The sequence below is a fragment of the Myotis myotis genome, unplaced genomic scaffold (genome assembly GCF_014108235.1).
Source record: "Myotis myotis isolate mMyoMyo1 unplaced genomic scaffold, mMyoMyo1.p scaffold_m19_p_10, whole genome shotgun sequence".
NCBI classification, from domain to species: domain Eukaryota; kingdom Metazoa; phylum Chordata; class Mammalia; order Chiroptera; family Vespertilionidae; genus Myotis; species Myotis myotis.
Genome location: NW_023416314.1, coordinates 77767535 through 78018273, shown reverse-complemented (window position 1 = coordinate 78018273; position 250739 = coordinate 77767535). Strand labels below are relative to the sequence as shown.

Below are 250739 nucleotides of genomic sequence, written 5' to 3'. Positions count from 1 at the left end.
GTGGATAGAGCGTCGGCCTACGGACTGAAGGGTCCCAGGTTCGATTCCGGTCAAGGGCATGTACCTTGGTTGCGGGCACATCCCCAGTAGGGGGTGTGCAGGAGGCAGCATATCAATATTCCCTCTCATCGATGTTTCTAACTCTCTATCCCTCTCCTTTCTTCTCTGTAAAAAATCAATAAAATATATTTTAAAAAAAACAAAAACAAAACAAAACAAAAAAAAAACTGCTCTCATGACACGTGGGCTGCTGGAGTACAGACTTTGCCCTTGACGCTGCCTGCGGGGAACCAGATGGGTGGTTTCGCATTTAGCTGGCCTCAGCTGAGGTGTGCCTAGCTCTGCTCCCATTCCCAGGCCCTGCCTGGTTCTCCCTGAAGGCTGCTGGCTGTGCCGCTAGCCCCAGCCCTTGGACCCTGCTCTTTCTTGCCTAACCTCTCTGGTTGCTTTCCAGGTCCCCTTGTTTCTTGGGGAACCAAATTCTTTTAATCCTGGGGCCCAGGCTGTCTTTCCACGTCTGCCTCATTGCATGAACTCCTCTTGGACTCTGCCCATAGCCAACCCCTGGCCTCCACTCACCTTCCTGCTGGAAGTAAGGCTGGATTTAACCCTTTTATGGCTAAACTGCTCACCATCCTCTGCTGCAGTGGTTCTCAACCTTCTGGCCCTTTCAATACAGTTCCTCATGTTGTGACCCAACCATAAAATTATTCTCGTTGCTACTTCATAACTGTAATGTTGCTACTGTTATGAATCGTAGTGTAAATATCTGATATGCAGGGTGGTCTTAAGCGACCCCTGTGAAAGGGTCGTTCGACCGCCGAAGGGGTTGCGACCCACAGGTTGAGAACCACTGCTCTACTGTGTTTCAACCCTTAAAAATCACCATCCCCATTAGCTTTTCTTTCTTCTAGACTCTTAGCTGTATACTTTACATACTTTGTTTTTAATCACAGAACACTGTCCATGCATCTTGAAGCCCCATCTGTAAAGCAGATGTGGACTATCCTCGGACTCTGGAGAGCACAGTTTGAAAATCTTTACCAAATTCAAACATTTTTGTGTTACCTCTCAACTTCTGCCATGTCCACAAACCATCTGTACTATCATTCACCAAATACTTTTCTTTACATTGATTCATTTTTAAACTTTCTTAAAAAGGAAATTGTAATCATATTTGCTAACACTGTACCTCTATTGTGATTATTAAGTGCCAGGCTCTGTTTTAAGCACTTTCTATGCAGTAATTAATTTAATCCTCATGACAATACTACAAAGTAGGTTCTGTTATTATCCCATGTTACAGATGAGGAAACTGCAGGACAGAGGTGGTTGTGGAACTTGCCCTAAGACACACAGTAACATGACCCAGGTGCTCTCGAGAGCACCCTTGTGGTCCCTGGATCAGCAGCCTGTGGGTCACCTGGAAATGTTTGGAATGCAAATTCTGGGGCTTTCACTCCAGACTTACTGAATCAGAAACTGTATGGGTTGGTAAAAAGAAAATGCATATATTTTTAAAAATAAAGAAAAAATAAAATGAATTAAAAAAAAAAAAAAAAGAAACTGTGTGCTCTCTGGCCAGTGTTCTCAGTGGTTAGAGCATTGGAACGGTCTTGGGTTTGATTGCCAGTCAAGGGCATGTAGCTGGGTTGCAGGTTCAATCCCCAAACCCCCACAAGCAGAAAAGTGCTCTGAATTCCCTGGGTCTGATCCTCTAATAATACCCCTGTCAATTTGAGCAGGAAAGAATGCTGTCATCCTGTTTATGATGTACATTAATGGTATCAGTGCACTGAAAAGATTACTGGTATTAGCAATTGCTTTATTTATTTATTTATTTTTAAAGTCTATTTTTATTGATTTCAGAGAGGGAATGGATAGGGAAAGAGAGAGAGAAACATCAATGATGAGAGAGAATCATTGATCGGCTGCCTCCTGCACGCCCCCTACTGGGGATGGAGCCCGAAACCCCGGCATATGCCCTGACCACGAATAGAACATAGGTCAACGCTCAACCACTGAGCCACAATTGGGCCAGGCCAGTTGCTTTTTTTTTTTTTTTAATATATTTTATTGATTTCTTACAGAGAGGAAGGGAGAGGAATAGAGAGTTAGAAACATCGATGAGAGAGAAACATCGATTAGCTGCCTCCTGCACACTCCCTACTGGGTATGTGCCTGCAACCAAGGTACATGCCCTTGACCGGAATCGAACCTGGGACCCTTGAGTCCGCAGGTCGATGCTCTGTCCATTGAGCCAAACCGGTTAAGGCCCAATTGCTTTTTTAAAAAGATTACTGTGATAGGCTGATAATAGCCCCAGAATTATCAAGTCCTAATCCTTGGAAGCTGTCAATCTTACCTTATATGGAAAAAGGGTCTTTGCAGATGTGATTAAATATTTTGAGATGAAATTACCCTGGGTTACCTGGATGGGCACTAAATGCAATATCCTCAGGTGAAGATTAACAAAAAATAAATTTGTGGTAAATTTGTTATAGCAGCCACAAGAAACTGATATAATTATGACCCAATGTTTTGAAGTTAATTAAAGCCTGGTGTTCCGTAAACCTTTAAATTACAAATTTCATTGTTCTATTTATAAATCTAGTAAAATAAGAACTATTTTTTTAAAATATATTTTATTGGTTTTTTACAGAGAGGAAGGGAGAGGGATAGAGAGTTAGAAACATCAATCCTCCTACTGGGGATGTGCCCACAGCCAAGGTACATGCCCTTCACGGAATCAAACCTGGGACCTTTTGTCCGCAGGCTGACGCTCTATCCACTGAGCCAAACCAGTTAGGGCTAAAATAAGAACTATTATCTTTACTTATTCTTTGGAGCCTGCTGGCCAGGGAAAGAGACCAAGAGGTGGTCAGTGCGCCTCATAGTGACTGGTCCAGCGGTCGTTCTGGTTGTTCTGCCATTAGGGTCAATTTGCATATTACCCTTTTATTATATAGGATATAGATGTTTTGAATAGGCAAATCCAGAGTCAGGAAGATTAGTATCACTGACCTAAAATCAACGTGTCAGCAGGGCCACACTGTATTCAGAAAAATATTCATTACTTGCCTCTTCCAACATCTGGTGGATGTTGGAATTCTTGGCTTGTGGCCACATCACTTCTATCTTCAAGGCCAACATCTTCAAACCTCTCTCTGCTCTGTCTTCCCATGATTTTCTCCTCTGTTTATCTGTGCCAATCTCCCTCTTGCTTCCCTCTCATAGGGATATACATGCTTGTTTTTAGGGCCCCGTTGAATAATCCTGGATAATATCCATATCTCATGATCCTTAACTTAATCCCATCTACAAAGACCCTTTTTCCAAATAAAGAAACATTTCCAGGTTCCAGGGATTAGGACCTGATTTTTTTGGCCTAATAAACCACAGAACTTTCATTTGCTAATATAATTAACTGAGGCAAAGGTCTTATAAGTAAATTTGGGCTCTGTTCGCTAGTTTACAGGACAGAATTTCTCATGTTTCCTTCCATTCCTTGTAAAGAGAAAGGTCTTTTCCTATCAGATTGTTTTATTACAGAAATTTTTACCCTAAGTTAACTCAGAGTTACTAAAAATTAAGCTTACTCCAAGTTTACAAAATTTGGGTTAGACCATTGGTTCTCAACTGGAGTGTTACTGCCCCTTAGGGAACTTCTTGGGATTTGTGAGGGAGATTTTTCTGGTTGTGACAATGCTGGGTGGGGAGGTGTTCTAGGCATGTATTGGGGGAAAGCTAGGCATCCTTGCCAACTTGCAATGTGCAGGGTAGTCAGGCGTAATAAAGACCCGTTCCATTTTCTGCACAACTTTCAAATGTCCCACCAGATATACTTGTATGTGAAAAACATGTTTATAATTAGAATTTATTATTTTATTTATTTAAAAAAAACAGCATTTCCGGTACAGTTTAAATAGACAATTAACTTTCCTGTTCTTTGTTTGGTTTGGATTATTGAGTTTTTGCCCTGGCTGGGTAGCTCAGTTGGTTCGAGTGTTGTCCAGATACGCCAAGGTTGATCCCTGGTCAGAGCACATGCAAGAATCAGCCAATGGGTGTATATATAAGTGGAACTGCAAATTGATGTTTCTCTCTCTCTCTCTCTCTCTCTCTCTCTCGATAAAATAATAAATTTAAAATACCAAAGTATTGCTGGGGGAAAAAAAAAGCTGTTCACCATTTTGGAAAATGGTATTGCCAATGGCAATATACTCTTTGAGTTGCCAATGTGATGTCTCTGTATTAGTCTGCATGTGTAGCCGACCAGAAGATATAGTTCATCATAGATATTTCATATCATAGACATTATTTAATTAGCAATGTCTTTCTTTTTGATTCTCTTTTTTATTATAGTTAAGGCCATTTGGCACAGCATGATGGGCTAGTTATGTCTCTGGGCTCCCGCATGAGGAGAGAGAAAGTATCAGGGAAAGTCTGGCATCGTTATCACAGAAATAGATCCATTCCGGGTATGAGGCATGGTGAAAACCAAGAGAAGTGATCTTTATTTTTGTCTTTAAACACATATAGGGCATTATAATTCTAATTGAATGTTGTTTTAGAAATTAGAAGATGGCCTGGCAGACAGCGGGTGCTTACTACAATTCTAGTTGAGGTTCTATAGGTTCTTTTTATTTGACTTAGAATTCTGTAGTATAGCTATTTTTCTAATAGCTCCATGATTTATAGGGTGCTAAATACTTTATTGTACCTTGTTTAGTGCTTACAACAACCTGTGGTTCATAAGTGTTTACCAAGAGAAACAACCCAAAATGTAGTACCTACATACAATGGAATATTATTTAGCCTTAAAAAAGAAAGGAAATTTTGGCACATACTCCAACATGGATGAACCTTGAGGACATTATGCTAAGTAAGCCAGTCACAAAAGAACAAATATTTGTATGATCCCACTTACATGAGATACCTAGAATAGTCACATTCATACAGACAGAAGAATGGCGGACGCCAGAGGCTGAGAGGAGGAGTGAATGGGGAGTTTGTGTTAAACGGGGACAGATTTTTGGTTGGAGAGATAGACGTGGTCCTGGAGATGGAGTGTGGTGGTGGTGGTGGTTGCACAACACTATGAATGTACTTTATGCCATAGAATGCTACCTTTAAAAAATGGTAAATTTTATGTTATGTATATTTTACCACAAAAAAATAAATCTTGTAAGAAGGCCAGTTATTTTACAAGTGAAGGAGGTGAGGTTCACAGATGTGAAGACTTTTGCTCACATTCACACAGCTGGCAAATCACGATTTCAATGTGTCTCTAACTCCTTGACCTTGGGTAATAGAAAGGGCACCAACTTAGCTCCAGTTCTACCACCAGCTTGATGGTGGGCAACTCCTTTCCCTTCTCCAGTTCTGAATGGGTCTCTCATCATAAAGTGAGTTTTATTGATTTCAGAGAGGAAGGGAGAGAAAGAGAGAGAGAGAGATCAATGATGAGAGAGAATCATAGATCGGCTGCCTCTTGCACGCCCCCTACTGGGGATGGAGCTGTCAACCTGGGCATGTGCCCTTGACTGGAATCGAACCTGGGACCCTTCAGTCCACAGGTCGATCCTCTATCCACTGAGCCAACCGGCCAGAGCTATTTTATTTTTTAATTATAAAAGAATTAGATGCTATTGCTAAAAGTCTAATGATATGGAAATGTATAAAAATTAACTCCTCATCTCATTACCTTGATTAATTAATGTTATTTCTCTATACTAAAAAAAATATGCACATCTATGAAAGGCTTTTCCCCCTATGGCTTAGAAAGATATAACATTATACAATTGCATTGTATTTTTACCTTCTTAAATTATTGTTAATCTTTCATATCAATAAATTTTGAACTATTTTTGCCCTAACCGGTTTGGCTCAGTGGATAGAGCGTCGGCCTGCGGACTGAAGGGTCCCAAGTTCAATTCCGGTCAAGGGCATGTACTGTGGTTGCGGGCACATCTTCAGTGGGGGGTGTGCAGGAGGCAGCTGATCGATGTTTCAAACTCTCTGTCCCTCTCCCTTCCTCTCTGTAAAAAATCAATAAAATATATTAAAAAAATAAATTTTGAACTATTTTTAATAGCAATATAATACTCCATCATAAGGCAATACCTAGTTCCCTTATTTAAAAAAAAATATATTTTATTGATTTTTTTTACAGAGAGGAAGGGAGAAGGATAGAGAGTTAGAAACATCAATGAGAGAGCAACATAGATCAGCTGCCTCCTGCACACCCCCTACTGGGGATATGCCTGCAACCAAGGTACATGCCCTTGACCAGAATCGAACCTGGGATCCTTCAGTCCGCAGGCTGACGCTCTATCCACTGAGCCAAACCAGTCAGGGCATAATTCTCTTATTAATGGACATTTGCTACTACTACAAAATTCTATAATAAATAAATTTATACCAATACCTTTATTGATGAGTTCTCTGTAGGCTAGATTTCCAGTAGGATTACTTTGCTAAAGACTTACTGCATTTTAAAGTTTTGATATTACCAGAATAGTTTCCAAGAAGGATGTATAGACCACCAACTTACACCATACACAAAAATAAACTCAAAATGGATAAAGGACTTAAATGTACGACAGGAAACCATAAAAATTCTAGAAGAATCCAAAGGCAACAAAATCTCAGACATATGCCGAAGCAATTTCTTCACTGATACAGCTCCTAGGGCACTTGAAATGAAAGAGAAAATGAACAAATGGGACTACATCAAAATAAAAAGCTTCTGCACAGCAAAAGAAACCATGAACAAAACAACGAGAAAACCCACTGTGTGGGAAAACATATTTGCCAATGTCATTTCTGATAAGGGCCTAATCTCCAAAATTTATAGGGAACTCATACAACTTAACAAAAGGAAGATAAACAATCCAATCAAAAAATGGGCAAAGGACCTAAATAGACACCTTTCAAAAGAGGACATTCAGAAAGCCAAGAGACATATGAAAACATGCTCAAAGTCACTAATCATCCGAGAGATGCAAATCAAAACAACAATGAGGTACCATCTCACACCTGTCAGACTGGCTATCATCAACAAATCAACAAACGACAAGTGCTGGAGAGGATGTGGAGAAAAAGGAACACTTGTGCACTGCTGGTGGGAATGCAGACTGGTGCAGCCACTATGGAAGACAGTATGGAGTTTCCTTAAAAAACTGAAAATGGAACTCCCATTTGACCCTGTGATCCCACTTCTAGGAATATATCCCAAGAAACCAGAAACACCAATCAGAAAGGATATATGCACCCCTATGTTCATAGCAGCACAATTCACCATAGCTAAGATCTGGAAACAGCCTAAGTGCCCATCAGTAGATGAATGGATTAGAAAACTGTGGTACATCTACACAATGGAATACTATGCTGCTCTAAAAAGGAAGGAACTCTTACCATTTGCAACGTCATGGATGGAACTGGAGAGCATTATGCTAAGTGAAATAAGCCAGTCAATGAAGGAAAAATACCACATGATCTCACTCATTCATGGATAATAGAGACCATTATAAACTTTTGAACAATAATAGATACAGAGGCAGAGCTGCCTCGAACAGATTGTCAAACTGCAGCAGGAAGGCCGGGGAGGGTTGCGGGGCAGGAGGTAGGGGGGTAAGAGATCAACTAAAGGACTTGTATGCATGCATAGAAGCATAACCAGTGGACATAAGACATTGGGGGATAGGGGAGGCTAGGGGACTGTCTAGGGCGGGGGGATAAAATGGACACATATGTAATACCCTTTGTAATACTTTAAGCAATAAAAAAAAAAAAAAAAAAAAAAAAAAAAAAAAAAAGAAGGATGTAGAGTTCACACTATCATTAGCAATGTGTGAATGTACTTTCCTCACACCTTAACAGCAATAGATTTAAATCTAATATTTTTGCAAATCTGAGGGGTGAAAAATGTTCTCATTTTTTCAGGAAATTGCACTCAGACTACCAATGGAGTTCCTTTTTTATTGGCCATTTGTAGTTATTTTTTTAATTCAAGTATTATATGCCTCATTTGCACTTCTTTTCCTATAGAATTGCCAGTTTATATCCTTGGCTCATTTATTTCATCTTTTTCCCATGTAAACTTGTAGTTTTTTGTACAGTTGCCCTCAACTGCAGATACATATCTAATTGCCATTCGTATCTCCACTTGGCTGTTTGCACAACTTTAAGTAGAGGCATCTTAAACTTATCATGTCCAAAATAGAATTTCTGGTCTTCCACAGAAAATCTATTTCTCCTGCAATATTACTCATCTCAGTTAATGCTTCCAGTGGCTCAGTGTCATCTTTGATTCCTCTTTCACAATTTACAACCAATCACAGCTCTACAGTCAAATCTGACCACTTCCCCTGAATTCTATTGGGACACCTTGATCCATGTCACCATCATCTCTCTCCTGTATTTTTTATTTTTTGGAGTGGAAGAGAGAGGGAAAGACAGAGAGAAACATTGATGTGAGAGAAACACATCAGTTGGATCAATTGGTTGCCTCCTGCAGGTGCCCCAACCAGGGCTCAGGCCTGGGAGGAGTCTCCAACTGAGGTATGTGCACTTGAACAGAATCGAACGTGGGACCCTTCAGTCCGCAGGCTGACGCTCTATCCACTGAGCCAAACCGTATTTTAGAAGTAGTGGTAATTTTTCTGAGCAAGCAACTGTTTTCTCTTTGTTTTTGCCCATTTCAATAGCAGCAATGATTACCTTTATCACCTCTGGGCCTTTTGGCTAAGATCAAGTGTAGTATCTGTTCTTATCAGTTTAATATCTGACACATCCTCTATCTGAGGACATTATATTAAGTGTATTTTTGGAATAGGGAGATGGACCAGGAGCTTGCTGTGTCCACTCCACCCATCGACCTGGTATTGCAATACCTCCGGGAACAGTGCACCAAAAAAAAAAAAAAAGTCACCTACAAAACAATAAAAGTCTTAGCAGATGAACCCCTCTGCCCCATGTACTCCATAGACTTCCAGCCTAAGAGTGAAAGCCAGTGATTTCAATGTCTACAAGGGGTTACGCCTCCTGCCCCCCCCTCCTAGCCTTATGCTCTAGTATTCACTCAATTTTCCCACTTCCAGCCATCCCAGCTTCCTGCAATTCCTTCAACAGGCTTTCTGACTGGAATGGTTCCTCATTCTGGCTTGCTTGCTCCTTCCGTTACTTTACACATCTCTAGCACTATTCAACAAATGATGTTTTGTTGATCTGTCTTCTCACCATAATATAAGCTCCAAGGTGGGTAGTTTTGTTACGTTTTTTTAAATGTATTTTATTGATTTTTTACAGAGAGAAAGGGAGAGAGATAGAGAGTTAGAAACATCGATGAGAGAGAAACATCGATCAGCTGCCTCCTGCACATCTCCTCCTGGGGATGTGCCCACAACCCAGGTACATGCCCTTGACCGGAATTGAACCTGGGACCTTTCAGTCCGCAGGCCGACGCTCTATCCACTGAGCCAAACCGGTTTTGGCTGTTACCTTTTGTTCACTGCTATATTCTTGGTGCTGCCCGCATGGTAGATAATAAAACCTGTGGAATGAGTATGTAGGCAAATATTTCCCCGAGTTGGTTACATGAACTTGTTTTTGATGTCTTCTGCCATACAAAAATTTTTATTTATATACATCCGTCAGTTTTGAAATTTTTCCTTTTATTTTTATTAAAAGGCTCAACGTTTGCTGCCTCAAGGGCCCTTCTTTTGACCTAATTTTTTATTTTATTAAACTTATGTAGAAACTTTCAAACATACACAAGAAGGCTACATCTCTTTAACCCTCGTTTGTCAAGTCCATAAGGGCAGAGACGTGCTCTTATTGTCCAGACTCTGCCGGGGCCTCAGTAACCCCAGAGAACGTGTTTCTAGCAGCGGTTCTCAACCCGTGGGTCGCAATCCCTTTGGCGGTCCAACGACGCTTTCACAGGGGTCGCCTAAGACCATCCTGCATATCAGATATTTACATGACGACTCATAACAGTAGCAAAATTACAGTTATGAAGTAGCAACGAAAATAATTTTATGGTTGGGTCACAACATGAGGAACTGTACTTAAAGGGCCAGAAGGTTGAGAACCACTGTAAGGGTACGAGGGTTCCTCCCCGGGCAGAGGCCCCTCGGATCCCCTTGGATCGCCCTGCACGGCCTGGAGGCGGTAGTTCCGGAAGCCGGGAAGGCGTTTGTTTGTCGGGGCTTTTCCTGCCAGGCCAGGCCTCCCCGCGGACACTCCCTCTGCCACCTCTAGGCGCGGGGTTGGCCTAAGCTGCCAGGATGGGAGAAGCTCTGACTTCCGAGTGAACCAAGTTTTCCCGTGGGGCCTGCGGATTCCAGCTCCACCCGGGGCAGAGGCGGCGCGGCCTCTGAGACTAGGCCGCTAGGCTGCCGATGCTCGCGTACCCACACCTCCAACCCTCCTTTCCCCCGCCCCTCGGCAGTGGCGGTTGGTCGCGCGCCGTCGTTCTTCTCCCACCCCTCCGTTAACGAGCGGGCGCTAGGCCCTCTGGGATTGGCTGTGTCTGTGTACAATCTTTCTTAGACTCTCTGATTGGCTGCAGAACGCGCGGGATGCGAGCCTTGATTGGCTATATTAGAGCGCCTGCGCGGCGGGGTTCTCAGTCGCCAGCCATTCCTGGGAGGACTGCCGGCAGGCCGGACGTTTCGCTTGTCGCTTGCGGAGAGGTCCCGGCTCTCCGGGAAGGCGACTGCAGCGACAAAATGAAGATATTCGTGGGAAACGTCGATGGAGCGGATACGACGCCGGAGGAGCTGGCAGCCCTCTTCGCGCCCTACGGCACAGTCATGAGCTGCGCCGTCATGAAACAGTTCGCCTTCGTGCACATGCGCGAGAACGCGGGCGCGCTGCGCGCCATCGAGGCCCTGCATGGCCACGAGCTGCGGCCTGGGCGCGCGCTCGTGGTGGAGATGTCGCGCCCACGGCCTCTAAACACTTGGAAGATTTTCGTGGGCAATGTGTCGGCTGCATGCACGAGCCAGGAATTGCGTAGCCTTTTTGAGCGCCGCGGACGCGTCATCGAGTGTGACGTGGTGAAAGGTAACGCGGAGGCGCGCTTGGGGGCGGGCGCGCGCGGGGCACTGCTTGTTAGCCACGCCCCTTTCCCGGGGGTCGGTCACGGCGCGGTTGGGGGTCGGGGGGGACAGTCCGCGGGAGCGAGCCCGGAGTTGTTGGGGGCGCGATGGGTAGGACCACCCTCCTCCCCTGCGGCCCAGGCACCATTCACAAAATGGGAGGAAGCGGCTCTGGGTGGGAGCCGCGTCCAGTGGCCGAGCTACGGGGCCGGGGACGCGCCTGAGAGACTTGCTGGTGTACCGGGGTCGCGCCTTCCACTGTTCTTCTGGGCCTGGCACCGAGCGGAAATTGGGAAGTGACGGGCACAAGCCGGATCACGGATCGGGGAAGATCTCCGCTTCCCCAGACGTCGGTCAGAGCGTGGGAAGAGGGAAAAGGTGGGGGCTGACGCCCCAAGACCACCCTCGTGTACCCTCCCGGTGAATGCTCTCGAGCGGAAGGTAACGGGGCCCTTTGACGTTTCTTGGGCTGGGATCTTTTTAGTATTTTGTGGCATGGGGTACATATGGGTATAGCTACTCGTGGGTACCAGCGGGGCCCCTTCCTCACCACTTGGGCCTTTCAGTATCGTTAGGTGGGTTAGGCGTGGCAACTCTGCGCTTTCCAGCTCCCTCAAATTCGTTTTTTCCCCCCGTTGGACTCGATTTTGCATCTATATACTGGAAATCCCGACTTTTCGAATGTGGAAGGAGGCTTATTTTATGAAGGCCCCTTCTCCGTAGACTTGACTTGCCAAATCTGTGCCCCAGGGCAGTATCATTCTTTTATATGAGCTTGGTGATTTTGCAAGGGGACATACTCTGTGGCGGGGGGGAAACATGGGAAGAGACCTGTGAGAGGTCTTCCTTAAACATTGGCTAAACAAATTTACTTACTAGTTGACTTTGCTCGACTAGTCTAATCCTCAGGGCAGATCCCTAAGTTTAAACTTCGAGAAAAATGTATCACCATAGTTTAGACCCGACCTTCGTTTTGGAACCTAGTTGATACTTTAAAAATCATAGTATGGCTTCTTATACCCTAAGCTCTTTTTATTTTATGTTGGCAGGGTTTGGTGGGACAGCCCTTGTGTATGTGGCTAGTCTCTGCTCCACTTGGGAACAGAGCAGAGTTAACTTTGCCCTGCCATCTTTGAGGATGCGACCTGGGAGTATCTGATGCCCTGCTCCTGGTGTTGAATTCATACGAGCTCATAACCCTGTGTGAGAAATTTTGAGGATAAGGAAGAAATGTGGGTGCAGGTGCTTATTCATTTCCACTAAGATACTTTATTTGCTGTCCTGGAGAGGCACATTTTTTGGGCCATTCCTTGTCCTTTCTGTAACTGGGAAATGTAAAGGTTTGTAGTCACCACTCCTAGGATCAGTTATTTGTTCTGCATTAATACTACATTCTATTTTCCTCAACTCAGGTTATGCAAGTCCACGACTATCCGGATTCAGGCTTTCCTGCTGGGTGCTCTGAGGCAGGCTGTACGGTGCATGGATTTTTGCTTTTGTGTAGAGTGAAAGAGTAGGAAGAGCCTCAGGTTGGGCACCTGGCCAGGAAATGGATGGGAGTATGTGTGGCTCATTATGAGAATTCTGTGTTAGATTGACCTTTTTTTTTTTTTTTTTTTTTTTTTTTGTGGTTGTTAGGCAGGATGGCTACAAGATTGGAGTCTAGAAACTGGCATCTTCAGGGACAGTTCACATGGCACTCATTGGTCAAGAAGCTTGCTTTCAGGTGGTAGAGAAAGCAGAAAATTTGCTTGGGACAGACGCTGAAGTGGCAGTGGAGGGCAGGGTGAAGTGTAAACTGCATGCAGTTTTTAGAACTCTTGGCTTTAGAATGAAAGTTTTGTGCGCATTGTGCCTTTGTAAACATTTGATTAGAAATGCCTTGATTTCCTCAGGGAGTGGTGGTCAGCTGTTATTTGTAGTTATGCAGATAATGTAACACCTTCTGATAGACTTTGATATAAGGGACCATGGGAGAGATTTTAGCATGATATACTTCCCTGATGCCTTTCTATGTCTTTGGGATGAAGGAAAGTGAGGTTTTAAGTTGGGAATGTAGAAGAAACTACCTCTGGCTATATAAATAGTTTACTTATTTCCTGGGCTGGGAATGGGCATTTTATTGAATCTTGTGTTGGCTGTCCAGACCTTGGAAAAGCACAGAAACTTGGCATAGCACAGGACAACCAGTTCTGTTTTATTTTACGGGGGGGAACAGTTGCTTGGTTACCCCAGGAGCTTGCTTAGATATGATTTGTAGAGTAAAAATCTCTGTAGCAACAGCGGATTACAACCACTTTCTACAGCTATATTCTATTGGGTGTTGAAAGATAAAGAAAGAGAATCAGTCCCTGACAGCTAGGAACCATTTAGACTTCAGGGAGGTCTAAAAGCAGGAGAGGAAACTTTCGTATCCTTTTTTGTGTGTGTCCATTCTTTTCTCCTATACATAGCTCTGTAGTTTCAAGTTAGAGATTTTTACTCTTCTTAGGATAAGAACGCTCATTTTTCTGGATTGGGTTAACTTGGAACTAGAAGAATTGTAATGCCACCAGATAATCAGGAGAGCTCTGTAAAACATTGCTTGCTATTCCCTTTAAATGCGTGGATTTCCTTCATAGGTCACTGTTCCTTGAACCAGCTCTCCAGGTCAGGTAGGTGGGTCTTTGGAATTCTCTAAGTCTGTTTTTTCTTTCTTGGAGTAGTTGGGTTCCCAGAATCTTTGATAGGGTTAGGTCTGTGCTTGACTGTTCACTGATAGGATTGGTTAGCCTGATATGATTGAGTCATTTGGACAACCTATTCCCTCCAATCTCAGGCTTAGGAAATTTCTGATATAAACTGGTTATAATTGTATCTGATGGCTTTAAAAAATGAGTTGTGTAGCTTTGGTGGGCGGTCAATGGAACTGTACATGTGAAATCTTAATTTCACAACTTGGTCTCAAGAAAACGCGACTAAGTAGGGAGTAGACAGTCCTACTGTTCTTGTAAACCCATTGCAGTTTTTTGTTGGGTGTTTATTTCCCTAGCTCATTCTAGTCTCAGGTTAGCCTGGAATATAGTATGGTTCATTACTGTTGCCTCACAGTGCTTGGAGGTTTTTTCCCACTCTCCTTAATCTGCCTACAGGCTCCTGCTTTCTGCTTGCCTTTACATTCTCAGGTTGGTATTGCCATTCTCCTGAGCGTCAGCTCACTCTCTGCTTTTAAAGAGATTTCCAACCACCAGCATCTATTTTTAGCTCACCCTACCCAAAGTGGAGGTGAGAGATCAGAGGACAATTCTGGTGGTGTCCTGTGGCTAGGCCAAAAGGAATACTTTTTAAAAATACATGTTTATTGAGAGAGAGAGAGAGAGAGAGAGAGAGAGAGAGAGAGAGAGGAAGAAAGAAAGAAAGAAAGAAAGAAAGAAAGAAAGAAAGAAAGAAAGAAAGATAGAAAGAAAGAAAGAAATATCTTGGCTACTTCCCGTACGCAGGTGGCTGGGGATCCAAATCACAACCTAGGTATGTGCCCTGACGGAATCAAACCAGCAGCCTTTTGGTGTATGGGATAATGCTCCAACCACCTGAGCCACTGATCAGGTTTGGAAAGGAACATTTTTGCTTTTCACAATTGGTAGATAAGGAATCAGGTTCTGGCCATGGGGATGTGAAGACTGAGAGTGTGATAGTTCAATGTGTACTTTTATCATCTCTGGCCAGTTCCAAGTTTACACGTACAGATGGCATTATCTCTTGTGTTTTATTAGAGATGGAAGATAATATTCTGTAGTGAGATAAGACTGTAGTTATTCCTAGGATTGAATCATCATAATCCTTTACCATGTAGTTATTTTTACTTTACAAGGCACTTTTATCTTCTCTTTTTAGAAATTGATTTGAAAGGAGGGGAGAGGGATAGAGAGGGAGAAACATTGATGAGAGAGAAACATCGATTTGTTGTCTCCTGCATGTCCCCTACTGGGGATGGGGCCTGCAACCCAGGCATGTGCCCTGACCAAGAATCACCTGGTGACCCCTTGGTTCATGGGTCAGTGCTCAATTCCTGAGCTTTACTGGCTGGGCTTATCTTCTCATTTGAATCTCCTAATTCTGAGGTAGGTAGGACAGATTTGTCAGATAGAGAAATAAAATATAAGTCCTTTAAGAGCTTATAGGAAATCAGTGATATTTGGATCTGTAACTAAAGACTTTTAGCTCCTAGCCCAGGATTCCTTGTGTAATACCATACTTCTGACTTCCACCTGTTGATTAAATTTTATTCTCATTTGTATGAGAGTCGGTTGGTGGTATTGCCTTAGATTCAGGAAAATGACTTGCTCTATAGAAGCAGCTAGAGAGGGCATTCCAATATGAAAGTTTCTAGAAATTAGGAAACTTATTTAAGGCCATTAAATATAATTCTTATCTTCAAGAATGGAACCTTAATAATTTCATCCAGGTAGTTCTACATTTCCTAAACTGATATGAGAGGGATGGGCTCCTGGTACTTGGGCTGTATCTTAAAGTAGCCATAGGTCCAGATGTTAACTGCATGGCTTTATTTCCTACAAGCATGATCTTATCACTGTTTTTCATATCCTGCTTACACTACTATGGTTTGTGAGTTTGAATATAATAAAGAATTTCTTCCCACTCCTTCCCCTCCTAAAATTTTCTTTCTATGTGGTAGATATATAGGTCTTTGAGATCAACATCCTATTTTAAAAAATGTGTATTGATTTCAGAGAGGAAGGGATAGGGAGAGAGAGAAACATCAATAATAGAGAATCATTGGTCGGCCGCCTCCTGCACGCCCTACACTGGGGATCAAGCCCATAATCGAACCTGGTTCATAGGTCAACACTCAACCACTGGGCCACACCAGCCAAGCAAAATCAATGTCCTATTTTAGAGCCTATCCCACCATAGCTCATTCAGATCCTGAATGAGGACCTCAGGGGTAATTTGTTGAGCAGAGCCTGCTGTAGTCATTGCAGCTTTTCACCTTAAAGCTGAGAAACCAAGTCTTTCCTGTAAACGTCTGCTTTGTGAACAGGAGCCCAAGGGCTTTCCCCTTGAAGAGGAACCAGTGGAGGATGTAATGTAACCTACAGGAGGAGACTTGGGCTTGAACTCAGCAAGGAGGCTTAGTTTGCATTCCCACACTTTGTTGGCTTACATGGGGTCCAGCTTCTCCCCTTTCTAGTCATATTATTATACATTCCTGCCTTATTCATTGACTTCTTAGGAATAGACTGTGTAGTGACTGGTATGGAAAGTTGGGATTCTGTTCATGGCTCTAACACATTTTGATTTGGGGCAAGCCATATAAATTCTCTGAGCGTGTTTGCCCACCTGTAAAATGGGGTGAATGATCCTTTGTCCTGCCTACCTCACAGGATTGTCGTGAAGTCCTGTGCACAAAAGTGCTTTGGAAACTGGGAAGTACTTTGGGAAAAGGGGAGATCATATTAGAAGAATTTCATGCACTGCGCATTGCAGTCTAACTCTTTTGCCTTAATTGGACCCTAGCCTGAGACATGAATCATGCCAAGACATAGGTAGTCATTTCCAGTGTTTGAGTGTTAAGCCTCAAAGGTGAGCTGTAGTGTTTGGTGACCTTGGGTAGAGAATACTGAATAATTGAGTGATCCAGGCACCCTTTTTGCGTTTTGCGTTTTGGTTTATACTTACAGGAGCTGTGAAGATTTTTATCCCGTGTTGCAGTTCATCTTTGCTCTTTCTTCTCTCACCAGGAAGTTGGGTGAGGTGGCAGGGGAAAGGGAAAAATGGGAGAAGGCCAAAGGTGGCTGCTTGCGACAGTCAGAAGCTTTGTATATGGGAGTCACGTTTTATGACCTAACTCCTGGAGCGGAGGGTTTGGAGGCCTGGAGATAGTTGGCAACAGCTGGGTGCTGTTGCTGTGTCCAATTTGGGACCCATTGGGTAGCATGCCCTGCCCCCCTAATTGCTAACCCTCTGTCTGCTGCTTTATCAGACTACGCGTTTGTTCACATGGAGAAGGAAGCAGATGCCAAAGCCGCCATCGCGCAGCTCAACGGCAAAGAAGTGAAGGGCAAGCGCATCAACGTGGAACTCTCAACCAAGGGTCAGAAGAAGGGGCCTGGCCTGGCTATCCAGTCTGGGGACAAGACCAAGAAACCAGGGGCTGGGGATACGGCATTCCCTGGAGCTGGTGGCTTCTCTGCCACCTTCGACTACCAGCAGGCTTTTGGCAACAGCACTGGTGGCTTTGATGGGCAAGCCCGTCAGCCCACACCACCCTTCTTTGGTCGCGACCGCAGCCCCCTGCGCCGTTCACCTCCCCGAGCCTCTTATGTGGCTCCTCTGACGGCCCAGCCAGCCACCTACAGGGCCCAGCCCTCAGTGTCACTGGGAGCTGCCTACAGGGCTCAGCCTTCTGCCTCTTTGGGTGTCGGCTATCGGACTCAGCCCATGACAGCCCAGGCAGCCTCTTACCGCGCTCAGCCCTCTGTCTCCCTTGGGGCCCCATACAGGGGCCAGTTGGCCAGCCCTAGCTCCCAATCTGCTGCAGCTTCCTCGCTTGGTCCATATGGTGGAGCCCAGCCCTCGGCCCTTTCCTCCTATGGGGGTCAGGCAGCTGCAGCTTCCTCACTCAACTCCTATGGGGCGCAGGGCTCCTCCCTGGCCTCCTATGCTAACCAGCCATCTTATGGCGCACAGGCTGCCTCTTCCTATGGGGTTCGTGCGGCTGCCTCCTCCTACAACACCCAGGGAGCTGCTTCCTCCCTAGGCTCCTATGGGGCCCAGGCAGCCTCCTATGGGGCCCAGTCTGCAGCCTCCTCACTGGCTTATGGGGCCCAGGCAGCTTCTTACAATGCCCAGGCCTCGGCCTCTTATAATGCGCAGTCTGCCCCATATGCTGCACAACAGGCTGCTTCCTACTCTTCCCAGCCTGCTGCCTATGTGGCACAGCCAGGTGCAGCTGCTGCCTATGCCAGTCAGCCAGCTGCCTATGCTGCACAAGCCGCTACCCCAATGGCTGGGTCCTATGGGGCCCAGCCGGTTGTTCAGACACAACTGAATAGTTATGGGGCTCAAGCATCAATGGGCCTATCAGGCTCCTATGGGGCTCAGTCAGCTGCTGCGGCCACTGGCTCCTATGGTGCTGCAGCTGCATACGGGGCCCAGCCTTCTGCCACCCTGGCAGGTCCTTACCGCACTCAGTCATCAGCCTCATTGGCTGCTTCTTATGCTGCCCAGCAGCATCCCCAGGCTGCTGCCTCCTACCGTGGCCAGCCGGGCAATGCCTATGATGGGGCAGGCCAGCCGTCTGCAGCCTACTTATCCATGTCCCAGGGGGCCGTTGCCAACGCCAACAGTACCCCGCCGCCCTATGAGCGTACCCGCCTCTCCCCACCCCGGGCCAGCTACGACGATCCCTACAAAAAGGCTGTCGCCATGTCGAAAAGGTACTGTATGCCCCCCTGCCTTTGCCCCCAGCTGGGGCTTAGGTCAGGGGGCTGAGGTTGGCATGGGAGGGAAACTGGAGCCATCGGTCCCTCCCTTGATCTTTTCTATTCCCGTGGGATGTCCAAAGGCTGAAGGGGATGATGTGTGTGAACTTTCCTTGTCGCCAAGGTTCAGGTGGAGCCTAGTGCTCAGCCTGGGGTGGTACCAGCTAGTCAGGCTGGGAAAAGTGTCACATGTCTAGGCTGGCCCCAGCTGCCATTGGAGCTACGGCCTGCAAGATTGTGGCCTATAGCCTTTCCCACTGTCTGTAGGATCCTTAAGCCTGTTATGTGGTTGTCCTGACTTTGGTGGGGGTAGGTTGGAAAGAGTAGTCCCTTTGGCACTCATTGGCTGAAGGCAAGGTATATGAGGTGCGTCCACTCTGTGGGAAGTAGGGGACCTTGCTTTCGTCCGCCGTTCTGTTGGTAAACAACCACGGTCTTTCTTTACAGGACCCAAGGGTGGGGATAGTTTGTGGTTTGGGATGTAGACCAAAATCCACCTTGGCCAGTTCAGAAGGGAGGGCTTCAGTGGCGGGCTTGGTTTCCCACTGAGTTGAACCAGGCTTGATTTCTTGCCCTGGATAGGGTGATGAGCCTTCTGACAAATTCTTGTTTGTTGGAAACCAGTGTGATCACACCCTCCCTCTCCCCATTGGCATCTCCCCCATGCCCACCTGGAGCCCTCCCCTCAATTGTCTCATTCACCAACTGTCTTCTTCTCTCGACTAGGTATGGTTCCGACCGGCGTTTAGCCGAGCTCTCTGATTACCGCCGTTTATCAGAGTCGCAGCTTTCGTTCCGCCGCTCGCCGACAAAGTCCTCGCTGGATTACCGTCGCCTGCCCGATGCTCATTCCGATTACGCACGCTATTCGGGCTCCTATAATGATTACCTGCGGGCAGCTCAAATGCACTCTGGCTACCAGCGCCGCATGTAGGGCCGTCCTGCGATGGGGCATTACAGGGAGGGAAGGAGAGAAGTGGGGTAGGGTGCAGACCCAGGTCAAAACCACTGGCCCATACCTCTCCCATTTGTGGATTTTCATCCCCTCTACCATTGGGCCTTCCCCAGGACACGATCCTTTTGAGTGTTTGGTAGTAACCTACTTTGTACCTTCGCCTCAGCAGCAAATCTTGCTACTGGCTCTAGAACTGCGGTTCCCCTGCCTCCCATCTCCCCAGGATGGGAGTTTCTTTTATGTTTTTATTTTTTCCTGGCTCCCTTTTATTTTTGTGCGCGATATTTAAGGTTGTCTGGATGGGGAATCAACCTGCAGCTGAGGTCGCGGCGCCTTTTTCTTTTTAGATATGAGGGAGGCCAGGAAAGGGTTAGCTTAACCATTTCCTATACGCCACGCTGTGCCAACAGTCCAGGGGACACTGCCTGTCCCTCAGACTGTGTTGAGACTGAGTTCCTGCTGCGATAGTCAGTTGGTGTATATCCAAATTCCTACCGACTCCTGATATTTTAGCTGATGCTGAGCCGCACAGTCCCACTCCCCTATCTCCCCAAGTAGGTGGTGTTAGAAAAACTTAATTTTTTTTCTCTTTTGTATGGACTACAAATAAAACTTGGGGCAATTTACAGTTTGGAAACCTGGTTGTCATTGTCTTGATTGCACTCAGTTTCAGAGGAGCCAGTTTGACATCCAGGAAGACATGATGGCCAAAGGGAAGGCAGCCACAGAACCCAGGGCAGATGAGGAAGGGGATTTGACATGGAAATTAGAATGATTTCTCTGCTGCCCAGAGGGATTTAGCTCATAGTCTGTCGTCCTGCTGGTCTGCCATCTTTAAGAATGGATTGTCCAGACCAACTTGCTTAGGCTTCTTCTTCTGCCCTCAACTTGATTTAATCACACCCCAATGCAGAAGATGTATTGACCATTTTTTTCTGCCTATGCTTGACCATTTTCCTTGACTTGTTTCCAGTTGAGAAACAACCTGTGCTGCAGCAGGGTGGTTCTGGGTTTGGCTTCTCAAGTGAGAAGTGGGGAAAGGGCTGCTTTGGTGCTTATGAGGCTAGTGGATCCTTCAGGCTGTGGGCTCAAGTGACTGCTGGGACTGGGAATGGAAGGGAGCCAGCAGTGGGGTGGGGGTAATGTTGGTGTCTGATACTGCCCTGTGGTTGGAGAAAGGAGGGACGGACAATTGGAAGAAGGTACGGGAGATTCTGGTCACAGACCTGATATTTTGCCTGTTGAACATCACCATGGCGTGTCCTTCTGCGTCCTGCCCACCCCCTGTCATCATGAGACTCACTTTGCCTATCTCCATTTACTAGGGTTTCCAGATGTTTACTTGCTGGGTTTATATTTGAAGCTGTCATGATAGATAGACTCTGGGAATGTGTTAAGGTGCAAACATAACCAAGTAGGGATGCTGGGATAGGGTGAGGAATTAAAGATAATTTCTGTACTTTCAAGTGCTGGAAGTTGAGAGGACCTGGCTAAAAACTAGGGAATTCCAGCCAGGGATAAGATGGGAGGCTCATGTTTAATGATGGATGATTGGAAGAAGAATGGTTGGGAAGGGTGATAACAGGACAACCTACTGATGTTCCTTTGGGTAAGGCAATTTTGGGGAGGTGTGTATATCATCAGTTAAGTGGAGTTCAGGTGGGTTCTCTAATGCCTCCTTCACTGGTTTCTTGTGAATTTGCCCGTGATAGAGTAGTTTGCCCCAGATGTTCTCTTCCCTCTGCCCATGGGCAAAAGCAAATGGATGATCTTTAACCACGAGCTCTCGTGGATGCTTACTAGGGTAATCTCAGGGTATTGGGACCATAACTCCTTTTTTTCCTGCTCACTGCTTTGCCTTCAGGTGCTTCGCTGCTCCTTTTAATTTCTTTGCGGGACTGGGGTGGGGGGGGGGCGGTTTGCTAGTTTTCTTCTCACTTTTATGCACTGAGGGTGGGTGATCTGAGGGTCTAGCTAACAAGCTTAGCTCTGGTTGTTACCCTGGAAAATGGAGAGTTGATTGATTATAGGGCTGTGATTGTGGCCTGTGTATTTGTAATGTTTGTCAATGTGGCTTTCTGTCTTCCTTTCTCCAGTGAGGGTTCCTATGACAAACCGCTTAATGTGCTCTTGGGGCCAAGTGTTGATGTTCTGTATTGTTAGCCCAAATTCTTCAGGTTGACCTGGCCTAGATGATCACTCTGCCTGTCATCTTTAGTGCTGATGCCCTTGCTGCCTCAGCCCTGAGGCTTCTCATTGTTTAAGCCAGAAGGAGCTACAATTATTTGTCACTTTACTCTTCCTTGCAGATTGTTTTAAAATTCTCTCTCCTCTTAAATTATGCCACCTGTGTTCACCTTATAGCCCATTCATGCTTTGCTTTTTGTGGATTTCTGATTTTCAGGGTCCTGTAACTTGGAGATGGTTGGGTTGAGTGAATGGGAGGACAGACATTTGTGTTTTGGGAAGAGGGGTAGGGAATATGGGCTCCCAACATCCTGCAGATCTTTGCACTTTTGTATCTGTCACCTCTACAACTTGGAGAAGTTTTAGTTGATTTATGTCTGGAACATACCACGTAGAGGCTTCTAGCCTCATCAACCTGCTTTTCTGAGGTTTGGACCTTGTTTGAAATTCTGTCTGGGGTAAACCTGGGGTCCCGCCCCTTTTACTGGAGATAATGGGATTATCACTGAGCGGTCATGTGATATCCTGTGGGTAGGTAACCTTTCTAGTCATGCCTATCAGTTAAGCTACGTGGAAGTCCATTACACAGACTGTTAGTTCTCTGGTCATATTGTTGTATTAAGCCAAGTAAGTTGACTAGTGTGGGATGGCTGAGGTTATAATGAAACTAAATGTCCTAGATTTATGGACTAATATGCTATTTAATGTGGGAAATAGAGAAGATAAGATGGGTGGCAGGTGGAAAATGTATATTTACCCAAATTCTGTAGGTTATAAAGGAGCCCTGGCTGGATAGCTCAGTTGGTTAGAGCATCGTCCCAATGTGGGTTTGATCCCTTGTCAGGGCACATATAAGAGTCAACTAATGAATGCATAAATAAGTGGAACAACAAATTCATGTCTCTTTAAAAACAGTAAAAAAAGTTAAAAAATAAAAATGTCATAAAAGTAGAATCTAGAGTTCTCTGGAAAAAATAATTCTTAAATGACTTAGTTTTTTAAGTCTAGCTCACAGTCATTTGAAATACTGTGTCTGTCATGCTGGAAATACAGTATTTAGGTAACTGAGTCCTTGAACTGACCTTGAGGAATTTATAGTCGAGGGAAGCAGGATCTGCCTTAATGAACTTGTTACAGTAATAAGCAATGCTAAGGGACTGATAAGTTAGGAAGGAGAAGATGGGGCAGTCTGTTATTAGGGGAAACTCTGGAGCTAGGATTTGATTTGAAAACTAAATTGGCACCGAGAGAAGGATTAAGGGGTGTTGGCTCTAAAATTAGGTTTCCTAAGTTTGAATCCTGGTTCTACCACTTAGCTGTGTGATCTTGAACATGTCAGGAACTCTACCTCAGTTTTCTCATCTATGAAATGGGGACAATAGGTAACATTATTGAAACATGTGCTTTTCATGTATTAACTTAAATGCAACCCAAATGCATTAGGTATTCCTAAACCTATTTTATAAATGGATAAGTTGAGGCTATAGTTCAGTAACTTAAGGTCATATGGTTAGAAAGTAGTGGATGGATCAAGGAATTGAACCGTCCAGGACTTGTAAACATTACGATAATACTGTTGGAAGGATCAAATGAGAACATGTCACAAGTGTAGGTCCTCCTATATAGTCACTGCTCATTATGTGCCATCCATCTCATAGAAATGAGTTAGGACATTCTAGGGCAGTGATGGCGAACCTATGACGCGTGTCAGAGGTGGCACGTGAACTCATTTTTTTGGTTGATTTTTCTTTGTTAAATGACATTTAAATATATAAAATAAATATCAAAAATATAAGTCTTTGTTTTACTATGGTTGCAAATATCAAACAATTTCTATATGTGACACGGCACCAGAGTTAAGTTAGGGTTTTTCAAAATGCTAACACGCCGAGCTCAAAAGGTTCACCATCACTGTTCCAGGGAATTGGGATGGCCTAGTGGAGCACACAGCTGAGCAAAGGAATTTGGGTGTAGTTGTGCAATATATCGAGTAACAGTGAAGGCAATGTTTTTTATTTTTTTATTTTTTTTATTTCAGAGAGGAAGGGAGAGAGAGTGATAGAAACATTAATGATGAGAGAGAATCATTGATCGGCTGCCTCCTGCACACCCCATACTGTGGGGATCGAGCCCTCAACCTGGGCATGTGCCTTTGGCCAGAATCGAACTGGGGATCCTTTAGTCCACAGGCCAGCACTATCCACTGAGCCAAACCGGCTAGGGCAAGGCAGTGGATTTTGTAGGGCAAGGTACCTAGGAGTGATGTAGGTCACTAGACCATACCAGATTGGGCCACTTCCATTCTCGGGCAACAGTGTTCATTGTCTTGGGAACAGATTCTCTGGATATGGAGAGGAAAGGTAATGGGCTTGCGAATACATTAAGGGGAGGCTAAGAGCATGTAGCTGGGAGTGGGATTGGAGCTCCCTCTGAACCTCCCTGAAGAATACTGGTTTTTAATTTGAGCCCTTATTGGACCAGTAACTCACTTCTGGACTAGGAGCCAGCTATTTATTAGGTGTATAAACTATATTCACCCCTAAGGGTATGAAATTAACACAGATTGCTTACTCATATTTGAGTGGTTTTTAACTGACACCACCAGTGTTTCTCTCCCTAAATTTGGATTTGTCCCTCATTTTTCCTTTAAGAGTCCAGGCTCCAGGTTCTTTCATTCCATCAAGATTTGCAGCCAGAACATACAATTATGCTTAACTCTAACAGAACATCAGCTTTCTAGATGACTTTGGACAAGTCAGTTTACTTTTTAGGGGCTTAGTAATCTGATCTGCAAATTAAAAATAAGTAAAATGGCATCTACATGTTTTAGACAAGGTACTTCTAAAACATCCCATTCAATCCCATTTTCTATAGTTGAGGTGGTATGGTAGAGGATTTGGACTAGATGTCTTTACTTAAAACTTTAATGGAAAAAATAAAAATAGAAATCCTTTAATCGTTTTTAAGGTACAAACATTAAGCTCCTTCAGTACTTGGTAAAATACAATTGGTTAAATGAACATTATAGAAACACTCAAGCTATAAATTTTCCTATCTAAAGCTTCATTTTGCAGCATTTGTCAAGCTGATAATCCTGGTGATGAAAAGCTATAGCATAGGTTACCTCCTGGCTTTGGGGCACCTGTTTGTTTTTTATTTATTTTTTAAAAATATTTTTATTGATTTCAGAGAGGAAGGGAAGAAGGGAGAGATAGAAACATCAATGATGAGAGAAAATCATTGATCTGCTGCCTGCTGAACTCTCCCCTACTAGGGATTGAGCCCGCAACCTGGGCATGTGCCCTTGACCGGAATTGAAAGCGGGACTCTTCAGTTCACAGTCTAATGCTCTATCCATTGAGCCAAACCAGCTAGGGTGCACCAGCTTGTTTTTAGAAATAAGTATCCATCTTAAGCTGATATTAACTGAAAATCCAGTCATTTGTTTTGGTTATCAAGAAGTTAACACGCATTTATTCATTCGTTAGTCAACAAATTTGAGTGCCCACCATGTGTCAGATGCAATTCTAACACTGGACATAGGGAATAAGAATAGGTCCTGTCTTTGTAGAACAAGTATTTGCTTGAGACAGGTGAGAGGAAGGCAGAAGATGAATAAACAAGTAGGATTTCAAGTGGATTTGAAGTATTTGGAAAAATAACATGGATTCATGGGATAGAGTGCCAAGATAGGGTTGGAGTAGGGAAATGTCTTTGGATGGGTGGAAAGTGAAGACCCTGGAGAAAGAACATTACAGTCTGAAGTGGGGACAAAAGGCAAGTGTGCTGGAACATAGTTGGGAGTGGTAGTCAGGTGTGTGTGTGTGTGTGTGTGTGTGTGTGTGTGTGTGTGTGTGTGAAAGAGATTGGGATATTCTGGGAAGAACCAGATTGGGTAGGGTGAGTTTGAAAGTTTTCAAATTGCAATGGGTTTTAAAAAGTAGGGGGATGATTTAATGTGGTTTACTCAGTTGGAGAACTTGGAAAAGTAAACATAACAACCTAGAGACCTTTCAGAAGGTAAATCAAATAATTGGTTTGGGAAACGGGTTTGAGCAGTGGTCTACAAACTGGCTTAAATTGAGATCCTGAGAATATATTCCTAGTCTCCTGTGGACTTGGAGAGATTACTACTTTCATAGAGTTGATTTCATATATGCTTTGGTATTTTTGGAAGGAAGTTTATGTCCAGGGCAGTTGGGATACAAATATTTTGGAAGATCAAACTGAAAGGTGCTGAGAGGATTTTTTTTACCAGATGTATTTCCCTGTCCAGATGATTTGTAACCACCTCCTGATGCTGGCCCCTCCAAAATGTGGGCACACAAGCAGCTGACCAACATGGAGTTGCTTTTCTTCATCACTGATCATACGGCCTTTACCCAGTATCAGCATCACAGTCCACAATGAAAATGGACCAATGTTAGTGACCACCACATGTGTCAATGTTGCAGTTCGGGGTTTACCTTTTCCCACTCTAGAATAAGTTATTGTCCAGTTTTCCACCATTTGATTTTGGAGTCATGTCAGGGGTTTTGTTTTATATATATAATTTCGGAGAGGAGAGAGAGAGAGAGAGAGAGAAACATCAATGATGACAAACATTGATCTGCTGCCTCCTGCATGATCCCTACCAGGGATCAAGCCTGCAACCTGGGCATGTGCCCTCACTGGGTGGGAATCGACGCTCAACCACACCGGCAGGGCTTATGTCAGGTTTTAAAACGCATTTCCAAAACCTTGCTTTGCCTTTCTCTTTATGACCCCACCCCTTTTTGGAGGGACTGCTTTGGATCGTAGTATGTTCTGTTGTCATTTCCACTCCTGATGATCCCTTTTCTCCTAAACAATTCACTGATTTTATCATGTTTTAAGTTCTTCCAGTATTTGTCATTCCTCTTTTATTAACTTCCTCTTTAAAAACTGCCTTGCAAAGGGGTCATTGCTTGCTCAATGAATATGGGGTTATGTGAAGAAGCCAGAGGACGAGAAAGAAAATGTGATGAGGGAACTGGACCCTCCGGAGAATGTTTTGATTGTATTTTGTTTGTAGCTGGTTGTGATTAGGCTCTTCTCTCTAAGGTCCATTCTAGGATTTTAGACTTACAGCTCTGGCTGATGGCACCCAATAAAATAAAATAAAAAAACTTTGCTGCTCCATTTTTTTCTCAGGGCAGGGTGGGGTGTTTTCTCAATTTCCATGGCCACACACACAGAAGCTGCTGCTTCATCTTGGATTCCAGGAGGCTAGTTCCTCGGGGGAACTTCTCTGACTTCTCAGCGTCTCCTGAGTAATGCAGCCCCAACCCCAAATTACTTGCGTCCATTAACCGTTTAGAGTTCCTTTTATTACCACCTATGAACATAGTTTTAATTTAGGGGAGCTCCGGGACTCCAGGGCAACAGGATGGATCTTGGTTAAAGGAGGAGGTTGATTTCTTAAAAGTGAAACGCTTCGTTATTACCGACTTTTGGGTCTGCATAAAGGTCTGGCCCGCAACATCGGGGCTGCAAGGGGTGTTTTGGGAGGTTAGAGGGAGAAATTTGGAGTAGAAGGCAAAATAGAGCGCGGAATACTGTGAGGGTGTGCACGAGGAAGTGGAGAAATGAAGCTTCACAGAGTTGGCGCCCTGCAGCTAAAGACGGCCACACCTGGGCCCTAATTCGCTCACCTAATGGCGGGTCGAGCCCCGCGGGCATACCCCACGTTCGTAGTTCCTCCCGCAAGCCAACCTCTTACCCAATCAGTGACTTCTGCTGCGCGAGGTTGGTGCTCATTGGCTTTCGCCTAAGAACTTGGCGTTACTGACGTTTCCACCTCTTCCCGGCCTCTCAGGTAATTGGCGTTCATAACAACCAATCAGGAAGAGGATCTGCGCGAACGCCTGCCTCTTACTTTACTGAGTGGCCAATCGGTGGTAGACTCACCTCCCCCTTTCTACCCAGAGTCACTGCTGCGACTGCCGCCATTTTAGCGTTTTGTCAGAAGCATCGGCGCCGCGAGGAAGAGTTCCTGCTGATTCCCGTGCGGGTGAGAGACTCCGACTCCCTCCACTGCCCTTATTTTGCTCTGTTAAGTCTTCTCTCACTCCCTTGGGCTTCAGAAGTATCCTAGTGGGGTCGTGGCCTCGCACCGGTAACAGCCGATTTCGGTGCTCGGCATTTCGCGGTAAGCGTAGAGCGTCCCTTCCCCCCACGGCCTCCCCCGAGAGTACCTTGCTCTCTCCCACCCTGCGCTGTACCGGTTTGGTTCGGCTTCTTGCCTCGAGGTTTCCACCGCGGTAACCGCGCTTCCCGTAGACTTGGGGATAGCAAGCCCGGTTCGAGAATTTTTCTGGCCCTGAGACATTGGTGTCGGGCTCAGGAGTATGGAGCCCCCTTTTTCTGGCCACGCATTTCTCCGTTCTGCAGGAGCCCGGGGAGGCGTTCCGAACGCACTCCAGCGCTTCCCGTACTTTCCTCACCCCCTCGTTTCTGGCCCTAGTCAGCCCGTTCACTCTTTCCAGAGGAAACTCTAAAACCCCGCTATTCTAAGGCCCACTATTCCGGAAATGGTGGTTACTCGGTTATGAGAGGAAGAGCCAGTTCATAATTTCAGGCAGTCACTCCAGCCAGCCAGTAGTTAGACCTTTGTTTTCTGACTATCCTTATCACGGGTAGAAAGGCCCAGTTCCCGTAGCGCTGCACTTACGCTTTCATTTCCATTCCCGTTTGAAACTATTTCTTATCAAATCCTTTGTGTATTAGGGCCCCTCTATTACACTCGCCTCATTCTTAATAGGTCTGTAGCCAGTACTGTAGGGGGCCTCCTTATTCCCACTTCCCTTTGTTATCGTTTGGAGGTGGTTTTGTGAGGGAGGGAACCCTGTTTGGAAACATTTGTTAGAGTGAAAGAAGAAGACAGTACTCTTTTTTCAGATGGGTGTGGAGGTCTTGTTAAAATTGTTTCTTCTCATCCAGGCAGTGTCGAGATGGTGAAGCTGTTCATCGGAAACCTGCCCCGGGAGGCCACAGAGCAGGAGATCCGCACACTCTTCGAGCAGTACGGGAAGGTGCTGGAATGTGACATCATTAAGAACTACGGCTTCGTGCACATAGAGGACAAGACGGCGGCAGAAGATGCCATCCGCAACCTGCACCACTACAAGCTGCACGGGGTGAACATCAATGTGGAAGCCAGCAAGAATAAGAGCAAGACCTCCACAAAGTTACATGTGGGCAACATCAGTCCCACTTGTACCAACAAAGAGCTTCGGGCCAAGTTTGAAGAGTACGGTCCAGTCATCGAATGTGACATCGTGAAAGATTATGCCTTCGTACACATGGAGCGGGCAGAGGATGCGGTCGAGGCCATCAGGGGCCTCGACAACACAGAGTTTCAAGGTGAACCACCCTCTTTGGGAAGAGGGCTGAACACAGGCTGTGTGCAGAAATAGGTTGGATAAGTAAAGGGAGAGGTTTGGGGTAGAAATAGAGCTGGTGGCTGGCTGATGGTCAAGATTAAGTGTGGGTGACAAACCTAAAATGGAGAATGCTTGGGATTCAGAGGCTTTACCTTAGGCAAATAAGACTCTGGGAGAAAAAAACCACTTGGCTTTAGTGTGGAGCCCCTAAGGCTTTTTGTTGTTGTTGTTGCTATTAGTGCAGCAGTACTTTCCTCTGAAGATTTGCCCAGTGATGTCTTTGGGGTGGGGGGAGGGGAGTAGCAGAGCACAGTACAGGCACACCTTGGAGACACTGCAGGCTCAGTTCCAGACCACTGCAATGAAGCCAGTATTGCAACAAAGGGAGTCAAAGTGAGGCGCAGCCTTTTTGTGGTGGAGAGTTTTCAATTTGGGGGAAAAAAATCTTTGAAAGTGTGATAAAGCAAGGTATCCTGTATCAGAATCATGCATCATTTTTTATTCAAAGAACCTGGCAAAAGCTGCTTAAGCAACACATTTAAGAGTAGAATCCCTGTTAAACTCCACCTCACACCAATTCATAATTTTTCAGTAAAGATAATTAGTTTTTAGATAATCGGTGTCTTTTTTTAAATATATATTTTTATTGATTTCAGAGAGAGATAGAAATAGAAACATCAATGAGGAGAGAGAATCATTGACTGGCTGCCTCCTGCACACCCACAGGGGACCGAGCACACCAGCCCGCACCCAGGCATGTGCCCTTGACCGGAATCAAACCCAGGACCCTTCAGGTGTCTTTGAAGGGCTACGGTTACTCCTGGTGCTCTTACCAAGATTTTCTCTTTTGAAGATGAGGCCACTCTACAATTAAAAGGCTAATTTCAGGATTTCTGAGGAGGATGTATTGAGATATGGGGAGGCAGTAATGGCAATGTTTTTTAACTGGGGAGGAGGGGGGGGCGTGGACTTTTAAAGTCCTTCATGAATAGAGTACTTAGATGGGTGCTAGCTTGAAGCCTTGACTAGATGGATTGTTTAGTATGCCTGGAGGGCAGTATGAGTGCTGCTGTGGACTGTCACTTTATTTGGAAGGTGTCTTCATGGTTTAAGATCTAAGCTTCTGTGCCAAAAGGCAAACATGAAGGGAGTGGTAATCATGGTGAGTTGTTAACTCTCTTTCACCCCCTTTGGGTCCCCAATGTCAAAAAAGAACCCTTTCCCTTTGATTGTAACTGCTTCCAAATTATTGGGTTATTCCCACAACTCCTTGCTACGCTTTTAACCTACATTCCAACCTTTTTGTCCAAACCAGGTAGTGGCTGCTGCTTTTCCTGAGAACTTCTCTTTTTAAGAATAATTGCTGCTATCTTTGCTATTTATTTCCCTCAAATTGGACCTTTCTTAGAGCTGGAGGTCTGATCATCATTCCCCCAAGTAATCATAGGTGTTGCTGTGCATTAATTATTAAGGAGAAATGTCACAGGTCTCTAGAGTTTAGTTTGTTTTCCTTTTTAATTGGTAAGTTGAGAATTATTTTGTGTCAACCACTTAATTGGGAGAAAATGCTGCTCTTGTGGAGGGTTTGTGGTCTGATACCTAGTTTTTGGACACTTTTTTATACTTAAGTGCAGTCATAAAAGAGGAGGTGGTGGTGTCTGCTTGTAGCAATTATGTGTAAGGAGGTACAGTGGATTAATTCAGGACAAATCCTTTAGCATTTGAACTCTAGGCTCTCTGCTACCTATACTTAGTTATTCTTGTCCTGTTTTTCTTACTATTAGCTATTCTCCTTAATGCTGCCTAGTAGAGTTTTATGTAGAATAGCATTATATATTAGTGGTCCTTTCCCATTTCAGTTTCTCAATATTGGGTATACAGCTGACCTTTGAACAACACGAGGCTTAGGGCTGCTGGCCCACTCCACAATCGAAAATCCTAGCATAATTTCAGTTGGCCTTCTGCCTAAGTGGATTCCCATCCTCAGTTGAAAATACAGTTGGCTCTTGGGACAATACCAGTTTTGAATTATGTGGACATAAGGGGGCCCACGCAGTTCAAACCCATTTTGTTAAAGGGTGAACTGTATTTATTTGTCATATAAAAATACAGGTATTTTAAAAACTAGCTTATCGCAGGACATTTAATAATCTTTTATATCTTGGATGTATTTGGTTGGTTCCTTGGTTACACCTATTTCTTATGATTTTGTTAGATGCCAAAGTGGTCCTGTGGGCAAATGCCAGAAGGACACAGGTTAGCACTTTAAAGCACTTAAGTATTTAATTGCATATCTTAACTCTTAACCTGCAACCTACACTTACCAATGTGTAAACCAGGGCTTTTTTAGTATTTTGGTCCTTCCACTTCTTTTCCGTTTTCTAGCCTCCCAGAACCTAATTTTAATTTTGCAGATGAAATTGTGTATTTACTACTTTCTGTAATGTTAGATGAACAGATGACCTGTTGACTCTCCCCTGGTTCTGACCATTCACTTCTTTGACATCTGCATGTTTGGGTGCATCACAGCCAGTTGCGTTAGAAAGTTTTTGCTGGACTTTTGCTTACCATTAAATTGGTAGATCATGTTAGGTGGTAACTGCTTCTATGAAAAGGTTTAAAAGTTAAACTTTTTTTTTTAATTTAAACTTTTCCAGAAAAATGTTTTTTTCTTTTTGGTTAGGTTTTCAGAAGTGATATTTTGCATTTCCAGAATGCAAATTGTAGTTTTTGGCAAAAAAATAGTAATAAGTACATATTCTTAGAATCTCAGATCCCTAGTTTAAGGGGAAAAAGTACTTTAGACTTGCTAAAATGAACAGTTCGATCCACTAATATTACTGGTTATTCACTTTTCTCATCCTCCCATATTTTTCATAATCTTTAAAAAAATTCAGGCAACTTGTGAACTCCCTGCCCTGTTTTCCTTTGATTCCACTAGGGGTCATCAAAGTTAGTTGTCAGATTGTCAAGTATCCTTGTTAGGATGAATAGCAGAACCAGTAATTTAAAGGACCCAGTTAATGAGTGGGCAGTCCTTCAACTTGTAGTTCACTCTTCTTCCCCCAGTTCATGAGTGTTTTTCCCAAAAATCTGAAAATTGCCTATCACACTCAGCCACTCAGTGATCAAGTCTGGATCACTCTCTGTTAGGCGTAGCTTTGGAGGGTTAATTTATTCTCTCTGAATTTGGAGTGGGGCGGAAGTCTGGGGGGACTAGTCTTTGCATTCCTTTGCTTAATGAAATCAGAACCTTTGATAGTAAAGATGGAAGTTCCAGAATCTTGCTGAGCAATCTTGTGGTTTCTTTTGACATTCATTGGTCTACTGTTCAGAGTAGTTTTTGTGCACAGTTACTTGGTATTGAATGAGATACTGTTTTTGTGCAAGAGTGGTTTCTTTCTTAAGCATTACACTAGTGTTAGGTGCCAGAGTGGAAACATTTCTTCATCTAATCTTTGTCTGAAATCAGGTCACTATACTAAATTTATTTATTGGACTTTATAAAAAAACCTGGCATTGAGTTCTGCATTAGCATTGTCTAGGTAAAGCCATTGCTATGACCAGTGTCGGGGGTAGGGGCTGGGGCTATGACTAAGAGTGATAGCAACCCTTCTTGCGTCTGTTTCTTCAAGGCAAACGAATGCACGTGCAGTTGTCCACCAGCCGGCTTAGGACTGCGCCCGGGATGGGAGACCAGAGCGGCTGCTATCGGTGCGGGAAAGAGGGGCACTGGTCCAAAGAGTGTCCGATAGATCGTTCGGGCCGAGTGGCAGACTTTACCGAGCAATATAATGAGCAATATGGAGCAGTGCGTACACCTTACACCATGAGCTATGGGGATTCATTGTATTACAACAACGCATACGGAGCGCTCGATGCCTACTACAAGCGCTGCCGTGCTGCCCGGTCCTATGAGGCAGTGGCGGCTGCAGCTGCCTCCGCGTATAATTACGCAGAGCAGACCTTGTCCCAGCTGCCACAAGTCCAGAACACAGCCATGGCCAATCACCTCACCTCCACCTCTCTCGATCCCTACGATAGACACCTGTTGCCGACCTCAGGAGCTGCTGCTACAGCTGCTGCTGCTGCAGCAGCCGCTGCTGCTGTTACTGCAGCTTCCTCTTCATATTACGGGCGGGATCGGAGCCCCCTGCGTCGCGCTACAGCCCCAGTCCCCACGGTTGGAGAGGGCTACGGTTACGGGCATGACAATCAGTTGTCCCAAGCTTCAGCAGCCGCGCGGAATTCCCTGTACAACATGGCCCGGTATGAGCGGGAGCAGTATGCAGATCGGGCGCAGTATGCAGATCGGTCGCAGTATGCAGATCGGGCGCAGTATGCAGATCGGGCGCGGTATTCAGCCTTTTAAAGCTTGAGGTGAGAGCGGTGGGGTGTCACCTGTTCTGGTTTTGCCGTACCTCCTACAGCCTAAAGGCTCCAGTTAGGCTGCTCTGCTTGCTTGCTTTTGCAGGGTTAAGGTAAGGTTACTAGCATGGTACAGAGGTTAGGAAAAAGTCCTAACTAGTTAACTTTCTGAAATATGTAAACACCCTTACCACTCATGGCTATTTTTCCAGGGATCCTGGTAGTGGGAGTTAATCTGATTTTATCTGTGTCTGGAAAAACAAAGAATGGTGTGATGAATCTTGGGTCACACCTATGTGCTATAAATGAACTGAAATTGAGACCCAGATATTTAGACTCAGGTGTGTTGTTTTTTTTTTCTTTCAGAGCCTTTGTTGAAATTCCTAGGTATGTGACATTACTAAGGTCTGCAAGTTTCCTGTTCTGCTTTGTACTGTGTGAAAGGTCTGATGTGACCTGTAGTGATAAAATCAGTAACTGCATAGTTAACTGGTCATCACTGCTCAAGTCCCAGTTACGATGAAGACTACCCAAATGGCATCATCATAATCTTGAAGCAGCATATTTCTGACATTCCTGAACAGTTCACCCACTATGAGCTTTATAAAAAACCTTATTTGATGTTAAGTTGGGGCAGAGAGGAGAGAAGTATCTTTAATTTATAAAATTGAGTTCAATAAGGAATCTGGGGCATATACTCAAACCTACTTCTCCACGCAGCTCAAGATTCATTTCCTGTATAGTGCACCCAGTCCATTGCTTTATCTTAGAATCTATCCTGTAATAACCTGTTTACTTTGTTCTACAAACTGCCCCTACAGGGTTAGATTTGACATCTCTCCACTTCTTAAAGATAGATAATATGTATACATACCTATTAATTTTATTCTCCAGGGTTGGGAGCTTTGCTTTTTAAGCCAGCAATTTTCAATACATAAGCTCAAGACTTTTTAAAACATGTAATACCTGACTATTTAATCAGTGGCACTGACCTCTTTTCCCTTAAATCAGCGGTCGCCAACCTGTGATCTGAGGGGAAAGACCACACTAGTGGTCCGTAAGGTCTAAAAGGTTGGTGACTGCTGGTTTAAGGAAACCTTTGGAACAGCAGTCGCCAATTGGGTGGTCCGTGGGGTCCGAAAGGTTGGCAACTGCTGCTTTAGATTGTCAAATAAAATAAAAAATGATAACAGCCAGCACAATGATAGCTATCCAAGGTGAATGAATCAAAATTATACCTTTTTTTTTTCAGATGGACAAAAAGTACATTTTTTGGTATGCCACAGAATTTTAGTAATTAGTTTATGTGTGCCATGAGCTGAAAATCGCTGCCTTAAGTAAATCACTCCCTTCATCTTTCCACTAGTTATGGGCATTTAATCCTCTTGAACAACCAGCTTTACCTTGAGTCCTCTGGCTTTTTCTTATACCTACACATTTTGAGCTCCATGATCCATTTGGCTTTACTTGAGAATATTGTGATGCTTGCCAGCTTGGGCTCTAGGTGTTTGAGACTGCTGTTGTATTAAAGGGTGATTTATAATGCCCTTTTGTTTTGAGTATTCCCCAGTGTGCCCCAGACATTGGGCAGAAGGTATGTAACTTGCCTAGGGTTATTAGATAGTAAATCACTCTTTACCGCTGGAAAAAAAACTTGACTTGTAGTTTACGTATGCCCTCTAGTACATTCTTTTAGTTTCTTCACTAAGCAGAGTGGGATGCCCTCAGGTCTTACAGCTTGTTGAATTGATGCTGCTTTTGCCTCAGTTTTGAATGGTTTTTAACTTGGACCTTGGTAGTAACTCCCAGATTCAAACATACTTTTGACTTTTTATCCCAGAGAGCTAATTGAAACCTTTCCCTTTTTCCTGCCTTCTACATACAGTTTGTGACGTGGAATTAACCTTCTCTGAGGAATGCTAACGTTAACATCAATGGAAATGCAATTCTTTGCCTACTCTCATGAAAGAAAATTTACAATTTAATTTAAAGAAAAGCCCCAGTCTGGGATTGCTTGACCTTCCTAGTTATTCTCTGGCCTTCAAGTTTTTTTCACTTTTAGAAAGTATTGTGATATTGTAGATGGGTACAAGTAAGTAAACTTACCAAAGTCATGTTAACAGACTTTGTAGAGATGTTCTTTGAGGTTTTAAGTGGGAAAGGCTTTTTGAGCTTTGCTGTAAAGCCCGTGTATTGTGCTCTCTTTCAGGTGGGATGTGTGTGGGCTGAAATTCCAAGCTGCGGTTGTGCATGAGAATACGCCCTTCATGGTACCCCGTCTCCGGGAAGTTCTCGGCTCTGTGCGTTCAGTCCCTCAGGAATCGTGGACCTTAATTTACCTTGCTAAGTTCAGACCGCCTCTTCTTTTCCTTTTTCCTGCCCATCTTCCTGTTCCTCCTGTCCTTCCTGTCCTTCAGTACTTCTGTAGCTTCCCATTCGTGTTCTGTTCCTAGCAGGCCCGTTGTGTGCAGAAACTGGTGGGGCTATGCCATCTCCTCACCTCCTGTTTCCAATGGGTGTTGGATTTGGGAATGACCCTGGTGAGAGTGTCACTGCTTCTGAGTCTTTGGCCCAAAGGCTTCTGGCAGGTGGACACAAAGAGTTGGATCACTTTTTTTTCTTTCCAGTGAAATAAATGGTTTTTCAACTTAGGAATATGTGTGCTTTGAGAGAGTTCTTGTTTGGCCTTATGTCTGAGTTATTTGTCCCTGGAAAAGAGAGAGGAGGATGTAGTTTGACATTCAGCTCTGGGAGGACATCACTATTTTCTTTATTGTAGATAGACTTAACAGTGCCAAAGGTAAAAGGGTTAATACAGCAGAACCCAGGCAAGGCAGTCTTATTCCAGTAAAGACTTCCTCCCATTGGTCCACCTTTGAAATTGTAAAACTAATTGCTTACTAGTAGTTTTGAGATGTTGGTCTTTTCCTGCTTGAGAAGTAGTCATCACCCACCCCTTACTATTACCATTCCAACTTCCCAATCAATACATTTAGTTGGACTTATTTCCAAGGAAGATGTCTTAAGAAAAGGACAGTTTTGAGGGAACATTCACGTTTTAGGTCATTGGAGGGGCGGCGGGGAATTATGGCTTCAACAGCATTCTACTACTTCTAGGCCAGTAAGTAACACTTTTAAATACCTTTCACCATCTATTTGTATAGCTGACAAAAATCTCACTAATACCTCATTACTTGTACTTACAGCCTTTAGAATGATTGGCATAGAAAAAGGACCACCTTGCATTGAGTTTTAGATTATTTAACAATAGGATGGATTGGTGAGTGCAGAGAAGAGCCACTTCTTAGTTCTATGCTTCTATGAAAACAGACTGTCTTCCAGATTTTATTTTTGTCTATACTTCCTTGCTCCAGTTTTAACATTTAGTAGGGCAGTATCTAATTAGGGCATTTCCCAGAATCGTTCCACAAATACTGAGCTCCTACTATATGCTAAGCATTATGCCTTTAGGAAAAGTGGTTATGGTGGAGGGAAATAAGAAAAAGCTGTCTTTAGTTGGGTGATTTTTCAGGATTTTTTTTTAACTAAATGCTTCTACCCTAACTGATTCTTTCTAATTCATAGATGGCCTAGATGGGAATACCTCTATATTAATATAATTTGTAATTTATTGAATATTTGCTCTATGTGAAACCTTGTGATAGGTGATCCATGTGTCTAATGCATTTTTCTGTTAGTTAAAATCTTCTATTCTACCCTCAGGATACAAATAATTGCTGAAGCTGGAAGCTGTTTTTGATGAGAGGTCAAATGATTAAGACAACAGTTCCAGGAAAACTGTTGGAGTGAAGAGGATTGGAGGTGGGAATAGTTACTCCTATGGGTCGGAAGTGGTCAATGACTAAGATTATGACTAATATCTAGGCTGGGTACTTTGCTTGTATTTGTCTTTTTTTTATCTTAACCTAGTTGGGTTGGTTTTCCACCACTTTGGAGGGTTGTGTCTGCTTTGTTCCCCTTTTCTCTTAAAATACAGACCTGTCACAAATCTAAACTTTTATTGATATACTGCTTGGTCTTATGGGTGGGATTAGCAAGTTTTAAAAGATGGAGACTAACAGTATTCATTGATTCAACAAATAGTGTGACACTGTATAAGGTGTAAAGTGCCAGGGATGCCTACTGTTCTGGAGCTTACTTTTTAAAAAAATATATTTTTTTATTGATTTCACAGGTAGAAACATCAATGATGAGAGAGAATCATTGATTGGCTGTCTCCAGCACGCCCCACACTGGGGGTCAAGCCTGAAACTCAGGCATGTGCCCCTGACCAGAATTGGACCTGGGACTCTTCAGTCCATAGGCTGACACTATCCACTGAGCCAAACCAGCCAGGGCATCTGGCATATTTTTTTGCATCTGGTTGTGGTGCAGCCAATTGGTGGGCAAGGTTTCTAGCTTGAATGTTGCTAAGGTTGATCTCTTAGGAGGTGGCCCACCATGAGGCTGTCCTCGGACAATGATGGCACACCCTGGCAGGACCATCTTGAATATTGCCCTGGTGCACAGTGCGACTGTGGACCCCTTGGGGGAGCTGCAGCTGTGGGCGGAGGAGGCCATATGTAGAGATAAAAAGACAGCGAGTAAGGTGGAAAGTCAGCTAGGAGGTGTCACCGTGGGTGTTGGTGAGAGGCTGCTGCAGCGAAGCGTGGGCGACAAACGACTCTGGGCAGGTCGGACATGTTGGGTGCTCAAAGGAGCAGCAGACTGGGCCATTTCTTCACTCCTTTTTGTAGCAAAACTCGAAAGCTTTTTCTCTGGTTTCTGTTTCCAATTATTGCCTTCCATTTTCTATTCAACCTTCTTTAATCTGACTTATACAACCCTGCCAATCCGCAGAAACATTGCTAGTGATTTCATGTTGCTAAGGAATATGGTCAGGTTTTGTTTTTATAAACTTCAAAGATCTTGCTCATTATATTGTGGTGGTTTCTCTGGGTTTTTTAAAAGTTGTTACTTATTTTAGAGGAAGGGAGAGAGAGAATTGGAAGAGCTAGAACAATATATAGGTGTGCAGATTACTGTAATAAATAGGGTGGCCAAGCCTCATTGAGAAATTGAGATTTGAGCATACTTGAATGAGATGAGAGTTAGCCAAATAGACTTCTAGAATTCCAAATAGAACAGTTTTAGCAAGGGCCCCCAAGGTTCCAGATTGTAGCTGACCTAATAGGATACCAGGGGCAAGAGTGGAGTGATGAGGAGATAGTAGTAGAAGAGCAGGTTGGAAAGTTAAACAGTGATCATCTAGGGCAGTGATGGCGAACCTATGACACGCGTGTCAGAGGTGACATGTGAACTCATTTTTTTGGTTGATTTTTCTTTGTTAAATGGCATTTAAATATATAAAATATCAAAAATATAAATCTTTGTTTTACTGTGGTTGCAAATATCAAAAAATTTCTATATGTGACACGGCATCAGAGAAAAGTTAGGGTTTTTCAAAATGCTGACACGCCGAGCTCGAAAGGTTCGCCATCACTGATCTAGGGCAGTGGTCGGCAAACCGCGGCTCGCGAGGCACATGCGGCTCTTTGGCCCCTTGAGTGTGGCTCTTCCACAAAATACCGACTTCTGCGCACGGGCCACGAAGTTTCTATCGCACTGTATGTGCACGGGCCACGAAGTTTCTATCGCACTGTATGTGCGCGCCCGCATGTGGTATTTTGTGGAAGAGCCACACTCAAGGGGCCAAAGAGCCGCATGTGGCTCACGAGCGCGGTTTGTCGACCACTGATCTAGGGCCTTTTCGGCCTTTATTCTGAATGAAATAGCCTTGCATTCTTTTTAACCAGAGGAGTATTATGTGATGTGCTTTTTTTTTTTTAAAAATATATTTTACTGATTTTTAAAAAAATATATTTTATTTTATTTTTTTACAGAGAGGAGGGGAGAAGGATAGAGAGCCAGAAACATCAATGAAAGAGAAACATCGATCAGCTGCCTCCTGCACTCTCCCCACTGGGGATGTGCCCGCAACCAAGCTACATGCCCTTGACTGGAATCGAACCTGGGACCTTCAGTCTGCAGGCCGATGCTCTATCCACTGAGCCAAACCAGTCAGGGCTTTATTGATTTTTTACAGAGACGAAGGGATAGGGATAGAGAGAAACATCGATGAGCAAGAAACATGGACCAGCTGCCTCCTGCCCACCCTCCACTGGGGATGTGCCCACAGCCAAGGTACATGGCCTTTACTGGAATCAAACCTGGGACCCTTCAGTCCGAAGGCCGACGCTCTATCCACTGAGCCAAACCGGTTAGGGCATGATGTACTTTTTAAAAAATGGCTTTATTGCCATTTTTCATAAATCACAATTTTTAAGAATGTAATTTGACATATTTTGATTATGTAACCATCACCCCAGTCAGGATATAGAACATTTTTGTCACCAATGCTGCTTTGCAGTTACCCTCTCAGTCCCTGGTCAATTCTTAGTCTTCATCTACCTGTTTATATCTTTGGTATTAGTATCTTGACATAGGTGATTACTATGTTCCTTAACACTTAATTCATTTGACTTCCAGGACACGATCCTCTTGGTTTTCCTACCTTCTTAGTTTCCTCTGCTGATTCCTCTCTGACCTCTTGATTTTCGACACTCTATGGTTCAGATTTTGGTCTCTGGTGATCCTGTGGATTCACATGCCATTCTGTATACAGAAATTCCCAATTTATATCACCAGTTCACATCTCCCAAACTCCAGCCTCATATCCTACTTCCCATTTGATATTTTGCTTGGGTGTCTGATATTTCAAACACAACTTGTATAAAACGAAACTTCTGGTTGTCGTGGTTGAGTATTGACCTATGAACCTGGAGGTCACAGTTTGATTCCCTGTCAGGGTACATGCCCTGGTTGCTGGATCGATTCCAGTGTGGGTTGTGCAGGATGCAGTCAGTGATTCTCATCATTGATGTTTCTAGCTCACTCTCCCTCTCCCTTCCCCTCTGAAATCAATTTTAAAAACACAACTTGTATAAAACGAAACTTCTGGTCGTCGTGCGCCACCCCCCCCGCCCCCCCTCGTATCTTTCCCCCATCTCTTGTGATGACAACTTCATCTTCAGTCACTCTGGCCGAAAAACTTGGGGGTATAACCCCCATTCAGCACACTAGGAAATCGTGTCAGTTCTACTTCACACTTTAGTCACAGCCACCATCATCTCTTAATCTGGATTTCCTAAGTTCTTTCCTAATTGATCTCCCTGCTTCTACATTGTCTACTATCTAGTCCACCCATGGGCAAACTACGGCCCGCGGGCCGGATTGGCCCGTTTGAAATGAATAAAACTAAAAAAAAAAAAGATCTTACCCTTTTATGTAATGATGTTTACTTTGAATTTATATTAGTTCACACAAACACTCCATCCACGCTTTTGTTCCGGCCCTCCGGTCCAGTTTAAGAACCCATTGTAGCCCTCGAGTCAAAAAGTTTGCCCACCCCTGATAGTCACAGTATAGCAGACAGAGTGATCCTTTAAAAATAGAAATCAGGTAATGTCACAGCTAACACAAAGGCTTTTCTTTTAATTAAATTTCTTGGCCCAGCCAGTGTGGCTCAGTGGTTGAGTATTGACCTATGAACCTGGAGGTCACAGTTCGATTCCCTGTCAGGGTACATGCCCTGGTTGCTGGCTCGATTCCCAGTGTGGGTTGTGCAGGAGGCAGTCAGTCAATGATTCTCATCATTGATGTTTTCTAGCTCACTCACTCTCCCCCTTCCTCTCTGAAATCAATTTTAAAAAATTGAATTTGTCAGGGTGACATTGGTTAATGGAACTATACAGTTTTCAGGGGTACAATCAATTCCATAATGCAATATATATATATTTATTTTATATTGTGTTCACCACCCCAAATAAGTCTTTGATCACCATTTATTCCCTCTTTACCTTCTCCTATCTTTCTCACCCCTGCCCCCCCCCCCCCCCCCCCCCGCCCCTTAGCCCTAGGTTTTTCATTTAGACTAAAGATCAGAGTCCATGGACAAGCCTTTAAGGCCCTTTGTGATCTTCCTCCTCCTCTTAGCTCTACGAATTTATTCTACTCTCCTTTGCTCGCAAAGCTTCAGCCATACTATACTGGACGGACTTTTTGTAGATCTATTGAAGACACGCCAGGCCTCTCCTCCCTTAGCATTTGCACCAGCTAATCCTCTCTGGATTGTCCAACAGTAGATTTGAGTTTTTAAGGTGAAAAAAAAAATTTGATACGTTTTCGGGGCAATAAAAATGAATCTGGCTCTATCCTCTTTTCCATGTTCCTCTTTAGGTGGTATCTTCAATTCCCTTGGCTTTACTGTCTAGATTACAAATATTTCCAAATGTGTGTCTCGAGCCCAAAACTTTATTCTCTGCTTAAACAAGCTGTATCTGGCCAAGAGGCCATGAAAGCTTGATACTTGAATCTGCACCCACGGTTCCTTCTTTTAAAAAAAAATTTTTGATTTTTTTTTTACAGAAAGGGAGAGGGATAGAAACATCGATGAGAGAGAAATATCGATCAGCTGCCTCCTGCACACTCCCTTACAGGGGATGTGCCCGCAACCAAGGTACACGCCCTTGACTGGAATCAAACCTGGGACCCTGGAGTCCACAGGCTGACACTCTATCCACTGAGCTAAAGTTAGGGCCCATGGTTCCTTCTAATTTGGAAACCCCCTGATCTGTCCCAACAGGTATTTAAAGTTTCTCTGAGGACAGTGGTCATCAGTAAATGCTACTGGTTGTCAAGAGGAAAGGGTCAAAAGAGAAGAGAAAAACTTGATTATATAAGAAGAGACAGTGAAGACCTCTTATATAATGTTACAGACATTGGTTGGGTTTTTTTATGTGCTAGAAACTGGACCTCTGCAATTTTCACATCAAATCACCCCACCCCTTCCTTTCATTTCCCTAGGACCTATGGATTGTAGGCCAGTGATGCTGATGAACATCCTGCAGGATAAGCTCACCTGCCCCCACAAAGTTATCCAGTCCCAAATGTCAGTAGTACCAAGGCTGAAACCCTCTTCTAGGTGATTTTATCAATCCCTTGGCTTTGTATACCATCTGAAATAGTGCTGCCCAACATGATAGTCATAGCCACATACTGTGCTGTGAGTGTAAAATACCTAAGGGATTTGAAGAACAGTATGAAAAAGATGTAAAATACTCATTTTTAAAATGATTATATGTTGAAATGATGTTTTGGAAATAGTCAAATAAAATACATTATTAAAAAGCATAGTTAATTTTACCTGTTTCTTTTTACTTTGCTAAATTGGCTATTAGAGCTTTTCAAATTACATACGTGGCTTGCATTTGAGGCTCACAGTATATTTTTATTGGCTAATGCTGATATGGATGGGGAAAGCTCAAATTTACATTCTTGTCTCAAACCTCTCCACTCAAAGTTCACAGATCCAAAGACCTATAGTAAGTCCTCACTTAATGTAATTGATAGGTTATAATGAAATCAGTTTTATGTGCTAATTGATAGTAAGTAGTTAAGTTCTTATAGCATTCTCTTTAATGTTAAAACAACTTTGAATGAGGATCTGCCGTACTTGAGATTCTCCTGGGTTGTCTTAATATATCTCAAACCTGTTGTCTGAAATAAAACTCCTGAATCTCCCCACTCCAAAATAATTTCTCCATTTGTTTAAATGGTATTACTATCTATGTAGGTGCTTCCCAGTAGTTATCCTTGACTCTTCCGTGTTTCTCATTCCCCAACCATTCTTTAGCATGTATCAAATGTTGCCACTTCTGTTCATGTCTTTGCCACAATATAGTCAAGACCATACAGTCATCCTGTAGGACTACTACAGTGACTGCCTCTTGGCATATCATTTCCTTTTTTCCCTCTCTTCAATTTAATCTCCAGTTGTTGAGATGATATTAACTGTAAATCAGATAGTCAACTCCATAACTTAGAACCTTTCAGTAATACCCTATTGTACTTAAAATAAAAAGCCAATTCCCTATCTTGGTCATAATGTGGCCTCTACCCCACACTTGTGTCATATCAGGTCCTTAACCACCTCTAACCATACTGACCCTCCTTTCAGGTCCTCAAACTCCTGCTTCAATGCCTTTCAACCTGGGAGAACCTTCTACTAGATCACTTTAGGGCTAATTTATCCTTCAGTTCTTAGCTTCAGGATCAAGCATCAGAGGGCCCTTTCTGATAATCTGTAAGAAAATGCTCTTTTCCATTTCCCCCACCAGTATACCCAGTTTGTCTGCTTTGTAGTAGTTTTCTCTATTTTTTTGCTTTTTTATTAGCTAACTAGAGGCCCAGTGCACGACATCCCTCAGCCTGGCCTGCACCCTCTCACAGTCCAGGACCCCTTGGGGGATGACCAACTGATGGCTTAGGCCTGCTTCCCGCCATAGGGGAGCAGCGGACCTAAGCCAGCAGGCAGACATCCTTAGTGCTGCCATGGAGGCAGGAGAGGCTCCTGCCACCGCCGCTGTGCTCGCTAGCGAGCCTGGCTTCTGGCTGAGTGGCACTCCCACAGGGGCAGCACACTGACCACCAGGGGGCAGCTCCTGCATTGAGCTTCTGCCCCCTGGTGGTCAGTGAAGTGTCCTAGCAACCGGTCGTTCTGCCATTTGGTCAATTTGCATATTAGCCTTTTATATAGGATACTTTCCTTAGGGGTTAGAAAATTAATTGCTCCAGTGCCTAACACAAAACAGGCATTTGATGATAAATGTATATATGGAAGCTGCCATTGAACGGTATGCTCTTCTTGGTAAAATATTAACCTCTGCCTTATCCATTCAGGCTTAGTACACTGTCAATAGTCATTCCAGAAACACTGCCAGCATAGGACCAGGTCGTGGGGTAGGATTTGTGGGTGGCTGCTGTTAGGGCTGGAGTCTTGCCCCATCCTGTAGTCTTCAGCAGTCAGGTGGTGGAACTGTTTAATAACCTAGCAGGGCCCTTTAGCTTTGAGATTTGGTGATCCTAAATGCAGAGCTTGAGCAGGTTTGTCTCTAGGTCCCACAGCTGGGCAAGAAATGGAAAGGGGGGGAGATGGGATCTGATGATCATAGCTCTCCTCCATCTCCCTGCACAGATAGTCACTATTGTTTTCACAGTACCCTGTCCTTGTCCCTACCTAGCATTTATCAGATGTAATTAGGGTTTGCTTCTCTACTAGGAACCACATGTCTTGTTCACCACCCAAATCCTGGCTCATAGTAGGAATTCAAATTAATTCAGGAGCTTTTAGTGTGAGGGGCCTCAGTAGATTCTGAAATGGTCAATGTACCCACAACATGCAATTTCTCATTTAAGAACTGAGGCTTAGAAATTAACACATTTGTTCCTACTCAGCAGTCTTCTTACATTGGATAAAAGCTAACCCTTTTCCCAGTGTTACCTACTCTAGGAATGAAAGGATTTTCTAAGGGAAAAAGAATTTATGATTCATCAAGGCTATTTTCCTCACATAAGGAACCTATTCTACCATCTAAACCAGCGGTCACCAACCTTTCAGACCTCATGGACCACCAGTGGCCCAAGGACCACCGGTTGGTGACTGTTGATCTAAACCAGCCGTGGGCAAACTACGGCCCGCGGGCCGGATCCGGCCCGTTTGAAATGAATAAAACTAAAAAAAAAAAAGACCGTACCCTTTTATGTAATGATGTTTACTTTGAATTTATATTAGTTCACACAAACACTCCATCCATGCTTTTGTTCCGGCCCTCCGGTCCAGTTTAAGAACCCATTGTGGCCCTCGAGTCAAAAAGTTTGCCCACCCCTGATCTAAACCACCCAATACAGTAGCCACTAGCCACATTTGGTTAATTGTAAGATTTAAAAATTGTAAGACTATCAACTTCTCAGCTTCATTAGCCACATTTCAAGTCCTCAATACCACATGTGGCTAATTATCAAAAAAGTTTAAAGCTCAGTTTCTCAAGCCACATTTTAAATACTACAAATTGGTATCTACAAATTGGACCTCACAGATATAAAACACTTCCAACATTTCCCAATGTCATACTGGACAGTATTGATGTAGCACCGTTTTTGCAGAATCCACTGTTAAGTTAGCACAGAGGAGAACCGGAGATTTTGGTGAGGCCAGCAAACCTGTATATATTTATTTGCTTTGCAGGGTATGTTGCAGGTCAATCACAAGGAAATTCCAGTATCTTTGCTTTATTCTTTGTATACTTCACTACTAATTGGAGTATATGCACTGACAGGTTAACCTCTCTAGATTGTTGTATCCTACCCCCAAAAAGCAGGAGAAAATTTTGCTTCACCTATGTCAGGATTATTTTAAGTGTAAGGATAAAATATGTGGGGAAAATGCTATATAATTATAATCACAGGTAATGAGAAACATTGATGCCAGAGTGGAACATTAATTGGTTGCCTCCTGCATGTTCCCACCTGGGGAACCAGCTCATTACCCATGCTTATGTCCTGATCAGGAATTGAACCAGCAATCTTTTGGTGCATAGGAAGGTGCCCAACCAACTAAGCCACAGCAGCCAGGGCAGACAGTGAGAATTTACATGTCAACATCCATATAGGATACAATAAAGCTTAAGTAGGGTTGAATCTGTCATTAAGTTTATTTATGGGGATCTAAGTAATGGTAATAAAAATGTCTATAACTCTTTTTGTTAAAAAAAGATCTAGAGGACACATTTCATTGCAGAATGTTAGCATCATCAATCAATATCCTCGTTTTTCTGCTCAAAATATTAGGACGTTTCTCTTCTTTTGACCTATCACAACTATCTTATTCATTTTAGCTAAAGTTTAATCCTAGCAGAGTATTAACACCATGGGAAGAGAACTCTTAAAATAGTTTGTAAGTGAATTTAAACAAACATACACTCTGAAGTCAAATGGAATCAACCTGAAAGGTCCTTGGTCATACTCTGGCTCATCCTTTTCCCAATGCAGGGTTCTCCCCGTGCAGCTTACTTCTGTTACTACTGACCTGGGTTTGTGGAAAGTGTAGCTCTGGTTTTTAGAGAGGAGGAGCATATTTAACAATGTCTAAAAAAGCTAGTTAGCTAACTTCTCCCCATCCTCTGCTGAGGCTACAACACTTCACTAAATACTTCTAAAATCTAAATTTGAATTCATTTGAATTTTGTAGTTTGAGCACAACTGAGAAAGAATCAGAATTGTTGTAAATAACATTCACACAAACACAAAAAGATACTTAAGTGTTAGAAACGTTTATTTGTCAAAATATTTTTAAAAAATGGGAGGAGTGGAGCAAAACAAGGCTAAATTTCAGCAAATGCTGTACCACGATCACATGTCAGACATAAAAAAAAAAAAAACAAACTAACAAACAAAACACCCCCCAACCCCACCCCAGTGGTCCTAGCAATTTCAGAGGATTAGCTTCAATGTTAAATCCAGCGCTAACAGAAGAGGAAAAGGTTGCTTGCCACTAAATGGTCATTTTAAAGGCTAAGGAGATGTTTCAGGTAGACAGGAGGAAGGATTCAACTCCTATGGAAACCAAGATAAGAGGGGTTCCACTGTATAGGAAAAAGGGGATGCCAGCATAATCCTTACCTAGTGCTGCTCAAAGGCTGAGAATATAAGGAATAGAATGAAAGGCTACAGACCCTCATATTAGGAGGAAAGAAAAGTCAACTTAGAAGAATTAAATTAAGAAAGAAAACATAGTTGGTCACAAACTCCTTTGTTTACTGAAACATGAAGCAATGGAAACATCCCGGCAAAGGGGACCGCGTGAAGCAAGTTCTCATATATGACCGCAGCCCGAGGGTTCAGTCCACAATTATCCTACCTGAAAGAGAGCACAACACAAGAGGCTTACACAGTGCCTGGAGAGCAGCTTGGCTCCGAGTACAAGGGCCCTGGTCCTGTCCTGTATTCCAGGGGGAAAAGAACAAAGAACAAAACAAAACCAAGTCAGACTGGATCAAACCTACCCCATGTAATTACCCAGGACTCTTACGACTATATGTAGGAATCTACTTATAGCTATAATAGAACTAGAAGCAATCTATCTGGAAGACTGCTGTGTTGATGATAAATATGTATTTCTCATTTTCTTGCCCATTTTTTAGGCAAGACAACTTCTGTAATACACAGCTATTCTCACTATACCAAAGGGCATACAGACATTACCAAAGACTGTAATTTAATTTTTGGGTCCAGGAAAAGCAGAAGATGCTAAGATCTCAAATATGGCCAACTGCTCTATTTATTCTAAATTTGTTTCATCTTAATCTTTCACAGTTAAGTTTTCAAAAGGAACAATCACAAAGGGTATCAAGGAGTGTTTATTTACCCTCCAACATTACCTATAGGTCAGTCATAGATTTAGAATCATAATTCTAGTAGTTCCCCTAATTGACCATATCTCCCTTATCAAATCAAAAGAAGAAATCCTAAAATTCTCTAATTCTTCCATTGATGATGGAAGCTCCAGACACCAATGGCTGGGGGAAAAAAAAGTTAACTCACACCAAGCTCCTCTACTTATTACAGACAAAGGGCCAAATCTTGGTCTTGATCTGTGCCAATGGACTTCAAAAGCTGTGACGTTGTTGAATCAGTTCTGCTAGAGTGAGACCCGAAATTGGATCCCCAACAGTTCTGGAGTATTTCATCCTGGCAGCCTCATTACCATCAGGCTCCTGGGACTGCAACCAACTCAGGGTTATTCAGTCCATTTGAGGTTCACACCTGGAAGGTAAGTTTCTTTAAAAGTCATCGTTAAAAAGAGGTTAGTTGAACAACCACTGCTTGAACTCAAAATTCACTTTAAAATAACTAGGCAATATCCTTTAAAGATCACATATACTAAATATTTAACTTTGAAACATTCAAGAGAAAGAAGTTATCTGACAGATAATACCACCTTATTTTAGAGGCATATCCCATTTCATGGCAGATTCAGCTGTATTAAAAGTAAAAAGTAATGGCAAACTACACAAGTTGTTAAGGTTATCAACTTCATGCACATGAACACAGTACTGCCCAGTGGTCTCAGGAGATCCCAGTCTTGTCATGGTCTCATAAGGGTATCACTTGCCACAAGTTCATGCCAAATTTGCTTCTCACTATGAAAAAGGGCAGTTCCTACTGCTTTGTCTTCTACGCATATACCAAGGGGTAAGTTAGGAACCCTGGAAACTCAGTGGTAACTAACTTTAACTTTGCTACTAGGCCTCCCATTCAAGTGAATCTCAATTTCAAGGTACAAGGAAAACCAGAATAGAAAGTTGTCATGATACCATTTCTACTTGAAGAGACTTATCAATCTAATTACTCTTGCCCTTCTAACATCTTTGCATACATTTTCTGAAGTAGGAAAAATTAAATTCCCAGGGTCACCAGTGGGATTTTATATACATCAAAAATTACCCTGTTTATCTAGTCCTTAAATGTTCCTTTCAAACCAAACCAAACCATACAAAACTTGCTGGAAAAAAAGGGAAGCATCAGGCTGAACATGAAAGTATCACTGACTATGCAGAGATAGCTTACGTGCCCATGTACAATGAGATGCTCCAGATCAGCGGTCGCCAACCACTGGTCCGGAGGTCCAAAAGGTTGGCGACTGCCGCACCGGATTACTAATAAGGGACTTCATGGGACAGTAGCATCAAAACACTCTGATTTCAAGCAACTGTCTTATAACTAAACACCTAAAATTTATAAACTTTATTTGGCTTATAGCTATATATTAGAAGAGGTTCCTCTGATAAAGGTTAATAACCCAAGTAGTATTTTTATTAGCCAACTGGAAGTCTATAAAGGTGTAGTTAAAATTCTCACTGTGACATGCATTATTAACTCCTGAACCTGTATTCTTCAGCTTATACCACAGTGACTTTAGTGGAAAGATAATGGGTTTAGGAATCAGCCAGGCCTGAGTTTGAATTCTGGCTCTACTTCTCAGTTACCAGATGACTTCAGGCAAAGTACTTAACCTGGGGCTTAGCTCCCTTCTCTGTATAACAACATATCTTAAAGGCTTATTGTGTAGGTGAAATGATATGATATATACAGAGGGCACTTAACAAATGTTAGCTCTCTTAACTATGTTTCTGTAACCCAGATTAGCTTACACTTAAATAACAGGATTCTCACTAACAAACTCAGTTTCTTCTAACAAGTAATTTATACTTTTTGGATACTAATGTCCTGACAGCAAACAGGTGGCTTTAGCTTCCCCTCTACAGCATGGGTCTCTTTCAAGGGAACTAAATGGGATCTTTTAACCACACCTACCCCACTCTCACCTCCAGTTTTTAAAAGGCTGAATACCGCGCTCGGTCCACATACTGCTCCCGTTCATACCGGGCCATGTCATACAGAGAATTCCGTGCAGCTGCTGAAGCCTGAGACAGCTCACTGTCTGGCCCATAACCGTAGCCCTCTCCAACTGTGGGGAGCACAGCTGCAGCACGACGAATGGGGCTCCTGTCCCTTCCATAATAGGAGGAAGTGGTGGCAGCAGCAGCAGCCATAGCTGAGGTGGCAGCAGCACCTGAGTTCGGCAACAGGTGTCTGTCGTAGGGATCAACAGAAGAGTTGAGGTGACTGGTCACAGCTGTGTTCTGGACTTGAGGCAGATGGGACATGGTCTGTTCTGCGTAGTTGTATGCAGAAGCTGCTGCTGCTGCTGCCACTGCCTCATAAGAGCGAACCCGGTAACGCTTATAGTAGTCGAGTGCTCCATATGCATCGTTGTAATACATGGATTCCCCATAGCCCATGGTGTAAGGCGTGCGCACAGCTCCATACTGTTCATTATACTGCTCAGTAAAGTCTGCTACGCGACCCGTACGATCTACTGGGCACTCTTTAGACCAGTGCCCCTCCTTCCCACACCGATAGCAGCCACTCTGGTCTCCCATCCCAGGGGCAGTCCGAAGGCGGCTTGTAGACAATTGCACGTGCATTCTTTTGCCTTGAGAAAATAGATACAAGATTTATTATAACTCAGAATTCTTTATCCTCCCCCAAATGAAAGTAAACTAGTTGGCACAAAACACACATACATCCACACACACACACCTGAGATCCTGTTTCAGCAATCCCCTCCAAAAGCAGTTAAAGTTTTAATATAGATAAGAGCTAGAAAATGTGGGTCCTCAGAGACCAGTCAACACTTTCTACTTACACTAGGTAGACCGAATTTCATCCTACTTCTGTCTGCACAACTGCCCCCTGCCTAATACAGAAATGGAAAGTTTCCACTTTTTACTAAGACTGTGAGATTTTATTTATTTTAAATGGGACTATGAGATTTTAGCAATTCAAACCTGCCAATTCTTCCAAACCAAATATCCAACAAAACCTCAGTTATGCCCGATTTGGAAAGTATCTTACCAACCTCTCCCTGATTTATTCAGGGCCATTAGGCCTGAGCATTTACTGCAGCTTAAAGACCACAGCAAACTTCTGTCCATCTTGTTTCCTCCAGCCACTATTGCAGTTGTCACAAAAGGCTATGTTGGTTACACAAATCATACCTGGTTCACCATATACTTTATAAGACTCTTCAGATTTCAACCCCACCCCCACTTTTTTCAGCATGCCTACTGTGGAAAAGAATTCTATTTGACCAAGGTCTCTGAAGAGCAAAATGAGATCTTGAAGCAGTACTGGTTTCTTAGGGACGTTGTGCTCCCATGTAATGGAATAATTAACATTTCATCCTGTCATGTAGTTTACAATTCTTTATCGGGGATTATCTACTTGTTAGAAAAATGCAGCATCTGTCTAAAGTCCTCTGGGCACCCATACAAACAAGCCACATTCAGGGAATGACCAGCACCAAGGAACAGCTAAGAAGAAGAAAGTCTTTGCCCTGGGTTTGTGTACCACCAAGCCCAGACAACCTTACTGATGAAAGCATCCAAGGTCTTTAAAAGCAGTTTGAGAAAAGGAGTATTTGGGTTAGTATTTAGTCTCAAACTGCCTAAGACTTTGGAGATCAAGTCAATGCTTTTCAAATTATAGCCAAAACACAGCCAGTACAGACATAGGGAACAGGGGCTTCGCATCACTCTTAAGGGCTGCTCAGAACAAATTTCCCCCCTCCGCGATCAGCAAGTTGCTCTCTCTTCGACAGACCTTGTTCTGGATGCAGTTATGCGATAGGAGGCCTCGTGCTCCACCATCCTGTTGGAAACAGCCCGATTCAGGACGGCAGCCAGAACAGCGCCATGCACTGACCCTGAGAGGGGAGCGGGTTAGTGCAGTAATATCACTTTAGTCAAACTCATTTCTGCCCAATGTCTAAGATTCCTACCACCCCAGTTTCCAGCAGTTGCTGCCTCCAAATTTAACCTTTCTTTAGCAGAAATAAAGGTGCTCAGATTTTTACTTCTAACTGCTAGCAGAGAGGCAGTATCCACCATACAGTCACTGATATAGTCAACAGATACCAAATGGCAATAATTCTCTGAAAGCAGCATTTAGCCATCCCACTGTTTTCAGCAATTTGAATATTCTTATTCCAATTCTTAGAAGGACCACATGCTAACTATGCATAGAACAAAAACACACAGATTTTCTTCTCCAATTTATATAGGTGTAGGGTTCACTATAATTGAGACTGGAGGATTACAAATTATTTGTCTTTCAGCCATGCATGGTGACATTAATCTGTGTGACAGACATAAACTGTGCTCCAATTGTGAAGTCAGACTATCCAATATAAAAAGCAGCCAATCCAGGAAACTTAGAAATACATTTTTAAGAAAAAAAATGCAATTTAACTTGCTCTTTACTTTTAAAGATTTTGGGTGCTTTTTTTTTTTTTTTTTTTGAGAAACAAAAACCAGTGATTTTTCCTTGATGCTTCTGTTACTACATCGTTTTTATCCCTGCTCTAAAGATTGGAACTTCTAAATTTATAGGTATCTGTGGCAAAATCTACCTCTAGTAGTAACTATGAAAAGGACTTAGGTTATTTTTACTTATTTATTTTTTTACCTAGAACTAAAAGATCTGTAATAGAAGGGATAGTTGTTTTTTTTCCCCCAACACAATCTTCCCAAAGATTGTAACTATGCTTTTAATTTAAATCCCCTAAAGTTTTTATAATTGAAAAATACTGTGCTTTTCTATTATCTTAAGGAATGAGAGCAAATAAAACTGAAAGAAAAGTAAATTTTACCACTCCCCTACACTTAGAAAACATAAAGATTTCCTGAGACCTTCAAAAAATACTGAAATGCACTGCCAACATTTTTCTGAAATCTAGCCCAATAAAAGTGTTTTCTTCTGAATTCTGGAACAGAAAGGAGTATTAAAATGCTGAGGTGTGCAACCTGGGGTCCTAATTGCTGAACTCCTATCATTGCCAGGATCCAGAGGCTGGGGATGTAGCTGACACACAATAGTACTTCAGTTTAATGCTTGTTTACATATTGGGGGGAAAACACAAAACACCTGAACTCTTACATATTCCCAATTCAGCTGCCTGAACTGTTTGTTACTTAGGAAGGCTTTAAGGTTTTCCAATGCAAGCTGTTTGCTAACTCAATAGGGGTGTAGTTCACTGCTGCTGTGGAGAGGAAACAGATCCTGCTGCTTCCTTTTAGAAGTCAAACAAGTCAGAAGCCTAAATGGCAGTCATTAACATATGAAGTTGCAATAGATGCCTAAAGTGGTATTCTTAAACCGCTACCTTCATTAAATACCTGCAAAGGATTTATCAAAAAATGTGATAAATTGGTATCTGGATTGTATTTTCTGTAAAACTGCAACTTACTATCCAACTAGAGGCCCCATGCACGAAATTCGTGCAAGGGGCTTGGCCCTCGCAGCCGCAGCGGCTTGCCTCAGCCCTCACAACCCTGGCTTCCTCCGGAAGGTTGTTTGGAAGGAAGTCTGGGCTAATTAGCACATTATGCTTTTACTATTATAGATGCTAAACTTTCTCTTGTCATCTGGGGGAAAAAAAGCTGGTTATAAAAACATCTATGTGTGTAACTCAGAGTACTTCCTCCAGAGGGGTCAGGCTAAGAACATGAAAACCAAATAAAGGATCTTTCTTTCCAGTGATTACATTGTAAAAAATTTTATGAATCGTGTGTAGTCAGATATCCACTTCTTAAAGTAATTAAACCTGCGTTATTAAAACACACATTCGTCCCAAACCAACTTCCCCCAATTAAATGACTTTTATATACATATTTTGGACCCTATCTCTTTATTCAACTGTGAAGTTTCTCTGTATTTTTTTTTTTTAAACAAAGCTCATCTTAGATTCACCACATATTTTAAAATATATTTTTATTGCCTGGCTGGTGTGGCTCAATGGTTGAACATTGACCTATGAACCAGGAGGTCACAATTCGATTCCTGGTCAGGGCACAAGCACCGACTTGATCCCCTACCTCCTGCATGCCCCCCACTGGGGACCGAGCCTGCAACTTGGGTATATGCCCTGACCGGGAATCGAATTATGGACCATGGGTTGATGCCCAACCACTGAGCTACACCAGCCAGGCTCTCTGCAATTTATACCTGACTTTAACTGCATTCTTTTTACATTTTGCTTGTTACCTGTCAAAAGAGAACCCAATTTTCTCTGCCACTATTGATGATTCCTTCCCCTATCAAATGAAAATACTAAGAATATCTTTAAAGCTGTCTGAAGTGCAACAGCTTTCCAAGATAAAATAAGAATAGCTATCATGCCCAGCTGGTGCAGCTCAGTGGCTGAAGGTCGAATCATAAACCAAGAGGTTACTGGTTCGATTCCCAATGAGGGCACATGCCCAGGATGTGGACTCGTACCCCAGTAGGGATGTGCAGGAGGCAGCCAATCGATTATTCTCTCATTATTTATGTTTTTATTCCTCGCTTGCTCTCCCTCTCTGAAATCAATAAAAACATATTTTTTAAAAAAGCTATCATATTTTAAATAAGTTTCTAACCATAACAGAAACATTCATTGTTGTGAACACTCACCTTTCACCACATAGTGTTTTCACTGTCCAAACACTCTCACACATATACCTCGTTCTGGCCTCACTACTATTCCGTGAAGGAGGTACCACAGGGGTTACTAACTCTATTTTGTAAGTGGGGAAGATGGATAAAACACTTGTCCAAAGTCATAAGACTAGTTAATAACAGCAAGTATCTAAGGACTTTTGCCCTAAGCTTTAAAGAGCAGCTAAAGGCCAGGTTACCACTGGCTGTGACCAGAGATATTTGCTGCACTATCTGCAATCTCCTCTATTTGCAAACTTTCTTACCCTTTTCTGGTCAACCTTTCCTCTCCTTCCATTTCGTTTCTGTTTTCTAGGTTTAGCAGAGGGCCCTTAAGTACTTCTTAACAACTCTTTTAGTGGCACTCAAGACAAAAAATGGTGTTAATTTATGACCCTGAGAAGTGGCTGTAAATGTGTAGTTCATCAACAAAAACCTTGTAGAACAGTGCTGTCCAACAGAACTTTCTATGATCATGGAAGTGTTCCATATCTGCACTAATACAGTAGCCACTCACCTCTTGTGCATTCTGGGTGCTTGCAATGTGTGCAGTACAACTGAGAAACTGAATTTTACATTTTATTTAATTTCAATTTAATAGCTATCTGTGGACAGTACAGTTCTAGAGTTATCAGATGACCTCCTGTACCTTTATGATTGGTATAAATAACATACTATTTACTAGAATATCTTACTGGATCTCCTTAGAAGCAGGACCATCATTCCCATTCAATCTAATTATTTTAGAATTGTTTACCTTTAAAATTAAATAATAGATGGGGGAGAATACAGACAGTCCCTGACTTACGGTGGTTCGATTTTATGATGGTGGGAAAGCAATATATTCAGTAGAAACCATATTTTGAATTTTGATCTTTTCCTGGGCTATCAATATGTGGTACGATACTCTCATGATGCTGGGCAGTGGTGCCCCAGCCACAGCTCCTTCAGCCATGTGATCACAAGGGCAAACAAATGATACTCTATGGCAGTGGTTCTCAACCTTCCTAATGCCACGACCCTTTCATACAGTTCCTCATGTTGTGGTGACCCCCAACCATAAAATTATTTTCGTTGCTACTTCATAACTGTAATTTTGCTACTGTTATGAATCGTCATGTAAATATCTGATATGCAGGATGTATTTAGGCAACCCCTGTGAAAGGGTCGTTCGACCCCCAAAGGGGTCGCGACCCACAGGTTGAGAACCGCTGCTCTATGGTATAGTATTAAAAGTATTTTCAACTAAAAGATATTTCCACCTTGTGATGGGTTTATTGGGACATAAGCTGAGGAGAATCTGTAGTCCATCGTTTCTGGCTCTGCTTGAGCTGAACAAATTTGAGCACTCAAAAGACACCCCCCCCCCCCCCCCCCCCCCGTCCAGATTCACCGCCCAAATTTATAACATAGGGATTCCTCCACATGTTTTTGTTTCTCTTGCCTACCACAACCCATCATGTATGGTAGTAAAGAGTATAAATTCTACACATCTAACCTCTCAAACATAAGGCTTCCTGGCCATAACAAAAGCCAGACTTTTATCCTCCCTTCTCCCATGAGGTACTCATGCCCAGGCAGATTTAACTTCCAACAGCATTGAAATGAGTGAAGCCTGAAGGATAAAGTAACCCAGAGTTTGTGATTCTATGTAGTTGTCAACAATCTGAAAAGGATTTGGCAAATCTCAAGAATGGCAGACATACAATCTTCCTATTATTTCCAGCTAAAATAGCATGTAAGGAACCGCCCTGCCAGCCCCATGGTCCTGTGTTCTTGCCTGTCTTGACCTAGACCCCACTCAGTTCTGCCACCAAGACCCCAGAGCAGTTCACCTTGAAACTCTGTGTTGTCGAGGCCCCTGATGGCCTCGACCGCGTCCTCTGCCCGCTCCATGTGTACGAAGGCATAATCTTTCACGATGTCACATTCGATGACTGGACCGTACTCTTCAAACTTGGCCCGAAGCTCTTGGTTGGTACAAGTGGGACTGATGTTGCCCACATGCAACTTGGTTGAAGCTTTGCTCTTATTCTTGCTGGCTTCCACATTGATGTTCACCCCGTGCAGCTTGTAGTGGTGCAGGTTGCGGATGGCATCTTCTGCCGCCGTCTTGTCCTCTATGTGCACGAAGCCGTAGTTCTTAATGATGTCACATTCCAGCACCTTCCCGTACTGCTCGAAGAGTGAGCGGATCTCCTGCTCTGTGGCCTCCCGGGGCAGGTTTCCGATGAACAGCTTCACCATCCTGACGAGAGCCTGAGAGAGAAGAAACAAAATTTCCAGAAGTTAGGGGTGCAGGGGACAACCTCAGTGCGTTGCCTTTGGTTAAATCCTCCGCGTACGTTCTTGGTGCCTTCAAGACCCTCGCATAGGCGTCCGTTATTTTTTCTCAATAGAAGGGGAAAGTGTTGTTCTCAGGGAGCCGTGTGCGCTGTGTGGGGCACACAAACTGGAGGTCGGGGTCAGTATGCATTGCCTTCTCCATCATCTCTGTGAAATGAGGAGCATTTGAGTGACAGGCTTAGCCGTTTCACATCTTAAAATACTCTTTCCGGGCAGGAAAGAGAAGAGCTCAAGCAGGGTCCAGAGGCACATATCTGAGTGTCCCCGGGCGCAAGGTTTTGGAGGGAAATCTGTGTACCTCTCCTCCCTCAGGCTTCACCTTTCAAGATACTCTCAAAATAAGGCCCCTTGGGCCCCAATCCAGGACACCTCCCTACTCCCGCCTCCCCCCTCGCCCTCCCCAGCGGCCCAACCTGCAGCTCCTCGGTCCCAACAAAGGCTCGACCCGACCCCTGCCCCGCCTCCTCCCGTTGTCTTCCCCGGACCTCCCTCAGACAACCCGGGGCGGTCTCCGTCCGCTGAGGCCCGGCGTGGGCCGCCCCAGCCCGCCCTCGGGCTCCCCACACACCCACAAGACCCCCTCTTACCTCCGGGGGGCGGCGGCGGCGGGGGCGGCGGCTCCGCGTCAGAGAGACCCTACAAAATGGCGAAGGCCGCTCGAGCCTCCGCGACCCGGCCTGTCCTCGCGCGCCAGCTCACGCACGCGCCAGTGCGCGCTCCCCTCCCCTCCCCCTCGCGGGAGCCGGGCGACCAATCCCACGGCCGCATGTAAATGACTGCCCCTGGCTCAGCTCCCGGCGACCCCGACACGGGGGCGGGGCCAGCTGGTGACGGCGCTGCGGAGCAGAGGTCAGCCCGCCCCCGGCCCCAACTCGCCAATCACCACCCTGGAAGCGGGGGTCGCCGCTCACGCGTCAGAAAGGTTCCGGACGCAAACGCTGCCTCGGTGAAATCAGAAAGCCGGTGTCACTAGCCATCACAATGGGGGATGCTGTAAGGGCTGCTGAAACGGGGGTGCGGGGCCGGCAGCTGATGACAAAGTTACCTCACTGGGTCCCCTAAAAAGGGTTGCCAGCTTGGTACAACATTTTAGAAATACACATTTTGAGCAAACCTAGTCATTTTTTTGTAAAGCTTTAAACATAATTAAGATTTTTTCCATTGCAAACATGTTATTCATTGATGAGGAAGTAGAACCAAAGCCGGCAGAGCTGGGATAGCTCTAGGAGGCATTCTGTCAAGGCTCCCCGGAGTCATGTTCCGTTTGCTCACGTGTAGACGTGGCTGGTTTTCTCCCTAGCCAGGGTATGAGCTCTGTGTCCTCGCAGCACCGCGTCTGTGGTGAGCGCACCGAAGGAGTACTCGGTGCAAAGGCCCGGAGGCGGCCTTGATTCGGGTGGGGGTAGGGGCTCCACATCCACACTAAGCTGCTGGGCTAGACAACTGTGAGTCCCAGGGCACTGCGCGCCTTTAAGATTCAGCTGTGGTCTAAGGGCACCTCCTGGTGGCCAAAGGGGAGCTATCAGGCGGGTTACTCCCTGTCGCCCTTGGACAAAGAATAGACGTTTGTGGAGAGATGGACCGTTTATCTCTGAGTAGAGCGTGCCAGGGTGATTGTCAGTCACCGTTCCTCACTGTGATGGCTTCATAGAAGCTGTCCTGATACCATCAGGCACGAATTCCTGAGGCTGCCTTCTTCCTCCCCAACTATTTTGATACGTTTCTTTCACTGGGATCTTTTTGCTTCCCAACTAATTCAGAAGAGGCACTGTTCTTGCAATTCTAATAACAGTCATGCTTGTCTCCCACCTACTGGTATCTACCTCTCTCCTTCCCTTATTCTCTGGCCACTTCCAATTTCTCTCCACCCTCAAACGTTTAAAACATGGATAGGGACCTTCTTAGCTATTTCTGAAATAGCTTTCACTCATCTTCACTATACCGACTTCACAAATGGAGGCTCTGAACCTGCATCACCCACCTTTATGCACTGTGTTTTGGGTTCTGTTCTCTCCAATTCCCAGAATTTTCTGAGGTCACCAAAACTAATGTCCTTTGATTAGTATTAACCCTTCTAGACTTTCATTTCATTCATTATCCTTTCTTCTGTTTTTATACAGTTTCTTTGCATAGCTCTGTACCATTCCATTTCTTTCCCGTTTCCTTACTTTTTTTTTTTTTTGAACAAAGAAAATGACAGCTTTAATGAAATGAAACCCTGTTGTTACCCACATTTCACAGATGTGGGAAGTGGGGTTCAGAGAGGCAGGCCACTGGCCTGTGTGACTGCACAGTCCCCTGAAGCACAAGGCCACCAAGCCTCTGAAGACCCCAAATCACCCCTGAACCCAGCAGTTGACTACCAGTCATGGAGGGGACACCACCTCAGCTCAGGTTTTGGGGATAAAAGACCAAAGAGAAGTGATGTCCCCACAATCCCCTAAATCCAGGGGGTCAGGTTTCCTGGGGGCTCCCAGCGGGGCCAGCTTCCCGGGTTAGAGCGGGCATATAGCTGAAGGAGGAGGACAGGCAGGGGTTCCAGTGGGCCGCTGACCGCGGCGCGCTGGGCCGTGGTGCTGGCCTCCACCGTGTAGATCTGTGTAGATCTTCCTTGCTCCAGCTTGGGCGGCAAAAAATGGCACTTGTCCTTGAAGTCCGCGTGGTTCTGCAGTAGCGCACGCTGGTAGGTGCCTGCTGCACGTAGTCCTGCACCACGTTCTGCTGCTGGGACAGGTGGCCATGAAACTGGAAAAACTGCTGGGTGGACTCTTCCGTCCGCTCGCTGAACACCGCCCGTTCCAGGGTACGGCCCCGGCAGGACTTCAGGGTGTTGTAGAAGGAACAGAAATCATGGGGTGTAGCGAACTGGAAGAGGCCGCTGTTGCAGCCCAGGGTGATGAGGAAAGGATGCTTGCCCACGAGGCTGCACTCCGTCTCACGGGACACTGAGCACTTGAATGCACATAAAACTTCATGGCTGAAGAGGGCGATGCCTGCGGACTCCGGGCCGGCGCGCACCTCGAGGCGCAGCGCCTGCGGCTCCGCGTGCCGCTGGATCTGGCCATTCGCGTGGCCAATGGTGAGGAGGCGGCACCAGGGAACACGGACACAGTCGCGCAGGGCCCCACCTGTTTCCTTACTCCTATCTATTCCCTTTTATCTCCTCTCCCTGCCCCTCATAGACAATCATTCTAATGAGTTTAATGTGTATTATTTGTTTGTGTTCTTGCAAGGCATGTCTTCTTAGGGCACATTTGCTTTTTCCATTAAAATGTTTTATGTGGAAAATTTCAAAGGGCACAAACTGAGAATATTATAATGAACTCCTACGGGCCGTTTACCCAGATTTGACCATTACATTTTGCTGATACTTCATCTAGCCCCTGTACTCTTTTGGAGGAGGGCTGGAGTTTTTAAAAGCAAATCCCAGACATAATGTAATTTCTCCTATGAAGGAGGCCTCATTATCTGCCTCTAATTAAAACACCCAGCGTATGCTATGCTAATATTATCTGATACTTATAGTCAATTTTCCCCTAGGTTCTTGCAAATATCTTTTTACACTTGGTTTCTTCTAATTTATGTAAATTGTGCTGTAGAGCTCATTGTTTCTAACTTTTTTCACTAAGTGCGATGTTACTGTGTCATATCTAACAACTGAGTAACACGCCATAGTATGCAACCACCATATTTTTCCGATTCATCTCTGAATGCAGGGCATCAGTTTACCTCCAACTCCCCACCATTGGATACAAGGTTGAAATGAGCATCCTTATGTTGATTATTAATGCCCTAACAGATCCATGTGAGAATCTGGGAGGGTATAAACTCAGGGTGAAATTGCTAGGTTGTTCTCTAGAAACCAGTCCATCCTTCCACCTATCACTGTGAAAACAATGATGACTATCTGTGCGGGAGATGGAGGAGAGCTAGCATCATTCCCTCTTCAGTCTTATATTTTGTTAACATCAATGTTTTTTAAAAAAATATATTTTATTGATTTTTTACAGAGAGGAAGGGAAGAGGTGTAGAGAGTTAGAAACATCGATGAGAGAGAAACATTGATCAGCTGCCTCCTGCATGTCCCCTACTGGGGATGTGCCTGCAACCAAGGTATAGGACCTTGATCAGAATCGAACCCGAGACCCTTCAGTCCGCAGGCCGACGTTCTATCCACTGAGCCAAACCAGCCAGGGCAACATTAATGTTTTTACCTTTCACTTTTAGGTCTGTAGTTCATTTTGAGCAGTGCTGTCCAAATAGAAATATGTGAGCCATATACATAATTTAAAATTGTCTAGTAAACACATTTAAAAAGTAAAATGAACTTTAATACTTTTGAAACCCAATATAGCTAAAAGATCATTTCAACATATAATCAATATAAAAATTCATTTTTGTTTGTTTTTGTTAATCCTCACCCAAGGATATTTTTTCCATTGATTTTTAGGGAGAGTGGGAGAGAGAAGGGAAGACAGAGAGAAACATCGATATGAGAGAAACACATCGATTGGTTGCCTCCTGCACGAGTCCCAACCAGGGCCTGGGCCAGGGAGGAGCCTGACCTTGACCAGAATCGAACCCTGGATGCTTTGGTCTGCAGGCCAACGCTCTATTCACTGAGCTATATTGCCAGGGCAATATAAAAATTCTTAATGAACCCTGACTGGTTTGGCTCAGTGGATAGAACGTCGGCCTGAGGACTGAAAGGTCCCAGGTTCGATTCCAGTCAAGGGCATGTACCTTGGTTGCGGGCACATCCCCAGTAGGGGGTGTGCAGGAGGCAGCTGATCCGATGTTTCTCTCTCATTGATGCTTCTAACTCTCTATCCCTCTCCCTTCCTCTCTGTAAAAAATCAGCAAAATATATTAAAAAAATTCTTTTTTTTTATTGCTTAAAGTATTACAAAGGGCATTACATATATGTCCTTTTTTTTCTCCTGCCCTTGACAATCCCCTGGCCTCCCCTACCCCCCAGTGTCTTATGTCCATTGGTTATGCTTATATGCATGCATACAAGCCCTTCGGTTGATCTCTTATCCCCCTCCCTCCTGCCCCCCAACCCTCCCCGGCCTTCCCGCTGCAGTTTGACAATCTGTTTGAGGCAGCTCTGCCTCTGTATAAAAAAATTCTTAATGAGATATCTTTTTTTCCTCTTCAGTCTTTGAAATCCAGTGAGCATTTTGCACTTACAGCACATCTCAATTCAGCTAGCCATATTTCAAGTGCTCAGTAGCCACATGTGGCTTGCAGCTGTTGTATTGGACAGCACAGATCCAGCATTCACCCTTGGAGATGGTATTAGGTAAAAATGTAAACATATTTTTTAAAATAATTACTCCATTTTTATGTCCATATTTCCCCATTGATATGTGGTGCCGACATTATTGTATTTTTGTGCTCTGTCTCACATCCCTCACTGCTCCATACCATTCTGTCTTCTTTCCTGGAACTTTTCTTCCACTCAGATCTAATGTGTCTCCCAAGACTCACTTCCTGACCTTAGGCTTATTATCTTCTATGTCCTGTCCTTGAGGCTTCATGCACTCTGGTAGCTTTAGCTGCCATGTGTATGTACGTGACGCCCAAATCCCACTTTCATTCCTTTTCCATTCACAATGACTGATTGCACCATTCTGTAGGACCCTCACTTATCTTTTATACAAAATGATAATTGCTCCATTAATTTCTCACCCCCATATACATTTCCTCCTAAATTTTCCAATTATTGCTTTCCTCCCAACCCCCAGGCCTGCCTTCTTAGTGTGTAAATACCCAGATTCCCTGAACATTCCACAATGCTGACTTTTCCTTCATATAATGGGGATTTTACAGTTGTACCTGAAGAACAAGAGGTTACAGTGGTGATGTATTCTCCCATTTAGTCCATGACAGATTGTTTTAGTTACATTTATCTACATGTTTACTATGGACATTTCCAAATCTAATTTTCTTAAAAGGATATTCTGTGGGCCATCTGGTCTACCAGATCGCATGGTTGGAAGCCATTCTGGGGCTGTGTTGTGCTAGTCCTGGGCCTGCACACACCTGACCCTGTCTTTGTCATGGCTGATGATAGTCAGGGGTCTGCTCAACCAAGGCCCTTAGCCAATTATGCTAAAGATAGGGCTGCTTTCCTATAAAGACCTTCTCTGAGCCCCCAAAGAAATGGTTGTGTGTATGTGAATGGGAAACAATGAAAGAACAAAGGTTTTCCTGTAGGAGGCCACTGAGGCAAATACCATTTGCTCTGAAACCTCCAATTACCAGGCCAGAGACAAGGGGGAATCCTTTTTTTTCTACTTTACTAGGTCTAGAATATTCCTGTTTGTGTATTTATACACTTAGGATGTACTTCGTGGCTTCTCAAGGTATTGTTATTCTATTTCAGTGGACTCGGAACTTACAACTTATCTGATCCCTGTCCGAACACCCTGGATCTTCTCATTTGGGGAGGAGACAGGAGGAGGGATCAGTAATCACCCTCTATGTGCCATATTCTCCAGTTGGGCTGAGCATGGCTGAGACTAGGTTGTGGCAATGCTCTTCAATCTTTCCAATTTTGTTTTTTTAGTCTTTTGTTTTTGAAAACAGTTGAGAGAATCACAAGTGAAGAATGCTGTACACCAGGGAGATAGTCGTTCACTGCTTGTTCACATCATTCTGACCCTTGGTGAACTTCTTTGGTCTAAAAGGAGGCTTGACATTGGTCAAACTAGAGGTCATTCTCATGGGAAAATTAGACCAAAGTACGGAGGCTCTCAAAATAATGTGGTTCTTTGAGGGCTTGGAGGCTGGGACAGAATGGAAACCGGGCACACAGAAGACTGGAGCCAAAGGGGAAAACGTGGGCACAGGCAGGGAGCTTGTGGTCAGGAAAGCAAAGACACCATGAGGCAGTAAGAGAAGCTGAGCTGTTTAATCACCTCCTTGGCCAGACTCAATCAAGGCTGTGGTTGCCCCTGAACAACTCACACCTGGAAGCCATTAAGAGTCGCTGGAGATGGAGTGGCCGCTCGAGTCAGAGGATGAAGAAGGATGGAATGGGGAGCTTCGGTGTCTCTGACTCCATCATCCGGCCATCTTGCCCCCAGGTCCTGCTTCAGCTCTTAGAGGTTCCTGGCTGGTCCCCAGGGGCAAGGCACCAGACAGTGTGCCCTAGCTGTGGTGGGAGAATGACCCTGAGGCAGGGGCAGCCATTCCCCACGTGGCCTACACTGAGGGTGCGGCACTGTCCGCACTGTGGTGGGAATCGAGGTTTAAGGCTGGGGAAGAGGGAAGTCGGGGGAGTAGAATCGGGGGTTGCCTGGGTCCCACCACCAGTCCGGAATTAAATAGCAGAAGAGAAGGGTTGTCCATGGGAACATTGACTTGTCCCCAGAGACAGTTCCTGGTGATGGGCTGACCTTGGCAACAGACCCTAGCAGCAGGCAGTTGTCCTGACAAGAGGGTGGTCCCAGTTGACAGTCCCTGGCAGTTTCCTGAACAAAGGGAGGAGCTAGCCGGGGAGTCTTGCCCCCAACTACTTATTCTTCTTGAAGAAGCTGAAGCGCTTTTCTCGCTCTCGTTCTCTGCCGTCCTTGCTGCGAAGTACCACGGGCCCCTCAGCCCCGACCGGTGACACTGGGGGCATTGTCATGGCCCGGGTCATGCCCCGGGTGGCACTGGGCACCGTTGGCTCTTCAGGCTCTCCAGAGGCAGAGGACGCAGTGGCAATGGCTGCATTCACCACCCGCAGCCACGAGCTCATCTCTGCCTACAGGGAGCATGGAGACAACTGGTCAGCTTCAAGGGCGCTGAGTGAGGCCTCCGGCCTGTGGGCAGCAGGGAAGCTTGGGAGGAGGCGGCAGAAAAATGGTTTGACTATTTCATGTCATTGGAGAGAAAGGCCCCTTAAGACAGGGAACATGTTTTGGTGTGGCCTTCACACTGGGGGCTGATTACAAAGAATGAGACACTTAAGGAAAAAGAGAGCGAAAGGAAGAAAGGAGAATCTACAATTGGAGGTTCTAAGAATGGCAACGGGGAGACAGGGGTGTGGGCGGAGAGGGGGCAGCTCACCTCATCCTTGGCTTGGAATAAATATTCTTTTCCATCCTGTAAGCTGTTGGGAGAGAGAGAAGCCTCAGGACAGAGCTGAGAATCGGGAGTGGCCCCATCAGTGCTGGTAGGAGTTCAATCATCAGCCAGAGGCCAGGCTGGAGAACATGCCTGCTGGGGCCCTCGGAGCCAGGTCAGACACCTCTGCACATCCTCGTCTCAGGACTGTGCAAAAGCAATGCTTCTTGATTGGCTACAGAGGACCAGGATGACCTCACTTCCACCCCAGGCCATGCCTCCAGCTCTGGTGCTTGCTGGCAGCCGGGGCAGGCTCCTGGAGGTCCCTGGAGGCAGGGGAATGCCAGCACCCTGTCCTCAGATATTCCATCTAGGACAATTTTTCAGCCTGACATGGTCAGCCATCAGGCCTGAGTCTTGGAGTTCCTGCTCCCCTTGGTGTGAAATATAATGTACCCCCTGGCTCCCCGCTTCTCGAATCTCTCCACCTGTCCCCAAATGCCTGGCCCTGTAACTCTACCCTTCTTCATCTTGTATCGCTCTGACTCCCCATCCCATCCTGAGGGCACAGTTCTGTTCTTACCCCAGCTTGAAAACATGTTTGCGCTTCCGATAATCAAAGGCGACACTGCCCTGGGCCCTGGCCAGGCTGACAGGCACTTCTCCGTGGTATGGCACTCCCGTGCTGGCTGCCTTCACGTCCTTGTAGAAGCCAAGGCTCCCATGCCGCAGGACACAGTACACATTCTGCCATGACCTGGGAGGGACACGGTGCAGGTGACGAAGCGAGACAGGCAGATGGACCAGCTTTTATGGGGCTGGGCGCTCTGGGGAGAGCGTGGGTGTTCTAGGATTTCCAGTGCCACTGTGTTCTTAGGCCTGTCATTGTCACACCCTCCTGGCCTTTGGGAGGCCCCACTCTGCTCCTGAGTCCTACCCCTTCCCTAGAGGACTCTCCTCCTGCAGGGCACCCCCCACGCCTCCCCATCTATTCAGGAAGAGGTTCTGGGGAAGCCTCTGCAGAGGCAGGGACTGGAGAGGCCACAGCACTGCGGCCAGACCCGCTACCTGTTGGCAGCCTTCTTGCCGAAGGCCTCCATCTCCTGCTTGCGGCACAGCATCCCCTCCATCTGCTCCTGGGCAGAGAGCTCGGGGCCTCGAGAGGGCAAGGTGGCAACCCGGGCTGACTCAGATGACCGGCTCTGGGGCAGGATAGGAGGGGCAGAGCCCTGTATCCGGGTCTGCCTCTCTCCCTGGGGCCCGTTGGTCTCGTCTCCTGGGCCAGACGCCTGTGGGGAGAAGAGTCTGTGTCAAAGGATGAGGGGCCGATAACTAGCCTGGATGTCAGAAGCTTGAAGTCCATGAGCTGGGCTTTCTGCCCCCAAGTGTCTTTCGAGCCTCTGCCCTCTCCGGACCTCAATGTCCCCACCACCCAGCGCATACCCCTCTTCGCCCCTCCAGGTACCAACACCCACACCTCCAGGAGGAACTCACAGGCCCTTCTGGGAAGCTGCCCTGCTCAAGTCTTTGTTGTTCCAACAGGGGCTACAAGGACAAGAAGCTTTAAGAGTATGTGCAGGGCACGGGGCTGAAATTCTGAAAGGGCACAGGGGTGTGGGGCTCACCTGGGGGGACTCTCCGTCTGTGCAGACTCCGTTAACGCTGGCTGCCTGTGTGGGTGCTGGTAGCCGGGGGTGGGCTCTGGAGCGGCAGATGACACAGAATAATGTAAGTCCTTGGGCTGCTTAGCTTCAGCCTCCTCCTCCTCCCCAGATGCCCCCGCTCGCACCCGTCCCAGGAAGCATCGGGAGCCGTCTGGCCGTCCACAAGGACCCCTCCGGGCAGACTGGCTGTGGGCTCTGGAGCAGGGGGCTGTTTCCTCCGCTCCTCCTCTTCCCTCTTTCTTTTCCGCTCCTTCTCCTGCTCCTCCAACTGTCAAAACATTCTGAGGTCAGAGCATAGAAAGTCTCATTTAAAAGGACCAGAGAGGTGGGGAAGATGAAATGTCTCAGCTCTGGTCTGCGGAAACGGAAAGGAAACTGTAATTCCATGAGAAGAAACGGGGGAGGAGGTGCCTCACAGCGTCACTCGGGGGATGACAACTCCTAAAGCTGTGGTGACAACATGGCACTCTTGGCTCACATCTGGGAGATGCTGGTGCAGTGGGAGGAGGGGGACTGTCTTCTTCCAGCGAAAGGGAGCACAGGCCCGGGGTAGCAGGACGGGGCGGGGCATCCCTGGGGTCCTGTGGCCCTCACCGCGGTGAGCTTCTCCAGCGCACTGAAACGCTCCTCCCAGGCCACTGCTGACTTCTGGAAGGCCTCGTGCCGCTTGATGAGGTTCTCGACTTCATCAACTGTGCAACCCAGCTCAGCACTTCGCACCAGTGGCTCTTGGCTGCACAGCCAGGCCTCCGCCATACCTGCGTCTCTTCCAAACACAAGCACCTCCAAAACTGCAGGGATGGGGGGCAGTCACAGGAAATGGCAGGTCAGAGTGGACATCAGCAGAGCACAGTAACCATGTCAAAAACAGGGCACAGAGAACGCTACTGCCCCAAAGCAGGAGCACAGGGCAGAGCCAAGGCGGGAGCCTCGAATTCCATGCCCAGGATTCCTGGTCTTTCTCTGGAAACTACAGGATTCAAGACCCCCAGCCCCTCCTGGCAGGGCCTGGCACCCTCACCAAGCTGGAGCCAGTCCATCTTCTCCTGCCACTTGTCTGCGGTCTCCTGGCGCCGTGCCTGCAGCTGAGACAGCTTCTCTGAGATCTGGGGGGCGGGGTGGGGGGGAGCAGAGATGCGAGTTAGCACCCCGCTGGGCTTTTAGGAGACTCTGGGGGACTGACACAGGGGAACTAGTGATTTCTGATTTCAAGAGGCAGACAGTTCTGGGTGGGGGTGGGGGTGGGGTGGGGGGAGGAGGGAGATGGAATGGGACTCCCTGAACAGCACTGAGGGGAGAGACAGTGAAAAGTTTCTGTAAAGAAAGGTTGAGGAAGCAGAAAGACTTGGGAGCAAACGCAGCAGTAAGGCCTCTGCCATAAAGATGACCCGCTGTGCCCAGGCCTCGCCCACCTCCTCAGCTGCATAGTGGCTCCTGGCGAGCAGCCCCTGCCCCATGTCGATGCAAGAAGAGAAGCGGTCGGCCCTGGCCTCGATCTCCGCTTTGATGCCCTGGTGGTTCTTGATAACCATGTCTGCGGAGGACACATCCCTGGGGGTACAGAGACCACATCACAACCCTGCTGCCCACGACCCTTTTCCAGCCACCAGCTCCCAACCTCTGTGGGCCACGGGCACCGCGGGCCTCACCGGGGCCGCTCCTGGGCATCCATCTGCAGGTTCACCCCGTCCATCCACAGCATCAGCTCCCGGACAGCCATGAAGAAGCGGAACTTGTCCGTCGTGTCCAGCAGCAGCTGGCGGCGGGCAGCAGAGTTTCCCTGAAGCTGGGCCCAGGCCTCCGTCACAGCCTGCATGTGGCGGCCGATCTCCTCGGCCTTGTCTCCGGCGTAGGCCTTCTGGAGCCGGTGGCCATCGTCCTGCACCTGCTGGACCTGCAGGGCCCAGCTCTGAGTCAGGCAGAGCTGGAGGTTCTGAGGAGCTGGAGTCTCCTCCCCCACGCCCCATGCTGGCCTCTGCTCGCCCGGCCTGCCCATTTACCAGCTAGAGGAGCAGAGGAGGAGCGGGGGGTGGGGTGGGGGGTGGGGGGTGGGGGTGGGTGGGGGGGGGGGCTGAGAAAGATGACAGCTGGTGCTCAGAGTGAGCTTTGTCATACTCTGCCCTGTTGGGTCCCAAGTGGGAGCCTGGGCTTAGCCTGGGGAGCAGCCCTTTAGAAGGGCGACTAGCCAGTTGGGCTTTCAGAGGCTTGTCCAAGACGTGAGAGACCTTCCGGAATGGCTAGAATGAGATTTTCAGCCTGAAAGAGGGATGGGATGGGGGTGACTGGGTTTAGATGGTTGCAGGAAGGATCTTTGCTTGGTTTGTGTGGGTCTAGAGCTCTAGTTGGGTGGGCCCGATAGCTGGATTTTAGTACAACGTGAAGAATACTCTAGCCTTTGGGACCATGTGACAATGTCACGGGCCCTCAGGAGGCTTGTCATTGAAGGTGTGAACGTGGTGGTGAGATGTCCTCTGGCAGAGATGTTTACGTAGAGCAATTCCACCTCATCCCTGAGTGGCCTTCCAGAGGATGCCAACCCCGGCATTTCTGAGGGGCCCCTGGCCTTTTCTACCAAGTCCCCTCCAAGCCACCCCGACCTCACTTGCTGAGTCAGACCTGGGCGCTGAGGGCCTGGATGTCGTGCTCGAAGGCACAGTGCCGGCGCTGCAGGGCTTCGGCGGCGTTGAGGTCTCGGCCGGTCCCATCGGGAAGCTGCTGCTGCTTTTGCTGCACCCGTGCCAGGGCCTGGCGGGCCCCGTGCAGGAAGCGCTGTAGCTCATACGCAGCTGCCAGCACCTGACCCCGCGTGTCCAGCAGCTCGAGCAGGTCAGCCCAGGCCTCGTTGAGGCTGTCCTTCCACTCGGCCACGGTGGCCCGGGCGGCATGGCCCCCATCGATGAGCCCGTTGGCCAATGCGTTGGCACTATCCACGCGCTCCTGGCCGATGGTGCTCGTGTCCCGGGAGAACTCTCGGAATTTGTCCCGGAGCATCTGGTGGAGGGAGCAGTTGCACAGACAACTCTGACTCTGGCCCCTGCCTAACAGGATGGGGGGGGGGGGGGGCGGGGTGAGTCTTCTCTCCCCTGGGTCACACGGACCAAAGTAGGTTTCTCCAGCTGGGCTAAGCCCGTGGGCAGATGCCAGTGGTTCCCAGTGACCCTGGATTTGATGAACACCCAGGCCCTCAACAAGGCAGTGGGGGCGCTTGCAGCTCTCAGCCTACAGACAGGGGTACCTTACACTGCCTAGTTCTGTTGGAAAAGAGCGATTGCTAATTTCCTTTCCACCCAGTTCTGCGCACAGCCTCAGTCCTCCTTTCTGCACAATTCTTCAACTTAAATACCTCGAAACCCAGGAGGGCCGTGCTGCTCAGCCTGTCTGCACCCACCCCGTGGTGCCCGCGCAGGATGGGGCCCTGGCCTCCCAGGGGGGCCTCTACTCGCCCAGGCGCTGCCCTGCGGCTGGTGTCCTCTCCGCACTCACCGTCACGTGCTCGTAGTCCTGGCCCAGCTCGTGGGAGGCTGCCACCACCTCGCGTTCCTGGATCCACTGCTCCAGGTCGTCCAGCTCACGGCGCAGCTGGCACAGCCTCAGGTGCTCCTGCAGGCGCTCCCGCCGCTCCCCAGCCAGCTCCTTCAGGCCGGCGTACAGCTTGTCCACCTGGGCTTGGCGGATGGATATCCGCGTGCTGTGGGGGAGGGGGAGTGGCCCAGCACTTAGGATCCCCTGCTCGGATCCCCAGCCTGCCCCGTAGAGTCCTGTCCCTCAGCTGACCAACGGCACCTTCCTGGATGGATCTGTGTGCACGTACCGGGAGGCTCCATGATCCCTGCACCTTCTTGGAGCTGCTCCCCTCTCCCCCAAGCGCTGGGTCCCCTGACGCCGCTGTGCTCACCTCTCTGGGTGGTCGTGGTCAATCATGTCTTGGCTGCTGGCTGCCAGCTGGTGGATGGTCTGGGCATAGTCAGCCAGGGCTTGCTCCAATACCTGATGCTTCTTCACCTCGGCCTGGGCGCTCAGCTCATCCTGGGGACCGGACAGTGGGCATCAGGGAGGGTCACGGGGAGGAGAGAAGCAGGTGACAGCCTGGCTCTGCCCTGGCCCTCACCTTGGCTTTCTCCTGGCCCATCATGTGTAACTCCTGCTCCCCCATCCAGGCCTCGGCCTCGGCGGCATCTCGGTAGAACTGCTGGGCTCGCAGGGCCTCTTCGAGTCGCTTCCCTCGAAGCTCCAGCTCATGGCTCAGGCGCTTCCACATTTCCTGTAGCTCAGCCAGCTCCGGGCCTGCCGCGGCCGCACCCAGGGCACGCTGCCGCTCCCTTAGGTCCGCAATCCGTGGCTCATGGCCTTGTATCTCCTTTTGCAGCGTCTGTTCCCAGCAGCAGAAGAGCACACACTGAAAAGCTTGCTAAGGGGCCACCTTACACCTACTCAACATCAGGCCCCTCACACTCTTGCTTCTCCTCCTTCCTGAATCCTCTGCACTTCCCCTCCCTTCCGGCCCAAGCATGTGGTGGTAAAGCTCCAATTCCATGATCTTCTCCTGAGGGAACCCACCCTCCGTGGCAAGCAAAGGCCAACCATGAAGTCTAGGGTCACACACAGCATCGAGGGGGAGCCAGAGAACCCCCAGGTCCTAAGAAAAACCATCTCCCTGTCCCAGGAGGCTCTTGGGACCTTGCCTTTTGCCTTTTGCCTCTGCCTCACCTGGTTTTTCTTCATGAGGAGCTGGACACTGGGCAGGTCCTTGCCATGCTCCCTGGAGCTGGCCACGGGCAGACGCTCCGTCACCCACAACTGAATGAGAAAGGAGGGGTGAGTGGAGGTCCGCAGGGCAAAGTAGAAGCTGGGAGCTGGCGAGCGGGTCAGCTGGGGGGAGGTGTTTTAGGGCTCCTGGTGTGTGTGCAGGAAACGACCATCTCTGGTTCTGGGGAAAAGGGACTTCCAGGGCATCCCCAAGTGTCCCTAGAGGGTTGGTTTTCAATGCCAAAGGGGAGGAGAACACGGCTGGCATTTCCCCAGCGCAAGGCAGGGGGCAGTTTGCCGTGGGGACGATGCTACCGGATCCCCGACCCTAGTGACTCACGATCTCGTCCTCCACATCCCGGTGGAACTGGTGCTGCTCGCGGGAGGCCTGCAGGCGCTGGCAGCGCTCCCTCATGGGCTGGCACAGGGCCCTGAACTTCTCCTCCACAGCCCGCGAGGTCCTCTCCACCTCCCCTGCACCCTGGTCTTCCTGGGCCAGAGCTTTGGCCTGGGCCTGGATGGCCTCCACCTCCTTCTCCCGCACAGCCATCTCCCGTTCCAGCATCTGCCGGCCGCAAGAGGAGGATGTTATTATCCCCACGCTTCCACCATCAACCTCAGAGGGGCCCCTCGTCAATATCACACCCATCCTGATGATTTACCCTGGCTCAGCCCAGGGAGAGCATCCCTCCCTGCCTAGATCGTCGACCTCAGGCTTTAATATACATAGGAGTCCGGGGAAGGGGCCCCGATAACTGTGCCAGTTAGCAATCCATTGCCTCGCAGTCCCACATCCACCTTTCCTGCCCTGTTGGAGACATGGGAACTGGACCCTGGAGATATTTCTCCACCAGCTGGTGCAGTGCTGGGCCCTGCCAGTAGAGGGTGATGGAGGTACAGCACAGGCACAGAGAGGAGGGCTTCTGCTTTTGGCTTTTCTCCGAGTGCCTACGCAAAACCGCCCACGGTGTCCAGGAGACCCAGTGGCTATCTCCCCCCAGCAAGTTTCCCTGGCATCAGTGACGACGTCCTGCTGGCCAGCTTTGGCCTGCTAGCTTCAGACCTGCTCTGGCCCGTGATTCCCCAGCAAATTCCCAATGCCATTAGTGGGCCTCTGCCCTCGCCAAAGAGTTGCAGAACTGAGCCTTGGGATGTCTGAGAACGACCTCCCCAATCTCCAGAGCTACAGGCTGCCTCTCCTGTCTCCTGCATTCATCACTCCAGCAAAGGCTCCCGCGCACCTGCTGCTTCTTGAGCAGAATGTTGACGCTGGTGAGGTCCTTGCCATAGTCGTCGGAGTGCAGCTGGGCCTGCAGGCTCAGCAGCCAGCTCTCCAGGGCAGAGCAGCTCTGGGCAAACAGCTCTGCCCGGTTGGCATCGAAGAGGCTGCGGGCCTTGGCCTGGGTGGTGGTCTCCAGCTCATCCCAGCGCCTGTGCAGGTCCTCCAGCTTCTCCGATACCAGGGCTTTCAGCTCTGGCTTCTCGAGGCTCAGCTCCCGCCCTTCCTGGGTGGTGGGGCAAAGAAGGGTAAGTGTCAGAATTAGACACCACAGCGCTGTACAGGCCAGAGAACTAAGGGGCAGCGGGACCTAAGTTGAGCAATAATTCCGAGTTCTTGTGTGTCCTCCTTAACATGCTCTTCTCGAAGGTTTGGAGCCCCTTCTAAACTTCCCTATCTCGCTGCTGATCACACTCAGCTCCCCTTCAAGGTCCAGGTCAAATCTCATCTCAACTAAGGAGCCTCTGCGATCTCCCCTATTTCGAGTTCCCTAGTGCTTGCCGTTTCTAGTGTTACATCGCACATGGTCTTGTGTTATTTGTTATCGTTTCATTTTTCTCAGCTCCTCACCCCTCACCTGACCTGTGGCAAGTGAATCTCTCCTGTCCCCCCACTCCCAGCCTTTCTGCTAGGACTTTTGTTTCTGGGGAAGTGAGGGAAGCAGAGTCCCTCCACCTGCAGGCAAGGCAGTGACGGACGGAGTGGTGGACAAACAGCATTTTGGTGCTTTGGTTGGGATGACTCTGACGCATGCTCGGCGCCCAGGGCGCCACATTAGGACTGAGCACCAGTTGCCCACTGGGGTAGCCAGCGTGGCAGTGGGCCCTTTCCTGACTACCTATCCCGCTCCGTCTCAGCTGCCCACTGCCCACAGGGGTTTCCTATGACCAACTCCCATTTTAATGGCCTGCGCGGGAAGCCCTGTTTCAGGGGAACAGAAATCACAACACGTAGTGTCAGTCTAACGCTGCTGGGGTAACTCCACAAACCTTCAGCACAATCCACACTTCGACACACAGTCCTTACGTGGTGATCAGGGCTTTTCATGACCATTTCTGGCCCAGGATTCTCCCACTTTTTCCTCCCTGGGGCCCCTTCACACGTTCTGTGTTCCTAGATTGGCTTATCCCTTGGCTCCTATAGACACCCACTTCCACCTCTCTGGTTTCCAGCTGCACTGTGTCTCTACCTAGAAATATCTTCCCTCCAGTATCTCTGCTCGTCCAAATCCCACTCATCCTTCACGCCTGCCCTGAGGCTCCTGCTTCTAGGATTCCCACCCCGTCTCTCAGAGTCCAGGCTTTACTGGTTCTCTTACTGTGCTCCCAATATTCTGCTTTAGATTTAACTTATCTACTTGTGTATATGACTCAGATCCTGGCCACAGTGGCATCCTGGAGGGTAGAGCCCGCAGTGGCATCACCTGTCCCCCCTCAATATACAAGGCTTTGCAAACTTGTAGCACCAAGTAAATGTCTGAGGAACAAATGGAAACACGGAATACACGCTGGTCTCCTTTTCTGCCCAACCAGTGTGCCCGAGGGAAGGAAAGTATCTTTTTTATACACCGTGCAGCCCCTAGCAGAGTGCTGAGCACATATAATCTTGTCCAGCAACACTTGTTGAGTAGAAATAAAGTTTTGCCTGTGCTCAGCTCTTGAGGAAAAGCTGGGTGGGAGAGCAAATACCAGGAATAACAAGACTCAAAAGCAGGGGCTGGCAAACTGCGGCCCTGTTTTTATAAACCAAGTTTTGTTGGCACACAGCTACACTGGTCCATTTCTGTATTCCTGTGGCTGCTCTCCACTACGATGGCAGAGTTAAGCAGTCGCAGCAGAAACTGTACGGCTGGCAAAGCCTGAAGTGTTCACCACCTGGCCTGTTGCAGAGGCAGGGCTGACCCTGCGGAGGAGTGTCACCCTGCTCTGGACCCCGGAATAGTTGCTGCGTTGACCCAAATCCGCAGTTTGGCCCCTTACTAATTTGTATTTTCTCAATGTTCTGGAGTCACTGTCCCATAGCCCTAGAACGTTTGTTCCTCAGGGTAGGATTTCCCACCTTGGAAGACTGGTATGGGAGGCCCCATGACCTCTGACCCTGAAGGAGCCACATCCCGAAGCCTGGGTCCTCCCCTGCACCGTGGCTGGGACCTGCCCAGAGGAGCCCCGGGGTCTCGTCCTGCTCCCCGTCGCCCCGCTCACCTTGTCCACCTTGTCCAGCCAGTCCTTATTGGCGGCCAGCTCCGCCATGAACGCCTGGTGCTTCTGCCACTTTGTGTGCAGGTTGCGGGCCTCGTCGTAGGACACGTCCTGGGCCGTCAGCATCTTCTCATCGATCCAGAGTTTCAGCTGGACAGGCATAGAGCAGGGATGGAGAAAGGCACGTACATTTCAGAGGGAGGGAAGAGCGAGGCATGAGGTGGGGGCAGGTGAGCCGGGAGAAGTGGCGGATGTGGGAGAAGCTGGGCGGGGTTCGCCTTTTCAGGGGACACGGCAATGGACTTGTTCTTGGCTCAAAGAGCCAGGGCGCCGTGGAAAGGGTGGCTGGGGCGTGTCGGAGGGGACAGGGGGACTGAGCCTCACCTCATGACAATCTTGTAAGAAATGCTGTTGCTCTCGGTTGTCCCGAAGACGTCCCAGAAGCTGCTGCACTGCTTCTTGATTCTTCCTGTGTCTGTAACGACAGCCCCTTGTGAAACTCTGAACTTGCTGTGAGTAGCTCATGACCCTCCAACTAACCCCGAAGCCTCCAGTCCTCCTCCTCTGGCACAGTGCCTTCCAGGTACCTTGTCAAACAGCCAGAGTCCGATCCAGCGCCCAGCTCCCCTGGGTGACTTCATTCGGCTCCCGTGATGGAGGCAGAACTTCCCAGCCCATGGCTTAGGCCCTCTCTGACCACTGGGCTCTCCTTCCTCTACTTCTTGTCAGCCCCCCAGCCCCATCGGCCAGGCTGACCTCCGTGTTCTCCATCTCTGAGGCCACCCTGCTTTCACTCATTTCCCTCTCGAACCCTCCATCGGCCTCGTCCTCATCGTACCTCCTCTCGATGGAGTCCGCCTTCTCTCGGATCTTCTCGGCATGGATGTTGCCCTCAGACACCAGCTGCCGCCCGGCCTCCAGGAGCCCGCGGATCCGCTCCCCGTTGGCGTCCATGGTGCTCACGAAGTCTTCCAGTTTTTTTATGGTAGCGTCCGCAGCCTGGAGTGTCCCCGGCATCTCCGTGTGTGACAAAACGTATTCCTGTGTGGGAGGGGAGGTAGCCAGCTCGCGTCTCAAAGCAGAACTCGGTTCTCAGACACAGAGGCCACCCAGGGAGGGCAGGGCAGACCGCCCAGCCGTAGGTCGGGTGGAATGGTGCCTGACTGCGTGGAATCTCAGGAAGTTATAGGGAGCTGGGCTGGAGAAGCTTTAACGGTCCAAATCCTATTCCACCCCCTTTCTAGCTATGGAGTCCGTTTCTTTAGTAATTATGTGACAAGCCAGTTTATGTCAATTTTGATAAGTCTTGGTCCATATTTTTCTAACATGTTCTTCCTGCCCATCCTGTTTCCTCAACTACCCCACCTGCTGCCGTATGCCTCCCCATCCACCTCTCTCCTTCACATGCCCCTGTCCCTGCTTCCCACTTCGTCCTGACTTTGCCCTGGGCTCTCACCTGGCTGCTGAGCACGCCCTCGGCCTGGCGAGCATCCCGCAGGAACCCCTGGAAGCCATGGGCCTGGGCCAGGCAGCCCTGCCGGCTCTCCCACATGCGGCCCAGCTCCTCCCAGCCGGTTCCCAGGGCTTCGAGTCGCTGCCGTAGGAAGAGGCACTGGGGATCGGCCTGGTCCCGGGTCACCTCCTCACCCAAGGCCCGCAGCCGGCTGTACTCGCTCTGGGCCCGCTCCACCTCTCCCCGCAGGGCTGCGTGTTGGGCCAGGAGGGCCTCTGCCTCAGGCAGGGTGGCCGGCCCTTCTTCAGAGGCCACAGCAGTCTGCGTGCGACCCAGCCACGCCTGGAAGTCATCTAAGCTGCGCAGGAAGTCCTGCAGCCGCCGTGCCTCACCCAGCGACTCCTCTCGACGTCTCATGGTGGCCCTGAGGTCCTCCCAGCCAGCTTGCACCTCTCCAAGCCGGGCGTGGATGGCAGAGCTTTGGGCGGGGTGGCCAGCAGCCAGGGCATTTGCCTCTCGAGTCAGTTCACCCACCCGGGTGGCGATGGCCTCCAGGTCCCGCTCGGTGCCGGCCAGCTTGCGCTGCAGTGCCAGCACCCCAGCCAGGTCATTGCCCAGGCCCTGGGTGGACTCGATGACCTTGGTCTTTTCTCTCATCCAGGCCTGGGTCTCCGTGCACTCTAGGTGGTAGTTCTGGATGCTCAGGGCTGATGTCAGAGCTGCCTTCTTGCCATCCGCCAGGGACCGAAACTGCTGCCACCTGAGAGTGGAGGGAGGGTCTGATGTCTGGAGTGGCGCAGCTTCCCCGCCCTGTCCAGGTACATCTGGAAGCTTCTTCCCTGCCTCTCTCTCCCCACCCCCTCCATCCTCTTGTCTCCATCTTGACTGCTCCCTGTCCAGGCTCCAGCCTCTTCACACAGCCTTGCCCCCTTTTATCTTTCATTATCCCCCTACCCCCAGCATCTTCCAGACCACCTGCCCACCACATTTTTGACCTCCATTCCATGCCCTACAGAACTCTTCTGGCTGCCATCCCATCTGCTGTGTCCTCTCTCAGTTCCCTAGTCCCGCCCGCCCTCCAGCCACCTGTGGTTGAGCTGCTTCTGGGTGTTGATGATGCTGTCCTTGCCCGCGGGGTTGGCCTGCAGCAACTGCTCTGCAATGGTGTTCACGGCAGTAATTCGAGCTGCGAGGGCATTCATTTCTGGCTCCAGGGTCTCGAACCTGAGGGGGTGGCAGAGCCGGGTAAGATCGGCAGGAGGTGGTGACGCACCTGCAACCTCCCTAGACACCACTGGAAACTCCTCTCCGTCAGCATGAAGCTTGTTTATAGGAGCCTCTCACCTCTTACCTACAAGGCTCATAGTCTCTGTGACTCAAGGGGGAGTCCCCAACTCCCCTAAACAAGTAGAAAAACGGTCATCTCTCTAGAGTTGCTCAAAAAGATGTGAAAGTTAAAGGTCAGGAACAGCTGCACAAGTTAACTAATCCTGGCACAGGGCCCCAGCCTTCACCAGAACCTACCTTAGTCCTCTGGGCCTTACTCCTTAGCTGCCTATCTGGGATCCATGTTAAAAATGAACTGATAACCAAAAATATGTAACTGATAAAGATGTGAAGCATATTTTCTCCCAGGGACATTTTACATTCTCAGAGATTGTCAGCAAACATTTTCCGTAAAGGGCCACATAGTAAATAGTTTAGGATTGTGGGCCATATGGTCTTTGTCACAAGTATTCAGCTCTGCTATCTTCGGATGATGTGTAGATGAATGAGTGTGGCTCTGTTCCAATAAAGCTTTATTTACAAATATAGGCTGTGGGCCGAATTTGGCCCAAGGATTGTAGTTTGCCAACCCGTCATGGGATAATTTGAAAACTACTTTTAAAACCACCAAGAAATCTGACTATAGAGTGAGTAGTAGATGACAGTAAGGCATTGCTAATTTTGTTCTGTGTAATAATGATATCGTGGTTCTATAAAAAATACGACCTTTCTATATAATTTTAACATTTATTATTCTGTAAATCAAGCTACTTCATGAGGTCAATCAGTGTCTCTATCTAAAGGTTTATAACTTCAGCCGAAACAGGTTTGGCTCAGTGGATAGAGCGTTGGCCTGTGGACTGAAGGGTCCCGGGTTCGATTCCGGTCAAGGGCATGTACCTGGGTTGCGGGCACATCCCCAGTGGGGAGTGTGCAGGAGGCAGCTGATTGATGTTTCTCTCTCATCGATGTTTCTAATTCTCTGTCTCTCTCCCTTCCTCTCTGTAAAAAAATCAATAAAATATATTTTAAAAAATAATAATAAAGGTTTATAACTTCAAAGCCTTAGCTATTTTTTTTAATATATTTTATTGATTTTTTACAGAGAGGAAGGGAGAGAGACAGAGAGTTAGAAACATCGATGAGAGAGAATCATCGATCAGCTGCCTCCTGCACATCTCCCACTGGGGATATGCCCGCAACCCAGGTACATGCCCTTGACCGGAATCGAACCCGGGACCCTTCAGTCCACAGGCCAACGCTCTATCCACTGAGCCAAACCGGTTTCGGCAAAGCCTTAGCTATTTTAAGTCCACATACACAATTAAAAAAATAAGTTTAAGAATACTTCCTCATATTTCTTAAAGGATGCATCCTGGAGAATGTAGAGATAAAATAATAATATTGGGGATTGGCTTTTGAAAAGGAAAATGAATCCAATTGAGCAAGATATTAACAATTACTGAACCCGGGTGGAGGCCATATAGGAGTTTGTTGCACAATCTTTTCTACTTTTGAGTATGTTTAGCGGTTTTCATTAAAACAACAACAAAAAAACCAGACTCAGAGGGATATAGCAAGAGCAGGCAGTTTCCAGTGGGACCTGCCATGCCTCTCCCCAGCCCCCCAACTCACAAGGCCATTCCAGAGGGAGCTTGCAGGGGGCCTACCTTTGCTGCACCACCTCCAGGTCCTCCAGGCGCTCGGGCAGGGTGAGCCCGTTGAGCCACTGCTCCTTCTCCTCCACCCACAGCCCGCAGGCCCCGGCCTCGCTGAGCATGGTGTAGCGTGACAGGGCCGCCTCCAGGGCCCTCGCCCGCTCGCCCGCCCGGGCCTGCAGCTCCTCGTAGTGCCGCTCCAGGGTGGGCACCCGGCCCTGCACCTCGGGCGTGCGGCTCAGTGCCAGAGGCAGAGCGGCAGCCTGTTCCCTCAGGGCGTCCAGGGTTGGCCGGTGGCCTCGGATCTCCTCCTCCAGGGCCCGATGCTGCCGGGCCAGGGCCTGCGTGGAGAACTCGTCGTGTCCCAGCTCCGGGCTAGACACCAGGCGCAGCGCGTCCACCAGCCAGGCCTCCATGTCGTTTGCATCCGCCTGGAACTGGTAGAGGCTGGCGGCCTGGGCCAGCCGCTGGGCCCGCTCCTCTGCCAGAGCCTCCAGCCGCTCCCACTGGGCCTGGAGCTCAGCTGCCCGGGCCGCGGCCTGGCCGGCGCCGGGGTGGCCCTCGGCCACTAGCTGCTGGCCCTGCTCCAGGGTGAGCTTCAAGGGCCCCAGCCGGCCGCTCATCTCGCCTCGCAGGGCCGTGTGCTTGTTGAGCAGGCGGAGGACACCGGTCAGGTCCCGGCCAGTTTCGGCCGAGGCCAGCAGGTGCTGCTGCTCCCGCACCCAGGCCTCGGCCTCGCCCGCCTCCCAGAGGAAACGCCAGAGGCGCCGGGACTCCTCCAGGCGGGCCCGCCTGGCCGCGGCCAACTGGCACAGGGCCTCGTAGGTCTGCTCCAGGGTGGCCACCCGCTCTGACACCAGCTGCGGGTCGCACGGCTTGTACTCTGAAAAAGCCACGGTGCGGGGTTCAGAGCTGTAACGTGGCCCTCCTGTTGCCCACCCACCTCTGGTCTCAAACCCTCACTCTACTCCCTAGGGCTCCCTCCCTCGTTCTGTCACCCGCCATCCACCCATCATCCTTCCTGTCCCAGATTTTCCCAGTCTTGTTCTTCATGCTTCAGCTCATAATGCTCTTTCCCAGCCCCTCCCGTTTCCAGTTCCTCCCCCAGTTCTCACCCTTTCCTGGGTCACAGAAGCGCAGGGCAGAGGCACTGACAGCCCGCACCCTCTCAGCCTGCGCGGCGATGTCCGCTTCCACCAGCTCGTGTAGCTGCAGCAGGTCCTCCACTCCAGCCAGGTGCTTGCCCAGGTCCTGGGACTGCAGCCGGCCCTGCCAGGCACGCCAGGCACATTGATGCCCATCTGAGAGCCACCCAGGTCCTCCTCACCAGGCCTCTTTCAGCCCCGCCACACACCTGTGCTAACCTCACTCCATTTTCCTGGATCAATCGCACCTCCCGAACTCTCTGAGCGGCTCCTGGTGTCACACCCAGGTGAACACACCTGCTCCCATCTGTGAGCCCTCACACACATAGGCACACCCCAGTACTGTCCTGGCACCCTGGCCTCTTTGTACACAACTCGCCTCCTGTGGCAGGACCCTCTTCCTAAATCCTGCTCCTGGAATCTCCACTCTGACTCATTTTCTCGGCCCCATGGTTTTATCCTCTGCCTCCTATTATCATCAGCATCTAGTAACCTTCAGCACCTCTCCAGACCCCTCCTTCTCCCCATCTGTTGCCTAGATCACTGCAGCAGCCTCGAACCAGTTTCTCGGCTCCCCTCTGGCTGCCCACAGACCTTCACATGGTCAAAGTGGCCTTTCTAAAAACAAAGTGGAATCATGTCTCTCCCCTTCTCAAACCCTTCTGATCACTTTTAAGACTCCACGGCACTATTATGTGTCTCTCTCACATTGATGCTTCTCTCTCTCTCTGTCTCTACCCTTCCCATCCACTCTCTCTAAAAATCAGTGGAAGAATATTCCTGGGGTGAGGATTAAAAAAAAGAAAAAAAAGCCCGGCCAGTGTGCCTCAGTGGTTGAGCGTCAGCCCATGAACCAGGAGATCATGGTTTGATTTATGGTCAGGGCACATGCCCAGGTTTTGGGCTTGATCTCCAGTAGGGGGCGTGAGGAGGCAGCTGATGGATGATTTTCTCATCATTGATGTTTCTATCTTTTTCTTCCTCTCCCTTCCTCTCTCTGAAATCAATAAAAAAATATTTTTTAAAAAAGGCTCCATGTTACTATGAATAAAATCCAAACTCCTGCCTTAGCCGGTTTGGCTCAGTGGATAGAGCATTGGCCTGCGGACCAAAGGGTCCCTGATTCGATTCCAGTCAAGGGCACACACCTCGGTTACAAGCTCCTCCCCGGCCTGGGCCCTGGTCAGGGCTTGTGCAGGAGACAACCAATCGATGTGTTTCTCACATCAATGTTTCTCTCTGTCTTTCCCTCTCTCTTACACTCTCCCTAAAAATCAATGGAAAAAATGTCCTCGGGTGAGGATTAACAACAACAAAAATAATAATCCAAACTCCCTGACCAGGCCTGCAAGGCCTTAGTGAGCTGAGCTGGCCACTGCCTTCCTTGTCCCATTCCCCTGCCCCCGCCCTGTCCCCTCTCATGCTGAACACGCCAGGCTGCGACGGCCAGGGCCTTTGCTAGGTGCGCCTTCTGCCCGGGAATCCGCTCCTCAGCCCTCCCTGTGCTGGCTCCTTGCACTATTCTGAGCTCAGCTTGAAGGCGTTTTCTCAGCGAGGCCTTCCAGACCACTCCCTCCACAGCCCCGTCTCCCCGGCGGTTTTATGTGCACCTGCTCTTTTGTCTGTTGATGGGTCCATGGTTTTATCCTCTGTCTCCTCCCACTAGAACAGTGATGGCGAACCTATGACACTCATTTTTTTGGTTGATTTTTCTTTGTTAAATGGGATTTAAATATAGAAAATAAATATCAAAAATATAAGTCTTTGTTTTACTATGGTTGCAAATATCAAAAAATTTCTATACGTGACGTGGCACCAGAGTTAAGTTAGGGTTTTTCAAAATGCTGACACGCTGAGCTCAAAAGGTTCGCCATGACTGCACTAGAACATGAACCCATGAGGACAGGGACCTGTTTGCTCTGTTCATCTAACTGGGGACAGGGCCCTGCTCTGGAACATACTCTGTGAAGATCAGCCCAGCACGTGAGGGACTGTACCCCCACAATCCCGATCCCCGCACCTTCATCTCGTCCATCCAGTCCATGAGGTAGAGCAGGTCCTGAAACACCTTCTGCAGCTCCAGGCTGACGAGGAGCCGCTCCCGCCGGGCGGCCACCATCTGCCGCAGGAAGTCCCAGAGCCGCGCCACGTTGTGCTGCCGCGCGGAGATGCGCTTGATGTCGTGGTAGCGCTCGGCGGCCAGCTCAGCGGCCACGGCGTCCACAGCCTGCACCCGGCCGCTGTAGGCCACGATGTCCGTCTCAATGGCTTCATGCTTCCGCACCGCTGCCTCCACGGCCGCCAGCTCCAGCCCAAAGTTGTCCTGGGACAGGGAGGGGAGGTTGGGAGCTCAGGAAGCTCCGCTCATTCCACTAGCCACCCCCCACCCCCCCAACCCCGCCAGCACTTCGGCTGCAAGATGCCAACCCATGAGGTGGCTCTCCGTTTCCTCTCTATCCCATCTCATCCTGTCTCGCCAACCCCTTCTCCTGCTCAAGCCTCTGGCCCCGGCTCCTGGGATTCTTGGTCTTTTTATCCACGTGATGGACTTCTTGTTTCGTTAGCTCCCCACACCGCGGGGCTCTTATCCACCACTCTCTCCCCGCCTCTCCCCGGCAGCCTGGACAGGCCAAGAGCCCCTGTTCTACCTGGGACACGAGGCGCTGGTTCTCGCTGAGCCAGGTCTCCCGCATCGCGGCCTTGCGGTCGAAGCGGGCGGCCAGCTGCTCCAGCTTCTCCTGGCGGATCAGCTCGGTGCGCAGGGCCAACTCGCGCTCATGCTCGGCCTTCTCCAGCCGCTCCCAGGCCTGCGAGGTGGGACAGGATCAGTGCTGGAGGGCCAGGGCTCAGGAAGGAGGGGTCACTGGGGCTGGGCACATGGTGCGTCCCAGGGAAGCGCGGTCTAGTGCATCTGCGGAATGCGCTCAGCTAGACGCCGGTGCATGGAAGTATGAGAAGCGGGGGCGCGTGAGCGCAGTAGCCACGGGAAAACTACGCCTGCTTCAGGCAAGGACCAAGGGGACCGGGAACAATGGAAACCACTGGATTTGTGTGTGTGTGTGTGGGGGGGGGGGGGCGGTGGGTGACCCCTATTACTTTTATTAATCATCAGGCTGAACAAGATAAGAGACTAGGGCATGATTTTATTATGTGAACTCACATGGAGAGGCAGAGGGAGGAGGAAGCGGGGGGGGGGGGTGCAGGACGCATGAGAGAATGTGTGAGTCACGTCTGCACCAGGGAGGGGTGTGGGCATCGGGGACCAGAGTTCAAGTGGGGGCCGTAGGGGCTGTGCCAAGGGTGGGACGCCCGTGGGGTGGGAAGGGAGGTGGTGGACCTTGTTGATGTCAGAGATGAGCCGGCCCTCGCGGGGTGTGTACACCTTCTGGTTGTTGGCCCGCAGCTTGCTCTGGATGGTGAAGAGCAGCACTTCCAGGTTCCCTTTCTCTGTGAACCTGGGGCGGGAGGCCGGGGTGGGGTCAGAGTCAAAGTCAGGGGGGAGGGAAGGGGGAACAGGGACTCTACGTTTTACAATGAAATGTCCTGTGCCGATTTTCTTCTCATAAAAGCAACACATGAAAGACAGAGAATACTGGCGAATCAAAAGAACGTAATTTAAAAACACTTGAAAACCACCCAGAAATGGCCCATTACCCACTGGCACGCACTTGCTTCATTTTCGTTTTACACAGATGGGCTTGGATCATAGCTGTGGCTAACATTCGTCCAGGACTCTCTCACTGTGGGGCAGGCCTTCTTCCAAGGACTTTACACACATTGCTTAGTTCTCCCAGCTAGCTACATCCTCCTATTACCCCCATTTTCCAGATGAGAACACTGAGGCACGGAGAGGGTAACAACTCACAACCATTAAGTTGAAGAGCCAGGATTTGAACGCAGGCACTTTGAACCTGGACTTAGCCCTTTGCTCTCTGTTGTCCACAAATAACTGTTTTGTAAACTGTCATGAACATCTTTTTAGCCAATCGACACATTTCTTCAACGTAAGTGTCAGTGGTTGTGACTTATTTTTCTTTTACAGAGGTCACGCTGGTGAACATCCTTGAAGCTACATCTTTGTTCAATGCCCAGAAGAGGATTTTCTGGGTCAAATCATTCCCTGGAATGTATAGGAATAGATGTTTTCTGAATTAATTCTAGCTTTGGAACTGAAGCATACTAACTCCAAAAGAGCTCCATAATAGGAAAACAGACATTTTAGCATACACTGTATAGAACTGCCTAACAGCAGTTCCATCCTTGAAAAGAGTTAATTTCTAAAATATATAGGGTGTCCCCCCAGGATGTATACACACACTTTGAATAATTATAAAGGCAGTGTTTATTAAAATACATTTCATTTTTTCAAATATATACACACTTTAACAGCTGATAGCTATTATAGCTATTATAGCTATCGGCTGTTAAAGTGTATATACATTCTTGGAGGACACCCTGTATAGATGATAAGAACCTCTGCAATGTGCAAGCTACTAGCCACACTCCTGTGTTGCCTGTCGGGTCTAATCCCCTGACCCAGTCCCTAAGCTGGGGCTGGGTTGCTGGGACCCTGATCAGTATCTGAGTGAATTGCACTGATTCTACCTCCCTTGGCAATCATCTCCATAGCCTGATTTTTTTTAATGGATAATCATTTAAGAATTCATTCCGGGGACTGCTTCTAGTGCTTTGAGCAGAGGGAGATGAGCCTCCCCTGCATCTATGCACTGCCAAATTTCCCTCCCGAAAGGCCATCCTAATTTAGCTTCCTCTCGGGTGAGCACAGCTCAGGGCGGGCCGCTGCGGCAAGGAGCGGCCCAGGGGCACTTACTTGGGCGGCTTCTCCACGGTGCGGTAAGAATTGAAGGACTGCAGCTGGTTCTGGACCCCGCTCAGGGAGTTGGCTAACTGCCGGTCATTGAGGGTCACGATTGTTTGCTCGATCCACTGCAGCAGCTCTGAGGCCAGGGACTCATACTTCTCCACCAGGCGCTCGGCCTCCATGGCGTGGTCCAGCACCTGCGAGACAGTGACGTGGGGTCCTGTCCATGGGCCCCGGGCCCAGCCCTGCAGCTCCACCCTGCCCCTGCTTGAGGGGGGTAAGACCCTGAGGCCAGGCCTTCTCTGGCCTTTACACCTACTGCCCCGTGGTGGACAGTACCTTCCCAATCCTTTTGCCTTCCACAGCCAGGGCCTTCATCTTAGAGAAATAGTGATAGTAAGTAGCCACATAGGTAATGATGGATTTCTCATCTGGTTGGTCCACATTCACATCTGGGAAAAAAGAGCACTCAGGTCAGGCAGAGGTGAGAAACCTGCCTCCCAGAAGGGCCCCTGCAACGTGAATCTCTAACCCCAACCCCAGTCGCCGCCCCCCCCCCCCCCCCCCCCCCCCCACCCGGCTGACACCTTTCCAGCTCCCTTCACAGCAAAATGACAAATGAACCACATGGATTAAAAGGGCATGAAAAGGTAACTTTTTTTCCCTCTGAGAAACAAGCAGAGTACAAAGCTCAGAAACCCAAGGAGGCTTTTACCAGCATTCCCGACGTGGAGACCAAATTTAGCTCTTGGAGGAAGCAAGACAAGGAAAGAAATACATTCCCACTTGGGGATGGATCATGGACTTACGGGCTCGAAAGATGTGTAAGAAGTCAGAATATTCAGGGGCAGCAAGACAGAGGTATGACCGAAGCCCCCTGAACCCGCGATGTTCAGGGGAAGGGCCCATGAGCCCAGCAGCAGGGTGAGAGGCCAGTTCTCATGGCCATTTCTGGGCACGGTCAAGGCTGTATCTGACCTCAATCCCAAAGTTCAGCCGTGGGCCCCCGGAAGTAGTCCATCAGGGCAAATCAGCTCCCACCACAAGGGCCAAGGCTGACTCTGACTTGAAAGCCTTGGGTTCTCTTAATTAGGCTGAGTGTACCCTTCCTAAAGGGAAGACTGGGGGACCGGACGCCCTCCTGGTCACCTCTGAAAACCCCGAGAAGGCAGGAGCCGCTGAAATCATCGCAGAAAGCTGTAGGATACTTAGCTTTACTTAGATGTCCTTCACCCTAGCTGTGCTTCTCAAATGCTCTACAAGGAACCTTGAGTCTGGCCTACGTTCATCACTAGTTAGCTGGTGTCTGTCACCCCGGACTAAGAGGGCGTAGGCCTTTACGCCTACTGCCCCGTGGTGGACAGTACCTTCCCAACTCTTTTGCCTTCCACGGCCAGAGCCTTCATCTTGGAGAAACAGTGATAGTAAGTAGCAACAAAGGTATGAAGGGGGAGGTGGGGGATGGAAAACAGGCAGAAAATACCCAAGACCCAAATCTGCCCGGTGACCTTAAGAGGGAGTGTCTCCCGCAGGAAGCCACCGGGCCTCTCCCTCCTTCCCTTTTCTGGCTGCAGCAAGACTGCTCTCCGCCCTCAGAGAGGTGGCTGAGAAACGGAAACCGGCTCTGGAGCCCCGCGGCCTGAATGTGCACCTCAGCTCCACCAGCCTATGACCTCGGGGAAAGGCACTTAACCTCTCTAGGCCCCGGCTACTCTTCCTTTCGCTGAGGGTAATAATGACGCTGATTTCAAAGGGCGTGCTGTGTGGGTTAAATTAATGAAAGCATGTCCGTGCGGTGCCAGGTACAGAATGAGAGCCCAGTGGCCATTCCCGGTCTCATCAACGTTAACATCAGAGCCACAGGGCCCATCAGCAGGGTCAGCTGACCATAGGCCAGTGCTTGCTGAGCCCTCCAGGTCATGCAGCTTAACTTAGAACCCTGTGATTTTGGAGTAAGAAGGGCCCTCAGAGACCAGCTGGACCAGTCTTCTCATTTTGAAGACGAGGAAACGATGAGGAAACTGAGCCAGGTGACTGGCTGCGGGGCACAGAGCTGCTCCGAGGTGGGGCAGGGCCTGCCTCCTCTCTGGGCTATTTCCGGCACAGGGCTGCCTTTCTTCCCACAGCTTTTACATTTCTAAAATCGGGATGTAATTTTTACACCGTTGCATTCACCCTTTTAGAGTGTATGCCTCAGTGGTGGTTTTTAGCACATTCGCAAGGTTGTGCAGCCATCGCCACCATCTAATTCCAGAACATTGTCATCACTCCCCAAAGAAAGCCCATCTGTCTCTATGGCACAGCGTCGTGTTCGCAAGCTCTGCCCACCTTCGGGATCCAGAAGCTTGGTGAGCCCCAGCTCCTTCTCGGCCAGGTTGAAGGCGTTCTGTAGGTTGTAGTGGGCGTTACACTTCTTCAGGGACTCGAAATCCAGCAGGTCTGGCCTGGGGCGGGAGGAATATAGAAATATCAGAAACACCGAAGATCCTCAAGAGGAAAGCAAAGCCACCCCTTTCTTTATCCCAAGTCACTGAGTCCACTGTGTCCAGGACCAGGCACCCCAGACCCACACTCATGGCGCCTATGCCCCCGGGTTCCCATCACAAGCCTTCTTTGCAACACTGCGCCCCCACATCCTGGCTCTTCTCCCAGCGTTCATTCCTCACAATTGCTGTGGAGCTCGCCTCATTGCTCCATCAACATGTGTGCGTGCCCCTGGGTCAGTAACCCACCCACCCCAGCAGCTCCGACAGGCCCGCTGACCCCTTCTCCTCACCGGTGCTTATGCACAATGGCGTTGAAGGCCAGCCCATCTCTCCAACTGGTGGTGAAGTTGTGCACGTTGACATTGGGATACCTACAGACAGAGACGAGGGAAATCAGGTCCAAGCCCTGGTTCGAGCGAGACTCAAGGTTCCTGGGGCCTGCCCTTCCGTTATCGCCCGGCCTCGGTGCCTCCCCCCGTCCAAGGCCACGCTCCCTGGGCGGCCTCACCCAGCCGTCTTCATCTGGCACCACAGCAGCAAGGCATCCTTGGCTGACTTCTTCTCCTTGTTGTCTTCTGTTTCCACACTGATGTCTTGGATCTAAGAGGGAGGGAAGGGAGGCCTTGACTCTCTGGACAGGGGCTCCTGGAGTTATCGGAGATGCTCAGAGATATGCGACAGAAAACTGCTCTCTAGACTCCTGTCATAGGGGTGGTAGAGATGGAGCCGGGGGACCTTTCCTCCTGGGCTAGTGACCACAGAACATGGGGTAGGAGGGATCTGCGGCAGGAGAGTGGGGTGGAGTCAGAACAGTGGAAGCGCCCTGAAGTGAAAGGTGCTGGTTCCTGCGGGTGGGGATCTTCAGGTGGGCGAGTAAACATTTGCTGAGAGCTGGGTTTCGAAGGTGAAGCGGACAGAGCCCTGCTTAGGGCTGGAAGGAGCAGAGGAGGCTACATCCGGGGAGACCAGGAGGGTTGTGGGGGTACCAGGACACTGGACTGGCCATGCTCGGAGCATAAGGAGTAGGGTGGCTGCTCTTTTCAGGGAGGTAAGCTGAGTCTGAGGCAGAGGAATGGGCCAGTGACCAGACCCAAGAAGTAGTTCTAAAACTCCATGGTGAAGAACCAGTTTGTAAAACGTCCAGTCCCTTGTGGACCAACATGTGGTCCTACTGCCCGTGACCAGGACGTAGACCAGGCCACAGGGAAGCTGCCACACCAGTCGCTGCCCTGTTTAATGAGAAGAGTCCCTGATTGCTCTACACGGTTCTACACCCTCCACTTGTACACGGATCACACGCTAGACGGGCAGGGACCGCGCGGTGCAGCACGAGGTGCCGGGGTACCTGGAACCGTAGGATGATCGTCCAGACCAGCCCCAGGGTCAGACGGTGGTTTCCGTCCACAATGTCATGGGACCCCATATTTTCCAAGTGCACTTTCTGCTCCTTCAGGAACTGCAGGGCCTTGTCCACATTCTCCAGGCAGTGGATCCGCATGCGGCCCTTCGTGGGCTTTGGCTGTTGAGGGTCAGGGGACACAAAGGCATGGGACCGTAGGCCTCCTCCTCCTCCCCTCTTACCTTCCCGTGCCCTGCTTTGCACACCTTCCCCATGACCTCCCTCGGGAACACAGGGACTGCCTCAGGGCTGGGCCCAAGTTCACGGAGCCAAAGCTGAGGTTGCAGATGAGGCTCGGGCCAGATTAAGATTCCCAAGGGAATTAATTGCATGCAGAGTGGGTGGGAAAAGAAATGTTTTCAATGGGGCCACTGTTCCTGTCTCCATGAAGCAATGCTCCTGCTTAATCCACGCAGCAAAGCCTCAGAATGAAACCGTGCTCCATACCGGGCAGCTACTGCTCTCGCTCTGAGGTGTCACTCTCCTCTCTAGGGGAGACCCCTGCAGATCATCCCCGGGACCACCGTTTCTCAGGCCCCCTCCTCCCTGGTGACCACAGCTCACCAGTGTCTCTCCCGATAGCACCTCGAGGAGCCTCAGGAGGTTACGTCCATCCCGGAGGTCGCTGTACAGGTCGCCCACCCGGCAGGTCACCCGGGCCAGGTGCGAGTTCACCCACTTGGTGAAGGTTTTCTTCTGCACGGCTTCTCGCTCATCTGTGGTGGCAACATGAGGTCATTTCTGTCCTTCAAATACAGTTGTTTCTAATCACCAGTTGGTGCGTTTGCGGGGTGAGGGGTGCCTGAGAGGCAGGAGGTGAGGTCTGGGGAGGGGGAGGAGGGAAGGAAGATGGCCAAAAGGAAAATAACTTAAAAAGCAGGGAAATAAAGAAATGGGAGTGAGCTCACTCCAGTAAGATAAAGGACAAAAATGAGCGCGAGATACAGGCTTTGAGAAGAAAGGATGAAAGAAATTAGAAGCTGTGAAACATGGAGGGAAGGGCTAGGACCTGGGATCAGGGCGCAGCCAGGTAACAGTGGTGCAACGGTTACTTCCGCTATCAGAGCCTCACTTTCCTCATCTATAAAACGGGCATAACACTTTCCGCTTCAACAGGGCCCTGTGCTGGCCGGATGTGTAAGATGCTGGGTGAGTCTGTGTTCTACAGGAGCCATCCAAGGCCAAGGACAGTGCCCGCCCGGCAGGCCGTGCGGCTGCTCTCTTTGGGTGGTGGGCAAATGGGAGGGTGCGGATGTAAAGCACAGCAGCGGCTCTTGCAAGTGGCTATTAGAACGATGTGACATCATAGAGCCTGCAGGCTGCCGGAGCCGGCTTGCTCTCCTGGGATAATTTAAAGACGGGCTTTTCTGAGGTGGGTTCATTCAATGGGCTGCAAGGGATGTGCTCCCGGGACCCCAACCTTCCAACACTGAGAAGAAAAATAAGATCTTGAAGTTGGGAACAGGGAAGAATATGAGCCCAAGAAACACGGGGTATGTGTGGGGCGGAGCCAGGCAGAGTCAAGTGCCAATTATCTCAAAAAATGAGGAAAGGTCCTGTTGCCTGGGCCACAGGGAGGGGCGGTGCTTGAGGGGATGCTCTTAGGTCCCACCAAAAAATAAAAATTAAAAATGCCATCAATGACAAACTGAGGGAAGAAGCTCAGGCCACTGGACGCTGCTTCAGTCACTAAGATTTCCGTCAGTTCTCCCCAGGGGAGCCCAGTGCAAGGATCCAGCCCGAGTGGCCAGGACCTGAACAGTCACTCTTGTTTCCCTCTCAGCACCAGCATCTCAGAAACTGAAAAGACTCATCCCTTAATCTCACATTCCTACGCACCTCACCCACAAAACACACGGCACACCCGTGTCTCGTCCTGTCTTTCTTACCTCCAACCCCTGCGCCTGGCCAACCTCAGGGTTCTAACAGCTGCACGGGACAGCTCGTGCTCTGCAGCACTGCGGGACCAAGGGTGCTTTGGGGGCCCCTTTCAGGGTCTATCGACTAAGCCAGGGATTTCCTGGACCACCGGCCACTCCTGGATCCATGGGACTGTCCATGCCAGGCACAGTGCGGGGAGGCCATGTTGGCACACAGATAGAACGAACGGGGAAGACGTGGAAACAGTGGCGGCCGGGAGAGAAATGTGCAAAGCCAAGCACTAGAGACAAAGTGTGACTTCATAAGCGTCCACAGCATCCACAGACAACCCCCAACCATATACAGTGACTTCCAGAAACACACGGAAATACTGGTGCCAGACGAACACACGCCTGCTCAGACGTATACCTAAGTCTGCCTGCACCAACTCCCTTTGACACACTGCCCAGTTCCCACACACACTGCCTCCTCGCATACTCAGACCCACGCAGAAACTCAGGGCGCCACTCACAAGCCTGGGTCCCTAGGCCTCCTGGCTCACTCCCCTCTCCTCCTTCCCCAAATATCCCGGCAGGCCTGCGCCTTCAAACCCACTGAAAGTGAATGTCTCAGTGAGACCTCGCGGGAGGTCTCCCTGTTTGCTGACACGGGCGCTGCTTTTCTCAGCCTCGCCTGCCGCCTCCATGGTCACTGCATTCACTGGGGGACACAGCGGGGCCTTGCGGTCACACCCACTCACACGCTCACAGACCCTTCCAGTGAGTGGGTCGCAGCCTTTCCCCCATGCTGTCGGCATCCACGTATTTTTCTGGCCACTTGTAATTATTCCCCTGGCATACTGTCTCCCAACACAAACGCCTGAGTCACAGCCAACGCTCCACTCCTGTTCTTCACTCTGGCTCCTCTCCCACGCCCCCAGGATCCCCTCCGCTCCCCTGGGCCCGAGGAGCTCACCTTGAAGCTGTTTGAAGCGTCCTTCCAGCACGCTGGCGTACTGAGCAGGGTTGATGAAGGCAGCTGGCGAGAGCAGGAGGCCCCTGGGGTTCTGAGACCCTTCCACAGCCTCATAGTAAAACTCACCAGCCCCGTTCAGGCTGTGCCCGTGCACCCTGCTCACTCCGTTCCCATTCATGGTGCCCGCTGCCTTCTACACAGCTGGGGGCCCAGAGTCCATGCCCTGCCCGCACAGGGGCAGGGTCACAGGTTCAGCCTCCCTGGAGCCTGGGATCCACAGAGGCTGGGGTCCTGGGTGGTGGTGAAGGGGGTGGTCCAAAGATGGTAGAAGTTCAAGGAGTGAGAAAAAGGAGTTACAGGATGTCTGGGATCCCGAACTCCCAGACAAGCAGCAGGGCACACCTGGCTGTGGCGAGAGGAGACAGAGGCAGCTCCAGACAAACAGGTTGGACAGTGCCGGGGGAGGGGTGGAGGCGGAGCCCGCGGCTGGGGCAGGGCCAGGCCCTGTGGGGCGGAGGAGGGACTGCAAGCCTCTAAGAGACCTGCCCATCAGGCCCTGAGTTGCCTAAGAGTCCAGAGAAGCCAAGAGAGGATTCCCCAACCAAAGTCCTGCTTCCCAAAGGTTGTCAGCTGTGACAAGGATGGCCCCTCTCTGGGTGGCTTTGGGAGGCCCCCCTTCAGGACATGGGCTGTGATCCCCAGCTCAGAGAGCAGAGAAGGAGAAACTCCTTATGTCCCTGTATCTGTGAAATCTGCGTTCTTATCCCTCCCACTTGTCATCATCGCTTCCAGTCCCACCCCTTTCCTGACACTGGGCCCCGGCCCCCATCCAGGCCATCCCAGGCCCCCAGTACACCCACCGCTGAGCAATCTACCAGATTCCCTTCCGACCTGTCTCTGGGCTTCAGCTCTTTCCCTGACAGCCTTGCCTCTCCCATCGTCATTCATTCAGCATCTATTTGGCACCTACTAGTGCGAGGTCAGTGCAAAGCAAAGCTAGGAGAGGCCTCTTCAGAGCCAGAGGCAGCATGGGGCGCGCAGACATCGCACCAGTCCTGGGATCGCGTGGCATGTGCACCAGACATCATGACAGTTCTAGAGGCTACGTGCTCCCAGAGCCAGGGCACCAGGGAAACTTTCCCCCAAAGAGGCGATGCTCTCAGAACCCATGTCTCTGTCTTCTCCCATCCACAGGGATGGGTGTTTCCCAAGCCAGCCTGAAGACCCAACCAGGACAGAGAAGCCCTGGAGAACATGATCAGGGGTCCCCAGAAGCTATGCCACCACATGGAGGGCCTCTGGCTGGTGCTGGGCTGGCTGAAAGGATTGCCTGGAGAGCTTAAAAACCCTGACATCTGGGCCGCGTGTCTGAAGATTCTAATCCAAGTGTCAGGAAGGGGCTTGGCAATCGGGCTGGTAAGAACGGCCCTGGGTGGGTTCTGTGAAAAGTGTGGCCAGGTTTGGGAACCGCCCGATTCAGTGTCTCCCTTCTTCCGGGAAGCCACCCCACCCACGCTGGGAGCACCACCTCTCAGGAGGGAGTAGGTGGGACCTCTCCCACTGCACTTGGCTGGGAGGCCAGTAAGTCAGTGGGGAAGACAAGGTGGGGTGGAGGAGGGTAGTCTGATGGGGTGGGTAGCCTTGGGGTGTGTGGGTGACTCAGCCCCACGTGGGCCAGGCCATCCGCTAGGGGTGTCAGGTGGCAGCTGCACTCTTGTTGCCATGACAACTCCTCCCAGGGAACGCAGGGAGGCCCGTCCAACGGGTTTGTTTGAGCTTGGAGGAGCTGAAGGGGAAAGCCCAGGCCGTAGGGGAGGGCAGGGGCCAGGCAGAGAGCAAACCAGGGGAGGGTAGAGGGCACCTGCTTCAGGGAATAGGTAGATGAAATAATGGGAGGAACAGGCAGCAGGTGGAGGGAGCAGGTGGGGAGGGAGAGGAGAGGATAATGGACTGGGTGTGTGTGTGGGGGGGAACAGGTGTGAGAGATGACAGTGGAAATCAATGAAGACACAAGGGGATGAAAGGTAAAGGAGAGGTGGGTGGAAGCAAACAGCAAGACCAAGTACAATAGAATTCAGGACATGACTCAGGGTCAGAGGCCAAGAAGCCAGCTGAGTGCAGAGGGGAACACAGCTGAGTTCCAGAGTCAGCAGGACCTCTCTCTGCTGGGGTCAGGAAAGCCGGGGGATGTTCTGGATTGCATGAAGTTTGTTGTGAAGGCTGGAGTTGGGGACCAGGGTCTTGATAGGGTGATGTGGATTTGCCACTCCCGTGCAGCAGCTTAGAAAGCCTGCCTTCCCATGAAGTTAAAGGACTCCTCCCGACAAGCTTCTGTCCCCAGCATCCTCAGCATCTCCCTGGGCCCTCCCCTGTTCTCACCTGCCAGGGCCTTAATTCGAGACCTCTCAAAGAGGCGGGCTGAGCTGCTGTCATTGTCCCAGTCCGAGTCAGGCAGGTCCCAGCGATTGTTGATGTCGCTGTACTGGCCCTGGATCTCCAAACTGTCGAAGTCTGTGGGTGACAGGGTGCTGCTCATGGTGGTGGGTGGCCTCCTGCTCCTGCAAGGGGGAATATGGCTGATGAGGGGCATCTTAGGGCCACCGAGCCCACCATTCACCATGTTCTTCTCTCCTCCTGCCCAAGGTCTGCTCCCTCTCCTGATGGCCAAAGACTGTGGCTGGTTTTTCTGTCAATGGCAAGGAGCCCCCGGTGCAGAGGGAAAGCCATCCCTGGTGGGGGACAGGACGCAGTGGAATGAGGCAGGAAGGCAACTGTGTCTCAGAGCGAAGCAGTGGGCAGGGAGGGCTCCAGGGCCTCCGGCCAGAGAGGGACAGTGGACAGAGCTGGGGCTGCAAGTGGCGATGGCTTCAGCGTGCTTCAGGACAGCAGTGCATAAACCAGGGTAAAGGCATGGGGTCCCTGGAGCAATAATGAGCGTAGACCAGAGTTCTTTTCTTCTATGCTCTGCAGCTGATTTGAGATGAAAAGACGGGGATCCTGCTCTCGAGCTAAGACGCATCTATGATGCACCAGAAAGACTGCTGCACTGATGGTGCCCAGGAGTTCAAAGGAGGACACAGTACGGTTCTCCCCCTTTTGTTTCCCTTTTTTCTAAAAATTTTGTGACAGGGAATACTTACAAGGTGCTTGATGAATGTCAGCTGTGATACATGCATCACCCCATCATAACCCATGGCTCCATTAGCATCCCCATTTCCTAGATGAAGAAGTTGCACTGTGACAGTTAAGTCACGGTTCAAGGTCACACAGCTGGAAGGAGCAGGGCTGGGGTTTGAAGCGAGTTTTCTTGTGACTTTGGAGGACAAACTCTTGCTCACAACATTTACATGTTCCTCGAACTTCCTGGAGCCCTTCTGAGCTCCCCGGGAGCTATCAGCACACATCGTCCCTTCCAGGGCCCAGGCTGGGGAAATCCGGACCAGTATGCTCGCCAGAGCTACTTACAACTCTACGTTACGCAAACTCTGTGCCTCTCAAAACTAACAAATGAGCTTCAGATTAGCTGCTAGGGAATTTTAAAAAGCCTCTACTGTCCAAAGTTCCTGTGTAACTCAGCATTCAGCAGCCATCCAAGGGAATGGAGGGCCTGGCTGGATCTGTAACTTTGTCTGAACCCCAAATTCTGCATTACTCATTTTCCTAGTCCCTCTCAAATACAAAGATATATTTTAATCCTTAGTAGCACTTCCTAGGGTTGGGGCTGTGATCTTGGCAGTTTATGGTTCTGGAGAGGAGGTACAGAGGTGTGTGTGTGTGTGTGTGTGTGTGTGTGTGTGTGTGTGTGTGTGTTTCTTGTGTGGTTTGGGGAGGAAGAAGGGATGGGTGGTGAGATGTGAATGGGTAGGGAGGTGTGTTCCCATGGGCACACAAAGGCAGAACTTGGCTTCTGTCATTAACTGGTTTCATGAAGCTGAACCTGACCCACATGAAGGTCAGGACTGTCTGCCCCTCCCCTTCCTCCCAAAGAGGAAACGCGCACAAGGACTTCCCTGGGAGTAGCACTGATGAGGTGAGAAGGAGCTAAGGTCTGGGGTTCCTAGATGTGGGCTTTCACTCCTTTCAGAGGAGCTTAATTTCACTAGGCCTCCTCTCTCATTTTAAGTCCATCATTTCCCCTAACAGATCCTTCGAATTTGCTCTGTAAATATTTATATAAAAATAAACTCTAGGTCAGAGTTGAGTCACCCTGAGCAAAGAGTGGTGTGGGCCAGGCATGACCTGAGCCAGAGTCACCTCTCAGCTGGACAGGGCAGCAGCCTAAACCCAGGACCATTTCAATTCCGTTCTCAGCCCTTCCCCAGCAGCCATGCTCACGCTTAGCTTTGGGACGGACATTTCTAGCACTTACACTCTCCCTGCGTACACCTCCCCTGGAAAACTCCTACATACATGGCCCCTGGCCTTCTGTTTCCATGACCCCTTTTCCTTTGATCAGGACTCACAAACCCACTAAAGCCAGTCCCCCAGAGTGTGGCCAGTAAACTGTTTTATAAATAACTGATTTTGGATTCCTCTAGGTGGGCCTGCATTTTCCATTTCTCTACCTGCCTGGCCCCTGAAGGCCTGTGAGGATTCCAAACCCTGCTTTACACCTTTGTACTCCACAAAGAGCAGAAACCTAAAGAAGTGGACTGCCTGGCCTGGTCTCCAAACTATCGTGTGCCCCTGGGGCACCCATAAGCTGACCAAAACCCAAATATGGACTGCTTTGGCTTCCTTTCGGTGATCCAACTTGGTCCTCCCAAGGAATCCTACTGGGGCCCGGCCACGGGATCCAGACTTCCCAGCAAGGTCTGGCTGTTATAGCCTCTATGTGGGATCTTATCATCTCGGGGAGAAAGTATGGAGTTGGAATCTCCCCCTTTTCCAAATAAAAATTCAGCCACTTGAATGGTCCTTTGGCCAAATCAAATTTTGACATACATGTTTTGTGTGCTGAGTTTCTGGAGATGTTGCCATACAGAAATGGAGCAGAGCCCGGCTGGTGCGGCTCAGTGGTTGAACATCGACCTATGAACCAGGAGGTCATGGTTCGATTCCTGGTCAGGGCACATGTCCGGGTTGAGGGCTCAATCCCCAGTAGGGGGTGTGCAGGAGGCAGCCAATCAATGATTCTCTCTCACCCCTCTATCCCTCTATCCTTCTCTTCCTCTCCCTTCCTCTCTCTGAAATCAATAAAAACATATTTATTTAAAAAAAAAAAAAGGAAAAGGAACCGAGATGGCAGTGCTGTCTATCGGTCACAGCTCCTCATCAGGCCCCCACGCTGGGACTCCAAGGCGTTCATTCCCAAAGACGTGCATGTGAAAACACTGCTCTCTGCTGGTTCTGAGGCCTCTCTCCCTGTTTCTGAGTTTGGGTTTTCCAGCATTTGGGCTCTGCAGGCCCTGAACTTCTGGAGAACATGCTGTGTGCTCTGCCTGTGTTCCCTGCTGCCATCTCCGAGCCCTACAGCTTTCTATTCCAGTGTCTTCTACGCAGGTCCTGCTCTGGTTTCTTTTCACTGAGTGCATCATTCCTTGCCTGTGATCTGGGTCTCCCTGCTCACATGTCCTTAGTCTGCCTGCCCCCCAGCCCATGACCCCCTGTCTCTCTCTGCACCAGAGACTGGTCAGCCTTCTCCTCCACCGTGGATTCCTGAACTCTGGAGAAAGGGTGGTATAGCAGCTAATCCTGATTACAGTGCACCAGCACTTTATTCTTAGCCACTGACCTGGAGGCCAGACCCAAGTAGCTTACATTATTCATGCTACAATAAAGCCAACTTCTGCCAGCTGCAAGCTGGGGGTCCTGCTAGATCCCAAATGCTTCTGGATTGCTCAGCCGGTGCCGGTGGCGGTGCCGATAGATCCTCACGGGCAGCTGCTTCCCCCCACGTCCCCCCACCTTCCCCTTTCTCCGTTTTAGCTGGCATTCAAAGCTAGAAATCCTATCCCTGGGGCTAGAGCCTGTCTCATTCCCTAATTCCTCCTCTCACCACATCCTCCTCCTGATTAATTCTTTACCTCCCTCAGAGTAGATCATTCCCCACTCTGTGCTCCCGCAGCACTTCAGCAGGCTGCTATTATTGTACTTATCATGTATTACAGTTAGTTGTTTATGTGTCTCTCTGCTGCTCCACTTTTAACACAATGAGGACAAGGGCTATGTTTTCCAAGCCCAGTACATAGGTATTTAATAAAGACATATCGAATGTATAGGCTATAATTCTTTTTTCTTTTTGGCCATTGAATTAATGACTAATGTCGTTCTTAAAGCTAGAGAAAAGCTCAAGGGAAGAATGAGATGGGATCAGAGAAGCCCCCCTGCTGGAGGTCTGTCAGGGTTGAGCTCTACTGTTCAGGACCACGGACTCTCAAACGTGCATGCATCACAACTGGGGGCGGGGGGAGGGAGAGACTATGAAACAGATCACTGGGCCTGCCCCTAGGATGTCTGATATAGTATAGGTCTGGGATGGGGCTTGGCAATCTGCATTTCTAGCCTGTTCCCAGATGACATTAAAGCTACTGGTCTGGGGACCACACATTGAGGGCCACGTTGTCCAAAGACAAGGAGCAGTTAGAGTTGGTTAGAGGAGCCACGAGGGCTGAGAAGACACAACGTCCAGGGGTAAGTGTGACCTGAGGTTAGCTTCCATGCTCAACCCAAGTATAACTTCCCCTCAGAAACCCCAAGACCCACAACAAGCCCGAAGCCTCGGGCAATGAGAGGAAAATGAAGACGGATTGAGCTCTGGATTGAATGAGACAAATTGAGCTGATGTCCCGACACAGGCGAATCACAGATGTGCAGAGGAGGACGATATGGCTAGAGACGCTGTAGGGAGGTGAGCTGAACACATGACAGCAGGATGAATAATAGATTAGAAGAAATGGGGATGTTGGCCAAGTAAAAATCTTATTTGACTCAAAGTATGAGAGGACCAGCACAGAGCAAAAAGGAAAAAGACATCACAAATAAACTCAGGGCTCCTAGAAGAGCAAAAGAAAGATGTACACCGGGCAACCAGGGGACCGGGGGCAGAAACAGAATCCCCCTGTTTTCTCTCCAGGAGTGTTCCTGATGAAGCAAGCAGAGGAAGCTCCCCCAAGGAACTCAGGATGGGGCGAAGAGAGGGGTTGCATTTTGTTTGATCTCCTTTAGAATCCTCTACTCGGAGCAGAATTATTCAGACTAATTTTCAATCCCTTGCTGCCCCCTCCCCTAAGCTTGCAACCCATGGGTCTCATCAGTTTCTCTAAGGGACAAATCTAAGACTCACGCTAGCTTTTTCCTCCCGAATCCTTTGCTGTTCTGAATATGCCGAGAGGTTGCCAGTACCTCAGGCTAAGACACATATTTGGAACTCACTCTGCCCCCTTCATCTTCAGGGAAAACTGGTTTGTGGATGCCCTGTCCATGTCTGAACCAGCTCTCCGGCGCTGCAATTGTGGCTGCTTGTGGGGGGGAGGGCGGCTGAGAAACAACTCATGGAAATAACATGTAGCAGGTTAGGGCAGGGGCAAGCCTGCAGCCCAGACAAGCACGCAATGCCACGGGGTTAAGGGGGGGCGGGGAGGAGTCCTTCGGAGCCAGAGTGGATGTAAAGGCCGAATGTGGTGCTGGAGTTGGAGCACCCCAGCAAGGAAGCCTTGCCAGGTAGTTCCGTGCGGGGTGGCCTCCAAGCCCTCTGGGCGCCTCGGCCGCAGACACACCTTACACCCAGCCTCCCCACACTCGAAGGGGCTTCATTCTCGCTCTGCCAGTGTTCTGGGCACCAGGGCCAACTGCGTCCCCTTCTCACACTCGCACTGTGAGGCTGCAGAAAGGAGCGCATGGAGCTGGCTGCCAAAGGGGCCAGGAGACACTTACCGGCCTGGAGGGAGCCCCCAGCCAGCCCCCGGGAGAAGCCGGCGCTCGCAGACGCCTGCCGGGCAGAGCTGGCTCAGCGTGTCCGCAGCACCTGGACCGAAGCCGGCCCGTCCGCCAAGCAGCCTCGCTCGCAACGCGACCGGCCGGCGCTGTCAGACACGCTCCAAGCCCCGGCGACCGGACCCCTTAACGCGTTTGTCAGCCCCACTCTTCCAGATTCTTCTCTTGGCTCCGGAAAGGCCCGCATTCCCCGGCCCCGACCCACCGCCCGCACACCCGAACCTGGGCGGCTGGCACATGACTCTCTCCATCCCGTCCTCGGGACCGGGCGGGAGCGGGACAGGAGCCGCATCCTCCCTCGCCTGCGCCCCAGGTCGGCCTGGACCCCGACCCCGACCCCGACCCCACCGTCCGCACGCGGCTGCACAAAGCGCGCCGCCCCGCCGGCCCGGACAAAGCGGGCCGGACGCCGGCACCTACCTCGCAGCGGAGCTGGGCGCCGGCCCCTCCGGCGGGAGCGCGGCGGGCGGGGGCGCACTGGTCGTCGCCGCGCCCGCAGCCCGGCCGCGAGGGGCGGTTGCGGGTGGCGGCGGCGGGTGGCCCGGAGGCGGCGGGACGCACGGCGGGCGGCGGGCGGGCGCTGTCACGGGGTGCGGGGGGCGCGTGGCGGCGCGCGGGCGCGAGCGGCGGGACTGCGGCGCCGCGGAAGGAGGACAATAGCTTCCCCCTGCCGCAGGCCGCCGGCTCCCGCGGGAGGCTCGGGACCATCTGGAGCCCGTGGCCCCGCGGGACTCGGGGCTGGGCCCGAATCACCCCCTCCCCGCCCGGCGCCATGGCAACTGCGGCCCCTCTCGGTTCTCTGCACGGCTTCTCCGTCCGGGGTCGCTGACCTTCCCCGGGGCCAACGCATTGGCGGCTCCGCGTCCAGCTCCCAACCCCCTCCCCACCTTCCCTGCGGGCGGCCCCTGTAACCCCGCCTTCCGGTTCTCGCCAGCCCCGTTCACCCCCAGGCCGTCTGGGCACCCCTCCACCTTCCACAGCTTACCGGACTCGGCCTCCGCAGTTTGCACACCCCACCTTTGTCCCTACTCCGATTTTCGTCCAAAATCCGATCCCCAGGACACGCAATCCTTCCTGTAACGGCTATCACTGCCCAGAAAGCTTCCCGATCTCCAGCCTCTGTTTTCCTTGTCAAATTGTCCTCTTTCGGCGCCTCCAGTTCATCTCCTTTTAAACATGTCTTTCCCCCATCCCCTCTCTCTCCCGTCCTCCTCCTGGCAGGTAGGCCGGCTCTCTTTCCCAAGGCATCTCCATGGTACATGTGATGGAGACACGCGCCTTCTCACAAATCAGATTCTCAGAACAGCCGTCACTGGAGCTCCTCACAGCTCCTTCTCAGCCCCTCTCATTTATCAACCAGAATTCCGGCCTACTCACTGCCTTAAGAGGGGGTGGGGGTGGGAGTGGGGGTGGACATTTCTAGGCCTGGCTCAGTTGGGTTTCTCCTTGTTCATAAGCTAAATCTAAGGTGAACTGCTATTTGCTTAGGAGAGAAAAGAATTATGCCCAAATAATAGCAAAGTTATAAAGTGCCCTAAAAGCACATTATCTCTTGTGATCCTCCATCCCCGCTCCAGCTTAAAGAAGTAGGTACTGTTCCTCCAGACTAGGAAACTAAGCTCAGAGGTGAACTAGTATCATAGATTGGGTTTTGTACCGAGCAGTCGGAAGTTAACCATTAGGTTATACTGCCCATGAAGATGTCGGCCTGTTTCTACCAGGGAAATGCCTGGAATGGCCAAGTAAGGGCAATGTGAAGAATGGGCTTTGCCTGAATTATTGGATTTAAGATTTTATTTATTTATGAATAATGGAATTTTAAGATTTGGCTCCTGTCTGAAAAGATATGCACACTGAAACAAATATAAAATTGAAGTACTTCCCAGACATGATTTTGGCAAGCAGAAATCATTTGTGTTAAACCCACTTGAAAACATTTACAAGGTTCAAAGAAGTCATTTTACTGTCTGTCTGGTGTGGCTCAGTGGTTGAGCATTGACCTATGAACTTGGAGATCACTGTTGGATTTCTGGTCAAGTCAGGGCACATACCTGGGTTGCAGGCCTGATCCCCAGTAGGGGGCATACAGGAGGCAGCCAATCAATGATTCTCTTTCATTATTGATGTTTCTATCTCTGTCTCCCTCTCCCTTCCTCTCTAAAATCAATAAAAATATATTTAAAAATATATATTTATTTTAAAAAGTTCTTTTACCAATCCTAACTAGTTGTGTCATCTCACCTTCCTGACCTTGGTTTTCCTAGTCTATAAAATGGGTTGGAAGGAAGGTCAGGGAGTTGCATTAAAAGATGACCTTGATGTTCTTTTTTAGCTCTGATAGTCTGATTCTAAACTGGAACAGTGAATCTACCACCAAATTGGAACTTGGCCTTGTTGGGTATACCTCAATATTAGCTGTAATCAGGCTATTTATTACTTATTTTTTTAAAACAGTCACTCCTTCAGGCAATGGAATCAAAGAAGTGAAGGCATAAGCTGTAACAGTTCCCAGAGGTAGGAGTGAATGTGTTCATGGGGGAGGGGACACTGAGGTGTGCTTTATGTCATCAAAGAGGCTCCATCAGGGATGTTAAAGCTGATGGGATGAGAATCAGCTGATCTGCCCAAGGAGCCAGAACCCCAAACCTCTGCTGCTGTACTGGTTATGGGTCTCAACAACAGCCTATTAGATTGCGACCCAATTAGAAGGCAAGGATATTAGGTCTTCTAATTAGCATAATAATAATAATAATAATAATAATAATGCTTTTGTATAGTGAGCTCCCATTTTCAACATTTCATAATCCTTTAAAAAGACTTGCAAAGTAAGCATCATTCTCACTTTATTGATGAGCAAACATTCGTTGTCCCACTTACTTATGCATTCAATGGTTGCTTCTTATATATGTCCTGACCAGAGATTGAATCCACAACCTTGGTGTATCAGGATGATGCTCTAACCACCTGAGCCACCCAGCCAGGGCCTACTCAACTCTTTTGATTCCTAATACATTCTTTCCCCTCTGCTAGAAAGAGAGTTTAGCAGTGTAGTTAAAATCATCCATTTTGGAGTCAGGCTCTTTGGGTGTAAAACCTAGTTTTGCCACTAGCCTTTGACCTTGGGCAAGATACTTAATCTCCCTGGGATTCGGTTTCCTCACCTGTAAAATGGTATCATAATGTCGGCATCAAATGAGTTATTGCAGGTGAAGTACTAGAACACTGCCTGGCACAGAGCAAGTACTCAACCAGTGTCAGCGATGATTATTTACCATGTTATCATTTTGCCATACTCTTTCCCAATTTGGGGAGGAAGTGTTCTCCATAAAGAGAACACACAGATCACTTGTCTCAGCTCTGTTACCAAGTTGCTTTGGAAACTTGTTATTTTGCTCTGTAGTGTGTCAGTACAGTCAAGGATGAAGAAAATGTCCACGTCCTTTTTACATGAGTTGCAAAAGTGAATTAAATGATGTCCACCAAGTATGCCGAGCTTCCCAGAGAATCCAGATTTTCTGCTTACATTACCAAGACTCATGGAAAGGTCTTGGTAGGATTTCCTGCCACTAAACCTACAAGTCCAGCTGAATTCTTACCTCCTTCTGTCTGACACTGATTCTTCTGGCTCTTTCCCTAAATCCCCTCCCCTCCCACAGCCTCATGGCTCGAATTTCTTCTGGTGAGCTCCCTCTCTACTAGCTCATTCTCATCAGCATTTAAACAAGCTCAAGTACTTGCTGGCTTTAATAAGCAAGAAACCCCAATCTTTCTTCACATTGCCCTTACTCTTCATGATCACAATCTTCTTGAATCATTTGCACTGACAAACATTCATTTAATCAAACATTCATTCAAAAACTATCTGGCTTATGTGCCAGGCACTGTGCTGGATCTGGGGATCCAATGATGAGTAAAATGGACACTGTCTCTATCCTCTTGGAGTTTATTGATTTTTAGAGAGAAGAAGAAAGGGAGAAAGAGAGAAAGAAGGAAAGAGAGAGAGAGAGAGAGAGAGAGAGAGAGAGAGAGAGATGAGAGAGCACATGCCCCAGGGTTCAAACCTGAAACCTAGGTATGTGCCCTGATGGGGAATTGAACCTGAGAGCTTTTGGTGTATGGGATGACGCTCCAACCAACTGAGCCACCTGGCCAGGGCTCTATACTCAGGTTTATAATCATAAAGGATAATGAGTGTCATGAATGAAAAGGTCAGGATGCTATGTGAGAATAAAACAGTGAGTTATAACCTGGTTAGAAAGGTCAGATCATCTGAGCTAGATCTGAAATATGAGAGCATTAACCAGGCAGAGAATGAAGAAGAATGGCCACTAACATTAATTGGGAATTATCCTTCTAGCACTTGACATATTTCACTTAATTCTTATAACAACTCTGAGGATTAACTCCATTTTACAGAAGAGGAAACAGAGTCATTGAGAGGTTGAGTGACTTACCCAGTGTCATTGAAGCAGGCAGGGGTAGAGCTGGGATTTTAATTAACCCAGACAGTCTGACACTTGAGTCATGTTCTCAGCTACAGGGACACAGAGTGTGTGGGTACCAGGCCTGATGCTGCAGGATGCATGGGGTATGTGAGAAATGGAGAGAAGGGCAGTGGAAGGGGAAACAGAGGGCAAGAGAGAATGTGTGATGAATTCAGGCCAGGAAGAAAGGGACTGTTTTATTTTTCTGCAGAAGCTTCCTGTTAAATATCAAGAGACAGAACCTGATAAACCCAAAGCTCAGAATTTATGCCATCAACTGTTGAATTGGAAAGAATATGTAAGGTTCCCATCTGCACGGAAAATATAATCCTTTTAGAGCTTGGAGCAGAACTGAAAAAGATTGAGAGAGGAGAGCAAGAGTTTAGATGAAAACAGTAGTGGACAGAAGAGGCTTATGCTCCATATAATTCCTGGAACTCACAGCCTTTCAAAGTACCCTATGCCAACAGGGGCAATCACCACAGAGTACAAATGGCGTTGTCGCCTGTGTAGGCACAGCAGGTCTGAGATAAATTCCATCTCCTCACCACCTCCAGCCTTCTCACTTCCTAAGCCTGATTCTCCTTGGCTCCTTGATGTTTGGAGGCAATCTGGAAAGTTCCTCAGTTCCGCCCCACCCCCCCCCCCCCCCACCAGAAGGAATATGAGTGTGACCTGAAAATTGAAAGCCAGGGTGCCTGTGGGGATTGCTTTGGTGTGTGTGTAGGGGGGGGGGGTGAGAACACCCCAGTAGAGGCTGAGGGGTACCTGACCAACCTAGGGAACAGATGGAGGTTCAGTAGCACCGGGAATTGCTGAGATGGGAGCCACCAAGCTCGCCATGAAGCAATGACTGCGCTGTCTACACCAAGACCACAGGTCCCACCTGCCAAGGAGCTCTTCCGCAGATGCCCTGGTCATAGAGCCCAATGGCCAAGGCCAAGTGAAGAATTGAGAAAAGAGAGCAAGAGTTTAGATGCAAACAATAGCGGGCAGAAGGGGCCCAGTGGACCAGCAGGCCAGGGTTATGCCAACTTGGGACATGATTTTTTAAAATATATTTTAAAAAATATATTTTTATTGATTTAAGAGAGAGGAAGAGAGAGATAGGAATAGCAATGATGAGAGAGAATCATCAATTGCCTGCCTCTTGCAAGCCCCCTACTGAGGATGCAGGCTACAAATGGGGCATGTGCCCTGACCAGGAATAGAACTATAACCTCCTGATTCATGGGTCGATGCTCAACCACTGAACCACCCCAGCTGGTCAAGGAAGCTACTCTTTATCAGTTAGGTAAGAGAGACAGAAGATGGCACACGACCTTTCCTCACCTTCCCCCAATATCAGAATGCTCCATAAATCCCGAACTAGAACATCATGAAGGGAAGGGGACAGGGAGGAGAACCCTAAGAAACTGCATATACCACTTGAAATGATTGAGTTGTCTTGAGTTGGCATTTTCCAGGTTTATCATTTTTCTGCCACTAGTAGAAATGGGGTCCGAAGAACTAAGTTGAGAACTAAAGAAAATTACATATTTCCTCATTGGAGTCTGTGATTGAGATTGCAAATAAGTCTGATAAACAGGTAAAGGTCAGAAAGGTTGGCTTGCAAGGGGAGTGCCAGCACCTCACAAGGACAGACGTGACTTCCTGTGACTACCGTGGACCGCAGGCCAGTGTAACACCAGCTCAGGACATAATTTGCAAAGAATAATCATGTATTTGAAAGTGAAAGTCTGCAGATGAGCCAAGGGAGAGTCTTAAGTCAAACGGGGCATTCTGATGGTAGGGTGTGGGGAGGTGGGGCCTGGAGGACAGAAGAGAATCTTACCTGGAGCCCTCTTACACAGTGTAGAAAAGTCTGGGGTTCTAGGAGCCCTGAGGGATGTGTTCTGAACTGAGCAAGGTTGTGAGTCAACGCTGTTGTTGACTAAAGTGAAGAAAATGGAATTGCTCTGAGGACACAAAAGTATTACATCCATTTATCCTTGTCCAACTTGGATTTAAAACAGCACTATTTTATGGACCATCTCGCTAAAACTATTTTTAAGTTCCAAACCTAAACACTATTAAAAACTGGGCCTAATAACCCATTTTAATGGTTCTAATCCTTCTAGGAGCAGGCTGGGATCAACCAGGATTCTCAATACATTTTATTTTAACCTGTCAATAACGAACCACTCCTATCTTCTAAGAAGCATATGCCACAAATCCCTGGTAATACAGACCCCTTGAAAAAATGTCTGATCATACCCGTATACCTGAAATAAATTTGGGTAGCATCTGCTTACTACCAATAGCTGAAGGGAAGTCTTTGGGGTTCCTTAATCAAATTGCACTGGAAAATGTGAATTGTGCCGGGAAACCTACAGTGCTAGAACCCAACAAAAGTAGATTTAGTACACATCTTTGAAATATAGAAATTTTAGGTCAGTTTTCTGTATTGTAACTTAATTTACTTGTACCGTGGCATTATTATTCTTCAACTATTAGTGGCACCCAAAACTTCCTGGTGGTTAGAAACAAGACTCTGGAGTCTTATGGCCTTGTTGAAATCCTGGCCCATCACATTATAATTGTGTGACCTTGAACAAATTATTTCATTTCTCTGAGCCTTGGTTTTCTCATCTGTAAATAGGAGATAATTTTAAAGAAGTTGTGGTAAGAAATTAAATAATGCATGTCAGGTGCCTGATGTCTGATAAGGAGCATTATTTTCCTTGTTTTTTATGTAGGCAACTCTTGCCTTAAGTAAAACATACAGGCATACCTCAGAGATGTTACAGGCTTAGTTCCAGACCAATGCAGTAAAGCAAGCATTGCAGTAAAGGAAGCTGTAATCTTTTTGCTGGTGGAGGGTCTTGCCTTCAGTCTGTAAAAAAAAATTATAAGACAATTTGTAAAAACACAACATCCTTGAAGCACTATAAAGTGAAGTGTAACAAAATGAGGTGTGCCTGTAATGATGTAGGAAAATCTAGATTTGCGTAAAAGGTTAATGGGAGAGGTTATTTGTATTGCAAAGGTATTCTTCAGTTTATGAGAGAACTGAAAACAAGTTGTTTTTTTTTAAAAAAATAGTCAACTTCCCAGTATGTCTAAAATGATTTGATTCACACAAAATTGGGTTTGTATGATGTTTTAGGAACACAGCTCGTGTACAAAGCACATTACATCTGGAATATAATCACTCAGGCCAGGCCTGAACCACTGTGACAAGTTAACAAGAACAATCCTGAGTATTCCCCACTCCCTTTTACAAAAGGATTAGATGAGTTTTCTGTGGTTTCAATTCAAGAAAATGAAAAAAGTCTCCACCAAATCACTGCTGTCCAGAACTGGAATGGGTTGATTCTGAGGTGGCGAATTTCCCAACACTAGATATTTAATTAAAAGCTAGATATCATCTTGTCAGGACTGTTGGAATGACTATTGCATGAAATAGGGAAGTGAATTAGGGCAGTGTTTCCCAACCCTATACACACTAAATATATTGTGCAAAGTAGATCAATTCTCTATCTTGAGTACCAGGAAGACATGAGAAAGGAGGTAGAGAGAGCCTAGTCAGGAAGAGGGGAGGGGATAAAGAAAAGGAATTGGAAAAAATATTGTTCCTCTGGTTAGGAAATACTAGATTAAATGATTTCTAAGATTTCTTCTAATTTGAAGATTCTAAAACTCTCAAATTGTCTCACAGATGTTATTTTAACTACATTCCTGGGGGACTTTTCCTATTTTAGTTGTGGAAAACTAGAACATAACACCTAAAGTGAGTGGTAAAATGAGAAAATAATTCAGACATCCTGACCCCTTTAGACTTTGGATCCCACAGTCTGTTTTCAACTGGTGAGAATGAAAGTTGGGGAAACAGAAGATAGAAATGGCCTGAAAACTAGAACAGATGAAAATCAAGTCAAGTTAAGAAATCAGTGAAAAATCAGCCCAATGAGGTTCCATATTACCAGCTTTAGAGACTTTGTACACCAGCATTCCTGGTGAAGTCCTTCAGAGCACTGTGGACATACAAAAGACTGACCCAAGACTGAACACGCGCACTCAGTGTCCTTTTTAGTGGGACCCCTAGAAGGCAAATCTTTGTCCCAGTTAGCCTGTCTTTCAAATAAAGTTGATCATCTGGCCTTTGGATCAATAGGTTTACTTCGCCATCTGTGACTAGATTACATTGCTGTTTGCATCCCCAAGGCTTCTATGCCACAAAGAATACTTCCTTCCCAGTGGATATCAGCGGGTAGGACAAATGCACCTGCCTAGAAAGAAGGTAAAAGCCAATAACAGAGGGCAGAACCACTTTGTGCTACAGATTTTATTGGTTATCTAGGAAGAGGAGAAATTGGACACTAACAGGAAAGGAATAAGATCTCCTGGGCTGGCCCCAGAACCTGCTACTGGTGGAAAAACCAGAGACTCTGTGCAAAGGGTGATTCTCAGCCAGGAAAAACAGGAAGCAATCCAGTATCATTGTCAGTTATTTCAAGAAGGAGAGGAAGAGAACAGAATGGAGTGAAGAAGAAAACATGACTCTAGTCATATAAACTTTGGTAGTGTTCTGGGGTTGGAGGATCTTTACTTTGCCCATAAATCTTAGAGTGAGGAAGAATGAATGCTGTAGTCCCAAGAAGTGGCACAAAAGTCAGCACCACTATGGCCTCTAGTGCCCCCCTCACCTAACATTCCTCTGCACAAACATCCCTGTTTGACCCCGGATAGGAAAGCAGAGAGAGGTGAGTAGTGAAGCTGCCCCAGATTCTGTGCTCCAGGTGGAGAAGGCCTCAAGAAGGTGACGGGATGAGCTAATCTGAGCTTCGTGGCCCCATTTCCAAGGATGTGATTAGTGGAGAGGCACCTGGGACCTGCTCCACTTCAGGAAACCCGGTTATGGGAACTGGTGGGGGACAGACTTTGCTCAGGACCTGAGAGAAAGTTAACCCTTTCCTATTGTCTGTATGGGAAACAGCTATTTTATTTTATTTATCTTCACCTGAGGATATTTTCCCATTGATTTTTAGAGAAAGTGGAAGAGAGAAGGAAAGACAGAGAGAAATATCAATGTGAGAGAAACAAATCGATTGGTTGTCTCCTGCACGAGCCCCCACCAGGGCATGGGCAGGGGAGGAGCCTGCAACCAAGGTACGCGTCCTTTACTGGAATCAAACCCGGGACCCTTTGGTCCACAGGCTGACACTCTATTCACTGAACCAAATTAGTTAGGGCGGAAATAGCCTTTTAATAGTTCTCTAGAGTGAAAGAAACCCCTCAAATGGACTTCATTTTGCATCAGTCTGATAAGGGGGACCTCAGGAATATTTTTCACCTAAGTTCTTGGGGTCAGTCTCTTCAGGGCCTTCGACTGCTCTAAGGGAGCCTGAGAATAAGGCAGGACCTAAGAAGTGTCTAGGAATGACATACACTGAAAGGGCACATTCAGAAAGGAGAGTCAGCTCCAGTCCCTAAAAATGTCACTGTTCACCTGGCAGCATCCTCTAGGAGGTCTGGTTTCATTCAAACCCTTGGTTTGGGTCAGAATCAACCTGGGGCTCTTCAGGTGGGGTGTCTTCTGGCTAGACAAGGGATTTCTTCTGAAAATAAACAGGATGTCCAAACTGGACAGGAAACACTATTCAAAATCCTGAGGTGAGTGGAGGAGTGGAAGCAGAATCAGTACACCACTAAGTCTAAGGACTGGGAGAGCCGGCCCCCTGAAGGCACTGCTAAAACCCTGGACACCAGGGCAGAAAACATCCAGAGCAGCATCCAAAGGCTCCTTGGTTGACCTAGTTGACGAAGGTGACTTTAATGAGTAGATCATTTAACTTCTTTGGGCCTCAAATTTCTTCATCTATTGAAGATAATTGATAACCTCTATAGTCCCTTCAGGCTCTAACATTCTATTGCTCTAAAAATGAGGTCTGAGTAAAAAGAGTTTTAAGAATGTGGAGTCAGTTTCCCGGCCCATGCACCAAAAAGAAAAAAAAAAATGCTGGGTGAGAGAAGGGCTGGATGCTGTGGCTCATTCAAGCCTTAGTTTGTGGGAGAGGAGGGGATGTGAGTTCACTGGCTCCTTAGTTTTTCAACAGAGGTGTTTGCTTCTCATGGTAATATTTGTGCTCTCATACTATAGAATTCTGAGATAAGCAGTCAGGCAAGTCACATCCAGGTGGGAGATGCACTGGGTAGCTGTTGGGGAGTGGAAAGAGAGGTTTAAAGATTTTTGTTTCAGCCTGGCTGGTGTGGCTCAGTGGTTGGACAGTATAACCTATGAACCAGGAGGTCACGGTTTGATTCCTTGTCAGGGCACATGTCTGGGTGTTGGGGTTGATCGCCAGTGTGGAATGTGCAGGAGGCAGCCAATCAATGATTCTCTCTCATCATTGATGTTTCTCTCTCTTTCCCTCTCCCTTCTTTTCTGAAATAAATAAAAACATATTTCTGCCCTGACCGGTTTGGCTCAGTGGAGAGAGCATCGGCCTGTGGACTGAAGGGTCCCAGGTTCGATTCCGGTCAAGGGCATGTACCTTGGTTGCAGGCACATCCCCAGTGGAGGGTGTGCAGGAGGCAGCTGATCGATGTGTCTTTCTCATCGATGCTTCTAACTCTCTGTCCTTTCCCTTCCTCTCTGTAAAAAAATCAATAAAATATATTAAAAAAATAAAAACATATTTCTTAAACAGGATTTTTGTTTCAGATTTTGGCTCTGCCATTTACAAACTCAGTGTGATATAATCTCTTCTTGGAACCTCAACTTCATTATTTATAAAATGATAACAACACTTCCCATACAAGATTGGGAGGATTACTTAGGATAAATAAGAAAAAGCAAAGACCTTTTAGCACAGAGGAGATGCCCGCCAAATGTCAAGCCTGCATTAACCCTTGCCTGACTACAGGGGCTTATGCTGTGGAAGTCCTGATGGCAGGCCCTTATATCAAAGGTTAACTTCCTAGGTTCTGCCTACAACAGGGAGGGGTGGGGAGTTGTGTCCCTAGCTACCTCTGTTAGGCCTGACTCTAGGATGGTGTTGGGCGTTCCACTGCATGTTCATCCCTGAGGCCCGCTCCAGGGACAAGAGCTGGAGGCCCACATGACCCCACCCTTCATGACCCCACCCTTCATTCCCAACGCCATTTTTAAGGTGGGGCATTTTCTGCTGAGCCAATACTCTCTCTCCATGGGAAAGACTTTAAAGAGCCATCCACCCTGGCTGGTTTGGCTCAGTGGATAGAATGTTGGCCTGTGGACTGAAGGGTCCTGGGTTTGATTCTGGTCAAGGGCATGTACCTCGGTTGCAGGCTAGATCCCTAGCCCTGGTTTGGCACATGTGGGAGGCAACCAACCGATGTGTCTCTCTCACATCTGTCTCTCTCTATCTCTCTGACTCTCCCAATCCCTTCCACTCTTTCAGGTAATTAACAGAAAAATATCCTTGGGTGAAGATTAACAATAACAATAGAGCCATCCTCATTACCTTGGTTTCTCAATCATCAAATAGTCTCACAAAAAAACCACACACACACCAAACAATTGTCTCACAAGATACAGTGAGAGTTAAAAATCTATACAAAGGCCAAAACCGGTTTGGCTCAGTGGATAGAGCGTCGGCCTGCGGACTGAAAGGTCCCAGGTTCGATTCCGGTCAAGGGCATGTACCTGGGTTGCGGGCATATCCCCAGTGGGAGATGTGCAGGAGGCAGCTGATCGATGTTTCTCTCTCATCGATGTTTCTAACTCTCTATCTCTCTCCCTTCCTCTCTGTAAAAAATCAATAAAATATATTTAAAAAAAAAATTAAAAATCTATACAAAGAGCCAGTGGTGACAACAGGCAGTCATTCCACTATGTTAGCTCCCTTCCCCTTGGCAGCGCCCCTTCCTAAAGGGGCACCTGAGAGAGCAGGGAGTGAAAGGCTCCAATGATTCCCCCCAAAATGCCAGCTCATCAAGGCTGCAAGGGTATGATGAAGAATTTTCCAGAAATACAAGCCACCTTTTTCCAACAGATTTACCTGTGAGCAACTGAAACGGGGAGAGTGGTCAATAGCGCTGAGCTCAGGCTCAGGAGAGCTGTGATTCAGGTTTCAGCAGACGTGTTCTTTGGAGCAGCACCAAGGTTGTGCACCGGACAGGCACCCCGCCAGCTGCCTGCCTGTTCTGTCCAATCCTGGCTTCGTGGAGCTGGGGTGGAAGAATTCTCCCTGAAGGAAAGCAGCCAACACCCTGTCCCACCCTTCTCCTTGGGCAACTCTCGGCCAGGCAGGAATCTCTCACCGGTTTCCTTTGGCTGCCCGAAGAACCAGCAGCCACATCACCCCCACTCGCCACACCCCTCCCTGAACTCGCCCCAGCCCTGCAGCTGGAGTCTGGAGGGACTACCTTCCTTTCAGCAAGAAACACCGCGGAAACCCCAGAGCTTGTCCTGCCCGGGGAGCTTAGGAAAGCAGGCGCCTGCCTTTTCCCTGGGGGCGAGGTCCCCTTCCGGAGGGGCTGGCTGGGCACCCCGGCATTAGGCCTGGGGACATGCTTGGGACAGGCTGCCAGTGAAAATACAGGCCGCCCAGTTGTGAATTTCAAATGCCCCAATAAATTTTAACGTATAAGTTTGTCCCAAATATTGCATGGACTATACGTATGCTTATCGAGTTTTTATTATCGCTTTTGAAACTAGAACTCAAATTCAGCTGTCCGTCCGGCATTTTTATTTGCTAAAAATCTGGGAAACCAGAGATTGGCCTGGGGCACTTGGGGCACCCGCTCCTCCTCCCCGTCCCCCGCAGTGGTGAGTGAGTCTGGTTGGGGGTCAAGAACCGGCTTGGGGTCCCGCACCCGCGTCTTCTCCCCGCTGAGGGCGGCGGAAGCGTTTTTGGAAGCACCGTGGGAAAGTCTCTTTCTTTCGAGAGGAAGGAGTCGTGGCCTGGCTTCCTTCCCGCTCACCTCCAGCCCCGCGCGCGCCCGCGGGCTTTTCCCAGCCCCGCGTCCACCTGTCTGCCCACGGGTAGCTCCGCGCAGCTCCGGGCAGGCGCCGGCAGCTCGCAGGCTGCGGGGGGGGGGGGGGGGGGGGGGGGCGGCGCCGAGTGCGCAGGCGCGGCGGGCCGGTGGGCGGGGCGCGCGCGCGCGCGGGCGGGAAGAAACCGCGTCGTGCGCCGGACGTGGGCGCGAGCGCGGGCGGAGGTCGAGGCCCCGGCGGACGCACGGCTGAGGGGCGTCGCTGCCGCTCCTTGTGCGAAATGGAGGGGACGGCTGTGGCTGTGTGTGAGGTGACGATGCCGGGAAGGGAGACAAAGCAGAGGGTAGTCTAGGAGAAGCGGGCTTTGGGAGACCTCGCGAAGTTCGGGCAGAGGGGCGTGGCCTTGCCTGAGGGGGCAAAGGAAAGTTCGGGAACGATAGGATTCGGTGCCGGTCAACCTGCCGCACACAGGGCTGTGAGGAGCCGGCCCGGGTGTGGGGGCCCCCGGGTGTGGGGGCCTCGGGCAGTGAAGCACTGGGGGCCTCGGAGGGGTAGTTACTCAGCCGAGGGAACGGCCACATGCTGTCGCCCCCGCGTCAAAACCAAGGCCCAGGAAGTGCAACTGTTCTCCCGGGTTGGGGCAGGGGTGCCAGCCTCGGGGGCCCCATCCAGTGCCGGGAGGGCCGTGGACAGAATGGACGGGACCAACCCGTGCGAAACGGGAGAGAGGGGAGCGGTTGTGGGCCCTCGGCCAGCCCAGGTGCAGGCGGCTTCCTGGGTCCTGGCCGGGAGCCGCAGGGTGAGGGATGGAAGGCCGCACCCAGCTCTGACCACAGCACGGATTCCTGCTCTGGGAGGTGGGACTGAGCCCCTGGCACCGGCCGGCGGCACTTGTCATCCATGATGGCCCCCACAGCCGTTCTCGGGTTGAATTCTTTTTTTTTTTTTAAAATATCAGCCATGAGAGAGAAACATCGGATCAGGTGCCTCCTGCACACCCCACACTGGGGATGTGCCTGCAACCCAGGTACATGCCCATGACCGATTCGAACCTGGGACCTTTCAGAAGCTCTACCCACTGAGCCAAACCGGGTAGGGCTGGGGTTGATTCTTAGCACCGGGCCTTGTCAGGGACACTAGGCCGACGAGATAGCATGTAAGCTGCACACACGGGGTTCACCTGGCGGCGGGTAGAGTTCATGGGCCTTCCTGCCGCCTTGGTTATCATCCAGGAAAGTGGGAGGATGAGATTTTACAGGCGACGGAACCTAGGACAGAGCGCAGAGCCGCTGCCTTGGCCGGTCAGCGTTCATTTCCCATCTGCGAGCTCTCATTACGGATAAGGAAGCCCCGGGATGCCAGAAGGAGAGTTAGACTGCAAAGCCTGGAGGCCATCTTTGTAAACTCCGGTGCAAATTAGGACCTGAGTTCCCAAGTTCTCATACTGAGATATGCTTTTTTTTTTTTTTTTTTTTTTAAAGGGGTAATCATTAGTATGGTACCTTCATGTGGAAGTGAGTGTCCACGTTCATAAATAATAATGGAACTAAATACAATATATTTTGTTTCAAATTTATCTCTTCAAGATTGAATGTTTCATCCAGACATCTTGGAGATCTGTTCAACTTAAAATACTGTGTGCAGTCTACTGAAGATGAGCTTATTAGAAACTAGAGGCCTGGTGCACAAAAATGTGTGCACTGTGGTGGGGGGAGGGGGTCCCTCAGCCTGGCCTGTGCCCTCTCGCAGTCTGGGACCCCTCAGGGGATGTCCACCTGCTGGTTTAGGTCCGATCCCCTGGGGACCCGGCAGCTGAGACATCCCTCTGGCAGTCTGGGAACCCTTGGGGGATGTCCACTTGCTAGCAGGGAGCAGAGGTAAGCTGCAGTCAGACATCCTTAGCGCCGCTGAGGAGGCGGGAGAGGCTCCCGTCACCACCACTGTGCTTGCAGGCATCAGCCTGGCTTGTGGCTGAGCAGAGCTCCCCCTGTGGGAGCGCACTGACCACCAGGGGGCAGCTCCTGCATTGAACGCCTGCCCCCTGGTGGTCAGTGTGTGTCATAGTGACCAGTCATTCCCAGTTGTTCTGCTGTTAGGGTCAGTTTGCATATTACCCTTTTATTATATAGGATAATGGGTAATATTTATTAAGCATTTACTACATGCCAGGCACTGTATTAAGCAGTTTGCACGTTCAGCAGTAGCCGTATGTGGTTCTCATTTTTATAAACGAGGAAGCTGAGATCCAGAGCAATAAGTTCCCATGGTCACGTGCTGGAATTGGGGCATCATGGTTAAAAAAGAGGCATCTACCTCCAGAGCCAGTGTTCTTAACTAGTATTATGACCCTCAGAAATGTTGATTTAATGAAAGCTAAAGATGAGTCATAACTTAATGTTTGATTTTATTTGGGAAGAAAAAAGAGACAGAAAAACAAATCCCCACTTAATTTTTCAAATTATTTCCAGATGAACTTATTCTTTGAATAAAGCAATTTGGTGTCTCCACTTCCTGTCTTGTTGGGCATTGTGTTGAATTTCACTGTCTCCTTTAGGTCACTCCCTAAGCTATTTCTTCTGTTTAGACACAATGCTTTGTTCTGAACAAATGTAAATCTGACATTTTGCAAGCAAGATTATTTTTTGAAATTAAGTTATTAATTATCATAATTTTATTGTCATGATTTCTAAAGAAGATTGTGTTTTCTTTGAATTATGCCCTTTTCAGATTTTGAAATATTTAATAATTCACTGGAAGTGTGAAACAGCAAATGGAGCATTGCTAGAAGGACAGCTAGTGATTTCCATAGAAGCATTAAATTCTAAGCAACAGGAAAATACTCTTCATTGTGTAACAACTAGTAAGTGGAGGAAGAAAAATGTTGATTTCTCTATCTTTGATTGTCATGATTTATGTTATAGTTTATTTTAAAAATTCAATTAGTCATAATTTTTTATGTTACCACTTCAGGGTTGTTCCATAGTTAAAAAACTTAAATGATTATGCAATAAGTATCTGCTGATAGATTTACAAATGTGTCATATAGGAAAACTTGAGTAGAATGACATCACAGGATCCTTTATTTTACTGGCTTAAGGTAAAATTGCTCAGAAATAATCTCACTCTTGCTTTTGGTTTTCACCTCCTCTTTTACAGCAAAATGATATTACATTATATTTTATCTCCTTTCTTTCATGTCTAGCCTTTAGTAGTTGGAGAAGCCAAAAAAATAATGGAGGAAGAAAAGAAATAAAATGATGAATAGTGCATACTTTGATAATCCTAACTTGCAGTTAGTTTGAAAATACATATCTCTTCCATTTGGCACTTATTCTTTTTGTCATTTTGCCTAAACTTTTCAGAGAAGCTAATGTATTGAGTGACTCTGAAACTAATTTTCTTGAACTTGTAAAGTGATAACTTCCTTGTTTGTTTGGGTTTTGGGGTGTGTGTGTGTGTGTGTAGATTTATTGAAGGATACTTTGGAATGAAGTTGCCCTAAAACCTTAGAGGAGGCAATCACCCTGAGTCCCAGGTGAGATTGGGTAGTACTGTAGGCTCTACAAGACATTTTCTCACCTGAACCATAATCACATGTCTTCTCTGTGTACCTGTCAGTAAACATCCTCAAGAGAGGTATGATAGGTTGGTTTGCTTCTACTCTACATGAACTCCACTCTGACTGGACGTAGTTTCCACCATTCATGAGAGAGATGGTTAGCTATGTGGCTAGGTTGATGTTGGTCTATATATGGTTGTTTTAGCTTATGCATTGATTCTAATCCAGTAAACTCTTGCTAATATAAACTTGATTTCACTCAAAGCAAAGGACTTGAGCCACACTATCTTTTGGCAAGAAACCCATTCCAAAGGTATTTTGAGCCTAATGGATTTCCTCAACCCATGTAGTATAGGGAGCATTTCTCTGGACTGTCTCTGATCTCTCTGTACTTATTTTCTTCCTTCCTTCCTTTGGTAGGAGGAAAGGTGATATATGCTTCTCACAAAATATTCCAACATTACAGAAGTATATATTATGGAAAGTGAGAGTTTCTGATAATCTTACCTCTTGTGATAATTATTAAATAACATTCAATATATATTCTTCTAGATTTTTTCTATTCACGTGGTCATAGTCTCACCAGGTAGATAGAATATTACTTATGTAGGGCTGCTGTAACGAAGTACCACAAACTGGGTGTCTTAAAACAAAATAAAGGTATTCCCTCACAGTTACGGAGCTAAAAGTCCAAAATCAAAGTATCAGTAGGTTTGGTTCCTTTTTTGGAGGCTCTGAGGGAGAAATCTATTCCATGTCTCTCTCCTAGCTTCTGGCAGGCCCTTGGTGTTTCTTGACTTGTAGACATATCACTCCAATCTCTGCATCTGTCTTCACCTGATGTTAATCTGTGTCTGTGTCTTCTTATAAGGACACCACTGGGATTTAGGGTCACCTTAATCTGGTACCACCTCATCTTAACTTGATGACATCCTTATTTCCAAATAAGGACATATTCACAAGTACTGGGGCTTTCCAGGCTGGTGTGGCTCAGTGGTTGAGCATCGACCCATGAACCAAGAAGTCACTGGTTCAAGTCCTGGTCAGAGCACATGCACAGGTTGCAGGCTCAATACCCAGTAGGGGCATGCAAGATCGATGGTGTTGTCTCTCATCAATATTTCTCTCTGTCACATTCCCTTTTTCTCTTTCAAAAAAAATTAAAACATATTTTTAAAAAGTGACAGGTATTGGGGCTTAGTTCTTCAAAATCTCTAAAAGAGGCACAGAATTCAACTTTCCAATAAACCAGCAAATTTTATTACTGGAATGATCCATCCATGAGAAGCTGAGAAATGCTTACATGGTTTCTTTCCATCAGTAATTGTTGAAGGCTTTAACAAGTGTTATTTGTTAGATTGTTTCCCACCATGTGTGCTACAGGATGTGTATATGAGTTAGGAGAAAGGAGCTAATGTAGTCATCTACATTTGGGGAATGCCAGTTAAAATCAAGGAGTTTTTTTTTAAATAACAGTTTACAATATTTTGTATTAGTATCAGGTATACAGCATAGCAGTTAGAGTCTAACTGTTAGACAATCAAATACTTTACAAAGACAATCAAATACTTTACAAAGTGGAATCTAAAGTGTCATTACTTTAGATCCTCTCAGAGCCTTTAATATGCCATCGTGGACTGTGAATCATTCAAAACGGGTTATGTATAACATTTCCTAAACATATTTGACCTTATAGCTCTTTAAAAATTTTTTGTTTTTTAAGATCATTTGTTCTAAAGAGGGAATTTTGGGGAATGCTGTTGCTCTAAAAATGTGTTCTACAAATTAGTCTCTACTGTCATCTTTGAATGACAGCACTTTAATACAGAAACAGAAGTATAGCTGAAAATTGGGGGATGGATGGAGTGTAGGATGATTGTTTTCCTTAAGCATGTGCACCAAAAGTGCCCATTTTCAACAGTTGTTGACATGATACTTCTTAAAACTAAGAGAAGGTGTTAGAAGAAAAAGTGTGACATGCAATTGAAAAATATCATGAACATGCTGCAAGACATACAGATTTTGTTAATTTTTCTTGTTAATGTTCTAGCTCTTCACAAATCACTAGTATAGATCTACTCCTACATGCCATCCCTGTCCCAATGACCCACTCTTCTTTAAGATATGGCCAGTGTATGCCTGTGAGGAACACTAAGAAAAAAAATAGATGATTGTTTCTTATTAAATGTTTTATGCTACTTGGACTTATGCCTTTTGAAGTATGTACCATTTGTCCAGATCATTCAAAATCTAGGACATTGCTTATCTAATAGAACTTTTTGTGATAATGGGAATGTTCTATATCTGTGCTACTCAGTACAGTAGCCATTAGTCACATTCTCAACCTTTTTTCCCCTGCTTAAAGAATACAACTTTCTTGAGGGATAGACACATTTGGCAGTGATGATTAGATTCTTAATTATCAGATCACATTCTTCAGTGAGAGGACATATTCAATTTGGAAAAAAGCCTCCATGTAGTTCTCATCGTTTTCCCCTTCTTAGGGTATGCTTTTTCCTTCACCTTCTTCCCATGAAGAATTATTGCTCCAAATGACCTAACATTCCAATTTAGAACTCTAGATACAGAGAATTCTTACCTGATAGTCTAATAAAGTATTTTTTACTAATGAGTAAATTGGTTAAAAGAAAGCCAAAATTTTTTATTGAATCTTACACTGGAATATGGGTTATTGGCATGATATACTCTATTTACTAGCTACAGTTTGCAGTCTTTCTAAGTCCCTTTCCTACTGGGAATAGTAATATCCAAAGAGGCAGTACTGGTATTGAATATAAGTGAAAAGACTTGCTATTTGGTCCCATCTCCAAGAAGTTATTCTGCCCCAAACAGTTATGTGATTTCATAATTTTTCTTTGCTGCCTCCATTTTTACTGAACTCATTAGTAGTGGTCACCTTTTTTATGTTGTGTCTATAAGCCGTATTTTTAGGCTCCCATTTGATTCTTTAGATAAAATCCATTTAATTGTTTTATTTATGATATTTTCTTGTTTGTTTTTTATAGTTGCTTCTGCAGAAAGCATTTATGGTGGTTTGTTCTACAGGAACTTCCTAAAAGGTAAAGAATTACCCATTTTCCATGAGACTAAAAGCCATGTACAATATAAGGGAATGGTTTTATTATCATTGTTAATACTAGAGAGAAGATAATGAATTGAGTATAGTTTATGGAATAATCACCTATTTATTTTGTTTATACAGGCATTAAGACAGTTTGTTTCATGTTGACTTAATGTAATTGTTACTTTAAAAATCAAAGCAACTATATGCATATTTATTTAATTATATTTTTAAAAATATATTTTATTGATTTTTTACAGAGAGGAAGGGAGAGAGATAGAGAGTTAGAAACATCGATGAGAGAGAATCATCGATCAGCTGCCTCCTGCACAGCCCCCACTGGGGATGTGCCTGCAATCAAGGTACATGCCCTTGATCAGAATCGAACCTAGGACCCTTCAGTCCACAAGCCGATGCTCTATCCACTGAGCCAAACCGGTCAGGATTATTTAATCATATTTTTATAGTCTTGTGATGAAGTGGAGATGGCTTTTGTCCAAAGAGGAAGCTCTGCACATCAAGTACACAATAAAAATTGAGTCTTAATCACATTTAGTAGCCAACGTTAGCCTGTTTTCTCTTCAGCTGTTAGGATTCTTAATACTACCAACATCCACTCAATATTGCTATTTATTCTTACTAATTAGCAACAGAAATGACTCACTGAAGCTCACAAAAGAAATTGTCCAAAACCAGAATTTGAATCCCTTATCTTTCTAGCTTATGCATCAGTCATTATGCCTTTATTACTACTTATTTATTTATTTACTTAGCATTCCTTAATATTTTCAAACTGCTTTAAATTGGTCCATTCACAGCCCTAACTGGTTTGGCTCAGTGGATAGAGCATTAGCCTGTGGACTGAAAGGTCCCAGGTTTGATTCCGGTCAAGGGCATGTACCTTGGTTGCAGGCACATCCCTAGTAGGAGGTGTGTAGGAGGCAGCTGATCAATGTTTCTCTCTCATTGATGTTTCTAACTCTCTATCCCTCTCCCTTCCTCTCTGTAAAAAATTAATAAAATATATTTTAAAAATAAATAAATAAATTGGTCCATTCACAAATCTTTATATTCTTTAATTAGCTTCATCAGGAAGTCTCTGATGGCTGATTCATTAACCATCAGATTTTCTGATGCTAAAGAATTACGTACTTACACAAAATTAACAGTGTGCCTCTGAATTTAGTTCTTTAACTACGTTATATCTACTTCATTGCTCAGTTGATTTCTCTCTGCCTAAAAGAAGGTCTGACCTCTCTTTAGGGGAACTGTACTAGTATATTGTAGAGCCATTCAACATCAGTTTCCTTTAGTTTTCAATCTATTCTATCAAGGTTGTATCAAGGTACTTTTTCTCTGGACCTGGAGTACTTCAGATCAATTCCTATACAAACAGGCTCATATTTCTGGGTGTTTTATTTATGCTAGATTAATAAATAATAATCAAGAAAACCTCCCTATTTTCTTACTCTTTAATGGTATGTGTTCTGTTTTTTGTTTTCTATCTTCTTTGGTCCCTAACTAGTTATACTTTTATCCAGTAAACCTTTATTGAACATCTTGTCACAAGGAAGTCATAGGGAGAGGTAGCTCTGAAAATAAAATACAATGATTTAAGTACTATTATGGAGGTACGTATGTTCTAGGTGCTTATTTGGTAACTTAGAAGATATTTCCCTAGGCCCTGCCCAGGTAGCTCAGTTGGTTAGCACAGTATCCCAATATGCCAAGGTTGTGGGTTCAATCCCTGGTCAGGGCATATACAAGAATCAATCAATGGCCCTGGTTGGGATGCTCATTTTGTTGGAGCATTGTACCATACACCAAAGAGTTGCAGGTTCAGTTCCTACTCAGGGCACGTATCTGGGTTGCAGGTTCCTTCACAGGTCGGGGATCGTGTGGGAGGCAGCCAATCAATGTTTCATACATTTATGCTTTTTTCTCTCTCCCTCTCGCTCTAAAAATCAATGGAAACATATCACCGGGTGTGGATTATAAAATAAAAACATAGCCCTAACCGGTTTGGCTCAGTGGATAGAGCGTTGGCCTGCGGACTCAAGGGTCCCAGGTTCGATTTCGGTCAAGGGCATGTACCTTGGTTGTGGGCACATACCCAGTAGGGAGTGTGCAGGAGGCAGCTGATCGATGATTCTCTCTCATTGATGTTTCTAGCTCTCTATCCCTCTCCCTTCCTCTTGGTAAAAAATCAATAAAACATATTAAAAAATAATCAACCAATGAATATATAAATAAGTGGAACAACAAATCGATGTTTTTTTCTCTCTCTAAAAATAAATATTTTTTAAAAAGATATTCTAAAGTTCAGTCACCATTATGACTTTCTTCCCTTCATTATTCTGCATTATTATTCTACATTTACTTCAGATAGCTTTGATACTTTTGGGACTTTAATGATCATTTCTATGCTAATGAAACTTATTTTTTTCCCTTTCTATTACTAACATGTTTCTGGCTTTTATTGTCAATTAGACTATTATTCCATTTGAAAGTCCCTCTGAAAAATCATGTGTGACATGTCTAAAAAGAGGTTCATTTTCTTGAAAACTAATTTGCTGTATAATAGCTGCATTTCTTGCAGTGATGTAGCACTAACATTCTCATAATTCTACAGGCTTCAATTTTTGACTTTTCTTTGGCTTCTCCATTATCTAATCGAATTGATTTTTTGTTAATTTTGCTTTTTATACTATAGAATTATTATATATTAAAATACATATTAATTAAAACAGAGCTTTATGTTCCTCTTGATTGCTTATTAGAATAAAATACCTCCAACCAGATTTGAGGTCCTCTGTGAATTAGAATAATCTTCTATACTTTGAAGGATGATGCCCATTAAGATAAATTCTTGTGTTTAAAAATTCTCATTATTTTATATTAATTTATGTACTAGAGGCCCGATGCATGAAAATTTGTGCAAGAGTACGCCTTCTTTCCCCAGCTGCTGGTACCAGCTTCCCTCTGGCACCCGGGACCTGGGCTTTGCTCCAGCCCCACCTTCATCTGGAAGGACGTCCGGAATGACACCCATAAGGACGTTCAGTCTAATTAGCATATTACCCTTTTGTTATTATAGATTGCCAGTGCGCGTCATGTCTACCAGATGGTCGGATGGACAGATGGTCACTTAGCCTTTTATATATATAGATTATGCTGCATTATATACTTGTCTATGTAGAAATCCATTTATATATTAATTTATTTATATGTTTATCCATTTATATAGAACCACTTCTATCATAAATATCTATTTGGTGAAACATGATGGTTTTAGTTTGCCCTTTTTGCCTAGGTCTAGAAGCTACTTCCTATCATGTCCTTACTCTAGTGAAGAAAAGATGAAAAGAAAGAGTAGAAGAGAATGATGAGATGGGGGAATATGAAAAAAAGCCATATATATAGGTCTCTATTTTGTTGATTCTTTCTTGCCTCTTCTATTCATATTACTTTGATTTTATCTCATTTTTCCTTTTTATTGAATTTACTGGGGTGACACTGATTAAATTATACAGATTTTTTTAAAAATATATTTTATTGATTTTTTACAGAGAGGAAGGGAGAGAGATAGAGAGTTAGAAACATCGATGAGAGAGAAATATCGATCAGCCGCCTCCTGCACATCTCCTACTGGGGATGTGCCCGCAACCAACGTACATGCCCCTGACCGGAATCGAACCCGGGACCCCTCAGTCCGCAGGCCGACGCTCTATCCACTGAGCCAAACCGGTTTTGGCAAATTATACAGATTTTAAGTGTAAATTCCACAACACATCATCTGTACACTGTATTGTGTGTTCACCACCCCATGTCAAGCCTCCTTCTATCACTATTTATCTCCCCTATACTCCACACCCCTCCCCCCAAGTCACCACATTTATCTTTTTAAATATCTCCTCAAACCCTAGCCGGTTTGGCTCAGTGGATAGAGCATTGGCCTGAAGGGTCCCAGGTTTGATTTTGGTCAAGGGCACATGCCCAGGTTGCAGGTATGTGCCCTAGTAGGGGACGTGCAGGGGGCAACCAATCAGTGATTCTCTCTCATCATTGTTGTTTCTGTCTTTCTCTCCCCTCTCCCTTCCTCTCTGAAATCAATAAAAATACGTTTTAAAAATAAAAAATAAATATCTCCTCATTCCCATATTTATTGGCATAATTTAACTCTTTACTAAAATGCAGCTTGGCATTCAATTTAAAAAATATTCTAGTGTTTGTCCCAAATCAGAAAATGTATGGCTTTTTTTTATTATTATTATTCAAAACACTAATAAGAATTAACAGCCCTTGTAAATAGGGGAGATAGCTTTGCTGTTGACATAAGGTTATATGGTAATGATAGTTCAGTTTTAGCTTTTATCCTGTACTTCACCCTTTTGGCATCACAGAGCCTATTTTTAAAAAGTTTAGTTTTGTTTTGTAGTCTTTGTTAATTTGTTGGGAAAGGAAGTGAGGAGTGGTGCTTTTTGTACATTAGATTGACAGGTCCAGGCTTGCTCAAAATTGAGTGAGAAACTCACAACAGTGAGCTCTTGGATGTCTGACTTACTTTTAATTTTTAAATCTGAGATTCTCATATTCAAAGATTAAAAAGATGGAATTTTATATCTTCCAAGGTCAACAACTCTAAGTGCAATACATATCTAACACTTTTTCCATCAGGAGTTCATTTTGTAGATATGATCTCATTCATTCTTGAATGAGGTAGGTCAGACTTAAGTATTATCACCATTTCTGTTTCAGAGACGGGGAAACTGAGATTTATTTCAGCTTCATATTTAGAAGTAAAGAAGAGTTTGTGGACTCACAGGTCATTGGTTACCCTGTAAATCCATACTTAGTCTTCGGGCTTTTGATATGTTCTAAATAGTCTCTTACTGCCAGATTTGCATAACACATGACAAGATTTTATAAAGAGACGATTAAGTGAAGATCAAATAAGTTAAAATAAATGCATTTTTCTTCTTTTGCTTCCTTAATATTTCTTTACTCCTTTCCTTATTAAGGTTATCTAATCATACCTCACTATTGAGAAATGTTCAAGATTTTATGTGAATTTTGTTATATTTATTCCTATTATAGTTTTTGTTGCTATTACAAATGGTATTCATTTTTAATTTTGATTGTTTATCTGTAGATTCTCTTGGATCCTCTATATAGACCAGTGACGGCGAACTTATGACATGCGTGTCAGAGGTGACACGCGAACTCATTTTTTTGGTTGATTTATCTTTGTTAAATGGCATTTAAATATATAAAATAAATATCAAAAATGTAAGTCTTTGTTTTACTATGGTTGCAAATTTCAAAAAATTTCTATATGTGACACGGCACCAGAGTTAATTAAGTTAGGGTTTTTCAAAATGCTGACACGCCGAGCTCAAAAGGTTCGCCATCACTGATAGAGACAATCAAAGTATCTTTAAATTATGACAATTTTGTCAAAACTATTTTTCTTTGCTCTGTTTTGGGCATTTTCAAATGTCATAATTTCTGCCTTACAGTGTTATTATTTTTGCTTTCAACTGTTAATTATATATTGTAAGATTAAACTTTGCTTGTGGGGGTCAAGATACAAAGCTCTTGCATCTTAATAGATTATATAATTCTGAGTCCCATCCTCACTTATATGACATGGCTTTCTAGCCCTCATTCTGCATCATTGATGCTGCTACTATCATTACTTGGCTTTAACCAACCCTCAGGTAAGCAGGCAGCACATGTCTGGTCTTTGTTTTTGTTTTGGTTATCAGATCTCCTATGTATGGCCTGTGTGGCTCTTGCTCTTAAACTTATATGTGTCGCATTATTAGCCCTATTGTTTTTTCTTAGTCCAGACCCCAAATATGGTGCATCGTTGGTCCTTACTTACCATTGTGGAATCCCTCTCTTTTTTCTTCCAGAAGATGAGGGAATACCTTTCCATGTCTGGTCTATAAAGATTTCTCACTTCTGTTTTTCTTACTATGACTGTATATTTATTAAAATTTAAAAATATTTGTTTTATCATTTTATATGTTTGAATGGGATGATGAGATTTCAATATATGCTCGACTTATCTTGAAATAGGAGGCTTTTATTTAATTCTTTTGTCAGTCATCTTGATTCTGTGTGTGTGTGTGTGTGTGTGTGTATGTATGTATGGGATAAGGCAACTGAAATTGATTTCCCTCCCAAATAACCACATATTTTATTTAAAGCTAGAGGCCTGGTGCACGGATTCGTGCACTGGTGGGGTCCCTCGGCCTGGCCTGCGGGGATTGGGCCAAAACCGGCTCTCTGACATCCCCTCAAAACCGGCTCTCTGACATCCCCTAAGAGGTCCCAGATTGTGAGAGGGCGCAGGCCAAGCTGAGGGACCCCATTGGTGCATGATCTGGGGGCTGGGGAGGGACCACAGGAGGGCTCCAGGTCATGTCCGGCCCATCTCGCCCAGTCCCGATCGGCCAAACCCCAGCAGCAAGCTAACCTACCAGTCGGAGCGTCTTCCCCCTGGTGGTCAGTGAGTGTCATAGCGACTGGTTAAATGGTCGAACAGTCGGACACTTTTATTATATAGGCTTTTATTATATAGGATTGTTATTAAGATTTCTGGAGAATTCAAAGTTATTGACAAGCCTTTTTTTCACACATCTACATGTTTTCCCCATTCTGCTGTATTACTCCTTCAAAGAGAAATAGGATTCGGGAACAATGGAACAATATATTTTTTTATTTCACAGAAAGGTTACCAATTCACAGAAAAAAAGGGGTCGCCTTAGGTCGGAAAGTCCCTAAGTGGTAAAGATTGACATAAGGTATCCTGGTTCAGTGCCAAGTTCATTAAACTTCAGTGTAGCATAACCTTGTTACCATATTATCCTGGGCTTTGTGACTGAATTATATTTGAAAAGCACACTAATGGCAAGAAAATATTACCCATTAAGATTGATAGAACTTGATTTTGGTAAAGTCCTTTAAAATTTTTTAAAAATATATTTTTATTGATTTCAAAATGGGAGGAGAGAGAGATAGGAACACCAATGATGAGAGAAAATCATTGATCAGCCCCTCCTGCACACACCACCCTGAGGATCGAGCCTGCAACCTGGGCATGTGCCCTGATAGGGAATTGGACTGTGACCTCCTGGTTCAAAGTTGACACTCAACCACTAAGACACACTGGCTGGGTTAATATCCATACTTTTTGAGATGATTAAAATTTTATTAGATATATAGTATGAATGCTTTAGGAAAAAGTTGTGGCGTTTGGGGTATATTTTGTTGTTATATTTTTAAAAATATATATTGATTTCAGAGAGGAAGGGAGGACAGAGAGAAACATCAATGATGAGAGAGGATCATTGATTGGGCTGCCTCCTGCACGCCCCCTACTGGGGGTGAAGCTCCAACTTGGGCATTTGCCCTGACAGGGAATCGAACCATGGCCTCCTGGTTCATAGGATAACACTCAACCACTGAGCCATGCCGGCCGGGCTATTATTACATTCTTAAAGTTGAGTTCTTATATAACATTATTGTCAACCTCACTTACAAAGTAGAACTTGTGGAAACTGAGATATCTATATTTATAGTTAGTTCTTTATAATACTACTGTAGAGATGAAATAAGGATGGCATTTTATAAAATGGGAAATTTGTTTTTTCCTTTTGTAATATGAGTGTCAGGGTACGGAAAGGAAGAAGAGTTTGTGCATACTTTGAGGTACTCTTTGTTGATGACCCAGGACTCACTGATGCCTTGTGGAAATATAATTGAGTCAACACATGTAAATGCACCAGGTGGTTAATTTATGAATTAAAGTAGCAAGATTTGTTTTTCTTTGTTAAAAAATACCTTATTAAATAACAATATATTAGTAGGTGGCTGAGAGGGTCATTCTTGAATTTTTCCACTTTTGGTTCTAAATAAGCTCACTTGCTGGATTTGTGTTTATTAAATAATGAATTTATTTAAAAAATACAAGAATATCAGATAGAACTCAAGATTTCTGGCATTGGATATGACCTTGTGGAAAGTAACTGAAAATACAAATGATTTAGCAAATGTGAAAAATTGAAAACATGAGATTAAATGTCTTAACCCCATAATGTAATTCTAAATGTTCAAGCAATTTGTTGATGCATAGCTATTTCCAGTCATACTTTGAATTTTGCAGATAATCTTTTCATCAGGGAAAAGCCTTCTTGGCTCTTAAGTTTAATAAACAATTCCAGAAATTCTGGTGCTTGTCCAAACTGTTTGTTCTATTTTGTCACCATTTCTTCTCACACAGAAATGCAATCTATACTGCCTGGATCCTCTGCAAAACTGAATTGGACTTCAGAGGAAGTCAGCTATTCTCAGGATATTTCAAGGGTAACACCTTTCCAGATGACTTTTGAGGCAGGTTTTTTTTTTTTTTGTGGTTCTATAAATCATTGTTATTTTGGTTCTTTTTTATACAAATCTAGTAACAGGAAAGAAAAGCTTAGGTGCATCACAGTTCAAACTTGAAATGAAATAAGGCATTAATTCCCAAACTTTCCTGCACAAATTTTAAATCATCTAGGAGCTTCCAAAATATTAATATTTGTGTCCCACTCCAAAAGGTACTGATTTAATTGGTCTAAGATGTTGGATTAGTCTGCTTGTGCTGCTATAAAAAAATACCAGAGATTGGGTGGCTTAAAGTTGAGTTCTTTAGGTGAACAGAAATTTATTTTCTTATACTTCTGGAGGCTAGAAGTCCAAGATCAAAGTGCCTTGTCACTGTTTCTTCACATATCTGGAGAGAGCTGTCTGGTATCTCTTCCTCTTCTGAATTTATTTTTTTAAATGTATTTTTATTGATTTTAGAGAGGAAGGGAGAGGGAGAGAGATAGAAACATCAATGATGAGAGAGAATCAGTGATTGGCTGGTTGCCTCCTGCATGCCCCCTACTGAGTATGGAGCCTGCAGCCCCAGCACACGCCCTTGACTGGGACCCTTCATTCCACAGGCCAATGCTCTATCCATTGAGCTAAACTGGCTAGGGCTCTTCCTCTTCTTATAAGGACACCAGCTCTATCAAATTAGCGCCTTGCCCTTATGACCTCATTTATGCTTAATTACATCTTTAATGTACTATCTCTGAATACAGTCACTGTCACTTGGAGGGCTAGGCTTCAAAATATGAATTTTGGGGGCGACACAATTCAGTTCATAACAGGTGTGGCCTGGGCTTTGGAATACTTTAAAAATGCCAATGATTCCTATTAGGCAGGTAAGTTCCCCTTTCCTTCCTTTGAGTTGGTGGAGACATAAAGAATTAGAGTACCGTAAACATTCTCCCAAAAAAGCACTTGAGGGGCCTTTCTACATGTTTGAACAATTGTATGCTTCTAAAAGGAATGGGTATGGTATCAGGACAACAAATATCCCTGACTGTGCCTTATCTTCTTTAGGGGAACTGAAGGGTAAACAATCTGGAGCAATTAATGGTTAGTCAGCTCTGAAACTATTAATGTCAAATAGCAATAAAATAGCTGATGCCAGTGAACCAAGGAAAGCAGTTCTAAAAAAGGAGATCACGTGTTTTAGTCAGTCTGAACAATCCTAACATTTTTATATTACTTAAGCCTCCTGGTACTCTATGAAGTGGGTAGGACAAGGATTATCACCCCATTTTATAGGTAAGAAAACTGAGATTCACAGAATTTGACTTTCTTAAGGTCCTACAAAACTTAAGTGACAGAATTTGAACAAGCCTTACTCATTGATCAATGCTGTTCCAGTATTTATTCATTCAGAAACCTATTTTTGTTCAAGTTGGTCTCACTGTGCTAGATATTGAAGGTACATAATTCCAAAACATGTTACTTGATCCCAAGGCACTTGGAATCTAAAGGAAAAGATAAACAGGTAATTACAATACAGTGTAATATGCATCATGATAGAAGTAAGCACTGAATGCTATGATTGCATAGAGGAAGGGTACTTAACCCAGTGGGAAGGGGTCAAGATCTAGGTCTTGATGAGGCTGAAAAACAGATATTCTGACTATAAGGGGTTTAGAGACTTGAAAGAATAAGAAGTTGTCATCAGAGTAATAAAGTTTCTCTTGTGTGTGTTTTTTCTCCTTATGACAAAAGCAGTGTTTCCCACAAGAAAATCAAAGTGAGCATTTAGAGCACAAATAATTTGACTTAAGGTAGCCACTATTAACAATTTGGTATACACCTTTTCCCATAAAAATGGAACATTTCAGCCCTAACCGGTTTGGCTCAGTGGATAGAGCGTCGGCCTGCGGACTGAAGGGTCCCAGGTTCAATTCCGGTCAAGGGCATGTACCTTGGTTGCGGGCACATCCCCAGTAGGAGGTGTGCAAGAGGCAGCTGATCGATGTTTCTCATCGATGTTTCTAACTCTATCTCCCTTCCTCTCTGTAAAACATCAATAAAATATATTTTAAAAAATGGAATATTTCATTTGAAGGTTTCCAGAATGGTACGGTTTCAAGCTATGACTATGGAAATGTATGTCTGGAAATGAGTGTAAGTCAAGATTATTGAAGTTGAAGGGGCCAGGGAATTGTGAGACTTAAATTGTTGCTTGGACTGGTCAACTACTTGGATGTGGAAATCAGCTAAAATGATGGCAGGACTTGAAGTTCAGAGGAAAACTGTGAGTTTAGTGCTCAGCAGTCAGCTGGTGATGGATGGAGAGAGTTTGTAAAAGAGAAATATAACCTCAGAGGAATAAGGATTTCCTGAAAGCATTTGTTCCATTGTCTCTGGTACTGGGCAGCTATTTAAAGGTATTTGAAGCCCTAGCCAGTTTGGCTCCATGGATAGAGTGTCAGCCTACGGACTAAAGGGTCCAGAGTTTGATTTCTGTCATGGGCACATACTTGTACCTCAGTTGCAGGCTCCTCCCCAGTCTGGGTTCCTCCAGAAGGCAACCAATGAATGTGTTTCTCTCACATCAATATTTATCTCTGTCTTTCTCTCTTCCATTCTCTTTAAAAATAAATGGGAAAATACCCTCAGGTGGATTAAAAAATAATAAAGGTATTTGAAGATAGTAAGAGGAGAGAGAGAGGAGATTGTGAAATATTTCATTATATATACCTCAATTGGGGAGAAGGGTCAAGTAGCAAGGTTCATGGCAGACATCCATGAAAAAGCTATCCTATATAATAAAAGCCTAATATGCTAAGTGTCTGGTCATCCAGTTGTCCATTCAACCAGTCAGAGTGTAATATGCTAATGATATGCTAAAGCTGCTCAATTGCTCACTGTGACATGCACTGACCATCAGGGGGCAGACGCTAGCTTGCTGCTGGGGTCCGGGCGATTGGGATTGAGTGAGATGGGCTGGACATGCCCTGGAGCCCTCTCGCAGTCCCTCCCTGACTGGCCAACCTCCCACGTCCCTCCTTGGCCCCAATCGTGCACCAGTGGGGTCCCTTGGCCTGGCCTGCACCTTCTTACAATCCGGGCTGAGGGACCTTCCCCTCCCCGAGTGCACGAATTTTGTGCACCAGGCCTCTAGTAATAAAGAATCTGCTTTGGGCATGAGAGAAGTGCTAATCTCAGGAAAGACTGAGAAAAGCTTCATTTAGAAGAGAGGTGGGGTTTTTGGTTATGCTGAGTTAGTACTGCATCTTGAGGTCTATTAAGCTGGGTAACAAACAAAATTTGATTTTACAGGATTTTCTTGACATCTTTATCCATTTTTATATTTATTTATATACTAGAGGCCTGTTGCACAAAGAGATTCGTGCAATAGGCCTTCCCTTCTGGCTGCCGGCACCGGTTTTCCTCCGGTATCCAAGACCCAGGCCTTCTCTCCAGTCGGAGCCACCTTCCATCCTCCATCTTTGCAGCCCCGGCTGGAGCTGCCTTCCGTCTTCGCGGCTCCGGCTCACCTTCAGTCTTCGGGCTTCGCCGCTTGGAGCCTATTTATGCAAATTAACCGCCATCTTTGTTGGTGATTAATTTGCATATCGTGCTGATTGGCCAATGGGAGACATAGTGAAGGTATGATCAATTACCCTGTTTGTCTATTATTAGATAGGATATTTATATTTTGCTATAATACTAAATGAAAAAAATGGGTAGACTTTATATATATATACACACACATATTAATATATATATATATACATATTTATGTATTTACCTATTGTCTATCTATTTAAAGACAAGAGACACTGATTGACTCTTCTAGAAAGTCATATAGGTCCCATGACTGCATAAGTTCAGGTTTCAAAATATAAAACAGCTCCCATATTCTATCATATAATTAGACTTGTATTTAAAGGTAAAGGCTGAAACATATAATTCAATGGTGGTTTCTGCTGCCAAGGGCTGGCAGCATCTGTTTTTTACTAAGAGCACTTAAGTAAATTCACTGCTTCTGTAGGTATGTCAGGCTGGGGTACTGGGTTTCTAACACACAATTATAAAAGGCCATAAAAGAATTTGCAGTCAGTCGAAGTGTGCCTGTCTGCCTGGCCATCTCTGTCTCTCTTTGTCTCAATAATTTATGAGATCTTAAAAGAAGCTATTTGCTTTATGTTAACTGTCCTCTGTTGACCTGACCTTAGGTCTCTTTATCTTCTCGTCTGGATTAGGTGCCAGTCCTTCTTGTATTTCTTTAGCATCTTTTTATATATTTAAATCATAAAACTTTTTATGTTGTCATAAAGTTATTTATTTGTATGTCTTTTCTACTTACTGTGAACTCTTCAAATTGAGATTGTTTTATCTCTGTAGGCCTAGGTGCATAATAAGCAACATTGTTTTATTAGTGAATAAATACATATATTCAGTAGTCATGCATAAGCATTGCCTGCCAAAATCCATAAAAAATAATGGCAGATTATGCAATATCTGATTCAGATAGCTATATGCATAGAAAATGAACTTTCTTTGGAGAGGCAGCATTGCATAGTGGAATGTGGGGTTTGGAGATAATCAGATCTAGGTTTGAATACCAATTCTGCCACTTAACGAGCTATATGTTACCTTGGACAGATTAATTAGTTTATTTAGTTTCATTATCATCAATAAAGTGGGGGTGTTTTCTGCTTGCATATAAACTGCTTGTCATCTAGCAGGTGTTCATTAAATGGTAGCTCTCATCATTATTAATTGTAGCTCCTCTCTGGTAGCTGCTCAAGGAACGTTCATGTATTTGCTAGATATAATTAGTGCTTTCTATGACACGCCCTATAATCACCAAGGTTACAGAAGTTTGAAACTGTTCCAAGAAGTTGTTTTGGAAGTGTTAAGTACAGAAAATGCTTTTAAAAGATCATTGCTTTCCTACTGTTTGAACATTTTATAATAAAAAATTTTAAATGAAGGATGTGACTATGATGTGTGCTGCAGTTACCATTTAATTACCACTATTTATGTGTATGAATAATTGTAGATTGGTTTCCAAATTTTTCTAATAATTATAACCCCTTTTTTCTAATGTTTTTTCTAATTATCCCCAACCCATCACACAGTTCTTGAGCTTTTTTTCAGTGTATTTATAAAAGGTGTTATAATTTATCCTTTATTAAATATTTGCATGTTTCTCTTTATTATGAGATTTTGAGATTGGACCTTTTTTTTTCTTTACTATGTACCCAGTACCTGGCTCTGTATTCTCTGAGCCACCAATAAGAACTTACTAATTCTGACTCTATTTCTTCTTCTTATTCTTCTGGACTTCCCCCTTTTCCAGGGGACACTCTCCAATTTTGGTTTTAGGGACACAATATTAAAAATAGTGAGTTAATATAGGGAAGTGGTTAATACTAAAGCTTTGGAGCCAGATTAGGTATGCTTGCAAAAGTTTTAACTTCTTTGAGCCCCACTTTTTTCATCCTGAAAATATTGGTTATAGGTAATATAAATAAGATACTTTAGCATTATTTCTGGAATAGAGAAAGCCTTCATTGGATGGTAAATCTTACTATATTTATAAGGATGTGTCAGGGTATATTGGAAAGAGCATGGCAAATTTGTTTTAGATAGATTAAGGATCAAATTCTGGCTCTAGCACTGAACAGTTTAGTGACCTTAGGCAAGTTACTTAACTTCTCTGAGCCTCAGTTTTTGTTTTAAATCTACAAAGAAGGAATAGTAATACTTACCTCCAGGATTGCTGGGAGATAATGTGTATATAGCACCTGCACAATGCTTGCCATTTAGTAGTCATTCAACAAGTGGTATCTATTATTATTATTACCATGTATAACATACTAGGGGCCCAGTGCATGAAATCGTGCACCTTAAAAGGAACTGTGGGCTGCAAGGGCGTGGTGGGCACAAGGGTAGGTCTCGGCCCCTCCCACCGTGGCCCCCAGTCCCCTCTCTACCAGCAGGCAGCCCCGTTCCCACCATTCCTATGTGCTGACAGCGCTGGCCCGCTCACACCCGCTGACATCATGGAGTGATTGGGGCTGGCACCAGCAGCAGGTGCGAACGACAGCTGCTGCCCAGATTACCCCTCAGGAGCAGGGGAAGGTGGAGAAGCCCTCAGGGGCAATTGGGGCTGGCAGCCACAGCTTGCACCCACTGATGGAGCTGAGCGATCGGGGCTGGTGCCAGCAGCAGGTGCATCAGGCGGGATCGTGGCACACAGGAGCAAAGCATTTTCAGTAATCACCAGAGGCGCACCCTGCCTTGGTCAGGCACCCCTGCTCACCTGCTCCACCATCCCACCATGGCCAACACCCACCATGTTCCACACACTGTTGCCTGCTGCCGACATCTGCCATGTTCCGTGTGCGCCCCCTGGTGGTCAGTGCACATCATAGCGACCAGTTGTTCAGTTATTCCGCCATTTGGTCTATTTGCATATTAGGGTTTTATATTTTGCATATTAGGGTTCTATATATATATATTTTTTCAGATTATTTGATCCTTAAAACAGTTCTGTGAGGTAAAAGGGTATTATCCCTCTTTTGCAGATTAGGAAATAAGGTCCAGAGCAGTTAAGTGATTTTTTTATCCATGGTCACTTAAGTAATTTTTTATATATGTTTTTTAAAATTTATTTTATTTTATTTTTAAAATATATTTATTGATTTTTTACAGAGAGGAAGGGAGAGGGATAGAGAGTTAGAAACATCGATGAGAAACATCGATCAGCTGCCTCCTGCACACCCCCTACTGGGGATGTGCCCACAACCAAGGTATATGCCCTTGACCGGAATCGAACCTGGGACCTTTCAGTTCGCAGGCTGACGCTCTATCCACTGAGCCAAACCAGTTATGGCTTAAAATTGATTTTAGAGAGAGGAAGGGAGAGTGATAGAGAGCTAGAAATATCTATCAGCTGCCTCCTGCATGCCCTTTACTGGGGATCAAGCCTGAAACCCAGGCATGTGCCTGACCAAGAATCGATCCAGTGACCTCTTGGTTCATGGGTAGAAGCTCAACCACAGAGCCACGCCAGCCAGGCTTCACTCATATTCTTAATACAAATGTTATTTTTCTCAGGTTCATTCTGAATTACTTTAAATAACTTTTAAATTTGTTCCTGAAGGTAATTTTGATATTGTGGGTTTTACTATAATCATTGTTCATGTGTCTCCTGAAGGTCCATAAAATAAGTACTTTAACCTAAGAAGTGATGGCTATTAGATTCCCTTTTGTGTCTAATTCTAAGATCCAAAGATGTTTCCCCTTGAATGTCTGAAAAGCTTTCTGAGGTGTTATTTTTATAGGAAGCAATACCATAATTTGATTCATTTATGCTTTTGAGTTTGTGTATAAGTGGTGGATGTTTTGTTGTGTTGTTACAGGTTGATGAAAAGCCAAGAACTTTGATGACAGATAGTCTGCTTATAAAGAATTTTTTACGCAAAATTGTCATGGTGCACCCTAAGGTAAGCTGTTATTTTGCACAATAAAGATTCTCTTATTTAAGTCATGTTTTTTTTTAGTATTTTATTTTATTTTGTTCTTTGTTGTTTTGTTTGTTTGTTAATCCTTATCTGAAGATATTTTTCCATTGATTTTTTTTTTTTTTTAGAGAAAGTGGAAGGGAAGGGAGAGGCAGAGAGAGAGAGGGAGAGAGAGAGAAAGAAAGAAAGAAACATCGATGTGAGAGAGACACATCGATTTGTTGCCTCCCACACGAGCCCCAACTAGGGCTGAGGACTGAGCCTGCAACTGAGGTATGTGCCCTTTGACTGGAATTGAACCCGCAATCCTTCAGACTGCGCGCCGACACTCTATCCACTGAGCCAAATCGACTAGGGCTAAGTCATGTTTTCAAGAGACCTCTACTCTGTAAAACATGGAAGGACCTAGTTGATTCTCTTTCTTTTAATGACATGATTACAACTTTTAATATTGAATTGATTTGGTTTCTGTGTCCCTAAGGCAACCTTGATGTTGGTGATATGACATAGTTGGGAGCCCTTGGATACAGAGAGATTCTCTTTTGGATTCTTATTCATATTTCTTTACTTTTTTGTTGTTGTTAATCCTCACCAGAGGATATTTTTCCATTGCTTTTTCTGAGAGAGTGGAGGGAGGGAGGGAGGGAGGGAGAGAGAGAGAGAGAGAGAGAGAGAGAGAGAGAGAGAGAGAGAGAAGAGAAGAGGAGAGAAGAGAAAAGAGAGAGAAACATAGATGTGAGAGATGCATTGACTGGTTGCCTCCCACATGCGCCCCTACTGAAGGTGGGGAGCGAACACACAACCCAGTTGTGTGCCCTTGACCGGGAATCTGAGACTCTTTGGTCCTTAGGCTGAGGCTCTAATCATCCATCAAAACTGGCCAGGAGCTTCTTTACTGTTTTATTGTATCAATTTGGGTACTTCTTTCCACTCCTCTGTGTTTCATTCTTTTTTGTTAAACCTGGCTTTTCTAAAGTGACTAGTAGCCCGGTTCATGAAATTTGTGCACATTAAAAGGGAATTAATTGCCCTAACCAGTTTGGCTCAGTGGATAGAGCATCAGCCTGCGGAATAAAGGGTCCCAGGCTCAATTCCAGTCAAGGGCATGTACCTTGGTTGAGGGCACATCCCCAGTTGGGAGTGTGCAGGAGGCAGCTGATCAATGTTTCTCTCTCATTGATGTTTCTAACTCTCTATCCTTCTCCCTTCCTCTCTGTAAAAAAATCAATAAAATATATTTTTTTAAAAAGGGAATTAATTAGCAGAGATATTTTAATATTGGCTATTTGCTCTTTCTCTATAATAGAAGTGTGAGAGATTAAAGGAAATTAGTAAAATGTATATGAAAATAATATATAAATTTATTAATAAATAAACAGTAACAAAAGGATATAACAATAACAGAGGCATGATATAAAAACAACAAAAACATGATATCAAAACAACGAAAACATGATATGAAAACAACAGTGATGCAAACAATGACTGATAAAGTGATTAAACTTATTCTAATATCTCCCTGTACACCACATTAAGAGTGAAAACACTTTCAGAGTGCTTGACTAATTTCCCTTGTGATGAAGTACTTAGAACTTTAACTGTAACATCACACGCTCTTCAAACTTGAGAGAAAGCAACGTATAACTGACCATGTGCAAAAACGAGTTCAGGTAGGAATATGCCTACTTTGTCTAGAGTTTGTCCTTGTGATTTATTAACAGTCATCACAAATGCTGGCATCATGGAAAACCGTCGTCGAATCAATTTAAATGGGAGGCCAGTGTCAGATGGGGACAAATTAATTATTGGAATTAGAATAGTCTCTCCCTCTGCAGATCCTGTTAATACTTCAGCTTCAATAATGTTAGGTTATAATCTTTTGATAATAAATCTGGTACCATTACAAAGACCCCATTTGCTATTGAGATTTCTCAATAGCATGATGATTGCACCCACTTTCAATTTTAATTTATGACACGGCATTCCCGAAGGAGTAATACTATTAAGAAATTCGATGGGAAAATTTTCCTTTTCAGCATCATCTGTGGAATCAATGGAATCATCACTCAAATATGTGTGAAAATCTCCATCGAGTATATCCAAATTTTCTTCATTTAATTTTTGAACATGCTCATTTTTTGGACAAAGAATTGCATGTTTAGATATATTTTTAGTATTATCTATAGCAGTGGTTCTCAACCTTGACTGCACATTAGAATCACCTGGGAATCTTTTTAAAATCCTGATTCCTGGGCCTCATCCTCCAGAAATTGTTTCTTTGTTATGGGGTGGAGCCACAACATTAGTAACAAAGAAACAGAATTAAAACTTTATTGTAGGGAGCCGCTACAGTGTTTTGGATAGGTTCAAGCCTTGGACTGATGAGAGGGCACAGTCCTCTCATTGCCACGTGCAAGTCCCAGCTTGGAGGGCGGGCCCTCCCGCACAATTATAGCCAACAGCTGTAGTTGTAAGCTTGAACCTGTGGTCCGAACACATGGCCCCATGTGCCTGAGTTATGTAGGCTTGATAGAGTTCAGGTGCATGTAGTTGAGTAGGATTGAAACCCAGGAGAATGTTGTAAACATCTTGGTCATGCCTTTACTTTGCCTCGTAGCATCTGCTATAAAATAAAGGCATGGCTGTGGGCGTGGTCTCTGTCTCTCAGAGAAGCAGCATCCCACCGAGACCCGGCTTTCATTCTCTTGTCTGTCTTTGCTAAGCCTTTCAGCTGCCCTGACTCAGGTTCACCCTTGGCTGTGCTGGCGTGGCACACTTTAGAAAGATTATGCCTCCATGCTCCCAGGGCGGGTTCCTGCCTCAAACCTTGCCCTTACAGGAAACAGCTCTGGGAAACAGCTGGGGGGGGGGGGGCGCAGCCGTTGCCAAGACAACCCCTGCGGGACTGACTTCCTTCTGCTTGGTCGCTGCGGTTCTGGATGTGATGAACACCACCCATGGTTTTTATATAAGTAGATAGTAAGAGCAGATAAGGAAATTTTGATAAAGTATTTTGAACTTGGGAGAGCAAAATTTTTATTATCTGCAGTTAGATGTGTTTATAAAGATGCATACAATTAAGTATGCTATATTACTTCCCCTTTTTTTCCCTCTTACTTTTCTGGCTTCTTACTTTTTTTGTTGTCAGCAGGATTCAGTGCTATTTCTTGCCAGTCACTATTCTAAGTGTTCTCCATGCACATACTCATTCAACCCTTGCAACATTCCTCATGAATTAGGTTTTATCATCATCCCCATTTTATAGCTGAAGAAACTATGGTACAGAGGTTGAATAACTTGCAGAGCCAGGATTTGAGCACAGTTTGGCTCTGGAGTCCCTTATTACCCACTATGTTATATAGAAAGAAAAATGTAGGTTGAAGGTAGGAAATAGACAGTGAAATAAGTTGGAGGGAGGACAAAAATGTCAGATGGGGTAGGGGAAGAAAAAGCAAAGAAAATAAGTGTGGAATGTTTCTTGTATGATAACAATGGAAAGAATAGGGAGAAAATTGATAGTTCCTTTAAGAAAGGGAAGAAAAGATACATTAGGGGAACAGAAGACAAAATGGTAGGATTTCCTGGTAATTTGTGACTGCTTGGAATTGTAGTGTTAAGATGCAATATATTTAAGAGACAGATTTTGAACACAGACAAGTGTTAATTATGTTTAGGGATGGTGTAAGTGAAAAAAAGGTGATATAAAAAATATCTCCTTTAGGTATGGAAGTTTTAAATCTCTATCCTGGTTCGTGTTAAATCTCTCACACCATTTATTTTACAGATTAGATTTAATTTCAGTGTAAAGGTGAATGGTATCCTCTCCACGGAAATCTTTGAGTAAGTCCTTAAATCCATGGCTTAAGTTTATGCCATAGCTCTAGAGCTTTTCTCAGTCATTATTGTCCTATTTCCAATAGGTTCACAGTTTGATTTATTAAGCCAAGTTCAATTTGAAACTAATATTCTGAGACCCCCCCCCATATTTTATTATTCTATATTAGTTTTTAAAATAAGTAAATACATTCATCTAAACCTTTTATGTCTTTCCCTTTTACTAGAGTGAATGAATTTAAAAATTGCCATTTTCCCTTGGTTAATTGGTTACTGAATTCCAGTAATTTCTGGGGGTGGTAGTAGTCATATTACCAAAATTTGTACCAGGCAGAAATTGGTATTAGAATTTTTGAGATATGGCTTAGCTTTTTATTGCTTTGCAGGGCAGAGAATGAACCTACTTTGAACCTGTCGAATGGAATTGCTCTTGTCGTAAACTATCAGCATTATATGAGGTGAAGGGGGAAAGCATTGTTCCTTTCCCTGTTTTACTCTCCTATTATGAATATAAATGTGGCAGAAATTAAAAATGGTCTCACTTGTCATTTCTTAGTGCCAGATGTCAGAGTCTGTATAAGAAAAATAAAGTAAAACTTTTAAGCTAATTATATTGAAAACTGTTATTCCTGGCTCCTTGAATATATTCTGATTGACCTGAGGACATGTTCTTTCTCCTTTCCATGCCTTATTTTCTCCTGTAAATGAAACAAAACATACCCTGCTAATTACAACCCTATTTACACATGAGAAGAGAGGGCTGAGTTTAAAAGGTACTTGAACTCTTGGCTAGATAGATACAATGACTACAAAGAAATTCTTTGTGTATTATTGTTTGTGCATCAGCATTTTGCCTAGGTTTGGAAATCTCTCTCCCTATCTCCACGTTCTTCAGACTGCAAATAAATCCATGGAGGAGGTGGTATATAACATGGGACAGACAGAACACCTCCATTAGAATATTGTTTTATTCTTTAATACGTGCAGAAAACAACACCCTCACTCCATATCTTTCTTTAGTAATTTTAAAGTATCATACATTCATTACAGGTAGACATCTTGTTATCGGAGCTTTATTAAAAGAGACGATGCTTGTAGACACATTTCCCTGGGCAGCTTGATTAGTTTAGAGAGAGAAAAAGGTTCAGTACTCTTTTGTGTTTAGAAAAGAACTGTTGGAAAGTAACCAAATATTAAATTTCACTAGATTCTTTCTAGGAGAGAAAGGTGTCCTAATTTTTTCTTATTATTGCTATCAAACAGTAACTTCAGACCTCGTCAGGGGAAGCATGTGTGGGAGCAGTCATCTGAGAATAGGGTTATTTGTGATTAAGGAACCTCCTCATTCCCACTTCTGCCAAGCTGATCTCTGAATGATCTTGGAAACTTCTGCATAGAACCATAGAGTAATTAGCGGATGAAATTCATTTTTTGAGAATATAAAACTGCCACTAGTGGCAGCGAAAGCAGGAGCCATGATACCATTCCTGAAATGCCAATTTGTCTGCTCTGTCTATTGCTTGTGCTTCCCTGAGTGGGACGCAAGTTATTGATATGGCGGGTTATATGGTTATGCATATGCTAGAGATTATAAAAGGAATTTTGAATACCTTTAAAAATAATTTCTTGAGGGAAAAAACTAAATTTGTCTTCCTTGTTTTTTGACAGTAGACCAAAATTTGGTACAACTCAATTACTCTGCAGCAGAATCCATCCTGTACTAGGACATCCAGTAATGCTTTTCATCCCCAATGACGTGGCTGGTGTGGACTTGTTGGGAGAGCTGATACTGACTCCAGCTGCTGCTGTGTGTCCCTGCCCAAAGGTCTCTTCCAACCAGCTGATGAATAGGATTTCTTCAGTTTCCATATCCTTTTGATGACAGAATTCATATAATTGTCTTTGAAAATGAATTGTTATGCCCAAATTTTATAAAATCCTTTAGCATATAAACTGAGTGTAAAAGCCAGCATGATTTGTATAAAAACAAAAATCCAGTATGAAAGCCAAGCTTGAAAGTTTTTCCAAGAAACTGAAAACTATAAAATGTGCCACATGTGCCACACTCTTTTCATATAATCCCATATGCCTGAAGCATGGAATGAATGGTGCAAGAGGAAGAGATGAGGCTGGAAAAGTCATTTGGGGTTGAATATGGTGGATATTGAATGCTACACTACAGATTGTGAACTTTGTTCTCTGTATAGTGGGAAACCATTGAATGTTTTAGGAGTTTCTAGCAGCATTATATAGGATAGATGGGAGAGAGAAGTCTGTAATCACTAAGTAAGTAAGTTAAGTAAACTGGACAAGAGGGATTGAATGCCTGAATTAAAAGTGTGATGAGTATGGAAAGGAGAGACTGAGAGACTTATTACTGGAAGGAATCAACATAATGAGGTGATCAATTTATTGTTGGAATATGGAGATTAGGGGCAGAGAAATGAAAGGATATTGTTGAAAGATTCTCACACTGTATGTGTGTCAATTGTTATCACTTGAAGATAGACATGATAAGTTAAAGTTGTATATTATAGAGCCTAAAACAATCTCTAAGTTGATACAACAGTTATAACTAATAAGCAAAAGAAGGGAATAAATGGAACTATGAAATATGTCCAATCCAAAATAGAATCCAAAGAATAGAAAAGAGGAAAAAGAATACTAGGAACAAATGGAAAACAGATAACAAAATGTAGATTTAAACCTAACCATAGCAGTATTCTTATTAAATGTAAATGGTTAACCCAATGAAAAGACAGTCACATAGTTTGACTCTTCAGATATTCCACTCTTTTTAAAAAATGTTTAAACATATTTTTAATGATTTCAGAGAGGAAGAGAGAGGAAGAGTTAGAAACACCAATGATGAGAGAGAATCATTGATTAGCTGCCTCCTACATGCCTCGGGTATTGAATCTGCAACCGGGCATGTGCCCTGACCAGGAATTGTACCTTGACCTCCTGGTTCATAAGTCAACACTTAACCACTGAGCTGGCCAGCTAGATACTCCACTCTTATTCTGAGTTGGCAGCATCTCAAAGCTTCCCTAGCTATAAACAGTGAATGTGTTGGCCTTAGCTTATGTTCTTGGATTTGTGATGGAGACTTCATTTATGGGCACTGCCAATTTTGTTCTGTTGTGACTTTCCATAATGCCCCAGTGCTTACTGGGTAAGAATTTTAATCTTTACACTCAATACCTTGTGTTCCTATTAAAAAGATGGAAACAAAAATGAAGGAAAAATACATTATGGCCTCGTTAGCCTTGGTTCAGGGTACAAAAAATGGTAGGCAGTGGTTCTTAACTGGGTAATTTTGCCTTCAGATGACATTTGGCAATGTCTGGAGACATTTTTAAAAAATATATGTATTTTTATTGTTTTCAGAGGAAGGAAGAGGGAGAGAGAATCATTGATTGGCTGCCTCCTACATGCCTCACACTTGTGATTGAGCCTGCAATCTGGGCATATGCCCTGATTGGGAATCAAACTGACCTCCTGTTTCATAGGTTGATGCTCAATCACTGAGCCACGCCAGCTGGGCTCTGGAGACATTTTTTATTGTCATGAATGGAGGGAGGGGTAAAGGCCAGGGGTGCGGCTAAACATTCTACAATGCACAATACAGCCCTTCTTCTGCCACACACAACAAAGAATTATTTGGCTTAAAGTGTCAATAGTGCTAAGATAGAGAAACCCTGGGTAGGAGAGAGGATGAGAGTGGGAAGGAAACCATTTCAGGGACCTGTCCTTTGTCTTAGAGAATAGGATTAGAGAAGGTGAGAAAGAGTTTCCTTATCAATCTGAATATACTCAAAAACTTATTGGAAAATATTCCTTTGTGTATATCACATTGTATTAGTTTACTAATTTTACATGTTTCTCTTATACTATAAATATGATAACTTGAAGATAGATATTAAATCTGGATATTCATCTTTGTATCCCCAAAACTTAGTATGGTGTTTAACCTGACATATCACTCAAATCTATGATTGAATGAGTAGGATGAATTAATAACTAATTGTCCTAATACTATACCTGTAGCTCATACTCATTAAACCCAGAATAAATTTCTGAGGATTCTTGTGGATCTATCTATCTCTGATACCTGACACCTATCTTCAGTGTATAAAAGGCTTAATATGTAATTGCCTAGCACACTACTTTATTTCTGGGAATGTGAACCAGGTTAATGTTATATGTTTGTTTTATGCAAATGAATACACATAAAAACTAAAATTTGGAAGTTTTCTTTAGCACCTATACATATTTCTGTATGGACCTTCGGGTCTGCCTCTGATATTGCCAAGCCAGGAACAATCAATTACTACTGTCTTCAAAGACACCTCTTATTTCATTGACTGGAAGAAGCACCACTTGTGTGTGGTGCCCAGTTTGGATCTCAATTTGGATAGAGGTATATCTCCCTCTCTTTGCACAGGAATCAAGAAAACTGGAGAATATCAGAGAAATGCAAGGAAACAAATACCAGGTGTAAGTTTGAGAGACTACTTGCAGTGAGGCAAATGGTGTCAAGAGGCAAAGCCCCCATCAGAGTTTAGCCGTTTTTGCATTCCATATTGATGCTGGTTCTTCTCTCACTTCCTCTTTTGCCTCCTCTTTTCCCGGAGTAGCCAGTGGCCTTCATCTTCTAGGGACTTGTTCAGAGGGTTTCTGTTGTACCTTAATCTGTCAGTTCTGGGGTTTTATAAAAGTAAGGGAGCAATTGCATCTTTGTGGAAGAGAAATGTTTCCTAATGAGATGAGAAAACCCACATAAATACTTAGAAAAAAATTAAAACACCACATAAATACAAGGCAGGAGTATAAACCTTATAGTAATAAAGCTAGGAACCTGGCGGTAATGTTCACGTAGAGCCTAACCAATACTAGTTTTGGGTGAATCATGTTGAAAGTTGGGTGCTTAAAACCTAGACTAACAAATAAAACTGGGAAATGGGTACATACAACCATGATTTGATGTCTAGGAAGTTTACAGGCTTGAGCTTGACTGTTGTTAGCTAGAATCCTTTTATTTTTTTTAATATATTTTATTGATTTTTTAAAGAGAGGAAGGGAGAGGGATAGAGAGTTAGAAACATGGATGAGAGAGAAACATCGATCAGCTGCCTCCTGCACACCCCCTATGGGGATGTGCCCGCAACCAAGGTACATGCCTTTGACCAAAATTGAACCCAGGACCCTTGAGTCCACAGGCTGATGCTCTATCCACTGAGCCAAACCGGCTAGGGCAGCTAGAATCCTTTGACATTTGGAAGGTAATCTGGTCAATTGTATCCTGAGGAAGACAACCATTAGGGAAGAGGTATTGTAGAGTTGTGACTGGCATGAGAAGGTTGAAGCCTCCTGGGATAGGCAGTGTCTCAGGGGAATGATGGAATCTTCATCAAGGAAGTAAGCCTTGGGGTAAGGCTCTTTTTTCTTAAGTAGTAGTTATTCCAGAGGTTGGATTGAAAGGAGGGTGTCCTTAGACAGGATCTCTGGAGGTAAGAGGTTTTGTGAAGAAACAATGTTTGGTCTTAACAGGATGTCATGTTATTAGGATTTTAAAATCTCTAGGGCTCTCCATATCTTCTTTTCTCTTTCATTTTTATTTTCATGTTTTATTGATTTCCTTTATTTTTTGTCAATTTGTGATGCCTAAACTTTCTCATTTAATTTTGGAGATGAATAATGTAGAAAATGCCCCTTGTCTCATCCCCCCCCCCCCCCCCACTCCTTTACTCTGAAGGATAGACCAGGATCCCATGGAGGTACTTTTCTATATGGATCCGGGTGGAATTAAGGGTTATCCTGATTGTAATCTAAAGGATAAAGGTGCTAGGAAGTGACCACAGGGCATCAGATTACTTGGGAATTCACGTAGTATTCTGATTATAAGCACAGATTTTGGAGTCCGTTTAAAACAGTTCTACCACTTACTCTCTCATGTTGGGCAACATATTTAACCTCTCTGTGCCTCTTCTCTTATCTGTAAAAAGGCATAAGAATAGGTCGTATGCCATAGTGTTGTGAAGTCTAAATGTTGAGATAGTACATGTAAAGAATTTAATATTGTACATGGCATATAGTAAGCATTCCATACAAGCTAGCTGTTATCATTACTCAGGCTTGACTCTCACCTCTGCCCCTTACTAGTGATACCTACCTTAGAGAGTTGTATAAGGGATGCATGGATTTATTATTTAATGCTTCTCAGCAAGTGCTAAGGAGTGCTGTTTGGTTTGCATCTTGCACACCGAGTTGTTTTGATGTTCTTCCTGAGAATCACTTTATTTGCTTCCATCCTGTGGATAGAGAAATAAATTCAGGAGGAGAAGGCAGTGTTCAAATTTAGATTTATCTCAGATTTTTCTCTTTTTGAGTTATAGGTTCTTTATTCAGTTAGCATTTTGAGGGCTTTATTTATCTTAGAATACTGTGCAATATCTTGTTCTCTAGATATGGTGCTTCCAGATTTGAGTTATCAGGTGGAATCCAGCGAGGGGGATCAGTCTCAAAATATGGACCTTCAGGGGCAAACTCTGCTGCTCATTCTCTTTGTGGATTTCCACAGTCAATGTCCAGTCCAGCAAATGGAACTCTGTGGTAGGTATAAGAGAATTGGGCTGCCAGCATGGGTGTGCTTACATGTTAAGAGAATAAAGAAAAGGAGACTTTACCCCAGCCAATGTGGCTCAGTGGTTGAGCATCAACCCATGAACCAGGAGGTCCAGGATCAATTCTTGGTCAGGGCACATGCCCGAGTTGCGGGCTTAATTCCCAGTTAGGGGCATGCAGGAGGCAGCCGATCAATGATTCCCTCTCAACATTGATGTTTCTGTCTTTCTGATTGCCACATATACCTCTGAAAAGGGAGAAATTGTCCTTTAGACACACAAGGGGGAGCCTTGGGTGCTTATCTCATAGATGGGTGATAACTTGTTTTCAGAAAGGTTCTCTCTGTTAGAGGTTAAGCAGTGATTTCACTGTTTTGTGGTCAATGAAAAACATGCATCAGATTCACCTGGAATATTTGAAAATGTCAGCTTCCTGTACCAAGGATTAACTCATTATTTTGCTATAATGTAAAAATCTAGTACAATTCAAGAATTTGCATTTTTAACAAGATTCTCAGGTGATTCTTAAATATAGTAAAGTTTGAAAACACTGAGTATGAGTGGGAGTTGGCTTACACATTTTAAAACAATAGCCCCTGGAAGGTAAGTGTGTTTCTTGATGCCTTCTAAACTGTGAAGGAAGTAGCAAAAAGTAGAGCTTATAAGCTTCTGGGGGAAGGTTGATAACCTTTCTTTTGGTGTTCCTGGTATGTCTCTGTGTTCTTTCTCTGTGGACTGATGCTTTTGCCTGGGATTCTGTTCTTTGGGCATTGATGTAGCCCTTCTCCCACTGAGTCATAGAAGAAATGAGACAGCCAACAACCCCAGATCAGCAGAGCTCATGTTGCCTGGTACCAGCTATGTAATGAACAAACCATTGTCAGCTGTGGGATTCTTCCTGCTGCCTACCACCCATGCCACTCCTATCTTTCCCCAACATGTGTATATTCTTTAGAAGACAAGCACTGCTTCCCTGGGCTCTGATTTGCAATTCTTTATTTGAGGAGCTGGTGTTCTTTGGTGCCCCACTATTCCATTCATCAAGGGCCTGGAATGGGAACATAGAAGAGACCTAAACTAAAGAGGCTTCTAGGAGAGAAGTCAAAGGTGAAGATGCCTAGGATTGTTATCTGGCTGTGCTCACATGGTAGAGGCTGATAAGAGGAGCAGTTTAGTATTGTGGAAAGGATTTCAGGGTTTCCTCAATTATTTTTGGGAAGGAAGTTACATAAATCACTTGATCCTCCTTTTCTTTTCTTTTTTTTTTTTAAATATATTTTATTGATTTTTCACAGAGAGGAAGGGAGAGAGACAGAGAGTTAGAAACATCGATGAGAGAGAAACATCGATCAGCTGCCTCCTGCACATCTCCTACTGGGGATGTGCCCGCAACCCAGGTACACGCCCTTGACCGGAATCGAACCCGGGACCCTTCAGTCCGCAGGCCGACACTCCATCCACTGAGCCAAACCGGTTTTGGCTGATCCTCCTTTTCATAAACAGGGTAGGGCAAAAGTAGGTTTATAGTTCAGAGTATATGAAACACAGTTTATTCTTGTATTATTAATTATTATATTATTTTCCATAAGAACAGCTGTAATCCTACATTTGCCCCACCCTTTATTTAACATAAGATTGTTAGGCTAGGTGATATCAAAGGCCCTTTCAAGTCTAAAGACCCTCTTAAGACAAAATCTGTGATATTTTGGCCCTAGCTGGTTTTCTGAGTGGTTAGACTTCAGGGGTCCTCAAACGGTCCGCGGGCCACATGCAAATACAAATATTGTATTTGTTCCCTTTTTTTTTTTTAACTTCAAAATAAGATATGTGCAGTATGCATAGGAATTTGTTCATAGTTTTTTTTTTTCATCTATAGTCCGGCCCTCCAATGGTCTGAGGGACAGTGAACTGGCCCCCTGTTTAAAAAGTTTGAGGACCCCTGGGTTAGAGTATTGGCCTGCATTGGTCAAGAGCACGTACCTCTATTGCACTCTCAATCCCTGGCCCTGATTGGGGCATGTACAAGAGGCAAACAATCAATCACATCTCCCCCTCCCCCTCCCCCTCCCTCTCCCCCTCCCTTTCTCCTTTCCTCCCTCCCTTCCACTCTCTAAAAATCAATGGAAAAAATATCCTTGGGTGAATATTATCAACAACAAAAATCTGTGATATTTTGGCTTTTTTATTTAGATCTGCTAACAGGAACACCATATTCAATCTTCTTTAGGACGACATAAAATAAAATCTGATACCATACTCTGAATCTATTGAATATATCTATGAACTCATATTCCTCAGAAGCCAGTGTCACCTATCAATCTTGTAGTACTGTGATAGTTTAAACACCTCTGTTTAGCTTTACTTTAAAGGCCTGCAGCATCTCAGGTAGTTGTATTCAGTACTGGATTAAATGAAAATGAATTGCTGCATTAATAAAAAGAGTATCTTTTAAAATTTACTTACACATCTGGTAGTTTAGGACTAGCCTTTGAAGAAGATGTACTATGAGGGTAAGTAGGTATAGCTATATGGACATAGATATAATAATTTTTCTTTTTCCCCCCTCTTTTTTTCGTATACCCTTGAAAGCTTTCTCTAGAGCTCCTTTTAGGAAACAGATTGTGTAGAACTACAGTCTGCTTCCAGTGTCTTAAAAAACCACTTAATTGGCCTTCTGCCCACCTTGTCATGGTAACTTTTCTATGATTAACTTGTTATTTTGCCACAACGTTAAAGGCATCTGTTAGTATCTACAGTTTTAGGAAGAAACTTGCAGCTTTTTAATTAAATATCTGCTTTTAAAAGGTTTCTAGCTGATTTCTTGAGGCTATTCTTAGAATCAAACTGTAGAAAATAGTAATTCAAATGACATCATAGCAATAGCAGTATTTTCCCTTTGAATATTACAATATACATTTTAAAACATTTCATTTACATTATCCCAGTTTATCTGCACAAAATACCTATGAGAACAGGTGATATAAAGCCATTTTCTGTATTTGAGTGAGAAAAGTGAAGTGATTTGTCACTATTAGTTGGTAGTGGAAATGACCCTAGAATCTATGTTCCCCTGATTCCAGTTCCAGGCCCCTTTTGAGCAGACCACATATTACTTTTCCTTTCAGTAAAGCAACATGGCCTCATGGTAGAAAATGTTCTGCTGCCTTGCATTCTTAATGCAACCCTGAGAAAGCCAACCAGCCATGAGCTGTTTCACTGTTGAATATTTGAACAGACTACCCAGTGGAGAGTACAAAAACACTGAAAAAGGGAAGATTAATTAAGAAGCATTTTCTCCATGTGTCCCATAGGGGGAATTTGTCTTCCTTTGTTTCATCAGGATCATCAGTGCTAGCCTATTGTTTGATGACATATTTCGCCCAACTCTCACATGTTAGCTTTTCTGAATGATGCTGAGCAGTGGTACCTGTGATTACTTTATTAGAGATAGTCTCCCATTTAAAAAGACCTTTTACCGGCAGTGTTTAGAGTAGTGTTGTGAGTTTTAACTTTTTCTGTACCACAGCATATCTGAAAGGATTGGCGACACACTGGCAAGAATTGGCTCACCATGACGGTGATGCTCAGCTAGGAGTGCAGTAGAGTTAACACTCCAGGAGGCGTTCTCTCTCTCTTGGAGTTACTAGTATCAGTGTTTATAGTATGTGGTATATATTTATGTTTCTGGTAGGACTTAAACAGGACCCCACACTGGTTTCTTCAAAAATAATGTTAGCCCTGGCTGGTGTAGCTCAGTGAGTTGGGCATCATCCTGTGCTCTGAAAAGTGGCTGATTGGATTCCCTGTCAGAGTACACCTCCCACCCCCAAATGTCATTGTTCACTTTAGTTTTCCTGGGCTGTCTTTCATTTGTAAGTGGGAATTGGGTGATTTTGTACCTTGTTGGGGTGTGTCATCTGAAAAAGTAATTATTTGTGGGTAGGAGTGAACTAGCACATGAGCAACAGCTTTGAAGTGGTCATGCTCACTCAGGGCAATGAACATTCTTCCTTCCTTTAGGAATTCACACTTTGCTCACAGCTCATCTCAGTACCATCCTCCAAGAGAGCCGCAGTGTGGTGCAAGATTCCATCCAGTTTGCCGTGGACCAGGCCTTGGAGCAGCATCACCAGGCTGCCAAAGTAATGAGAAATTCAGTTTTCTTTCTCCTACTCTCTCCATGAAAATGATAGCTAGAATATATGGTAGATAGGGCCTGAGACCCTGTCCTTCCTAATGACTCTTCCTCTCCTCTTTTGTCCCCTGAGCTGATCGTGTACACTGCATGTAGCCTAGGAACTCAAGCTTGAACTTACATGGGTCACTATAACTAGCTTGTTTAGCTTTACCCCCCAGTCGGTAAGTTTGATTAAATGGGTGAAATAATAGAGAAAAGTGAGTCATAATGCACCCCTGCCTTCCCCACATCTCCCTTCCCCACACATCCTTCTGGAGCTACTGCTCCATGGATCTTACATCTGCCCCCATTTCCTAGCCCTTATAACACTACTTTCTCTTACCTTACTTTCTGAATTCCTTCATCCTGTGTACTTTTGGTAGCATATTTCTTCTTTTATATGGCCAAAACAACCGCACTAAGAAACCAAAGCTTAATGCTTTTTGTTTTTAAATTGGAAGCGTATCTATTTAATGACCCAGTAGTGTCTTATTGCTTGTCTTTTCTGAATGTGTGTGTGTCAATGAATCATCCCTGTGAAATGAGAAAACATTTTTTACTTATTTCAATCCTAAGTGTCCTTTATAGTCATGGTTTCAGTAACTATTGTTGATGGAGGGGGAAGAATTGTGAAATCTCGCTCTGACTGAAGTCTTTGGTCCCTTTGGGATTCTCTGAACCAGCAGATTGTGGTCTCCCCTTACTTGTTATGTTTCCTAGGTTCATCAGAAACTCCAGACCTCACTCTCTGTGGCTGTGAATTCCATCATGAGTATTGTGACTGGCAGCACCAGCTGCAGCTTCCGAAAGATCTGCCTTCAGGCTCTTCAAGTTAGTAGGAGACTGGGGAGGCTTTAAAGTGCCAGGGTTTTGATGACATTATGCCTGTCTTAGTAATATGTACAGTGCTTTTAGGAATATTACTGAATTAGATCCTATTGTGATCCTATATAGTACCAGGCCTATGGTAAGTGCCGAGAGAGAGAGAGAGAGAGAGAGAGAGAGAGAGAGAGAGAGAGAGAGAGAGAGAGATCTCAATGTGAGAGTGAAACATCAATTGGTTGCCTCCTGTACACACCCTGACCAGGGATAGTACCTGCAACTTAGGAATGTGCTCTAACCAGGAATCCAACCCACAATCTTTTGGTGTTCGGGATGATGCTCCAACCAACAGAGCCACCTGTGGTGAGTGTTTTAAGAAATATTTGTGGAGCCCTGGCTGGTGTGGTGCATGAGGGAGGCAACCAATCAATGTGTCTCTCTCACATCAATGTTTCTCTCTCTCTCTCCCTCTCTCTCTCCCTCTCTCCCTCCCTCCCTCCCTCCCTCCCTCCCTCCCTCCCTCCATCCCTCTTTTGCCCTCTCTCCCTCTCCCCCTTCTTTCCACTCTCTCTAAAAGTCAATGGGAAAAATATTCTCAGGTGAGGATTACCAAAAAAAGGATGAATATTTGTTGAATGGATTGTGGTGTGTATACTATTTTATAAATGAGAAAACAAGTTATTTAAAATTTCTACTTCCTTTAGGTCACACTACTAGTTATGAACAGAGCTAGGATTAGATCAGTGATTCTCAATTCCTTGTTGAAGAATGTTCTATTACCTCATGGTGACAGGATACATTGAAAATAACTGAGCAGCCATCAGTGTGACATTTATCTGGCAGTATGGAATGGTATATAACAAGTTTGGGAATCAGAGGCCTATGTTCAAATCTTGGCTTATTTACTTACTAGCTATGTGGATTTAGGCCTGTACTTAATTTCTCTGAGCTTCATCTATAAATTGGAAAAATTAATAGTACCTCAGAGTGATTATGAGGGTGAGGGCTAAATGTGAAAGTGCATAACATATGGTAGGTTCTCAATAGATGTTAGTTTCTTTCCTTCCTTTTGGGAATGTGTGCTAACCATTTGGTATTATTAATGGGGATAACACATTTATTCCATATCTGTGGCTTTACTTCTTAAACTTTTTTTTGGAAATAATATACACATTACATTTTATTTTATTTTAATACTAGAGGCCCAGTGCACAAAAATTTGTGCACTCTGGGGGGTCCCTCATCCCGGCCTGTGCCCTCTCGCAGTCTGGGACCCCTCAGGGGATGTCCACCTGCTGGCTTAGGCCTGCTCCCCGAGGGGATTGAGCCTAAGCTGGCAGTCAGACATCCCTCTGGCAGCCCAGGAGCCCTCGGGGGATGTCCACTTGCCAGCGGGGAGCAGGCCTAAGCTGCAGTCGGACATCCTTAGTGCTGCTGAGGAGGCAGGAGAGGCTCCCGCCACTACCGCTGGGCTGTCAGCTGTCAGCCTGGCTTGTGGCTGAGCAGAGCTCCCCCTGTGGGAGCACACTGACCACCAGGTGGCAGCTCCTGCATTGAGCGTCTGCCCCCTGGTGGTCAGTGTGTGTCATAGTGACCAGTCATTCCCAGTTGTTCTGCTATTAGGGTTAATTTGCATATTACCATTTTCTTATATAGGATATGTTTACTGATTTCAGAGAGGAAGAGAGAGGGAGAGATAAAAACATCAATGATCAGAGAGAATCATTGATCAGCTGTCTCCTGCACACCCCTCACTGGGGATTGAGCCTGCAACCCAGGCATGTGCCCTGACCAGGAATTGAACATGACCTTGTGATTCATAGGTCGACACTCAATCACTGAGCCACACTGTCTGGGCTACACATTACATTTTAAATAATAACTTATAAACTTTATCACTCCAATTTAACATTTTGGCATATTATCTCATATATTACATAGCTGTAACCAAAGTGTTCTTTATTCATATATAACTTGACTTTTCCCTGTTTCAGCTATCTTAGAATTTGTATTGCTACCTAGTATTCCACTATGTCAGTTTAACCTAATTTAATAAAACATTCCCCTAATGATAAACATTTAAGTTGTTTACATTCCTTTTGCCAATATAAATAGTGCTTTAGATAATATCTTCTACTTTCTGAATTCCTTCATCCTGTGTACTTTTGGTAACACTTTTCTTACTTCATACTGCCCCCTTTTCAAGGAAAAAACAACCACATTAAGAGAGCAAAGCTTAAAGCTTTTTGTTTTTAAATAATGTGTTATTGTTTGTAACTGTAGCTGTCTTGCTTCTTTTGAATTATTTCCTAGAATAAATTTCTGCAAGTGGAGATGCTAGGTCAAAGAGTGTAACACTTTTATAATCTAGTGCATTTTATTCTAGTTTAAACTTTCTGGGTCATTTGGACAGTATAGGGGCGCTGGTGAAAAGAACACTCTACTGGCCATCTTATGTCATCCCTAACTTTGGTACTAACTAGATGTGAGATCTTGGGTTGGTCACCGCTTTTTGAATTTCTGTTTTCTCATATGTACATCTAGTATGTTGCATTAGGTGATTATTCTGGTCCCCTTTACTTCTGACATCCTACAATTTTTTATACTAAAAGGTAGAGGCTGTTACCCATTCCTTAATGCAAACTGTATTATTTTGTTTATTTCCTCCCTAAAAGACTTACCTAAGGAAAAGTTCTAATACCAGCCTTAGTTGTACAGTGGAACTTTTGCTGTCTTGGAACTTCTTTTAGAGGAAAGCAGTTTACAAAACCCATTCACAAACAGATGGATCCATGGGATATTTATGTCTTATAGAGATAGGAGGAAAAAAAGCACCTTGTTTGAAAGATCTTGCTTAGGTAACAGAAATTGGAAGAAATATAGGAACCACTACTACCTGTTTAATGCCAAGTATTTCAGGCCTTCTTTCTGCTTCTCCTGTGCCCACAGGAACTAACAAAACTCCTAACATGACGTGAGCAGTGTCTGTGGTTTGCCCTCCTATTTGTCTTGTCCCCTTTCCATATAAACTTCCTGTGGATACTTCTTTTTTTGGTGCCAATACTGGAACTTAACACATTCTATCTCTGACTCATTTTAGGCAGCTGACACACAGGAGTTTGGGACCAAACTGCACGAATCATTTTATGAAGTCACCCAGCACCAAGTTCTTCACCACTGCTCATGTGAGGTGAAGCAGGTAATTATAAAGTAATAATCAGTTCTTTGGTGGAAATGTTCCATATCGATGCATGAGAGCCCTGTATACAGGGTGGATAGGTACAGGTTCCTTAGATAACATAATCTGAGGTTAGCTTTTCAGCAAGGAAACCTGTGGTTTAGAAAAACTTCATAGAATGTAGTATTACATAGAGGTTAAGAGCATGGTTAGATGTTGCTCGATTTCTGTTTCTGTCACTCACCAGTTGTGTAGTATTATTATGGAACCTCAGTTTCTTTATCAGTAAAGTGTTCTGATGCATACCCAAAGTGATTGTTGTGAGATTTGGGTAAAATAATGTATGTATGTAGACTTCTAAGCACATCGCTAATCATAATGGTGATGATATGATAGAATTTTTATGTTTAGTTTTGCCTAATCAAACACATACTGTTATCTATTCACCTTTTTGGATGCTGAAGATAAAGTGTTGCATTGGGGTCCCTACCCTCAAGAAGGTCACCTGGTTTTGTGACAGGCTCCTCTGTTGAGTGAAGAGAAATTATAGCTAGGAAATTCTGTATCTCAATTTCCGGTGTTGCTGGTGGTAGTGTTCCAACTGAAGTCCATTCTTCTAGCTCTCTGGCTCCAATCAGTAGGTTTGGATTTTCTGGAGCTAAAGTATAAGATGAGTAAATAAAAAAGATTATGGGCGAAATTATTATACAATAACTTCAGGCCAAGATGGAGTAACAGGGACCAGATTTACCCCCCTGCCTGAAATAGCAAAAAATCTGGACACAGCATCTGAAACAGTGGTTTTTAAGATACTGGGTATCAGACAATGAGTGGGCTAGTCATTCCTGAGAGATGAAAAACAAATGCAGTGAGCCCTGTGATTGCCCTAGCATACTGCCTGCAGAAACTACGGAGGCTGTGGAGCAGGGAGAGGGAATCCAGTCATCTTCCTGAATTGAACAGATGGAGTTGGGAATTCATGGATGCCAAGGCAGCTAGAGTTTTCAGGGCAGAGTACCAGAGAAGAGGGAGCTTCACCGAGAGAGAAATCTAGAGATATAGAGGCTCCCCCTCTGGTATTCAATTGAGTACTGATCAGCTCATTCATGTGGAGAAACTATCCAGGTAAAGAACCATCCAGAAGGAGTAGAGGGAACAATATGAAGAGCTCACACAGGGATAGGACTAGTTACTATTCCCATAAACCAGAGAGGAACGCTTATAATTTATAGAGCATCAGGTGGAACCCTAAGAAAGGTCTTGTCTCAGGAATGGAGGAAGTTAAACCTACGATAAACACTCCTCTGGTCCTGCCTAAAAGAGCTTAAAAACAGAAGCAAGACCTAAAAGGATCAAGTGTTTCCGAGGAATTCGGTGGCATCACAGAACAAATTCAAAAATATTTATAGGAATACAAAAATACCAGCATCCATCAAGGTAATAGTCACATTGCCTTGCATTCAATAAAAAAAAAATTAACAGGCATGGTAAGGAACAGGAAATACAACCCACAATGAAGAGAAAACTCAGTTGGTCAACCAAGTATTCAATTAGAAGTTTTCCAGAACTGACAGAGAAAATATAATTAGTAGACAAAGACATTGAAGCAGTTATTATTATCATTGTATTCCATATGTTCAGGAAGATGGAGGAAAGAGTGAACATGTTATGTAGTTCAAAACATTACCACAGTATTCAGAATATTTACAAACTCTCAAAACTCAATAAGAAAACAACCCAATTTTTTAAATGGGCAAAAGATTTGAACACACATTTCACAAAAGAAGAGAAACAGCAAATAAACATGAGAAAGATGCTCAACGTCATTAGTCATTAGTCATTAGGGAAATACAAATCAAAACCTCAATAATATACCATTTTACACCTACCTGGAGTAAAAAGGCTGCCAAACCAGTTGTTGACAAGGATGTGAGGACCTGGAACTCATATACCCTATTTGTAGGAATTAAAAATGGTACAACCACTTTGAGAACAGTTTGGCATACAACCCAGCTATTCTCCTAGGTATTTACCCAAAAGAAATGAAAGCATATGTCCACACAAAAACTTACACATTAATGTTCATGGCATCTCTGACATATTTCTAATAGCCAGAAACAAAACAACCCAGTGTCGACAGGTAAATGGATAAACAATTGTGGTATATCAATTCAAGGGACTACTACTCAGCAATGAAAGAAATGAACTGTTGATACACAAAATAGCATGGATCTAAAGTATAAGATGAGTAAATAAAATAGCCATACTGAATTTTTTAAAACCTAGAAATACAAGAGTACATACTATTGTTTTTACGTAAAATCCTATAAAATGCCAACTAAGCTATAGTTACAGATCAGTGGTTGCTTAAAGATGGGAACTATAGGAGTTGGAGGGAGTGATTTTTAAGGGCAGAAGAAACTTTTGAGGGAGATGGTTATGTTCATTATCTTGATTGTGGTGATGGTTTCACAAGTATGTACATATGTCAAAACTTATCAAATTGTACACTTATTGTACACTTTATTTGTTGTATGTGTGCAAGTTACTAGTATATCTCAAACTTGTTTTTAAAAATTACAGACACTGTTTTTAAGAGAATAACAGGACCTTTAGCACTTCTGCTCTTCTCTCCCTCTCCTACTTCTGTTTGCCTGATTGGATGAGGAAGTTGAGATGCCCAGGCACCTAAGGGTTACAGCATCTCATCAATTTTCCCATCCTCTTCTTCTTTGTAGCTAGAAAGGCAGAGGACAGCAATGAAACCTCCGTAAATGCTCCCTTTACCACACCTTTTTCCATGGCTATATGGACCTTCTAGGAAGCACCTTCCTAGGAATGTATCAGTTGTTCCATTCCATTGGTTCACTGCAAGTGCTCTTGCTGGTTTCCCTCCAACTTGGAAAGCTGCTTCTCACAACTTGAACAAATAAAAGTGAATGTCCATTGTATCAGTTTCCTATGGTCGCTGTAACAAGTTACCATAAACTTGGTGTTTTAAAAACAACAGAACTTTATTATCTCAGTTCTGGAGTCCAGAAGTCTGAAATCAAGGTGTTAGCAGGGCCATCCCCCCTCCAAACACTCTAGGGGAGAATCCTTCCCAGCTCCTACTAGTTTCTGTTGGCTCCAGATGATCTTTGGCTCATCACTCCAATTATCTGTCTCCATCTTCACATGCCCTTTCCCTTTTGTCTCGCGGATTCCCCTCTGACTTCCTGTCACTGGATTTAGGGCCCACTCTGACTCCACCATGGTCTTATCTTGAGGTCCTTAATTAATCTGCAAAGACCCTTTTTACAAATAAGGTCATAATCACTGGTTGGAGGCGGGAGCGGGGGTGTGTGGTGTGTGGCAGTAAGACTTAGAGATATCTTTTGATGGGCCACTATTCAATTTAATATAGCTATCCATATCTTCAGATTTCTAGGGATAGGTCAGGCTAAGGCATGTGCTATTATCATAGCACCTGGGATAGATGGGCAGGACCTAGAAGTATTTAAGGCTATGACATCCTTTTGCTTGGGCCTCTCCTATGTCCTAGTGAGATCTCAAAAGGAAATAATCTGATCTCTTTGGTCCCATCCTGTTGCTATAGTGATGACTCATAGCTTCAGGGCCATTCATAGCCCAATTAACTTGGCAGATGGCTAGTGAACCTAAGGTTCATGATTCTGTGCCAAGATTTACACTTTAATTTCCACAAAGATCCTGTGAGTTAGGTTGTGGTTTTTCCATTTTATAGATGAAGAAAATGGTTAGAGAAATTTTCTAATTTGCCCAGAATCACAGTCAGTAAATGGCAAGGGTTGGATTTGTACAGAGGTCTCCTGGCTCTGAAGCTTAGTAACATTGTTACCTCATAGGACTGGATCAGAAGCCCAGGGAAGATGAGTAATTAGAGGCATTGAGTAGAATTCATGCTTCTCCACTAAAGATTGTTACTGTTTTCCTCTGATAATGGCCACTTAGTGATAACTTCTGTGGTTGTTATTGTTGTTAATCCTCACCAGAGGATATTTTTTCCATTGATTTTTAGAGAGTGGAAGAAAGGAGGAGAGACAGAAACATGGATATGAGAGAGACACATCGACTGGTTGCCGCCCACATGAGCCCTGACCAATGCCTGCAACCTGGGTACATGCCCTTGACTGGAATTGAACCTGGGACCCTTCAGTCTGCAGGCCAACTCTCTATCCACTGAGCCAAACCAGCTAGGGCTAGTGATAACTTTTTAATGGCACAAGAGTGGCACCCAGTGGCTTAGCTAAAAATTACAAGATCAATGATAGGTCAAATTCTTTTACCTCTAGACCAGTGGTTCTCAATCTGTGGGTCGCGACCCCTTTGGGAGTCCAACGACCCTTTCACAGGGGTCGCCTAAGACCATCGGAAAACACATATATAATTACATATTGTTTTTGTGATTAATCACTATGCTTTAATTATGTTCAATTTGTAACAATGAAAATACATCCTGCATATCAGATATTTACATTACGATTCATAACAGTAGCAAAATTACAAAAAAAAAAATAAATAAAAATAAAAAAACAAAATTACAGTTATGAAGTAGCAACAAAAATAATTTTATGGTTGGGGATCACCACAACATGAGGAACTGTATTAAAGGGTCGCGGCATTAGGAAGATTGAGAACCATTGCTTTAGACCAACCAGTCCCTCAGTTTCCATTTCTAAACGGGTAAAGTAGAAGTGCTAACCCCTGGAGTGGTAAAGAATAACACCATCTATGGCCATTATATAGCTTATGGAGGGTGGAAGAAATGAGAGAATATATTTTTAGAGTTTTATAGAATATATGCAGGGAAAGGTTATGCCAGGAATGGAGATTTTCAGCTTGGGTATTGAAACAGCAGACAGTGGGCTGTGAAGCAGTTGGTAAGATAGTACTCCAGGGCTTCGTGTCACAGATGTATGTAGGAACTGAAAACTGAAACTCAAGTAGAATCAATAACAGGAAGGCAGCTTTCTAAGGAAAAGTATTGTAATCTGGGGTGGGGTGGAGGGGAGAGCAAAACTAGATGTCTCAGAGTGTTAAATCCAAGGAGGTGTATCCAAGGATAGCTAGGTCCATCTTATCTGGGAACCTGCTGATGAAGGGTACACAAGCTCCTCTGAGCCTCAGTGCTTTATATCTGAATGTGGGTATTTCCTTGTAGACCAATATCAAGATAGGAGGTTTATCTATTATATGAGATTTTTCTAGGCTAGAGTGAAATAAAAGAATAAACTTTATCTCAAAGAAGAAAAAACGTGGGGGATGGGGACTAGGTGGAGGGGGGAAATGTTTGGAAATTTTCCTAATGCTATTTCTTTTTTCACATCTTTGGGGCCATCTTTACCCCTTCTATGTTCCCTGGAATATAATTACTTAGAAATGGAAACCTATTTTAGTAAACAGTATGATATAATATTTATTTTTATTCCGTTATAATTCATGTTCCACAAATTTTACCATTTTAAATTGTACAATTCAGTAGTTTTAAGCATATTTACTATTTGTGCAACCATCACCACTAAATTCAAGAATATCTCCATCATGCCAAAAAGAAAACCTGTACCTGATTTGCAGAATTTGCAACCAAATTCTCCTACTCCCATTCCTTGGTAACCACTATTCTACTTTCCATCACTATGGATTTGCCTATACTGGGCATTTTATATAAATGGAACATACAGTAAGTGGCCTTTTTTATCTGACTTCTTTCACTTAGCATAATGTTTTTAAGATTCATCCATGTTATAACATGCAACAGTACTTCATTCCTTTTTATGGTTGGTTGGACTAGAGGCCCAGTGCATGGATTCTTGCACCAGTCGGGTCCCCCGGCCTGGATTCATCCAGGGCATGTTCGGCCCCTCTTGCCCAGCCCCAATTGGCCAGATCCCAGCAGCAAGCTAACCTACCAGTAAGAGCGCCTGCCCCCTGGTGGTCAGTGCACATCATACCTACTGGTCGAACGGTCAAATGGCCGCTTAGGCTTTTATATATATAGATAATATTTCGTTGTATGGATGTATAGTAGTCCCCCCTTATCTACAGGGGATACATTCCAAGACTCCCAGTGGATGCATGAAACCGGGAATAGTACCAAACCCTATATATACTATGTTTTTCCCTGTGCATGCATACCTTTTCATTTAAATGAATTAATGTTTTTACACAAGCACTGTGATACACCAACAGTCAATCTGATAACCAAGATGGCTATTAACAGGCAGGGAGTGTCTACAGTGTGGATATGCTGGACAAAGGGAGGGTTCATTCTTAAGTGGGATGGAGTGGGACAACATGAGATTTCATCACACTACTCAGAATGGTGTGCAATTTAAAATTTATGAATTGCTTATTTATGGAATTTTCCATTTAATATTTTTGGACTGAGGTTGCCCATGGGTAACTGAAACCACAGAAAATGAGGCCGTGGATAAGTGCAACATTTTATTCCTCCCTTTATCAGTTGGTGAACATTTGTGTTATTCCCACTTTTTGGCTATTATGAATAATGCTGCCATAAACATTTTGTGTGTGGATATGTTTGTAAAATTGCTGGGTCATAACTCTGTATCTAACTTTTTGAGGAACTTCCAAACTATTTTCCAAACCGGCTGCATCATTTTACTTTTCCACCAATACTATATAATGGTTACAATTTTTCCGTATCCTCACCAATACTTGTTATTGTCTACTATTATCATCATCATTATAATGGTTATAAAGTATCTAATAGTGGTTTTGATTTACATTTCTATAATGACTAATGATGTTAATCATCTTTTCATGTGCATATTGGGCATATGTATCTCTGGAGAAATGTCATTCAATTCCTTTGTCAAACCATTTTTAATTGGATTATTTGTTGTTTTATTGCTGAGTTATATGAGTTCTTTATTCTTGATACAAATTCCTTATCAGATATGATTTGCAAATATCTTTTCCATTCTTATGTTGACATTGCACTTTCTGTAGTGTCTTTTGAAGCGCAAAAATTTTAAACTTTGAAGAAGATATCTATTTTTATACACTTGTATTCTTGAAAAACAAGGAGCTAGAATTGGGTTTTGATCTTAGTATCTTTGTTTCTCTGTCCAGATGCAACCAAATGTGGCAGGGCTTTTAAAGGCTACTGAGGACTATAAAACGTGCCCTGTGGTCAGTCATATTTTTTGAGCATTTACCCTGTGCAAGGTACTATGCTAGATATAAGGAAATGTAAACATGATGAACCTTACCTTTCAAGGAGTTTATGACAGAGAAAAATGGACATCGACATATAAAAATAATGAACAGGGGCATGCAGTGGCTACTACCGAGCCTGAGAAGTGGGGCAGACAGTAGGTGAGTGGCCAGAGTTCAGAGGAGTAAGGAAATGCTGGCGGAAGCTGCAAAGGCTCTAGCAGAAGGAAACCTTGGAAGTTGGAGGTGGGTAGAGGATTCACATGAGCCTTCTGCAAAACTAACTTAGGACTTCTAATTTTTTAAGCAACTGCACCCAGAGAAAAATGATACAGAGGAGGGCACAGAGGGTGCACATGAGAACAGCAGCCCGGAGCTCCATGCAGGTAAGGTTTTAGCTTTTCAATCAGCTCTGGATCAAAGCTGGGAAGTAAAAAAGCATAACTTCAAGGCCTTCAAACCTTTCACCATAGCAGTTTCCGTCTGGGATTTGGTTGGCTCCCACCACTACTATGGGTGTTCTGGGGCAGTAGAAGGCATTCCATCTCAAAAGCTGATATGACAGGACTAGCAAGTTCTCATAGCCTGTGTAGTTATAGATGTGCATGATGGGGTGGGGCCCTGAATCCAGTTTGTTCATGTCTTTTCTTGATTATTAGTATTGATACTATAACTCCTTAGTTTTGGTTACCAATCTGTTTGGGGCTCTTGGAGGCTGCTCCTGCAGACACCACCTTAACTTTGATGTATTATGGGGAGGTGTCAGTGTATGTGATGTGATGGTGATCATACTGCAGGGCCAGGGATGAATACATGTAAATGGCTGGAAATAACCATAGACACTGGTGCCTGAACCTGTATGATGTAGGTGCCAGGCACTGTTCTGAATTTTTAAAATGTATAAATGCTCTTCTCAAAATAATACCTAGGTATAGGTACTATTATTTTCTCATTTTACAGATGAGGAAATTGAGGCCCAGGTGTTAATAAACCTACCCGAGGTCACACAGCTAATAAATGGCAGAGCCAGAAATCAAACCCAGGCAACCTGGCTCATCTGTCTCTAACGAGGATGCATTGTCGGACAAAACAGTGCTTTAAATTTGCACAAGTGAATCAATTAATAGGAAGGCTGCCTATTGGCACTGCCCAATACACTGAGAGAAGTGAGGTCAGATTTCGGGCAGGAGAATCAGAGCTTGGCAGGGAGGGAGGAGCTGGAAAGTGTAAACTCCACGAAGAATCTGTGCAGTGATCAAGTGGATCCGAGTCCCAAGTGAGGGCTTGGTACAATCCACACGCCCCTTCTCAGGCTTAACTGAGGCGGAATAGAGACGTGATACCATTCTGCAGCCTCAGCCTGTACCTGAAGGCCTGGGGCTGCTGGGTTTTGATCAGGACAGGAACTGAAGGAACAGCTCTGAGGTGGGAGAGCTGAGAGCTGGCCCCAGCGCCTCCCTTTCCCCCGGGTTTCCCCCAAGGGATGAGTGTGTGTTTTCTCCTAGGGACCAGCGGGCAAGTAGCCAACAAGAAGCTTAAGAAGGGCAGCCTCCAACAGGTCCTGGAGGGAACATGGGCTTTTCCCTCTGCCAGGGCCCCGAGTCCGTCAGAGGCCTCCATGACTCCCAGCGGAAGCAGGGCGGACCCCGGGAACGGCCCGGAGGTAATGAGGCGAGGGCTGCGCAGGGGAGGGCGGGGACCCGGCCGCTACCGAGGCGTCCTCACTCCGAGCCCCGCTTCCTCTCGCAGGACGCACTGTGGCTGCAGGAAGTCTCCAACCTGTCCGAGTGGCTGAGTCCCAGCCCCTGAGCCAGGCCTCTCCCCCGCCCCTCCGCGTCGGCTTGGCAGCTGTTGACACGTGTAGTCTGTTGTTCAATAAACCTGCTCCGTGAGCTCTGGTTTGCTTCCGTGTCGAGGGCGGGGCCGAGGACCCGCGCCGCCGGATGACGTAACCAGAGCTTCCCGCAGGCGCGGGCCGAGACAGCCGGTGGCGTCACGGTTGCGCGCCGCGGTCCGGGCGCGATGGCGGCGCTGGGCGGGGACGGGTTGCGTCTGCTGTCGGTGTCGCGACCAGAGCGGCAGCCCGAGTCGGCGGCTCTGGGAGGTCCGGGCCCCGGGTTGTGCTGCTGGGTGTCTGTGTTCTCCTGTCTCAGCCTCGCCTGCTCCTATGTGGGCAGCCTCTATGTCTGGAAGAGCGAGCTGCCCAGGTGCGGGGGCTGCGCGCGCGGCGGAACCCGCGCCTCCACGAGGCGGGGCCGCGGGCTGCGGGCGGAGTTTGGGCGAACTGAGGGCGGGGCTGCGCTGTTGGAGGGCGACTTTGGGCCCCTGAACTTAATGCCCCCTCCGTAGGGACCACCCTGCCGTCATCAAGCGGCGCTTCACCAGTGTCCTAGTGGTGTCCAGTCTCTCGCCCCTCTGCGTGCTACTCTGGAGGGAACTCACAGGCATCCAGGTGCAAAGGAGGCGGGGCAGAGGGCAACAGGGGAGAGCTCGCAGGGGTCTTTGGGGGAGGGAGCAAGACTGATGCTTCCTTTCCTGTGGCTCAGCCAGGCACACCCCTGCTCACGCTGATGGGCTTCAGGCTGGAGGGCATTTTCCCAGCAGCACTGCTGCCCCTGCTGCTGACCATGGTGAGTCCTCCATTACCTTTCCTCCTCTGTGCTTTGTATTAGCATGACGCTCCTTTCTGTGACTTTTTTTACTTACCCTGCTTGTGTCCAGTATGTGCCTGATGGGAGACAGGAATTGTGAGATGGCTCGAGGCCCTCGGGTACGCATTGGGGGGGAAATCCCGGCTGAGACTAGGAAACTTGAGGCCTTTTCTGGGCAAAAGCAGTGGATTATAGTTGAAGCCTTTCATTTGATTGCTCCTGTTTTTGTGTCTCCAGATCCTTTTTCTGGGCCCACTGATGCAGCTCTCAATGGATTGCCCCTGTGACCTGGCAGATGGGTTAAAGGTTGTCTTAGGTGAGTCCTCAGGGCTGAGGGAAAAAGTAAGCAGGCAGTCCAGGACAGAGGGAGTCATGATGGGACCTGAACATGAGATGTGAGATGTTTTATATTTCCTCATCAGTAAGATGGGAACATATAGCAGGTGTCCTCTAAGCGTTGGTTTCTGATGTTTAGGGATCCTCCTAGGGACCTCTAAAAGTGTATTTGGTGTCGACTAGAGAGCATTTCTATTTCCCCTAACCTTCGGCTTCTCTAAGCAGAGTTAGTCTTGGGCAGATTTTGATGTTTCCAGATATCCTACCTCAGCTACTAATGGCCTTCCCATTGTCTTCTTGAGACAATGCTGATAAACAAAGCTGGACCCTTACATGTTCTGAGTGTGCATGCCTAACCTGAGTTTGGCCAGGAAAAGATTGTGGGAGGCCTCTAGGGCAGTGATTCTCAACCTTCTGGCCCTTTAAATACAGTTTCTCATGTGGTGACCCAACCATAAAATTATTTTCGTTGCTACTTCATAACTGTCATGTTGCTGTTATGAATCGTAATGTAAATATCTGATATGCAGGATGGTCTTAGGCGACCCCTGGGAAAGGGTCGTTCGACCGCCAAAGGGGTCGCGACCCACAGGTTGAGAACCGCTGCTCTAGGGTCTCTTCAATAGCTAGCCACTCATTGCTTGTCTTGAATCCCCTCCCTAGCCCCTCGCTCCTGGGCCCGCTGCCTCATGGATATGCGTTGGCTTCGGAACCAAGTGATTGCGCCCCTTACAGAGGAGCTAGTGTTTCGGGCCTGCATGCTGCCCATGTTAGCACCGTGTACGGGCCTGGGCCCTGCCGTGTTCACCTGCCCACTGTTCTTTGGAGTTGGTGAGTGTGCAACCTGGTCCTCTGAGATGTTCCTAGCATGAGAGCTGAGAATGGGGCTTGGGGCAATGGTAGGGCATAGAGGGCAGGCTGAGAGCAATGTGATGTGGTTCTCGCCTTCTTCCTAGCCCATTTTCACCACATTTTTGAGCAGCTTCGATTCCGTCAGAGCAGTGTGGGGAGCATCTTCTTGTCTGCAGGTGAGTCCTAGAGAGCATGCCTGGGGTAATCCTGGATTGGGGGTCGGGGGGTGTGAGGGTGTCCCTAAATTAGCTACTATGAAAGAATTGGGAACAGCGGGCTATAATATTGGAGGGGCCAGGATTTGGGGTGTAGAGGTCAGCTACAGGTGCTGGGCAGGTAGTCACTACCGCCAGTGGGAAGGGGAATTCTGGCTGGTGGGTGTACAGTGCCGGGACAGGAAGGGCATGCAGGTGTGGTCACTCATAGCCTCCCTGTTTCCAGCGTTCCAGTTCTCCTACACAGCTGTCTTTGGTGCCTACACTGCGTTCCTCTTCATCCGTACAGGTTGGTCCCAGTCCCTCACGATGCCCAGGTGTTAAGGGCCCACAGGAGTAGGTGGGAGAATGGGAAAACTGTGTTTATGAGCAATTTTTTTTTTTTTTAACCACAGTCCTTGAGACAGGCTAAGGCAGCGCCCTCAGCCTGGTGAGGTTTGAGAGGTGGAAGCAAGCAGAGGCCATGGTGTGTGGGTGGACAGGTGGGACACTGATCTCCTGTTCCAGGGGATGAGGGTAATTACCCGAAGAGGTGGTGGGTCTGCTCTAGAGCTGTTCTGTCTCCCTTTCCCAGGACACCTGATTGGGCCAGTTCTCTGCCACTCCTTCTGCAATTACATGGGCTTCCCTGCTGTATGTGCAGCCCTGGAGCATCCACAGAGGCGGCCCCTGCTGGCAGGCTATGCCCTGGGTGTAGGACTCTTCCTGCTTCTACTTCAGCCCCTTACGGACCCGAAGCTCTACGGCAGTCTTCCCCTTTGTGTGCTTTTGGAGCAAGCAGGGGACTCAGAGGCTCCCCTGTGCTCCTGACCCATGCTCCTGTGCACCTATGAACTCTCATGGGCTCCGCAGCCCCTCCCCATCAAGGGGTACTGCAGGGGAGGAGCTGGCTGGGGTCCCGAGATCTCAGGAATTTTTGTAGGGGATTGAAGCCAGAGCTAGTTAAATCCCAGGGACCAAGAGAAAGGAGCAGATAGCCAAAGGGCGCAGCCCCTCTTGAAATGGGAGTGAGGAGCAGGCCCCAGGAGCTGTGCGCTCCCTCCCTCACTGTGGACTGCTGCTTCTCAGCTCCTCTGTCCCTGAAAAGCTGCTGAGGGATAGAATTTACAGAAACCCCTCTCCCCCAACTTCCCAGGGTTTTCTCACTGTCTTTTTGCATCAGGACTTTGTATTGGGATATTAAAGAGATTTAACTTGGGTAACATGGCCTTGGACCTTTGGGAATTAGTCTGTTTGGAGTCTTGGGAGTATGCCTGGTAGGGACAGTTCCCTGCAGTAGGGGGACAGGATGGGGGCCTCTGTCTGACTTGGGTCTCATAGCTTCCTTCTTACTGAGCCAGGCTCCAAGTCCTAGCAGAGGTGGATCTGGGACTGTAGGTACCAGGTGTGGGCCCACTCATTTTAGGGCCTGTGACTTGGCCACCAGGAAGTGGAACCCAGCACCCTGACCCCAGTGATAGAGCCTCCAACTTGTGTCTCCTGAGTGGGGGGAGGGTCGCCTCCACCAGGATCTCCCCAAAGTCTACCAGCCTCGAATTATGTAAGAGCAACTAGACCCAAAACGTTAGAAGAACCAGTTCAGATTACATGGAAGTAGAGGCTGTTCTAGTTGTCTCCATCGTGGATCTCTGCCACCATGCTGCTTGTCTGTCCCTGGAGGAACCCGGAACAAAGGCCTTGAAGAGAGTGCTGTAACTCAAGGTTCTTAGAACCTGCTCTTCCTCTTATTTTTAGAATGGTTTTCAGGTCCCATTCCAGACTCTAGGAGGGTGTTCTGAGTCCCATTCTCTGAGGCTGGTGGTGAAGGAAAGGAAACGGGTGTGCAGTCACTACTCATGGCGCCCTCAGGCTGGCTGTGGCTGCCACACACCTACCTTGTGGAGAGCTCTGTGCAGCAGCTGTTGGAGGCAGAAGGGGTGAGCATAGACCTGTTCAGAGGGTACCTTTGGGATCTTGGAGACCAAAGATTAGGTTATAATACCCTGGGAGCACTGAGCTGGCAGGGTGCTAGGATGGATCCCTGGGAATCAGGGTATCTAGGCTCTGCCCCTCCTCTTCCTCTCATTCCTTCTCAGGAACTGTTCCCCCACCCCCACCATCCTCACCTCCCTATGCAGTGGCAGCAGTACAGTGGTGCAGGCAGGGTTACTGTTTCACCCTGCTGGTGGGGAACGGGCTCAGGATAGGATTCTCCTGAGAGCTAATAATGGGGGGTGGGCTGCATTAGATCCCAAGAATCTCCATCGAGTGCTCCCAGCCTCCCACCAAAATTGTCATACCTGGAGGTTCCTATACTGAGGGTCTCGCCTGCTTCCCAGAACTGGTGCCTGTTTGCATCCAGTCCTAAAACAATGGGGTGCGAGGTTGGCCCAGGGTTTAGAATGTAAAGCAGTTTGGTTGGGAAGTAAGTTTACTGGCAGCCTAGTTTTGAACCCTCTGCCTCTTATTAGCTGTGGGGTCCTTCCTATGACTCCATCCGTGTCCATAAAACGGGGAAAGGTTGATTACCTGAGCCACTTCCTCCACCCACCCCAAGCTCTCAGTAATTTTTGGGTGTGTATACAGTAGGTACTCAGTAGTAGCTTAAATCAAGGCCACTACTGCTATCCTCACTACCCTCCAAGGAAGAAGATACAGCTTGCCTGGGGAGTCAAAGGGGCAGCTCTGCCCTCTGTGAATGGCATGTAGGGTGGGCTGCAAAGGAGCCACGATGGAGGGCAGGTGAAAGTCAGTTTTATTGAGCAAAGTTCTCAAGACCTGGGGCCCAGGTTCCTAACCCCCTTTCCAAGGTAGGACCCCCCCCCCCCCCAAATCTGCTCTCTTGGATCCTAGGCCCACCTGTGCCACCACCTCTAGTCTCCAGCAAGGATAGGACCCTCATTTGGCAAGAGGTGAATATGTGAGCTGCTGTCCACCAACAGGGAAAGGACAGATGGCTGGAGAAGGGGGATGGGTCACTGCAGGCATTGTCTCCTGCGATAAGCAGCTGAGGCCAGGAGCTCCAGGGCCAAGCCTTCTTGCACTCAGCACTGGCTGGCCTGGGCCTGCCCTGGCAGCACAGCGTCTATAGAAGGCTTGGGCTGGGGATGGCCAGGTTGCAAGTCAGGCAAGATCACTCAATTTCCAGGATAAGGTCATCACCTTCCAGTGTCATGTCTGTGGTTACATGGACCTTGCGGACAGTGCCTTCCATGGGTGAGGTCACCACAGTCTCCATCTTCATGGCGCTGAGCACACACAGGGGCTGGCCTTTGACCACCTTGTCCCCTGCTGCCACCTTGATGTCTATCATCTTCCCAGGCATAGGTGCCCCGATCTGGCCCTTCACATCCTTCAGGGCCTTGGGGTGGAAGTGCATCTCCTGCAGGTGGCAGAGGAGACATGAAACACCAGGCCCTGCCCATCCCCACCACCTAGCTGGCACAGGGGGAGCCTTACCTTCATGGCCTGAGTGTCCTTGACCAGAATGGACCGCAGCTGCCCATTGAGCTCGAAGAAGACCTGCCTCTGGCCAGCCCAGTTCAGGTCACTTACGGCCAGGGCTTTGATGTGCAGTGTCTTGCCCCTCTCCAGTTCCACCTGCAGGGAGGATGTGGAAGCTCAGCTGAAGGGGCAAGTATGGGGAGAGCAGCCCCCTAACACAGCCCTAGGCAAGTCCCCACCTTGAGTCTCAGCTCCTTACTAACAAAGGCCTAGTTCCCTGGTCTCCTAAGGGTACTTTGTGTACTCATAGCTCTCAAGGCCCAGTGATAGCCAGGCCAGTCTGGCACTCTAGATGTGCTGGGGGGTGGGGGGTCCCGGGCTGGAGTGTACAAAGATGCCAGAGCCACAGACCTCAAATTCCTCTGCAATTTTGGGACCCTGCAGGAAGAGGCGAGTGTTGAGGCTATCCACAGGCCCAAAGGTGGAAGTGAAGTCCTTGAACTGAGTGAAGACATCGGGGTACATGGCCGCTGAGAGCACATCCTCTGGGGTCACGTCGTCCCCATGCCGCTCTATCAGTTCCTTCTCCAGTGCCTGCAGATCCAGGGGAGGGAGAGAGGCTCCAGGCCGCCCCTCCACCCTTGGCAGGTCCTTTAACACCTGGGGAGCACAGCAGAGAATCAGACCTAATTCTCGTACCCAATCGCACCTCCCATTGTGCTGGGTCTTCCCTACCTTGGAACGAAGGGGCTCAGGGAATCCCCCATGGGGGATGCCGATGTAGCCCTGCAGGAACTCCACCACAGAGCGGGGGAAGGACAGCTCTTCTGCTTGGGCCTCGGCCTCTGCCCGGCTTAACCCATTCTGCACCATGAACTGGGCCAGATCCCCCACAATTTTGGAGGAGGGTGTCACCTGAGGAGAAAGGCCCTTGGATCAGAGTGCCAGGCACCTTATGGAAGCCCAGAAGCACAGGTAAGGACACGGCCTGGCTTACCTTGATGAGGTCACCTAGCATCTGGTTGGCCTCCACGTAGGCCTTCTTGACTTCCTTGAACTTGGAGCCGAGCCCCATGCTGTGTGCCTGGAAGTGCAGGTTGGTGTACTGACCCCCTGGAATCTCATTCTCATACACATCCGAGTTGCCAGACTTCATGGTAGCCGTGCAGTCAAAGGCCGCATACAGTCCCCGGGCCCCCTCCCAGTACTCACTGTAGTCAAACACGCGCTCCAGGGGTACCCCTGCAGGGAGCCAGAGGCAGGGGAGGGGTTGGAAATGTGCTAAGCTCCCAGGTGCTCCTCCCAGGACCCCAGGACCAGCTCAGGTCCCACTCAGAATGGAGTGACGGACAGCAAGGCCAGGGAAGAACATTTGGAGTCTAGGACAGTGATGGCGAACCTTTTGAGCTCGGCGTGTCAGCATTTTGAAAAACCCTAACTTAACTCTGGTGCCATATCACATATAGAAATTTTTTGATATTTGCAACCATAGTAAAACAAAGACTTACATTTTTGATATTTATTTTATATATTTAAATGCCATTTAACAAAGAAAAATCAAAAAAATGAGTTCGCGTGTCATAGGTTCGCCACCACTGGTCTAGGAGAGGGCAGGCTACTGGGACTGGTATAGGCTATGGCTTTGAGGGGAATGGCCATGGGCTGCTGCTGTTCCTACCTGTGTCCAGGGGAGTCCCTCGGGTACAGGCCACCAGAGCCCCCATACTGGGCTGTGAAGTCATCCCTGACATGGAATCAGATGCCACATCCACCACATCAGCCCCAGCCTGGGCACAGGCCAGCATGGCTGCCACACCTGCCCCTGACGTGTCGTGGGTATGGATATGCAGCGGGAGATCAGGGAAGCGGTCCCGGAGAGAGCCGACCAGCATGGTGCAGGCCGCTGGCTTCAGCAGCCCTGCCATGTCCTGGGGAAGAGGAGAAAATTATGGTAAGTGGGCACGATGTGTGCATGATGGGGGAGTTGGGAAACGTGGTAAGGAGGCAGGGGAGATGGGTAATTGGGGAGACTGCTGTAGGTGGGCTGGGCCCAGGCACCTTAATGCACAGTATGTGGGTGCCAGCTCGCACCAGCTCTTCAGCCAAATCCATGTAGTACTGCAGTGAGTATTTGGTGCGGCTGGGGTCGGCCACGTCACCAGTGTAAGAGATGGCGGCTTCTACCACACCACCGGCACTGCCCACTGCCTCCATGCCCAGCAGCAGATTGGGCAGGTAGTTGAGGGAGTCAAAGACCCGGAAGACATCCATGCCATTCTCCTTGGCCACCTCACAGAACCTGAGTGCGTAGACGAGTCCAGGGGTTAGCCACATCCTGCTTTTCCCTCACCCTTCACTTCTTTCTCTGGTTCGTGGCCCAGTATGGGCCCTGGGGAATGAGTCAGAGTCAGGCCTGGCAGAGGGCATGGCCCCCACAGAGCAGGAGTGGGCACCACACTGGATAAGGCCTCCAGGGAAGCCTGGTCTGGGCAGGGTTGTCCCAGAGGCATCTGGCACCAAGCAAAGGTGCCCTACACTAGTGCCCAGGTCAAAGGATTAGCTGGGGATTCTCTGCAAAGGAGTGGCAGGCTAAGGGAGAAAGCACTGAACAGCCCAGCTCTGCACCACACGGCCTGGGACAAGTCCCCTGCCGGCTTGGGATCTCCACTGTGCCATGACCTAGAAGCCCGTCCAGGTCTCCAGCTATAATGCTACATTTCACAACATTTCCAAACAGCAGGCCTTACTGGGTGCAGCTACTGGGAGTCTGGTTGTGTGTCTGCTGTGGGCAGTGCAGGCCGTTGCAGTGTGGCCTGGCACTCGCTGGGCCACGTCATGCAGTGTCTACCCCCCTCCCCCCAGGCTCACTTGAAGACCACGTTGTCAGGATAGTTGGTGTAGCCCACGGCATTGGCCCCCCGCAGCAGCATCTGGAACGGGATGTTGGGGATGAGCTCCCGGAGCTCCTGCAGACGCCGCCAAGGGCATTCGTACAGGAAGCGCATTGCAACATCAAACGTGGCTCCTGCACGGGGACCGAGAGCCCCAGGTCAGCCCATGTCCTGGGGACCCCACCACGCCTTGCAGCTCTGATGCTCTGGCCCCAATGCCAGCCCCTCCTTCAGAGTCCCTCCTGTTCCCACCAAGACCCTCACAGACTCTTCCCTTCAGTGATCTCAGAGTAGTTCAGGCTGTGTCCTTCCTTCGGCAGTCCCTACCCAAATCTCTGCTATAATCAACATTTCCCCACAGCTCTGACCTCAGGCCTTGGGCACCAGTCACTGCTGAACAAACATACGCTGTGCCTTGTTCAGTTCTCACTGGTTCTCTCAATGTTACTGTCTCCAGCTTCTCTTGAGAGTCTCCAATGGCCTGGCTACACTGGGTGCCCAATTCCTGTCAGGCTCTGTACCACATGTCAGCCTACCTCCCCAGTTCTCTATGCTGAAGAGCTTGCTGAAGTTGTGGGCAACGTAGGGGGAAATCTTTTTGAGGTCGTGGGTTCGCACACGAGTGGCCAGCAGTGACTGGTGGGCATCCCTGAAGGTTGTGTCCATCAGCAGCAACCCCTGGTGGTTCCGCACAGCTCGAGCAAAGCCCTCAGGCCCCTCTCGCAGCAAGATATCTCTGAAACCAGCCGGGGGCGGGCCTAGGGCAGACCAGGCATTAGTACCCATCCTGCAGGTGGCATCCTCTGTCTCCCCATGAGTTGGCAAAATTGATCTCACTTACCTATGGGCACCACAGGGACAATGGGGTCCGTGGAGCTGGGGTCGGCCTTAACGGGGATTGGGGTGGTCGGGCCATTCACCATGACATGTCCTGTAGAGAGAGTGGGCAATGGTTCATGGCAGGTTGGGCAGAGTCTGAGTTGAGGGTAGGAGTGAGAGTAGGTGGGATTGAGGATGGAGGGATTCCTCCAGGATCCCCAGCCCTCCAGCTGGTCCTTGTCCTCTCCAAAGCCAGGCCCTCCTGGGTCCAGGCAGTGAGGACGGATTGAGGACCATGCAGATAGAAAAGGGGGGGGGGGTCCTATAAGTTCATGAGCAAGGAGGTTGGGTAGGAAGGCAAAGGAAAGGAGAAGGACCAGGCTGAGGGCAGGGGTGCTAGGAAGCTCTGGGGAGGAGGCCAGGAGCAAGGCATCAGCGAGGAGAGGAGAGCAGGGCAGTCTTGGGGCCGGACCGAGGTAGTACAGCAGCTTCTGGGCCCGGTTCTGTGCGGGCCGCAGCTGGAATAGCTCCGGGTTCTCGTCAATGAACTGGGTGTCCACGGTGCCTCCCAGGAACTGCTGGTTGTTGAGCACGTTCTGCAGGAAGGGGATGTTGGTCTGCAGAACAGAGGTGGGTGGGAGGGCGTCACCATTTGTCATGGCAGGGAAAGAAGCCAGCTGAAGGGGCCACCAAGGCCAGCTTCCTAGTTCCCTAGGACACCATGCTCCCTGTGGGGTGGCATTTCCCCATCTCCTCACCCCCACCCACCGTCTGGCAGGGTCCCCCTAAGCTGCAGGGGGCTGAGCCCACTCCTCCCTCCTTGCTCACCCCCAGAGCAAGTGCGGACTCCTACCTCCTCCTCAGGAAGACAAGCACCTCCCACAGCACGGGGGCATGAAGCAGCCACCCTCCTGCCCTCCCAGTCAGGCTTCTGGAAAGGTTCCTCCCTTCAACAGACACCCCCTCCCAGTGATGTTCTCATTAAGGTTCCTCTTTGTGGGTAAACCCAGTGGGCACTTTCCCATCCTGCTCTTGCTAACAGCTCTACTTGGACGTTCTCTCCTGGGTTCCCAAGACATCGTGCCCTCCTCCCTAGTCACCACTGGGGGCTTCTTTCGCTCCTGCAGGATGGAGTCTTCAGGGCTGTCACTGAGCCCTAGACAGTTCACGCTCCCTGGGACTAACTTGGCTTAGCCTAGAAAGGGGGTCCTGTTTGGGGGTGGGGAGACCCCAGCTCCTAGCCCTTGATAGCCAAGCTTGGGCAGGAGCATGGAGGGGTCGAATCAGGTCCAGCACCCTGGTCCTCTGTAGTGGCTCACCCACCAGGAAATACCCCATCCCTGTATCTCCTAGTCCTCAGGCAACCTGGGTCCCCCTGCCCCTTCCCTTCCCTCCAGACGTGATTCCTAGGGGACCGAGGTCGTTCTGCTAGGGCCTAGGACCTAGGGAAATGGCCCGGCAGGGGCCAAAAGGGGAGGGAGGGGCTGTGGGCCCAGCAAGGTCCATTGACGCACAGCTTCAAACAGCGTGCCTCCGCCTGCCTGCTGGGAAACCTAGCCACGCCGACCAATCGGACCAGAGGCGGAGACCGGTTGGCTCCCTAGCTTGCTGGGCAGGCGGGGAGCCTGGGAAGAGGGAGGGAGGGAAGGGCAGGCAACGGGGCGCGGCGCCAGCTGGGAGACCAAGCCCTCGGCCCCACCCCGAAGCAGCCCTGGCGGGGGCGTCGCCCCAGCCCCCGCTCCAGGGCCCCGTGCGTGTTGGGGACCCTCCACGTGACTTGGTGATGCAGAACGGCTATGACCTTCAGCGTGTATCTGTGAATGCGAGGGTCCCAGTAACAGCGCGGGTTTGCGCCCGGCCCTGCCTGTGGGTGCGGGGACGTGGATGTGTGGGCATGTGTGGGTGTGTTGGGGAGGGTGCCCAGCGACATGTAACAAAGGCTCCCGGCTCTGTCTCTGGGAGATGGTGAAGGGGCCCACGAGCTGGCGCTTTGTCTGGCTGCAGAGTGACGGTGTGCGCAGCAGCAGCAGCAGCAGCAGCAGCGGCAGCGGGCGCCCGTGCGGTGCAGGATGCCGGGACGCCAGGGTGTCCGGGGGCGCGCGTGCCTGTGCCAGGGTGAGTGCGCTGCGGCAGGACTAGAGAGCTGTGCGGAAGGCCGGAGCTGGCCTGGGCCTCGGCTGTGACCTGGGGCCACCCGTGGGCGCGTGTCCCCGTGACCTCGGGAGCCAGCCCAGGGTGGATCCCTGCGCACCCCTCCCTGTCCGCCTTCCATGTGCATGTCCGCGGCGCGCGTGCTCGCCAGCGCGCACTCGCCTGCTGGTCGCCACCGCCACGAGCATAGCCGGGGAAAAGGTACTGGGAACCGATTGAGCCGGCCGGGCCCAAGCGCCATGGGCCGGAGGGCGAGCGGTGGACGGCTGGTCAGCCCCAGGCCTTACCCCCGCGGGAGAGCTGCCTGGAGTTCGCGGCCGGCCGGACCTGCGGGGATGCCGGTCCGTGCCCCCTGAACTACAGATACCAGGTGAGCACCCCCTCCTCCGGGCACAGCGTGGGGGAGGGAAGTGCACCTGGGAGGGATTTTGGGGGTGGCTTCCCTGGTAGGGGAGGAGATGGCGGGGTGGTGGGGGTGCTGATGATTCCAGGGAAAGGAAGTTCAGGGATCCTCCCTGCTCTCATGCCCACCTCTGCTTCCTGCCTCAGGCCTCACCGTGTCCCAGAGCCTGTACTCCCCGTAACTGCCTGGGAGATGTGACCTGTACTCTAGGAGGCTGGCCCTGCAGGCCCCAGCCTTCCCTCATCCCCGAGGGGGCCCCTTGGGCCTTTGACTGACTCTCCCCCGCCCCCAGGCCAGGCTCTGGAAGCTGGCTCCTGGGACTGGGCCTGGGCACCTGTACCAGCCCCACCTGTGCCTGGGCCCTTCCCCACAGGGCACTCACCATGGCCCCACCGCTCCTGCTGCTGCTGCTGGCCAGTGGAGCGGCCGCCTGCCCACTGCCCTGCGTCTGCCAGAACCTGTCCGAGTCGCTCAGCACCCTCTGTGCCCACCGAGGCCTGCTGTTCGTGCCGCCCAATGTGGACCGGCGGACAGTGGAGCTGCGGCTGGCTGATAACTTCATCCAGGCTTTGGGGCCACCAGACTTCCGCAACATGACCGGGCTGGTGGACCTGACGCTGTCCCGCAATGCCATCACCCGCATCGGGGCCCGCGCCTTTGGGGACCTGGAGAGCTTGCGCTCCCTGCACTTGGATGGCAACAGGCTGGTGGAGCTGGGCACTGGCAGCCTGCGGGGCCCCGTCAACCTGCAGCACCTTATCCTGAGTGGCAATCAGCTGGGCCGCATAGCACCAGGGGCCTTCGACGACTTCCTGGACAGCCTGGAGGACTTGGACTTGTCCTACAACAACCTGCGGCAGGTGCCCTGGGCTGGCATCGGTGCCATGCCTGCCCTGCACACCCTCAACCTGGACCACAACGTCATTGACGTGCTGCCTCCGGGCGCCTTTGCCCAACTTAGCCAGCTCTCCCGCCTTGACCTCACCTCCAACCGCCTGGCCACATTGGCACCTGACCCACTCTTCTCCCGGGGGCGCGACTCCGAGGCCTCGCCTGCCCCCCTGGTGCTGAGCTTCAGTGGGAACCCCCTGCACTGCAACTGTGAGCTGCTGTGGCTGCGGCGGCTGGCCCGGCCCGACGACCTGGAGACGTGCGCCTCCCCGCCAGGCCTGGCTGGCCGCTACTTCTGGGCAGTGCCCGAAGGCGAGTTCTCCTGTGAGCCGCCCCTCATCGCCCGCCACACACAGCGCCTCTGGGTGCTGGAGGGTCAGCGGGCCACACTGCGGTGCCGGGCCCTCGGGGACCCTGCGCCCACCATGCACTGGGTTGGCCCTGATGACCGGCTTGTCGGCAACTCCTCCCGAACCTGGGCTTTCCCCAATGGGACCCTGGAGATTGGGGTGACGGGCTCTGGGGACGCAGGGGACTACACCTGCATTGCTACCAACCCTGCTGGTGAATCCACAGCCCATGTGGAACTGCGGGTGCTGGCCTTGCCTCACGGTGGGAATGGCAGTGCGGAGGGGGGCCGCCCCGGGCCCTCGGACATTGCTGCCTCAGCCCGCACTGCTGCTGAGGGCGAGGGGACACTAGAGACTGAGCCAACTGTGCAGGTGACAGAGGTGACGGCCACCTCAGGGCTGGTGAGCTGGGGGCCTGGGCGGCCAGCAGACCCTGTGTGGATGTTCCAAATCCAGTACAACAGCAGCGAGGATGAGACCCTCATCTACCGGTGAGGATGCACCTTGCAGCGCCTCGGCCCTACCCGTCCAGGGCTGGGCCATTCTTGGCTCCTTCTCTGTCCTTGGGGCTTCCACACACCCCTCCTCAGCTTCTGAGTTGCCTGGGGATCTTGAGCCAGGGGGAGGGGAGGGTCAGGTACCAGGAAGAAGAGGAGGGAAATGCTGGGGGGAGGTGGGCAGTGCCCCTCAGGTCTCTCCCATGTGTCTGAGCCACAGGCGGCCTCCAGGCTGGTGTGTGTGTGATTAAGCACGCGGCCAGCCCCACACACATGACTTATCTCTGGTGATGAGATACTTCGCCCGTCCTTAGCCTGTGCTGGGCCTGTGTGTCAGAGCACATACCTATCTGTCCCCCTGCACTGCCTCTAGTGCCACACACACATGCATATCCCTGCATGCCTGTCTTGGTTTCTCCATCTTCTTGAGTGAACACACGAGGCCTTTGTGGTCCCAGGAGAAGAGGGTGTTCAGAGCTGGGACCTGGGAACCAGGGTGGTGGGGAAGGGCTGTGACGGGGGCTTCAAGGCCATGTGGGTGGGGCTGGGGCCTGGACCCCGAGGCCCGGCTCTGACCTCCAGACCTTGCCTGCAGGATCATCCCCGCCTCCAGCCACCACTTCCTGCTGAAGCACCTGATCCCCGGTGCCGACTATGACCTCTGCCTGCTGGCCCTGTCACCTGCCGCTGGGCCTTCTGACCTCACGTCCACCAAGCTGCTGGGCTGTGCCCACTTCTCAACGCTGCCGGCCATGCCCCTGTGCCACGCCCCACAGGCCCACATGCTGGGCGGGACCCTGACTGTGGCCGTGGGGGGTGTCCTTGTGGCTGCCTTACTGGTCTTCACTGTGGCCTTGCTGGTTCGGGGCCGGGGGGCTGGGAATGGCCGCCTCCCCCTGAAGCTCAGCCACGTCCAATCCCAGACCAACGGAGGCCCCAGCCCCACACCGAAGACCCACCCGCCACGGAGCCCCCCACCGCGCCCCCAGCGCAGCTGCTCCCTGGACCTGGGAGACACGGGCGGGTGCTATGGTTATGCCAGGCGCCTGGGTGGGGCCTGGGCCCGACGGAGCCACTCTGTGCACGGGGGACTGTTTGGGGCCGGGTGCCAGGGGATGGGGGGCAGTGCAGAACGGCTGGAAGAGAGCGTGGTATGATGGGAAGGGAGTCAGCCCGGGGTGGAGGGTGGGGGGCAGGCAGCCACCTGGCCTGGGTGGGTCAGCACTGCCTGGGAGTCCCTCCCTCTTACCCTCGGTACCTCAGGCCCCCTTGTGCTTGGCAGGACAGGGGGCCCTTTCCCTGGTTCTGGCCCACTGACAGGCATAAGGGGTCAGCCCCTCTGACAGGTGCTCACAGCCACCGAGGCAGGGGCTGCAGCCACCAAGTGGGAGTCTTGTTTTTCTTTATAATAAAATTGTTGGGGACACCTCAGTGCTAGTCTCTAGTGTCATCCTGCTGGAGGGAGAGGGGACATGTGGGCCAGTGGAGGCACAGACAGGACAGGGCTGGGACTGCCAGTCCCATGGAGGTGGCCTATGTGGATCTGGGTGCCCTCAGCCTCCTCTTCCCCCTGAGGGCCGAGTGTTCCAGGCTGGTGGCTCTAACGGGTGAGCCCAGGTCCGGCCCCTGGCGCCCTGCGGACAGGACGCCTGAGCCCTCTGCTGTGCCTGCAGCTGTAAGCACAGAGCACACCCTTCCTGGCAGACTGTGGACAGGATGTGACGTCCTCATGGTGGCAGGGGTGTTATAGGGCACAGAGTGGCCACAGGAGCAGGTGGGAGATGGCACAGCCCTTTAGGGCACAGGGACTTGGGCTCGCATCATTGCTTACACAGCTCAGTAAGAAAGTCCCTGCGCCTGTGACAATCTTATTCACCATCTCCCAGGGATTTGTAGCATGTCATCCTAAAGGGACGGGGACGGGTTTGGAATCTCACTGCCCACAACCCTCTGGAAGGTTCCTGCCAGTGCTACAGGCCCTGAGCCAGCCCCCAGTTGCTCCATTGACACCCCAGGTTTTGGGCTGGGCTGGGCTGGAGAGACTGAGTCAAACCTCCCTCTGGGACACGGGTGCCCCCTACCTGCCGGGCCACACCCTGCGCTAGCTCCCATGCTGAGGAGCCACAGTCCACCGGAGGCTGCCTTGTTTTGCTTCCTCTGGCCCCAGGCATAGCCCTGCCAGCCATCCGAACAATCACTGCTCCTGGGCGTCAGCTGGGAGGAACAGTGCTCCCAACACACATACTCGCAGGCACCTGTGCTGCTGCACCCCGCGCCAGGCGTACCCAGATGCTTCAAGAAGGTGCAGGTGCCCGGGCTCCACCACAAAAGGCGGGCGCTGGCACCCAGGACCTGCACTGGCGCCTGGGGGTATGTGCCCATTTCTGTGTGAGGCCCATGGTGTTTCTGATGAGCAGCCTGGTAAGAGTTGGCATAATAAGGTGTGTACACACACGTGTGCAGGTCAAGCTCACACAGTTGTGGGTGGCGCAGTGGTGACACACACGTGCCTGCCCTCCCAGCCCAGACACATACCTGGATGTATCCCGAGAGCGACCCTGGTTTAAGTAAATGAAACAAGGTTCTCAGCAGAGAAGAGAAGGGAGCGTGAGCCCCGCGAGGCCTGGACAGAGACGGGCGGCACAGAGCAGCGAGTGCAGGGTTGGCGGAGGCTCGAGGTGTGACAGGAGCCAGTGGCCAGGTCTTGGTGCACATCTGAAGACACTGGTGCCCCCAGGAACCAGAAACCCGTGTCCTGCACTGCCCTCCCGCCTTCTTGTGGCTCTCACGGCCCTGGTCTTCCCGCTTCACCTCCAGGACTCTCAGGTACTGGGTCCTCCAGGCTGAAGGACAGGCAGTCCTACAGCCCAGGCAGGTGAGGGATGGGGTACCTGGGTCACCCACTGGGGTCACGGGGTGCACTGGCCACCTGGAACCGGAGGCAGCCCCAGGACATGCCCTCGGTGAGAAAGTGGGCGCACGATGTCATGAAATGGCCCCCTGACCCCGAACCCTGAGGCACCTCACAGAAAAGCGCAGAGCCCCCCCCTAGCACCTGGGGAACCTGTTTGCTGTCAGCTGAGGAGACGCCAGACACAGACTCGCCGCCCCCTTCCCTCCTGCCTGCTTTTCCCCAAAGGTGAGAAGTGACGCAGGGCGCTGCGAGGACAGCACCGCCCACACGCGCCGACCCACCTGGACCACAGGGAGGGCTGGGAGCAGCTGAGGGGACACGAAGCGGAGGGCCCAGCCAGCTCCCCTCGTGCGCAGCAGGCAGGGCGGGCGCCCTCTGCTATGAGTGACCATCCTTGGAGCCCCCAGAAGAGGGTGAGTGGAGCTGTCTGGGCGCCCCTCACAGTGAGACTAGGCGATGAGATCTGCTCGGGCAGAGCCTTGTCCTGGTGGCAGCGTCTGGCCTCGGGACAGCACATGGCTGTCACTTCATCTCTAGCTACAGACTCCGTAACGGATCCGACCAACAGGCCAACAGGCATTTCGGGCCCTTGCCTGGCCACCCAGGGTGAGCGCCTCAGGGCAGCCCCCGGCCGCCTCCTGCCCTGTGCTCACACCTGCGGCTGCAGCCTCCCTTCTCGGCTGTCCCTGAGGCACCCAATGCCACTCAAAACACAGGCTCCGAGGTCCCTACCCAAACATGTGGGATCAGGATTTCCCGAAGGGAGGCCAGGGAGAATGCGGACTCACACACCGCCAGGTGATCTCACCCAGGACGGGCAGGAGACGTGTGGGGTCCACAGAGCAGGGCCGACTCCCGACTCCCGACTCCCAGGGATGCTGAGGGGCCGGCAGCAGCAGTGACCAAGCGCGGCCAGGAGCGTCCACATGCAGGGCAGGAGGGGCAGAGACGGATGGGAACGAGCGGAGGGAGACCGGGCCTGCAGCCTCTCACCTTCACGCCTCGGACTCGGAACTCAGCCAGGGCTCTGCTCATCTTGGTGGCGGCTGTGAGGTGGTCTTTGGCATGGGCGATGACCTTGACCAGCAGGGAGTCGTAGTGGGGGGAGATGACAGCTCCCTGGAAGGCGGAAGCATTATCCAGGCGGATGCCCATGCCCTCTCCGCTCCGGAACACCTGTGGGGAGGGAAGGGTGGGCTCAGGAACTGGGTCAGAAGCCAGAGTCGGACGCAGCCTCAGCCCCAGCTGCACAGGATGCACGAGGGATCCCAGCTCTGGCTTGTGAAGTTCTGCTTCATTTCTGCTGGTGCCCACAGAGGGAAGCAGGGGAAGAGCACAGGGTCAGAGGCAGACCTGGGACCACAGATAGGGGCTCCAAACACAGCCTAATGGATAGGGGACCACAGGGTGGGGGACAGAGGTTTGGGGTGTCTGGAGTAACTGCAGCACACATGAAGTCCACGATGGGGGTGGGGGCACCCTGTGAGGCACATGCAGGAAGACAAGGAGTGGGAGGGAGCCCCGCTGCACCCACTGCACCATGCTGCCACTTCTAAGGGACAGGGGCCTGTGTTTGATAAAAAGGAACTTAATAAAATATTTAAAGGTGAACACTCAGCTGTGAGCAGGAACTGGGAGCTAAAAATATTCTGTGGTAAACCAGGCTCGGAGGAGCCAGGCCTGGGAAGGGGAGGTGGAGGAAGGCAGCGTCCAGGGCAGGGCTGCCCTTTCCTGGCCGAGGGCAGAGCAGTCTGGACCGCGCTCTGGCCTTGAGCCTACCAGTTCTATGCAACTTTCAGAATCCAGACAGTGCCCTGCCCTGCCACTTGCCTTCAGAAGCCCAGTATCTCAGACTCGCCCCCCACCCCACTCCCTGCACCCAGAGCAGAGTCTGAGCTCCTGCCCTGCCGGGGGTGGGGGAGGGGGGTGCACAGGCCAGATGGGGTGCCATACAGCAGCAGAGCCAGAGACATGCGCTGGCACCAGGATCCAGAGGTCTTCGTAGTCAGCATGAGCGGGGACAGGGGACAGGCACCGAGCAGGCCAGAGGGCTCCTGCCCTCAGCCAGGGAAGGGGGGCCAGCAGGGGAGGGGTGAGAGATGGCTTTCTATGTGAGGAGAAAGAGAAGGTGCAGGAAGTATCCCTGGAGGAGGCGCAGGTCCAGATGTGGGGTGCCTGCCTGGGCCCTCCTCAACCTCCCACCATGAGCCTGCATCTCAGCCTCCTCCCTGCCGTCCACCACTTCCCCAACTCTCTCATTTATCCTTGATGGTCCCCTTGCTCAGCCTGGCCCCTCCACTGGGACTTCAGGGCCCCAATCCTTCACGGCACCCCGAGTGTTGTCTTGCCAGCCACACCCCTCTGAAGGCAGGACAGTGGCCAGCAGCACCGTCCTGTCTTTGGGCTCTTAGAATCCAGGACCTGGGCCTCCTTTCTGGGGACTCCACCTTTGGCTCTACCAGCCGCTCTGCTCCCTGTTCTGATGATCTGCCCACTGGCTTAGCAGCCTGTGTACATGGCAGCCCCTGCCCAGGGTGCTCCTCCCTTCCTCTGACCAGGCCTGGCTGCCATGTACTCTCAGCCAGATTCAGACCAGCCCAAGAGAGGGTCCTCCCTCACTTCGTGCCCCTCAGAAGCAGTCTGGCCCGAGAGTCCTTACACAGGCAGAGCCCCGCGGCTGCTCAGCTGGAACGTCAGAATGTGGACGCTACCTCGATGCGGCCGGTATCTGGCTGGAAGCTGCGGGCGGGGTCCTCGGTGGTGACCCGGCACTGAATGGCACAGCCGTTGATGCGGATATTCTCCTGCCGTAGACCCAGGTCGGGCAGACTCCGGCCCTCGGTCACGTGGATCTGGGCGTGGACCAGGTCCACACTGCAGGGAAAGGACACAGAACCAAGAGGAGAACATGAGGCAGGGATGGACAAGGCGGCAGTCCGTACACAGACGCAGCCCACCCAGCTCCTGCAGACTCTTCACCAGTCTGAGCAGCAGCTCCTCCCGCCTGCCCAGCGCCCCTGCCCTGTGCCCGGTGACTCTGCACATTCTGAATAAGGAGAACGGGCAGCTGGAGGGGCAGCTGAACTCTTTGCATCCACCTGTTCTTGCATCCCCGCAAACTGTCCCTCCCCGTGTACTGCCCTCTTTCTCCCTGGGTCTCTCGGTCCTCCTGCTGCCCCCAAACTCCCCCTTGGTCAAGCCTGGACTTGAAGCCTCAGACACCCTGCTCTTGGAGTCCTCTGTGTGGGTGTGCTGGGGGGCAGCTGTGAGAGGACGGGGTCGAGGAGGCCGGGCTCCTTGAGACGGGACCACAGCTGCAAGAGGGTCCACACAGGTGGGCGCTGTGGTCGGGACGCCATCCTCCGCCCCTGATCTGAGAGCACAGAGCTCTCCGAGCACAGGGATGACTCGGCCTCACTGACTGCTATGCTGAGCACAGCAAGGAGTCCACGTGGAACAGTTTAAAAACCTCGGTGTTTACATTGTCCCTGAGGCTGCGGTGAGGACAGCCTGGGAACTACCCTGGCAGATGCTCCCAGCGTTGTGTTTCCGGCTCAATCACCCCCCAGCGTGATGATGGTCACGTGTACCCCTACATCTGCATGCAGCGGGGATGGTGTGCGCTCTTCAGCTTTATCTCCACAATAATGCTCTGAGCGTCCCCATCATTGTTATCAGAGGAGGAGGCCGAGGGTGAGAGAGCCTGCAGCTCACCCGAGCTCCATGCAGCTAGTGAGCTGGGAAGAACCTGCACCAGCCCGTGTCTGTCTGACACAAACCCCCACTTTTTGCCAGGCAAGCAAAGATTTCCCTCCTGGCAGAGCAGGCTTGCGGCCGGCTCCGGGTCAACAATGTTACAGCAGCACGATGGGGAAGTTGTGTGGGGCCAGAGTCTGAGCCTGGAGCATCCATCTCCATTCAGTCTTTCTCTCCAGAGAGCACGGAGTCTGGGGGGTCTCTGTGCACCCCCTGGGCAAAGGCAGGTGCCCCTCTCCCCCCCTCACACAGCTTCCTCAACCTCAGGTGGGGGCAGGGTTCAGAGAAGAAACTGTCAGGAAAGTTCCATGGTGAGATGGCCTTGGCGCCAAGCCAGCCTTAACACTTAAATGGCTCAAAATCTGTATCTTGAAACAATGAAAGATTATTTTAATTATTTATAAAATGGACAAGTTTTTAAAAATGTCTATACTCAATGCTTGTGAGCAAACAAATTGGACAAGCAATCGAGAAAGCTAATTAGGCGGGATGTTGCTTAACCTTTGCTCAGGTAATGCCACTAAAGGTGTCAATCCTCAGACCTCTTCAGAGAGGTAGGCAGAGATTTCAGCACAAAGGCTGACTGACACGCCCTTAACCACAAAGCTGGAAACACCTCACTAGTAACAGAGGACTGCGCAAATAAGTTACGACTTACACAGATGTTGGAATAGTATGCAGCCACTACAAGTATTCAGAAAGTCCAATGGTCTGGGGAAATGTCTTCGAAAATACTGAATTTAAAAAGTAGAATAAAAATTCTATACAAAACATTGCCATTGTGTCAAACTACTTACATAGTAAAGGAAATAATGATGGAAAGACACCAATTATTTCTAACAGACTTGAGCCTGGGTTTCCAGTCTCAGCTGTGTGATCTTGGGCAACTCTCTTAACCTCTCTGAGCCTCAGCTTCCTCTAAACCAGTGGTTCTCAACCTTGGCTGCACATTAGAATCACCTGGGAATCTTTTTAAAATCCTGATTTCTGGGCCTCATCCTCCAGAAATTCTGTTTCTTTGTTACTAATGTTGTGGCCCCACCCCATAACAAAGAAACAGAATTTCCGGAGGATGAGGCCCAGGAATCAGGATTTTGAAAAGATTCCCAGGTGATTCTAATGTGCAGCCAAGGTTGAGAACCACTGGTCTAAACAATGGGGGTGATCGACACTTCCCTCCCGTGTGGCTGTGTCTTACAGCTTGGGAGCCCCCTCAGCACCCAGTCCTAGGTGGGGCTCTAGATGGTTTGTATTTGCTGCTTTGTACTAATACAAGAACCCCGTGATGCTTTTATTATAATTTTTGTAAAAAGTAACTAGATTCCCAACTGCTTCCTACCCCATGCAGAGTGAGCTGGGCTCCCTGCCACCTGCTCCCCAGGAGCCACCGGAGTGGATTTTACACGAAACCCAGAGGACACCCCTGCCCTGGCCCCTGGCCCCTGACCCAGCCCCTGCTCACTCGGTGATCTCCTCGGTGACCGTGTGCTCCACCTGCAGGCGGGAATTGACCTCGATGAAGTAGTGCTTGCCGTGCTTGTCCACCAGGAACTCCACGGTGCCCGCGTTCTCATAGCCCACCTGTGGGGGTCACGTAAGTAAGCAGGCGTAGTGATGAGAGCCCTTGCCATTTGGTTCCATAAAAAGACAGACTGCAGCGCACCCTGCCCACCAGACGGTAGCCCACCAGCCTGCGCTGGGGAGGGGAGCTCCCAAAGCCCCCGGCTGGGCTCCTGCCTGGACGCCTCCCGTCTCCCCGGGGGCCACCAGTAGCCTCCGGTGGCTGCACTCACTCTATCTGGGCGAGGCATCAACAGCTCCCATTGCCCCAGGCGTGGCGCCCTCTGCCCTCTCCCCTGCAGCCTCCTCTGCTCTCGAGCACAGGCCCCACCCATGCGTACCCTGGCCTCTCCTGGGCCCTCCTCATTCTTCGCTCGGTCATCACCTCCGGTCACTACCCAAAGAGATGCCATTTGAGGGAAATCAACCAGTGATGACTCTACTCAAAATTCAACCCTGATTCCTTTCACTCTTGTCTTCCCAAGACCACAAACTAGACTTCAGTAAGCTCCCTCAAATCTGTTCAGGAATGAGAATAATAATAATAATAATAATAAATCAAGGTAAAGACATGCCTCTTGCAAAATAACCAAAACCTCTCCTCTTAAATCACTGCCTCACATTCACTGTGGCTAAAGCCTCACTGCTTTCGGTCTGGGGAAGGTGACAGACCACCTGCCGTCCGGCTCTGGGTCCAGCTGCCTGAGGCCTGAGGGAGCGTGGCCCTGGAGGAGAGCAGGACCAGGGCCCGTGTGGGGCTGGAAGGGCAGATCTGAAACGATGCTCTGGCCCAGGGCTCTGGAAGAGGAGGCAGATCTGGGGGCAGGATGCCTGGACTCCAGAGGGGGTGGGGTCAGGAGGGCCCAGAAGAACAGAGAGCAGGGCTGCTGCGGGTGGTCTGGCCATGGCAGGTGCTCTCTCGAGCCAGGCCCGGGGTCAGGCCACTGCTGGGGAGCCATTCCCCGCCCATGACCCAGCAGAGCCAAGACTAGCAGAGGGCCTTAGGAGAAAAGGGTTGCAAGAAATGCGATGTAGGGGACGGGTAAGTGAGGAAGAAATGCCTCAGTAATGTTTCTTGATCCTGACAGAATCCACTGAACCTCATTCCTGCAGTCCAGGGGTTCGCTGGTGCCACGCAGAAGTTCGATCTGGGCACAGGGTGCTGAGGGCTGGTCCACGGCCTCTCCCCCTCCTCCTCCTACTTGCTGACCCCAGGCTTGGTCTCTGGGCCTGCCCTCTGACACCCCACTGACTCCTCATTGGCCTCTATCCTCCAACAGAGCCCCTCCCCTCCCAGAGCTGTCACCGGGCCTCCCTGCTCCCAGCAGACTGTCCACCTCTAGACCCCAGTGGCCACCGGCCAGGAGCGAGCCTGCAGGAACAGGCTCCTGTCTCTCTGTGGGCAACTGTCCCAGGAGCCCCCACACTTCACCTGCTTAGCAAGTTTGACAGAGTCGCTGGTGAGCCGGGTCCGAAGCTGAGGGTCCAGGTGGGCCGCAGGGGCGATCTCCACCACCTTCTGGTGCCGCCGCTGGATGGAGCAGTCTCGCTCGTAGAGGTGCAGAATGTTGCCGTACTGGTCCCCTACAGTGGGAGGCAAACACTCCGACAGGCCTGACAACCTCACATCGAGGTGGCCCATCAGTGCCCGCTCCAGTGCTGGGCAGCCAGGAGAGAACCGGCCGCCCGAGGCCGTGGGCCCTGCCCTGCATGGGGAGCGTCCTTGCCCCGCCCCAAAGGCCAGGCCTGCTGGCTCCTGCCACTGCTGTGCTGCGGCCCAGGAACACCCCACTCACCCAGGATCTGCACCTCGATGTGGCGTGGCCTCTCGATGAACTTCTCCACAAACAGCGCCCCGTTCCCGAAGGCAGCCAGGGCCTCTGAGAAGGCCCGGGTGTAGTTTTCCTCCAGATCCTGGGGGCAAGTGGAGGCTGAGCAGACACTGGGCCCCTCTGCGTGACCCCAACCCACTCCCGGAGCCCGCAGGCTGTGCGGCGGCCTCCCAGCCCTGGCTCCTGCTCACCTCGTAGCTGTGCACTACCCTCATGCCACGCCCCCCGCCCCCATAGGCGGCCTTGAAGATGATGGGGAAGCCGTAGATGTTTGAGAACTCCTGGGCCTCGTGCAGGGAAGTGATAGGGGCGTTAGTGCCAGGGACCACGGGGACACCTGTTGAGAAACAGGCATGTGGGGCCTTTGTCACAAACTGGAATCCCTGCAAAACCCGCCAGCCCCCTCCCCGGAGGAGCTGCAGGGCCCCGCGGCTTGCTTGCCACATCACCTGCGGCGATGGCGATGGCCCGGGCCTCCACCTTATCTCCCATCTTTCGGACCACCTCTGGGCTCGGTCCAATGAACCGGACCCCGGCATCCTGGCAAGCTTGCGCAAAGTCCGCACGCTCCGACAGGAACCCATAGCCAGGGTGTATCGCATCCACGTTGTTTTCCTGGGGGCAGAAGACTGCTGTGCCCCTCAAATTCCTTCAGAGAGTCTCCGACCAAACCCTGTGGCTCTTGTGCCTCCCGCCTCACTTGCTCCATTCATTCATTAATCCATTCATCATCCACCCACCCACCCATCCAGGCACTTAACTGCGGGCTGGCGTGGGGATGGGGCACAGCATGGGGATGGCACAGGACCCAGCCCTGGCCCTTAAGAGGCCCCGGCCTGGCCTGGCTCACCTTGGCCACCTTGATGATGTCTGGGATGTGCAGATAGGCCTGCACTGGGGCGAGGCCACGGCCGATGAGGTAGGCTTCATCTGCTTTCTGCCGGTGCATCTGGCCCGTGTCCTGCTCCGAGTACACAGCCACGGTGCGGATGCCCAGCTCCGTGCAGGCCCGGAACACACGGATGGCAATCTCACCTGGGGGTGGGGGCGCGGGGGAGAAGTTAGATTCCTGGGTCCTAAGAGAAGCAGATGTCACGTGAGGTGGGGAGTGGGTGGAGGAGATTCCTCTCCCTGCCCTACGGTGCTCACCTCTGTTGGCCACCATGACTTTCTTGATGGGCTTGTACTCCAGGCGCCGGACATTCGGGGAGGCAGCGGGGGCGGTGGAGGTTCGGCGGATGCCCAGGAGCTTCAGGCCCCCACACATGGTTCTGAACCTCAGCATCTGGGGAGGGAAGTCAGAGCCAGAGTAGAGCAGCCTCCGAGTGGAAGGGCCCCAGGCGGAGTGAAGGTCCCACTGCAGCCCCAGGTGAAGCCAGCACCATCACCCTCCTCATTCACCGAAGGGCTGACTGGCCATAGGGAGGGGAGCAAATTCAAACCCAATGGAGCCCAAGCTCACCCTAACTCACTGTAGGGTTTACAACATGCCACGCTCTTAAAGTAGCTTCAAGGCCAGCCCGAGGCCCTGCGTGACCGCGGCGTGCATGTATGCGTGCGTGGGTATGGGCAGTGTCCCTTTCAGTGCAGTGCCGGCTGCAGCAGCCCAGATTTGAGAACCTGGCTTGTGTGGTTCCTCCCGCAGGGCTCCATCTGGCTGGACAGTGAGGGTAACAATGTGCTCCCGCAGGAAGCAAAGCCTCTGCTCAGTTAAAGCACGGATTTCTTTAAACTGCTACAGAAACCTTCCTTCCCCCAGGGCTTCTGAATACATCACATCAGCAATGAAAACCAGCGAGGGCAAGTAAGCCGGGCCAGTCACAAAGGGACAAATCCACATGATCCACTCGTATGAAGCATCAGTGTCAAATTCATACAGAGACAGTGGGAGGGCTGGTGATGGGGGCTGGGGAGCAGGTGGGGAGTTAGAGTTTCATGGGGACAAAGTTTATGTTGGAGGTGATGACAAAGCTCTGGAGATGGATGGTGGTGATAGTTGCACAACAGTGAGAACGGACTTAATGCCATCGAACTGTACACTTACAGATGATTAATACCGCAAATTCTGTTATATATATTTTACCACAATAAAAAGGAGTTTTAAGAAACCAGCTAAGGCAATGCATGCCCCAGAATGAGAACATCTTGGGAGGTCAGCCACCCTCTGGTTTTACAAATGAAGAAAACCAAGGCCCAGACAAGTTTAGAAAGATGTGTCCAAAGTCACCCCGCTGTCCACCAGCCTGCATTCAGGCCTTGGCCCTCCCCCAGGCCTGTGTCTAGCTAACCATGTGATTTATTTCTTAGTAAAGTTTAAAATGCTTGACTCACCATTTGTTCTAAGTAGGGAACATACAAATATATTTAATAAACAAAATAGATATTGCAAAAACCTCAGTGTCTGATCATGGCCAATGAAATGGAGAAGGGGAAATAAAGACCAAATAGAAAGGAAAGAAGAAAATACATGAAAAGTAAAGCAGAAGAGGGAAGCCGTCAGACCAGGGAGACAGGACGGGTGCCGAGGGACGGCTCGGTGCCAGGCCCAGGCCCAGGCCCAGGCCCAGGCCCATGCCCAGGCCCAGGGCGGGACAGGACAGTGAAGGCCTCTGCTCTCCAGCAGGTACCAGAGAAAGGAGCAGGGAAAAGAGGGGCGGGGGACAGAAATAAGGTCCTTTCAGATCAGGATTGGAGCCTCAAAGGTGATGTTTTGTGAATTACCTGGTGAGGGGTGGGATTAAGGGAGCTCATTGGGGCTGGATAGGAAAGCGAGCCTTTCTGAAGAGGGGCACACACGAGGGCATCTGAGCGGGAGAAACGGAACAGGAGGCCACACACAGTCTGGGGGAAAGCCCAGAAGAAGGAACGGTGATGGCCCAGGCCCGAAGGAACAATGAGCTGGACGTGCTCCAGATCCAGGGCCAAGGGCTGGGGGATGCCTAGGGGTGAGGTGAAGCTGAAGGTGCCCACAGGGTCTCAGCTGGCTCTCAGCCTCTCATCATTTTCCTCCAAGCACCATGGGGTGGGGGGAGGGGCGTACCCTGCTGCACTCTGGGAAGATCTCTGGATTAGAGCAGCGAGGGCTGAAAGAGGAGAGGGGAGACACGGTGCCTCTGAGCTGGGTGGGAGCAATGGAAAATGGGCAAAGCTGGGGAAGCGGAGGGAAAGGGAGAATCCATGCTGGGAGGGTAGGAATGCCCTTCCCTGTAACAGCAGGGACTAGAGAACCAGGCCCCGCTGGGAGTGGGGTGAAGCCCCAGGAGAGGTCAGAGCAGGCAAGAAACCTGGATGTGATTGGCAACTGGACGGTGTTTGAGGCCATGGACCTGGAGTAGATCGGCCAGGAGAGAACAGACTAGAGAGGTAGGGGGCACCCTGGTCCTCCAACGCCGAGTCTGGATGAGGAGGGTGAACCAACAAAAGAGATGGAAGGGCTGCCCCAGAGGAAGGAGAGCCAGGAGGCATGTGCTCTGGAGACCTGTTAGCTCCGAGAGGCAGAGCGAGGCAAGGGCTGCGCAGGGCCACTGCTCAAGGCCAGACAAGCCCTGGACGGGGAGGCCGGGCCCGGGTCACACCCAGCTGCTCAGACAGGAGGCCAGTCTTGCTGGGCTCTCGCTCACCTTCTGAAATGAGGGATACTGTGCTTACTTATGCATTTCACAGTGGACTGAGCTGGCGGACACCACAGTAGCCCAGTGATCTAGGTGAACATCACTAGCATGAAATGGATATCTCGTGCCTCCTGGGAGGAGGCCAAGGAGGACCTGCAGGGCGTTTCTGCAGGCCACAGTCTGAATGAACAAGGACACAACATGAGGCAAACCCAGACTAAGGGACATTCCACAAAATAAACATGTCAAAGGTCATGAGAAATAAAGACTAAAGAACTCCCAGGTTCAAGGAGACTAAGAGACAACACGGAAACACATGTGTGATCTTGGATTGGACCTTGGACACCTGACAAACTTTAAATAAGGTCTGTGTCGATGTCCATTTTCTAATTGCTGTGCCATGGTTATGTGAGAGAATATCCTCATTCTTAGAAAAAAAAAAATACTTCAGTGTTTAGAGCAGGGGTCCTCAAACTGCGGCCCGCCGAAAACATTTATCCGGCCCACCGGGTGTTTTTGCCACCGCTATGTGCATAGGAATTTGTTCATAGTTTTTTTTTTAAACTATAGTCCGGCCCTCCAACGGTCTGAGGGACAGTGAACTGGCCCCCTGTTTAAAAAGTATGAGGACCCCTGGCTTAGAGGTTTAGGAGCATCATGTCTGCAACTTACACTCAAATGGTTCAGGGGAAAATAGAATAATGAAACAAATGTGGTAAATATTCGTATCGGGGGTTTGGCTAAGGGGTGGAAGAGATTTGTTTGTACTGCTTTTGCAACTTTTCTGTAAGTCCGAAATTATTTCAGAATAAGAAGTGACAAAGACACGGATGGAGGAGGTAAGCGTGGGAGCAGCGCCTGCGCACAGTAGGTGCTCAGGGCTGGAAACATCGACCTCACCCCTCACTTAAATCCCAGAGAACCGCAGATGCTACCCTGTTATCTCCCCCTCACAGGCCAACTAGCAGCTGGCCTGACCCTGAGCTCTACCCACCGGGAGGGAGATTCTTTTCTGGCCCAGCAGCTGGGGGCAGGCAGGCCTGGCAGTCGATGGCACACACAACAGAGAGCAGGTATGGGGTGCAAATCTCACCCTCATCCTGGGCACCAAGTGCCTGCTCCGCGTTGGCCCGCAGGCGGGCCTGTAGGGACAGGGCAGAGAAGAAAGAGCCCAAACCACCACATCAGCAAAGACAAGAAGAGGCAAAGGGCTCCTTTGGGACCACACAGCAGCAGAACAGGAAATACAAGGGGCGCAAAACCATGAACAGGTCCGCCGCACGAGAAATCATCACGGTCCAAAGAGAACGGCCAGGGGCCACTTTTGCTTATTAATTTAGCAACGGGGCTGGACACAACCAAATTCAGCGCTGGGAAGCGCACCAGAGGCAGGCCCAGAAGGCGCGTCTGGATGTCAGAGCGGCAGCTCCTGGAAGCCTTTGCAAAGCCTCTCCAGCGGTTCTCAACCTGTGGGTCTCAAACAATGAAAATACATCCTGCGTATCAGATATTTACATGATGATTCATAACAGTAGCAACATTACAGTTATGAAGTAGCAACGGAAATAAGTTTATGGTTGGGTCACAACATGAGGAACCATATGAAAGGGTCGCGGCGTTAGGAAGGTTGAGAACCACTGCAAAGTATTTATTCGCCTTGGCTGGGTCAGCGCCAACCCACGGAAATACCCTGTGTTGCTGCCGAGGGAGAAGGCAGCTGGACTTGTGACCCGAGCAATCAGGCGTTGGGTGCAGAGTTAGAGAAAGGGAAAGGTCAGGCCCCTGGGCTGAAGTCAGGCAGTGGGGAAAGTGGGACAGAGGACAGCCCAGCCCGAGGCTGGAATCAGCCCGCCTGGGTGTGCCCCAGGCTCTGCCTTCCCCAGTTGGGCACCCGAGGCCTCATCTCATCTGTAAAATCAGGTGCCATCACCCCCAACCTTGGCTGGTCGCCCTGGGAACCACGGAGCGATAAGCCAGAGCTGCTCTCACCATCCTCCCACGGGCCTTTCTTCCCAGCTGAGCGCAGGGGACAACCGGGACCCTTGTCCCAACACAGCCACATGCCCCCACCCTCAGACCCCTGCCCGCAGCACTGCTCTCACCCCTCCCCCCGCTCACCCAGCACCCGCCAGAGCAGGGGACTCAGTGGGCCTCCTGGGACCAGCAGCCAGCACACGCAGCACCTGTGCTCATGGACAGCGCTCACCTGAGACCCACACCCAACTCAGGCACCGGAGACCTGGCTGTGCCCTTCCCAGAGCACTCACCCTGCACTAGGAGCCCAGCACAGCTTCTGCCAATGGAGCCTGCAGGCAGCCAGTCGCTCAGCCTGAAGTCACTGGCCCCAGAATACAAAGTTCTCGGCACCAGATCGTTGGAGGCCTGGGCGGCAGCCAAGGCTGAAATCAGGGGAAGGGGTGGCCTGCAGTGGAGCAACTTCCGGCCTCCTGCCGCTCTGGGGCCCAGAAGGACAGGCAGGGAGGTTGGGGCACGCAGGCAGCAGGTGGTCCCAGGCAGGACACCAGGGGAGGAGAGGGACAGTAGATTTCTTGCTGCCGCTGAGGTTAAAGGCACAGAGGCATCAGCCAGCAGGCAGAGTGGGGTCTGGAGCGGCTGGTCACGAGGGGCTCCTGTGGCTAAAGAGGGCACAGGTCGTCACACTGCTGCTCAGAGCCACACAGCCCTGCAACGCAGTTCACGGCTCAGTCATACAGTCACCCCCTGCCACGCCAGGCTTGGGACCCCAGACACAAAGATGTATACAAACACTGCCTCCCTCCCAGAGCATCCCCAGCCTTCTCAGAGCATGGCTAATCCAGCACCCAGCCCTCCCCTCATCCCACCCCACTTCCCTCCCGAACGTGAAACCAGAGAGTCCGGCTGCCTGGTGCTTGCTTAGGCCTTTCCAGAATCAGCTCTGGCTGGGAGAAAACCTACAGGCTGGATGTGAGACAGTTTGGCTAAGAATCTTCTTAAAAACTCTGCTGGCCTTGTTCACCAAACCGGGCCCCTAGGAAAACCCTCGTGCTCTGCCGCATCGGCTGAGCCTCTCTGGGCAGCACCTGTCCGTGGCGGGATCTCCCTGTCGGAGAGGCTGCCAGACGCAGAGAGCCTCTGCTGACTCGCTCCGTGCGGGGTGATGGTGATGCACTCGAGCAAAAGTCTGCTTCTCTGCCCTCAGGGACGGGGAGATGAGTGAGAGGAAAGCAACCACATCACCCCGAGATTCCACCCCGTTCCCTCTCTGACACAGAGCCAACAGCCCCAGGCAGCCCAGAGGCCTGTTTGCTATTTTCGCAAAGGCCAGCTGACATATCCCTTTCCTCGGCCTCGGACTATGCATTAGGGATGGGGATGGAGGGCTCTGACTCTCACTTGGGACATGTAAACAACGCCTTGCCGGCAGAATGAGGCACAGTGACGCCATGAGTGTCTAGGGCACCTTCCCCGCCTCTCAGCATGAATCACAGACAGGGTCTCCTTGTCTTCCAGCTTCGATTTTCTCCCCAGACACTGGATGGATCAGCTGGGTGTTCCCCTCCCAGCCCATCAGGAAGGTGCCTGCATCGCCCCCTGGAGCGAGTCAGGGGCAAGGTCTCAATGTCGTCAGTGCAGTCCCAGTGATCTGCCACGTGACGCCTACAACATCCAACACTCACAGGCTCTGCCTGCATGCCCGGCCGGCCGTGCTGGCAGGCGACACTCCCACCAGGCACCGGCTACACTACAAACACTAAGTCGGGTAACTCTCCAACCTCCGTATCACTCCCTTTTACAGAAAAGGGACCAGGCGCAATGGGATTAAGTGACACCCAAGGTCACCCGGCAGGGCCAGATTTGAGCCCGATTTGTATGCCTCCCTCCAGAGCACAAGCTCTGAGACATCAGGGCACACGGAGTCACCACCAATAAAGGAATAAGCCGTGGCTTTCATTGGAAGCACAGTGGAAATCAAAAACTCGACTCCTGATAAAAACTGTGTCGCTGGCCTGGATTTCAGCGGGGCCACCAGCAGCAGGCACTCTGTCCTTGGCCCAAGCTGTGGCCCCGATAAGCTAGGGCAGTTTTAGTTTGTCCAATAAATCATCAAAATGGCACTAGAAATCCCACTTCTTCAGACCTAATGTACCTCCCAGGCTGCCTCTTGTAACCAGTCAGGCCATCGTCGTCCAAGTGTGGACCAGATAGCATGGCCACCGTGTTCAGGGTGGACATGATCTCAGCCAGAGCAGCCTTGCTGGGATCAGGTAGAGCATCCACCCGAATGGCCCTGGAATGTTCCTTCCAGGATTTGTATTGCTTCCACCCTGAACTTCCCTGTTCTTCACCTCGCACCTCCTGCAGCCTTCGTGGGCAGCTGTGGGCAGGGGGCACAGAGGAAGGGAAAGCCAGGGCCCTGCTGCAGGGAAGGCTGGGCAGAGGGTCAGTTTTGGAAGCTCACAGTGTGGACTAAGTCCCTCCGCACATAGGAGACTGGGTCAGAAATAGGCTCCCGGAATCTCCAGATTAATGAGTGAGGTTCCTGTACATCTCTCCCTACTACCCCCAGCACCACCAGCACCGCACCAGGCTCTGTTCCCGGCCCCAGCCGCCTCCACAGCTGCCAGCAAAAGCAGGTCAGAACCAGAAAGAAAGATTTCTTTGCAGAGGACTCCATGCTGTGGCAGAAGTGAGCCCCTGATGGATGGGGCTGCTCTCCCTGTCCCTCCAGAGCAGCGGTTCTCAACCTGTGGGTCGCGACCCCTTTGGGGGTCGAACAACCCTTTACTTATGTTCAATTTGTAACAATGAAAATACATCCTGCATATCAGATATTTACATTACAATTCCTAACAGTAGCAAAATTACAGTTATGAAGTAGCAACGAAAATAATTTTATGGTTGGGTGTTACCACAACATGAGGAACTGTATTAAAGGGTCACGGCATTAGGAGGGTTAAGAACCACTGCTCTAGAGGCCCTTCCCTCCAGGCACCTCTGCACCATCCTAACCATGTCCCACAAGGGCCCCAGATCCAGCAGCCAACGGAAAAGACCACCTGACTTTCAGGGCTGCAACCACGGCTATCAAAGTGCCCAAGGAGGACGGACTAAGCTGAGATTTCTGGGTGGGGAACACAGAAACAATGAAGGTGGCAGAGGAAGGAAGAAAAGAGAACGAGGATACCAAAGACAGATAAAGGCACGGAGTAGAAATAGCCTGGGGTCCTAGGACAGCATAGCCCAGCAGCTCCTGCCCTGAGAGGCCCACAGTGGTTCAGAACTGCGCCAGCGAGGCTCCACGCCACCCCTGGAAGCCCTGGACTTCAGGCAGCAGGCAGAGAGGACAGGGCGGCACAGTGACAGCGGAGACACTTAGGACTGCATGGGGCAGGGGGATTTGTGGATTGGGGAGTGGAGGAGGCTCCAAGAAAGGAAGTGAGTGGAGGATGATCAAGGCCTGCAGGGAATGACAGGGAAGTACAGGGGCAAGGAGAGGGCCAGCTGGCATAGCAGTGGCAGCCCAGTCCCAGCCTCATTCCAGGGCAGGAAGACTTTCAGGCCGAACACTGCCCCCTAGTGCAAAAGGAGTGCTACTGCGGACCCGCACATGCCTGCCCAGATCCTGACCCACAGTGGGAAGGCCACTTGCCTTAATTTCTCCACATCCTTTCAGCTCACGCAGGAAGGCCTGGCTGGACACTCCCACCTCCATGGCTGGCTCAGATATCCTCCCTGGGACAGCCATTGGCCTCTGTCATTGTCCTGGACACAGCCCACTGTCTTCCTGCCTGAGGGCTTTCCGTAAGGTCATGTCTGTGTCCTCAGGAAGGAGCACTCAATAACCTGTCTCAGTGGGATACTGTGAGGACCTGGGGGACCACACCTCCATCTATTTCTCTACCACCGCTCCCCACCCCCTCAATGTCTCCCTAGCACTCTGTACAGTACCTGACACTGAATTAAATGTCTGGGAATGAACGAATAAACAAATGAGTGGATGGAGGGATGGATGAAAGGATGGGTGGACTCCAGGTCACACAGTGAATCTGCAGAGCAGTGAGAGTCCACAGTGCTATGGAACTCTTAGACAAAGATGAATAAGTCATGACCCTTCCTATGAACAGCACCCACAACCTAGTGGGACACACAAGAATCCCTCACACATAGATTAGAGCCCAGAGTGCTGACAAAGAAGGTCAAAAGGGCAAGATCAGCAAAAAGCACTGCAAAACGATTGAACTGGGGAACCAGGAAGGCCTTTCTGGACTGAGTGAGGTGACAGGCCCTGAAACCTCCATTTTAAACACGGCTAGACAATGCTCTGCAGAAGCCAGACACCAGAGCACAGCAGACATACTGGTGATCCAGAAAGCTCCTTGGCCCCTCACAGCCCACCACCTCAGCTGGAGGGTCAGAGCCAGTTCACACCAGTTCCAAGGGGACAGGAAAGTGGATGCCAGTGTATGGACTGAATTGTGTGCTCCAGAAACATGTGGAATCCCACCCCTAGGATCTCAGAACCTGAGCTCAGTTAGAGTCTTCATAGAGGTGATCAGTGAACATGAGGTCACTAGGGTGGGCCCCAATCCAATAGGCTTGGTGTCCTTAAAAGAAGGGGAAATGTGAACACAGAGACAGGCGCACAGAGGGGAGCCAGGTGGAGACACGGGAAAGAGGCTGTGTGCCCAGGCCAAGGGCTGCTGGAAAATGCCAGAACAGGAAGAGATAAAGAAGGACCTGCCCCAAGAGCTGTCGGAGAGGCCGTGGCCCTGCCAGCACCTTGATTTTGGATTTCTGGCCTTCAGACTGGGGTCAATAAACCTCTATTGCTGCCAGCCACCCCGTTTGGGACTCTGCTATGGCAGCCTTGGGGAATGAACAGACCTAGTTTTCCCACAAATGACCAGAGCTCAGAGACCCTGAAATCAGGGGCTGGGGAGCACAGGGTGCTAGAAATTTCCCCTTCTCTCATCTGCTCATCCTGATGCAGGCCACAATGTGGCTTTCAGAGCAGGTGGAACTATACAGAATGGTGATCGGGTCCCCTCCAGACCAGCGAAGGCCGGGTGGTTGGCAGCAAACACAAGCAGGTGCCAGCACCAGCAGATGAGCGCATGGAGAGCCTGTGGGCTCAGCAGGAAGGCGGCTCAGGCGTGGGGATAAAGGAGCGAACCGCCTGGTGAAGTCCACTGAGGCCGGAGGCCGGGAGTGGCCCTAGGCTAGACACCTAGTCTTCAGGGAGGGAGCTGCATGCATGGACTGTACCCGAAACGTCAGGGATGGGACCAAGGAAACCAGGCAGGGAGAAAAGCTTTGCAGTTTAGAGGGACCATCTTGGCCGTTCTGAGGATGCTGGATTTGAGGAGGGAAGGCCTGGGCCAGGGGCTTCCCAGAGATGGCACTCTAGGCACCCACAATGGCTGGTTTTGATCCTAATAGCCACACAGAGCAGTTTTCAAACCACTGACAGCGTTTGTCTGGGCTTTCTACTGAGGGCCAGTAACTGCTTTAAGTCACATTATCTCATTTAATCATCAGAAACTTTGTAAGGCAGGTGTTATGGTCACCGCTTTGTAAGTAAGTAAACAGAAACTCAGGATAAACAGCTTGGCCACAGTCTCAAAGCTTGGAGGCACTCATATTCTGTTCGGGCCACGGTTCCAAACTGGGCCTTAGACACCTAACATCCTGCTTCCCAGGAACCGCCTGTGGGTAATTCAACATCAATCACCCCATCACACCCTCCCTTCTCTGCCTGCCACCCTCCAACTGCTCCTCTCCAACCATCCAGCTTTTGGGGCCACTCCTGGGTCCCCTCTCCCTCCAGCTGGATCAGTCACACCCCGTCTTGTCCCCTCCCCACTAGAGTCTTCCTCCTCATGGTTAGGCGGCCCCTCCTGAGGGAGGCTGACTGAGCACCCCACTGCGTGCTGAGTGGAGCAGAACTTCCCCTGCGGTGTTCTGGAATTCTGCAGAACCCATCAGAGGCGCCGGGACCCACTGGCCTTTGCCCTGAAGTGCACACCCAGGAGGGGAGAGGAGCTGGGTGACCTGCCAGGAGCTCTGGCAACAGCCCTGGGCAGGTTCTGACTGGCAGGACTCACTTTTAGAATAGTTTCTCCCCAACTGGGAGAAGTCAGAGTGCTGAGGATTCCCTGGGGAGGAAGGCGCACCAGCTGAGGACTTCAGAACTGACGAGGTAGTAAGTGAACTATGAAAGCCCCAGATGACTAATTGCCTTTCCTATCTTCTCAGTCCCAAACCCAAGGGCACCTACAACAGGTCGCCTTCCCAGACCTGTTGCCACCTGCCCACATCTGGAGGAGGAGGTTGTCTTATAATAATTGCAAAAACAATAATTAATAAAAGCCATAAGTGTCTGCTAAGTGCCAGGCCCTGGACAAGGCACCACCCAGGTCATCCCACCAACACTTGTCAGGTGGTATTACTCCACATGACAGTCCTACTGAGCTGTAACCTGCACACTGTAAGTATACTTAACAAGATCCTTAGGCTCTCTGTCGTTTATAAAGTCCTTGAATAGCCGCTCTCATATGCTACTACCAGCAACACTGACCAGCAGGATTATCTTCATCGTACAGAAAAGGAAAGTGGGCTTTCCAGCCCCATCTGGGCCCCCCACGCCCAGCACCACTTTCTGATAAAGGGAAGGATGAAGGGAAAAGCAGCCAGGGCCCTGGGGGGCAGGATGATGGAAGCCAAGAAGTGTGGGAGGAGCCTTGAAGAGGAGGTGGGGCCATGTATCCCTGTGCCGCTGTGATTCCATGGAAAGAGCAAGGCCCTAGAATCAGAAAAGTCGGGTTCAAACTCCACCTTTGCCACCACCTGGTCCCATGATCTTGGAATCACTCTACCTCTCTGCACCGGTGTGATATTGTGATATATAATAAATATATTACTCGGATTTTGTTCCTAGTTCCTGGCTCAGAGCGCCTAAAACCCTTGTAATTTCCTGAGGGGAGCATCTTTTTTTATTCATAATAAGCCCCTTTCAACCACATCTGAGTTTATGTTAATGAGATGACTCTGGTGGGTCCCTGAGTAGCTTTATGATGGGGTCTGGTTGACAGGTGAACCAACCTTGAGATTGGGGAGGGGAGGGGAGGGGAGGAGAAAGACGGGCTGGAGACTTTGTTAATCACCAATGGCCAATCTTGCCTACATAATGGAGCCTCCATAAGAACTCTAAATGAAGGGGTTCAGAGAGCTCCCAGGTTGGTGAACGCATCCATGTGCTGGGAGGGTAGTGCACCCCAACTCCACAAGGACAGAAGCTCTTGCACGGACCCTCCCGGACCTCGCCCAGGCCCCTTTTCACCTGGCCGTTCATCCACATCCTTTGTAATAAACTGGTAATAGTAAGCTAAACACTTTCTGAGTTCTGTGAACGGTTCCAGCAAATCGTCAGAACTGAGGAGGGGATCATGGGAATGAATCTCTGATTTACTAGTAGAGCTGACTGGTCAGAGGCTGGGAGGGAGGCCAGGACTTGCAGCTGGCATCTGCAGTGGGGGCGGTCTGCGGGGCGGGGCCCTTCACCTGTGGGGCCTGCACCAATTCTGGATAGTGAGTGTCAGAACTGAACGGATTGTAGGACACCCCATCGGGATCTGCAGAGAATGGGAAAATTGGTTGGTGTGAGGGAAAAGGTCACATATTTGATGTCAGAAGTATTATGAGTAAAAAAGTTACAAATCTGTTAGCCCACCTATAAAATGTCTTTATCCTCCAGCACAGAAGGGAAACTGCAGGCTGTCCCTTCAGTTTCATCAACTGTAAACACAAAACATACTCAAAGGACAATGATGAGGTTTCACACTGGAGCCACCAAGTGTTCACTGAGCACCGGTGGCCCACAGCACACACTGAGGGACAGAGGATGATAGGAAGCATGGCCTCTGCCTTCAAGAAACGTTTCATCTGGTGAGGAGACAAATCAGCTCAGCCCAGACATAGGAATAGTGAATGCCTACTCCATTCCAAGAAACTGCTTTACGAGGAAAAGGAAATGGGGAAGTAAGCAACTGAGGAGAGCCCAGTCAAAGTTATGGAGGGGAGCTGACCGGGGCTCAGAGGAAGGAGCCTGGCACACGGGTGTCAGCACCTGCTCAGCGAGTGGGCAGGCGGTGAGAGGGAATAGCAGGGGTCAACGGGCCTCTCCCTGCAGCACGGTCTAGCCTGACAGGGTGAGGTCAGGGTCGGGTGGCACAAAGCAGATGCTGGTCAGATGAGAAGTCTAGTAAAGAACCAACAGAAGATGAAGTTAGAGAGGTTTAGTGAAATGATAAAGAAAAAGCGTTCATTCATTCATTCGTTCAGTACTGATTGGGTCTTTCCAATGTGCCGGGTCCTGTTAGGCACTGGAGATCCGCCTGAACAAGAGCGAAGAGGTTCCTGCCCTGACAAAACTAGTCAGGAGACCGAGCGCAAAACCAAGATATTCCAGACCCGTCAGATTATAAGTGCGGATTGTCTCCGTGCTCAGACCCCCTGCTGAGGACAGCTGTCACTTAGAGATGTGACACGGAACAGCCACAGGAGCCACATCCCTCCATCCCTGGTCCAGAACACGGGGGACAAAAGGCACAGATTTACCAACATTTGGAACAAAGTGGAGGGAAATGCATGTCCCTCCCTCTCACTGTGCCTGGAACCACACACATGCAGAGCCAGCTTCTTCCTTCTCGAACTCCTATCCCGTGACTTGGGAGAGAGCCTGGCCTGTTTGCAGTTGAAGATAAGAGCCAGAAGCCATTTGGGCCCTTATCAGCTTCTCCTCCCCTTGAACTGAGGGAAAGGTTTTCTTTTAAGTGAAGGGGAAGTTCTCTTCTTTCAGATCTAACAGCGAGTCCTGCTCAAATGCCAGGAATTCGTTCTCCCAAAAGGCAGGTAGTTCCCGGCTTCCCCTTCACTGCTGTCTAGGATCTAATCACAAACTCACCTCTTGGGGAGAGCTGATCATGGCCCTTCAATTTCCCAGATTCCTTACAAAGGCACATTACCTGGTGGCTTTTGTAAGCCACTGGCCTGGTATGACTTCCTTCGCAAGGTTTTTAAATGCTCGAACATACTATTAAACCCACTGAGATCAATGCATTTAATGTGGTGTTACCCAACACCACGCCAGACAAGGACAGGCGCCCCTCCAGAGCATTTCCTCAAGGCCCAGGTTGGCCAAGGAGCGGAGGGGGAGGGAGGGGCTGGGCCCTAGCCTGGTGCTAGACTCAGAGCAGACCCTTCCCTGGCAGCTTCAACATTTCCATGAGACCCCAGTTGAGGGAACCATGTGACCTTTCCCCCTACTGTCACCACCACCCCAAGGCATTCTGGGCCAGAGCTCTGGGACCCATAGCCCAACTTCCTCTGCCTGCAACGTCGCAGGCAGAACCCATTTTCATTGCCAAGTAGAATTTGCTACCTTGGGCTCCTAGGCTTGCCCATCCCTGACCAGAACCAGCCCCACAGGCCTGTGAGCATCGATCCAGCCCACCCCACCTCCCCTGGATTCCTGTCTTTGAGGACATTCCCAGAATCCTTCTGCCCTCTCCTTTCCAAAATACTAGCAGGCTGCCAAGTTCCAGAGGGAAGAGAAACAATGGCCACAGTGCTTGCAACTCCCGCCGGGACGGCGTGCTTCTAGAGGCCTCTGAAAGGTGGTCCTCTTACCGGGGCAGCGGTCTGCACAGCTCTACGGAGGCCACACTGTTCCTGGTGCTGGGACACCCAAATCTGGGCCCTCTGCCTGCTGCTTGTTTATAACTGATGTTTTACTCAGGCCTCTGTCAATGACTTTCCAGAACTGCCCTCTCCCCTATAGCTCAGAGGACAGAGGCTGCTTGTGAGCCAATCTCTGCTCAGGGGTAGACCTTGAACAGACTGTGTGAGGGAAGAATAAAAAACAAAACCAGGTCAAGGGTGAGCTGGAGGGGAGGGTCAAAAGCCACAGCCTATGGATTCTGGCGGACAGTTACAGGCAGTGGTATTTGGGTTTTACAAAGGAAGGGGGGCCAGGCCCAGGGAGGGAGAGCCAGCCAGGAGAGAGGGCTTCCGACCTAAGAAAAGGAGCAGAGGGTCCTAGCTAATTACAAGGTCTTCCTCTTCCTGCGGAGACCTGGCTGTGCCTGAGGATGTCCCCCTGGAACTGGTGACATCATGGTCCTTTCTCTCCACGGGGCCAGAAGACTAGATTCCTCATGAGGGGACATGTTACCTAGTGGCTCTTGTGAGCCACTGGCCTGGTCTTGATACCACTGTAATTAACTAGTCCTATATAATAAAAACCTAATATGCAAATAGACCGAATGGCAGAACAACCGGTTGCTATGACGTGCACTGATCACCAGGGGGCAGATGCTCAACACAGGAGCTGCCCCCTGGTGGTCAGTGCGTTCCCACAGGGGGAGTTCTACTCAGCCAGAAGCCAGGCTCACTGCTCCTTAGTGCTGCCTCAGAGGCAAGACAGGCTCCCGCCACCACCGCTCTGTCTGAGGGTTCACAGCTGGCAAGTGCAGCAGCATGGTGGAAGCCTCTCCCGCCTCCACTGCAGGCTGGCGGTAAGGAGTGAGGAGTCCCGGACTGTGAGAGGGCACAGGCCAGGCTGAGGGACCCCCTCCCCCTCAGTGCACAAAATTTCGTGCACCAGACCTCTAGCTATTAATAACAGGAAAGGAGCAAAAGGGAGGCCAGACATTATAAGCATTCTCCAGGAAGCTGCAATTCCACACTCCCCAGGGAGCCACCGGCCCATTCCCTAAAGTTCACCAGAAAGGGGTCCAACAAAAGGTAAGATGGGCCCATGTGCAATGAATGGGAGTGACACAGGGAAAGTGCCTGTCAGTCAAGCTTGGGAAGCATGGATTGGCTAGAGCAGGCAGGGCCATTGCAAGCCTGTGAAAATGTGGGGATACATAATCCCCCAAACAAAGGAGCTCTCTCCATGGGCCATATGGACCCCTCACACCATGAACAAAAGGACTACAGCTGGGAACACTAAGCTAGCCTGATGCTAGACTGGACTGTCCCAGCACAGAGCGGGAACGCTGGACACCGGCTTTGATTTCAGCTCTACTGGAAGCAAATGGGACTTCTATGGTGGGACTCGGGAAAATAGGATCTTGGAAACTCAGGGGTTTGATTCCAAAGAAATAAAGCTTTTTATAGTGTCTCATCCTCCCGTGCAAATCTCAGAAAACTCTTTTTCTCAGTATATTGCAAGAAGCCCACTGCCACTAGCAACAGGTGGAGACGTAGAGCTCTCCTCACTGGTAACAGTCTGACTTCATTAGCAAGGTGTTTCAATGCTTGAACATACTATTAAACCCACCCAGATCAATTCGTTTAACGTGGTGTTATCCCAACAACCACGCCAGTCAAGACGGGAATAGAGTTCCCACCCACTGGGTGCCACCCCACTATCGCAAAAACAGAGCACAAACCAGGCTGAGCTCCGGTAGGAGTTCTTGGAGAAAGCCCAGTCGATAGCTCACTATTCTGTCTTTGCTTGGCTTCCTGAACCCAAGGTTAACTGGTCAGAGAGGGCCTCCCTGGTTCAGAGCTCACTGCCTGACAGGGCAGATGGCATCCAGAGAAGTGCATGGGCTGAGCCTGCCAATGAAATGTGAACGGGGCAGAGGGCCTAAGTCAGGCGAGGTCCGAAGGCACAGGCGTGTCTGGGAGACCCAGGAGTTAAAGGAAAACTCAGTTGGGAGGGAACTTGTTCACTTCTCTCGGGTCCAGGATGCTGACCCACACAGGTACTTCTGATTCCACCTCTCCTCCATCTTTCTCGAGAGCTGACAACAAGCAGCTTTCTGCTTCCTCTTTAACGCACAAGTCACAGCAGAGATTCTGGAAGATGAGGACAGCAACACCCACTGGAGGCGCCTCCCGGGGTTAGCAAGAGAAGAGGGTTGGCTGGAATACTGAGGTGACAACCAGCAGACTCCCTGCTTGGGGCGCTCCGCCTTCTGAGCTGGGGCTGGCCCTGTCCTCCCCACATCAGGACAGGCACCCGGTGCTTTTTCCCTACTGGAGGCGGAGAGGTGCCACTGACTACCACATCCGCTTTGAGACTGGCCATCTGGTTGGTATCCTGCTGGGTGGGTGAGCTACAGGGGCCGGCAATTAGGCCTCAGCCTCATCCAGGAGCAAGGACAGGAGCAAGAATAGTCTGAGGGACATTTCTACAGCGTGAGATCTTAGTCTGTTTTTTCAGGCGCTTTTCCACACCTTACCTCAATCTCCCTACACCTCTGGGAAGAGCCAGCGTAGGGACATTAATGCCCACTGAGGGAGGAGAGGTGAAAGCCTCAGGACACGCGTTTAGGAAACAGATTACCCTGGTCCAGGTCTAAGAAGGAAAGTCTGAGGCCATCTGGGAAAAAGTACAAGCTCTGGGTAAATGACCGTGGGTAAGGATTCGTCAAAGGGGGCCTTCCCTATGCAGAGACCTTCGCTGTGGAAGGAGAAAAGGGGAAAGCGCCTTTGTTAACATTGAACCAAGGGGCTAATTGGCAGGAATCTAGGCCAGCTCTGAATTGGCAGGAAGGGAATGTGGTGGGAATACAGAGAACTGGTGGGCAAGCTCCCCCACACCCTCCACCCCTAAGTGAACAACAGCCTGAGCAGGGTAAGATGATGGTATTTGCTGGCCTCCTCCTTATATTTTCTGCCTTTTTTGCTCTCTTTCCTCAACCATACTCTCACCACATCTCCCTCTCCAGTGTGGAAGCAGGAAAACAATCCAAAGAATTGAAGGTGCCTCTTTTGCGATCAAACAGTGGGAAGGTGTGGGGGCAGAGAGAAAACAAGCAGAGAGCTGGTTCGATTTGAAACTACAGGAAGCAGTCCGCTCAGCTCAAACTAGGCCCTAGAGCTGTCAATTACAGGGTGTTGAAGTCAGCCCACCAGTCCACTCGAAAAATCAATGGAAAAATATCCTCAGGTGAGGAGTAACAACAACAAAAAGACCAGTGCAATGACCCATGACCTCCTATCCTAGCACCAGCCCATCAGTGGAGACCATGACCCTGAAAGGACACACCTTAATAGCTTATGAATATTCTATGGAGATCCTCCCCTAAAATCCCTGCCTTTAGAAAACATAAAAACCCTTAAGACAAAAGACACAGCATGTGCTCTGTCTCTCTAGAGCAGTGGTTCTCAACCTTCCTAGTGCCGCGACCCTTTAATACAGTTCCTCATGTGGTGGTGACCCCCAACCATAAAATTATTTTCGTTGCTACTTCATAACTGTAAGTTTGCTACTGTTAGGAATCGTAAATATCTGATATGCAGGATGTATTTTCACTGTTACAAATTAAACATAAGTAAAGCATAGTGATTAATCACAAAAACAATATGTAATTATACATGTGCTTTCCGATGGTCTTAGGCGACCCCTGTGAAAGGGTCGTTCGACCCCAAAGGGGTCGCAACCTACAGGTTGAGAACCGCTGCTCTAGAGCATGTCTGTGCATCGCCCCCACATTTAAAAAAAAAAATTATTGATTTTTAGAAAGGGAGAGAGAAACATCAATTTGTTGTTCCACTTATTTATGCATTGATTGGTTGACTCTTGTATGTGCCCTGACCAGGAATCAAATCTGCAATCTTGGCATATCAGGACAAGGCTCTAACTAAGCTATGCAGCCAGGGCTAACCTGCTCTCCCTGCCCCCCACCCCCCACCTTTCTTCCCTAAGGCACACTGCTTGCTTTCTTCAATGGTCCCTCAGCAACTTGTTTCCTGAGTCCACACAGCCCAGCTGGCTCACTTCTTCTGTCTCTGTGACTTTCTTTCTTTTTTCTTTTTTTAAAATATATTTTTATTGATTTCAGAGAGGAAGAGAGAGATAGAAACATCCATGATGAGAGAGAATCATTGGTCAGCTGCCTCCTGCATGACCCCTACTGGGGATCAAGCCCACAATCTGGGCATGTGCCCTTGACCGGAGTTGAACCTGGGACCCTTCAGTCTGCAGGCTGACGCTCTATCCACTGAGCCAAACCAGCTAGGGCTCTGTGACTTTCTATAAAGGGCTAAAGCAGTTCCACCTAGGCTCACTCCTATTGCATGATCTTGCCTCTTCTATCCTAAGCCCTTCCTTTGTTTCACTGTCCCCAGCTTTAATAAACATACTCTAATAAACACCTGGACTTGTATTGTGAAATCTTTCCTGCACAAAGTCAAGAACGGAGAGTCCACATTACTGGTAACACCTCCACTCTGTTTCAGAGTTTGAGTTGCTGAAACCTGCCTAAGGTTCCCGGTATTCTGCCAAGATCCACACCCAGCCACTGTCAGCTGGGGAGGCAGATAAAGCTCAGGGGCAGGCTGCCCCTGGTCCACCCACCAGGTGAAGGCCTGCTCCTTACCCTCCGTGCTCTCCTTGCAGCACTTACCACCACTGTAATTAAACAGTGATGGCCTTCTGTCAGGTTCCTCCAAGGATAGGAGTTCAGGCTTAAGACTTTCTGGTTCCCTGCTGTGTCTCCAGCACTTAGAACTCGGCGAGTGCTTAAACAGTTGTGGAGCAAATACAAGTCTCTCTCAGCTACCCAGCCCCCTAAAGCTCAGTGACCATGCAGAGACCAAAGGTTGCAGGGGTAATGCAGCTACTGGGAGAAGGGAAACAGGCCTCCTGGAACCTCACTCGTGGGAAGTGATTCCTCCGGAGACAGTGTGCTAGGTTCTGAGACAAATATCCTGAAGTTTTGTGCTAAATGAATGGAGGGTGCAATATTGTAATTTGTAAGAAATTATTTGGTCATTCAGGAAATATACCTCCATATACATATGTAAATTTCCCAAGTGTTGAGAGTGAAAGAGGTGTGTTGTTAGAGCAATAAAGTGACTTTTGGAAAGCACCTCAGGATGGGCTGGTTGCCAATGAAGCCAACCCAGTGGCCCTCAGGGTTAGAACTTTCTGTTCCTTCCCCACTTCCCATACCTAACCATGCCCATCTCCAACCTCCTCCAGGGAGGAGAGAGGGGCTGGAGGTTGAATCAATTGACAGTGATTGAATCAACAGTGCCTGTGTAATGAAGCCTCCAAAAAACCACGAGGATGAGTTCAGAGAGCTCCGGGATGGTGAACATGTGGAGACTTGGGGAGAGCAGTGCACCTGGAGAGAGCTGGGAGCTCTGTGCCCATTCCCACATCTCTTGCCCAATCTGTAACAGGTTGGTCAGAGCACAGGTAAGAATCTGGCTGAGAGAGGAAGAGAGAGAGGCAGGGGGTGACAGCTGGAGGGGAGGCATCTTGCAGGACTGAGCCCTTAACCTGTGGAATCTGAGGCTGTCTCTGAGTAGAGCAGGGTGGGGAAGGTTTTTTCTGCCCGGGTCCATTTGGATATTTATAGCATCATTTGAGGGCCATACAAAATTATCACTTAAAAATTAGCCTGCTACATTTGATCAAACATTTAATTAATTCATCCCTAATGCGTTGGCAGAGCCAGACCCAATGATCTCATGGGCTTCATACAGCCCGCAGGCCAGATGTTCTCCACCCCTCGGATTGTGTCAGAATTGAGTTAGTTTGGTGCCGGGGGAACTCCCTTGCCCTCATGTTGTAATTGGGTCTGGGAACCCTAATGAGGGTGATCAGGTAGAGGTCCTGGCCACAGAGGGAAGGGAGGGCTGGTTCCAGTCCCCTGAGGCCCCAGATTCGGTTCAGTCTCCCACTTCTTTCTGGGTCCTTGGCTAAGCTATTGCTCCCAACTTTTAGCATCTCATGCTTAAGGCTAACTAGGCTTTCTCCCTGCACTAACTCAGTCTCTCCCTCAATGCTCTTCCTGCTGCTACCTCCCCCAGGTCCCCCCCTCCCCAAAACAAACACACAACCTGCATTTCTTTTAGCCGCCAATAGAGTCTACTGCTGGTGGGACTGGCAAGAACAAATGACCTTTGCACACAGGGGCCCAGACCTCCACCCGGCTCTACCCGGCTCTGCTCTGCATCCCCAGGCTCTGTGTGTGGGCCCGGCTCCCCCATTCACCTCAGCCAGATCAGTCCTGACTGAATGACCCCACCACTGTGCCCAGACCACTGTCTTACCTTGGCAATGGGTAGGCCAGGTTCATGGCTGTGGACAGAATGCCTGTTCTGCTGGCTGCCAAGCAGCTTTACACGTGAAGTCTGTGCTCCTAATGAGGCTAAAGAGCCTTACCTCCCAAGTGACATAGTTGGCTAGAGGCAGCGAAGCAGCTCACCCCATTGCCAGGCCCGAGACCGTGGCTTATTCATGTTGGTGTCCCACATCTGACTGAGCAGCGGACCAAGGAGGCACCGAGTCAATGTTTAAGGAACTAATAAACCTTAAAGGGAGACATGGCCACACAGAATGTGCACGACATTTGGTGGCAGAACACCTGGATCCCAGGCAGGATTCTTCATGACCTCAGGCAACTCATCTGCAAAATGATATCCCGAGCCCCTCGGGCATGTATGTGAGAGTCCTTGCTCACTGTAAAGGGCTGGTGTGTATCGGTTTCCTGAGACGGCCCGCTCCTTTTCCTACCTGGGAGAAAGGAGCCAAGGGCATGGAGAATTGATAAGCTAAGAATGGAGGTCAGGTCTGAAATTCCGGAACTAAGCTCCCAGGAAAACTGGAACTGGTCCTGGAGGACTGATCATATTTCATAGTGGGTGTGTGTTTGCTGCTCTGCACATGGTTCTCAGGCTCTGTTTGGTATGGAGGTGCTTTGCCTCAGCCAGACCTAAATGAACGCATGCCCACTGTTGTGGTGGGTATAAGAAGGTTCCTGACGAGGGGGAAGGATCTGGGAAACTTCTGGCATTCTGTATACTGAAGGGAACCAAAGTTCTGTCACCCTGAAGCTGCCTTTTTGGGATATTGACTTTAAGCTGTTGATTAATACACAAAACTCAGAAAGAACCTTTGACCCTCCCCCTCTTTCCTGCCCCAGAGATTCAGACAGAAAAACCTGCTTAGGAAGATCTTAGGATATTCAGCTCAGGCTTATTTGAATTAAGTATGGTCAGTCAGAGGCTTTCGGCAGGGGCCTGTTAGCTAGAACCCACTGTGTTCCATGGTTACTCAGTCACCTAGAATTTTCCTGCCATCTGTGTACCCTCTTCAACTATGCCCACTCTCGCTTCTGAAATCTAATACCCCATCTCCTCACCAACCCCCGTTTCTCCTTTATACAAAATGTCTTCTATACTCCACTCTGCCTGTCTTTGTAATACCCATTCCTAAGTGAATTCCCCATGCACACGGATGAAAACTTTGACTTTCTCCTGTTAAACTGTCTCTGCTAATTTGATTATTAACCCAGCTAAGAACGTAGAAGGTTGGAGGGAAAGTCTTAATTTTTTTAGCCCCCACAATAAGGGACTGAGCCTGAGTGACCTGGGGCAAGAGGCGCCTCAGCACCAGGCCTCCGCCTTCAGGGACAACAGCACTCAGCCCGGGTGGCTGTGGGGAAGGGCTGCCAGAGCCTGGTGGTCCAGGAGGGCCTCCTGCTGCAGGAGCGGGGCAGACTGGAAGCCTGTCAGCACTCCCTAAAGTTAGCACGTTTTCTTATCCCTTATGGAGCACGTACTCTTATCCCCTATGGAGCACCCACCCTCCACTGCAAAATCTTTGTCAAAATGCCCAAGACCCTTCCCTGGCTGCAGCCTTTGAGCTCTCTAGGTGGTAAGGCAAACAGCAAGTGAAATCCTCTCCTCCTCCCCAAGAATTGTGCATTTAAGAAAAGTTCATGTGAAAGTAGTCAGAATTCTTGCTTCCACCCGCAGCTCCTGTCAAAGAGAGATAAAGCACTAGGTCTGAAGTCTACAGAGTCGATGCTGCTCTTAACATTTCTACTTCTAACATTCTCTTTTTGGGGTGTGGGTGGAGAGGAGATGGGTGGAAAGGTGAGAGACAAAAGAAGAAATAAACAAGAGAATGAACTAAAGGCTTCAGCTCATCCTGGCCTCACAGCAGAGCCCCGCTAGGTGGCGAGGGCCCGGAGGAGAGGACAGCAAGACTTGGGACTCCTCCCTGAAGATCTCTTCTCTCCAGAAGTCATTCTACTCTGGCAGCTCAGAGAGGAGCGAGGCCAAGCCCACAAGCCTCGGTATCCATGCAAATCAGAGGGTTTCAGGAGAGTCCGTAGAAAAGACTGGACAATCCTGGCACCATGGGCCAAAATGGGCTGTCCCAAGTCATCGGGTTAGTCTCAGAGGGTAAAATAAAGGAAGAAAATGTTTCTATTTTCAAATTCTCCCTTCGCTTAAAGAGCGTCTTTGGGTGTGGCTTCCCGTGGCTGATAACAGAGACTCTCCTGAGGTCTCCAGGAGCTTAAGCTGAGAAGGAATGAGAAGCCATGGGGGGCGCGAGGGACAGAGTAACAACAACAGTGAATGGGCTCCAGGCCAGCGGCAGTGAATGAGCCAATCCTGACCACATGTGCTAGGAATAGCAAACATAACCGAAGGGAGTGGGGATGGGAAGAGATCTCACTTCCATCACTGAGAAAAGAATGAGGCCTGGCCGGGAGGGGCCTGCTCCAGGCTCCCCCTTTGAACGAGGTCAGAATTAAAACCTCAGCCTCAACTCTTTGGAGAAGAGACACTGAATTACTCAAGAGGAATATCTGAGTTTAAAAAACGGGTAAGAGGTCAAAGGCACATTCGTGACCCAGACTTCTGCAAGTGACACTGGTCAGGTAATATCAGATAATGGTCTTGAGCATGTAGGTTACCACGGTGTCTGGCACAAAACCCTTGTTGAATGAATATATGGATAAATGGATTCAGAATGAGACTGTTTGACCTGAAGTAAGCAGATTACTGGAGACAGAGCGAGGGGTATGTGAAACAGGGACAAGTGAGTTTGTTTTCCCATGTACCCAGAATATACCATGCCTCTAACCAGGGCATAAAGGGAAGAAGGAGGAAGGAGGGGAGAAGCAAGGAACATGTGTGTCCTCAGACTCCCCATGCCCACAAGATGAAACCCTGCAGAGGTGCCAGGCTATTCGTCAGCAGGCATCAGCCAGAGATCTCAGATTATGGGGCTGGGACGAGAGGAGGGGGAGGGGAGAAATGGCATGGACCTAAAATCAGGAGCACAATGTGGCAGTGACCAGAAAGCCTATCTCCTGGGCACCTGTTTGCAGCTTCAGACAGGGCAAAGGGCTACAACCCTAAATTTGATGCTAATAAACTGATTTGTCAAGTGGAAAAAAAGAAAGAAAGGGAAAAGGGCCAATGTTTTTGAACCATGGTTTCCTGTCAACCCCAAGACTCAGAGCCACTTCTCATCTTCACAGCACCTCCTCCAAGCGGCCTCCCTCCTTTGGCTTTCTTCCTTTGACCCAGGATCAGAACTCCAGCCTCCTCAGGGAATGGTGCTGGGCCTGGGCTCACGTAATTTGTTCAATGCAGAGAAATGCACACGTGACAGAGGAACTGAGGCCAAGGACAATACGCCTTACTGGGTCAGCGGTTTAACTGCCCTAACTGCATCCATTTATACACTTGTCTCCTCAGCATCGTGAGGAAGACAACCCACTTTCACTAGGGCAACTGGGCGTGACAACAAACAGGCTAAAAACTCAACTGCTTGCTCAAAAACCTCTTTACATTTCTCCAAGCCCTTAGGCAGGAACACAATAATCTTAAAGAAGAAGCATTCTAGAGAGGAAATACAAGCAAAAAGAGAACAGAAGTCAAGGATAATTTTCTAAAACTGATGAGAAACAGATGTTTTGAGCAAAATATCCTGCTCGTAGGCCCCAGGCATCATGTCAGATGTTACTGGGGAAGAAGAATAAAAGGATGCTAAAAGGCTTTGTGAAGGACACAACACAGAAATGACAGAGAGAAAATCTAGAGTCATTCAGAGAAATAAACACATAAACATACAGCCTCCTGACAGTGGGGCGTTTTGTTCTGTTGGCTGTGGCCTGGCACAGGGCATAGTGAGAGCATGGGTGTCGGGGCACAGATGAGTCTGAACCCGGGCTCTACCACTCATGGCTGGGCGACTCTCTCTCTCTCTTTCACACTCACACTCTCTCACACACACACACGAACTAAATTTCCTCAAGACAACACCTCCAGAAGAGGTCACAGAAGAACAGAATAAACATAGCTGCCATTACTAATTTTAGCTGCCATTATCATTTCATTGTTGTATTCTTTTAAATAAATTTAGTTCTAAATGCAGAAAAGAAATAAACCAGCAGATATAAAACCACACTGCAATTCTAATCTTATAAGTTCCCCAGACTTTGGAACTCTCCCTGAGAATTTTAGACTGACAAGGTTCTCTACACAGAGAAAGCTGCCCACATCCTTCACAAAAGGGCTCCCTCCCTATCCCAGCTCGTTTAAACGGAGAAAGGAGACCCACTATCTTCCTAATTACAACTTCCCTGTTCTTGTGAATGAGGTTGGCTGCCTCTTTGACTGAATAAAGTGCACCCAGCATCCCAGCACCCACAATCCCAGAAGAGACTTTACGAAGTAGAGGTTTAATTTAAATCAGAGGGAAGAAGGTGGGAAATAGGCTTTGAGGCTTGAAATCCAAACAAACAGAATAACAACAAGAAGGACGGGGAGGAGCTATAGACAGATGAACCGCCATTCAACAAATAGCTGCTCCATCCTAAGGTTCAATCACTCTCTGTCGGCACATCAGTTAGGAAGCAATGGCTGCCAGCTCACTGGATGTGCATCCTCTGCTCTGCCCTTTCATTTCCTGTCTCGGACCCACATCCTTACATGGCCGCAGGTGACACAGGTATGAGTCATTTACTGTCCACAGGAAGCCAAGAGCCACTGACCTCTCCATCACTGAGAAGACCTGTTAGTTTCACTCTGGGCTCCACCCTCTCTCTGGTAAACTGTCTTGCCCAAGTTTGCTATCAGGTAAAAAGAGGGTTTTGGGCAAGGACACAGAGGATATGAGATCATCCTCATTCCTGGAAAATAACTCTCACTTTGAGGTGGTTGAGTCATGAGCGCAGCAGGGAAATGGGACCAGATACCACTGAGCAGCAAAAAGGCAGGCTGTGCACATCTCTGCCGCACACAGAGAGAGAGAAGTCTCAGAGTCCCTGCTCCTTTAGGTGGGGAGTGTGGGAGGGGAGAGAAGTTAGGAATTAAGGGTGTTGATTTGGCAGAACAAATGGCAAACACTCTATTCTTCCTTCTTATTTGCAAATAAGATAGACATGATCTTTGGACACGAGGACAATGGCATCCTAAGCATCTGAGAAAAGGCAACTAAGACGCTATTTGGAAAAATATGCTGAAAGCCAAGCAAACTCAAGAGGCAGAGAAGATAATGAAAAGAAGGACAGGGCAGAGAGATTACAAAGAAGAAGAAACTCCTTTGCAGATATGCGATTGTTTGGAGGCTTCTAAAAGCTAAAGGCCATAGTCCAGGCAAGACCATTATCAAAATCTCTTAAAATCCTATATAATAAAAGCCTAAAATGCAAATTGTCCCCTTGGGCAGTTGTTCAACCGGGAGTTCGACCGCTCACTATGACGTGCGCTGACCACCAAGGGGTGGTGTGGAACATGGCGGGCGAGCATCAGCGAGCAACCCACTGCAACCTCTCGCCGGCTATCTGGGGGCGGGGTTGACGGGGACAGAGGTGCAGTGAGGATGCAGGTGTCCCCGAGCTTGCTCTCACTCCCCCTGCTACCCTCCCCTGGGACTCTAGGGCTCACGTGCACTGGGGAAGCCCCCCCAAGCTCAGGTGCAGGGTGCCACAAGGAGCCCGCCCCACACCCGCACAGTCTCTTTCGGGTGGGACCACAGGGGCTGGTCAGGCTCTCAGTGGGTTCATACAAGAGCTGGTCTACAAGGCCAGCTGGGAGAGAGCATGCTGCTCGCCCAGCTTCTGTGCAGCACTCCTGGGCAGCCCAGAGGCCCATGCTGCACCCTGGCCCGTGGTGTCCAGCCATGTCACTGCACCTCCACGTAGGGACTTGGTTGCTATGACTCAGGCAGAGAGGGGCATGCAGGCCCAGGTGCTGCCCAGGGCCCAGAGGTCAGCTGGGACCTGCCCTTCCAGGTCAGACAGTCTCGCTTTGACCGCTGGCTAGGCCTAGGGACCACACCCGTGCATGAATTTCGTGCACCGGGCCTCTATTAAATATTACCTTTGTGATCAGAAAAGGTAAGCATGCTATTTTCTATCTGAAAAAATATACACACATAGCTTACAAATGGAAAATGTGGAGCTCTTATTAAAAAGCACATCATTTAAGGGACATTATCTTTTCTAAAACAATCTGAAACAATAGGCAATTATAGCTAAACTGCAATAGGCCACACTAATGAAACAGGAATAGCAAGCGTAGGCAATTCAATAAATATTCATAGTACTTAAGTGCCAGGCATAGGGTAGGAGTATAATTTTTTAAAATTGTATCCAATAATGGTAAATTGATACAACCAGGGACTAGGCACATGACCAATTAGAATTGCTTGGCACATGGGTCTAATAATGCACATTCTCTGGTGACAAATATGTACAAAATGTACAGGTGCTTTGACAAAGAGGAGAAATGTTATTAAGCTTTCAGTTTGCTACTTAAAAAAATTTTGTCACCCCCTCCCCGCCCTGTCATTTTGACCATTTTAAAGTGCATAATTCAGAGGTTTTTAGTATTTACAAAATGCTGTGCAAATATCACCACTATCTAATTCCAGGAAATTTTCAAACACCCCTACTAAAAAACTCAGTACCCTTAATAGTCATTCTCCATTTCTTCCCTTCCCGCCCCGGCCCCTGGCAACCACCAATCTACTTTCTGTCTCTATGAATTTACCTATTCTGGACATTTCATATAACGTTCATAACAACTGAACCAAACCAGCCAGGGCAATATTGCTTGTTTTTGAACATCACAGACACGGAGTCGATACTGTAGACCAGCATTGCACTAATTTACCCCAGAAGGCCTTTGTGACTCTGATGGAACCAACGAGGTGTGCCCCTTTTAAAGACTTGTGGTTGGCACATCTGTACCAAGCTCGTTTTCCCAGGGTTTGGGTCCACTCTAACATTCACTATGAAGATAGGGCTGCTTTTGAGAGCAGGAATAGCACACAGGCAATTACTAATACATATCTTAAGGAATTTAAAAATGACATCCTATTTCAGACCCTGGTCCCCCTTCCCTCTTATCTCCGGTTACAGATTCTTATTTTCACATAATTCTTTTTCCGAACATTTTGCCCTTTTGATTTACGAAATTCCCCATAACCCTCACATTTGTTGAATTCCTGAGGAGACTATGTGAATACCCCATTGTTATCCTGCTGCTGCCAAGTTGATCTTGGTAGGTTTTAATTTCAGGCTGGTCTGATTCTTGTTTTTCTGTTTAAAAAACAAAAAAACAAAACTTTTAAATATTTTTTCTGTTGTCCGTATACCAAAAAGGCTCCTTATTTTAATTTTATTTATTTTTCCTTTTTTTCTTATTGTGGTAGAATACACATTACATCAAATTTACAATCTTAACCATTTCTAACTGTAAAGTTCAGTGGTATTAAATACATTCACATTGTTGTCCAACCATCACCACCATCATCCATCCCCGTCTGTAACTCTTTCATCTTATAAAACTGAAACTCTGTCTCCATTTATCAATAACTCTCATTCTTCCCTCCCCCCCCCCCCCAATCCCTGGCAACTATCATTATACTATGTCTTCTGCTCATTGGTCATTCATATATCCTCTGAAGAAATGTCCACTCAAGTTCTTTGCCAATTTTTTAATCTTTTCCTTTGTTGTTCATGTTGTTGAGTTTTAGGAGTTCTCTGTATATTTTGGATATTAATCCCTTACCAGATATATGATTTGCAAATATTTTTTTCCCATTCTGTGGGTTGCCATTTTACTCTATGAATAATATCTTTTAATGCACATTTTAAAAATTTATTAAATTCAATTTGTCTTTTTGTTGTTGTTACCTGTGCTTTTGGTGTCATATCCAAGAAATCATTGCCAAGTTTGGTGTCGTGAAGCTTTTGTCCTAGGTTTTCTTCTAAGAGTTTTATTGTTTTAGGTCTTACATTTAGGTCCTTGATCCATTATGAGTTAATTTTTATAGATGGTGTTAGGTGCGAGTCCAACTTCATTCTTTGGCATGTGAATATCCAGTTTTCCCAGCACTATTTTTTTTAAGACTGTCCTTTCCCCATTGGTCTTAGCATCCTTTTCAAAAATCATTTGACCATATATGCGAGAGTTGGTCTATGTCTGTCTTTTGCCAATACCACATTGTTTTGATGATTGCAGGTTTTTTTATAAATATACTTGCCGGGGTCCAACCCCAGCAGGTCCAGGGGTCCCCAAAGGTGTGGACGGAGTCGGCGAAGAAGGAATGACACAGAGACAGCGTTCAGTTGATCAGCAGCCTAGCCAGGATCTCTAGCCAAGTTCTGGTCAGGATCTCCAGCGAAGTTCTGGTTAGGATCTCCAGCCAGATTCTGTGTCCATGTTCTCTTGCTAGGTTCTCCAGCCAGGTTCTGTAGCCATGTTCCCTCGCTAGGTTCTCCAGCCAGGTTATGTCCAGGTTCTCCAGCCAGGTTCAGTCACCAGGTTCTAGTCAGATTCTCTTGCCATGTTCTATCCAGGTTCTGTAGCCAGGTTCTGTCTCTAGGTTCTTCAGCCAGGTTCTCTCGCTAGGTTCTGTCTCTAGGTTCTGTGGCCAGTTTCTGTCCAGGACCTTTTGCCATGTTCTCTCCAGCGAAGTTCTTCTGTCTCTAGGTTCTGTGTAGGCTCTGTGTCTAGGTTCTGTGTCCTGTTGTCTTGTTACATCTGTATTTATACCAGTTGATTCCAATCCTATCAATCTCTATTCCAAAGGTTAGGGCGTTTATCTCCATTCCAGGGAGTAAAGATTATGTAGCTTAAGCATGATTGTTCATAGTTAAAGTGATTAATTACCTGCCTGGCACTTAGTTAAGGGGTTTTATTCCCTCCCTAACTTCAGGGGAAAATCCCTACCTGGGGAAACAACCTTTCTCAGAGAGGTGACCTTGGTTAAAACACATAGTGCCAAAAAGGTGAGCAAACATATTAAGAACAGTATGCCATATATGCCAGGTCCCTTGAAACAGCAAGGATGGACCGGCTCCTGGCATGTACTAGTGGCCTGGTGCACAGATTCATGCACATTGAAAGGTAATTAATTAGAAGAAATATTTTAATATCACTGTTCGCCCTTTCTCTATAATAGAAGTGTCAATCAAATTCACAATAGACAATGACAGATCGAAATACACGCGTGCTATTGGTGTCAGTGAGAGCTTTATATGTATCGTGCATGTACGAGTCAACGTTTTTTTTTTTAATTTTTTTAAAAAAACATATTCTATTGATTCTTTAGAGAGGAAGGGAGAGAAATAGAGAGTTAGAAACATCGATGAGAGAGAAACATCGATCAGCTGCCTCCTGCACATCTCCCACTGGGGATGTGCTCACAACCAAGGTACATGCCCTTGATCAGAATTAAACCTGGGACCCCCTCAGTCCGCAGGCCGACGCTCCATCCACTGAGCCAAACTGGCCAGGGCAACGTTTATTTTTAAGTTGCCAGTGCACATCATATGTACCAGCCGGTTGGACAGGTGGTCGGATGGACGTATAGTCAGTCACTTAGCCTTTTACATATAGAAAGATTTTTATTGATTTCAAGAGAAAGGGAGAGGGAGAAAGAGAAACATCAATGAGGAGAAAGAATCACCAATTGGTTGCCTCCTATATGCCCCCAACTAGAGATCAAGCCTGCAACCGGGGCACATGCCCCACCCCACCGGGAATCCAACCGTATTCTCCTGGTTTAAAGGTCAATGCTCAACCACTGAGCCACGCCAGCAGGGCATGACTGCAGTATTGTAGTAGGTTTTGAAATCAGAAGGTGTGAGTCTCCAGTTTTGTTCTTTTTCAAAATTGTCTTGGGGCTGGCTGGAGGTGGGCAAAGGAGGGGAAATGAGGGTGTATAATTATGCACAGTTGTCTCATAGCCTTTTTATTTCTATAGAATCAGTAATGTTCCCACTTTTCTGATTTAAGTAATTTGAATCTTCTCTTTCTCTTAGTCCATTTAGCTAAAGGTTTGCCAATTTTGTTGATCTTTTCAAAGAACCAACTTCTGGTTTTATTGATTTTTATTTTGTTTTTTCTATTCTCTATTTCATTTATTACAGCATCCAGGAAAGAGCTGTATCCACAGATACACAGTAAATGCTTGAGAAAGGAACAATTTCTTGGAATACTGCACAGTCATAACTTTTGCCCTTCTGAAACCAGTCAGTTGAAAACTCAGAATTAGATCATGGGGAGTTTATTCTGCCAAATATTGAAATTGCCTCTTAAGAATATCAGAAGTAAAAAGGGATAAAAAGATGGCTCAGGTCAGCAAAAACACAAATGGCTGTTTTGCAACCAATTGGAATGGGATAGTCAAAATCCAGAAAGGCTGAGGCAAACCTTCACGGCCTACAGAAATGGCCTCGGGCCACACAGCAGGGAGGAGAGGCACAGTGCAGGTGACAATAAATGGCTCCAGTTATAGAAGCTGCAAATGTCCATTAAGAGATGAACTTAAATGGGAAAGAGAGAGCTTCAGATCGGTCTTTTCAGCCCTATGACAGTGACCCTGAGACATCACACTAATATCCTGTGGAAGAACCTGAGGCCAGGAATCGGATTGCCTCTTACTGGTGGAGCTGGGTGAGTCACTGAACCCATTAGAACCTCTGCTCCATCATCCATAAACACCAAACCCATGACCTTAACCATTGACAGTAAGAACTGTCGGCTAAAATGATAAAACTATAAAGTGCTATCCACATATGAAGAAAAAGGGGTTCGGTAGTAAAAGTGCCAAGACCAGTGAAAGTCACCTCACATGGTGATTTGATCATAAATTCCTCACTGGGCAGGTATAGTGGGTCGTCATACTCCAGGCCTGTAACTTCTTTAGTAAAAGGTTTATCTTTGCCTTAAGCAAGCCCGGCCCATTGTTCTTGTGCATCTAGGTTAACACACTTTTGAAATGCCAGAGTAATTCTTTTTCAGATCCCTTGAAGGTATAACCACCCACAAGGGAGCACATAATCTTGTTAACTATCCTACAATCCAGTTTCCATCTTGCTTTCTCCCATTTCCATGTAATCTTCCTTAGCTCCTTCCTAACTTTCAAATGCATAAAAGAAGCTACAAAACTTATTCTCTGGGGCACTTGAGATCTCGCTCCCTGGCATATGTCATGAGCTTGGCTCAAATCTATATATATAAAAGGCTAAGTGTCCGTCCATCTGACCAGTAGCTATGATGTGCACTGACCACCGGGGGCAGAGGCTCAATGCAGGAGCTGCCATGATGCGCACTGACCATTTAAAAATAAACGGCACCACGGACCTGGTGCAGACAAACTAACACTCAGCTTCCCCCAAGTGGGACACAGGCCCCACCACCACCCTGGAGCAATACCCCACCAAATCACAGCCAACGCTGCCAAGACCCCATGGCACAAAATGCAGCCCACAGCCCAGCCCAGCGGGGAAACGGTGGCTGTGGGTGCTGGGTAACGACATCACATAGCAAAGCCTGGCTTCCTCTCCCTAGCCAATAGCCCCCTTGGAGTTTCTTTGGCCCAGGAACATGACTTGCTTTATAGCCAGGTGCAAAGATTTTAGTTTAATCGAATGTTTGTGAAGCATTTTCCTGGGCCTCATCTCATTTGATCCTCATAGAAGTCCTGGAGTAAGTAGATAGGAGACCTAGTAGAATACTATTTTCTTTTCATTATCATGACGCAAATAGCAATATTAAAATATTTCTTTTAATTAATTTCCTTTCAATGTGCACAAATCCATGCACCAGGACACTAGTAAACTCATCAAAATTCTCTACTGGTCTGTACGCTTCTTACATTGACATGGTAAAGTTTGAATTCACCTTTGGAGCCAAAACTTTCTTTTTCTGTATTGTAATTCCATTCTGCTATCCCCAAGTATTCAGTAAAATTTTATGAAATATCAGGTAATATTTTTTAAAGCTGTATTTTGAACCCTAGCCGGGTAGCTCAGTTGATTACAGTATCATCCTGATATACCAAGGTTGTGGGTACAATCCCCGGTCAGGGCACATACAAAAGAATTAACCAATGAGTGCATAAATAAATGGAACATGTTTCTCTCTCTCTCTCTCTAAAATAAAAAATTTAAAAGCTGTGTTTTGAGAAGTTATGAGACAGGTCTCTTTGTATGTTTCAGGCAAAATGGTCTGAGAGAGAGGCTAGAGCCCTGAGACAGGGAGAACTAGGCGACATGCAGGAAAAAGTGGATGGACAGTTGGATATAAACAACCCAGGTAGAGTTCGTTCATCTAGAAAATTTTTTTTTTGAGCCTATACTATGTTCCAGCCTTGGTAGAACATATCATAAGCCTTCCATAGTTCTAGAAATACTTGAGAAGAACTTGGTAAAAGACAGACTTCCTGCAGCTCAATTATAAAAGAAGCTTGAGAGTTGGACTCGGGCAGCACCTTCACCACCGCGTCCAGCCTGCTGGGTCTCCAACCCTCTCGCTTTCCTCATTGCCCCGGAGAGAACTCTCCAGAACTCTCCGATGTCCTCGGTGTGGCCACAGGAAACAACCTGTACTCCTATGATGAACCTGCACAGTGGTGAATCACTTTCCCCCTGTTGTCCATATCTGAGTGAATCTTCCCAGAGTCTGAGAGATAATGATGATGCTTGAAAAGGGTTCTAAAGTCAAAGATCTTGAGGTTAATAATGGCAGGAAAATCATCACTTTTTCAAATAATTCTCCTTGGAGATGGTGGAGTTGGGAAGAGTTCTCTAATGAACAGATAGGTGACTAATAAGTTTGATACCCAGCTCTTCCATACAATAGGTGTGAAATTTTTAGGTAAAGATTTGGAGGTAGATGGACAGTTTGTTACCATGCAGATTTGGGACACAGCCGGTCAAGAGAGATTCAGAAGCCTGAGGACGCCCTTTTACAGAGGTTCTGACTGTTGCCTGCTCACTTTTAGTGTCGATGATTCTCAAAGTTTCCAGAACTTGAGTAACTGGAAGAAAGAATTCATATATTATGCAGATGTAAAAAGAGCCCGAAAGCTTTCCTTTTGTCATTTTGGGTAACAAGATTGACATAAGTGAACAGCAGGTGTCTGCAGAAGAAACCCCAGCCTGGTGCAGGGACAACGGCAACTACCCTAACTCTGACAAATGTGCAATAGATGCCACGAACATCACAGCAGCATTTGAGGAAGCAGTTCAGAGAGTGCTTGCTCCTGGGGATAGGTGAGGTCACTTGATTCAGACACCGTCAAGTCTGCACTGAAAGCCCAAGCCCAGCTCCTCTGCTGTTGATTGCTAGAGAGGTTGCCCGAGCTGCCTGAACAGCTCACACTTACGACAAAACACAGGGAGAGACAAGAATTAGCGTTTGCAGCAATAGATGTTCTACTCATAAAATTAAACTAACCATATTGCTGCTTCATAAGTGGGAGGGAGAAGGGACACATTCACTCACAGAAGAATCTATTTACTCAATAATGGCACCTTACATTTATAAATTGTTAACGGGTATCTAATATTTAATTTAAATATGTAAGTTACAGAGATAATGAGATGACCAAGACTTTAATTATGATTAAAACAAAACACTTGAGTATTCTAGAAATTATTGTTCTTTTCCTGGGAAAATGCAGGACTACTTTTTATATATGTGTATTTTAATGTAATTAGTATTCTATTCCTGTTTCAGGGGGAAATTTTCCTAAAGCAAAAATGTTGGATATTAAAGATTAAAATCAAGGAGAACCAAGATGGCGGCATAATTGCTAACGCCGGAGTTTGCTGCCTTGAACAACTACTTCAAAAGTGAAACTAAAAAACGGAACAGACATCACCCAGAACCACAGGAACGCTGGCTGAGTGGAAGTCCTACAACTAGGAGGAAAGAGAAACGTATACGGACACTCAGAGGAGGCGCAGTGCTGAAGTCAAATTCTGAGGTGCGGAGTGCGCGGAGCGGGCTGGCGACGGAGGGCGCGGTTGGCGTTTTCAATCAGGAGGGAGTCGCAGACTCTGAGCTCCAGATACAGGCGAGTCTTTAGGGACCGAGACTCAAACGGGAGAAGCGGGACTGTCTGGCTTCAGTCAGAGCGAGTGCAGCTTTTTCTCCGAGCTTTGCAGCGGGTGCTGGGACTCAGAGAGGCAGAGCCCCTGGGGACAGGACTGAGAGCCGCCATAACTGCTCTCTCCGGCCCACCCTGTTGATCCTGTGCGACCCGCCCCGCTCAAGCCCTGCACAGAGGCATTTGCTGGATAGCCTCAGGCAAATGCCAGATTAGCACCTCCCTAGAGGACAGAAGTTCTCTCACTGCAGACACAGCTGATTCTCATAGCCACTTGGCCTGGAGGTCAAACCCTCCCTGGTATTAGCTACAACAATCAAGGTTTAACTATAAGACTGCGCACAAAGACCACTAGGGGGTGCACAAAGGAAGCATAACAAAATGCGGAGACAAAGAAACAGGACAAAATTGTCAATGGAAGATATAGAGTTCAGAACCACACTTTTAAGGTCTCTCAAGAACTGTTTAGAAGCCGCCGATAAACTTAATGAGATCTACAAGAAAACTAATGAGACCCTCGATGTTATGTTGGGGAACCAACTAGAAATTAAGCATACACGGACTGAAATAACGAATATTATACAGACTCCCGACAGCAGACCAGAGGAGCGCAAGAATCAAGTCAAAGATTTGAAAAGCGAGGAAGCAAAAAACACCCAACCGGAGGGGCGGAATGAAAAAAGAATCCAAAAATGCGAGGATAGTGTAAGGAGCCTCTGGGACAGCTTCAAGCGTACCAACATCAGAATTATAGGGGTGCCAGAAGATGAGAGAGAGCAAGATATTGAAAACCTATTTGAAGAAATAATGACAGAAAACTTCCCCCACCTGGTGAAAGAAATGGACTTACAGGTCCAAGAAGCGCGGAGAACCCCAAACAAAAGGAATCCAAAGAGGACCACACCAAGACACATCATAATTAAAATGCCAAGAGCAAAAGACAAAGAGAGAATCTTAAAAACAGCAAGAGAAAGAAACTCAGTTACCTACAAGGGAATGCCCATACGACTGTCAGCTGATTTCTCAACAGAAACTTTGCAGGCCAGAAGGGAGTGGCAAGAAATATTCAAAGTGATGAATACCAAGAACCTACAACCAAGATTACTTTATCCAGCAAAGCTATCATTCAGAATTGAAGGTCAGATAAAGAGCTTCACAGATAAGGAAAAGCTAAAGGAGTTCATCACCACCAAACCAGGATTATATGAAATGCTGAAAGGTATCCTTTAAGAAGAGGAAGAGGAAGAAAAAGGTAAAGATACAAATTATGAACAACAAATATGCATCTATCAACAAGTGAATCTAAGAATCAAGTGAATAAATAATCTGATGAACAGAATGAACTGGTGATTATAATAGAATCAGGGACATAGAAAGGGAATGGACTGACTATTCTTGGGGGGGAAAGGGGTGTGGGAGGTGCGGGAAGAGACTGGACAAAAATCGTGCACCTATGGATGAGGACAGTGGGTGGGGAGTGAGGGCAGAGGGTGGGGCAGGAACTGGGAGGAGGGGAGTTATGGGGGGGAAAAAAAGAGGAACAAATGTAATAATCTGAACAATAAAGATTTAATTTAAAAAAAAAAGATTAAAATCAAATGCAAAAGAAAGAAAAAACCTGAGTAATTGTTTTTTAGGAACTAACTTGACATGTTATTTCTGAAGATGTGAGAGATCGGAGCTATCTAAGACTCAGAGGTCAAATGCAGTTGAAGGTTTCACATGGCATCTAGTTTCATCCCACTGCCTTCTGGCATCCATGTTCCCAAGGACAAATGAGCTTTTAATCTCATCAAAGATCCCTTGTATGTAATGTGTTGCTTATCTCTTGCTGCTTTCAAGATTATGATAGGGCTAGGTGTAGCTCTCTTTCAGTTTATTCCACTTGGAGTTCACTGAGCTTCTTGGGTGCATAAATTATTGTTTTTCGTCAAATTTGGGATTTGTTTTGGGCATAGTTTTTCAAATATTTATTTGTTCTGCTCCTTTCTCTCTATCTTCTCCTTCTAAGACTCCCGTTATGTATCTGTTGATAGACTTGATTGTGTTCTACAGGATCTGAGGTTCTGTTCATTTTCTTTTATTCTTTTTTCTTTCTGTTCTACAGACCGGATAATCTCAACTGACCTATCAACAAGTTTGCTGATTCTTTCTTCTGCCAGTTCAACTCTGATATTGAGCCCCTCTAGTGACTTTTTCATTCCAGTTACTGTACTTTACAACTCCAGAATTTCTTGATTCCTTTTTTTTAAATTTCTATCACTTATTAATCATCTCTATTTGATAAGGCACTGTTCTCATACTTTCCTTTAGTTCTTTAGACACCTTCTAAAATAGTTGATTTAAAGTTTTGTCTATAAAGTCCCATGTCTGAGGATAGTTTCTACTGATTGCTTCTTTTCCTATGCATGTACAATTCTTGTCTCATACTTGTTTTTTGGGGTGTTTTTTTTTAAGATGTGTCTATTCCTTTAACTATTTATTTATTTATTTTATTGCTTTCAGAGAGGAAGGGAGAGGAAGAGAAAGATAGAAACATCAATGATGACAGAGAATCACTGATTGACTGCCTCCTGCACTGCATGCCCCACACTGAGGATGGAGCCCACACCAGGGCATGTGCCCTTGACTGGAATCAAACCCAGGACCCTTCAGTCCTCTGGCCGACGCTTTACCCACTGAGCCAAACCAGCTAGGGCTCATACTATTTTTTGTTAAAAACAAGATTCAACCATTTCTCTTGACTAAATGTTCCTGATTGGATTGTTGCTATAAGCCTTTTGTTAATTCCCAGAATTCTAAAACAGTTGGTTTTTGACAATTTTTGCCACTTTTCTCATTTCTTTTATGGAGGAACATCTTTTAAGAAATCCTATTCCACCACTTCCCAGGAATCTGTATCTCATATGTCATTTAGAAAGAGGCTATCATCCCCTCAAAATAAGTTTTTGAAGAAAAGGGGTAAAAGAGAAAAACCCTGCACCTGATCTTAAGCCCCAAATAGTGTTATGAATTGCACCCTTCTTTATTTTTAAAAAAATATGATTCTTTAAAATTAAAAGGACACAGAAAATAACTTTTTTCATGCATAACTTTATCATTTCAGCAGCCGGGGGGGGGGGGGGGAGGGGGAATGGTGTAACATTCCAAAAAAACCTCAATGAGATGTTATATATTCTGTTTTATAATGTATCTTTCTCATGTAGGAGCATCATGGCTCTTATACTATAGTAATAAAGTTAAAATGACAGTTTGATTATTTACAGTTTGATGGACTATTTTTAAAGTTGAGTAGAATGACATCAACAGATTACATATGTAGAAATCTTTTCTGAGGTATATTTTGGTGTTTTCCTATTTTCTGCTATAAAAACGCATTATACTTTAAGTTGCATTTCTAAAATTGCATTTGCAAATGCTTTTTCCTCCCTTTTTAAAAAAAATTTTAGGTTTAATTTTCTCTATATTTTCTCCATGCTGTTTAATGTCCTGCACTGTAGTGGAGCACATTTTCCTCTCTTTTTGAACAGACATTCTGTCATTCAATGACATCCCCGCCATCATTTAATGTACTATCATTTGTTGTTTATTACATAATGCTCCTTCACCACCCTGAATAGGGAATTCAGAACCAAAGAAGGGAAAGACTGTATCTAAAACTCCTGCAGAGTAGGAATCTAAGGCAGTCCTCCACTCAAATATCCTTTTTTGGAACTCCACAGACCTTCCCTCTTTACCCACATGGGGCCACGTAAGCATCAGGTATCAGGAGAGAGGTCAGACTGCATTAATAATTTTCAACCAGGTCCCTCCCACTCACCACCCACAAGCTTCCTGAGGGCATACCCAGTGACCAGGACAGGAATGCAAGTCCACATCTGTTTGTCATCTAAGACCTAAGTCTCTATCAAGAATTTAGTGGCAATGGCCCCTCCAAAGAGATTGGTAATTCTCCACTGGGAGGTTAGGGGGAGGTCAGGAGTCAGGGTTCTTACCATTTCGGGGGTGGGGGGTAAGAGGGGTAAACTAAAGAATGAGAAAAGGAAGGCATGAGTTCCAGGTGCCAGAATTTCTTGTTAACCAAGCCTGACTAGAAACCAAGAACTCTTAAGTACTAGACTCCTTTCTCTTAATTTGAAAAGATGTAAGATATAGGATAGCAATGCCTATATCTTCATGCCAGACCTGGACTCAGAAGACTGGAACTCAAATTCTAGCACAGCTCTGTCACTGGCATGATTTTAGAACCAGTGCTTGGTCAGACAAAGCCTTGGGAGATATTCAAAATCTAAATCCCACCTGTTTTGTATGTTAATTCCACCTGTTTTGTAGCCATAGTGCATAAGAATGAAGCTTTAAATAGATTAATAGAGTCCAGGTACCTGGTAGAGCAACCTGGGCAGAGAGGTGCAAAGTTCCATGAGAAGAGGGTAGACAATGTGATGCCTCCACCTAGGACACATGGGCTGTGAGACCATCCCCCACTGAGCACAAAAAGGCAATGAATCAGGGTTCTGCCTAGCAATTGGATTCAAAGGTCAAGACCTAGTTTCATCATGGACAGGAATCTTGGACTATAAAGAAACGTCATCCAGCCCTAGCTGGTTTGGCTCAGTGGAAAGAGTGTCGGCCTGCGGACTGAAGGGTCCCAGGTTCGATTCCAGTCAAGGGCATCTACCTTGCTTGCAGGCACATTCCCAGTAGGGGGTGTGCAGGAGGCAGCTGATAGATGTTTCAAACTCTCTATCCCTCTCCCTTCCTCTCTGTAAAAAAATCAATAAAATATATATTTTTAAAAAGAAACGTCATCCAATTGAGAAAGAAATTCCAAAAGCTGCATAGGAAGTAACTTACTAGAGTGTGAGGTCACATCATTAATTCCTTATTCAGTAAGCTTTTTTTATTCCAAAAAGATATATAGCATTCAAAATAAATATACTAAGAAAATAAAGACCATAATTTTTATAACTTTGTGTTAAGAAATCTGTGTGTATTTGTTACTTTATGTACTACTAGAGGTCCGGTGCATGAATTTGTGCACAGGTGGGGTCCCTCGGTCTGGCCAGCGATTGGGGCCAGCCAGCCAGGAGGAGGGACCGCAGGAGGTTGGCCAGCCACAGGAGGTTGGCTGTGGGAGCGCACTGACCACCAGGGGGCAGCTCCTGCATGGAGCATCTGCCCCCTGGTGGTCAGTGCACATCATAGTGACCGGTCGACTGGTCGTTCGGTCATTTGGGCTTTTATATAGAGAGACTAGAGGCCCAGTGCACAAATTTGTGCATGGGTGGGGTCCCTCAGGGTGGCCTGCAGGGATGGGGCCAAAACTGGTAATCTAACACCACCTGCAGCTCCTACCTGCCATTCCCACTCATCCTAGCCCTGCTGCGCCTGCCTTGGGCTTGCACCCAGTCAGTCCCGAACGGGAGAGGCTCACATTGCTGCGGCGGCACTGGCCAGCTGTGAGCCCTGCATATGGCGCTCATCCCAAGGCGGGGGGTGGAGGGGGGGGTACCGGGACGCGATCGGCCCTCTGGGCAGGCGGTGGGACGCCCTTGCCAGCCCGGAATCCAGATCCATCCCACTGATGGTCGTGTCAGTTGTCAGAAGCCACCTGATGTCTGCTTTTACATCGTTTCTTCCCTGCAGAGTGTCTAGGGAGGGGAAGCAGCTGTGGTGCCTGAGGCTGACTTCCAACAGGCCCACAGCACTGTCAGGATTGTGCCAGTGGTGCCAGTCTGTCGGTGCCTGGCCCATTCTCCAGAGATTGGGCCTGCAGGACTAAGGGAGTGAGTGGCTGCCACCGGGCTGGTAGACTGCCAGGACGGGTCGGTCAGCTGAGAAGTGCTCCCACTGTGGGAGCGCACTGACCACCAGGGGGAAGCTCCTGCATTGAGTGTCTGCCCCCTGGTGGTCAGTGCACATCATAGCAACCGGTCCACCGGTTGTTTGGTCGCTTAGGCTTTTATATATAGAAGATAATCTTCACTGTAATTTGGACTATACAGAGTAATAAGTCACTCTCAAGATTCCAATTAAAATATGTCACTTATTGGTTTATATGTTTTTTAAGAAAGGTGGGGGTTTTTTTACTGATTTTGTAGAGAGAAAGGAGATGGAGAGAGAAACATCGATGTAAGAACGAAACATCTATCAGCTACCTCCACTAACCGGGGATTGAGCCACAACCCAGGCATGTGCCCTGACTGGAAATCAAACTGGCAACCTTTCAGTGCATGGAATGACACAAAACCAACTGAGCCACACTGACCAGGGCACTAAGTAATTGGTTTAGATTTGTGATTTTAAGTAGGAATGTTACTAAGTTTAAAATCAGTATTGGCAGATGACAAATATGCAATGAAAAGAAGCTCAATATCATTAATCACCAGAGAAATTCAAACTGAAACCATGAGACACCACTACACACCTTTTAGAATGGCTAAAATTAAAAAGACTGACCATATCCAGTGTTGGTAAGGATTTGGAGGGACTGGAACTCTCCTACACTGCTGGTGGGAATGTAAAATGGTACAACCACTATGGAAACAGTTGGGCAGTTTAAGTTAAACATACACCTACCATATTATCCAGTCACTCCACTCCCACACATTTGCCCAAGAGAAAAAGAAATATATGTCCATACAAAGACTTGTACACAAACATTCATAGCCGTTTTATTTACAATCACCAAAACTGGAAACAACTGAAATGACTAATAGGTGAATGAATGAATAAACAAACTGTGGGGTATCCACATAATGGAATACTACTCAACAACAAAAAAGGAAAGAAGTACTGATATATGCCCCCTAAAAAATCTCAAAATGATGCTGCGTAATAGAAACCAGACAAAAAGGGTACATATTATATGATCCCACATATGTAAACCAGAAAATGCAAACTAATCTGTAGTAACAGAAAGCAGTTCCATGGTTACTTGGGAATGGGGGAAGCAGAGAGAGATGGGAGGAAAGGATTACAAAAGGGGCGCAAGGAAACTTGGAGATGAAGGATGTGTTCTATCTTAATTATGGTTTCATAGTTAAGGTTTCACGAGTGCATACATATACATCAAAACTTATATATTGTAGTCCTAGCTGGTTTGGCTCAGTGGATAGAGTGTTGGCCTGCAGACTGAAGGGTCCTGGGTTTGATTCCAGTTAAGGGCATATGCCCAGGTTGTGGGCCCGATCCCCAGTAGGGGGTGTGCAGGAAGCAGCTGATCAATGATTCTCTCTCATCATTGATATTTCTCTCTCTCTCTCCCTTCCTCTCTGAAATCAATAAAAATATACTTTAAAAATTTTTTTAAATAAAACAGGAATATAGGAATGTTTAAGAAAATTTAAGAGCCAGCTTAATTTATTAGATTTACAGGAATTATTTAAGTATTAGGAATGTCTGTTAATCAGACTATCGAAGTATTAAAATAATTAAAGGAAGTTGAATGTAATTTAGAAATTCAATATAAATTTTTCAAATGAGTTAAGTTTGCAAATGAGATCCAGTATTATTCAAAAGGGCCCTTCAAAGTGATTAAAATTTTCTAAAATAATAAATAGAACAGAAAGATTGTAGGTTACACTTAGAAGCAAAACTTGGAAGACTCTCCATTAAGAACTAGGTTTCAACTTTAACAAATTGAAAACCAATTTTTTTTTCATCCAAAGAAACTTCTGAATAATCTTTGCATTACACAAAAACCCAGGGGTAGGGATGGGGTGTGGTGACAAAAAAAACCCTGCCCAAACATGTCACTCACCTGAAATTCATCAAGTCAATCTCTCTGAATCTGTTTCCTCATCATAAGAAAGGAATGTTTTCCAGAATAAGTAATACATTTATTATTAACTAGAGGCCCGGTGCATGAAATTTGTGCACAGAGTGTCCCTCAGCCTGTCCTGTGCCCTCGGGTGATGTCCGACTGCTGGTTTGCAGGAGGCGACTGGAGGCAACTGGCGGGGCACTCACTGGCTGGCCCTACCCCCCAATCACCTTCTCCAGTCACCTCCCTGTGTCGAGTGTCTGCCCCCTGATGGTCAGTGCACGTCATAGCGACTGGTCATTCCCCCGTTCAGTCAATTTGCATATTAGGGTTTTATTATATAGGATGATTTAATAATATTAATAAAATTTAATATTGATAAACAGCACATCAGTTAACAAGAGCACTAGGAGAAGCATACAGTGGTGGACAAAATATAAGAGATTAGCAGCATGATAGCACTCTGTAGTAACTGCAGCCTTTCCCAGACCCTGCGCTGGCCAATGACAGACATACAAAAGATGACATATTCTCAGAGACTAAGCATGACTCAGCAGAGCCAGATCACAGAATTTTTCCAGAGGTTTCAGCCAGGGATGGATGTCATCAGGAGAGGAGCTGCTACACATGGAGACTGGCCCCATTTCACACACAGCTGATGGAAATGTACTTAAGAGCAGCTTTGAATTCCCTACTCCCTACCCTCTTCTCTGGCCTGTAAGAAAGATAAGGAGTAAGGGACAACAGCAATGACAGGATGCTGGGATGACCTGGGTTATACCTTCTCGCATATTTAAAAAAATAAGCTCTACCGTCCCAAAAAAGCCCACCCTGGCCCCCATGGCTTAGTGGTTAAAGTGTCAGCCTGTGCACCCGAGGGTCCGCAGGTTTGATCCCCAGTCAAGAGCATGAACCTGGGTTGCAAGTTCAATCCCCACTCCCTGTCAGGGTAAGTGTGCAAGAAGCAACCAATCAAAGTTTCTCTTTCACATCGATGTTTCTCTCTCTTTTCTCTCTCCCTGCCCTCTCCCTTCCACTCTCTGGGAATCAATGGAAAAAATATCCTCACTCCTTAGGTAAGGATTAAAAAAAAAAAGCCCACATTCAGAATCACCAAGGAGATATAGCAAAGGAGGAGGGCAGAGCAGAACCTTCCACTGGAGGGTCTTAGTGTAGTAACTAAGCAAAACCCCAAGACTCAGCAGGGACTTAGAGACTGAAGACCAAACAAACTTCAACAAGTTAGATGACCTGGGAGAAGGCAGCCCTTCTCGCCACCAATTTTCCCTTCCTACTGGTGGATTTGGTGGAAGACACACAAGGGGGTAGGGATCCGAATAGTGAATCCTGCCAATCAGCCTTCTCCGGGGACGGAGGGATCTCCGTTTCTCAGCTCCGTAAGATCGGTGGTTAGAGACCTTCACCCAACTCCCCACCCCTCCTCCCAGGGATGCAAGGAAGGGCAATAACATTCAACTCTATCAATGGAGAACAGGAGGATGAGATAAGCAGAGAGAATAGGGCAAACTCAATTGAGGCTGCTGCTGGCCCAAGAGAGAGCTGTGGGGACATCTCAGAAAGGAGAACAACTCCTGGGTCAAGAAGTGTCTCCTGAGGAAAATAGCTACTCTGGGTAGAAACCCAAGAAAAATTCCCCAAAGAAATCTTCACCCTGAGCCCTGAACTCGAGTCTGGGGAGAGCTGTCCTTGAGCAACAAAGTCCCCAGGGCAGCGGGCAGAGGGTGGAGGTGGGGCGATGCTAGTCGGAGAGCTGGCTGGAATGTTCCCTGGGACCAGCACAGGAGACAGAACTGGATCATCAGGTGGACCCCGGTCACACGGGCAATGCTGCCTGAGCACTCCGTGAGAGAAAGAGGGACAAGTCCACCTTTACCCCTGTCACTGTGACGGCAAAGACTGAGGTCAGTGTGAACCGTGCCAAGTGTTTTCACAGCCAGCTGACAGAGTCAATAGCCACAGGCTTCCCAGAGTCCCTCACCACCAGCCTGCTTTCCACGCTGACTCAAGGGGTCTGCGCAGAGACTGCCCGGCCATAAGATGCTTCCTCGGGTCCTGAGGAGCCTTGCCACCCTCCCCATGACCAGTGTCCCAAGTCACGTCCTTCTAGAAGTAGGGCTTCCTGCTGAGGCTGACCAGTTGCCAACTGGGGCCAGCGAGGGACCCAGATGTCATTTTCCAGTAAAAACCAAGAAAGACTGGGAACAGACAAGGACTGCTTATATTTTCCAAAAATCAGAGCTTGGCCATTATTATGTATTGCACTTGATAGCTGACGTGCCCAGACTGCTAACCTGGATAGCTGCTCCTGAAGGAGACCCACCCACCCCACGACCTGGATTCAGGCACAGGACTTACCCTCGGGTCTTGTCAGCTCAAAGAGGCAGGCGCAATCTAAAGTAGAAGAAAGAGAAGTGTTACCCTCATTTCTGCAGCACTTCCAAGAGCACCTAGGAGTGGCAAGAACAGAGATTCAGAACCCAGAGGACTGTTACTTTGCTTCCATCAAGGAGAGTGGATGTGTGTGTGTGTGGGGGGGGGGGGGGGGGAGAGGCACCAGGAAAGCACCCCAGCTCTGCTATCCCACGCCTGGGCTCTGCCACTCACTCCCGTAACCACTGAAAGCCTGTTTCCTCACCTGTGAAATGGGAATAGTCACAACCCTCATCTCACAGGATTCCTGGTCACACAAGCGCAGCCCTGGCACCAAGCCTGCTGGAGAACACAGACCTTAGCCAATGCGCTTAGTAAGAAGCATTTAAGTAAAACCCTTTTCTGGCACTCACTGCACAAGAACAAGAAGTTCTAGAAACTTTATTGTTTTATCTGAAGTACTTTTTCTTCCTGTCCAATTCCATCCTGCCCCAGGCCGACTTTCTCCGCAGAGCTGTCTCCAGTCCTTCAGAGCTGAGCGCTCCTCCAGATTAGATTCTCCGAGCCCACTTCCTATCTCCCTATGCACTTGACACTAATTTTTGTCTTATGTGACCAAGAGCTGATATGTCTCCTATTTAACCGACTATTTCCTCAGCCCACGTCGGTGGGATGTGACCACTTTGGGGAGTTCACGGGCCACACCTGTCACTCAGCTCTAGTCACTGGTAAATCAAGAACAAAATGGAGCCCTAATCGGTTTGGTTCAGTGGATAGAGTGTCAGCCTGCGGACTCAAGGGTCCCAGGTTCAATTCCGGTCAAGGGCATGTACCTTGATTGCGGGCATATACCCAGTAGGGGGTGTGCAGGAGGCAGCTGATCGATGTTTCTCTCTCCTCAATGTTTCTAACTCTCTCTCCCTCTCCCTTCCTCTCTGTAAAAAAAAAAAAAAAAAAAAAAAAAAAAAAATCAATAAGATATATATTAAAAAAAAACAACAACAACAAAATGGAGACACAGACCAGCAAATCATCAAAGGAACTGAATCCATGATGCCCTGGTAGATTACGTCAAGGCTGAAAATGAAAGTCTGGGGTACTCGATTCAATAAAATATTTATTGGGCTTATACCTTCCATAGGCACCATGTCAGAGGGCACAGGCTCTGCTCCCAAAATGCCAAAGAGTAGGTTGAGAGGGACCCATGTAGGGACCCCAGCCACACAGTCTCCTAGCTGTGTAGATTTTGAGGGATTTGGTCTACCCATAGCTCCTCACCTTTAAATGAGGAGCTAACAGTTCCTCTGTTATAGGGTTGTTGTGTCAATCCAAAAAGACATGTAAGGGGCTTAGCAAGATCCCTGCCACCACATAATAAAAGGTTGGCTTTTATGAATAATAAATCATTACATATCATTATTATTAAAAGAGAGGAGCCATGTCCAACGGAATAGATTTGGCAAGGCTTAATGCAGGAAAGCCTGCAGAACAACTCTGCTAGGATAAGGTAAGAGGAACAGTCCTGCAGGAACAAGGGCGCCAGGGACAAGAGGAGAGGCGGGACAAACACTAAGAAGCAAGTCTGGGGCCTCACATGAGGACTGAGGCAGACAGAAGAGGGTACCTGTTAGGTCAAAGGGAAGAAAAAGCCCAATATGTGGGATCATATCTTCTCACTCAATAGGTGAGAGGAAAGGGCTTTTTGTCATTTCCCATCTCCCACCATCAGGCCCTCCTCCTTTCGAAGTTCAGCAAAGAATTCACGGCTGAGACTAAAGGCAGCTAAGACCAAGAGGTGAAGGGATGGTCAGTCAGGCCCAGGTGAGGTTTCGGAGGGAGCAGGCGCAATGCCCCCCAGCTGAGAGGATGTCTACGGATGACAAACAGCATGCTTTCTGGGTATAAGGAGCAGGGGGCTGTTCAGAAGAGAGTAAGATGCTACTGGGAGGCAGCCAGAGAGAGGACCCATACTAATCCTTTAGGGAAACGTTTACGTGGGGACGGCGCCCAGCTCATGTGGAAGAGGGCTAGACAGATGGGGACAGGCTGGGTCTATCTAGCACAGGACCCGGGACTAGGCTCCTAGAAGTGAGACAAGAGAAAGCAAGGAGGAGGACAAGAGGGCAAGTGGCCTATACTGGCACATCCAAGGCAGGAGCGACCCACTGAGGCTACAGCTACCAGGACCAGCCTCCCCGAAGGGTAGGTGATCCTCAAGTGAGACCCGGCACAGACAGAGTCAATGAAGCTGGAGCAGGCTCCAGGAGAGAGAGATAAGGCACGGAGGGGACTTAGCGGTAAACTGTGGAAACTCTGAATGACAGCCTAATTCAACAAATCAATATTGAACAACCTCAGTGAGCTAAGCTCCCTCCTCAGGGCAGGGCAGCCACTAAGAAGCACAGGGTGCCTGCTCACAAGTGGTTTCCTAGAAAGAACACAGACAGATACAACCTGTTGCTCAGGCCTCCTGCTGGGCCCTCAGAGCCCAACCAAGCGCCCTGGCGCCTTTGGACCAGCCTCATGTCTGCCTTACCAGCACCTTCGAAAGTGCCCTCACCTGTCACACCTCCTGTAGAGGCTCTTCAGTGGCCAAGCAGACGTCTCACACCCAACTGAGAAGTGCTCCTTCTCCCCCGTTCCTCCGTCCACCTTCCTCAGCCTGCCTCTTGCACAGTGGTTCTCAACCTTGGCTGCACATTAGAATCACCTGGGAATCTTTTTAAAATCCTGATTTCTGGGCCTCATCCTCCAGAAATTCTGTTTCTTTGTTCCTAATATTGTGGCCCCACCCAGTAACAAAGAAACAGAATTTCTGGAGGATGAGGCCCAGGAATCAGGATTTTGAAAAGATTCCCAGGTGATTCTAATGTGCAGCCAAGGTTGAGAACCACTGCTCTTGCAGGTTCTAGTAAAACTCACCTCTCCCCCATAATGAAAACTTGGCTCCTCACATCCAATCACTGCTTCTTCACTGCCGGCTGCAGTGGAATCAAAGGAAGCTCGCGACTCACCCCACCCACAGAGCTTTCCCCAGTCCATCCCTGTCCAGCCCCCAGCCAGTCCACTTCTCCCCTCCCTGGCCTCAGGATGCGGTTTGGCCTGATTTGTGGGCCTCTACTCAACTTCCTCTTCCACGCCCCGCCAGGGGCCATACCTCACCCGCATGGGCTCTGCACAAACACACCGGACTTGCTGCTAAAAGTTCCATTTCTTTTTCTCTCCCTCAATCAGGTTGTCAGCATTTCTAGGACAAGGACCTGCTTCAGCTCTCACGTCTTCTCTCAGCGCCCAGTCTAGAGATGGGAGCACGGTAGGTGTGCGAAAGAAGGCGAGTCAGAACTCAAGAGTTAAGATGGAGAGCAAGCAGACAGAACCGCCGTATCTCGTATCTCGGGGTTCGTAGAAATGCTGAGCACACGCACTCCCCGCAGGAGTACTGGCGTCACAGGCAGGGGAAGGGTGACGCGGGGAGGCCAGGGCTGATGGCAGCCGCGGGTAAGGGTGCACCAGAAAAGGCAGAGCCTTCCGAGTAGACTCGGTAGCTCCGGTTATGATCTGCCTAATACAGTCCGGACACGTCCCTGAGACTCGGTTTTCCCAGCTGCAGAATGGGCATCAGACGCCCCCGGCACACTTTCTCACAGAATGAACAGGCCACCAGGCGTTTAAGTTCAAAGCTGCCAGGGTCCTAGGACCCGGCCTCACCCCAGCGTTGGTGAGATGAGAAAGGAGCTCCCCCGAGAGGAAACGACTCAAGGTGCACAGAGCAGGTCATTCGGGGAGGGACCTTCGTGGCAGGTCCTGAAAGCAAGGCTTCTGCGTCCAAAACTCCTCGCCGCCCCCGGCGAGTGCACTCGGTAAACTGCTGAAAGCGGCGAAAGTAGCGGTTGTGCCCAGCCCCACCTCCTAACCGAGCAGCCGCGGGCGAATCCCTGCTGCTGGGCTCCTCGAGCTTCTTCACCTGAAACTAAATGGGACCGAGAATACTCCACCGGGTAACGAGGAGGCGGACCCTACGCGAGACTCGAGCGAGACCCCTCAGAACCGAGCAACTGCCAGCATGATGCGGAGACCTGGGCTCCCCATGCAGACAGACTCGGGTTCGAACCCTCCCTCAAGGCCCTAGCACGAGGCATTTTCGTGCTCCGGGCGTCAGTTTCTCCATCTGCAAAATGGGCCCGAAAGCCAGAATAAGGCCGCCGCCGGTCGCCAGGGGCGCGGGATGGACAAGGCCCGGCTGAGCCCGCAAGGGAGGGATGCTCACGGAGCGACCGGCCGGGGTCAACAGGGTCCCCGGAACGAGGGAGCGAGAGTGAGAGAGGACTGACCCACGCCGACCGTCCCCCACAAGAGGGGGAGGGGAGGGGCGGCGCAACTGGCCTCGCGCACCGCTCGCAGCTGTCTCCCCCGGCCGTCACTCGCGAAGCCCGCGCCGCCTTGGCGCGCACGACCCTTATATAAGCGTCCCCTGCGGCGGCGGCGCAGCACGCCCACCCGCTCCCACCCGCCGCGGGAAGAGGAAGGTGCGCAGCGCGGCGGGCACTTACCGCTTCGCCGCCGCCGCCGCAAGTCGTCGCCGCCGCTGCCGCCACAGACGCTAGCTCCAGTGACAGGGAGCAGCTGCGGTCTCCGCGCAACCAAACTTGCTGCGGTCCACGCCCCGCCTTGGGACTTCCTATTGGCTCAAGCAGCCCAACCCCTCCTGTTATTGGACAATGGTCTCCGTCACTCACCACTCCCCCGTTCAGAACTCCTCCTTACGCCCGCCCGCCCGTCACATTTAAGCCTTGGCGCCCCACGTCAGCCCCGCCCCTCGCGTCCCCGGCGGGTCCCTGGATTGGTGGAGAGGCTGGAAGAGCCCGTCCCTGGCACACTACCGCCCACTCCCTCGTCTACAGAGCCCCACGTGGGCCTCTCGTCCCGGCCGCGGCCCGCAATAGGCGGAAGTGGCCGGTCTCGGACACCTGTGATTGGTTGTCCGCGGGGGTGGGGATGTGCGATTCATTCACCCGAGTAGCACGTGTCTCCCAAAGCCGCTAGCATAACAGATCACACCGGAGTTCAAGGATCCGGGCTGGATGCAAATACCTGCCAGGGGACGGAGAAGAGGTCGGAGGAACGGGTTTGCGAAGGGCAGGAGGAAGGAGATGGTGCACGGGTTTACGGGACTGTGTCCTTTAGCAACTGTAGGGGTGGGGATGGTAGGCAGAAGACCGTCTCTGTGTGACCTTGGACCAGCAACCTCACCTCTCTGAGCCAGTTTCCTACTCTGCAAGTTGAGGCCACTCAGGACCTAGAGGGCCCCAGAAGGCTTGGTTGAACGGAAAGCTTCCTAAGTCATAAGTTGGGCTCTGTGCCAACCAGGAGATAGGGGAGTGGCCAAAACAAAATATATGAGATAGCACAGACGGTAAACAAATAAAATATACCGTACTTCAGATGGTAATCGGGGCGTGGAGAAAAAACCGACCTGCTTCCAGACAGTTGGGGGGATTAAGGACGTTGAGAACATCTTGTTAACTAAAAATTGCTAATTGAGCACGGAGAGATAATACACCTCCGTTCTTTTCTTTCTTCTTTTCTCTTTTTCTTTTCTCTGACTATGTTGTGCTTGCTGTGTTTGTCTCTCCAGTTTCCTAGACTTCCTTCCATCTATCTGGCTGAACTCGAACCTGGGACAATCCCACATAGCCATTTTAGTAGCGGAAAATGAATTAAAAGCCCAATTCCCCAGATTCGCATACTCATTTGATTAACAAACACCTTTTACAATGGGCTTGGTGCTATGCCTGGGACATAGTAGTGAAAAGGACACAGTTCCTACCATCTTGTCATAGAGCTAACATTCTATTACATGTCCAAGTCCAAGGACTCTTTCTACCTCACAACTTTCTTTATGCAGGAAAGAGTTAGAGCTGTGTGACCTTGGGCAGGTGCCCAACCTCTCTGGACTGAATTTCCTCATAAAAGGGTTTGGACATGTTGGCCATTAAGTCTGTTACTTTCTCGTCCCTATTAATCTTCTAGTGTGTGTGACTTCAACACTTCCTGCCTGCATTTCTTCTCTGCTGTGCACGACGTGGGCCCCTGGGTCACTCAGGAAAGGCAAGGCCCTGCTCTAGGGCTGGCCATGCTACAGGGGCTGTGATGCATTGGCTCAGTCCTGGCTGGTCCTTGTGAACTCCTGGGTCTGGAGCAGAGGGCAGGTAGCTCCACCCCGGTTCAGGTGACTCCCTGGTCAACACCACCAGGTGGAGATCTGAACAAAGAAACTAATTGAGAACTAGAAAATGGACTGTTGTGAAACCAGGGCAGTATGGAATTTGAACAGTTAGCTCAGGCACATACATTACCTAGTTCACATTAAATTAGGAAACAAGACACCTCTTCACCCAGGCTCTCCTACCTCCAGGTTGAGTTCCCCAGAAGGGGTATTCCATCCCTGACAAAAATACTCCTGGTGAAAGCCTGGGTGGGAAGTTTCATGTGGCTAGAAAAAAACATGTCTCAGTGTGGGCTCCTGTACCACTCACTAACGACAGAATCTCCTTGGATCAGGGTGCCAGTGGAAGCACAGATGCCTGAGCCCCAGCCCATGATTCTTATGCATTTTATTAACCACCAACTCAGATCTTAGAATCACCAGCAGAATACCACTCAAGTCCATTTTGAGGAATGGGGTCCTCAGAAATAAGCATTGCATTGCTTACTGAGATGCTCCTTGAATGGTCAGTGTTGAGAGGCCTAGAGAAGTTATTACCAAGACTTCCCTGATGATGAAAACCCTCTGGGGCCCTTTAAAACAAAACAGATTCCTGGACTCCCAACCCCTGTGGATTCCAATCCAATAAGTCGAGGGTGAGGCCCAGGAATCTTTTTACTCATTTATTTATCTTTAACAAGCCCCAACTGATTTTTGAGATCTGAGAAGCTTAAGAAATTTGCCTGTGTTCCTAGGAGGATGCAGGGGAAGCCAAGGCAGGACAGAAAGGGGAGACCTTTCTGTCTCCCGGCCAGGAGTCTAGCTCAGAACTGGTTCTCTTACTGTATTTTAAGAGTTTCTCAGGCAAAGAGATAAATTATCAGTTGAAATATACACCGTTTTAAATTAAATATGTATATATATGCACAGCCCCTCACTTCATTTCTGGTTGGGCGTGATATCTTCAAGGAAAATTCTAGTGACCTTAACCATTAGGCTTATAATTCTATCTGATCAGTGTGAGGCCCAGGTCTGAGCCATGGCAGGTGGAACACATTTGCTGAGGGCTTTTTGCTGGCCTGACTCTGAGGGGTTGGACTCAAGGCCCACTACTGACTGTGTCCTTGGGCAAGTTGCTTCACCTCTCTGAGCTTCTGTTATTTCATCTAAAAAATGGGCGAGCCCAAGCTGGTTTGGCTCAGTAGATAGAGCGTCGGACTGCAGACCGAAGGGCCCCAGGATTGATTCCTGTCAAGGGCACATGCCCGGGTTGCAGGCTTGATCCCCAGTAGGAGGCAGCCGATCAATGATTTTCTCTCATCATTGATGTTTCTCTCTCTCCCTCCCCCTTCCTCTCTGAAATCAATAAAAATATATTTTAAAAATAAAAAAAAATAAAAATTGAGGCTAAGCTCCAGAGTGGTGTGAGAGTGAAATGCAATCACAAGGTAAGGCTCCTGGAGAAGAGGGCACACTCCATCCCCATTGCCTACCAAGTTCAGTCAGATTCCTCTTCCTGGCTTTGGAACCCCCGGGAGAGTGGGCTTCAGTCTGTCTTTCTAGGTTCTTCTGCAGCCCAAGGACAACCTTGTGTGTTCCCAGGCTCTAGTCACCCGCAGGATCCCACCCCGATCTCTATTGCACCAGTCCTCCATGCTTTTGAGGCTGAACTCCAAAACCACCTCCTCCAGGAAGCCTGCCTGTATTCTCCCCACCCCCAAACCAGATGTGGTCTCCCATTCTCTTCTGTGCAACCTCAGCACTTGGCGTCTATTTTAAGGTGCCTTCCTTCACATAATCAGAATTTCTCCTTTGTCAGGGATGGAGATTCTACCTGATCCCCTTGGCCTCACTCCTTGGCATCATTGAAACAAAATCTTGTCTGGCCAGTGTGCTCGGTGTTTGAGCATCAACCTATGAACTAGGAGGTCATGGTTCAATTCCTGATCAGGGCATATGACCAAGTTGCAGTTTCCATCCCCAGTGGAGGGCATGCAGGAGGCAGCCGATCAATGAATGATTCTCATCATTGATGTTTCTATCTCTCCTCTCCCTTCCTCTCTGAAATCAATAAAAATGTATCCTATATAATAAAGAGCTAATATGCTAATTAGACCATATGGAGGAACAACCTTCCAGAATGACCAGTGGGCAGGGCCATGGGGCCATGAGGCAGCTGGGGCTGTGAGGGCTGAGCTCCTTGCATGAATTTCATGCATCATGCCTCTAGTTTTAAAATAAAGTAAAATACTAAAGATTAAAAAGGAAACAAAATCTTGCCTGTGGTGTGTAGATGAGGATTAATTTCAATGGCTCACTAATAAGAAGGAGCATCTGGGCAGCCTGCCCCGTTTGCTGCCTTCTGTAGCTCTAAGCCTCACTGCAACCTTCAATGGCACCAGCCATGTAAATCTCAGAACCACCTTAGGAAATGGATACTGTGTGTTTTATTAATTTCAAAGCACACATCCCCCCATCCCTGCATTTTAACCCCTGAAATGATCTCCTGATAAATGGACAATGGGTATTATTTATTTTATTTAAATTCTTTATTGTTGAAAGTATTACATATGTCTCCTTTTCCCCCATTGACTTCTCCCTGCCCACACCCGCCCCCAGCACAGGCCCTCAGCCCCCTACTGTCTGTGTCCATTGGTTATGCTTATATGCATGCATACAAGTCCTTTGGTTGGTCTCTTACCCCATGCCCCCGTATTCTTTCTTAATGGTATATAAAATAATGCTCCTGCCCTGGCTGGTTTGGCTCTGTGGATGGAGTGTCGGCCTGCAAACTAGAGGGTCCCCAGTTCGATTCTGGTCAAGGGCACATGCCTGGGTTGCTGGCTTGGTCCCCAGTGGGAGGCATGCAGGAGGCTGCTTTAAGCCACTGAATTGGGGGTAACTTGTTATGCAGCCGTGGACAAGTAATAGTCTCCAATATTTAAGATCAAGTATTTACTCTCCTGCCCTGGGGACAGAGGGAGGAAGGAGAGTTGTCCTGGCCTCTAAGGGACACACAGTATGTGGTTGCTGCTATTCCGCGTATTTGGTTGGCTGCGGAGGAAACTGCCTCCCTGACCCCGGCTGAAAGGTCAGGCGGGCTCCCAGGGGAGGTGTCACGCTGCAGGGTCTGGAAAGATGAGTAAGAACTTGCCAGGTGAGAAAGGCAGGGAGGAGGGGGGAAAGAAAACACACATTTCTCCTTGTCCTCCGGAGATTTGGGAAGTTGTCGTAAAATCACACACTTGGCAAGAGGGTGTGCAGCAGCTACATGCCTGACGCAAGAGCATGATTCACCCCAAGGCTCTTAAAAGTGTGTGAGTCAGCAAGCTCCTCCCTGCGCAGACTTCGGGACGGTGGGGATTTGATTTGGCTCTGAGGGCACTGGAGATTGTGTAATGGTTTTGTTGCTTTTTAACCAGGCAGGGGTTTAGCCTTTAGGGGCGTGGTCAGGGATGGAATGAAGAGGCCTGGGTGTGGATCTCAGCCCACCTTTGGGACGGGACGGGGCAGAAGGCCAAGGCCCCCTTTCTCCATTCTCCTCTTCACACTGGCCCTGTCTTCGTTCTTCCGGCTGGGAACCGAGCCTGGTGGATGTTAAGAGCCCTTTCATCCCAGGATGGCCTAGAGCAGTGATGGCGAACCTATGACACGCGTGTCAGAGGTGGCACGCGAACTCATTTTTTTGGTTGATTTTTCTTTGTTAAATGGCACTTAAATATATAAAATAAATATCAAAAATATAAGTCTTTGTTTTACTATGGTTGCAAATATCAAAAAATTTCTCTATGTGACACGGCACCAGAGTTAAGTTAGGGTTTTTCAAAATGCTGACACGCCGAGCTCAAAAGGTTCGCCATCACTGGCCTAGAGAGTGAGACCGAGGAAAAAGAGCAAGGCCAGACCCGGGAGAAGCCTGAGATGAGGCAGGAGTTGCAGCCAGCACTTCCCCGGCCCCAGACAGGGGTGCCCTGTGCAGCGGCCCAGACAGAGTGGAGGCCGGACCCCTGGCTTCAAGTTCTGCCTCTGCCGCCAACACGGGCAGAGGGCAGAGTGGTTGCAGCATTGGGCCCCAAAGCCAGGCTGAGCCAGGCAGGAGTCCCAGCTCTGCCTCCTCCTGGGCACACTCTCTGGCCAGGTGCCTGATCTCTCTGGGCCTCAGTGTCCTGATCTTTACAAGAGGGATAGCAATGCCCACCTCATAGGACTTTTGTGAGATTTAAATGAAATACATGGAGGAACCAATAAAAATGCTCAGAAAATAGTAGTTAAAGCAAAAAGAAGTATGGACCAGATGTGCGAGGTACCTTTCAGACCTCAAATTCTATGATTCTGAGGATTTGCTGGGCGGCCCGAGCACATTTCTCTTGTGCCTGTCTTGGGAGAAAGAAAGGCTACTAATAGTCTCCCTTTTGGAAACACCCCCATTCATGATTTTATTTGATTTTTCACAACAACCCATTTTACAGATAACAAGACTGACTGAGAGGGGAAGGGATTTGCCCGAGATAATAAGTATCACCAACTCACTATTTTTTAATTAATGTTTTTATTGGTTTCAGGGAGAGAAAGGGAGAGGAAGAGGTAGAAACATCAATGATGAGAGAGAATCACTGATAGGCTGCCCTCCTGCACGTGCCACACTGGATATTAAGCCGACAACCCAGGCAGGTGCCCTGACCGGGAATCAAACTCTGACCTCCTGGTTAATAGGTCGATGCTCAATCACTGAGCCCAACTCACCTTTTTTAAAAAAAAAAAATTTATTTGTTGATTTTAGAGAGGGAGGAAGGGAGAGGAAGAGAAACATCAATTTGTTATTCCATTTATTTATGCATTCATTGGTTGATTCTTGTATATGCACTGACTGACCAGGGATCAAACCTGAAACCTTGGTGTGTTGGATGACGCTCTAACCAACTGAGCTACCTGGCCAGGGCCTCACCAACTCACTTTTACTGAGTGCCCTCTATGCTCCTGTGGGTGCAGCATTATCATATTTAATCTCCTGCCTGATGGTGGGACAAAAGTGTAATGGCCACCATGAGGAGAAGGTCTCTTCAGAGTGAAAGATGAAGCAAACAACTCCATAGACTATAACAAAATTTTTTTACGGGATAATTTACTTTCAGGGCAATTGGGTAGAGCAGACAGAAGGCCCAGCATGCACATTATTCTGCAATTAGAGGCCCGGTGCACAAATTTGTGCACCAGTGGGATCCCTCAGCCTGGCCTGTGGGATCAGGCTGAAACCAGCTCTCTGACATCCCCTGAGGGGTCCTGGATTGAGAGAGAGTGCAGGCCAGGCTGAGGGACCTCACCAGTGCACGACTAGCACCAGGGAGGGACGCAGGAGGTTGGCCAGCCAGGAGGGACCACAGGAGGGCTCCAGAGCGTGCCTGGCCCATTCAATCCCAATCGGCTGGACCCCAGCAGTAAGCTAACCTACCAGTCAGAGCGTCTGCCCCCTGGTGGTCAGTGCACATCATAGCGAGCAATTGAGCGGCCTTAGCATATCATTAGCATATTATGCTTTGAATGGTTGAACAGATGACCGGACACTTAGCATATTAGGCTTTTATTATATAGGATAAACACCCCCATGCAAATTATTCTCCAATAAAGACTCCCGTTACTGTACTGTTTTATAATATAACGCAGGTACTATTGGTTGACAAGACAAAGGGACAAAGAATGCAGCAGCCTGTGGAACTGTCACCAGGCTGACAGTCATCCTGGCCATTACTAACAAAAGTATTTACATTCTGTTTTAAGGAACACAGAAGGCTTTGATGTGCTTACTAAGGACGGCGGTTGGTCAAAGGCCACCTCCCGAAAGGACACAAAGTGATGGAGATGGTGTTTGTTCACCTCTACATCTGTACATCCTCACAACAGTTCCCTGAGTTACTTGTCCCTGTTACAAGTGAGGAAGCTGGGAGGAGGTGCCCAGGGTGGCACAGCCGCAGTGATGGAGCTGCTGTTCCCCCAGAGGCAGCTGCTCCTCGGGACCGGAGCTCTTACCTCTGTTCTCTGCTGGAGAATTAGGGGGCAGGGCGAGGCCTGGAAAAGTCCAAGTCTCCTGACCCCCAGCCTAGAGCTGGCCTGCTTCTTTTTATAAAATTTCTAATTGCGGTAAAATATACAAAAACATAAAGTTTACCACCCCAGCTATTTTTATGTACAATTCAGTAATGTTACATTCACACTACTGTGCAACCAATCTCCAGAACTTTTTTTAAAAAATAATTTAACAGAGAGCAAGGGAGAGGAAGAGAGAGATAGAAACGTCAATGACGAGAGAGAATCATTAATCAGCTGCCTCCTGCACGCCCCACAACCTGGTCATGTGCCCTTGACTGGAATCAACCCCGGGACTCCTCAGTCTACAAGCCAACACTCTATCCACTGAGCCAAACCAGCTAGGGCCAGAACTTTCTCATCCTGCCAAACTGAGGGCCTATAGCCACTAAACAGCTCCCCATTCCCCACAGCCCCTGGCAACCACCATGCCACGACCTGTCTCTATGTCTTGCCTATTCTAGGTTGGAGCTGTCCTATTTCTTTTTTCTTTTATTTGGTCTGTTTTTAATGTTTTTATTGATTTTTGGAGAGAGAAACATCCATCTGCCACCCTCTATTGGGGATGGAGCCCACAACCCAGGCATGTTCCCTGACTGGGAATTGAACCAGTGACCTTTTGGTGCATGGGATAATGCTCAACCGACTGAGCCACACTGGCCAGGCCAGGAGCTGTCCTGTTTCTGAAAGCTCATCTCTGCTTTTCTGTTGAGCCATCTGTTTTCAGTGTCGATAGAACAAGTTTGGGCAGTCAGGGCTGCAGGAGTTGGGGGAGGCCAGGCTCTTCAGAGGTGGTGTGGTCAGGGAAGGTGGCCTGGAGGTAGAGGCATCAGCCTTTGCCCTAGGTGGAGAGACAGTGCGGAGGGTGACTCAGAGATGCTTGGCCCCTGTGGCTTGCCCTTTGGTTTATGATGGCCACTTCAGCAGTACCAACCTTTGCCCCCAAGGGAGCTCCCATCAGCTGGGTGGAGGCACCAGGTCATCTCAGAGACCAGTGACTTGCTAGGGCCGGGAGCAGTCCTGCGTGTACAAACCATGGGGACAGGGCGACGCAGCCAGTCCTTGCGAGGCCCACGGCCCTCCTATGGCAAGCTCCAGGAGCCTTGGGGGAAGCCCGGGGGAGGCCAACTGCATCGGGCACTGAGCCTCAGAGAGGGTCGTGAGAAGTCCAGACCCTCAGATCGAGGCCCAGAAGGACTGGACTCGTCCTTTGATCAGGAGCGGCGGCCAGGAGGCCTGGGGGACACGGAGCAGCTGATCCAGGCTCAGCAAGGAGGCAGCCGGAGGTGGCTGAAGCAATATCAACAGGTCTGACGGGCGGATGGATGGATGGATGGATGAGTGTTACACAGTGAGGGTGGGGACTCTGAGGAGTGGGACCCCGGGCAGCAAAGGCTCAGAGGTAGAAACATACGGTGCCAAGAACCAAGAAGACAACAGCTTTTGGAGATGAGGCTGGAGAGAGAGGTATCCAGGAACCATATTTCAGAGGCCCTGACAGCATTTGGAATTTATCCCGTAGGCACTGGGAGTCACGGAAAGTTTTAGCCCGTGGTATAGTCAGAGCTGTTCTAAGATGATTAATCTGGCAGTGTGATGGACGGGTGGATTTTGCTGGAGGCAAGGAGATCAGCCAATACAACTTCCCGGGGTTATATCTTGTGTTCCCTGTTCCCGGGAAAAGGGGGGATCCAGCTGCCCTGGGTGGGAGCTGCTCTCCGGGCCCCTGCCTCCTCCTGTGGAAGAAGGGGGCCCCCAGTGCTTCTATCTCTGGGGTCTACCACCACCTTGTGGCTGTCGATGGAACAACACCTGAAACCCACCACTCCACCCTGGGGCCTGTGTCCTGATTTCCGGCTCCTCTGTCTTCCAGCAGGTGAGGAGGCGGTGGGAGAGCTTTGTCGCCAGCTTCCCCGCCGTGACCCTGAGCAGGCCGGCCTCCCCGCAGCCCCCTCTGGGCACCACCAGCTAAGGATGCTGGAAGCCGCGCGGCCCCTGCTGGACTCATGAGACGACGATATCTACTGACCCACCTCTTCATGGCCCTGCTGGACTGTGGATGAAGGGGCCTCCTCTACGGGGACAGCTCTGGCCTTCCTCACCCGGCCCCGAGGCCCCTGGCACTTGCTCGCTCAGGGCCCTGTGCTGCCCTCCGCTCTGGTCTTCCATGCCCAGGCTCCCTCGCAGCGAAGACCCCTCACGCGGCTGAGAAGAAGGGAGCTCCGTTCCTTCCTGGTGGATTCTACCCTCTGGAGAATGTCACGGAGCCCCCCCCCCCCCCAACAGTGACATGTAGGAGGGCCTTAGAAGCCTGCCCAGACGTGGGGGTGTCGCCGCCCCTGGTCCCCACACAAGACCAGTCGCAAACCTTCAGGACAGAGCTCGGTGAAGCCAGAACCATGGCTGAGAGGCTCCCCAAACTGCCCTGTCACTGGGCCATGTCCCTCCTGCCCTTCCTTCCTGCCAGCTGATGGCAGTGGGGCGGGGGGTGGGGGGGCATGGGCCTCTCTCACAGCCTCTGAGCCCCCTGAGGGCTAGGAGCGGGTCTGGGTGGTCCTCGGTGCCCACACACTGTGGCTGACAGGCTCAGGCCCGGATATTGTCACTTCGGTCCTTACAGTATCCCAATGATGGAAGCAGGGGAGGCCTTCCCTCCCCTGTGACAGAGGGGGAAACTGAGGCCCAAGGAGGGGGAAGAGATTGTTATCTTTGGCACCTCTGGCCCCGCCCCACCCAGTTCCCAACACTGGGGTTGAACACAGGAATAAAGGTTGCTGAGGTGACATAAACGATTTGCCTGATGACTAACTCGCCTCTACGCCTCTCCAGCTCCTGTGGGGTCAGGCCGGGCCCAGAACTTCCCAGAATGGTGGTGCGGGGGCACCAGGGGCAGGACCCCCTGCCCAGCCCAGATCCCTGGGAGGCTGGTCTTCCTGCCACTTCTCCCCAGAGGCGCTGCCACCTCACCCTGTGCTGACGCCAGCGCCTTGCCTTTGTGCTCTGCCCTGTGAGGCTCAAAGAGGGTGAGGGCTCACCCATGGCCACACAGAGGGAGTGTCTATCCCCAAAGCGCCCGAGCCCTTTGAGGGACACTGGCACTTCGTGGGTGGTCCCTGGGGTTCTTTTGGTTCAAGTAGACCCAAGTTCAAAGGGGAGGGAGCAGCTGGTACAGGTCTGTTCTGGGGTCGTGGGGGGACCTGAGGATCTAACGGACAGAGGGGAGGTGCCCCATTTCCCAGAGCCCAGGGCCTGGCAGGGCCTTTGAGGAGCAAGAGGGGTCCTTGGTCTGAGACTGCCACTGGGATCAGAGACTGGGATGCTGGCCCGGAACTTGGACTCTGGGAGCTGACTGGAAGCTTCGGGCCCAATTAGTCACAACTTTAGATGTCCTCGGCCCAGCCTCTCAGACCACCGGTTGGCGACCACTGTTTAGAGAATGAGAGATTGGGCCGAAGTCACCCTCTGAGTTGGTGGCTGATCTGGGCCTGCAGGGCCTGGGTCTGGGGGCTCCCCCTAAGGCAGGACACTTCTCCCCCGGCCTCATCAGCAAACCCATCACCTGGAGCACATCCGGGGCCCTGGGCAGAGGCTGTCATCAAAACACACGCAGACTCTGACAGGCTGCTTCCGTGGCCTCGGCCGCCCCTCCCACGCGCACGCCTCTCGCACTGTGTCTTCGCCACACCTCCCGTGAGACAGGGATGCAGTTTCCCTCCCCTGGAATCTGGGTGTGTCCTGTGCCCTTCTCTGACCAATAGCAGGCAGTGGAAATAGCGTGCTGGGCCACCTGGGCCCATAGGCCCTAAGAGGCTTTGCGGCTGCCATGGGAAGGGGTCCAGGACATCCTGCAGGTGGGTTGAAAGGTGGCCCCCAAACAGATATGACCATGTCCTAATCCCCAGCACCTGTGAATTTTACCTTATTCGGAAAAAAGATCTTAAGGTTCTTGAGTTGAGGAGATCAGCTTGGATTCGGAGGGGAGAGGCCTAAGTCCCATGACACGTAACCTTATCTCGGAGACACACGGAGGAAGAGAGGAGAAGGCCATGCGAAGATGGAGCCAGAGGTCGGAGTGATATGGTCTCACGCCCAGGAAGCCAGGGATTGCTGACAGCCCCCAGAAGCTGCAAGAGTCAGAAGGGATCCTCCGCTAGGACCCCCAGAGGGAGCTCGGCCCTGCCAGCGTTTGATGTCAGACTTCTGGCCTCCGAACCCTTGAGAACTCGTTTCTGTGGTTCTGAGCGACCTGGCTCAGGCTCCCGACATATTTACTGTGAATGATCCCCCTCCCCCACCCCGTGCCTCCCCACAGGTGCCCTCTTCAGGCCCCGCGTGTCCTGGCTTTGTCTGCACTTAAAGACGTCACTCTCAGGGGGTGGAGAGGACACTGAGCCTCAGGTCAGGCTCTGTGACTGCCACCCCCACACTCACACCCTTGGGGCCTCAGTTTCCCTATCTGAGAGAGGATAACCTGGCCTTGCGGCTTTTGGGGTGGGGTGAGGGGACAAGAGGAGGTGTGGGTCCCCACTGAGCTGGTCCAGAGCCACAGCCAGGGCTGCGGTGAGAAAGGGGAGAAGGAGCAGGTGTCAGGTGCTTCCAGGTGGGTCACACCCGAGCCTGGAGCGAGCAGACCTCAGAGGACATGGCAAGCTTCACGCGTACACATGGGGGATGCGCCTTCTTGTGGAGGCGTCCCTGGTGTGCGTGGTCAATGCGACCCATGCAGAGAGCTCACCATGCAAATGCCCTGGGCGCTGAGTTTATCCACCCTCAGGCCCCGTCTGCTCAAAGGTCACAAAAACACATTCTTGCTGAGTCAGTTTCATGCTTCTTTGTTCTATTTTGGTTGCACACGGAGGGCAGAGACACCCAAACCTGTCCCACGCCATGAGGTCTCAGAGCCAAGAGGAGGGGCCTGGGACCCCTCATCCATCTACCCCCCCCCCCCCCATACACACACCCTCTATTCTCTCCTCTCCCTGCTCACCATCCCGGCCACAGCCTGCCTCTCCGCATGTGTTTCCAGAACTGGGGAGCTCACTACTGATCGAGCTCTGATCTTTCCATGTGACCTCTGCCCCCAAGGAGCTCACAGTCCTGCCGGAAAGAGAGACAGACCAACCAACAGACAGACCGACGAATGACCAGCTGCTCTGCTAAGAAACAGAATGGCGTCAGTGCTCACAGGGCCAAGAGAGGCCGCTTAAGGGGGAGGGCCTGACTCCAGGACAGAGTGCCGCTCTGGGCTTGGCCCACACCTTCCCCAGCTTCCTGTGGCCGGAGGCCACACCGGATGGGAGGGAGGAGGCCGCGAGCAGGTGGGAAAAAAGATGCTGCAAGAGAAATGGGGCCACTCGCTGTGCTAATGGGGAAAG

The 250739-nt window shown here is 48.0% G+C and overlaps 9 protein-coding genes, 1 long non-coding RNA gene, 1 other non-coding gene and 1 pseudogene across 39 annotated transcripts; 8 read left to right on the top strand and 4 right to left on the bottom strand.

Annotated features, from left to right (window-relative positions):
• Window positions 1-8728: 8728 nt before the first annotated feature.
• LOC118665593 lies at window positions 8729-8919 on the top strand. The gene has a single exon (XR_004970693.1). It is a non-coding gene; the product is annotated as a U2 spliceosomal RNA (small nuclear RNA).
• A 1699-nt stretch (window positions 8920-10618) lies between these two features.
• RBM14 (RNA binding motif protein 14) lies at window positions 10619-27702 on the top strand. 3 transcript variants are annotated; one of them, XM_036326508.1, is made up of 3 exons: window positions 10621-11073; window positions 17092-18547; window positions 19319-20184. In XM_036326508.1, the coding sequence occupies exons 1-3, from the start codon at window positions 10737-10739 to the stop codon at window positions 19524-19526; spliced, it is 2001 nt and encodes a 666-aa protein (XP_036182401.1). In that variant the 5' UTR covers window positions 10621-10736; the 3' UTR covers window positions 19527-20184. The 3 variants fall into 3 exon arrangements, with proteins under 3 accessions (XP_036182403.1, XP_036182401.1, XP_036182402.1); XM_036326509.1 differs by lacking the exon at window positions 10621-11073 and adding an exon at window positions 11137-11549; XM_036326510.1 differs by lacking the exons at window positions 17092-18547; window positions 19319-20184 and adding an exon at window positions 27571-27702 and having other exon boundaries at window positions 10619-11073.
• On the top strand, window positions 27600-53648 carry LOC118665246 (RNA-binding protein 4). Of its 12 annotated transcripts, XR_004970599.1 has the most exons (6): window positions 27600-27765; window positions 28695-29117; window positions 32773-33517; window positions 33872-33892; window positions 35391-35597; window positions 35715-36156. XR_004970599.1 is itself a non-coding variant. In XM_036326512.1 (5 exons), exons 2-3 carry the CDS (start codon window positions 28706-28708, stop codon window positions 33507-33509), a joined length of 1149 nt encoding a protein of 382 aa, XP_036182405.1. In that variant the 5' UTR covers window positions 27600-27765; window positions 28695-28705; the 3' UTR covers window positions 33510-33517; window positions 33872-33892; window positions 35715-36156. The 12 variants fall into 12 exon arrangements, 8 of the variants coding, with proteins under 8 accessions (XP_036182405.1, XP_036182407.1, XP_036182406.1 ...); XR_004970600.1 differs by lacking the exon at window positions 33872-33892; XM_036326512.1 differs by lacking the exon at window positions 35391-35597.
• LOC118665247 (RNA-binding protein 4B) lies at window positions 46709-58853 on the bottom strand. 7 transcript variants are annotated; one of them, XM_036326522.1, is made up of 4 exons: window positions 57436-58853; window positions 56338-56761; window positions 49789-50459; window positions 46709-47402 (listed from the first exon to the last, which is right to left on the bottom strand). In XM_036326522.1, exons 2-3 carry the CDS (start codon window positions 56747-56749, stop codon window positions 49798-49800), a joined length of 1074 nt encoding a protein of 357 aa, XP_036182415.1. In that variant the 5' UTR covers window positions 56750-56761; window positions 57436-58853; the 3' UTR covers window positions 46709-47402; window positions 49789-49797. The 7 variants fall into 7 exon arrangements, with proteins under 7 accessions (XP_036182415.1, XP_036182416.1, XP_036182420.1 ...); XM_036326523.1 differs by having other exon boundaries at window positions 46710-47321; XM_036326521.1 differs by lacking the exon at window positions 46709-47402 and adding an exon at window positions 48095-48226.
• A 4894-nt stretch (window positions 58854-63747) lies between these two features.
• On the bottom strand, window positions 63748-100957 carry SPTBN2 (spectrin beta, non-erythrocytic 2). 4 transcript variants are annotated; one of them, XM_036326505.1, is made up of 37 exons: window positions 100778-100957; window positions 94237-94415; window positions 89587-89738; window positions 88969-89142; window positions 88132-88223; window positions 87914-87994; window positions 87466-87581; window positions 85477-85589; window positions 85147-85334; window positions 83653-83770; window positions 82964-83122; window positions 82336-82638; window positions 80286-80439; window positions 79183-80053; window positions 77333-77470; window positions 76250-77006; window positions 75632-75834; window positions 75178-75268; window positions 74797-74943; window positions 72558-72821; window positions 71657-71881; window positions 71278-71367; window positions 70679-70939; window positions 70466-70596; window positions 70054-70258; window positions 69187-69561; window positions 68220-68464; window positions 67983-68121; window positions 67592-67676; window positions 67165-67361; window positions 66696-66838; window positions 66532-66607; window positions 66401-66451; window positions 65975-66195; window positions 65490-65663; window positions 64910-64952; window positions 63748-64604 (listed from the first exon to the last, which is right to left on the bottom strand). In XM_036326505.1, the coding sequence occupies exons 2-37, from the start codon at window positions 94391-94393 to the stop codon at window positions 64371-64373; spliced, it is 7173 nt and encodes a 2390-aa protein (XP_036182398.1). In that variant the 5' UTR covers window positions 94394-94415; window positions 100778-100957; the 3' UTR covers window positions 63748-64370. The 4 variants fall into 4 exon arrangements, with proteins under 4 accessions (XP_036182398.1, XP_036182399.1, XP_036182396.1 ...); XM_036326506.1 differs by lacking the exon at window positions 100778-100957 and adding an exon at window positions 100213-100336; XM_036326503.1 differs by lacking the exons at window positions 94237-94415; window positions 100778-100957 and adding an exon at window positions 91858-92295.
• A 5658-nt stretch (window positions 100958-106615) lies between these two features.
• LOC118665244 lies at window positions 106616-113328 on the bottom strand. The gene is made up of 4 exons (XR_004970598.1): window positions 113118-113328; window positions 112301-112469; window positions 107050-107151; window positions 106616-106907 (listed from the first exon to the last, which is right to left on the bottom strand). It is a non-coding gene; the product is annotated as an uncharacterized LOC118665244 (long non-coding RNA).
• Window positions 113329-113413: 85 nt separating this feature from the next.
• CUNH11orf80 (chromosome unknown C11orf80 homolog) lies at window positions 113414-163495 on the top strand. Its single transcript, XM_036326502.1, is given in 16 exon segments — window positions 113414-113548; window positions 115966-116098; window positions 119824-119877; window positions 128170-128279; window positions 135665-135748; window positions 139551-139606; window positions 139987-140058; window positions 141269-141467; window positions 143873-144023; window positions 146069-146215; window positions 150247-150368; window positions 151124-151234; window positions 154326-154424; window positions 161911-161989; window positions 163109-163251; window positions 163254-163495. Coding segments are annotated over 16 exon segments (1749 nt in total). The 5' UTR covers window positions 113414-113518; the 3' UTR covers window positions 163413-163495.
• A 25-nt stretch (window positions 163496-163520) lies between these two features.
• On the top strand, window positions 163521-166863 carry RCE1 (Ras converting CAAX endopeptidase 1). Of its 2 annotated transcripts, none has more exons than XM_036326500.1 (8): window positions 163521-163810; window positions 163953-164055; window positions 164150-164233; window positions 164492-164570; window positions 165254-165421; window positions 165547-165618; window positions 165884-165946; window positions 166232-166863. In XM_036326500.1, exons 1-8 carry the CDS (start codon window positions 163626-163628, stop codon window positions 166465-166467), a joined length of 990 nt encoding a protein of 329 aa, XP_036182393.1. In that variant the 5' UTR covers window positions 163521-163625; the 3' UTR covers window positions 166468-166863. The 2 variants fall into 2 exon arrangements, with proteins under 2 accessions (XP_036182393.1, XP_036182394.1); XM_036326501.1 differs by having other exon boundaries at window positions 163777-163810; window positions 164154-164233.
• A 1511-nt stretch (window positions 166864-168374) lies between these two features.
• PC (pyruvate carboxylase) lies at window positions 168375-237736 on the bottom strand. 3 transcript variants are annotated; one of them, XM_036326494.1, is made up of 23 exons: window positions 237629-237704; window positions 233344-233417; window positions 233064-233099; window positions 188294-188429; window positions 187995-188179; window positions 187594-187759; window positions 187336-187481; window positions 187109-187226; window positions 186745-186896; window positions 185215-185333; window positions 182708-182870; window positions 180990-181172; window positions 173263-173407; window positions 172813-172902; window positions 172508-172729; window positions 171949-172105; window positions 171139-171379; window positions 170759-171008; window positions 170078-170322; window positions 169816-169995; window positions 169492-169740; window positions 169096-169236; window positions 168375-169018 (listed from the first exon to the last, which is right to left on the bottom strand). In XM_036326494.1, exons 4-23 carry the CDS (start codon window positions 188427-188429, stop codon window positions 168770-168772), a joined length of 3537 nt encoding a protein of 1178 aa, XP_036182387.1. In that variant the 5' UTR covers window positions 233064-233099; window positions 233344-233417; window positions 237629-237704; the 3' UTR covers window positions 168375-168769. The 3 variants fall into 3 exon arrangements, with proteins under 3 accessions (XP_036182387.1, XP_036182385.1, XP_036182388.1); XM_036326492.1 differs by lacking the exon at window positions 233344-233417 and having other exon boundaries at window positions 237629-237736; XM_036326495.1 differs by lacking the exons at window positions 233064-233099; window positions 233344-233417; window positions 237629-237704 and adding an exon at window positions 193023-193118.
• Window positions 174451-178513, top strand: LRFN4 (leucine rich repeat and fibronectin type III domain containing 4). Of its 4 annotated transcripts, XM_036326497.1 has the most exons (4): window positions 174451-174656; window positions 174795-175311; window positions 175491-177076; window positions 177678-178513. In XM_036326497.1, the coding sequence occupies exons 3-4, from the start codon at window positions 175728-175730 to the stop codon at window positions 178237-178239; spliced, it is 1911 nt and encodes a 636-aa protein (XP_036182390.1). In that variant the 5' UTR covers window positions 174451-174656; window positions 174795-175311; window positions 175491-175727; the 3' UTR covers window positions 178240-178513. The 4 variants fall into 4 exon arrangements, with proteins under 4 accessions (XP_036182390.1, XP_036182392.1, XP_036182391.1 ...); XM_036326499.1 differs by having other exon boundaries at window positions 174451-175311; window positions 175718-177076; XM_036326498.1 differs by having other exon boundaries at window positions 174451-175311; window positions 175637-177076.
• LOC118665511 lies at window positions 221550-222159 on the top strand (annotated as a pseudogene).
• An 8527-nt stretch (window positions 237737-246263) lies between the features above and the next one.
• On the top strand, window positions 246264-248121 carry CUNH11orf86 (chromosome unknown C11orf86 homolog). Its single transcript, XM_036323929.1, has 2 exons — window positions 246264-246672; window positions 247241-248121. The coding sequence occupies exons 1-2, from the start codon at window positions 246400-246402 to the stop codon at window positions 247334-247336; spliced, it is 369 nt and encodes a 122-aa protein (XP_036179822.1). The 5' UTR covers window positions 246264-246399; the 3' UTR covers window positions 247337-248121.
• The last annotated feature ends 2618 nt before the right edge of the window (window positions 248122-250739 follow it).

What these genes read in the sequence shown, in the direction of transcription:
- RBM14 (XM_036326508.1), top strand. Translation starts at nt 10,737, where the DNA reads ATGAAGATATTCGTGGGAAACGTCGATGGAGCGGATACGACGCCGGAG. An exon ending in CGAGTGTGACGTGGTGAAAG is followed by an intron (nt 11,074 to 17,091) that starts GTAACGCGGAGG and finishes CTGCTTTATCAG; the next exon opens with ACTACGCGTTTGTTCACATG. An exon ending in GCTGTCGCCATGTCGAAAAG is followed by an intron (nt 18,548 to 19,318) that starts GTACTGTATGCC and finishes TCTCTCGACTAG; the next exon opens with GTATGGTTCCGACCGGCGTT.
- LOC118665246 (XM_036326514.1), top strand. Translation starts at nt 28,706, where the DNA reads ATGGTGAAGCTGTTCATCGGAAACCTGCCCCGGGAGGCCACAGAGCAG. An exon ending in CGACAACACAGAGTTTCAAG is followed by an intron (nt 29,118 to 32,772) that starts GTGAACCACCCT and finishes TGTTTCTTCAAG; the next exon opens with GCAAACGAATGCACGTGCAG.
- LOC118665247 (XM_036326522.1), bottom strand. Translation starts at nt 56,749, where the DNA reads ATGGTGAAGCTGTTCATCGGAAACCTGCCCCGGGAGGCCACAGAGCAG. An exon ending in CGACAACACAGAGTTTCAAG is followed by an intron (nt 50,460 to 56,337) that starts GTGAACTGCTCT and finishes TATTTTCTCAAG; the next exon opens with GCAAAAGAATGCACGTGCAA.
- SPTBN2 (XM_036326503.1), bottom strand. Translation starts at nt 92,035, where the DNA reads ATGAATGGGAACGGAGTGAGCAGGGTGCACGGGCACAGCCTGAACGGG. An exon ending in CGATCATCCTACGGTTCCAG is followed by an intron (nt 88,224 to 88,968) that starts GTACCCCGGCAC and finishes CCTCCCTCTTAG; the next exon opens with ATCCAAGACATCAGTGTGGA. An exon ending in TATTCCAAGCCAAGGATGAG is followed by an intron (nt 64,605 to 64,909) that starts GTGAGCTGCCCC and finishes TGCTCCCTGTAG; the next exon opens with GCAGAGATGAGCTCGTGGCT.
- RCE1 (XM_036326500.1), top strand. Translation starts at nt 163,626, where the DNA reads ATGGCGGCGCTGGGCGGGGACGGGTTGCGTCTGCTGTCGGTGTCGCGA. An exon ending in CCCACTGTTCTTTGGAGTTG is followed by an intron (nt 165,422 to 165,546) that starts GTGAGTGTGCAA and finishes CCTTCTTCCTAG; the next exon opens with CCCATTTTCACCACATTTTT. An exon ending in GAGCATCTTCTTGTCTGCAG is followed by an intron (nt 165,619 to 165,883) that starts GTGAGTCCTAGA and finishes CCCTGTTTCCAG; the next exon opens with CGTTCCAGTTCTCCTACACA.
- LRFN4 (XM_036326497.1), top strand. Translation starts at nt 175,728, where the DNA reads ATGGCCCCACCGCTCCTGCTGCTGCTGCTGGCCAGTGGAGCGGCCGCC. An exon ending in GATGAGACCCTCATCTACCG is followed by an intron (nt 177,077 to 177,677) that starts GTGAGGATGCAC and finishes CCTTGCCTGCAG; the next exon opens with GATCATCCCCGCCTCCAGCC.
- PC (XM_036326492.1), bottom strand. Translation starts at nt 188,429, where the DNA reads ATGCTGAGGTTCAGAACCATGTGTGGGGGCCTGAAGCTCCTGGGCATC. An exon ending in CAGATACCGGCCGCATCGAG is followed by an intron (nt 181,173 to 182,707) that starts GTAGCGTCCACA and finishes CCCTCCCCACAG; the next exon opens with GTGTTCCGGAGCGGAGAGGG. An exon ending in AAATTGCAGAGGAATTTGAG is followed by an intron (nt 169,237 to 169,491) that starts GTCTGTGGCTCT and finishes TCCTCCCTGCAG; the next exon opens with GTGGAACTGGAGAGGGGCAA.
- CUNH11orf86 (XM_036323929.1), top strand. Translation starts at nt 246,400, where the DNA reads ATGGGGACAGGGCGACGCAGCCAGTCCTTGCGAGGCCCACGGCCCTCC. An exon ending in GGCTGAAGCAATATCAACAG is followed by an intron (nt 246,673 to 247,240) that starts GTCTGACGGGCG and finishes GTCTTCCAGCAG; the next exon opens with GTGAGGAGGCGGTGGGAGAG.